Source organism: Rhamphochromis sp. 'chilingali' (assembly GCF_963969265.1).
Source record: "Rhamphochromis sp. 'chilingali' genome assembly, chromosome: 18".
NCBI lineage: Eukaryota > Metazoa > Chordata > Actinopteri > Cichliformes > Cichlidae > Rhamphochromis > Rhamphochromis sp. 'chilingali'.
In genome coordinates, this window is record NC_137945.1 from 7,327,499 (window position 1) to 7,615,856 (window position 288,358).

A 288,358-nucleotide genomic window follows, 5' to 3' on the forward strand; every position below is an offset into this window, starting at 1 on the left:
ATAAACCATCGAATCATCCTTCCTTAGCTCTTATTATGGCTGCCACACAGATAATTCTAGGTCACTTCCCTCATTTAGGAACCTTCCTAAGCAAATCTGACAGTTCACCAACAACCCATGTTTCTATGTCTCCTTATTTCAGTATTAGTTGGTTCATTTCATGTTGGTTTTAGTTTTGCAAATATCCTTGGCCAAGTTCCTCGCCAATGCATCTGAGCATAAATGTGTGTGAATATTAGATAGAAAGCACTTACATAGGAAAAGAATAGAAAAAAGTGAGTGTATGAATGAGTGAATGAGGCAAGTTGCATAAAAGCTCTTTGAATGCTTAATTAGAGAAAAGCAGACCAGTCCATTTATCAACTGTCTCGTTGTTTACTCAGCCGTTTTCCTAGTTTCTGCTTGGTACTGCTCTCTGCTTGTTGCTTCATCTCTACTGTAGTTTCTCAGTCTAGTTAGCCTTTGTTTGCTCCTCTGGCACCTCTTTTTATCCATTTTAATTACATTGTTTGTCATCCTGACTTTTCAACATCCTGCATTTATTACTCTCTCTATCAAAAGATGATTCAGATAGATAGATTCAGATTACAATTTGTTTTCTATCCTCTATTTCTTGCATCTTTCCTTAGATCTTCATTTGGGTTACTTGTAAAAAAAAAAAAAAAGAAACTCAATGTTCTGCTACGTACTTGACCCGCTTGCTTAAAATCCAGTCTTGTCTTACAGGTTCGGTCATGCTAATCTTATAAAGGTTAATAGATTCTGAGTTTCCTGGCTGTAAGAGAGACTCAGATATCTAACATAAGCGTGCTGTGAAGCTGAATGAAGATAAGCCTATAATCATTTCAAATGATCTGATTAAAGGTAGCTTAAAAGTTGAAGACGATATAAACCTCCTACCTGTGAACTCATTATAGTGAAACCAAATTTTGCATTTAGACAGACATGTAAAATTACCTTATTCTCATTACTGGTTTCAGTCCAATAATGCTGATATATTTCTGAAAAGAAATCTGGGACCTCGTGAACCTCCCATTACATTTTCATTTTTCAGACAGTGCACGCTATTTTTCCAAAAATAAAAAAAAACCAAAAAACACACATCCTGCCAGCCTTGACGATAGCTTCTAATCTCGGTTTCTGACCCGAGAGGAACTGATGCCTCCTCGAATGAACAATGCTGTTCTCATCAACTGCAAAGAAAGAGAGAAGACTGAGTGACTGAATCATTTTCTTTTCATGAAATATCAAGCTATTATTCTCAAGTGTTTTTCAAAAGGTTATTTTAGAAAATTATCAACAATTTAGTGTGATATTAAAGTTATATCAAAAGTAGTTAATTATGCAATGTGCTGTTTATGTGCCTTCTTCATTTTAAACTGACACTTCCTTTTGAAATCCTCCACACAGGAACGTCTCAATCTCCTCCATCAGTATTGATCTTCACATCCTGAACAGAGTTGTAACTGAACTTAGTGAACTTAATGGCCTTATCGAGTCTTTCAAATGAACAGGAGCGTGTGTGCTCTGTTGGATACTGTTTAAACAATCACCAATAACTCCAAGAACACCAGCAGCGATAAGACGTCAATCACAGATAACTCCTTCAGCAGCTTACATCATGAAACACTTTGATTACTTTAAAGAGTCTGCAGTGAAAAAGAGGATGGCTGGCTCTCAGGGCGATAGCAATACAGCATGTTGTTATATGCAGACATTTTATTTTAGGAAACTACTGCTTGCAGTATTATGCACTCTCTTTAATAACAACTTCCTAGTATCAGGTTGGACTCCTTTTGCCTTCTGTTCAAAATCTTTGTGCAGTAGAGTCGAGGTGCTGGAAACATTGCTCAGAGATTTTGGTCCATATTGATGTGATAGCATCACAGAGTTGCTGCAGAAGTATCAGCTGCACATCTGTTTGTTCCACAACCTCCCAAAGGTGCTCCGGTGGATAAAGATCTGGTGACTGTGGAGCCATTTCAGTACAATAATCTCACTGTTGTGTTCAAGGAACCTGCCTGAGATTATTTGAGTTTTGCGATATGGAATGTCATCCTTTATGAAGCAGCCACTACTAGATGGGTACACTGTGGTCATAGAGGGATGGACATGATCAGCAACAGTACTCAGGTAGGCTACCCAGTTTAAATGATCCTCCGTTTGTACTAAGGGGCTCAAAGTGTGGCAGGAAAATATCCACCACACCAGGACACAAGCAACTCTACCACCCTGAACTGATACAAGGTGTGATAGATCCATCTCATTATGTTTATGTCAAATTCTGACACTACCATCTAAATGTTGGAGCAGAAATAGAGACTCATTATCTTCTCTTGTCTAACTCTGGTGAGTCTATGTGGATTGGAGTTTCGGTTTCCTGTCCTTAGCTGACAGAAATAGCATCATGTTCTCCAATTTTCAGCCTGTCAGAGATGCTCTTCTGTGTACCTTGGTTGCAATGAGTGGCTATTTGACTTACTGTTGCCATCACCTTGAAACACTCTGGCCATTCTCCTCTGACGTCTCACACCGATGACTCATTTTCTCCCAGAGAACTGCTGCTCACTGGATATTTTCTATTTTTCAGACCATCCTCTGTAAACCCTTAAGATGGATGTGTGGGAAAATCTCAGAAGTTCCTCAGTTTCTGAAATACTCAGACCAGCCTGTCTTTTGGCAAGATCATTTTGAACACCTTTTTACATCTTGATGCTCATTTTGAACTTCACCATGTCTACGTTCTTAAATGCATCTGGTTGCTGCTGTGTGATCAGCTAGTTAGATCATTTGTATTAATGGCAAGTTGCTGTACCTAATAAAGAGGCTGCAGATTCTAGCCGGACTTTGATGCTCGAACCTGAATAAAAATTCGGTCTACATAAAAGTAATTTACAACAGCAAATGTGTTTTTAAGGAAGGATAATTGCAAGTGGATTATGTTTTCTATTAATGTGACAAGGAAATTTGGCAAGTGGAAAATGGGCTGATAATGGTGTATTAGAAAGCTGTTTACTGACATTTTTATTTTCGTTCCAAAATAATTTCCTACCAGACTACAGCATCATTAATTCTGTTGTGGTCGGATTGTTTTACAGAGAAAAAAAAGCTAGTTTTGCTTGGAGAGTGTTTTGTTTGTTAACATCTAAATTAAAAAAATGATTTGGACAGAGTGCTTTACATTTCTAGAACGGAGTCAAAAGTATGAACAAAAGTTAAAAGCGCTTCGAGTCGGCAGTGAGACTGGAAAAGTAAAAGTACATTACATTATATCACATCTAACCTTAACCAAACAGCTGTTGCCTAAACCCAAACACATATGTGTGAGAGTTTATGGGCTTTGCGTACCCACCATCGGCCGTAAAACTCTCCTGACAACTCCAGTCCAATTTCTAATGTATTCAGAAACTTTGTCTGTAAGCCTCGTCCAGACAAAAAGTGTTCCTAGCCACAGTCTAATTGGCAAGACAATTTAGAACCATGTGGGCAGTTACGGACTGTTACTTCAGTTGCTACACAATTAGGAAACCACAAGGGATATGGGTGACTATATAATTTTTGCTACATAAAAAGTGAATTGCATCTTTGTGAGGCCTTAGCGACCCATCACTGGTGTCTTCAACACAGAATGACGGAAACACAGAATGACGGAAACACTGAAGGACGTGCCCCATTAGATGTACCCATTGAGGAATTCTGGTAATGTCGGTGACACAAAACATGAACTCACGATTTGTACGGTGGCTTCTTTGTAAATTAAAAGTCACATCCAGTGAGAGCATGGCAGGACAGTCAGTGAGATCACCCTCACAATGAAAAAAAGTTCCCAGTATTAATATCTTTCTTATTATTTCTTGTTGTCACTCCTCCATCAAGCAAAGGCACCTATCACACCTAAGACTTGGGGAAAGCTCAACAGAGACACACCATTAACACTCAATCTACACCAAATACCAATTTAGAATCCCTCATGCCTAGACTTTGGGCTACCACTCGATATTTATGTTTCATGTAGGATAAATTGTTTGTCTGGTGATTCTCAGACTTCACTTGTAGCCTCATGGTTCACTCAATATACCATTCTGTCCACTGGACTTTAAAACCGATCACCAAAAACAAGATTGTGTGTTCCTGGTAAAATAACAACAGCATACTAAATTTGCTTTGACTGAGCAAGATAAAGACCACCTCTTCAAATCTGAATGCAGCAGAGTTTATTTCAAAATGTCAGCCATCTGACACAGTATGGAGTTACTGGTCTGACACAGCAATAGAGTAAAATATGGATGTGCTCTCTGTGCAGTGTCACTGTTATGGATGCACCCCAGGGTTTAGACTAATCTGGAAAGGTCACTGTCCTACCTTTGCTGAATTCTACAGGCATGCTTGTGCTTCCACACTGGACCGTGGCTGAAGACGACAGTGATTTTGGATCAAAGTGGCTCGTGTAAGTCAAACTTTAGAAAGTACTCTTAAATGTCTCTATAGAAATATAAAGAGAGCATTCATCAACTTGGAAAACATTAAAACATGAGTTTATTGAAAATGGCAAAACAAATAGAAATGTTCTGAGGACATTCTCACAGTCTTAGAATCAGTGATACCAACTGTCCCCGCGAGAAGTGACTTCAACAAGGAAATGTCTGTCCTGTTTAGTTCACAATGCCATCAAAGACATATAGTTGGACTTTTCTAACTGTGAATACATTTTCCAAGAACCCAATGCTCATGTATGGTTGTAATTATGTGTATCTCATGATATTAATTAGGTTGTTTTTGCTGAAGTTTGTTGTGTGGTTTGTAAATTACAGTTCCATTAAAGCCAAAAAACATGCTGTAGTACATAGCGTCCTGTTGTTCTGTGTGTTTTCAGCTCATTGTGCACACTGCCACGGTTTGTTAGCTTTGCCATTTCAAACACAGGTGCACAGGTCTACTGGTTGCATCACTCTCACTGATGAACACAGTGTTAAATTAGAATTAGACCTGTTTATTTAAAGGGAAGAAATCCAGACATGAGAGATTTTGACTGACTCCCATGTCTTCCTCCTAAGTAGACCTTTAACCTGCAGTTTATGAATTCATCCACTGCATACAGGTGCATTTTTATGTATAACAGAACTGGTGTCAAAAGGTCCAAAGATTAATCCTTTTTTCCATTTGACATTAAGTTTCATGTTTAATACTATATGTGTGCAGTTTCCTGCATTTCTCGGTAGCTTTAGGTTCGGGCGATTGCGTGTGCGGGCATTGCAAGGTTATCGGGTGAGCTGTGATGTGATGAAATGTCCTATTTTGGGAGCTTTGATGCAACAAGCCCCATGAAACCCTGCTGTGCCAAGTGTCCACACTGTTTTCTCTTAGTGCTGTTGATCAGTCGGGAGGGTCGATATGTTCCTGCCTCTGGGGAGGGAGGGGGTTATATACTGATGACTTCAGTGAGGAGACTGAGGAGTCATCTTTGTTGACAGCGAGACGAAGAAACTGCAGGCCTTTCTTTGAACTCTTACTAACAGTCATTAATTTACTCTGAAAAAAGAGATGAAAAGCAGTGCGGTTCTTTCTTCTGCTTTAAATAAGCCTGAATTTTTCTGAAATCTTTTTTAAGGCATAAACAATTTTAATAAGGAACTTCCAGACATATCAATTCACAGTATTATATTACGGTATACAATTTTTAATACATAATATGAACTACTCCAATTAGCAAGACTGCAATGTTTTAGTAACCAACTCCAACAATATGTGATTCTGGACACTGACACATAGCATTTCTAATATTTTAGCTTTGCACCTTAGCATATCCAAATTACTAGAATGAATAAGAGCTTGAGAGGTTGAACAGGAAGCGCTGAATCTGTCAGGCCAAAAGTACATGACCATAAAAGAGGATCATTCAGGACTTTTATTTGATGGGAATTATATTAAATGCTACATTGTATTTTGACTGGGAATCTTTAAAGAGAAGCTAACATGGGGAAAAGGATGTTTTGCTGTTGCTCACATGGTTTTTCAGAGCTATTGTGACATCTTATAGTTACAATAAGCTTAGAAGTAATGAGTTCATGGATTAATTTTTCAGCAAGTTCCTAATTTCGACAATAATGAACATGTGCAAGATGGACAATTTCTTTGGCATAATGGCAAAAAGAAACCTTTCTTCTAGTAAAGAAAAAAAATTCTCCTACCTTGTAATTTTTGAATTTAAGTTAAAAATGTTGCATAAAAACTCCCCCCAGCTCGTAGATTGAGCAAGCTGTGTGATAATAAAAGTAGCACAGCCTTTTAGCAGCACGAATTATCCATGTACATTTGGCCACAGTGTGATAACCCACTCTTTTTGACAAACTGCCTTACTCATTCATTAAAAAGCATATTGGTTTTTATTCTTTGCTTTCAAACCAAAACTCAGAGACTTGGTCTTCATTATTCTAACGTCATAATGTGTTTGTGTGAGTGCTAAGTGGATTGCTTCCTGACTGTAAGACCCACATTAAGTACTGAATGTTGTGTGGATAATTAATCAGAAAAAGGAGCTAAATTCAGCACATTTACTGTTTCCGTCACCTGTTAGTGACGGCAAAAGCTTTTATACACTTTGAGTGCTACTTGCCCTTAAGGTCCTAAGTCACATGAGTGTTGGTTACATATTTATGAATTAAGTGATAGTGCCTTTATAGTGCAAATTAACTTATGAGTGTAGTCTGCTTTAAATTGTAAATGAGAGTTTGTTTTCATGCATAGTGTGGCTTGTTATATCTTGACCTCAAAAATGGATCCAGAAATCGTTAAACAGTCACTTTCCAGGCCTTTCAGCAGAACCTCCGACTCCATTAGCAAACAGAGCTGCTCTTTTACAGCAAGCGCACTGAAGTTCAGTACTTTTATCACATTATGACAACTTCGATGTACTCGTTAGATGATGTTAATTGAGAGAAAACACCAACAGCTCCATAAAAGATGGTAAGTGAGCCACCATTTGTGGGTATTTCTGCCTTCTGTTATGGTTCTGGGTCATTCGACCCAGCATTTTGAGTTTGTGAAGTTTTTCTGATTTCTTTGTAAAGGGTTAGTTTTGTCATGTAGTTTAGTCCTTGGTTTTCATGTCAAGTTAATATTACTCCCAGCCCTTGTTTTGTTATCCCTGTGTCATCCCCGTTTTCTGCCCGAGTCTATCGTGTCTCCTGTGTCGCGTCGTTGTCGTGTTGTGCTTTCACGTGTGCTGTCTCGTGTTCCCTCGCTCCCTCAAAACAAACATGATTGTGATGTATATTTACAATATTTCAGACTTTCTACCCTTATGTTCATCACATGAAGCAAAATATTTGAAGCCTTTTTCTATTAAGATTTTGATGTTTATTGGTTGTATCCCATATCCCACATCGATCAACAATACAGGAATGCTCAACTTCTGAAAAGTATGTGCTTTCATACACTCAGTATTTGGAGTTGGTTAGTGCAGTTCTGTCGTTCTACATTTTCGTCCAGACTCTGGGACCTTGACTCCTAAATGAAAAGCAAAAAAAGCTGGAAAAAGAGGACTTTTTCCAGCTGAGCACGTTTCAGTTCTTCTGGTGTCTGTGGTTGACGACTGCCTTTATAATAAGACTGCAACAGTTATCTTTAGGGCATCTGTGCACGCTGACACTGACACTGGCCTCCACTCTTTGTGAAGCTCTTTCAGGTTTTTCAACTTTTCTTGACAATCCTCACATACCCATTGCATATGCATCTTTTCCTACTACTTTAAGCTGTGTTTGAAGAAATAAACAGCTGAAAACACTTTGTCTTAGCTTGTGATTTCTTCATAATGGGAAATAAACGGTCTCAGCTTGCAATGAATTTCAAAACTTTTCTTTCTTCGTTTCTTTTCTCCACACTATGGGTTGACTGCAGGCAAGCAATATTGTTAATGACACATTTGGCATAAGGTTTTGATTTCTCATTACTTTTAAGCTTCCTGCGCAAGCTGTCAGGTGTGTGTATAACTTTGACATGCCCTTTTCTTTCTGTGATCGTGGCTCAAGAGTTGGGCGTTCGTCTTGTAATCGGAAGGTTGCCGGTTCGAGCCCCGGCTCCGACAGTCTCGGTCGTTGTGTCCTTGGGCAAGACACTTCACCCATTGCCTGCCGGTGGCGCCAGTGTCCGGCAGCCTCACCTCTGTCAGTGCGCCCCAGGGCGGCTGTGGCTACAATGTAGCTGCCATCACGTGTGTGTGAATGTGTTTTTGAATGGGTGGATGACTGTGTATAGTGTAAAGCGCTTTGGGGTCCTTAGGACCAAGTAAAGCGCTATACAAATACAGACCATTTATTATTTTCACCCCAAGTGCAATTTGCATGGGCCTGTCGACACAGCTTCCATTTAATGTTTCTGGCCAATTCAGTTATTCATTTGCTGAATGAATAGGAGCAAACTGGCAAATACTAAAGGAAAACGGGCAGATATTGAATAAATGCCCTTGCACCAAAAACACTGGCTCCTTTAGAATTTGTGTTTTGTAAAAGCCGGTGAAGAAACCAGAGAGTCATGAAATCAAGGACAAAAAAAAGTAAAGGCAAAAATATTCCTAAATTATACAATTATTATTTAAATAAATTGTGAGTGGACAGTGTGCATCAACACTGCTTTAGCGGCGAGTCACTCATTCGTGAAGATGTCCACTCACATATTTGCATTGCAACTCACCATTTCAGAGATTCAATACCACATTAGCACTCTGTGCCTGCTCTCTCTCTGTGCTCTGTTCTAAAGTTCTTTCATTCGTTAGTTCATCTGAATCTAAAACAACAAAAAAAGGAAGAAATCACTGAAGATATTAAAGCCCTACAAACATCGTGATGTTCAGTGACTTGAATGAATTCTTTTAATATCCATTCATGACTTTGTTTGTCTTAAGGAAGGAACAACAATAGAAAGCTTAGCTAACATATGCTGTCTACTCAGTGTTTTACTTTTCAGCAGGAGAAACCGTTTACAAGAGGTTTTGTTCACTGTCCTCTTATCATTTGGAAAATTACATAAAATTGTAACACATATCATTCAGCACCAAGTGGAACTAACTCTAAACTAGGCCTGCACAATTATAACTAGAATGATTATCACAATTATTTCAATCAGCACTGAGATCACAATTACTAGTCATGATTATCCACTTACAATTTTTGTACATTATTTTTAAACCTGGCCTAAGTGCTTAGAAGCAAAATATTAAGGCTTTCACGCCATTCATTGCACTTGATGATGTGAAGCTCGAAGCAAATAATTAAAATTCTCTCCCCTGTGACCTTTGCGCTTGCTGTCTGGCCAAATGAGCTCAGGACAAGGCACAGAATATATTTAAAGGTCCTTTATTCTGCACAAACTGAGTTTTAAAAGCTATTAAAGGCTTATGGTGGAACTATTTCTCTAGTTGATTACATCAACAACAATAACGGCTTGTCTTCTTGTAGTGCAGGGGTGAGGAACTCCAGGCCTCACGGGCCGGTGTCCTGCAGGTGTTAGATATCACCCTGGGTCACCACACCCGATCAGCTGTGTTGGATCAAGGACACATATAAAACCTGCAGGACACCGGCCGTCGAGGTCTTCATTTCAATAAGTTGATCATTTTCCTAAGTCTTTTTCTCTCACTGTGTTTACAGGATGCAGAACTTTGGCAAAATGGAATGGTGATTTCAATGTGTCTTATGAGGTGGATGGAAACACACACAGCCCTGCAACACTTGCACTGGACAGACTCGTCACCTTTTCCTGTGCCAGATATATTTCAGTTTTTCTGCACATTTGCCTTTTAAAAGACTGTTTCCAGGAAATGTCAAGCAGCACGGCAAAGGGAACAGCTGTGTTTGGCACATGCATCCATTTCTTCAGGCAATGATTTAGGAAGCACTTGTTTTTTGTTTTACATTTTGTTGGCAGAGCGCACATTTTCAGTTTTTCTCCATGGTGTTCATTTAAGTGTTGGAAGCCTGGCATGATCCTGGGTCTTTGACCCAGCTTTTTTGAGTCTGACGTTTTAGTTGTTGTTATTATTGTATGTTTTCTGCAGCTTGTTGATCATTCCTATCATTGTAATTTTTAGATCTTGCTGTATTTTCTGTGACCCTCAGGTTTTCTTAGTTTTAGTTACACCTCCTTTTGTAATCCATGATTGCAGTTATTAGTTTTAGTTTATTCTCTGAACTTCAGCTGACCTACCTTCCCTCTATTCCCCGTGTCTAGTTAAGTCTCCTCCATAGTTTTGCTGCTCTTGTCTTGTTTTGCCTGATTAGTTTCAGCCGTCTTTCCTGGTGTTTTACATTTCCCTACATTTTCCATGTCCTCACCTCCTGGAGTAAGTCAGGAATCTCACCTGCCTGCCCTCCCACCATATCTCTGCTCTAGAAGAAGAAAGAAAATGTTGGACATCCTGTTCCAATCATTTCATTTCTCATTCACTCACCTGGTGAACCACCTCTCCATCTATACCGCTGCTTTGCCTGCACACATAAAGCAAACCGCCATCTCTCACTAGTGCGATCATACACTCCTTCTACCTGAGCTCCATGAACAGCACCTCCCTTTCTTGCAGTGGCTCCTGTTCTTTCTCTCAGCTGCACCTTCACCTTAGTAATCCCTCTGTTCAATAAAGTGTCATCCAAAACTGAAAAGCCACATGAGTGGTCCAGCCTTTGCACATCAGTGACTTGGCCTTGACAAATCTGTCCTGGGGTCAGGTGCTTGAGTTAACTCAATTGGCTTGTTTTGATGTTGAGGACTGAGCCTACTGAGTCCCTCCTGGACGATGAAGCTCTTTCGCGATGTCTAAAGACCTTTGCTCTAAGCTCTGTCTATAGCAGACAAGCAGATCATGAATCCACGTGTCAGTTTCCTGCTCCCTTCATCCCTCACTTGTGAACAAGACCCAGAGACATTCAAACTCCACCATTTGGGGCAGCAACTCATTCCTTACCCACAATGTGCACTTTTCCAGATGCCATTAAAACACACTGGGTTAATTCTCCTGCTACTGAGCTGAAGTTGGTCCATAGATTCTTCAGGGTGGCTGCCTGCTGCTTCTAATACTTAAAGGGTTAAATGAATTTCCCTATGACAGCAATAATGTACATCTAATGATAAATATTTCCTGGTTTAGTATAAATGGCTGTCTAAGCCATGTTTATGAGGATTGTTTTCACTTGACACATTATGGCATTTTGATTGTCAAATCGCATTAACCACTTATCTAAATGCATCATGTAATGCAATTTGACAGAACACACTAATTAATGTGTGCATTTTTGTCCGATGGGTGAAGAGAGTAAATTATTTTTGATGGTGTTCGTGAGAAAATAACAGGATAAGCAGCCTGAACTGTTTACAATTACAATTCCTAATGCACCCGGCACATTGTTGATAAAAATTGCACTCTAGGATAATTTAATGAATTGAAGTAAATTGAAATTTCCCGAAAAAGCTGAGCTGAAATCAATAAAAATGACTTGCGATAAGTGTGAGTGAACCAGGAATACAATGCAAAACAAGATATGTGTTTTACTTCAGGATATCATTGTCGCGGGATTTATACAAGTGCTTAACCCCCGTGAACTGAGGATTGTGTATTTTTCCTTTAGTTTAACACTTCGATATCTACTAGTTTTCTTCTGCTGGATGCGTGGTTTATACCCAGTTTAATAAAAGAGAACTTGAAAGAATTTAATAGTTTAAACTGTGCTGTTTTGCAGCTCCACTGTCTTTTAACCTTCAGCTAAGGTTGATCGTGATTTATTGCTGTCTCAGAGTAAATATCAGCCTTTATTAACTGGTATTTTCTGAAGAAAAAAGACTTTAAAGAACCTTCAGAAATGATGTTAGACTATGTGGTCCGTAGAAATGGAACAATGAATGAAAGGATGTTTGTTACTTTTAAATGATGTTTTTCCAATTTTTGCTTATGTGTCTTTCAGACCTCTATATTTTTCTGATTAGTCACACAGCAGGCCAGTGGGGTCTTTTTTGTTTTGTTTAGTAGCAATTTGTACTTTTCAGTGGAGAGCTTATTACTTATCAAGAACGCAATTCCGGTTCGCCTCAAAATAAACATTTCCTTTATGGCATGAATTTGTTCTACCTGCACGGTCCTGTTTGTGATTTCTGATTTATTTAGCAGCAACAATCTGACAGGAAGCATTACCCATCCTGCTTGAGCTGACAGACCAAATATGGTTAAAGCTTTCCTGAGTTTCAGGCAGGTACATTTGCTTATCCAAAGAAAAAGCAAACTGGACTCCTTTGGGCTCGAGTAATGGTTACTGCTGATTCTTTCTTTCAGTAATTTCTCATCATCTGATTAAAATTTCTATCTTGAGTCAGGTGGTCTCTTCCAGAATGACAGTGTCGCCATCGATCAGGGAGGTCACTGAATGCTTTTATGCAGTCCATACCAAGGTAAACGGTGCTTGTTCAGTGACATTTGAGAAAAAATTCTATCAAAACATACAAAAGTGTCAAATTAACAATGGAGGCTAGAAGCTTTTTCTTTATTATATATTTTTTCAGTAAAAGAAGACATTAATAAAAGATGTTTTGTTTGTGGGAGTTTTGTTTTTGCACCTTCATTTGCTTTTTGTTTTGGGCTCATACTTTGGGTTGAAACGCACAGATTCCTAAAACTTACCTTGAACATCAACAGCAATCAGTCTTTATATTATGTAAATTTCCTATAGTAAAAATAAATAAATATAAAATTAGGAAAGTATTACTAATGTTTTGACAGTTGTACTCCTCCAAAACTGTCCAACACAGTCACTTATTTATACACTTATGAATACTCAGACTGCAAAATCATTGAGTGCTTTATCAGGCTTGGAGCAGAGCACATTTCAACTCTGCTCCAGCAGTCAGTCACAGACTGTTAAGTAAAATATATTTCTTTCAGGTCCAGTAACCCCAGCACTCAGCTCAATGGAAAGTCCCCCTTCTTAACGCGACGTAAACAAGCACAAATTGGTATTATTTCCACGGTAATTTGTATGAAAATCATGTGCACAAGGCTTGACTGCTTATCAGAAACTAACTTGCCAAAATAGTTTTACTCCTTGTTTAAAGTCCCTCAAATCACATTTCTTCTCCATTGTGAGGTTTTCTTTGAATTTCACATGCTCTCATATGATTGGCTAATTAGATCTCCTTAATTTAATATGCAAAAAACAATACAAATAAACATACGTGAATTCAATAAAGAACAGGGAGAAATCTGCTATACTTTAACAAGAGACGTAGAGAATAAATCCATACTGTAGAAAGACCCGAACGTGCTATCATATTTAAAGTGTCTTAAATGGGCAATAATGATAGTAGTGGAGATTCAGTGGAGCTAATGGATGTTCTTAACCTTTCTACTTGTAAATGTCAGGAAAACAAAACTGTTAACCCTAAACTTGTAAGAACATGGTGGTACATCATATACATGAGAAAAATGCCTCAGTGACATTTTTACCAGGTGCTCTGTTAAGTTTTGTTTTGGTTGCAGACATTTCTCAGACGTCTCAGCTCTGTTAAGCTGTCCTTCAGTTATACGGAGGTGGGCTGAAGCTTTGTTACTGACTTTACTGAGTGGGAGGCAATAAAAAAAAAGACTTGTTGGAGACGTACAGGTTCAAATATCTTCATACATTTAGTCACCTGTCCTTTAGATCTTTACTGTTGATGAAACCTGATGATTACTGGAGTTAGTTCATGCCAAATGTGAAAATGGTTTCACACTTCTAGATTCATGCTTTACAGTTCTCATGTCTCGCATGTATCTGACACATGCACAACAAAAAGTCTTTCAAAAGTGGATGCAAGCACCAGTGTGTTTTTGTTGCTCTATGGTCATTCATAAAAAGAAAAAATATCCCATTACACCTCATGGATTCTCAAAATAGCCACATTTTCAGGAAATTGACATAATTATGTCAATTATGTTTTATCCACTGGATCAATTTTAGCAATTTTACTGTTTCTTTCAATGTTCCTGACTACAGGGAAGTCAAATTTAAAACTTAAACACTTCTTTAGCACTTCCTTTTTCCATTCTCAACAACTTTGTATCATAAATTACTGGATACTTGCAGTATAATTATTTCCATGTCTTACAGAAACATGATAGCTGAGCATTATCCTTTTCTTTTTCTTTTTTTACATTAACTTTGCTACTTACAGAAACCCAAACTGGTTAACATCAGCTAATCAAGCTTTCGAACAACATTAAAATTGTCATATTGTAAATGAAATTAACAACAGCTGTGCATCCTTTAAGAGGAAGGTTTGGACATTTGACACACTAATTAAGTACTGTGCTATGAAAAGATTTTCTGTATCCAGGACTCCACTCACAAAACATTTGATTAATGCTCCACCTTCTCAGCCAGCCTATTGGAGTCATTGATTGCCAGGAGTCCTGCTCAAACAAGAGTACTACTTCTACAAATACCTCTTTTTTTAACTTTGATAATTGTGTTGTAATTGCAACTTCAGTTTCCTGTGACAGAGGTGCTACCTGATGTAGCTTTCTGCTGCTCTTCCCCATGACGCTTAAGAAACAAGCAGGGGCTGAACTTGATTTGTAAGTAAAGATTTGCTCATCGAAAGAGTGAGGGAGAAAGAAACAGAACTGAGCATACGGACAAAATGATCAGCCGTTTTTGATGACCTGATGCTCTTGATCCTCCTGGCTGTTATTCACTTGATTTTACCATTCGTTCATTAATTTTATGTTTTGAGTGCTCAGATTTGTGCGAGGGCGTACGATTAATGGAGTGCTGTGAAAATGTGTTTGAATTTTAAATGCATGACTTGTTGCTGTTGTTGTTGGTCAGAGACTGTTTCCTGGTCAAGTCGCACATCAATGTGTGAAATATTTAACTCATTTTAATTGGTGATTTCTGTTCCTCCCATTAAATAAACTTGGGGGCTTGAATATTTAATATTACATTAATATTATGTTATTAAATGTAATATTTGTGGCACAAACAGATGGAACAGTTAAAGTAGGGTCAAATATAGCCATCAAGTCACAATGGCACCATATTACTCACAAGATTAAAATGAAAAATAGACATAAGAGGATGATAACCTACTGTTTTACTACACAGAAATAGCTGCTCATTTTTACTGCCGTGTCATTTACTTCATAGTAGACTCCAGGGGCGGAGCGTGGGGGTGGCTTACTGGGCTTAAGCCCGGGTTGTTTTGTCAGAAGCCCGGGGTCTTTTGGAGTGTAATTTTTTCATAGTTAGATGCCTGGCTGACAACTGTATAAAACAAAAAGTACACACAATATTCGAAGCACATAGTGCACACTGTGGGAATTTACGACTGTGCGTGAATCCCCCCTGATATTGGTATGATCCGAGCTCAGGCACTAAGCGACTGAGCGAGGGGGCGGGGCAGCTGCTGCCTGTCAGTGTTGGAGAAACGGAGCCAGCCATACTAAGGAGAGCTGAAGTTTGACCAGGTACCAAAGCAAATCATTCATACCGTACAAATAATGTAAATATGACGGTGAATCACGAAAGATTGATATCAAACTGATCACTTGACCAATATTACGTTACTTGCTCTTCAAGTGAATCAACAAATGGCGAAACAAAAAGCCGAAAAAATGCTATTTTTTTAGAGTCTTAGCTCAAGTGTGTTTATTTCATATTTTCAGTTCTTACCCTCCCCGACTAAATCGGTTTCAGTTATGTACTGAAATATAAGAATGGACATTAGAGGCTTCTTTCAAAGAAAAAACTCAGGTAAATGTTATTTTATATATTATGCTTTGTATGTTGTTCAGTATATTTCTATGCAAAACAAGAGGGATTTCAGTACACAGCAGGATATTCACATTTGTAACCAGATATTTACATACACTTTATGGAGAAAACATAAAACATTTTTACTGTACAACATCAATTTAGAGTAAACTTTTGTTTTAGATAAATATTGATATATCTTTTGAATTAGTTAAATGTCAGAATAAAGAGACAGAGCTTTCTGTTTTTTATCACTTTGATCAAATTTTGGAGTACATGTACACTAAGTTTGTTAATTAATAAGAAACTCCAGACGATTCCATTCTGAGCTGAAGAAGCTTCTGATAGGTTAGTAGAGTCCATGTGAGTAAATTGGTGGCACAGCTGTGGATGCATATAAGGCAAAACACAGAGCCTGTTTCTGTGACATGGGAACATCAAGAGATGTTCAACCAAAACACCAGGAAAAGAACTGTGGAGCTCCATAAGTGTGGCTCAGTTTGAATACAATTTGGTGCCATTTGCAATTAAGAAATACAGATAGTTTCTCTCTTTACTCTTAAAGTTAACAAATATGTTTTTTATATTTATCAATCTAAAAAAATAAACATTTAGTCTGATTTGATGTTACAATTAAAAAAGTGTTTGTGTTTTGATCTGAAGAGTTTGTAAATATCTGTATATTTGATGATTGTCAGCACAAAGAGGGAGAGAGAGAATGAGGACAGAACAGAGATGGAACAAGAGCAGGGCCCTATTTCAGGAAGCCGGTTTAGAAAACTCAGAGTGAAAAACGATACTCAGGGTTGAGTAACCCCGAACTGTCCAACTCGGAATATTCGGTTTCAGAAAGGCTGATAACAAGTAGTTCAATCAACGCGGAGTTGCTTTAACCCCAAGTTAAGCGCGCGCACGAGGATACATAAAGCCCTGATTAGTGGAGCACAGATTAAGCGAGTCACCATGGAGACGGAAGGAAAGAAGGCGCGGTCAATGTATTTTACAGCGCTTGAGGCCGAAATTCTGATGGCAGCATATGCCGATAACATGCAAATTTTGCAGAAAAAAAGTAACACAGCCTCAGCTGCAAAAGAAAGAGAGCATGCATGGCAAAACATAGCCGACAGAGTCAATGCGTGAGTGTTAATATAAACATTGATCGAGGGATTTCCACCCATTTAACACGTTATTTTATTATATCTTATTTTTTATTTTATACATTTTATTTTGTGATGTGATGTGAGCGCAGGTGCAACCCAACAGGCCCCAAACGTTCCTGGCAGCAAGTAAAAATGAAATATAAAAATATAGTCCAAACAGGTAAGGTGTAATTGTATTATGAGCCATAGTGCTTGGTCTGTTTGTCCGATGTAAATCAATTGCAGTTAGAGGCTACATTAATTTTCTTTCTGTAAGCACTTATTGAAATTATCTGAGCACATTACAAGTACATATTTGCTTACTCTGTATGCTCAAATGTGGCCCGTTATAGCCAACAGAAAAAAAGCGGAGGCCCGAAAAACAGGTGGGGGTCCTCCACCACCACCACTCACAGAGCCTGGCCACTTGGCTTCCACATTTGTGATAATGTTGGCAGCATCACATATGATCTTCACAGTGCAGAGAACACAAATTAGCATCCATTACTATAATGAAATGATTTGTTAGTTTGAAATGCTACAGGGAACTATGCACCTGTACATTAATGCTGTGGAAAGACTTCCTGTTCACATAGTCTCCTTCATTTACTGAAGGAGCAATGATTGGAATGTGAGTGCCATCTATACAGCCAATCACGCCTGGGAACCCTGAAAATAAATGTGAAATTTAAGTAGTAGTTCAAGTATCACCACATCATGAATTAAGTTTTGTTCATCCTGCTACCTGCAATTTTGTGGAATCTCTCTTTGATAAATCTTGTGGGTCTATGACCGGGGAACACCACAAACGAGTGCAGGAGACGTTTCAGTGCAACTGTAACATTCCTGACTGCCCGACAGACGGTAGCCTTGGAAACGTGCTCAGCGTCACCAATATTATACAGAAAGCTCCCGTTTGCAAAAAACCGAAGTGCAATACAAATAATATGTACAGAACTGAGAGGATGTCCACGATGTGTCACATGAGCAATATTAGGCCTGAGGATGTTATTCAAATAAATTATAGATTGTGCTGAAAAACGGTAACGTTCACACAGGAAATCATCAGGAAATGATAAAATGTCCAAACGCGCTCTGATCACTCTCTCCCGGCGGAGAGCTCTGCGGAGAATTTGGGCTTCAACATCTACTGGCTCTTCAAGGAAGGAGCACGCCATGTCTGACACTTCCTACAGTCAGGTTTCCGACACAGAGGCGGAGAAAGTCAGGGTTAGTTGAAGTAAACCTGCTAGGGGGCAGGTTAGCTTCACGGAGTGTGTCGTCATAGTGACTCACTCAGGATTAATCTAAACTCGCTTTGTGAAACTGAAAACCCAGAGTTTTCGTTAACTCAGGGTATACTTACTCAGAGTTTGCACTAAACCGGCTTCCTGGAATAGGGCCCAGGTGAGACACACATGTTAGTCAAATGGTTGTTTACCAAAAGTATCACCGTATCATAGGTCCTCATGTATCTCGTACCTAGTGTTTCTTTTTAGGTTTGCTATTTTTCAAATTCTATATTTATTAAGTTATGCAGGCTTGTTTGCACAACAAGGCTAAATAATTATATAAACTTTTCTCAATCTAAATAGTGGACTTTGGTAGAATTAAAAAAATAAGTGTAGTGCAGGTCTATGATGATTTTTAGTGCTGCTATCATCTAGTTCTGATTCTGGTTCTGTCTTGGTTAAGTCCTCAGTAGTCCTGATTTTGAACTGTTGTAGTCCTGTTTTAATTCCGGATCAGTTTTGGGTCTGGTTGAATTGGGGTTAGTCCTCGTGTCTTGATACAGGCCTGACTTTGTTCTGCCTCGCTGCTTAATTAAAAAACTAGTTTAAGGTGTCCTGCATATGTGATATATATTTTTCCCTATATGAAGTCATTCTTTTTTGAACAAAACTCAAAACAGAGCCTATTAATCTTTCAGTCATTTCTACCCCCCCCCCCAAAAAAAAAAAAAAAATCCCATATGCATACTACCCTTTAGGGCTAAGCCCCGGGTGTTTCAAATGTCTGGCTCCGCCTCTGGTAGACTCAGAGTTATGATAACAGTTTAAAACAAAAAGAATATTAAAATTCTGTGTAACAAAACCAAAAAGAGCTCATTTTGTAATTGTTTCAGTTATTTCTCTTTGCAAAAAACTAGCACCTGCATTACACACAATATACTTCATTTAAGGTGTGTTACCTTAATAAGCTTTAATGCTTCAACCCCGAGGTACAGATAAGCAGTGTTGGGACTAACGCGTTATTAAGTAACGCGTTACAGTAACTACGTTATTATTGTGGTAACGAGCACAGTAACTAGTTATTATGCCAAAACCAGGAACGCGTTACTCGTTACTGGGATTTAGATAGGCTCGTTATTCGTTACTTCGTGTGGTGGCTATCGCGGAGCTTCCACAGATTCAACATTAGCAAGTGGTGGAGGCCAGCAGGTGGATGAGAGGAAGGGGACGCAGGAGGAGGAGAGACCCGAAGCGGCCGCCCGTCCGAGTGTCAGGTGAACTGAACTTCAGGTAAGACGTTATGACCTGCAGTCTCTCTGGGTCAGATATAAACCAAGTTTATTTGGAGTTTATTTTCGTTATGCTGACTTTTTCATACTGCGTGCTAGCTAGCATGACGGGGTTTCTATACAGCTGGGTGGTGCTATGTTACTGATGTTGAACTTTATTTTGTTCATATGGTTAATTATTAGAGTTTCCAACCGTCCCGTAAAAAAACGGAATCGTTTCGTATTCAGAGAAATTATTACGGGTTTCGTATTGAGGTGAAAAGGAACAGTTTGTCCCGTAATTCAGCTACAATGAAAAAGACACAAAGCTGGAGTTATTCTGTGTCTTTGCTGCACAGCTGCCTCTTCTTCTCTCATTCTCCCCCCTCCCTCTCCTGTTTCTACTTCAATCATGAAACTGATCAATGATCAGCTGATCGGCTTTTCTCTCTTGTTTATTTATCGCCCACTTTGCGCCAGAAAGAGGAAACCAGCGGATGTCGCGGTAAACAACAGCAGCATGTTTAAGCTTGATCAGCTGTTGTTAGAATTTATTTAGTATTAATTTCTAGTATCAGCTGATGTTTGCTGGAGCCACAGCTGTAAACCTGCTGGTCAGGATGTCGGTTTGTATATGTGGTGAGTGGGAAACATGAAGATGAAACCAGGAGATGTCCTTACTGAATCATCAGAGCTGAACAGGTGATGGAGAAACAGGTTTACCTTTTAGGTGACATGAATGAGTTGAAGGGAAGTTATGAACTGTTTCTGAGAGACAAATAACACCAGGATCCTTTTCTAAGTAGCTGACAGCTGGTAACTGTGCAGGGGCGGATCTAGCAAAGTGTTGCCAGGGGGGCAGGTAGGGCATTAACAGGGAAAGGGGGGCACAAAGAAATACTTTCTTATTCTCATTTCAAATGTCTAGCTTTTAATAAATAATTATCTGAGTCTTACAACAAACGATTGATAGATTGATGGGTATCAAGTTAGCAACACATTAACAAGAGAAGTCTGAGTAAAACCAAAGTTACTTTCCCTAGTAACTAGTTACTTTAAAAGTAACGAGTAACTTGAAGTAACTGAGTTACTTTTGATGGAAGTAACTAGTAATGTAACTAAGTTACTAATTTAAAGTAACTTACCCAACACTGCAGATAAGCAGCCTGTTATGGAGAGCTCCTAATCTTAAGGTAAGATTATTTTTTACTTTAGAGCAGACACTGACTCGGTATTTTTCACATGATCCTTGGAGTGCAGAATTAAATGATTTGCAGGACAGCAAGAAGTGAAAAAGTTTGTTGAAAATTCAAGATAAATTATGCAATGTTAGTAAGAGACTTAAATGCAAGAATAGCTCGCTGCAGATGGAAGCCAATGCATAAAAATCACCATTTCCGTGATGGTTCTCAGTTCAACATAAAAAAAAAACGAGTTGCCCCTCCGTTGGTCTTCCTTGGTCTCCTGTGTTCTGGGGGTCTCTGGATGTCTGGAGCCTGGCTCTCCTCCATGCCTGCTTCATGCCCTGGAGGACGGACCTCCCCACACCCTCTAGCAGTTTGTTAAATGAAGGAACCTTTTGAATACAAGCGCGCTCATGTTCACAGATGTACACACGGGTGCTCACAAACACAAACTACACCCTTTTTGGCTGCTACCTCAAAGCACACTGTGCGCTGTCGATCATACTTGCTGCACAATAATATTCAATATTTAGTATTTACTGTTATATACGCATAGATTATTGCGATGATGTTGTTTGGATGCAGATACATATATCTACTAATTGGTGCTGACACAAAAACATAATTTCCATCTAGTTGTTTTCTGTCCAAATTTGACCAAGAAAGGATGGAAAAAACTCAGAAGACTCTTCTCATATCAGAATATAGAGAAACAACCTGGAGTGTTGATTAAAGACATCACGCGGTCCTTCCTTTGCCCATCGGTCGAGCCTGTTTGTTACGATTTATCTCAGCTCCTTCTTAGCTCGCATTTAGAGCTAAGTGGTTTCTCTTAATTAACCTATCAAAGCTTCTGCTTTTGATATAGCATCAGCCATCTGCAGTGTGATTTCTGCAGATGAGAGTTTAAGGGAGTGACGCAGTATGGGTTCTTGTACACAAAACTAATGCTCATGTGTTCAGACAAAAGTGAAGTGTAATACATCTGCCTGCTTTGTTCAGATGTGGCTTCATGCAATTGGTTTTGCAATCAGTGATCTGTTACAGTAAGGGAAGAACATCAGCAAACAAATCTCAGGCAACGGCAAATCTTTTTGAATTTGACTCTTTTAAGGAAATGTGGTCAAAGATATCAGCTACTGAGATAGACAGGGTTAAAAACTGTCGATTTATGGATGAATAAATAATATGAAATTCCTGGTACAAAATGCAGAGATTAATTTACAAGTCAGATTCAATTTCTAAAAATGTTGAATAAGGATGTGTAATTGTGCTGGTTTTTGTGGCACATGCTGTCTCCTAGAAGAGAATCTCATCTGTTCCCTACATTCAGCTGGGAAATGCACTCATTTTTAAAATGAATACAGTCAAGTACCCTTCAAATTTCACATTAAATAGAAAGGAAATCAGTAACTGAACATAATGTGCATTTTCAATTAATGTAATCTCTTAAGGGATAATTGTGAGCCTGTTTTACCTTTTTAACAAAAGGCTTTCCGGTTCAAATGTTTTCAACCCATTTAATGGCCTTTGTCTGTTATTGCTTCAACAGATACAGCCAGTAGGTAATTATAACTTACTATTGGCACTGACAGCCATAATTCTTTATGCACTGTGCATACATTTTCTTAGACTTGTTGAAAAAGCTGTTTCATCTGTGTCCAGGTCACAGTGGCAGGAATCTAATCTATCACATCCACAAAGCTATGTACAGTGACACCTGCCTATCTCTACTACCAGTCCTGACGCTTATTCAGCTGTTTATGATATGCTATGGCGGAGTGAACACCTGAATAAACATCCATCATGACACTGGATTTGATGCTGAAGCCAGGGAGGTGGAGATCAGAGTTTTTGGTTGTGTGTTGACCAGTTTGGTATTGCTGTTGCATACTGTGATTGCACATGCTTGTTTCTGTGATGATGATGCTGCTAAACGAGGGAATGCTGCTTAAATGCTTTTCCTGGTCTATATCCAATATTGATGCTTCTCATGTGTCATCATGAGCACAATGCCTAGAATTGTTTGCCATGAGTTCTTTGGACATGGTTCAACCACAAGTTGCTAGAGAAAAATGTGTATCCATCCTTTAGGTTTGTCGGGTGGAATCAGTTGCAAAGAAGCTGCTTTGCGTTTGTTGCTAGTGTATTGCTTTATTCTTTCACAGTTATCTGTAAATACTTGCTAACTGCTAGCCAAGTGGTATTAAAACTTCAAAAAGTGTGATTCAAAGTTCCCCTTCAAAGTAAAAGCTCCTGCCAATACGTTTGAAAAGGTGCAACTGTTCCGGTTTGTATCAGGCTTTCCCAATAAACTACAGCTTGGAGACGCAATTCCATCGATTCCATTCAAACTACAACCAATATGCAAGTGAACAAAGTAATCACAATGAGGTTTTTGGCAACTACTTGGGAAATGTACATTTTTCCCTGGCAACAGGTGGTTACCAAGGCGTCACTGGACAGTCTATTGGCCTGTGTGACATGGACTTTTCACAGCTCATCAGATCCTTTATTTTCCACCTCATAACTGGTGGTTGCGGACTGGGTTCCAGGCCTGTGTGACTGGGGCATTATTCACTTAATCCAACATGGTCACATATCCAAAATGGTGGAAAGGTTATTGTTGCAGGTAGGTGGTAATCTGCTGGCTTATTTGCTTACTTATGAATGATTGGTGCATTATTTAATCCATTTTGGTCTTTTAGAAGGTGAAAGTGTCCCATATGAGGCACAATTTGAGAGCAATAGAGATTGCTGTTTGTTCAGCACTGCTTCCTTTAGAAATGTGTGTCTTTTAAAATTAAAAGAAGGCATTTTAGCCCAAATCATGATCTCAATCAAAAAATACAGTTATGTCTCCATTTCTTTAAAGGTAATAACATATCTCTTTGGACTTCAGAGCTAGTTTTCGGTATTTTCTCTTCATTTTGACTGCAACTTTTTACATGTTTTCCTTATAAACATTCATTTCTTTTTACATCTATATGTTTTCAGATTTTTTTTTATTGTTTGTTTTGTTTTTTATTTAAAACCTTTTCCAGTACAAGCTTCCTTCCCCTGGTGGTTCAAACATATTTTTCATTGTGTAAAAGCAGGGAGTTCACTATCACACCCCCAATGATACACAAAGGGTAAATCTGGGGGGTTCAGTATCCTGGCCTATAATACTTTGACCCATGGACTGGATGAAACAGTAAAACAAACCACAGCTGCCCCTGCAGTACCTTTGTACCTGCTGCTGCCTCAGTAACCCCAATAACATAATTGAATCCTGCATATTTTGTTTTTCTAGTAAAATGGACAGGGGGGAAAAAAACTCATACATTAACTCTGGTTGAATTTTTCTGAATACTTCTAATCACACATAATCACAGCAACAACCTACGCCTCAGTACTTAAGCTGAGTACATCAAAATAAACTCCTCGTTCCCTATTTTTCAATGAAATTTATTTCCTCTTCCCAGCACTACAATGAAATATATCATATTTTACCAAATGAAAAATGTGCTTCATTCTCTGCAGGCTGCCTTTAATAATTATCTGTTTCTATGTATGTGCAGTCTCTGTCCTCCACAGTGGCTGAGATGGTAAATGTAAACTAATGAGGAACATGCTTCTGAAGAACGCGGCATTATCAGTTTTTTTTTTCCATCAAGGAAGGAACTTTTGTTGGTTTTCGTCATAGCCCGATAATCACTTTGTATTTTACAGACCAGTGACTTTGAACATAATAAGCTGTCACCAGAAAGAATATCAATTACTTTTTTCTAGAATTCTCCTATGAACATAAGTATTTACCTAGTTTTAACCGTAAATAATAAGAATATGGGAATTATTCATTTAATCCCCATGTCTATAATTGATACCTCATTGCCATTTAAAATGATCCCAGTGCCCTGTTTCACATCATAAACAGGCCAGAGATAACTTGTGAGCTGAGCCGTTAGGTCAGACTTTATAGCCTCTTACTCAGATGTTGTGGATCCATTAAAATATGAAAGTGAGTTAAAAAGCAAAGTGTGATAGAAATTACCACACTTAAAAAGCCGGGCTCATTCTAAATTGGTGGACTAGATTTTAATGACTCAGGCATCACATTACAGCTCTTTGCTTTTTCACTACCTCGTTCGCTTGAAGAACATTCGAGCCATTATTTAAGATAAAGATATGCTTTAGATAAACAAGCAGCACTCATTTGCATAAAGTCAAAGGGAAGGAACTAGTGGAAGACTTAATGAGACTTTGCTCCTCCAGAAAACCCTAGGTCAGTTTTGTAAGCTCTGATTATAACTACAGTTATGAAGCTATAGCAAGCATGTGGATAAATGCCTGTAAATTGAGCATTCTTGTGGAAAACAACATTTTTACCCAACTCTATGCAGTCCTGAGAAAGAATTAAGTAGAGTTAAGCCATCAGTTGATCCAAAATGCTGCAGGAAGAGTACTAACAAGAACTAGAAAGAGCGAGCAAATTTCTGCTGTACTGGCTTTTCTTCATTGGCTTCCTGTTAAAACCACAATTGAATTTAAAATTCTGCTCCTCACATACAAGGTCTTGAATAACCAGGCCTCATCTTATCTTAATGACCTTATAGTACCATATCACCCTGCTGGGGTGCTTCGTTTTCAGGGCTAGCACAGCGAGACCGACAACCATTCACACATATGAGCAGTTTAAAATCACCTGATCCCACTAACTGCATGTCTTTGGACTGTGGGAGGAAAAAGCTAAATAAATTGCAAATTTTAAGGAGTAAATTACAAACAAAAATCCAAGATGTAGCAAATACAGTGGGGCAAAAAAGTATTTAGTCAGCCACCGATTGTGCAAGTTCCCCCACTTAAAATGATGACAGAGGTCAGTAATTTGCACCAGAGGTACACTTCAACTGTGAGAGACAGAATGTGAAAAAAAAATCCATGAATCCACATGGTAGGATTTGTAAAGAATTTATTCGTAAATTAGGGTGGAAAATAAGTATTTGGTCACCTCAAACAAGGAAAATCTCTGGCTCTCACAGACCTGTAACGTCTTCTGTAAGAAGCTTTTCTGTCCCCCACTCGTTACCTGTATGAATGGCACCTGTTTGAACTCATCATCTGTATAAAAGACACCTGTCCACAGCCTCAAACAGTCAGACTCCAAACTCCGCCATGGCCAAGACCAAAGAGCTTTCGAAGGACACCAGGAAAAGTATTGTAGACCTGCACCAGACTGGGAAGAGTGAATCTACAATAGGCAAGCAGCTTGGTGTGAAAAAATCAACTGTGGGAGCAATCATCAGAAAATGGAAGACATACAAGACCACTGATAATCTCCCTCGATCTGGGGCTCCACGCAAGATCTCATCCCGTGGGGTCAAAATGATCATGAGAACGGTGAGCAAAGATCCCAGAACCACACGGGGGGACCTGGTGAATGACCTGCAGAGAGCTGGGACCAAAGTAACAAAGGTCACCATCAGTAACACACTACAACGGCAGGGAATCAAATCCCGCAGTGCCAGACGTGTTCTGCTGCTGAAGCCAGTGCATGTCCAGGCCCGTCTGAAGTTTGCCAGAGAGCACATGGATGATACAGCAGAGGATTGGGAGAATGTCATGTGGTCAGATGAAACCAAAGTAGAACTTTTTGGTATAAACTCAACTCGTCGTGTTTGGAGGAAGACGAATACTGAGTTGCATCCCAAGAACACCATACCTACTGTGAAGCATGGGGGTGGAAACATCATGCTATGGGGCTGTTTTTCTGCCAAGGGGACAGGACGACTGATCCGTGTTAAGGACAGAATGAATGGGGCCATGTATCGTGAGATTTTGAGCCAAAACCTCCTTCCATCAGTGAGAACTTTGAAGATGAAACGAGGCTGGGTCTTCCAACATGACAATGATCCAAAACACACCGCCCGGGCAACAAAGGAGTGTCTCCGTAAGAAGCATTTGAAAGTCCTGGAGTAGCCTAGCCAGTCTCCAGAGCTCAACCCCATAGAAAATCTGTGGCGGGAGTTGAAAGTCCGTGTTGCTCGGCGACAGCCCCAAAACATCACTGCTCTCGAGAAGATCTGCATGGAGGAATGGGCCAAAATACCAGCTACTGTGTGTGCAAACCTGGTAAAGACCTATAGTAAACGTTTGACCTCTGTTATTGCCAACAAAGGTTATGTTACAAAGTATTGAGTTGTATTTTTGTTATTGACCAAATACTTATTTTCCACCCTGATTTACGAATAAATTCTTTACAAATCCTACCATGTAGATTCATGGATTTTTTTTTCACATTCTGTCTCTCACAGTTGAAGTGTACCTCTGGTGCAAATTACTGACCTCTGTCATCATTTTAGGTGGGGGAACTTGCACAATCAGTGGCTGACTAAATACTTTTTTGCCCCACTGTATGACAAAAATTGAAACAAACATATGCAAAGAAATTTTTTAATTTCTTTTTATTAATTTCATCTGAAGATAAATCAGATGGATTTTTTCATCTTAAAAATAGATAAATAAATATAAATAAATAAATACAATGCACAAAAACTTTTATCATATTATTTGACTTGTTTATAACTGATAGATCTGAAGTAGTTTGTTGAAGATGCAACAAAAACAGGGGACTATTTTTACCATATATTCAAAGAAGACTGCGGTAGGCTGTTAAGAATTTAAAAGATTGTCTCTCCAGAAAACAAATTACATTGTGAATCCAGTTTTATATTTTGCACTTTACAAGTGGAGCGCATAGTTGAATCTAGCCAGATAAAGGGAAACAGGACATGACTTCGTGCACAGTATGCGGTCCATATTTGTGCAAGAGGGATGTTTTTATGCAATCTTCTTTTTTGTTTCTTTTTTGTGTTCCACTGTGTGTTCAAATGCTAAAAAGAAAAAAAAACAAAGCCTTTTAGTGACACCTCAGATGCAGCTGAGCTAAAATCATGTGGAGATGAGTAATGCTTCTGACTGCTTTAAAAGTGTTTTTGCACAGGAAAGAAAAGTGTAATGGGACTGCTGAATGATGCCTGAATTTTAAATTTGTAAATGGTTTGGTTTGGGATTTGATTCAAGATGAATTTGGGGTTGGGATGTGCCATAGTGATTAGGCTGGACATTAGTAGCTTCAGTGACTTGACCAAGATAACTACAATAACTAAACCATTACTGCTTTCACTGGGTAAGATGCTGCTAATTAAATGCACTTGATTACCTGATCATCAGTGTGTGTACCTCTATAAATGCAGACGTTTTGGCAGTTGGTGGTCTGGAGTATTCAGATATGTGTTAACACAGCGTCAGAAGTGGACATCCCAGCAAACTGACACCAAGATCAGACAGTGCAGTGCTCAGAGAAACTGCAAAAATCCCAAGAGCCTCATGTCAGACACAGTTAGCATGTTAAATGGAGTGCTTTTCTAAGTGCTTATACGTCTTCTCTCTGAAAAACAAAAGAATCCAGTCAAAAGTCCAGACCTCAGCCTGACTGAAATACTGTGGTGAGACTTTAAATGAGTTATGTTTTAATGAAAGCCCACAAAACTCAATGAACTGAAATGACACTGTAAATAAAATTGTGCCAAATTTTCTCCACAACAATGTGAGACACTGATAAAGTCATACAGAAAACAGTTACTCTTAGTTACAGTTATTCCTGCTAAAGGTCGTTTTTAAACTTTCATGTATTCAATTACAAGGCATACTTTGTCAAAGAATTGAATCAAGCCTATGGCAATATGCTGCTCCCCTTAACAGTCGAGTATAAATAGTATAAATAAAATAAAATGTAAATTGGTGAGTTGAACGTTTACCCTTCTTAGAGTTGTTATCTGGAGAAAACTGGCTACAGAGATCCAAAACTTTTTGTATTGCAGGCGGTAAATATGTTTATTTCTGCTGTAAAATTTAGCTCTTTATTTTGGGCTGACCCATTTTCACACTTAACCCCAAGTGGCCATTCCAGGTACTGCAGGTGTTTTCTGATCTTATTTTTCAGTCCTGCAAAATTACTGCTGAAGTAAGATGGATAACACTGATGGCTACTGTTTTAAATGTGTTTTTGCACGGGTGAGGACTGCAGCAGTTTAGATCCACAGCTTCCCCCTCAGCTTGAAATATACACAAGTTTACACCACATTTTCCTCTCCACAACATCATATCATAGACTGCCATGTCACACTGAATGAATAGCAGTACTGAAAATCCTCTATGAGGAATTAAATAAACAGTCTTGCTATTTGAACAACAAATCAATACCCTGTGCAGTCAGCAGAAAATTAGGTCTGCCTTATTTTGTTCCAAATCACAACGACCCAGATGCTGAAAAATCCTTAGCTTTGCTCAGTCGGTATTTACCCCACCAGCCACTTTGGCAGAGCAGCAGTCATTGTCAGAAGCTCAGTTTCCACTTGTCTACATTTAGACCCAGATAATTCACTGTTTTCCAGCACACTGCTCAAGCCTCTTTTAGGCACACTTTGATTTGTTGCCCTGAAGCCTTCAGAGCAACACAAAGCAAAACAGACAGCTCAAGCTCGTCTCTCTCAGGTTGAGTTAAGTAAGTGAAGAATCTGAGTCATTCTGCTTGTAGGCCTGGTTGGTTCTATAATCTATTGGCTACGATAAAAATTCAAATAATAACATCTGGCCATGAGTTCTGCTGCAAATCACCACAATTATGAAACCAGAGGGCAAGTACCCATACTGAATATCATCAGGAGGTATCTTTCTGATTGCATTATTTTATATAAGTTAATACATCAGTCTCTTCTAGCTTTGCTAATATGTTTTTAATTTTGCAGTGTCATTACTCCAACTTACACTTTTAGCTGTAAAGGTGTTTGTAGTTAGACTGACTATTGGCAGCATCAGAAATAAATTCTCTGGATGAAAATGTCTTGTTGAGGTCAGAGGAGAATGGTTAGACAGCTGACAGGAAGGCATCAGTAACTCAAATAAACACTTGTTATAACTAAGGCATGCAGGAAAGCATTTCTGGATGCACAATGCATCAAACCTCGAAGCAGATGAATTGCAGCAGAAGATCTCCCCAAATACCACTGCTGTCAGCAAAGAACAGGAAAATTAATTGTACTCATAGTTTCAGACTCACCAAAATCAGACAATAGACGATTGGAAAAACGTAGCTCTGATGATTCTGCTGCAACATTTAGATTATCGGAACAGAAGTGCATGTGTCCATCCTCCCAGGTATCATTGGCTGGTGGTGATGGTTTAATTGGGTTATTTTCTTGCACTTTAGTACCAACTGAGCATCATTTAAACAGCAATATTTTTGCTAACCATACCCTTATAACCCTAGTCTACCCATCTACACTGAAAAACAGGCCATGTTGGATTTACTTGATTCAATAATGGACATTGGTTGCACACAAATGTTTTGCTTTGGCAGAAACTTAAACAACTGAGTTAAATCAACACAACTTTTTCATATTCAGTAAACCTGTGCATTTTATGTTCATAAAACGCGATTGAAACATGTTCAGATGAAGTAAGTTGAGTTCTTGGAATATTTTAATCCTTCACAATTTTGTCATTTTATTTCAACAGTATTCAATAACTTTTACCCCAATACTACTTGGTCACTTAAATACTACATGCTGTCTTCATATTACATAATGTTCAACAAAGTCTAGATCCTGGTTACCATAAAAATTTAATGGGTCTTCAACAACTACCATCCTTCTATCTTTATCCTGGTTGCAGGAGGGCTGGGAAATAACCCTGAAGTGATAGGTTACAAGGCACGGTACACCCTGGACAGCTGACCAGTCTATCACATAGAAACAAACAACCATTTACACTCACAGGTAATTTAGAATCACCAGTTAACCCTAACTCTAATAACTGCATGACTTTTAACTGCGGGAGGAAACCAGAATAACCAGAGAGAAACCTGCAAACTAGCCAGAATGTAGATTTGAACACAGGACCTTCTTACTGTGAAGCAACAGCACTAACCACCATGCCAACAATCTAGGAAATGTAGGAAAGCTATGATTTCCTGTATTTGATGCAGAATTGTTTTGTTTTTGTAATAATACACAATAAATAGCAATAGCATGCACGTGGTGTGTGTGTAGTTGTCTGCCTCTTTTAACTCCAGTGATTTTCCTGCAGTTTGAAATCTTGTGCGATCTTGTGAATTTCATGAGTTCAGCAACTAACCACTCGTACTAGATTGTATCAGGTCGTCTCAACAAGAACAAATTAAGTTGTTGAATTTCGTACAGATTCTTCATGATTTAATTACGTTTATAGAAACATGAAATTATTGTGTTCAAATTACAAGTTAGACTTTTTTAATGTAACAACCACTCAACTTACTTTTTTTGGTATACTAAAAAACAGTAGAGGTGGCTGCTTGACAGAGATGGATGCCTTCCTGAAACCACGATCTAAAGAGCGCGAGTCTGAAACCCGTGCAGTGTCGTGGGATTTAACATTGATATATTATTGACTTACTTCACTTGAACATGATATGAACAATTTAATCTAGCCTCTCTGCATATCATGTAGTTTCTACACTAGCTACACTTAACTTTAAAGCATGAGGAAAGTGTGTTAAATACACGCAAGATGCTTACGTAAATCCAAGAGCTGGCCAATCCCTTTTTTTCAGTGTACTGACAGCTGTTTAAAACAGGATAACCCGTCGTGTGCAGCTGACAAATTTGCACCAAATGTGTGATGTTATCATGTCAATATAGACCAATGGTGTTTCCAGCACATTACACAATCTGTGCCACGAGTAATAAGAAATAAGAGAGAAACTAGAGTTACTCTTTATATTCATCGTGAAGAAGCAAGGACTCAGCCTTGTCTATCCTCATTCCAGTGATTGCAGTCATGTCAAAGCCGATGATTAAGCACTTCATAAAAACTCTGCAGACTTTCATTCTTTCATATTTGAACCTTGAAACAACAAAAGGCTTTTGAATCAACGCGCTCAACACAATATTACAGTGTGCACGACTGAAATATCTGTAATGAGCGTTCATTTCACGATTACTGTAGATTGAAAGGTGATTTTTTTTTAAAATATGTATAGTTTTTACCCACAAAGACCGTGTGGCTCAGCCCATACAGCATTTTGGCTCATATAGCACTCCTCAGGAGAGATGATTCCTGCAGCTGCTGTAAATGTAATAACTAACATAAAACTGCAGATACTACGCTCAGTATTTCCACCCTCTTGGAGTTAAGTACACTCAAAACCTACAGGTGACACAGATGAACTAGCTTTTAATCAGGTGAGTTTTTAATATTTGAACCTGTCCATTAAACCCTCCTGATGATGCGTTTATTTCAATACTTCAGTCTTCCCACAGATGCATTACTCTCCAGTGTGTCACCCAAACAACATATTTTCTCTTTGGCCTTTTCAGCTGAAATGAGTCTTTTTCCCTTCTTTTTTGAAAGAGGTAAAGCACAGTCTCGCTCTGCAGAGATGATGTTTTAATACGTCAAACCAAGGTTGTCAGTCTCTGCTTAATTGCACTGATTCATCTTTTGTTTGGTACTTTAATTCGGTGCAATCTTGTGGGTGTTACGCTTCACTACAGAAAAACAAACAGATTCAGGATTCAAAACTGGCTGAGAAGGCTTACGAAAAATATGTTTTATTAATATGGAGCACACACCAAAAGACAGATTTTCAATGTCGGGGGCTTAACCTGGTTAAATCACTATGCCATACACATGACCTGCTCTGGAGCGATCCAGCCATCCATTTTCTTCCACTTATTAAATTCAGGGTCACAGGTGGGCTCGACTCTATCCCAGCTATCATGGGTAGAGATGCAGGGGAAGACCCGAGACAGGTTGCCAGTTTATTGCAGGGATGACACAGAGAGACAGACAACCACTTGCGCTCATGGACAATTTAGAATTGCCAGTTAACCTAACCCACAGCGTTCGCATTATGAGAGGAACATGGAGTACATGCAAAATCCAAACCCCACACAGAAGGACCCAAGCCAGTAGATTTTAACCCAGGACCTTCTTGCTGTAAAGCTATAACACAACACTGCCAAATCTTCTCAAGAGCCATTTAAGATTAAAGTCAAACATATTTTCACAGATGGTCCAGACTGATATAAATTTTCATCTTAGGAACCATAAAGGCCAAAGCTTGATCCTTTAGTCTTGCTCTTCCCCTCTTCGAGAAGAGGGTATAGGAGGAAACATTCGGTGCATAAATCCTGCGTTCCACTGCAGATGTGGAAAACTGGTATTTCTATTAAGACTTCTTTGCAATCCACCAAAAGGGCACACGTACACACGTGCCCCCATCCACAGACAGACACACAGATACTCACATTATCATGTGATGATAACATTTACATCACTAGCATCCAAGTGGACCCTAGCAGACTCATGTATGCAGAAAATCTAGCACACCTATTATGCAAGCTGGTGAAGGCAACACAGAAGACATCATTTTGTCTGCAGGGAGGACTGCACTGAAGCTCACTCTTCAGCTTAGGCACCAGTCACAAAGATGTAGAGACTGGTTGCTGACCACCGGTATCCACTGGTAGCTAGGAAAAAATCCTTAACCATTTCCAGGTGGCTGCTGGAGGTTGCTAGCAGATGCTATGAAATCCGCTGCTAAAGCCCTCTTTACATAGGCCTGGCGACTAGACAATGATCTCTGTTAAGCACCGGTTGGAAGAGGAAAAATGTATACTCCCGTACTGGTTGCAGAAGGTTGTTTATTGTTCCTAGGTGACACTGGTCAAAGGTACTGCACCAAAAACATCCGTGCAACTGGCCATTAGCAGCCTGCCATCATCACCTGTGGTTTGTACGAAAGATGTTATCCAGAGTTGCATTGCACTTTTTAATGTTTCAGCCCATCTAAGCAGTAGGTGAGTGAGTGTTTGTAGAGTTGTATCTTCCATCTAAACTACAAGGGACCACATCGCTCTCTTTGCAGCCAGCAAGCACCAGGAACTACTCGCCAATTCATCAAGAAAAATACATGGAGGTTGCCAGGGGGCTGCTGACCAGATTCTTGGCCCTTCATAAGTGCTCTCCACCAAGTTTCATACTTTTGTTGGGCTTCTTATTTTAACTATTGAGATTTTTTTGACTATTCACTAAGATTTTTTTGTGCTCCTTAGCAGCTCCAGTCCTGTCATTTGATTGTTTTTAGCAAATTTTAGAAAATGAAAAGTGAATTTGAAAGTAGAGTTAATTTAATTTCACCTCTCAACAGTAATGAGTCTGTGCACCTTACTATCAATTTGTAGAGTAATTAAGCTTTGCTTTTCTGTCGTGCAATTCCTCGGGTGGTGTTTTTGGTCTCCTTCCTATTCTTTTAATATTGCACAGTACAATTACATGTTCAAGTTAATATGAAAGTCTCTGTGCTGTGTGAAGCACTTCTGTGAGTAGAAACCAACTGAGCTATAATTTGACTGCACAATTTCTATTTTCTGCAGCAGGACTTGAGCCCCTTAGAAGAAATAAGAGTCTGCATGTTGATTGGATGTTGCCCATTCTTTAATTTAAAAAAAATACCAACCCTAGTCTCAAAGTCTCTGCTTCTATTATGTTATAAGAGCTCCTTTTAATCTGAAAGGATGTCCAGTTCTTCACTTCTGCAGCAGCTCTTTTGAAGTATCATCCGGCACACTCATTTCCTCTGCTTGTGTTACCATAAATAATGTGATAAATTACCAGCAGTGACCAGCAGTCAAAGCATAGATGCCCAGAGCTTCTTCTCTAATCATCCAAGGAATGTAATTCTCCATCTCCTGGGTCTGGGTCTCCTCCCACTTAGACATGCACACAACACCTCAGTTAGGAGGAACCCAGGAGGCTTAAAGCAATTGCCCAAACCACCTCAACTGGCTCCTTTCAATGTGGAAGAGCAGCGGCTGTACTCTGAGCCCCTCCCGATTGTGTGAGTACGTAATCTCTAAGGGAGAGTTCAGCTGTCTTTTGAATGAAGCTCATTTCCATCACTACCCAAAGCTCATAACCACAGGTATGAATGTAGATGGAGTGGTAAATCTACAGTTTTGCTTTCAGGCTCTGTTCACTCCACTCTTTCCACACTTGTGCTCAAGACCTTGAAGTTCTTAAATGCAAGCTGGCCTCAGACTTGGAGGCGCTCGGATTGTGGTCCCACTAGGGGTAAAACCACAACCATGGCAGCATGATCTTTTCCTCATATTTTATGTGATACTTTGGATCCCTGCAGGCCAGTGAAGAGTATTAGGCTTATGAAACAGAGGCTTTAAGTATTTCGAAATATATATGTGAGTGCGTGTGTGTGTGTGTGTGTGTGTGTGTGTGTGTGTGTGTGTGTGTGTGTGTGTGTGTGTGTGTGTGTGTGTGTGTGTGTGTGTAGTAAAACTGTGTAAATTAGTAAAAACAAAGTTTACCTGAGGAGAAGGCATCCCACACAGTCTAGCAGCAAATGCAAAATCCCCTTTTTCTGTGATTTTATGAGTGAAAAATATGTATGAAAACATGTCAGACAGGGTGGTTGTGTTGCAGCTTCCTGCAGATGAAGAAAATCTGCTTTTGTATTTTAAAGAAAGGAGAGTGAAGCTGGAGAAAGGCAGAGAATATTAATGCCGCCTGAGGCAGCCTGAAGTGAATCTGAATGGAGCTCTGCTGACCATCAGACACCTCAGAGGAAAACCAAGAAGGCTGGTGAAAATGTCCTCCTCTCCCTTTAATGTCTCTGTCTCTTTCATCTCTGCCACGTATGGTGAGGTTACGTGAGGTCGCTTGAAGGACAATCCACTCGACAATATGAACGTATGATGATTTTTAGCTTATATTTTCTTTAGCTTTTTGGGCCATTTTTTTGTGATAATTGCAGTCAGACAGTCAAGTCTAGGCTTCAGTTTTGGTGAGTGAAATTCTATTTTATTAGTTCATATCTTAGCACTAGCATCTCCAGCCCAGCCTCCTGTCCTTTTGTCATTGCCACTGTCTCCAAACCATCCATCACAGCAGGTCTCACTACCATCTGACAAATATTTCTTATCCCTTTCACTTCTGTTGAAAAACTACTTCTGACACTCGTCTCCACCCTCCCTGCACTCTCTTCTTCATGTTACTTCTGCACAGTCCGTTGTTTTGAATGGTTGACCTCTGGTATTTAAACTCTTCCACTTTCTCTACCCCTCCTCCTCTTCACTGTCTTCCTCTCATTCACATACATGTATTCTCTCTTACTGACTTTCATTCTTCCACCTGCTCCCTACTCTCACTACAAATCACAGTGTTGTCTGGAAACATCATACTCCACAGAGACTCCTGCCTGACCTCATCTGTCACCCTATCCATCATCACTGCAAACAAGAAGGGGCTCAGAGTCGCTCCCTGATGTAATCCCACCTCCACCTTGAACCCATCTGTCACTCCTATCCATTTATACCATCAAATAGTTTAATAATGAAGTTTTCATTCATAAGGTTCTGTCTAGAAAAAAAAGTTGACCAAAATTCTAATATTTTGAAATGCACTGTCTGAAGCCATCGGGTGACATCGCGGCAGCTACGTCCATCTTTTATACTGTGTATTCCTGTTACTTTATAGGTGTTTGTGTTGTGCAAACAGTTTAGACACTGGCAATCTGCAGGTGTATTTGCATACTAGTAGCAGCTACTGCTATATTTCTAAAAGCATGTGCACACATGTGCACACATGCAACCCAAAATGAGGGGAATTTTTAATACATCTTTAAAACTTGTTTCAGTTTCAGGTTTCAGCAGATTTGAGTAACCTGGCTGCAGATATTTGCTCCCTTTTTGCCATGAGAGCACTGGCGAGGCGGACATCATCACTGGATTTTGAGAGATGAGGTCTCTCTGGCTCAGAGCTGAAGCTGAACTGATTAAATACTGAGATGCTACTATTTCCACGACTGATTCGGTGCTGTTATATTATAATCATTTTAAAAATACAAAGTAATAATCCTGGCTTTGCCCTGTGGACTTGTGGAAGTTTGGAGGATGGTTTTTCACATTTTTTCTAGTATTTCAGAAGTAAAGAAAATATTTACCTGTCTGTCCAACCAGCATTCTTGAGTTGTTTTTTTACATTGGATCCCCCATGCTAGGTGATTAGTGGTCAGAGCAGAATGTGCGTGTTTCCTCTTAACAAGCTGTGTGGGTTTGTACACCTTCACCTTGTTCTTTCACATTAATTCACATAGCAACAGGCTGTCCATAAAATCACAGCAGAGGTCACAGCAACGTTATTGCGCAGGGAGGTTAACAAGTAGGCTGTGACCCTTGTATTCAGCCCAACATCTCCAGAGACACACTGAGATCAATACAGAGCACCAGTTTAAGAGGCTTCTCTCAGAACAATACACGAGAAGTTCAACTGGCTGAGGCCAGATTGTCCCTCAGGTTCTTTAAGTGTAGAAGAACAGACTGACCGTAAGAAATAAATGTACGATGATACACTGCAGACTCAGTCATTCATTCTGGAAAGAAAACAGGTTTCCATGGTAATGTTTCCCGAAGTTATTGCAATGAAATTTCAGGGGGGGAAAGAAACCCTCTGCTGCCCTCTAGGGGAGTTAAAGCAAAAGTACATGGGAATAAATGTAAAGATGGCCCTGCTTTCTTTATTTCACAAAAAAGAAGCTGTGGTAAACAGGATCAGAATCGGGGTCACATTTAGTAGCCAAAGAAAGCAAAGACACATACATCCTTTCCTGATGTACAGTAGAAACAAGATGAAGCACCATGAAACATGGAGCACATTAAAGAAACATCTATAAAGAGAGCATCAGCCTGCATTTACCAGTAATCATGTTCACAAGTTAAAGCCCCCATAAAAATTACAAAATACACCAACCTGTCCCTGTTTACATGTACTAGTGCATCTCTAAAGACTGAAAATCAAGGTCCATGACTCTGGAGGAAGAGTTGGAAGCCAGAGAATGGATCCAATGTGTTTGAAGGTGATGGTCTGGGGATCCTCATCATCAGCTGGTGTTGGTAGCAGTTGGTTCACCCTTTTTAATCAAGTCCAAAGTCAACTTGTCTACTAGAGGATTTTAGAGCACTTCCCATTGCTGGCAGGCTTCATGAAGATTTTGTTTTTCCAGCAGGACTTAGCACCCTCCCACCGACCCAAACCTACTACCAAATATTTTACTGCTCATGGTTTTACTGCCCTTTACTGGCCAGCCAACTCTCCCGACCTGATCTCCACAGATAATATGAGAAGCATAGTCAAGAGGAAGATGAGAAACATCAAAATAGAGATGAGCTGAAGGCACCTATCAAAGCAACATAATAATAATTTCGTTTTTGGCTTATCTTGGGAAACATTCAAATCTTTTATAATAATCAGGCAGGCTGGTCTGAGTATTTCAGAGAAATCATCAAAGAAAATGGTCCAAGAAAGAGAAAATGTCCAGTGAGTGGGTGTTCTCTGATTGAAAATGCCTTGTTGATGCCAGATTTCATTATGACCAGTTTCTAGATGACAGGAAGCCAACAGTAACTCAAATAACCACTTCTTACAACGAAGCTAGGCAGAAGAGCACCTCTGAATACACAAAACTGTATTCAAAACTGAACAGCAGGAGATTGGAAACAAAAAAAAGTTGTCTTGTGATTCAGATCTGACTTTGACATAAACATCATAAAAACACTGATCATTCCTGCCTTGTATCAACAGTTCATGCTACTGCTGGTAGTGTATGGGGATAATATCTTGGCACACTGTAAACCTAGCTGAGCATTCTATGAGTAATGATGCTGACCATGTCCATCCCTGTATGACCGCAGTGTAGCCATTTTGTGATGGCTGCTTCCTGTAGGATAACTTATCGTGTCACAAAACTCAAATAATATCAAACTGGTTTCTTGAACAAGGACAATGAGTTCACTGTACCCAAATGGTCTCAATCCAATAGAGCACTTTTGGGACTTGGTGTGAATAGATCACGGATGTGTAGCTGGTAAATCTGAAGCAACTGTGTGATGCTATGGACCAAAATCTCTGAGAAATGTTTTCAGAACTTTGTTGAATCAATGCCATGAAGAATTAAACCAGTTCTCATTAGTTAGTAGCAATGTGTACTTAGTGATGTGTGTGTATTTTCTGTTCATGATCAATGTTTAAATGGTATATATATTTAGTAGGCTGTATGTGGGCCATGAGCTAAAAATGATGGCCTAGACTTTGTGCCTATTTAAAGGCAAGACTGGGTCTAGCAGACATAGTTCAGGTTTAAATTACGCACCACACACGTTTCCTAAAAGTAATCTCATTTTGTGTCGCAAGCATAAATGTTAATTTTATAAGCCACAGACAGACCAAGTCTAAGTCTCGAAATGGTTCTAAAATGCGAAAAACGTATTTATTCATTAATTTATTTGTGTGCTACCACGACGCCGTTAGGAACCCACCAAAACTATAAAGTTCTATTGGACAACCCCAAATCCATGAATTCGATTGGTTCATCTGTGTCCGTCTCCTTAAACGTCCCGACCTGAAACACGGGCACCTCGAAAGCGTGACCAGGTAGCTAGCCGTATTGCATAGCTTCTACTAACAAATATTTAAAATATAATAATAACAATATAGTACCAACATTTAGAATTTCTGGATTTTTTTGACCAACAGGAATGACACACTTTTGTTGTTAGCCCTCCTCGATTTGAAGGTAACTTCATACATCCTGACACGATGCTGTTGCTGCTAACTTGCTAACATTACCGTCTATCCAACCTTAGCATAGGATAATAATGCTCTTAAATTAGAGTATTCGCTTCTCCTTTAACCTTTACGTTACGCCGGCTGCTGCTGGTTATTTTCTGCGTTTTATGTTTGTATTGGTTAGGTGGAGTTCGTAATTGCAAGTAGCTCGTTTAACGGTGCTCAGCTGTGAAAACCTTTACTATCTCTTAGCCTTTATTTGGCTTTTTATAAGACGCTAACGCTATTTTAAGTTTCAAAATCATTATATCAAGCTCAGAGTTCCGTATATGTACAACAATATTAGATTTCAATATACGCATTTGCGTCGATTAACACATTAGGGGAATAAAGTGCTGGTCACAAATCTACGACTTTCGTTTGTCCGTCCAGAGATTGAGCTTGAGCGAGATTGTTCATGTAGAGAAAGGGCAATTTAAAAACAACCATTGTGTGACAGTGTATTTGATGCACCGACCCAACCTTTACTAAGCTTTTCTGATTGCTGATCCAATACTAGTGTTAAATGAATCATCACAATATTAAAGAAACTGCGAACCCGTCCTTATTTCCAGGCAGCATTAGGCTGGGCTCGAACTCTTTCCTAACTCTCTCCAATAAGCAGGAAAAAAACCTTCTAAGAATATTAATGAACGGAAGCGATATTTATTAATGAAATAATACGTAACACGAGGATCACGATACCATGAAAAAATAGCGAGGTAATATCTTATTTGTTTTTACCAGTATTATCTTTCCTGTGAAGCAAACTGGCCAAAAGAGACCCTCCCCAATGAGTAGTTTGCTCTTACAGGATGCATCACATTAATAATAATAATAATAATAATAATAAAATAATTACAGCAATCGAGCTGTTTGGGAACTTTAAATGGAAAGAATTTCTTTTTAACGTCCATCTGCAGCCTGACATCAGCCACCCTCGCTCTTTCTAGCCGAGAGACTTGCAGCATTTAGAGGGAAGTGTAAAGAAGAACTCGTGCACTAAATTAATTATAGTTTTAGACACAAATGATTTTGTAATATAGATTTATAATATAAAATATAACTCTACTTATAAGTTGGCGTTCTTATAGTTTAGCAGCTTATGCAGTAAATAAATTACAGTCCTGCACGGAAATTTTGGCAGTGCACAGTTTTTTGTTTGTGTCACTTCAGTTTTTATTTAGATTCTTTTTTGCATGTTTCTGTGATTTGGGAAAGAACAAAAACACGCGTTTCATATGTTTCAGTGACTTTTATTGGCAACAAAATCAAATTGATGCAAAAAAAATGTAAACTGTTGAACCACCTTCTTCATAACTTCTGGATTTCTCTGTGGCATGTTGGATATCGGCTTATGAGCCAAATCCTGACTGATGGCATTTCCTGCCTTATCAATGCTTGAACTTGAAAGTTTTTTTTGGGCTTCTGCTTTTCCGCCCATGATGAGTAAAGACTGACTAAAACTGTCTTTAAGAAAAACATCTTCTTCCATTGATCCAGAAGCAGTTTGGTGCTCCATGTCACTAGGCTAAATTGATGAGGGCTTGGAGATCATGAATTTACCATTTTGGGTCCATGACCATGAAACTCTCCATACTGTAATCTGATCGAGAATCTGGGGCTAGTCCTGTTCTTTAAACAAATCTGATTTATTTGCCAATCAAAGTATTTAAAACTAATGACAATACTAATGACTGTTTTTCACTTTATCAAAGAGATCTAAAAAAAAAGAAATAAATCTAAATAATCAAAATAAAAAACTGACTTGTCAAAGTGTGCAACACAAATGTTGTGCTGAAACTTCTGGCCGTCACTACACTTTGTGAGCCAATACTAGTGGCCAATAAAAGTCTGATTTTCTGGTCTGATGTTTATTTTGGGCGGAACAAATGTTTTTTTTGAATACTTAAATTTGAAAAAGTCCAATGGTTCCCGAAAGCATCAACTCTGTGCTTTTTCAGTGATCTTCGGGGTCGTTACACTAATCCCAGGCAGGGATACGATACTACTACTAATAAAAGTGCAGAGTCGCTGCTTTCAGGAACCACTGGAATTATTTCAATTGAGCAAATAGTTCAGGAGTTACACATGTTTGAAACAACCTGTCTGACGCCAGCGACAGGTTAGGCTTTAGAGGCTGAAACCTGTGAGTGGAAACTAAAGCTTTCATGTCAGTCGATTGATTTTCAGATGTGTCTCATTCGCAGGTGGATGTCAGTTGTGTTGACCCGATTGTCTTCTTTTGTCCACAGCCATGTCTTTCCATCAGGATCGTGGGGGTCCCCGGGGAGGAGTGCCTCCTGGCCAGCACGGTGCCAACCAGAACTACAGACCCACCAACATAAGGCCGCCCCCTCCCCAGCCTCCAGTTCCTTCCTACCGTTACGATTCGCAGACTGCCCCCTACATGCCTCCACACCCTGACTTCATGCAGTATCCACCACCAGTTCAATCCCAAACTTCCAATTCTCTTAACCAGTGCCCAGTGCGCCCACCTTTCTCGAAGCCCCCCACCCGACAAGGCTTCCCTGAACCGCCACCTAACTTTCCACCTCCTCCCTTACCCGGCTCCGCAGGTGGTCCCGCTCCAAGGGCGCAGGTGTCTGCTCAAAATGCCTACCACCCTTACATGATGCCTCCTGTGCCCCCACCGCCGCTACCACACCCCCCAATGCCTCCCCCCATGGCCTCTCAATCAATGAACTACCACGCTCCGTACTCCATGAACTACCCCCATCCTCCTCACCCTCCATTCCCTCCTCCTACCTTCAGCTCCAGCTACACCCAAAGCAACACCCAGTTTCAAGCAGACCACAGCATCAGGCATGGGGGGCAGTACAAGTACGAGAAGCCCATGGACAGCAGGAGGTCCCCAGAAAGAGGGTATCGGCACGATGATCACAGGCGGAAGTGCTTTGGCTATGGAGGCCACGGCGACAGGCACAAAATGGAATTTCCTGGAGAGAGGAAGGACCGCGGGAGAAGTCCAGACAGGCGCAGCAGGCAAGAGGGTGGGCGGTATAGGTCTGAATACGACAGAGGCCGGACTCCCCCCAGACACAGGAGCAGGGATCGCAGCAGGTACACAGACGACGCTCTGCCAAATGAAATCAATCAGTGAAATGATTTCCTTTTAACTGCTCTGTCTGTTCACAGAGAGCGGTATCGGCACAGAGACAGTCGGAGATCCCAGTCACCCGACAGGCACAGAAAGAGGCCTCGAAGGTACACGTGTTGCTTTGTTTGGCTTAATGCAGCTGTTGTGAAATAGTACTCATCGATAAACCTTTTAAATCTGTAATAGACAAAGTTTAAGGTCACAAAGAAAAATCCTTGGTTTTGAAAGAAAAGCATTCATAGTTGTTTTTTAACCAGCATTTCACACATCAGTACAGAAGATGTTTTCAGATTATATAGAGAGAAGAAATTATGCTTTTTCTTTCCTTGAATCATAGAAAAAAATCTCTGCCATTGCTTTACTTCCTGTTTTGACTGCAACAAACGTTTTATTACTCCAGCACTGTTTGAGAGTGTCCTGAAGGTGTTTATTGATTTGAAAACATGTTTCACATTTTTAAAATGTGCCATGGCGGCTCTTTTTTTGCTTCTCATCCGTAAACACTCTGCATACTCTTTCACGTGATTCACTTTATTTTGAAAAGTCTCTACAGGATCTTGAGCTTTATTGTGAAAGGTTTATGTAGAAAATAAACAAGCAGACACGCATGGTGTTACCCTCGTTGTTGCTAACCACAACGCATAAAAACAGGCGCTTGTCCGTCCGTAGTGTGGTTATATTAAATATAAGATAAAGAGAGAACTTTAAGAAATTAATATAGCCACTACAGTGACCTTTAAAACGATGAAAAAATATTGCCGTAAACAGTTTATTTTGCGACACCACAAAACAAATGATTGCGTAAAATGAAACGATAGACGTTTTTATATCGTCATCTGATACATATCGTTATATCGAACAGCCCTACCTAAGATTTCAAAGCAAGAGACTGTGCACAAGAGAGGTGAAGGAAGGGCTGAGTGGATAGAGGTGATTTGCAACAGAAGGATGGCAGCAAAAGTAAAGGGGAGTTTTACAAGATGACAAAAAGACAGAGGAGCAGAGCTGAAGATGCTCAGATTATCATTGGGAGTGACCAGAATAGACAGGATTAGAAATGAGTGTATCAGAGGGACCGCTCGGGTTGAGCGGTTTGGAGGCTCACAGGGTTTGGACTTGTGCAGAGGAGGGAAAGTGGATGTACTGGACAAAGGATGTTGAAGATGGAGCTGTCAAGCAGGAGGAAAAGAGACAGACCTCAGTAAAGATTCATGGATATCTACTTTAAATCAAAGTCATGATACCTAAGATCAAAACCTGAAGGCACCATACTGGTAATGAATCATGTCAAAAAACCTCTGTGGCAGAAAAAACTGGTTTCTTGAGCAGTGGCTCTATTTAGACAGAGGTCATTTTTCAAGCAAAGGAAAGTAGTATCATACAAACAGTTTAACTTATTAATTTCTTGCCGTTTTCTAGTATTAATATATTTTCTTTGATATAATGAGCAAGTGTAAACATGAGACCTCAACTCAGATTTATCCTCATGTCTCATGTTGACTTTTCCTTTTCGTATGTAGCCGGTCAACGAGCAGAGACAGGAAACGTGGTCGCTGGGAGGAGGAGAGGGACAGGAGGTCAGAGAGCTCCTCGGGGCTGAGCAGAGAGCGCAGCTTCTCCGCCATAAGGAGCAGAGACTCTGATGAAGCCTTCAGCGACAGAGACCGAGAGCGGGAGAGAGAGAGGGAACGGGACAGGGAGCGAGAAAAAGTGAAGGAGAAGGGCGATGACGAGAAAGAAGAGGAAGACCTGCTGAAACCTGCCTGGATTCGGTGCACCCACGCAGAGAACTACTATTCCAATGACCCCATGGACCAAGTGGTACTGTTATCTTTCTTTTTTCATAAAGCTAACATTTGCTAAATTCCTGATTTGTAACTCTAACAATATATTTGTCTTTCTTGCCTGAACAAGGGGACAGTAGTTCAGTGGTTATATTACATTCTTAAAAGGAAACTTTGTGAATCTTCTTTCTGCCATTACACTAATTTTGTTTGCAGTGGTGTTAAAGAATAGCTTTTGAAAGATGTGCCCACCCCAAGTAGGCTTGCAACAGACTAATAACAAGAAACCAGAGCAAAAGGAGTACCATAAATTATAAATACTTAAGAAATAATTTGACCTGCTGTCCTTTCTAAGCTTTAGAAACCAGTTCAATAAGCTTATCAACACCAAAACTATTAAATACCCATTTTATTCTGTCATCATTGCCACACCATCCATCTGTCTATTTTCTGTTGGTTGGACCATAGGGTCTAAGCAGTCTAAGCAGATAAGCTCAGCCCTTCTCCCCACTGGCCACCTCCTCATGTTCAGACCGAGCAAGCCGTTTCCCTCTGGTTCATACTGTTCCCAGTAGAAAAAGGTAGTCCCCAGTTGCAGCACTTTCCAGCACCCCACCCAGTGTCTTTAAGAAGGCCGGCTTCCCTGGACGTTTGTTCACAGCATACACGAGGGTAAACCCACAGTTTCTCACTGAGGACGACTACAGACTGGAACAGAGTCCAGCCCCTTTCCAGAGGACCTGTTCCATAGCTCAAGCTGTCCATTGAAGTGAGTCAGACTATATCTAGCCGGTATCTCTAAACCTCACGCACTAAGGCTGAGTCAAACAAATGATGAACGCACAGAGATGTGGTGCAGAATATGCCATGAAAATCCCACTCTAGCGGACAAAAACAGTGCCTTTCATATGTACGCTAACGCTTGTTGCAACTTCTTATCTGGTGCGCGTCTTTTATTTTGACAGCGAATGCTCACCTGCGGACCACTTATGTGCACCCCTGCATATATCGATACATTCCATATCCTCTTGAAGACCCAACATAGCAGAACATTTATGAACACCTAACAAAAGCGTGCATATCTGTAGTTATGCACTTACATGTGTTGTGAGTAAATAAAGTACCATAGATCTTTATGTATTTTTACTTCGTATATTTACTTGTGATATTTTTTGGATTGGTGGCTTTGTAGCAGTATGTTTTTCAGTCAGTCAGTTAAGCTGACACTCAAATAACATCTTATTGCCACTTTTTCTTCTTTTAGCAAATCCTTCTCAAATGCTTTTCTGAAGTCTTTGGATCTTGTAGATACTGACACCTACTTTTTCTCCTCTCTCCTCGCTGACCTTTATCCGTAGTCTCTAATGCTTGGTGGCCTCAGCTCCTTTCTCTCCCCACATATTACACATTCTGGCAGACACTTGACCTGTCCTTAAAGGAAAACTGAAGTGATATTAAATGTCAAGCGGGAACCCAACTTTACTTGTAAGCATCCTTCACAAACAGATTTAGCTCTCCTGTGTCTCTGTTATGACAGAGAGGATGTTACCTTTGGGTGTCAATTACTGTAGCTGTGCCAGATGTGTGTAGAACTGCACTTACACTGTGATTACACTTCACAGTGGTCCAAGCTTTGTAATAATTTAAGATACATTTCTATTGGAAAGCAGATCATTTTCTCTTTTAAAGGCATAAGTATGTTTTGCAGTTTTGTTTGTGACATTGTTATACCACCTAACTTCACATTTTGTCTTGATCAATAGACTGTTAGTGTGAGTATATTAAAGAAACTCAAATATAGTTGTGCTTAAGTTTTAAAAAGTCAGTGTGCATCCTGGAGGCCTGTGGGTTTGAGACTGACCGTGTAATCCCAGAATCCTCCTGATTAGAGTCCAGCTGGGGTTCTTTGTTGCATGTCATCCCCTCTGGCTCAGTCCTCATTTCCTCTTTGCTCAGAACCGTCTCCAGTGAAAGCATAAAAAAACACACAAAAGTAAACATAGTTTTAGTTCTGGCAGCCCACAAAATCAAGCTCAGCTACAATCCCACCAGACCAGCTCATCTCATCTCAATGCCAACCTTCATCAGCTGGTGCATCCTGTCAGCATGTCTTGTATAGAGTGCACAGTCTAAAATTCAACTGACAGAATAGTCTGATATTTCTATGTGATTTTATTATATTTTTAATAATAAAAAGGTTTCCTTCCATCAGTTGTCATTGTTCTCCTACAACTTTACATCCATCTGCACATCCATCCATTTTCTGCTGTTTCTGAGGGTTTGGGTTGTGGGGGCAGGAGTCTGAGTAAGATGCCCAGGCCTTCTTCTTCCCAGCCACCTCCTCCATCTTTTCTGGGCAATATTGCGGCATTTTTAAGCCAGCATAGAGATGTGATTCTCCAGTGTGTCCTGGGTCTGCCCCAAAACACCTACACTGGGAGGTCCTCAGTGGGCGTTTACATCAAATGGCCAAACTGGCTCCTTTCAATGTGGAGCACTAGCAGTTCTACTTCAAGCCCTTCAGCCTGTCTCTATGGCAGGAGCAGACACACATGGAGAAAGCTCGTGTCCACCGCTTATTCCCATAATCTCATTCTTTTGGTCTCTATCTAAAGCTCTTGGCTATAGGCGAGAGTAAAATGTAGAATTTTAACCGATAGCTTTCACGGCCTGCTCTCTTTTCAATACAACAAACCAATACCTCAACTTGGGGCAGCAGTTCCACACTTTTCCAGTTGAGAACCATGATCTCAGACTTGGAGGTCCTAATTCTCATCCCGTCTGCTCTACACTTGGCTACAGTCTGTTACAGTATGAAGTGGAGGTCTACTCACAATGATGCCAATAGAACCACATCATCTACAAAACAGGGCAAATGATCCAGAGACCACCAGACAGCATTTCATATGAACTGGCCCATTGGTATAATATTTAATGGAAAGATATCACCCCAACCGGTTGCGGCAGATGTCCACCCCTCCCTGAGCCTGGTTTTGCCCACTGTCACCAAAGTGCTTGCTCATAGGGGGTCATATGATGGGTTTTTCTCTGTATGTATTATTGTAGGACCTACCTTACAATATAAAGCGACTTGAGGCGACTGATGTTGTGATTTAGCGCTGTATAAATAGTTTACAGTATAAACAGTCAGTGTATCAGTATAAAATATACAGGAATACTTGTATGACTACCACCCCAACCTCAGTTCTTTTAGATTCGGTTGCTTGAGGGTTAATTAGAGATGCATTATCTTAGGCTTCACTTAAGAGTGGGAGCTACATGAGGCATACTGCACTATAAATAATAATAATAATCAATGAGCACAGGAGGAAATTATAATTTTCTTTCGACTAAAGTGGCTCTGACTGAAATATCCATTAAATATTAAAATGTTAGTTTGACTAAAAGATCCTGGAATCCTTTCTCAGTCTACAACTTTTCCATTTAACTTTCAGCAGTTGAACAAACTTGGCTTGTTGCATTTGAACTGCTGTATTTCAGGGAGACTCTACAGTGGTGGGAACGAGTAAACTGCGTGATCTGTACGAGCGCTTTGAGGAAGAGCTGGGAAACAGACAGGAGCGAGCCAAGGCTGCTCGACCCAAATGGGAGCCGCCCAAGACCAAACTGGACGAGGACCCAGGTTAGTTGTGCTATTTTTATATTTTAGCTTTAACCTCAGTCTTTAAACTTAATTCTGTAAAGGAGACCTATTATGCTCATTTCAAGCTCCACATTTTGTTCTGATTGGCTGCCCTTTGTCAGAGGAAGATTTGAACAGCAAGTAGGCGGGGCTTATTTACCTGAGATGGCCATATAAGGAATTTCCTATCTAAATGACATCATATAGGGCCAAGAGTATAAAAAAACTTGCTGAAACTGAGTGTTTAGAGCCATCTAAGACAGAGAATTTTACATACACTGCCCTCATCATTTGTAACTGGCAATGTTTAATATCTGCTGTTGTGACTGTATGTATGTATGATCGTCTTTAAATAAACCCTTGGCCTGCACATACTTGTGTTACCAAATAAAAGCCATCAGCTAAAACATCTGTTGACAACCTTTTTTATTGATATGGGGAAAAAAAGCTTGCTATCTTCTCAGCAGTGCATTGGGGCGAGACAGAGATTAAGTTATGTTTCTGATTTTATCTGCAGGGCTGTCAGCCCGATTGTCTATTTCACCAGCGCAATAATATAAATCTCACTCAGGGAGATCCAATTTGCTAAATATGCTGCTCTGGGCGCCGACTTCACAATCAAACACTCGAGTTAAAGTGCTGATAAGAATTAAAGACTCTGCTTAGCTAAGGGCCACAAACCATTCAGCAGAATGGTAATTATAATCCTCATTTTGGTTTGAGGTTTGTTTTCGGTGAGGGAGAATGACAAGTGAGAGAGGAGGAGAGAAAACACAAGTGCCAGATGTCAACTTTGGCAAGTGCACCCTGCTTTTAATCTCACGGATGCATTAAAGACTGCAACTGGCATGAAAATTGGAAATTGTTATGAACAACAGTGTTTAGACAACGAAACCACCACAGTTAGCTGTTAGTCATGCTAAACTCTATTTGTTTGCATAATGAAAGATTAAGCAAGTGCAAATTGGGTAACAGATCTTAAGGTTTGCTGTGTCATCTACACAGCCAGGGTGAGTATTCCTCCTCAAGAGTTGGCAGAGCCCGAGCGCGCAGTTTTAAAGCATTTTGACAGATTACTTTACTTTACTTTGACTCTGCCTTGTGAGTGTAATACTTTGCGAGGGCACAGCTGAGCAGAGGAGCTTAACCACTCGACCAGCTCCGGCTCGCCGAATTAGTTTTAATCGTTAGCCGCGTAGCATTCACATGATTAAAGACCTTCTTGCACTGTGGTTTCAGATGACAGCAGCAGCGACTCAGACTGTGAGTCAGAAGGCGAAGGAACCACCTGCTCCAGCAGCTCTGACTCAGAGGTTTTTGATGTCATCGCTGAGATCAAAAGGAAGAAAGCTCACCCCGACCGGCTGCACGAGGAGCTCTGGTACAATGACCCCGGGGAGGTTAGTGTGTCTTAACAAAAGGATGCCGAGGATAGATTGTTCTATCTTCTGTGTATACCTCTTGAATTCATGCCCGACAAAGTATTAAATCATACGGAATATCTCAATCTGAAAGCATTCCTGAAATACTGGAAGACATACTGTCGATGTGAGAACGATAAGGCAGCTGCACAGACAGGCTGAAACCTTTAACCAAAACATTTGGTTTTTTGACAACAGCTGACTTTATATTCATTTTTGAATCAATGATTTTAAAAGTTAAAGTAAATCAATCAAATAACATTTTTTTTACACGTGCACTACAGCCCAGAACTTTCAAAGACATCACCCCGCAGAGAAACAAGTGAGAATGCAGATGTCCCCTGCAGCCAGAACAGACATTAAATGGTCCTTAACCTGCCAGCTCTCTAGATCAAAGTCCTTGTGATTTATGCCTATGTGATAACTGATGATGTTAACTCTCCTGCCCCCCTGTACTCTCTACCCAGGAAGAACCCTCTCCAAAACCAAACAGACTATTTCCAGCGCTTAGATGTAATCTGATGTGCTGGCTCCTGCTGTGCAATGTGAAATTGACTTGATACTGGCCCTGCATTTTGAATAAAAGCAGGAAAACTGCAGAGACCTCACTTTGCGTTAGACCAGAGACATTATAAGAAAAGCACTCAAGTAATCCTGAATTAAAACCTCAAGCAGAATTTTGCATCAGCAAAATATGACTTTGCAATCTCAGTTTTTTTTTAATCTGTCAGATTTAACTAAGTCTACACATACGTTTATGTATGTCTCACTTAACGAAATAAATTCATCAGACAACATAAATAATATATTATATTTTTTAGGAAATAACAGTAATTTCGTTTTAACATCACACTTCCATATTTTAGTTACTAAATGTGTGAATTACTAAGTTATTATTGGTGTTTTTCCTCCATTTAACTGGTATTTATTTATATAAAAAGATTGAATATCCAATCCATGAGCCATCATCACAATACTCAGAGGTCAGACTCCACCTGGTTTTGATCTTGGCCTTCATTGATCTCAGTGACATACTTTTATGTGTGTTTCGACCAGTTGTCATAATCCGTGCACAGACATCGAAGCATGTCAAACACCTGCCAAACCACTGTTTTTATGGTGCGGTAACACTAGGTGTCTCCAACAACACATTTTCCTGACACATGCACTCGCAGTTCCACACAGGCTGGACCCGTTTTGCTTGTAGAAGTCTTTAAATTCTTTGTGGCATAAATTCAACAAGGTGCTCAAAACATTCCTCAGATTTTGATCTATATTTACAAGATGGCATCACACAGTTGCTGCAGAGTTTTTGGTGGCACATGCGTGATGTGAAACCCCCATTCCACCACAGCTCTATTAGATGGAGATCTGGTGACTGTGGAGGGCATTTGAGTACACTGTTGTTTTCAAGAAACCAGTTTGAGAGGATCTCAGCTTTGTGACATGACACATTATGTTGCTGAAAGCAGCCATAAGAAGGTGGGTACACTGTGGTCATCATGGGATACCAAGAAAATATCCCACACACTAGTACACCACCACCACCCTGAACTGAAACAAGGGAAGATGGATCCATGCTTTCCTGTTTCATTCAATTTAGAACCGTCCAAATGTTGCAGCAGAAATTGAGATTCATCGGGCTAGACAGACTCATCAAAGTTAGACAACAGTCTTCTGTTGTCTAACTTTGATGAGTCTGTATGAATTGTAGCCTTAGTTTCCTGTTCGTCGCTGACAGGAGCGGGGCACCTGGTGTGGGCTTCTGCTGCTGTAGCCCATCTGCTTCAAGGTTCGACATGTGCTCTTCTGAAAACGTTGGTTAAAAGGAGGCGTTATTTAAGTTACTGATGTACTCTTGTCAACTCACTGAGCTGCTGCTCAGTGGATAGTTTGTCTGTTGAGACCATTCTCTGTAAACACTGTAGGTGGTCGTGTAGGTAAATCCCAGTAGATGCGCAGTTTCTGAAATACTTGGACCAGCCTGCCTTTTCTTCCTCATTCTGGTGGCTGGTTTGAACTTCACCGGAGGATCTTGACCATGTCTTAATGCCTAAGTGCACTGAGTTGCTGCCATCTCACTGGCTCACTAGGTGTTTGCATAACAAGCAGTAGAACAGTTATGCTCTACTGCTTGTAACCTTCTCACAGGTAACTTTATATACCATATAAAGTTACCTGTGAGAGTATATACTAGTTTTAAGACAGTAGATAAACTGCTGTCCAGTAAAGCCTGACTTATTTCTGCCACGTGTATTACAACAGCATGGCTCTGTAATCAAAGAGTAGAAGAAGAACGAGTAGAAGAAAGCTTGTCAAAAAGGCTGTAGGGCATCCATATGATCATTGCAGTCCAGTATTCATCTGTGTTAGATCCACATAGGTAAAATAAATACTGACTTTAAATAATCCAATAAAGAAGAAAGAAACCGTACCAGCTATGCTGTTGGAACTGAGGATAATCTGCACATTACTTAACTCCACAACAGACTTCAAACTCGATAAGACTGCAAAAAACATTTGAAAAAAGCAGAATGTAAGAGTTGATTGTTGTGGCCATAAATATCTAGTGTAGCTACAGTAAGGACTCCATTTCTTCCCTGTTGGCTTCTAAAGTCTTTTTGTAAATATCTGAAACCACTAACAGCACATACAACCAAAGTCCTTCTATAAAGAAGTCTTCAAACTCAGCAGCCAGCAGAGCCTCTGGGCATTTATTTTGAAGCGGCTGTCTACATAAATGTGAAAAGAGCCATAACTTTTATTTCAGTGGGACATAAAAAAACAGATATATAGACTCACCAGCCAAATCTAACAATCTGCTTTTCCACCTGCAGGTTGGACTTCTAGTATCCACAGAAAGAGTAACACAATCCTACAGCTTCATTAGTGGCTCAATCCAGGCACCAGAGCACTGAACAATGCCACGCTAATTCATGTTTTGAATACACCTAGCTACATCTTTACTGCAAGGGAAATTACTGATGTGTGAATAAGCCTGCCACCAACCACTTGAAACTGCCGTGACCCTCGTGTCAATGGAACGTGGTTGGTTCACAGGTTTCCTGGTTTGGGTCTTTATTGGCTTTTTGGTTGCGGTGACAGGACAGCCGACTTTCACATTTTAGGTATTCTGGGTATTGTTGTCTCGTCTCTGTCAGTTGCACGCTTCCTCTTTCTGCTTTGAATAAATGTCATTTCCACTTGATGGAAAGACGGTGTGTAATAAAGTTATAGGCCAGCAGTTTTATTGTGAGGATATGTATTGCGGAGACAGTGTCACAAAGTGAAGTTTAAAAAGTCAAAACTTCAAACTGCAGCAAAGAAATAAAGGTCAGGAGTCTGCAGTTTAGAGATGTAAAATGTTGAGCAGCCCCTGTGTTATACATGGCAAGTGAAGCAGTTCTGTCTGATTTACGTATTTTCTTTCTGTCCAGATGAATGATGGTCCCCTGTGTAAGTGCAGTGCCAAGGCCAGACGTACAGGGATCCGCCACAGCATCTACCCGGGGGAAGAGGTATGACACGCCATGAATAAATCACCCTTTCATAACCTTGAAGTTGTGCCACGCGGGGGCAAGGGCATTATTTTAGTCAGGCTAAAAGCATTTTCTATACAGAGGCCATCTTCTATTGTGTTAAAGGCGCGATAAGTGAGACAGAAGCATCTTAAAGAACAAAAGGATATTGCATTTCAGGAAAATTTGACTGGGGAGTTGCGTCCGAGTGATTCATCAGCTATTTTTCCACACACTGAGATAAATTTTCTTTTATGACTCACTTTCTTACTTTGCTGTGTTTTGGAACTATAACTCCCACCAGCCGCGTGCTCATCTAACAAGTAAAATGCATTTTATCTACAAAAAGCTCAGTCGTTCAGTTTCTTTTGCCTTTATGCCCAGTAGGAAATGATCAAACTCTGGGATTGTTTAATGAATCCTTAATGACTTTATTAACCAATGATAGGTACGTTAAATAGTGGTAAATGTGCATCATCCTCCAGACAAAGGCGGGTAAATGTCTGCTCCATACTCACTTGTTTGGGGATGTATATTTGATTGATTGATTGATTGATTTTTTTTTTTTTTTAGTAATATTTTCTGTCTTAAAAATCTGCCTTGAGTTAATTAGTGCGTTAATTTCTTGTTGCTCTTTGTTGACCTGGAAGTTGTTAGTCAATTATTTGTTTTAATAAGTTTCTAATGTGTATTGACTTTATAATTATGCTCATTATAGGATGCCAATTAAGCTTTTACTCATCACTCATGCCAGCAGTTTGTCTTCATAATAACCTCTGCAAACATGCTTTGCTCTTCACTTACTTCTGCACTTAACAAGATGCCTCTGCGTGACTGCATTCATCTGCAGAAGGGAACAGCAATGCCCCCCCCCCTTTTTTTTTTTTTTTTTTTTCCAGTCGGCTCAACCAGCTAATGAGTGAAATCCTATAAAAAGTCCATTAGCAGAACAATCCACTGTATATGCTTAAGTAATTTCTCAAGAAAACTGGAAAATATGTTGCAGTTTAACCTTCATAATTAGAACATTTTGATGCCTTTTTCGCTCTAAATCGGTATAAATTGAATGTTTTTTGGCTTGATTATAAAGGACCAAGAAGGTGAATGACAGATTGGAATTAAAATACTTTAAAAGTAGACTGAAAAGATGGAATTAGCCACTGTGGCTAATCGCTGTTTTGGTCAGTGTTGTATTCATTAAAGCAGCGGTCCCCAAACTTTTTTGCGCCATGGACCGGTTTGTCAGACAATATTTAAGGTGTAAATACAACAAAGTAAAATGATGCGGCCAAGACAAAAACTGTGGTATTTTGTAAATATAATAATAAATACAAATTCACTGTGTAATTGTGTAACTTTATTAGCAGCGTTCTCCTGAAATGCGCCAACAACAATGAGAGTAACATCCTCCTCTCTGCCCCTTAATGCTCTCTGGTCGCTATGGTGACGTGTAAATATTTCTTTCAAAATAAAACACACAACTATAACACAGGAAAAGACCCAGGGTAACAGAGTTAACCATAAAAACCCTGAAAACCATATATTTCACACACGAGCCTCGCGGCCCGGTACCAAATAACTCACAGACCGGTACCGGTCCATGGCCCAGGGGTTGGGAACCGCTGCATAAAGAATTGTTGTTGTTGTTGTTGTTGTTGTTATAATTGTTGTTGTTGTTATTGTTAGCCAGCCTCAAGTGGCCATTTGAGGAACTGCATTTTTTGACACTTTGATGTTCGCATCACCGTTAAAGTTGCTGTCCTATGAGTCTATAAAGGAAAAAAGGGAGTTTCAGTTCATTCATGATTTGTACCTCTTACATTTACTTAAATTCGCTCATAAATGTCGAGCACAGAGGAACACCTCGTTGTCAAATATTGACTTTTTAAAATCTTTTCCAGCCTGTGAAACGGTGCCGTCCAATGAACAACAACGCTGGCAAACTGTTCCACTACAGGATCACTGTGTCACCTCCCACCAACTTCCTGGTATAACTTAAAATAAACAACTAGGTTGAATACATGCTAACACATTGTTCTGATTGTTTATATTCACAGCACTCTACCTAAACTGCAGCGCTGTGTTTGCGTGCTCGTGAGACTGTTCTTGTTCTTTTCTGTTCCAGACCGACAGGCCGACAGTGATTGAGTACGATGACCACGAGTACCTGTTTGAAGGCTTCTCTCTCTTCTCCCACACTCCTCTCACTAACGTAAGCCTGCTTTGAATTGTTAGCAGCTCGGGCGGTAAGCCATGAATTTTCCACCACAGCACTCTCAGGTTTTTGACAGTAACAGTGGGTGTCAGTGTAAAGTCATTTTTCTCAGTTATGCTGTTGTGTTTTATAGTTTCTATTTTTATTTATTTACTTGTTCGGAGTCGGCAGTTCCTTTTGCGTTGAGCTTTTCGGAGGCGAGTGTCACACTGGGTTTACTCTATTTTGTTTGTAAGTGTCATGTTAAGCATCACAAAGGTGAAGTATAAGTGTACTGGGTTGGTTACGACTTCCTCATTGACATTTCACCTCGGGGGAGTCTTTTTCTGCACAAATGCTTGATATAGTGTGTTATTCATAGATATGTGCAGCTTCACTAATGACTTAAAGGCCAAAAGGTTGTCTGGTAGAAACAGGATACACAAACCTAAATGCTAAAGTGTTTTTTGTGGATTGTTTCTTTCATTGGTGATATTTTAGGGCTTTTTTTTGGAAACTCATTACTAGGATCCTGCTCATTAACCTTAGGGTTGCAAGAGGTATTCACATATACATAAATCTTGCACATCAGTTACCTTGCAGCTACATGAGGTCGAAAACAACAAGAGGAAAAGGAACCACATGTGTAATCTCTGTATATAAAGTCCAGTCACTGAAGTCCATGCAGTTAGAAAACAAAAACACATAAGGGATTTGGGGAAAAATAGCACCTGAGTTTGTGCCATCGTGTAACGGTACATGAAAATACAACGGGTTTTTTTTCCCCACACCATCTCAATCTTCCCTCATTTCCCCACCTTGCACACCTGATGTGGCTGCATGCAGGGTTTTGCCTTCTTTCACAAAACGAAATGATGTATTAAAGCAGTTGAAAGGTCACTGCTTTAATACATTTGAAGAGATCCAGCGCACATCATTGTGCAAGCAGTCACAATGGAGCTTCCAGAAAGCGATTTAAAAATAGCAGGAAACCCTGGAAGCATGTCAGCGCCACACAAGGAGACTTTGTTCAAGGGGACATCAGCCAAATTAAAATCGGGCATTAGTTTTGATTTATATGGGTGGAGCTGCAGAAGTTTGCAATAGCAAACTGATAGAGTACCCTTCTTAATACATTTTTCTTATTTTTTTTTTTTTATTCCCTTTTCCCTCTTACGTGTGAGCCTGCCTGCTCGAAAGCCTGCGGTTTAAAAAGCCCAGGCCCACGATCAGTTGTGCAGCTCAGTCAGATCTAGATTGCCTGTGATGGGACACTCTCAACCTTCTACGTGTCTGTTGAGGCAACACATCATTTTTTCGTATTTTCAGCATTTAAGTGGACCATCCCTCCTCCTTTTAGCTCCACTCTTGTCAGAAATAACTTCAAATCGACTCTTGGCTTCGGGTCGACTTCTTTGTCGCGTGGACAAAGTGCTCCTCTCTCCCAGGGCTGACCTTGTCACAGAGTCCTCTTGCTCACTTTTGAAGGCCCATCAGTGACTGTCAAACACTAGAGTGGCTGTGATTTGAGAGGAGCCTCTCTTTCTCGCCGTCCCCCAAAGTGGAAGTTTTAAAGAAGAGAGAAATCAGCCGAGGGGATCACCAAACGCCGTTTCTGGAATATTTCCCTCCCCTCTCTACGCATGTGTGTGTTTTTCCTGCACGTTTGAATACTAGAGCACTCTGTCAATATCCCCTCTAGCTTGAAAAGAACCCAGAGGATTAGGCATGATTTGAACTGGATAATTTACGCGGCCCTTGTTAAAAGCTGGGGTAAACTCTTCGTGGCAGTGCGGGGATTAGGAAGCGCAGAGTCTGCTGATATTAGCCCCCTGCTAGTTGGCTGCTGGGATGGGCAAGAATGAAAGTAGCTCCCAGGTTAATCTCTTAAAATGGACCCCTGCGCTCGAACAACAAAGACCGTGTAACTAGGGAGATTAAACACAGAAGAGCAGGCTTATCTATTTAGCATGATTTCAGTTAGTTAATTTTCAAGAGTCAGGTGCTCACGCCTGTGTGAGTGAGTGGGGGGAGAGCACTTGTACATGTGTGTTTGAGTTGCTTGTTTTTTTCCATGTGGTTTCCAAATATTCCAACAGATGTGAGCTAGCTCCACTGAAGACAAAAAAACACCCCAAAAACAAGGTTTTAATGAGTTTCCTTGCAAAGCTGTGACCTCTGCCTAACGCCATGGTAATGAGTCGGTCTGTCCTTTCTTCTTCTCGTCCTTTGCTCCTTTCATCATCACAGATTCCATTGTGCCGTGTGATCCGCTTCAACATAGATTACACCATTCACTTCATAGAGGAGATGGCACCGGAGGTCAGTAAAACCCCACTTTATCTGCCAGCTCTTTTTCTCCCCTTTCTCACCCCTTTTGTTTTTATCTCAAACGGCTGAGACTGAGCGCCGCTGAGCCCCGTGTAACTCTTGCACCTCAGTGCTCGGATGAGTGAAGGTGCTAATCCTTTTAGAAAAGGAAAAAGAGCTTCCTTTTGACCCGCTGAGGGTGATTGTATCAATAAGGTGGCTTATGTGATAAAGTCTCAGAACTGGATTTAGTTATCAATCATATCTACATTATGGGGTAGTCTTTGTGGCTGCATGCTGCTACTGTATATTCACGTGGCGCTGATAACAAACCTCTGCTGTCTCTCGTGTACAGAACTACTGCGTCCGAGGCCTGGAGCTGTTTGCCTCCTACTTGTTCCAGGATATTCTTGAGCTTTATGACTGGAACCTGACAGGTACGATTCCCAAAGCGAGGGCTCGCAATTACACACAGATCACAGAAACTCCCAGCTTTATCGGTGATTGTCGCTTGTAAATTGCAGCGTGTCCTACCAGCATCTCTTACGCATGGGTCACAAAATGAGAGGAAATTATCTCAAATTGCAGCTTGGACGCTACAGAAATACCAAAATGGGCATCTTATTGAATGCCATCCCTTATTTTTATGGAAATATTTTTTGTATATAATAGTTTTTTTTTTTTTAAAAGCCTCAATTTGTCTTGTTTTTCGGGGTTTTTTTCTTCGACATAAGTGACCATATTTAGATGAGAGGGTGCTGATGCTTGCAAGGTTTTTTAGCAAACTGCATTCACACAAACTCACACATACAAACCTGCATTAAGAGTTAAAAGGTGGGAATGCACTTTGTTAAAGCAGCCAGCTTGGCTCAATAAAACAAATTCTGACTCACTGAACAAAACAGCTCTGGAAAGTTGAAATCGTACACTAAAGAACTTGTTCAGCTAAATGGAAAATACAAGAAAGCGAAGAGCTTGATAAATCAGATCTAGTATGAGCTTAAATTTAAAATTAATAGAAGTATTGTGGTGTCTGTTATAGATACCACAATGCTTGCACGCAATAGATGTAATAGAAAATGTTGAGCATCTCCAGTAAGTGGTGCAGAGGCTGCTAAGGATCTATTACCATTTGGGTGATGCTTGTATCCACTGATGGAGAATTCCAAACTGTGTTCATGTAAACTGGATTGAAACGGAGCAATTCCCTCAGCCACTATAATGGATGCATTCACACAGCTAGCAGTTCGATAGTTAGTCCACAGAAGCATTTCTTCACAGCAACATGTCTGCGATTACATCGACGTTTAAACCACAACCACTGCAGTCCGTCTGTATTTCTTCTTACTGCTCAGAATAACGTTACGTGTGAAGCCAGGTACACTGTGGTCCCAGGAAGCATGAGTGTTTCATCTACACGCCTACACTTAATCAGCCCAACGAGCTCGTTCCGTGTTATTGTCCCGATACCTCCGTGGAACAGCTGTGAAAGGTGGTCATTTCCTTCATAGCTTCTCTGGGATTACAAGCCTCCCTCCTGGTGGTAGAACTGTCAGTGCGATCAGCTGATAGAGATTGGCTATTCCCAAAAGTGTAATCCAATTTTAAAACACTGGTAGGCTTTTAAAACTTCACTGCAAGACAAAAGGTGGCTGTTTCGATCTTGCCTAAAACACAGTGAGCAAGGAAAATCAACCTTATGTTGAAGTCATTAAAAACAACATCATGAGCTGCTGCAACAGACCGCCTCTCAGTGTTTCACTCGCCCAAAGTGGAGCACACCTTTCTCGGATGAGTGCTTCAAGCCCCATCATTTGGTCGGTAGCTGCGTTAAAAATGATCCAAAGGGGAACAGACACCATCGGCAAGAGGTCGATATTTGGAACTCCAGTTTTTCTAATTACGCTTTTTCTTGTTACAGATGAAAATATATATATATTTACTAAAATTCTTCAGGATGGATGCACCAAAGCCTCATCAGGCAGATTATGGCATATTTGTCAAAACTGCCTAAAACTAAATCTTTTTAATGTGATTTTAATTAGTTTTGTACGTACAAACTCATTTGTTAGACTATTTTTCAGTAAACTACAAAGTTTTACGATGACTCGTCTAGTTTTAAGGTTAGCTTTAATCCACTATTATAACGTTGCTGAGACACCTGTCAATCACTATGGGCAAATTTCTAATTTTAAAATTTTAAAAGTAATAATCTTTGACAGGTAAGTTAAAAAAAACAACAACAAAAACAACAAAAAAACAAACAAAAAAAAAGAAAACTGTGAAATATATTTTACCACGGGACTCACTTTTAGTGTCAGCCCCCAGTGGCCATTTGAGGAACTGCATTCTGTTATAAACTTACTTGCTGTAATGTTTTCTCGGATGCATATATAGTTGGATAACAAGGCTCATAAAACTAAATAATGGATCTTTTTTGTTGCTTAGTAATAAAGTTATGCTTTCTTCTCTCCTTGGTTAAAATCTGTTGAGAACTGTGTTGAAAGGTGTTTAAAACAATGTAATTTTCCCCATTATTACAACAGCGCTGCATTTTTGATAACAATGTGCACAGATCATGCATTTATATTATACCTGTCAGAGCGATAATGAGGAGATAAGATGGGGGCATAGAGCATTGGCGACCAACACCTAATCCTATATGAGTTTAACCTTTGCAGTCATTACACATACAGAGAACATTTTAAATATTAAACATAGTAATTCACATTAGAGTCACATCCATGATATGAAGGAAAAGCTTGAATTCTTATTAATAACTCTTATTTTAAATAATTGGGGTCTTCATTTCAATTTCATAAAGTTAGACTCTTAATAATGAGTGAAAAGCACGTAAGACTGTGTCATTAATAAATGTCTTTTTTCCAGATCCGGAGTCTGACGGGGAGGTCTCTGGATGCCCACGGTTCCATTTCATGCCACGTTTTGTCAGATTTCTGCCCGGTAGGACTCGTCACAGAACCATCTTTTTTTGCCATTTGTCTCCCTCTTGTGGTCTGTAATTCTTAAGCTGTCTCACGTTGCCTAAAACCAAAAAACTCTCCTCCAGCGATATCCACTCAAAGCTTTTACACTCATGGTGATAGTTGTGGTTCGTTCTTGGTAAAATGGCAGATGGAGTTAGTGCCTGAGCCTCTGCGTGTCTGCCTGGTATTCATCTTTGATGCACATGATGGTGCTGGTGCACTATGATATTACCGCGGCGTTTGTCATGACAGCCGTGCCCACCTACTTTCTCTCCATCAAAAAACAATTTCTCTCCCAGTTCTCCCAATTTAGTCGGCTACAAACACTTATCTGTCTCTTTTACAAAAGCGCCAGAAGACCCAATCCAGTGTTTCTGATGTGATCTGTAAAGGGGAAAGAGGCAGAGAGCAAACAGGGGAGTTACAGTGAGAGCACGATGACGGTGTGTTTGGAATTTAGAGTCGCCGGGTGTGCATTAGTCCTAATGCATCCCGGACTGAGAGGACAGTGGATTTTTTTTTTTTTGGTTTGTGTCCATCTGAAATGGAGGTCAATCAATTTTGCATGAGTGTCTATTAAACTGCCTCTGTTTGACCTGCGTGATTGCACGCATGTGTTCAGCTGTATTTCTCTGCACATGCATATGTGTGTGTGCGGTGCCTCTCAGCTTATTTCTGATCTTGTAATTCAGGGCGGACTGTTATTATAAGCGTGTCATTATGTGCCTTCACGTATCGCGCGCCGTCCGACCTTGCATCAGCTCCCCTGCTCACCTGTGCACTTCCTGAACAGTGCCATTGTAATGCACGGGGACATTTTCACAGTATGTTTTCGCTGAATATTGGCTGAGAAACTGAGAGTTGGCAGAGGTGAGGCGGGTTAGATGTATAAAACAGAGAATATTCTCCAACAGCATTCTTGATTTTTATTTTATTTTTTTATACAACAACACATGGATGCTCGGAGAAACAGTTAACCTCCTATAACTGCAGTGAGGCTTTTACATTTTCCTTTTTTTCCCCATTAACTATAAATATCTGTTGAACTCTGTCTTCAGCTTCTATGCATACGTGGCTTTATTAATTTATTTCTTCTTTGTGTTTATGAAATGTCTCAGATGGCGGGAAGGAGGTGCTGTCAATGCATCAGGTGCTGCTCTACCTACTACGCAGCAGCAAGCCCCTGGTCCCTGAGGAGGAGATTGCAGATATGCTGCAGTGGGAGGAGCTGGCGTGGCAGAAGTACGCCGAGGAGTGCAAGGGCATGATCGTCACCAACCCGGGCATGGTGAGGCCCTCGGCTTCTTTGTTATGACACCGAGGTGGCTTTGTCTGACGTTTCAAGGACGTTTGCACGTCCCCTCAGACACTGCAGGAATGAGGCTGCTCCTGTTAGCCTGTGACACGAGCAGCCTCACCTTTTATGCCCAGGGCGTTTGTTGTCATCGGCACTATTACGGCAGGAAGGTTTTTATGTCGCAGTCAAAGTTGGTTAACCTTCTCGTGTGGCCCACATTATGAAGGAGGTACAGAAATTGTGTCTGGATAAAGGTGAAGATGTCCTTGCTAGCAAGGATGTTGCATATGAGCAGTGAATGTGATTGTGTAACCTTTGGTGTGGGTGAGTTATTGAGTCAACTGCTGTTCCTGGCAGAACTGAATTGTTGCTGTCAGGCTTTCCATACCGTGGGTGTATAATGGTCTTCCATTGCTGCGCTCAACTTAAACGATTAGACCGCCAGTCAAACGAAGTGTATTAAGGAGGTCGTGTCTGGAGCTTTACCCTTTTTGAAGAAAACAGAGTTATCAGAGGCAAGGGTCAAAGCAATGGATCACAACACTCCCAGGAAGCTTTTTCCAATATTGGTGATTGTTTGGATGGCTGATTACAGCCACTTCATTCTCTCTGACCAAGCATGGTTTTAAAATATTTACAGCTCTAAGCCCAGCGCCTTAAGCTTTGATTAAATCACTGCCATTCCTGTGTGTTGTCTGTAAAACATGCTGGAAAATTAATATTTTAAACATGCCAATCACAAGTTCCCCGAGTCCAGGGCAGAGTTTCCAACAGGAAAGTTGTCATGCCCGGCGGCTGCGATTGGTCGGGGATGAGAGTTCAGTCAGTGTAGCGCTAGCAGCTGTGCACGTGCTCGGTGGGTGACGGGCGTGAACTCACCTCAGGGTGTTTATTTCCCACTTCCAGGTTAAAGATAAAATGACGAAGGCTCTACCAGCAGTGGTACATCGAATCAAGTTTAACCTTGTTGAGATGCAGCCATGAATAACTTGGCACTCTGGTTTAGTTAACATGTGCAGCCAATCAGCTGAGCAGGCAAAACATATGAACTCATAATACCCTTTGTTTTTTACACTTGCACTTTCTTCAGGCTGTTGCTTCTGGATTTATTTCTTTTTAATCTCCCGCTGTGAGGCCTGGCAAGGGTCAATTTAGGCCCGCCACTCTGTAGCAAGGAGGAGAGGGAGGAAAGAGAAGCTGAAGGCCTTATTATCCCAGATGTTTTGTAACAGCAGCCAAAACACACATTATGTCAGTTTATGAAATGCCTCCCACCTGAACATCTCAGATTTATCTTAAAAAAAATTCCCTGTTACGCACAATTTCAGGCTCCTGCTGTTATTAGTTTTCTCCAAAATGCTTTTCAAGGCATGGCAGTCGCATCTTTTTAGGAGCCATTTTCAATTTCATTATCTCGAAAACTACTTGCACTCGGTCATTCGAATGTTTTAGGGTAAATACCTGGTACTGTGGCTCTATGAATACGGACTCTCAGCAGTGTCAGCTTAACAGAGAATGATGGATGCTTTAAATTTGATCTCTGACAGCAAATTTAAAGGCCTGCAGAAACCACATTTTTGCAGGCAGGGGACTGATATTTGATTTACAGCTTCTCATAAACAAGGACCTAACTTTTTTTTCTTTTAAAACAGTCCAAATCTGCTGAATGATTTTGCAGATATTAAGTGTATAATATGGAAACTTCACTGTGATATTCCCCAGGAATGACACCATGTGCCAGCTCCACGTGAACTTTTTAGAAAGAGCAAGATTGTGTTAATGTTATGCTCAAAATTTGTGATGTTTCTCTCTCGTTTTCCCCAGTATGAATTTTTGAAATACTCTTATGAGTGTAGCAGCCAATGAGCTGTGAGACCACATTCACAGAGCCATATAATCAGATATTTATCCTGAAAAACAGGAACAACCTAGCTTAAGTCATCATGCATAATTACTTTAAGGAAGTGAATCTCTCCCCTCGACTTCTTTCAGATAAATCTGAGGTGGGAAGTTTCTGTTAAATCCAAAATAAAGTAACAGCGCAGTAAAATGGAGTATAATAAATGAAAAGTGTTCAATGAAATAAAAGCAGCTTTAAAAATACTTAAATAGAACAAAATGGCTCAATCAATTATAAAAAAAACAGAAGTGGGAAAGTTTACTAAATGTAGTAGAGAACAAGCACAGCAAATAGCAGATGGCAATAAAGTGGCTCATTATACACACAGTTTAAACTGCAGCTAACATTGCAATTAAGTTGGAAAAATACACTGTAACCAGGCATTTTTATCAATAGATTAATTAAACCAAACCAGCGGCATTCTCATTTCCGTCAGTCACATAATTGATAGCAAACACAAGTGTTTTCTTGCAGGTATTTAAGTGTAAACCATACAGCGCTCCCTAATCAATAAAAATGTCCTTTCAGGGCTAAGTGGTGTAGGTCAGCCCGTCCGTACTCTCGCTCTGTGAAAAGCCCTCACCTGCTGCGTTACACCAAGGTCACATGCTGCTCCGAGTGAAAGCATCCGATGCCAATCACGCAAGGCTCCCCTGACGCCATCACCTTTCAATCTGTTACGGTGAATTAAAGCATAGGTGGTGGAGCTGAGGACACTAAATGGCCTAAGATCTGTGAATTCGCATTTACAGTGTATTTGTCGGGATTGTAAAAAGGGCAATCACGCCGCCAATCAAACCTGATTATGTCGCTTTAACGGCACAATCAAAGTTGCCTGCCGACCTCTCGCTCTCTAATCAAAGTTTGCATGCAGGCGGCGACGGGCGGACGCGGCTAATGTCAAGGTGAGCGCAGGCCTCCAGCCATCTGCCATGCAGATCAGCGCTCCTTATGCCGCGGCCCCTTCCTCTGATCCCACCACACGCCTGACAGGCTAACTGTGATTTGGGAGTCGGCCGAGGACATGTTGCCTGTCAATCTCCTCCCCGATAAGAGCGTCAGAAGTTAGCTCGCCATCCCCGGCATCGCTTTATCATTGTTGCGCTCACGCTACGAGCACAATCTGGGCCTCATCTCATTATGCGCCTGTGACAGATGACCCTTGTTGGGTGGATTATTTTTTATTTCACATGCTGGCAGCAGGTGACTGATTGATGGTTGCCCGGTAGCTATGTAAATATGTTTCTCCTCGCTGTGCTGACTTCTTTGTTTTTCTCCCCCCCCCCGCAGAAACCGAGCTCGGTGCGCATCGACCAACTGGACAGGGAGCAGTTCAACCCAGACGTCATCACTTTCCCCATCATCGTTCATTTTGGGATACGGCCCGCGCAGTTAAGCTACGCTGGAGACCCCCAGTAAGGCCGCCGACATGCACAGATAAATATCTTCCCCCGCTGCTCACCGGCCCCCTCGTTCCCACCGCTCCTCGTTCGTTCGGTGGCGAGAGAAGAACCGGCGGCGTTGCACGTCAAGGAAAGACGAGAGCAGCGTATGTCGAAGAGGAGGGGCGCTAGCTGAAGGGGAGGAAGAGGAAGAGAAAACGAGCGGCGTGACATTTTTACATGCGTCGTCACGGGTCCCGGGTTTCCGCTGGGTGCCTCCGCGGCGGGAGCTGGCGCGGTTTGTCTCGTGAATAGTAATGCAACATACACGCACCGGAGGGCTTGCAGTAGGGAATACTGTACTGTGCCGCTGCATAATTAACAAAAGCAGTGTATTAGATCATGTGAGCGGCAGTCTCTGAGGTGTTCAAAGAGATGCGACAACATCGCTAATCAAAAGTCGGCACACAACTCCTGCACTCTGATGCTAAATTTAAACCTGTGGCTTTCTTTTTTAACTCAAATGTCTGGTTTAAAGCGTAACAGTCAGGGGGAGGTGCGGGAGGAAAATGGTGGTGATGAAGATGCAAACAAGAGGATGATCATTAGGGAATCCATTTAGGCAGAACTAGTTTGCTTCTTCCCTCTGACTAATGTCCCCTCTCCCCTGCTGCCACGTTTTAGCAGTCTGTCCACTGAGCACTTTCATCCCCGTGCACCCTGCTGCCATGTCAAACTTCTCAAAGCGGCAGACAACGACAAATTTATGGATGGATTGGGACATCATTAGCCGATGCAGAAACGAGTAGTAAGAGACCAGCGGAAAGGATTTCCTACCACTGCTAATGATGCGTGTAGCGAGGGCAGGAGTCGGTGTTGATTGCGGCTGCAGCAATGCCACAGAGAGGGAGTCTTGGACACAGCAGCAGCATATATTAACTCGGGAGACTGAAGATGCTGTGTTGTCGTCTTCCCTCCGCGCCGACCGCTGGACACGTGCGCTCGGGGGCTGCCACTCGAGCTACCCCAGCTCGACCAATGAGGCAGGAGTGATGGCATGACAGAGGTCAGGAGATGTATAGAAAAGCAGGAGCGACACACACGGGGGAGAAGGGGTAAAAAACTATGCAGAGGAGGCGGAAGCCCTCTTTCAGAAAAGCCCTCAAACGTGCTGTCGGGTTCTCATGTCGGTCTCGCTGAATAACTACAACGCCGCCAGCGTGGCTCGAGTTTGAACCGAACGCCGTCACGTTCATGCCTCGCTGATGTACGGCTTCAGAGTGGCAGAGTCTCTTGTCACTCATGAGCCTGAAGCTGAGCTCATAATTTGCATACCGAGCCGTGATTGGGCCGTTTTCTCCTGACACTGACAGTGACACCGTACTGACACAGTGTTTCCATGCATCATTTTTCTTATCCGTGCCTGCGTAGCTCACTGCAGTTACATTTGACAGAACGCAAAAGCGGCTGTCTTTATTTTTAAATGGGTTTTCCAAACGTTTAAGGAGAATGGAAATAAAACGGTGCACAGTGTTTGATGAGGAAAGCAAAATGAAGTTGATTTGATGCTGTCAGGTCCTGTAATGCTGAAGGCTTCTCATTTTTCTCAGATGACTGGGAGTCAAGTCTTTGGTCTGAAAAGGCAAAGAGTGCAATGTAAAGACTAAAGCAACAGAAACATAAAGAAATAAAGGAATTTATACACTTTCTTTACAATAAATGACCTTTTTTAAACACAAATATATAAAACTTATATTTTCCCCCATTAAAAGTTTTAATATTTACGATGTTTAATGGATTAAAATTGTCTACTTTTATTTTTTTTGATTTAACCATGGAGCAGCTTCATGCATTGGGAGCCTTGAGCTTGTTTCATGGCTTCATTAGCTGTCTGGTCGCCACTTATTTTACAGAGCATTTGAATCACCTGTTGAGATGAACCATTGATTTCAGTAAGATTGTTGATCTTTTCTTTTAAATGCAGCTTTCTTTTTGTTGGCACTCTGACACTCTTCTGGTGTCTCATCTTTGGCTCTTTCTCGCTTTTCAAAGAAGCTCTTCAGCGACAGGGTTAGTTTGTAGACTTACTGATGCATGGAGGGAAAAAAATCGGACTGAGATACTGTAAGTGCGGGCAGAACGGCTTGAAAAGACAATCGGTTTAACGCAAAAGTTGAAATGAGATGCAGCATGTGAAAACCAGGCTAAAATAATACATTTTTTAAATTGTTTTCATGTTTCTGTAAATAGTTTTGTTATTTTTCTATGAATTTAGATTATTTTGGTTTAGCACATAGTCACCTATAACAGGTTGTTTGGCTAAAGAAGGAAAAGTTACTAATGGATGAATTATACTTCAGCGGGAAATCTACGTTACAACGTAGTCGGAAACTATTCTTGACTCTAACCTAACCGTAACCTGATGTGGAACTTCCGAAATATAAGAAATTATGACCAAACAAATAACATGTATAAAAACCTGCAGACCAGCGCGTTTGACAAGATCGAGAGAAGAGAATCATAAAGCTACTGCATCCAGCTGTAAGCTGTAGTCATGCTGCTTTCTCCTTTTTCTCCATCACCTCACACACACACGAACGTCAGCATGTGAAGTAAAATAATAAACTTAAACTGTTTACAATCATCTGTGCACCCTTAGCCAAGTGTCCCTCTAGCTTCTACCCTAAGTCTTTCTGACTGAATAAAGCTTTGTCTTATCTCAGCTTTTCAGTCATGTCAAACTCCTTAAAAACAGTTAAAAAAACCCAAAATGTATAAATAAATCTGTTGGTGTATCAGGTGTAAAATCCCTCCAAACTGCTGCTGCTGTGCTGCTAACTTCCTCCTATATAGTGCTCCTACTAGCTGCTGCAGTCCTGGAAACAAAGAGGCAAACACAGTTAAATGGATCAGTTTGTGTGGATGGTTTATTGAGTAAGGATCGGACTAATATCTGATCAATGCGTCCCTATCGTTGTGTCTTATCTGCACCTTAAAGCGCTCTGGAGCGTATTTACAAACCAGAAGAGACAGTCGTCCCACTCTGGGCCTTCGTAAAAGGGGTGTGGACAGCTGCTCCACCATGCAGCACCCAGATACAGAGACGGTGGTGTTAGGCCAATATTACAAGTATTGTACTTCATCATTGTAGTGGGTATATGAAAGAGCAAAGTAAACATAAAAGTCACTTTTCACTTCCCAGATTTTTCCACACTGTTCTTAAAATTCCACTGTGGAATTTTGAAGCCGGAAAGCTGTGTTTGAATGCCAAAGCGCCATTACTGTAACAGATAGATGAAGCCAGCAGTGGTCTACATTTGAAAAGGGCTGGAGATGGGGGAGGAAGGGGAGGGGGCGGTTGAAGAGAAAGAAAGAGGCAGCATATGCTAATGAAAGCATGTGCAGGGAATGGCGAGAGCCGCGGCAGCGCTACCCTGAGAGCACACAGCAGATCTGTGGAAAGGTCATTGGAGCGGATTGGGGACGAGGGGGCCTCCCAGGCTGGATAGACTCTCTCTCTCTCTCCATCTCGCTCTCCCTTTCTTCCTCTCCGTCTCTCGTCCGAGCGGGGCTTCTGTGCGGAGGTGCTGGTGAGCTGATAATCGGGGCGGTAAAGCCGCCTCATTCCCTCGTCTCAGTCTCTAATGAAGTCCCCGCTATTAAAGCTCTATAATTCTTCTGTTCCACAGTATACCCCCCACCCCATCACCACCACCACCTCCCTCCTCATCCTCCACCCTTCCTTCCTTCCTCCTCTCTCTCCCTCACTCCTTCTGTCATTTTATGCCACTCTCCCTGTCAGCGCGCCATCCTGTCCCCCAAGCCCCTCCATCCCACCAATCATAATTGAATAACTCTGGGTAAATGAGGAGAAAGTCTCCTGAATGGGAGCAGAACGGTCACACCCGGCCCTTGGTGCATCAATCAGGGGGTCTGATTGAAAAGAGAGGGAGAGAGGAAGCGAGAGAGAGGGGGGAGGTGGTTGGTATCATGGCTACATGTCACCTTGCCGATAACTCCGTGCCTCTTTTCAGATGCAAATGAGAAGAAAGACAATAGAGTTTTATAGAAAATGAGAATGAGGTTGCGAGATAACTCGAGCCAGTGTCACGTCTGTTCCCTTTTTTTTTTTTCGTTCTTTTTTACAACGTGAGCAGAAAATTGTGAGTATCTGTGTGTGTGTGTGTGTGTGTGTGTGTGTGTGTGTGTGTGTGTGTGTGTGTGTGAACTTCTGCCCACAGCTCAAACAGTGGACATCTGAAACACTGACTCTTCTGTGTCCACTGCCCCTCACACACAAGCAGCTGATGCAACAGTGGCTGCTGGCTGCTGTTAAATTATGTTTGATATCAGGCAAGCTTCAAATGAAATATTGATGTGTTGTTGCAAAGGATGGAAACAGAGAGTGAAAGAGAGAGGGTGGACTTGTCAGCATGTCACCTCATTATTTACCGTCCGCAGGTATCAGAAGCTGTGGAAGAGCTACGTGAAACTACGCCACCTGCTGGCCAACAGCCCCAAGGTCAGGCAGATCGACAAGCAGAAGATGACACAGAGAGAGGTGGGTGAAAGAAAACAAAACCGCCTTTGATATGTATTTTTTTGTTTCTTTTCTCACACTCATAATTTATCAGTAGAAGGCGCTTTCAGTGGAAGCGCGTGTCCTGGAGATATGAAAGGTGCTGCTGCAACACTGGCGCTCTTACTCTCTCTGCAGAAGTAAGAGATTCGCAGATATTAATTACAAAAACAAAACTATTACCATTGCTATTATTCCTGCTGTGCGCACTGATTCAAAAGCTGCTTATCGGAAACTCCCTGCCAGTACTCGCCGTTATTGCGGTAACAAAGATGCTATTTCACTCAACAAAAGTGAGATGTTCAAAACTTACAAAGGCAGCAATATTTGATTCTTTTTGTTAGTTTTTTTTGTTGTTGTTGTTAAGAAAACGTAGCCACACTTTGTTGCATTTAATGCTTTTTTTTTTTGTAGCAGAGGTAATTTTCTACACATTAATACCTGGAGTTTTTCAAATTATGTTATTTTTTTGTGTGTGAATATCAGACTTAAAGTGGTTGCTTTTACTTAAAGCTGATTAAACAGTCCAATTGTCCAGCCAACGCGAGGATATTTAGTCATTTTTTATTGTTAAACTATTATTTTGGCCATTTCAACCTTTTTCATAGTTTCTGATATTTTTTCTTATGTTGCTAAAGTTTTGCACTGTCGAACGATGGTGCACTAAAGAACAGAGCAACATTAAAAGTTTGCACTATATTACTACCTTTCTCACTCTTCGCACCTTCTCTTCCACTTTATCTGTTTTAACTCCTTTGTCTTTATTTTGACGACTCACATTTGTTTTATTTAATTCAGTCAGGTGACCAGATCACCTGGGCTCTAGCATGCCTCTGTGCATACAGACCATTGAAGCGTCCCATCCTAATGCACTTCCTGTGTTCTGGGCTAAAATTCAACTTTTCTGCAGTCTGAGTCTCACGAGTCGAGGTATTATCGGTGCACCTGAATATTGTTTTATGACAGATGTGAAAAATGCGACGCCACCCTTTAATGCATAATTTAGTTGATTTTTACTGCTCAAAATAAAACGCCTGTAACTGCGCTCTCGAGTTGACTGTGAAGGTCAAACCTCCACCTGGGAGCAGGAGTGGAAAAGGTTTAGGTTTAGTGAAGTAATAATCGTGTAGCCACGGGGATTCATGGGGTGGTGGTGCTGTGTGAGAGTGTGTGGGGCCTGGGCAAGCCGAGAACAAGCACCTTGCCACACTGCATCCTTCTCACAACTTCTCTACAGCAGACACAGCTTCTCCTCTAATTCTTTGAGTGTGCTGCAGATCCAGCCTCTTCCTTTGGACTGTTTGATACACTCTGGACCAATAATGAGCGAGAACTCGGAGCTCAATTAGCTCGTTTCCCAGGTAGCTCGGCAAAGCTCCCCGGCTAACAGGCCCTGACAATCCCACTGTCAACCTGCACTGGAGCAATTAGTGAACCCAAACAGTGGATCTATCATGCTCCTCCAGCAGCATTAGCCATGTCAGTGTCTCCTCACTGCAGTGGCAGTGTGGCACCGCTATTTACTTAATGCCCGAGGGAACACTGAAGCTTCCTCTGTAAATGGTCGTTCACTGACAGACTAAATGTCTGCTCATCTGATAGGCATTTTAAGAAGCACCCTGTCAGAGGTGTTGTGCGCCTCAGACGGGCCCTTTGATACTTCCGCACTCCCCCTGAAGTCCGCAGAGCTCCGGGGAGAGCAGAGGTGTGGCAAAAACTGGCCTACACGCCCTGGCTCACGCCTCTGCGCCCCCTCTGCATCTCATGCTGAGAGCACAGAGAGGTGTGTGTGTGTGTGGCTGGCTGGCTGGCTGGCTGGCTGTGTTGCCCAGATGGACTTTGTGGCATCCCCTTAGCCAAACCACTGACCGGTCCTCAAAACCATTCACACAACAACGCTGTCGTATTTTTTTGCAGTGATTGTTTGCAATATAAATAAAGTTTTTGGTTAAAATTGTTCCCAACATAGAGCAAATAGGTGAAGTGTGTTATAAGATATTATTTGTCTCTGTATTACAAATGAAAGAAAATGAAATACAGAACTGTGCTACTTTATTATCTCATATCTCTAATTTGAATAAGTATTCAGCCCCGAGTCAGTGCTTTGACAGTGGATTCAGCTTCGAGTCTTCTCTATCAGCTCGGCGTATGTGGATTTGGGGATTTGCTCCAATTCTTCTTTTGCAGCATCTTCGCAAAGCTATCTTAAACTCACTCCACAGATTTTTCTGTTGGTTTCAAGTCTGAGCTTCAGCTCGGCCACACAAGAACTTAACGCTCTCTTTCCTCAGTACGTTTCAGCATCGACAGGGATGTGCTCTTAAGGATGTCTCTACCCAGTTTTCAGACTGCGGCTCTCTTTACTTTATTCTTTTGGTTCTTTAAAATGGACCTGCTATGTTTTTGCCTTATTTTCTGTCATGCATATATATATTGCTACATTGGTGGATGCTAAAATTAAACATGACTGAGGTTTCAAATAAAGAGGTCAGTGCATGTCAAAGTAATCCCTGTGAGCCAAAAGCTCAGGCATCAGACTGCTCTAAACACACCGTTTCAGACAGTAAATCACCCTTTAGATTATATCTTGTTTGGATTATTTGGATTATGGGTTAAGTACATTGAACCTCTGTAGAAACAGAGATTTTACCCAGAAGAACAGGCACCAATCATCGAACGTAACATTAGGTTAGACTGCAAAATTCAGCCTGTGATGGTGGCACATCAGCTGATCTCATTACCATAGCATTATGATGTCTCTGCAAACCAGCTTGCAACCCACCCTTAACCTTTGCTACTGCTAGTCATGTTATTTTTGACTCAATAGTATCTGCTGTGCTCTGTTCTGTATTGGGCAGTCTTCCTTCTCCCCCCCCCCCCACCTCATCTGGCTTCTTGCTCCGCATACCCACAGGTGGAACACAACAAGACCATAAACGTGGGGTAATTACTGTAGTGGTCTGGACTAAAGAAGGTAGCACAGCAAAGTTTAATAAAGAATCACTGGTATTCATTATCAGCATTCCTGCACATCTTATGGAAATTAGGGCATCAGCTCTAGCAAATCATATGCTGGATGACCTAAAATTGCAAAAGCTTTAATCTTCCTGCTTTGTACTGGAAACAATATGGTAGGAATAAGCTACAGGGCCCTAAAAGAACCAGCAAAAGCTGAAGTAAATGGTGCACACAAGCTACGGATGTGCACTTGCCTTCCACAGTCATTGAATTTCAGACAGTGTCTTTGGTGTTTGACCTCAGCGTGTTCCAAAAACACAAACACTCTTCACAGCAGAAGAGTATGATGATAAAAGTCAAATGTGCCATGACTCGTCTCTTTGACCAGCAGAAAGTTACGTCTCATCTCCTTCCCACACTGGTTAATTATTTACTTTTTGTGCTTCTCGCTCAAATTTTCGTCCTGCAAAAATGAAGCATTTACATATCATTCGCACTTCTCTGTGATTACTGCTTTCCATATACAGTGGTTGGCTGTCCATGGAAAGTGTGTGTGTGTGTGTGTGTGTGTGTGTGTGTGGTTGCACATGCACTTGTGCGCGTGGGTGACGGTGTTCACTTTGATGCACAGTTCAAAGTAGGATGGCATTATTTATTCATGCCTTTGTTGTTCTTATTTCCTCTGCGAGTCGAAAATTCCTGGCGTTCCATTTTAGGCAGATCACGGCTAACTCAGACAGAGTCGATAGCGTCTCCGCTGAATGAAATGCATGCGCACGCACATTTAGGAGGTGCTGTCTGTCAATACGTCTTCCATCTTGGTTGTTATTTGTAGGACCTCTTATCTCAGACTCAAACTCTCCTTTTACTCTGCTGAATCTGCTGTAGGGCTGACATGTTTGTCTGTTTGTGTGTCTGTAATGATTCCTGGTGTTGCTGATGGAGGTACCTCTAGGCTCTGGTGTGGTGGGCCTAATGGGCAGGCAGGTGCCTCAGCTCTTGGTTGCAGCGACTGAAGCCTCATCATCAGCTTTCTTACACCCAGGAGCACCACAACCACCACTCTCCACAGCCATGCTGACCTATGGCAGCGCCTCAATTAGCTAGAACCAGCAAAGCTGTCACTTCTCCTCTTGCTGCTGTCTGCTGCTATGCTATATGTGTATCCTGCCATGGAGGTTTCAGATTATTACATGTGCTAGCCTATCTGTTGGAAAAGCAAGAGTCAAAGAAAGGGGGGAGCGAGGGTGGGGTGAGGTTTTGAGGATGGGAGCTGTCCCCGTAGGCTGTGCTCCAGTGGATCAATAATTGACTGGCTGGTTGTTTGGCAGGAAGCTCTTCAGAAGATCCGTCAGAAGAACACGATGCGCCGAGAGGTCACAGTGGAGCTCAGCAGTCAGGGCTTCTGGAAGACTGGCATCCGCTCCGACGTCTGTCAGGTAACGCCACTCAATTGTATGCATGCACATACAGCGCCGATTCCATGGATCGAACAAACGAATGTACACATTGTTTCACAGTTACATAACAATGAAGCATAACACCCTGGTGCTTTTAAAAGTAAAGAGATTCAAAACATCCTTTAATGCACTCCAGAGAGACAAGTATAAACAATCTTTTAAAACAAAGATTTATATATATATATTTCTAACAAGACTGAATAGGATACTAAATAAAGATTATTTCAATTACAGACTTTTTTTTTTTTTTTTAAATTCTATAGTAAAGAGAAAAAACCCCATTTACCTTAAATTCAAAAAAATCCCCAAATTCAAGAAGCTGAAAGCACAGAGTGTGGAGCATTTTCATTCAAGAATGAAAGAATCAACTTTGTAAGTGGACTGGTTTTTATATAGCGCTTTTCTCAAGCATTAGAATCCCTTTTACTGGAAGCCACAATCACCCATACAGTGCTTTATTCTGTGCCTTTAAACACTTTGTACCTATCAAATAAATGCACACTCACGCACTGATGGATGCATCAGGGTCCATTTGAGATTTGGTTTGTTGCCCAAGGATCTGCAGACTGGTGGAACCAGGAATCAAACCACAGCTACTTATAACACTTGTTGCTGACTGACACGGAAAAGCAAGGCAGCTAAATCCTACCCATCATTGTCAAATTAAATAGACAATAATGCTTTAGTATTCTTGGAGTTTTGACTGTACTATAGACAGCTTTAATAGCAGGGAGGGCAGGTTTATAGGCAAAAACATATTAATGACTGTACTTAGACATGGAAGAGAAGGAGAACTGCGAAGTTATCAGTTAATACTATTAGGGTTGGTTAGCAAGGTGCATTCACAGACTATACAGATACAGCTACTGGCACTAGCTTCAGTTAATATGCAAAGGAAATACGCAACATTTATCCATCAAAACTGGTGTGCATCCTTCTTGGATGGTTTCTTAGTACAACTAGCCACACACCAAGTCATACAATCTGTCAAATAATCGGATTAACATGATCAGAAATGGCAAATAGATCTGTGACGCTACATGGTACAGGTTAGAGTGGACCCAAATCATTTTTTTTGTAGCAGGCACTGTTTTATGCCTGCTCTATAGGCAGAGTATTTTAACGTGGGATTCTACTTTGCATTGTTTTCGTCTCTATGGACTGTTTTCCTCTGTAATTACATGTTTTTTAGTGCCACCTTCTGAGTTTAGCTACAGTTTAGCTAACGTTTGTCTAAATCTTGTCTACGTTATATCTGTTAACAATGTAAGTGCAATAGTTTCAGGGTACAAAGTTAAATGCTCGCTTTGTATGCTCGTGGCAGTTGGCTGCCCCTCCCTGAGTTTAGTTAAACACGAGGTCTCTTCCTGTTAAAAGGGAGTTCTTCCTTCTCACTGTCGCCGACTCCTTGTTATTTACCCTGCAACGTGAAGCCACTTAAAGCAGCTGCTGTTGTGCATTGGCTGTGTATAAATAAAACTGAATTTGTATTTAAAACCAAAAAGCAAACATAGTCACTAGAAGTTGGACACATGCACATATTGCAGTGGCTCCACTCAGACGGACACGTCCACTGCACAGCCACAGCCGCACACCCTTCTCTTCTTTCCACACATTGCGTCACTTCTCCATTCAAGTGTCAAAATCTGTGTAGGCAAAGCGTACTCCCACAGAGCCGCAGCGGTAGCCATACCTTTCATTAAGTAACGACTCCGACTGGACAGCTTATTTATATGCCACTTGACTGTCACTCGGCATTTCATGCACTTTTAACAGCAAAAAAATATATTTAGGATGGATTCTTATTTTTATCGTAACTGTAGCTCATTTTCTAGGAAGCGGAGCAGCATGTTCAACTTGCACTTGGATGTGTGCACGCGATTTCGAACGGGCAGAACTAATGAGACTTGAACCATAACCCTGAATGTGTAAGCAGCGCGCTGTGCCCACTGAAACAGAGCGCTTCGTGTGCTCATGCACTACATTGATAGTCAGTGTAATGATATAGCTAAGTCTGTTTGAGTGCATTTTTTATTTATTGTCTATTCTAGGATCTTTTTTGTCTTAAACTTCTTACTGAAAAGATAATTGGCATCAGCGTAGCATGTATTATTCTCTCGGCACACCCACTATCAATGTAGTGCAGTGAAAGTATCCTACAGCTGATGCTGCTGCTCACATTTGGAGAGGAATGACAGAATGTTCTAGCCGTGCAAGCCAGGCCTCTCTTACAGCAAGGTCTAGCAAAGAAGAATCCGATCCATAATTGCTGTCCAATTATATTTGCTTCAAGCTGTACCGCTACGACTAATTGCTTCATGAATAATTTCAGTCCGAACTGCAGCGGTACAGTCTACACAACATGTGACACAGACAATAGATAGCTGCAAAACTGACCCATAGTTTCTCGATTTTAAAAGCAGACTTCGTCTTTTTTTTTTTTTTTTTTTCCGGAGCAAAATCAACCCCCTTGTTACAAACATCGTTCGGCAACACCAAGGTTGTTTCACTTGAAAGGCTCTGTCAAGGACCGGGCTGCACATCGGGGGCAGAGATGGGACTTATTTATTCATCACAATTTTATTTTATGTTCATATTTTTTTTTTATTTTTTTTTTTATTCACTGCCTTTTTTCTCACTCTTTTGTTTTCTGTTCTTTTTGGCTCCCTGATCACATTTATGTTCAGTCAGACAGTCAAAAACATTTCAAAGGGAAGTCTGTTTTTCTTTTTCTACAGTGGAGAGAATAAGTGTGGACGGGTCTATGTTTTCTGCAGCAATTACTTAGTGTATATATATATATTAATCCACCTACTTATAAATTATATAACTAAGGCAAAGCATGGAGAAATACAACTGTATCAGCTGTGTTAGGGGTAGGTAATAAAGCTCGCCTGCAAAGGTGAATTTCTGCAGTAGTTTACGTTGCACAATATATACAGCCTAATAAAATCTGTGGAAGCACTGTAAACCAGAGGCCTTTCACTCACATCACACATGGCTCAATGTGCATCAAAATAAATGAGCCTATCAACGAAAAGAAACAGGAAGCATAGGTGGTTAGACAGCGGTTAGCGCTGTCGCCTCACAGCAGTCCCGGTTTGCAGTGTTCTCCCTGTACATGCCAAGACACGCTGTTCAATTCATAATTCTCAATGTATTCTCTCTGCTTTCTGCCTCACTAGCCAAGTTGCTGTTAATTTAACAAAATTGTTATTTAATGATTAATTAAGTAGCTCTACCGGCTGTGATTCAGGAGGTAGAGGGGGTCATCTGCTAATCAGAAGACTAGTTGGTTACTCAGCTCCTCCAGACCACATGTTGAAGTGTCTTTGGGCAAGACGGTGAAACGCAAATTGGTCGTGATGCATCCGTCAGAGAAAAGCCAAAATGTGCTGGGTTTGAATTTAGCCCTTGAGTGGGTGCTCTGGCTTCCTCACACAGTCCAAAGAGATGCACGATAGGGTTGCTGACTCTGTGTTAGTCCCGTGATGGCGACTCTTCCAGGGTCTACCTAGGCTCATGCACTGTGAAAGCTGGGTTAGTCTCCACCCAACCAGCTCCAGCTCTGCCGTCTTGCACTGTAGCTTCTGATGGTAGTCCTTCAGATCTGCATTTCTCCACCCACCGTAGGTTCTGATTGGATTGCGAAAACAGCAGATCACAAAAGCGAGAGCTGTAGTCCAAGACGCTAAAGTAGAAACAAAAGCTGGAAAAGAGCATGTCTAGCATGGAGTTATCCTTTTGTAAATCGATAATAGGTGGTATAAATCTCTCCAACGCATAATTATATAATTTTTTTTATCGCTAAAATGAGGTGCCAAATATGCTTGGGTGGAAGATAATAAACCTGACTGGCTTCCCAGAGTAAAGCCTTGGTGTGGAGTCGTGCTTGTAATACTTAAATCAAAGAAAAAGTGAATTCAGGCTGCTGGCCTGGTTGGAAGGTGTCCAAAATACCCAAACGTCACCCGTGACAGTAAATTAGGAATTTCTCACCTTTTAATTAGTGGCGTATCAACTCTCTAACAAGCCCCCACCCTGCCTTTGTGAACACAGAGACATACTCAGTCACTCAGGCAGTCGTAAGAACAGGTCAGGAGCAGCAGACATGACCGGGCCCCGGCTTTGTTTAATTGGCTGCTTAACAAGGCCCGGGGACTGTGTCACCACGGCCCCTGTGATGGCCCCAGGGCTACGTGGCAGCACCGCTTGTAGCCGCCGGGCCTCGGGCTCACCTTCCCCAGTAGCACTAATTAAAACATGCACGGCTCCTTCTTCTCTCATGTGGTGGCACAGGGTTAATGTGTGTACACCAGCCTTTGTTACAGTTTCTCAGTCACTCCGAGGGGAAGACTTGATAAGCCTCGGCTAATGATTCCGCAGATTGGCTCTGCAGACTGCCGAGCTCAGTATCCGACCACCGACTGTTTCGCTTTAACTCCCACTTTTCTTGTCACATTCCCCTCACTCGCAGCTCATCCTCCAACCCCGCCCTGCCCTTGACTTTTCTTTTACTTTGTTGCACTCAAACTTTTTTCTTTTCATATGTGAGGGTCAGCGGGGGCTGTCAGCGTTTGTTCCAATGTAAGTGTGTCAACATGTCAGAATGGGCTTCGATTTTGACTCTCCTGTCCAAATGTGAATTTCCCCCATCTCTGTCATTCCCTCTCGCTCTACAGCAATTGGGTTTTTGATTATTTCATCTCTCTGTTGCAGAGCACCACTTAATAAATAATGACTGGCTGATTGATTTCTCCCTCCCCGTTCCCTCTATCAACCCTCTCCCATTCTTTCTCCCAATCTCTTCATCACACTTGCTCTCAAAACACGCTCCCTTCACTTTTCTTTCATATACGCCATGATCCTTGTTCTCTGCCTCTTCCTGTTACTTGAAGAAAAAAATAGAAAATCTCCTCTCCTGTCTTCCTTTCTTACCCTGCTTGTCAATTCTCTCTGTCCTCCACAGCACGCCATGATGCTCCCCGTTCTCACCCATCATATCCGCTACCACCAGTGTCTCATGCATCTGGATAAGCTCATCGCCTATGTCTTCAAGGAGCGCTGCCTCCTTCAGGTAAGAATCTGTCATGACTGTTTGATGTGACTGTGAAGGCCTGTCCCAAGCTTACTTAAAGGCTGGCATAGATGATAACTAACAAGATAGATAACATTAGGCGAATCCGTGCAGTGCTTTCAGGCGGTGCACAGTCTACAGGTTAGATAGGCCGATAAAAAAGTAAACATTCTGTGCAGGAGCTTGTTATGCACAGAGATCCAGGGAGGCAGCGTTTCCCCTCATTACTGTGCCCGATCCACCTCTGCAGGGATAGTTCAGGTGGAAACAGGGGCTCAGGAGTCAGCTAAGGTAACACACACACTGGCCTGAGTCATATCTCTGCAGTGAGCAGCCCAGGTCTGCTGTGAGTTGCAGTGACAGTAGTCAGGACAACGACAGCCTCCTCCGTAATGCCAGCTCTCCCCTGTCAGGTCCACAGCCTCAAGCTGTGTGCTCTCAGAGTGAGCTCCACGGCTGCCTCCAGCAATATTGAAGAGCTGTCATAACCTGATACATTAGAAATCAATGTGTTGTAGCCTATACATAGTTAAAAAGGGGAAGGATGCATTAAGATTCGCTCAGGGCTCTGTGTGTCTGTGTGCCAGACTGCTCAGTGGTCTGAGAGCATTTGTGTGTGGTTTTTGCACATATCGATCAATGATTGGCCTTTTTGTCGTTTGCATAATGACGACCTGTCATTACAAGCGCTAAAAAGGAAACACTGGCTTGCGAGGCCAGCCGGTAGCTGACAAGCTGCGGCCTCTTTCATCGTGAAGATGTCCATTTGAGCTTCAATGGTTGGTCTCTCTAGGGATATGTTAATTGATCTGTCCCTCCCCCTTTCTCCTTCAACTCCTTCATCTCCCGTAGAAGACGCACAGATGGAAAGAAAAACAATCATTTATACATAACAGCTCACAGGCAGCGCGCACTACAGGCTTCTGCAGCGCCTGTTGCCTGCCTGCATTGCAATTCTTGCCATTGAGGTGGTAATACAGTGGCATCGCTGTGTATCTGTGTGTGGACAAAGCCAGGGCTGTCAGCAGTTCGCCACTACTGGGACTGAAATGACCCAAGTAGGGAGCCATCATTGCTGGGCTTAAAACACTTTCCTCATCTACAGCACACACACAGCAGCGCCTAATGTCCCACAGCACTCACACACACTCTGCGCCCAGATAGATTCAGACAGAACGGCTGCAGGAGTGCAGCGGTGCCTGCTCAAACAGCCCCGCTCCGAGTCAGAGCGGGTTTCAGATCCGCCGTCACTTCTCATTTGCCTCCACTCGGATGGGATGATCACATTTAATGAGATAAATGTTTTCCTGTGACAGTCCGCTCATTTAACATGAGGAGAATCAGCTCCCACCCTTTGATTGCATTACAAATGAATTGTACTTTGATAGAAGGTTTGTGTGCTTTGAATATAATTTATCTTTAGTTGTGTCGAACGCATAGGTATAAAAGTTTTGGCACAGTGGCTACCATATTGTTTGTTTCAAGGAGAATGGAACAAACACCAACACACAAGGAAGCGAACTGGTTGCATTGCAAGTTGTAACCATGTGATGAGCAAAAGAGAAGATCTGGCTATGAAACTGCGCTCAGTCAGCATACCCTGGATAATCCTGTATTATCCAGGGTGGCCAGTTGTTTAAATATTATCATCAATATAACCTGAGACTAGTCACTGCGATCAAAAAACCATCAGCTAAGTTTTTACTGAGGTCACAGAGCAAAGGAGCCGAGTGCTGTTTTCTCATAAACTTCTATACAACCTGAGAAATTTTCATCCCTTGGTGGCCATGAAAAAAAAAAAAAATGCAGGTTTAAGGCGTTTCTTCTGCATTGGCTTCACTTTTCAGACCCAGAAGCCACAGTCCATCCATCTTTAACACTGTCTGTGATTCAGCTGCAGTGGAGGGTGTACACACAGACTGCCAGAGCTTCTCCTCAGTACGACTAACAAATTGTTGTGGATTGTTTGGTCAGTCTTGCGTAATGCATGCCAAAGCACCAGCTTTGCTTGTTGCTTGTTTTGACCCTGCATTACAACAAGAGCAATGACAAACAAGTAATTTCTTACAGAAGCTGAGTTGTTCATTTATAAATATATGTGAAATATTTTACAAAATAAGTACTTTTACAAGTGATTTAGATCTTAAAATATATAGTAGCATTCACTAAACAAAAACAGCAGCTTATACATCTAAACGATTTAATTATTGTAGAAGGATTACAAAAAAATGTAAAATTGAATGTTGGATGAAGTGGTGTTAGATACGGAGCCCCACGAGGAACATTGGAGGGGAAAACATGAAGATGAACCTTTGTGAGATCTCGCAAAATAGGCCGCATCCTTCGGAGGCCGCCAGCTCGAAGCTGGCCGGGAGGTCGAGGCACGATGCGCCGGGAGGTCGAGGCACGATGCGCCGGGAGGTCGAGGCACGATGCGCCGGGAGTGCGGTTCTAGTGAGCCTCTAGTGGCCTCGACCTCCCGGTCAGCTTCGAGCTGGTGGGTAACAGACGTAACAGCACTTTTGCAAATATGTGATGTCTTGATAAGCCGAGCAGATATTTGAACTTTACACAGCTACATTCACGCCTGAAAATATGTTAGAAGTTTATTTTGTGATGCAGAAAGAGTAATATTAAAACTAAGTAGCTGCTGCCATTGTTGGAAACTATAGTTGGCTGGGCCGTGCTATGAATTCTGGGATAGGTTAGTGTTACGTTCCCCTAAAAGGGGTCTAGGTGATGAGGGGGTGGGGGAGTATAACAAAATGTGTCCGGGTCAGAAAAAAAGAGTCAAAATGGTTAAATTAAAGAATTTTATTAAAGTTTCTATTAATGTTCAACTAAAAGAGACGGACAAGCTGCTATCACCATTTAAGGAAACAAACAAAACTCAAGCGTTGGTCAGTAAAGTAAAACATAAGTCAAAAAGAGAGGGCAGCTCACTAGCTGCAAACACAGACACGCAGCTCACTAGCTGCAAACAGCAAAAACACATGGCACTCTGGCCCAGAGCTCACCTTTCCCTGGGCTTAAATACTTTTAATTACTGATGCGAGTCAGCTGTGTAAAAGAGAAAGGTGGCACCTCAGGCAGAAGAGATTGTAGGACACGCCCACACAAGCACCTTCAGGAGGAGGCCCTGATAGGGCCGTAACAGTTGGGCCACGAAGGATACACCGACTCGGCCTTCAAATGCGACCTGCGAAGATCTCGCAAAAGTTCATCTTTATTATTTTTTTTCTCCAATGTCCCTTGCAGGGCTCCGTAGTTAGATGCCCTAAAAAAGATACTGAAAAAAACAACTAAAATAGAATAAGAAACACGTTTTAATAGATTTATTAATGTTAAAGTTTATCAGACCATCCTAATCTGCCTGCACTTTAGCCCCTCAGCTCTCCTCCTGAGGCCCTATAACCATCAGATTTGGCTAATTTGCTCAGGATTTCACTCTGTATTTGCTCAGATTGGTTCTCCACACTCTGTTCAGTTCAGCTACGGTTCCCCCACTGCCCTAACAGCCTGCAACCCGCCCGGTACGCCACACTTTTCCCTCTGACCCAGGCCAACATCCCATCAGCCCTGCAGTTATTAATCATCTTTTACCTAACTACAGTGCCCTATGTATTTATTTATCAATCACAGCTATCTAGCTGTGTCTCACGTTACAGCAGGCGTCATATTAAAATTTGTGTTGCTAAGCAATACCACATCTGTTGTTTTACATCATTTTCTGTGGCGTCAAAATGACGTCCTCAGTGATTCTAGGTATAAGTAATCATGAATTCTTTATCTTTTTATCCCCCACATCACATATTATCTTTCTAAAAACTTAAATTAAACCACCTACTTTAGGAAAACTTGTGAAATATGAGATGTGGTTACATGATTTTTAAAAAAGCCAAGGGATCAAAATGACCCCCTCAGCGGTTCTACCGTGAACTGACGCTACCACACATTGGAGGTGATAATTTAAAAGCATCTGTTCATCCTCACCTGTTTCTTCATGTAGAGGTGCAAGGTGTCCTTCACCTGACTGCTTCATTTGGGTCTACCAGCTTGGTTTGTGGCATAAAACAAAAATAATCTCAAACTGGCGAGTTTGTTCTTTTCGCACCAAGAAAAGTGTGCGCATGACGTGGTTGCACTGTATATGGATCAACAAATGTATCACCACTTCCTGGTTTTTGGGCTGACAGTGATTATTATTATTATTATTATTATTATTATTATTATTATTATTATTATTATTAATATAGTTATTTTTGTTTTATCTGCATTTCATCTCATTAATTTTACATATTTGTTTCACTCCTTAAGTCCTTGAGCCAGCCTGACATGTAGAATTATACCAACTTAACACACTTTATTAGGCTCATTTCTATGCACAGCACCAGCATGGGAAGAAAACCCTGGAATAATACTATAAATATTAATTACATTTCACACTTCAAATCCGAAACAAAAACAGAAGTGCTTCATGAAAATGCTTTTCAGGATCTTTAAATATAGACTAGACTGACTCACAGGTCATCATATATACTTGCCTACAGTCTTTAAATCCTCATGTTGAAGGCTATAGTGAGTATTTCTCCAATGAGGAGCCAGACTTCAGTGGTCTGTCTGGGTTTGGAGCAGTTGAATATGTATTTGTGAATGGCTTTTCTTGTTCCATCTATGTAGAGTAATGAGCTGTACTCCTGTTAAAGGAATGAGAATTTATTTCCCTTTTTTCATAAGAGATGAAAGCGGCTTATCATCTGAGAAGAGCTGGGTGCAATCGATGCTTGTTTTCAGCTCATTCTCTATAATGTTTAATGAACGCTTATCTGTAAATCCAAATTGTAAGGAGAATAAATGTTGCTGATGTACATTCACCATAGTAAACTCAGTCGGCGAAGCCATGAAACATCTTTTGATTCTCTGTGCAGCAACATACCTGCTTATGCAGTAGAGAAAGGCAATGTGATCCCGGCATGAGGCAACTGACAAAAACCCAGCCTGAGAGCGGGAGCCTCTGCACTTCCCCCCCGCCCGACTGCAGTGGAGCCTGGGCCCTTTGAAGCTCCTCTTCTGAGAGCCTCCCCGTTAAACATTTAACATTTAAAACTTAGGAGGGGCGGGGCAGGGTTGGAGAGACACGTGTTCATGGTCGCCACATGCTCCCGCATCCCCACATCCAACAGACCCTCATAATCCCACCCAGCCCCCTGTTGCTTCATCCTCGTTCCTTGCTTTTGACCCATGCTGACAGAATGAGAGGCATCACAGAGCATCTCAATAATTTAACTGTACAAGTCCACAGCCCTGCCTCTGATATTGCATGCTTTTGTTTGTGTGCCCCTGTGAATACGACTGTGACTCTGTGTACTGGGGTATTTTATTTGTTTTCATGGCGACACATTACCATCCATGTGATTGAGGTGTCCATTTGATTCAGTTGGGGAATACCGTTTCACATGCTTTGAATGTTTTCTTTTGTTTCAGGTTGAATACCTGAGTTTTTCATTTTATAAAATAAAATATTGCTAGTGCTATGTACTGTATGCTGGATATTAGAATGATACAGTATTTATTTATTGCCAGGACTTTTGTGGTTGCTGAACACATGAACTACAATATGGAACTAACTGTTAACAGTAGCTAAAATGTAGCGTGAATTGGACCCATGTGTACAAGACCTTTCCGAATTCTGACAATCCAATATGGCCGCCAGGTTGGGTGTTTGGCACCAGATGTTTTTTAATATTGGAATTGAAAGGGTTGATTGCTGTTATTGGCTAAGGCTTGAGAATAGGTGTAGTCAGCTTGACATCACCTATTTCTTTGTGAAGTACTGTTGTGAAGGTAAAAATTTAGCATTTTTGCTGCTTTTGGAGCCCAATGTGTGATCATTTTAGAAAGTCCCGAGTGCTTACATTTTCAGCTAACTAGCTAGCAGATTTGGTTAGCTCAGTGCAATCAAAGTTATAAAATACATACTAGAATTTCACACTCAAGCTTAGGTTTTCAGTCATCCAAGACATTGTAGTCTTGAGTGCTTTAAAAAAAAGCAACTGGAGACTTCTATCAGGTTGTAAAGATGTTTCACCTCTCATCCAAGACGTCTTCATTTCAAATTGGTGAAAAGGTACGGGTATTTAATCCCTACTGGGGGTTGGCCCATTTGAAGGTAGTCCTGATGGTCGTTGACCCACAATTAATCACGCGAGTCATCGCAGTCAAAAGCCAAGGTGTGACATAAAGGAATGGGTCGTTAACATACCTGGACCCAAAGTGTGAAACCTCTGTAAGATATTGCCCCAACCCATCGCTGTGAGAGCTATTCAGGTCACATGATTGTGGGTTTCTCATGGTTGAAATGCCCGAAAAAGAATCTCAAGACTGCATAAATATTTTTAGGTTTTTCAGAAACCTTAACAAATCAATTTTTAGGGATATTTTATTTTTATTTTGTTTTAAAGAATTAATTTAAAGAAATGTTTTAGACAGACTATACCAAAGTTTGGCAAACTAAATCTTTACTCAGACAATCCATATATATGTATGTAGGTATATATAACCAACAGGCTAGTAAAATACTAGATTTTCACTCACCAGAACCAAAGTACACACTACTCAAATGCTTTGTGTCAAATAGCAAACCATAAAATTAGTCAAATAACTTTAAAAATGCTTGGAAATGGATCAAAATCACCCACACATGGAAGAGGTCCATTTTAATTACTCAGAGCAGTGGACGAGGCCTAAGAGATATCTTTCTGCCATAAAAGACATCTACAGGAAGCGGTGTCTGAAAAGGGCTGGGAAAATCATCAAAGACCCCAGTCACCCATCACATGGACTCTTCACCCTCCTGCCCTCTGGGAGGCGCCACAGGAGCCTCCGGACTAAGACCACCAGGTACCGGAACAGCTTCTTCCCCACAGCTGTCAGACTCCTGAACTCTGCCTCCTGACATCTGACCCACGTTAAACTCATGGACTGAACATACACACACCCACAATGGACAACTGTACCCTCAAACACAATAATAACATGGACTGAACCACCACTCACAACCACTAGCACTTTATATAGCCTCTGTAGGAATTATATCTCACTTATCTTAACTGCACTACTGTATAGCTCTGTGTAAATAATCATTCTGTACATTCGATAATCTTTAATCCTACAACTGTTTACAACTTGCATAGTTCCCATTTCTGTATAGCTGTATATCCCAGATTCTGTAAAGTTATTTATTTCATATTCTGTATAGTTTTTCATATTTATATCCTGTTCATATCCTGTACATAGCTTGTACTCACTACAGCCTGTACATACTTATAGTTATAGAATATTCACAACATACTTCATACCGTGTACATTATAACATACCATAATAGACCCATTTCTGTAATATACTCACATATCTATATTATTGCTAATATATATTGTAATATATCTATATCACTAAAGCACTTCTGGATGGATGCAAACTGCATTTCGTTGCCCTGTACCTGTGCATGTGCAATGACAATAAAGTTGAATTCTATTCTATTCTATTCTATTCTATTCAGCTCCATTTGTCAAGACACCTGTCAATCAATGTGACCACGCCCTTAACTCAGTTATCTAGGTCAATGGGTTATTTAAAATACATCCCACTCAGACTTGTTGTGTAAGAAAATATCTGTTTTGTTCTGTTTTTAAAAAAAAAACTGGCTGTAAACGTGTTTATTTGTGCTGTGAAGCTGGGTACGTTCAGACACCGTGAGTCGATTGCGATTGACTCACTTTGAGGGAAAAACTATAGCCAGTTTGCTTCATTTTTCAGCCGCTTAATCTGAACCAGTACCTAAGGCTATAGTTTTATATTTCTAGTTTGTCTGATTTGACTGATTGATACAACTACCACAACACGAGACAGATATATTGTACGAATGATTCATCTTGAAGACTACTGCGCCTGCCTGATGTTTACATTCTTCGATTCACTGTGATGGAGAGCACCGCTTGCAGTGCAAAGGTGGTTTGCAATGGATATAGTTTGCATTATGTATTAGTGAAGAGACTGAAAGAACTGTTAACTCTTAAACTTGCCTAATATTGCCCACTCCCCTCTCATAAAGTTGTCTGAGAAAATACAAGGAGCCCAAGTGGATTTCTTACAGTTCTTGCAGTCTCCATGTGGTGTGCCCCGCTGTGGTTCATCAGAACTGCTTGTTGGAAGGCTCGCTCTGGAAACCTCCTTCTCCCACACATGCCCGGGGTTAAATTGGAGAAGGGTTGTATCGAACCATTTCTGTACCTTTCTAACAATCCATCCGATATTCACTCCCACTCCATTCTGTGATTGGCCAGCTGTATGGAGGCGAGGAAGATGCCAGCGTTGGAGTTCTCACTCAGCAGGATGAAAACGGGGGTAACACCAACAACCAGATTGGAATTAATTGAATCAAACGCATTAATTACTTAACAAACAGATTTAAATACAACACCAATTGAAGGCTAAGTCCTCAAAGAGCCGCGGGGTCTGTGGGAGCTTCCAAATCAAAGAAATCAGTAAAACCTAAGCTGTTTCAACATGCGTCTATGTCTTTGTAATCCCTTGCAAAAATAACGAATCAAACATAACTCTGTTCAAGCCTGATCCTACATTTTTAGAAATTAATGAGCTTCTACTTAGTGAGCGAAGTTGTTCAGAGACAAAATCTTTATAGATGAAACCCTCATGGCATGTTGGTAAAAGACTGTATCAGTATTGTGATGCAGTGCAGTTAGTCAAGTCTAATTTACAACGAGCCCAGAATGCTTCAGTCACATTGTTGAGTGGGACAAAAATCACATGACTCTGCATGGCTTTGCGCCTGCATAAGTGATAGATATGCTGCATCCATATTCTCCTTCATGATCCTTAAGGGCTGCGTCTCTTTCTCTCCCACCACAATCGAAGCTTGTACAAAAAGGGGCGGTCCAACTTTCCTTTTTGCCGCCATTGCACCATAACTCCGAAATAACCTTCCTGGCGATCTCAGACATGGGTCAAGTGTGACTGTTTTTAAGTGTTAGTGAAGGCACACCTTTTCCATGAAGCATTCAGCAGCCGCTGATGGGGAAACACTGGATGGAGAATGGTTTGATGTGATTGTGTGTAGGAGGAGGGAAAACTATGAAACGTGTGTTCCTCTCGCTTCTTGATATTTCCATAACAAATGTGCCTATTTTATAATATTCATCTGTGCCTCCTAAAAGATTATTTCCACACAAGAGTTAACCTGTTCTCACCAATATTTCCATAAGAAATGAATGAAAGGCGATTCGCTAAGTGTTTCATTATGCGAAGGACGTGATAACGAGTGCGGTTATATTCTCAAAGAACTGAAAGCCAAGCTGTCATCATGTGGCTAAACGGCCATCATTCAGAACAGATCTCCAATATTCTCTTTTGTTCTTCACAAATATCCAAAGCATACAACCAAAGCTGTTGCCTCGTTATGGCTGTCAAATCTTTAAAACGCCACAAACTGGATTATGTATTAAGGATTTCTGATGGACAGAATCTCTTTGCTCAAGCTTTGACTTGTGTCGTGAACATCCATCAACGTAATGGTAACTCTGTTTTATATCCTCAACCCCTTTTTTTTCGCTGTTTTTTTCTTTAACCTTTAAAGCCTGGTTTTTATCCATGCACTATTTTAAATAAAGCTGTACAGAGTAATTACATCATTGTGTTTGCCAAGCAGGCAGATCGGCCCATCGGTTTTCCCTGCACGCGGGTGCACGAGCAGCACCCTTTCCAGTCAGGTCCTCTGCTCTCAGCTGAGCGATGATGTTTATTTCCGTTTAGCCAAAGGCGGTCGAGCAGCAGCCGAGGCAGCGATCGCTAAATCCGAATCACTCCAATACTTAACGGAGTCATTATCTTGACAGGAACAGTTGCAGACGTCAATCCTGTCCACAGAATCACTGCTGTTGGTTGTTGTTCTTAGCAGTGAGGGATCTGCAGTGTTTACTCGTGTATTTTGTTTCATACTTTTTTTTCTTTAGAGGGCCCAGCACCGTAGTTCAGGCTGTGTAGTAGGCAGTCATTGACTGGTGTTTGACATCACACAATGGGGGAGGTGAGATTGGATGTAGACGTGGTGGGTTGTTTTTACTTATATTTTTATTTTTTTCTCATCAAAGTGTCAACGCGGTGCTGAGAATTGCTTGATTTCTGTTTGTGTCATGTCAAATAACTGACTTTTTTTTTTTTACCCACCTCCCTCAGAATGCTGTTACTTTTAACCAGGGAAGAAAAAAATAACAGATGCTGTTGAATTTGTCGTTTCTGTGTTCAGGGCTACAAAGCTGAAGGCCTCTTGAGCAACTATAAATATTGAAACCTCTCTGTTAACGTTTTACATATATATCTCATTGGAGCTTGAAATTGATTTGAAGTTGGCTGAAAGGAGACAAGCATTTTGAAAAGCAAGCCCAGGGGAAAGAGTAGTTGGAGTCTTTTTATTTTTTCTGGGCTGAGATTAACATTCTCCTAATGTAAGATTGATAAAGGCTTGACATATCCTACTGAGCCCTATCTTTTCCCTTTTTCTTCCCTCAGCGAGTTTGAGATGTTCAGCTGCGGCAGTCTTTCTAGGCACAGCGGTTTTTGTCCTTTTTTTCAAACAAAGCTGAATGTCGACTAATGCGTTTCCTTCAGGGTTGCTTTACTTTAAATTCCCACTTTTGGCTCTCTTTACAGGTTTGAAAGTTTTAGTCATTAATTTTCATGCAAACAACTTTCTCTGTGAGAAAGAAGAGGAATCCTTTTTCTCTCTTAGCAGCTCACCTAAGTAGAGCTACCTCCCCTCTTTCTCCTCCATCCAGCATTATTAGGCTGCTTTTCTGGTGTTACAGTTGGTAATTAGTCAATTAGTCAGTCTAAGTCCAGGATGGTAAATGGAAATCAGACTCTGTGGAGATTTTACACCAGGCCTCGGGAGGTTTTGGTCATGTTGTTGATGTCTAAATGCTGTCAGTTTGGCTTTTGCTGCTCACTGTGCGCTGCACTTGCCCTTTGTAAAAGCGTATTTGTGGTATTGCGTTGTTGTCTGCAAAGAATTTATAAATACTAAAGAGAGAGTCTAGAATAAATGGAGTCCTGTGGAGCTCTAGCCCAGAGATGTTGAACCATCTTCCTCAATTTTCATTATGTTTTTTAACAGAAATGGTCCAGATACAGTTCAATGTTTTATTATTTTGAGAACTCTTGATTGCAGTACAATAGTTTTCACAGCAACCCGGGCCACTTTATGGTGTGCACCGTTTGGATTTCATGCATTTGCAGCCATCCAGTAGAGGTGATAGATGGCCAAAACCAGCTGCTTCTTTTCTGGGGAAGACAAATTCCCCTGGATTTTAGCTGTCATAAAGAATCTGCCAAATCAAGCATGTGGAGCTGTGGCGGCACCTTGTGAATAAGGAAGAAACCAAAAGTAGCTTTATTGAAATTGTTCATTTCATGTTGTATAAATGAAATTTAATTTTTTCTTTTTGTGGAAACAACAATTATTTATTTTATTTAGAACTAACTTGATTCATTGTCTTCTAAATAAATGTGAGCCCTTTAGGATACAGTAGGATTTTATCCATATTTCCAATGAACTGGAAACATCATTCTACTTTAGTAGAAGCCTAAAACAGGAATGGCAATTGATCTCATCTATGACTTTGATGTCTGTCTTTTTAAATCTGTGGTTACAAACAAAGTGGAAAAGACACATAAGACAGTAAAAAGCAAAGAAGGACACAAGAAGCACTTACGAATGCCAAAGGGCAGCTTTTGTTAGTGTTTGTACATTGTAGCTCTTGAATACTACTACTACTTTCTTTTGAGCAAGCAGAGTGTATATAAAGAAAATTGAGGTCTTAACAGTAGAAATTTGACAACTTTGGAGAACTTCTTACATGGGCTGTTCCACAACGCAAGCCACACTATTTACCAGCTCAAATATAATGCTCCAAACTGCATACAAATGGTATAGTTCATTAACTTGGGATAACTGAGTTGAGGCCTAGCAGACAGTTGCTGGCTGCATCTGCCAAGGTCGGTCCATCTGGGAGTCAAATTGGCCATTTCCCTAACCTTTAAGTCCTCCTAAAATCCAAATGGATGAGTTAAAAAAAAAAAACAACAAAAAACAAAACTTGACCTATTTGTGAAGTTTGTGAAACTGACTGGACTTCTTTGAGCTTTGTTCAAGACTTCTCACCTACTTCATAAACCAGGGGTAGGCAACCTTTCTGATGATGAGTGCCATCTAAAATTTCCTCAGAAGTCAATGTGCCATATGATTGCATTAGCAATAAATTTAATAACGCTCTATATGAACAGTTACACACTATATAGAACAACTTTATAGAATTACAGTGGCTTGCAAAAGTATTCGCCCCCCTTGAACTTTTCCACATTTTGTCACATTACAGCCACAAACATGAATCAATGTTATTGGAATTCCACGTGAAAGACCAACACAAAGTGGTGCACACGTGAGACGTGGAACGAAAATCATACATGATTCCAAACATTTTTCACAAATAAATAACTGAAAAGTGGGGTGTGCGTAACTATTCAGCCCCCTGAGTCAATACTTTGTAGAACCACCTTTTGCTGCAATTACAGCTGCCAGTCTTTTAGGGTCTGTCTCTACCAGCTTTGCACATCTAGAGACTGAAATATTTGCCCACTCTTCTTTGCAAAGCAGCTCCAGCTCAGTCAGATTAGATGGACAGCGTTTGTGAGCAGCAGTTTTCAGATCTTGCCACAGATTCTCGATTGGATTTAGATCTGGACTTTGACTGGGCCATTCTAACACATGGATATGTTTTGTTTTAAACCATTCCATTGTTGCCCTGGCTTTATGTTCAGGGTCATTGTCCTGCTGGAAGGTGAACCTCCGCCCCAGTCTCAAGTCTTTTGCAGACTCCAAGAGGTTTTCTTCCAAGATTGTTCTGTATTTGGCTCCATCCATCTTCCCATCAACTCTGACCAGCTTCCCTGTCCCTGCTGAAGAGAAGCACCCCCAGAGCATGATGCTGCCACCACTATATTTGACAGTGGGGATGGTGTGTTCAGAGTGATGTGCAGTGTTAGTTTTCCGCCACACATAGCGTTTTGCATTTTGGCCAAAAAGTTCCATTTTGGTCTCATCTGACCAGAGCACCTTTTTCCACATGTTTGCTGTGTCCCCCACATGGCTTGTGGCAAACTGCAAACGGGACTTCTTATGGTTTTCTGTTCTGCTTTCTTCTTGCCACTCTTCCATAAAGGCCAACTTTGTGCAGTGCACGACTAATAGTTCTCCTATGGACAGATTCCCCCACCTGAGCTGTAGATCTCTGCAGCTCGTCCAGGGTCACCATGGGCCTCTTGGCTGCGTTTCTGATCAGCGCTCTCCTTGTTCGGCCTGTGAGTTTAGGTGGACGGCCTTGTCTTGGTAGGTTTACAGTTGTGCCATACTCCTTCCATTTCTGAATGATTGCTTGAACAGTGCTCGGTGGGATGTTCAAGGCTTGGTAAATCTTTTTGTAGTCTAAGCCTGCTTTAAATTTCTCAGTAACTTTATCCCTGACCTGTCTGGTGTGTTCTTTGGACTTCATGGTGTTGTTGTTCCCAATATTCTCTTAGACAACCTCTGAGGCCGTCACATAGCAGCTGTATTTGTACTGACATTAGATTACACACAGGTGCACTCTGTTGAGTCATTAGCACTCATCAGGCAGTCTATGGGCAACTGACTGCACTCAGACCAAAGGGGGCCGAATAATTACGCACACCGCACTTTTCAGTTATTTATTTGTAAAAAATGTTTGGAATCATGTATGATTTTCGTTCCACTTCTCACGTGTACACCACTTTGTGTTGGTCTTTCACGTGTAACTCCAATAAAATTGATTCATGTTTGTGGCTGTAATGTGACAAAATGTGGAAAAGTTCAAGGGGGCCGAATACTTTTGCAAGCCACTGTATATTTGTTCGCAGATGTTAGCAGCTATCAGCTATTTTGAAACAAAAAAGACACTTTTTATTCATAACAAGAACTCCATAACAGCAAATGCAAATGCTATTTATGGTCTCCTCACAACAATGATAAGAAAAATAAACTGGGCCAGTAGGGCATATTTGTTAATACAGGGATACACATGTTAATGTGATCTCTGGTCTCCCACTCAGATACACAGGTCTCCGAGTGTCCAGCATTCAGATGGCTACCTGAGGACACTCATGTGAGAGAAAATCTGCTCACACAGATATGTAGAGCCAAATACTGTCAATAAGGCCTCTGCAATGTTCTGAAGACAGTTAAACTTGTCAGGTAGTGATGTCCAGCAGGTGAAAATGCAGCTCCATGAACACGCACAGCTGTGGATTCCAGCTGCGTTAGTAGTTCTCCAAACTTTGACCCCCATAGTGTCGAGCTTTTCAGTTCTATCAGCTGCATTTCGATGTCCTCTGTGTCCATCCAGTTTAATGCAAACCCAACTGCTCATTAAAGCTTTCTGGTTTGATCATAAAAGAAAACATTGGTCCATAAACCTGAAAGTCCACAAAACGCATTGTGAGTTCTGTCTCAAGTCTACGGATGTATCCGTTTATTTCAGTGGTGCTGATGCTGCGCTGAGCGGACAGCTCCTGAAGTATTTGAAGTGTCGGAATGTGGAAATTTCAACATCGCTTGCATTTTAAAACTGCCAGCTAGCAACGTCCCTCTCACCGGTAGGCTAAGTTATTTTTAGCCAATTACAAGTTGAATCTGGTAGTTTGGGTTGTTAGCTAAGATACCGTCATTAAGAAGTGGCACAACTAATGTGTCTATGTGAGCTAATTTGCACTGTGCACCTCTGGCCCGGCCATTTTTTATTTTTTTATTTTTTTTTAATGCACCTTCTTAGATTAATTCACTGCGTGTCGTGCCATCAGTTAACCCTTCGCATGCCGGCTGTGGCACGCGTGCCCAAGGTTGCCGACCCCTGTCATAAACCATACAGCTGGTATGCCAGATGATATGATTAATAGAGATCCTGTAAAGTTGGACTTTTAACTTGGGAGTCTTTTGGGATTGACTGACTTTTGGAACCAACCTCAAGAGGCCACTAGAGGAACTGCAGCTTTTGGCGGTTCTACACTGACCTGGAGGTCAATTGTTTTTCCCGTATTCCTTTATTCTGCTCCCAAGTGGCAGCTCAGATGTCAATATATATAGTCACTAATGCAAAATAGCAACAAATGCATTAAGAATGCAAATAGCATCACTGAAAAAAAAGTCTCATGACCTAAGCAGCCCAAACACTCGAGCAATGCATATACCAGGAACTTTGCATTTGACTACAACTGGAATATTTTGTAAAAGTTAGGTAAATTAAACTCCTTGGAAAATTAGTGGCTTTTATTTTAGTGTTTGGCGCTGTGAAAAAGAGTCATGAAAAATATTTGATGTTCTGTTTGTGCGTGTTTTTTTTTTTTTTTTTTTAATAGATTTTAACTTTCTTAAACAATCAAGTTGGAATGAAATGAGAAGAAACGTGCAATTTGCTCAGATTCATTTGAAAGCCGCCCAAGTATTCTGATCCAAAACTACTTTGCAGAATTGCTGTTTTTTTCTGTCTCACTTTGGTGACGAGCCAAAAGGTGACCTCACACTCGTTGTCTTGGTAATGTTACTGTGATCCATTTGCTGTATTTGGCAAATGGCCTTAGCTTTATCCACCATTTTGCCATCTGGGACACTGAATCAAAGACGCTTTCAGATGGAGTTGTTTGGAGCTCATGGTTTCCTCCATTTTGTTAAAGGACAGGATAATAGCCTGCAGCGGAGGATGAGGATTAAGTGAATGGCTCTGACCTGTTGCATCAACCATTATAAGCACAATACCGAATAAAAGCATTGGTCCAACTATGGAGTTCTTTTGCGTTGCAGTGTTTGAGTCTTTTAGAGTATATTGCCTTAATTCTTTCAGTTCTTAGCTTCTATTTTTTTTAACAATAGTTGATAAGCTATCTGTCAAAATATTTAATTAAAATCCAAATCCCTCCAACCTCATTGATTCTATTAGCAATAAGTGGATGTTTGCCACTGGATGCAGATGAATACCGTAATCGGTGCACACTCACAACTCAAGTATGGTGCGCCTCTTGGGTAGTTCTTATTTTAGGTCTTTAATTGGCTGAAGAGGCCAATTCTGGAACCGTTAATGTTCTCGCAGTGTGGGCATTGATGTGAGGTGCTCGAATACGGGACTCTCTCCTTTCTTTGCTGGTGCTTGCCTCTGGCAGCTTGTCTGAGATCCTCTTCATGGAGTGTGGCTCCCTCATTTAAACTGTTTTTCCATGCGATTGCGTATTGAGCGCGGTCTTCCTATTTAGAGCTGTTTATTTGGAAGTTTGATCTTGATTTTGGCCTTGATTTGTTTTTATGACCTGCTGGTGTCTGCTGGCCGGGATCTAATTTTAAGCAGAAAAAAGAAACAACGCCTCGTTCTCTATTATTTGATTGATTGAAACTATATGTACTTGAATGATTACTGCATATAAGTTGTAGCCAAACAAGGGCTTGTGTTTAAACAGCCAGCATGGGTCAGTGCTTCAACGCTTTCCACTGTAGCGTTTGGCCTTTTAGAAATTACTACCTTAGTCGGCAGTAATGCAGACTCCATCTCATATATATAGGTGACCTTCCTGGTTGCAAAGAAAGCTGTTTTTACTCATGCACTGCAGCCTAAACTGTTCCAGACCAAACAGGACTCAAAAGATCAGACATTAAATGGCCTTTAACGAGCAGCTCCCCCGTGTGATGCCTGATAGCGTGCATGTGAGGATTGCTTAGGTAACAGTCTGGTGACATATCACAGCCAGTGAATGGACATCACATGTTCTGTCTGTCTGCTCTATACAGTCAGAACCACTGCTTACATCAAACAAATATGTTTCAAATTGCTACTACCGTACTTAGACTTGCTATTTTAACACAGACAGCTGTAGACCTCAGGTCAGCAGTCATTCCTGTTATTCTCCTTTGAAGTCTGTCTGATGGGTGCAGCGTAGTTGGTGTATTGTAATGCAAAGTCTCTGTGGACGAGTCTGCCAGTCACAAAAAAACGGCAGAGCCTCACGCTTGCTGTCTGATGATGAAATTTATGTCACTTGGACCCTAGCAGACTCAGAGACGAGGGAATTGTAAAGCGGCTATTATATTCTAGTTGTGGACACAGACAGCTGGAGACACCACGGATGAGTAGTCAGTCACTTTACTCTTTGTTTAAGTCTTTGATAAGTCCGACTAAAAGGTGCCTGCGTAGGTCCTGCGTTGTAGGCTGGCACCTCTGCAGATAAATCTGTGCGATCATTAAAAAGCAGCCGGCTTGTCGATGCCCGCTCAGAGCCTTGCGATCGTTGTCTGGTGACGAAATTCACGTGACTTGCACCCAAGCACACTCACAGATGCCAAACTGTAACATGCTTCTAAGAGCATTCACGCAATCGGGTACAACTTCATGAAGTACTGCATGGATTCCTTGTGACGGTCAAAATGCAGAGTGTGGAAATTTTAGCTCTGAAATGGAGAGACTGCTCAACACTTGTCTTTGTATTAAACAATGATCATCACCCTGTGAGACCATTGAAATGGTCACAAGGAACTAATAATATGCATAATTGTCCAAATTCAGACGCACTACAGGTATTTTTTATCCAAAACGGAGGACCTCCTGACACAAACTACGTAGAAGTATTTCAGATAACATCCCAGTCAGATTTTCAAAGTGTGACACAACTTCCTGTGGGTATACAAAGTGTTCAAAATATCCCCGTTTGTTAATCGACGAACGTTTCCTCTCTTTCAGCTGGCCTTAACTCACCCCAGCCATCACCTCAACTTTGGCATGAATCCCGACCACGCCCGCAACTCGCTGTCCAACTGCGGCATCCGCCAGCCCAAATATGGCGACAGGAAGGTCCACCACATGTACATGAGGAAAAAAGGTCTTTATTTCAATGTTTTCCTACTCTAAAAATGACCAGTCGTTTTTATCAGGCAACTCTAACCCTACCATCCCGGGGATTTTTTAATTTTTTTTCGCAGGAATCAACACATTGATTAACATCATGTCTCGTCTGGGACAGGATGACCCCTCCCCTTCCAGGTAGGCTGCCTGCGGGCACATATCTGTTCATGCTATCACTGACCACAGGAGCAATCAAAGGGACGATTCTTGTGATTAATATACCCGGCAGGCCTGCTGACAAGAAAATTAACTTTAACTGTGAAAGCAAGGGATTTAGCAGGTGAGCAGGTGTGTGTGTGTGTGTGCGTGTGTGTGTGTGTGTGAGAGAGTGTGCGTGCATGTGTGAGAAGCCCATCTCTCCTGCTACCTCTTCTAATGTCCTAACATCTCCGCCTTTCCTTTCGTCTCCTCCCCATCTCTAGGATCAATCACAACGAGAGACTGGAGTTCCTCGGTGATGCTGTTGTCGAGTTCCTCACCAGGTGAGAAAGCGCCTGCGAGCCTCTGATAGACACCTGCGCTAATTGAAGCCGACGAGAACACTATCGGCCTTTGTCTTTTTTTTCCTTTCTCACCTTCTCACTCCATTTCTCCCTCTTTCTCGTTGTCTACATCTATCCTCGTCTGTCACAGCCACGCTCTTCTCCACACTTTCAACTCATTCAAGACAGTGATTTACTGGTAATTGGAACTGGGATGTAAACCCCACCCCTCCCACCACCTCCTCCTCCTCGTTACCTCTCACGCCGCCCTCAACCTATTTTAATAGGCTGAAATTCTCCATGACAACTTGCAATTAGCTGTCTGGAATTGCTGTCTGGAATGCTGACTGTGTTATTGACTGCCAGGTGAGTGCGGGCGCTGCTGTCCGGCACTTACCTAAGCACAGCACACACTGCTCATTATATATATATATAGCTACTACTAATCTCATACATTACTTAGCGAAATAGCCCACCTACCTCCTCAGTGTTCCACCACTTCCTCCTCCTCTGAGAGGAAACGTGAGAAAAGTGCAGAGATTATCAGTAGCTATAGTTTTTAGACACTGGCACTATTTTTGTGTGTTTTGGCAATTTGCCTCTCCACACCGCCACAGTGTTTGAAATCAAACAATCAAGATGTGATTGAAGTGCAGACTTTAAGCTTTGATTCAAGGGGTTCATTAACAGTTTAGGAAGTACACCCATTTTTATATATAGTTCTCTGCTTTCAGAGGCTCAGAAGTTATTGGACATAATTGAAAAACATCTCTTTATTATTTCACGACAGATTAAACAGATAAAAGTTCTGGGGTTGATTCCAGGTGTGGTCCAAACGGACGTCAGAGCGAGGGAGGGAGGACATCGTTATGGTGGGTGGGCGGGCTGTTGGAGAGGTAATAAAAACTTGAGGAGCGACCAAATCAACAATGCGGTCTGAAATGTGGAATGAAACACAAGGAGGCAGGTGTATTCGTGTCAAGGTCTACAATCAAGAGATGCCTCCATGCATAGAAATAGAAAGGGTTTACAGCATGGCATGAACCACTGGCTACCCTCAAGAAACTGTTCTGAAAAAAGCTGTTTGGACAGAGGAGACTAAAATTAACTTGTACCGGTGTGAGGAGGATAATCCGAGGCCGATCACAGTTTTATGGCATGGGCATGTGGTGCGAGTGGAACTAGTGCTAGTGGGATAAATGATGACCCAGAGTGTACTTATCCTTATATTAATGATAGTATAAATTATGTCAACTTGCCTAATTACTATTGAATCTCTGAAAATTGGGAACTATGTATAAAAAAAGGCTATACCGTATTTTTCGGACCATAAGGCGCAAAACAGTCAGATAAATCAAACTTTACTCAACTCATTCTTCTTGCTTCCTCCACTTCCGTACCATTTATTCATTAATGTTGAATTCTCTCGCAGCTGCTCTATTCCCATGTTGTTGCAGTATATTAATGACTAACCTCGTATTGTGGATGGATTATCTCAGTTGTGCTCCTGACTGAAGTCCATAACCATCAGGAACCCTCATGCTAACTTTTGAGTGTAAAAAAGTTAGCGTTCATCCTGCAGCTTCACTGTTTATGTTATGCTAACATAGCTGTGTCACTAGCGATCACGTAGCACATCATTATATACCAGCTAGTCCAACTTCAGTAACCCTACAAAAGCCACTGCTGTTTAGTTTCTTGTCTTCATTTATGTTGGAAGTGATGGCAGAGCTGTACGTTTTATTTTTTTCAGAAGTCTCTCAGTCAGAACATGCAATATCATGTTTAGGTAACTAGCGAAACTGGCGAGCTAACTTCCTGCTAACTTCTAACTCTGTTAAGTTTAATAAATTCTGTTTTAAAGGATGCCTGGATGTTAAACTTAATTTTTACTCCTGGTAAAGGAGCAACGCTGATCATTTTATTAAGGATGAAAGAATTTAGACAGTTTTTAACTCTTCAGTGATGCTGCAGTGTTCGTTTGACTTTGGGACATGAAGAGGATGAAATTTGGGACCCCGATTACTCGGTGAGGCTCCTGACTACGGCAGCCCTAATGCTCCGACAATCCATCAGGTGGTGCGGCTTCGTAGTTTGCCTTATAGTGCAGAAAATACACTAATTAATAAACAGTTAATGAGGTACTTTTGTAAAAACCCTTGAATGACAGGCCGAAAGTCTTCACTTCAATCACATTTCAATCATTTGACTTGAAATCCATCGCAGTGAAGTCCGTTAGTGTGCCACTAACTGTACTTTCCCACTGTTCCACCACATCCTCCTCCCCAGTCTCCGAGCATAAATGCTGTAACATATAAGAAAAGGGCTTTTCTCTTTCCGCGAGGTGTACCCTTCACACGCATACATGCACATAGAAAAGGGAGAATAGAGTTTTATCAGATTTCCATTTGCCCACCAGCATAACTTCTCCTACCAGAATTTCATTTGTAAGCCTCAATGCTAACACTTCCATAACATCCAGGAACAGCATTAAACCTTAATAGGAGCTGACACTGGGTTACAAAGGATACCGCTTCAGCTCCTTATGCACCAGGAACTGTGTTACAAACAAGGTGGTTAGCCTCTGTTTCTCTTGGTATCTCCGGGCATGTTTTGCCACTTTCTCTCCTTCTCACCCCCCTCCTCTTCTTCTGCCTTCTTCTTTGATTGTTAGCGTCTGACGAGACATGCTTGGCCTACGCTCTGGCCCTCTGAATTATTTATCAGCCTCTTGTCCAGTTAAAGGGCTACAGCAGATCCGGCCAACTGCCTCGTGCACCTCCAGCATGCACTGCCCTTGGAGGCTATCTGCGTCTCTGCTGTTCAGCCAACAGAATATTTTGCACATTTGAATAGCTCCAAACGCTGGGTGGGAGTTAGTGTTGAGTAGAGGGGAGCAGCGAGATTATTTTTTTACAAGGGTCAGCAGCTGATGTAAAGAAAATAAGGCCACGTGCAATATTTGTAAGTAAATATTTCATCAGAAGGACTTTTTTAAGTCCAGGTGTTTAAATGAGTAAAAATTATTAAAGATAAATGCTTGTGAAGTCATGTTTGTAGTTGTGTTAAGAAACACCGAGGCACGGCTGGGCGCATTGATTTGGTTTCTTTATTTTTGGGCCAGAAAGTACAGCAGCACACGTAAAGAAAAGCACACGAGGAACAGACTGCAGATGAGCTTCACAGTTGGTGTCTGGAAAGTGCCACAGTTGGTGGAGGCTATTAATAAGCAGAGATATAAATACAGCGTGTTTTCCTACCTGAAAATTGCTGTGGAGTCCACTCAGTCGGGTTGTGTGACTGACACTTTGGCTAGCAAACCAAGAGTCTCTGGTCTCATTATTTTCCATTACACTAAGTGGGTTTTATTAATTCCAAGTGTTTTGTTTCCACACTAAGATCACAATACCCTGACAAATGGACCTCTCGTGAATTTGGAAAAACAGAACGCCACCTGCTTTCCTCTCTTTGCATTGATTAGAAATGACTGAATTAAATTGCCTGTTTTAATTCAAATGAAATCAAATGACACGCCGCAGTTAGGGAGACGCCGGACCGTAATGAAAATGGAACCTGCTAGCGCGGAACCCAGCTGTGGAACCACTCAAGCGTCCGCCGCCATTTTCTGGGTTCCAGCGCAGACCTGGAAAGGCTGGATATGTCGGGAAAATTAATTAGTCGGTCTTTAAGAGTTTTGAAAATGCAGGATGAGGCAGCGTGAAATGGCATTAAACTTTTTGGACAGACCAGGGCTGTCAAACTCTCTTTAGTTCATGGGCCAAGAACAGCCCAATTTGATCTCAAGTCTTATATAACAAGCTAAAAAAAATCCACTACTTTAGTCTGAAAAAGTACATCCAGAAAATGTCACATTTATCAAATCCTTCATTTACAAAATAATGGATGAACTTCCTGAGATATTTTATGGGGGGGAAAAAGGCAATTCAGTCAGCCTGCTGTCATCAGTCAAAGAAATGTGTTGGCACAGCTCCTTCACTTAACCGCTTCACTTCGGGGTGGTGTGTCAAGCCATGCATATTTCTTTGTCAGTAACAAATATGCAAAACTCGTGATGATTCAGACATTTGGCTCAGAAAAGAATCGGCAAGAAAGAAAGGGAAGAAAATCCAAAAACGTGACATTTAAAGGGAATTAGACATACCAGACTATACCAGTTTGGCCAGTTGAAAATATAGGTTGTTGTATTTTGTCATTATGTCATTGTTTATTCCGCTTTTCCTCACCAAACCTTCTTTCTAATGTAGACCTAATGAAATAACTGACAAACACTAGCCACTACCAGCTGTAAATGTCATGTCATTCGCCAACAGGCAGTTATTTCTGTGTCCACCCTTCTATGTACCGATTCTCGTCCATGTTCATAAATGAAAATTTTCCACTTTGAGACAGGAGGGGTTGATGGTGGAGTCATTTCACTGCTCACACCAGTTTGAGTCATACGCAGATTTTCACACATCATTTGTATCATTTTTAAATATTCATTCAACATATGGCGCTCGGTTGAGCTCGGGCATTAACAATGACTTGGTGAGGTTTAGGCGTTAGAAACCTCTGAGTTAGGTTCAGGAAAAGATCACAGTTTAGTCTTTTAAAGCTTTTTCTTTTCTTTATCGTTATAAATAAAAGAAATAAAAAATAATTCCTACCTAAGCATATCACAAATATTACAAACTTGTGCTCTCGCTGACACAGAAAAAATTGGCAATTGTTGTCAGTGGGGAAAAATAGATTGCTCTTTTGTGACTATTTCACATTTTGCTATGAGACTGGACTGAATAATAGAGCCAGCGAACACCCGTACTTGGCCCATGTAACAGTGAATCCTTAAAAGACACCACGTTAACACGGTTTTCTGGTATTTTTAGCAACTCGCAACTCAAGCTAGAGTCCAAAACGATGCCCAGTTTTCACATTTGCAAAGCCGTCTTTGGTGGGCTGCTTTTGGCGTGTAGATTGTATGTTTGTCATCCTTATTTTGGACAGTTATTGGCTTATTTTTCTTCATCACTGATTCTCGTGTCTGTTGGGCTGAGCAATAACTTTTATTCGATTATACTTGGTCATATTTTTCTATCCTTTAACATGTTCGGATGAGAAATTCTGATTTGAAAAATCATAAAAAGGCTAACTTGAACTATTTTGTGTTTGATTTCTCTTTCCACAGTGTTCACCTGTACTACCTTTTTCCCAGTTTAGAGGAGGGTGGCCTGGCCACCTACAGAACGGCCATCGTACAGAACCAGCATTTGGCCATGCTAGCCAAGGTAAACCTCCCCCACCTCCTCCAACTCATTACCTTCCTCTGCAGGTCAAAGTGGTGTAAGGTGTCAGATCTGGCAGGAGAACATGTTGGAGACAGTCTTATTGTTTTCTGTCTTGCTGTTATGACTTTGCTCCTTTCTAAGCAGGCACTGGGGAAAAGAGTAATTTTGTCTCGATGCCATTACTACCCCATTTTTGCCCCCTCAGGTTTGTAATTGGAGTTAAAAGGTTGTTGTTTTGGAGGACTAGACGAGTGCGGCTGGGGTCCCTATGGGCCCCTAGAGGTCTCCCTGAAACACTCTCCAGTTCCTGTTATCGCTAGGCCCCCTTGCTTCCCTCCTTCGCTCTCTTGCTGGCAGCGTCGTAGAGCCAAGCTGTACTCACTGGCACGTTTGTAAAGAACACAACAATAATCGTCCCGTGATGTGGAGAAAGCAATTAAAAACTTCAATCTTTCATGTTGCTCCCTGCTGAATACAAAGATGCAGCCGCCCGAATCTGCATTAGTGCTGTGTAGGAGTTTGGCTTGTTTCAATTTGCCGCTCGCGGTAAAGTGAGTGTGATACAGTGTTCAACGTTGCCAAGTTGTTTACCAGGCTCCTCTAAAGCAGTCTGCTCAAGAACACTCGCAATTATCTTTCAAAAAATATCTTGAGCGAGCAACGCACAATCCGCCACTTCACTTGGAAGGCTTAAAAGTCAGAGCGGGTTCCCTCTTAGTTGGAGTATTTATGAATTGTGATTTAATTTGTGTGTGCAATCACCGGGGGTGGGATACCACCAACAGTTATCAGCCGTAATTAAATAGCACCCTGACTGTTTTTTGTTGTCTGTAGTGCGCTGCCAGAAGAGTCAAGTTGGGCTACTTTCGACTTGGTTCATAGAAATAGTTTGCAGAAAGTTTGCCTGACCCACAGTCTCACACATCACAGCACTGAATTGCAACCTATGCAGATTATTATCTGCGATGTGCTTTGTTGTTAGACCGAAAAACTCTGTTTGATGTTTATTAGTACACATTTGAAATTTTACAACTTTACGGGCCTGCATCAGTGATGTAAGCATGGATCGCTTTAATCAACCAAACCCTTTTTAACAGATTTTAACAGTAACTGCATTTAGTTAGAAATTACTGCATGCAGTCACCTGTTAGTGAAGTTCTGAGTTTTTGCTTATTTTTTACTACCAACCAAAAGAAAACAGATGTGAACATTTAATTAACCCTCTGGGTTCTATCCTGGCCATTTGTGGCTACTTCATTTTTGTTCTGTTAATGCAAATGGAATGAAACTTCACAAAGGTGTGTATTTTTGTCAGATTTTTTCATTTTCAACACCAGCTCCTTAATAATATCAATAATATTCACTATACACCAAATTGTTCCTCTTGACTCTATCGTGGCCATTTTTGGCCAATTGAAACCCATTATAACCACCTTTGTTGATTCCTTGTTACTGACAGTACTATATCATGCGATTTAGGTAAAATTGCTTTCATTCTAAAGTCAACACATGAAAGTTATAGTTTTTAGTGTTTTTTATCAAATTACATCATTTACCCATTTTTGGCCAAGCAAGCGATTTCATGTAATATTCCTAGTTTCTAGTAGCGGCTTTCGATGGCCTACCACACTCCAATGGACCAAAATAATGAAACAATTTTGACATAGGTTTGATCTTAAGGATCTAATAGTTTATGTTTGTGCATGACATTGCAGCACAAACATGTATTTGCAAGATAGACTGGAATAAATAATGACGCATCAAACATTATATAGGCTGCAGTGCATTTCTGTGGATGCAGGCTATTGAGCTTTGAGGTTCCCAGTCAAACTTCGCTTTGAAGCACATGTTAAAAGCACTTTTACTCTTGTATTTTTCATAAAAAGATACCATACCAAAAATATAAACTCTAGAAACAAAAACAAAAAAAAACCCCAATCACAGGACATTTTGCAGAGTTCAAACCTGCAGCTGCAGCTCAAACAACAACAAACACTGTTTGTAAACGTGTCCTGGAGTTTATGCAGGTGCAGACAGAGCTACTGCTGTAAGTAAGCCTAACAGCTTCCAGATCATTTATTCTGGCTATATGGCAAGAAGGTCATCACTGCTTCAAGCACTGTCTGTATGATCTGGTCAGAGAGCAAGGACGGCAGCAGTCATCTGTCCTTGAAGAAAAGACATCTGCCCAAGATGAAGAAACCTCCTCTCCAGAAGATGAGGGGACAATCTCCAAAGAGGCTGACTGCATCACCACTGATGATGAGTACTAGCCAGTGCCTGAATCCTCTTCTTTGGGGGAGGATTGGGGTTGGGGGGCATGGAGGTGGAGGCCGAGCAGCTGATGGAAAAGAACATAGGAGCATTTTCTGAGACCGAGGAGCCGGTGACTGAGTGGATCCCTCATGAAAGGAAAACCATGTGGGTCCCACCACTGAAGAGAGACTGCTCTACAATCCAGTACCCACTGGTGTCAAACCAGGGCTCACCCTGTATGCAGTTTCCTGCATTAGCAGCCTGAGATCTACTTTTGACTTTGTTATAACAAAGGAGATCTTTTAGCTGCTGTGCACCCTTACAAACCTGCACGGGAGGCAAAGGTGTGAGGATTGGAGGATTGTAGATGAAGTGGAGATAAAGCCTACACCAGAATAAAGCAATACATAGCATGTTGGATGACAACACTGGAAGTTATCAGGAAGTAAAAAAAGGCATGGGGTTCAGACTCCAACTGACGGAGGAGCTCTGAGGACAACGTCTTTCCTTCGGGCACCTTGGCAGAGGTGATGATGATGCCTTTGTCCCGCCAGAAACAACTTCACTGAAGTGGGGGAGTCCTCTACAATCTACAAATGAAGAGTGATCCTGGGAGAGCTGGGACACATGCTGGTGACCTCAACAACTGCAAGACACCCTTCTCCTTAATTCTCAGCCACTTCTGCCATTGATCTCAAGATACAGTACTCTGAACCCACACCCCACCAACAAAATGAGATACAGGTGCAAAAGGAGCACCTCCAGGATTGGAACAGCAGCCCCTCGCACCAGGTGTAGAAAGTGTGCCTACAAAAACCACTCTACTGTGGTTAGCACATCTTGCTGCTAATGAGGATGCACACAGAAGCACACACTGGAATATACATTTTGATCATTTCATTGGTCATTTCAGTGGTTATTTGGTCATTAAATGGCCTTTCTGGCCACTAACATACCATGTGTGATTTTTGTTTTTGACCATTTTTTTTTTTTGACCATTTTGACCAAAAAATGAGAAAAATAGTAATAATAATATAAGATAAGTAATATATATATATATATATAAAAACATTTAAAACAATAAAATCAGCACATTAGATTAAAACAATAAAATCAGGGTCAGACTGTGTCATAAGCCAAAGAGTAAAAATGAGTTTTAAGACGTGTTTTAAAAGTGGACAAACAAACTGGTGTTTAAAGGGTTAAAAATTTAAAAAGTAATAACTATTTTATATTTATGAAAAGAATTGAAGTTAGTTAAAAGTTTTATGCAGAAAAAATGGCAAAAAAACATAAAAATAATAAAAATTACATAGACCTAATCTTTTGGTGGCCACTTTTGGCCACGAACAAGTTGAAAGGGGTAGTGATTTTGAACAAGCCCAGAGGGTTAAGAAAACACAACAGAAGTGCGGATATCATCAGGTCAATGCTAGCAAACTTGGTTATCAAGCTGCAAACAGACTGTCCCGGGTTTGTCACATACACGGAGATATCTGCTAATTAGTACCAGGGGAAATACCGATAAATTGCCAACTAAAATTGGAGCACAGAATTCCTGGAAGATAATTAACAGCACTTCAACCATCGCTCTCTGTTTGATAACCGCTTTAAAGGCCATTAATACCAAACAGTGATCCAGTGGCTCAGACCAGTGACTTAAATTAACTAAGGTTAAGCCTTACCTGTGGTAGCATCTGCATGTCAAGGAAAGTGACCACTGCTGTAATTTTAAACTTTTATAACTCATCCAAATGGATGAGTTATAAAAGAAAATTCATCCTGCATGCACTTGTTTAAAAAAGCCATTTGAGACCAAAACTATAAGGTATACTAGAATGTAAGCATGCTTTGTAAAAAGCATATATAAAGTTAGACCTTTTAACATGGCGTCTATGGGGATTGATCGCTTTTGAAGCCTCAAGAGGACATTAGAGGAACTGTATTGTTTTGCACTTCCACATTTGATGAAAATATACATTTTTAAATTGTTTTGATTATGTGTTAATTATACAACACTAAAAAACTTGACATTTTACTGATACTTCTTGGTTATTGTGGGTAAAAACTGGACATTAATTGGCTTGAGAAGCTCATATCTTGAACATGTCGGGGGTCTGTGGAGTTTGTGGAGCCGCAAATGGCTCCAAAGTAAGGTTTTTGGCAGTTCCACATTGGCTTAAGTGTAGCCATGCTCATGTCTTTTGATAAGTGTAGCTTTAAGATGATCTTGATGTTCTAAGATGATTAAGCCAAAGAACCACTTATGCCAATGTGAGGCCTCAGTCTGTCCATCCATGACTCCCAGGAAACGCTACTGTGGTAGCTGAAGTTTGGTAGTAAAAACTCCATTCACACTGTAACCGTCCAGCAGACTCGGTACGTGCGAGTACATTTTCATTAGTTTAAGCAGTACAGCCAACCAGAGACCAGAAAACATATCACTTTGTTTTTGCACTTTATACATTGAGCTTATTTAGACTTCTGCAGTGAATCTACGCCCTGACTCAGAAACGCCTCTTAACATTACCCCTCACCCTTCCACGCCATTCGAATTGTTGCGGGCTACATTAACTCAACGTGTATTTACATTTCTCGGCAGGTGCACGTCAGGTTCCACTGTAGGGTTTTAAAGGAGTGTTTGGTTACACCGTACAACATCGATGTCTCACTGAAGCATAATTCAGGCATTACAGTGATCTGTGAACTGGATGGATCAGGAGCCAGTTGAGCAACTATTTAATTTATGTTCTGTTATCTTTTATTTATTTATTTTTTAACTGCTCTTATAAATACATACAAGTTTGGTCTCATAACTAAGAAATCTGACCTCAAACTTGTTACATGAAACTACTTGTTGCTGTTTCTTGTTGCTTATTGGGGTAAAAAGCACAACTTCAGCTCACGTTTGGAGCCTCCAAAGGCCGTTGGAGAAACTGCAGCTTTTGGCTTTTCCTCATTAGCGACTTGACTGTATTTACCTTGCGTGCACTAATATCCTATTAAAAATTAGGACATGGACATATGTTCCAGGGAGAGTTTTATAAATCCCAGTGACTTGTTTAAAGTCAGTACGATGATTCTGAGCATCAATTCTTTATATGAATGGAAGCTGCTGCTCAAAGGCCATTTCTCTGTGGTACAATTTTGCTGTACTGATGTATGCTTTTGTAAAGAAAGTAGCGCCTACTAAAAGAACTACTTTTCAGAGTGAATGAAGGTCACCACAGTGCGATTTCACGTTTTATCTTGGGATTATCTAGCGTGCGTGTGAGCGTGCGTCTGCCTGTATGCACACGTGTGAACATTCTCCTCCTGTGCCGGCTTAGTGCTTCATGCCACAGCTGGACAGCACATGAGCACATCTGTCAGTGCCATGAAGTAGAACCTTTTCCAGCAAGGGCATGCAATCTTTTTCATTTCCCCTGAGTTTTTGGACTCTTACATAAAAGCCTGTGAAAGTGCGGAATGCAAAAAAAAAAGAAAAAAAGAAACGAAACAGGTCATCATTTTTTACGTGGTTATTAGTGAGGTGCTGTTGACAGCGAGCTAACGTGAATGCATTTGTTCATTTGCAGAAACTGGAGCTGGATCGCTTCATGCTCTACGCTCACGGACCGGATCTGTGCAGGGAGTCGGACTTGCGGCACGCCATGGCCAACTGCTTTGAGGCTCTGATGGGTGAGATTCCCCTGAGATCAAGAGAGAAGGGGGGATGATGGTCGGGCAGGAGAACAAAACAGAGGAATGCATTTCGAGTCAACTAAATATGTAAATCTATTCCTAAAAGGGTAGATTTCCATATACGGAAAACAAATACTTTCTCTCCGCCTGTGTAAACACAACACACGCATTAGTAAGGGGATTTAATAGTCGAGTTTTAGTGGACTTTGCATCAGCGCATACTGAAAACGCTTTAATGCATAAATGTGTTTAATTCAAATGCTTTGAATGAAACTGAACCTTTTCATAATAATGTATTTCCTCTTTTGTTTTTTGTGCGTGTTAAACGGTATAAATAGCTGCAGTGGATCTCCCATTAGGCTCTGGAAACATTACGCAGCTTTTATTGATCTCTGGAGATGCGGTTTGACCTCTGGCTGGACATGCTATCCCCAGAGAGCTGCTCTCCTTTGCCCGCACCAAACACATACACAAGCTCGCCATTCGTCTCTCCAGCTGCTCCGTTTATAGGGTTTGTGCAGTGATTAGGACCCTGTGCTGGAAACCACACACATATAATAAAAAATCTCTTGGTGGGGACCCGTCTCCCTCTCTCTCTCTCTTCATCCTACCCCATGGGCAGCGCTAAGCTAAGCCTCACTCCTGGAGAGCTGCAGAGTCGGCAGCTTTCCCCATCTTATCACCATCTTGATTGAACCAGTTCAGCCATCTCTGCGCTCCCCTGATGATAGATACAGAAAGTGGGTGACTTTAAAGAGATCTTCTTCGCTTCCCTCCCTCTCACGGAAAACAGGAGAGCGACGGGGGGAAAGTGCTGACTAGCGCCGCGGCCTCTTCGCTGGGCCCGCCGCTCCGTGCTTGTAACGGCTTCATTATCGGCAGAGACAAAGTCATAATCTATTCTGTCCCGTGGCTGTCGCCGCCTCATCGCCGCGCACATCCGAGCAAGGCAGCAGGGCCGCGACACCGGATGCCTCCCGTCTCTCTCAGCCTCTCCCCCCACCTTCTGTCCTCCAGTTTCATCTTTAGAAAAGTGATGAATAAACAGGGTTCGTGCTGTAAAGGAACCGGTGAGAAAACTTGCTGTCAGAGAGCACCCTGTGGTGATGGGTTTTTGGGTTGCTAACTCAAAAATATCGCCCACCCCTCTCTCGTCTTCCCGCTCACCGCAGACACACTCGCTGAGGGGCGCAACATGCACACGTACGCAAAAAAACCACAAAAAATGAGGCTTTCAAAGTCGTTTGCATCGAGAATGCCGTCTGATGTTGCTCCTCTTCTTTCACCGAGGCTTTTGTCATCTTCATTTCAGGGTTGTTTTTTTTCTTACTCAAACGCCTCCTTTAAGACCTTGTTGTCGAGCCGTCGATCTGTCTCCACCCTCCCCCGTCTCTGACTTAGTCTTTATATCCTTTTGCGTTTCTCCATCTTTCTCTGCCCCCCTCCCTCTACGATCTAGAGTTTGGGTGTTATTAGGTGAAAGATGTGCCACGAAGATGATGAGTCATGCTGTCACTCTGTCATCTCCCCCTCTCCTCCTCTTCCTCCTCCTCTTCCATCCTCACCCTGCAGCCCCACAGCACTCTCTCTCCCTCACTGAACAGAGCACTTCTTTCTCCTTACAAGACAAACTCGGATCGCTCGCACGTGCCGTAGGATGGTACGAGGGGCACGCGAGCACTGTCATTTCATCCTTGCGCACGCCGCTCCCTCTGACAGAGACGTCAAACCACCACTTTCTCAAAAGCAGCAGGCGCCACATCAACAGACGTGCACTTGCAGATGTGTCGCTGCCTCGTTGTCTGAAGTTGCCATAATGGTTTTTTTTTATTTTTCTTTTTTCCCTCCCTTTTTAACATTTTTTTTTTCTTTCCCCGTCGGCGCGCTCATGCGTCGAATTCAAATGGGCCTCTTTCCACGCACGCTCCTTTTGAAAGCTCTGATGGAATATGACATGCTCATAATATTTCCAGGGCCCTGGCAGATAGCTTTAACGGCTTACTATGCATGTTTTCTGACCTTTGTTTTATTTGTTTCTCTGCCACAGTGACCATTGAACCTGGGCTGTGTTGGAAATGGCAGATAATCTCCTGCTTTGCATGGGCAAAGCTTTCTCTCCGCGGAGCTGAGAATGTGTCTATCTCCTAACCCTGAGGCAGGGCCATTCTCTTGCTCGAGACAGAGAGAGAAAGGGAAGGGAGAGAGCTGGAGAGAGGACGAATGGAGGGAGAGCAGTGGAGGAATGGAAAGCAAAGGCATCTGCAATGCAAATAGCTGCCCTGCAACCCTGAATAATTCAAAGTGTTGAATGGAAATCTTGCTTTTCTGATCCCTCGTCATTAACTTCTGCCGGAGTGGGCCATTCTCATTTGGGCTCTTTTGGCCTGCGCACCTCCCATTCTGTACACCGCCCCCCCATCACCGCCCCCAACCACTCGCTCTCACCCTCTCCTTCAGTACTTTTGCTCTTGCCCACTTTACCTCTTCGTCTTTAGAAACCACTTTCTCCCACTGCTTATTCATAGAAACTCTGCACGCCTGTTGCCCTCCCGTTTCCCTCTCAGGTCCTCTTCGCTGATAAGCCTCGCCGCTTCCTTCCTACCAAACTGTTTGAAAAGAATTGCGAGAAGAAGAAAAGAGGCCCCACTCTGTTTTATGGCCCTAATTTCCTTGTACAGTTGATCTGTGGATTATACGCTGCCAGCAGCCATGGGGGATACAGATGGTGAACCTTTGTGAGGCCCCCTCTCTAAGCTCTTCCTATTAAAAGAACGCAGAGAAAGGATTATCTCTCACTTGCTGAATATCAGATTCATACACAATGCGCCCGGTGTATTCATTGAGTGAGAACTGCTCCTTTTGTTAATTGCCGCGATGGTAGCAGCGGTGGAGTTGGTTTCATGCGCGCCCTCTTTTGTCTCTCCATCTCACCCCTCGCTCGAGTCTCATTTTTGAAACTGATGTTATAATGCACTTCGACTGCCTTTGTCACCGCCGCGCTGAAAAATTCTATTTTTATGTTTTGCTTTTGTTTATTTTTTTGCCTTTAATGTGTTGCTTTCCCTGTCCGTCTGCTGCTTCATCCCCCATTGAGCTGAGAGGGAGCTTAATATATTATTTGATGGATTAGAGCCTGAGCGTTTTTGAATAATTCATTCTAGGTTATTAATGTGTCTGTCAGCCACTGGTGTTTCATATGCCCCTGACTCTGGGTTTTTATTGGTCACTGAAAGCCCACAGACATTGCAATCCCATTCCTAAACATAACGGTGTACAGTCAGCACGGCTGTCTGAATTAGACTTGTGACAATGTGGAGATTCATTAGACGCTGGCCTTCTCTGGCCATGACTGATATCCTCTGCACAGCACTGGATTCAAACTTGGTACATGAAGTAAAGGGCAAGAAAAAAAAGCATTTTTGGTCCTTTTTAATTAAAAAAAAAAAAAGGACAATCATTATAAAATATGACTTTTTTTAATTTAAAGTATCATAGTCGGTATATCAGGTATCAGGACAGAGATGGTTATAAAAAAGCCCTTAGTGAACCTCCAGCAGACTTGGCCTAAGTTCATCGTGGCCCTGCATGTCGTGGCACCGTCCTGTTTGGCATTCCTCTGCATGGAGTTTGAGGATGGTGCCTCTGGACTGGCAAAATGGGTGCTGATCCCCCCATTTTCAGACGCAAGACTGGAAGGTGTGCTTCAATTTCATAGGGATTATACTCTATGCCAGGATGCTGGTGAAGGGAATGCCTCAAATTCAGGAGGCTCAGAGTCCTCTTCATCCTGGTTGTTGAAGACTGGAGTGTTTTTTATTCTCTCAGATATACTTTGGGGTGCGTAGGAGTTTGGCCTTTCAGTCTTTAGTAGTCTCTCAGTGCTATGGGGGCTTGTTCCTGATGGGAATAGGATTTAGGCCTTTGCCGCCAATTCTGTTTTTATTTACTTTGTTTATTTGGCAGTTTTTAGTGTATATTTAATATTGATTTAGTGACAACACCATCCATCCATCCATCCATCCATCCATTCGCTTCCGCTTATCCTTTTCAGGGTCGCGGGGGGCGCTGGAGCCTATCCCAGCTGTCATAGGGCGAGAGGCGGGGTACACCCTGGACAGGTCGCCAGTCTGTCGCAGGGCTAACACACAGGGACAGACAACCATTCACACTCACATTCACTCGCACATTCACACCTAGTGACAATTTGGATTAATCAATTAACCTATCCCCACAAGCTGCATGTCTTTGGACGGTGGGAGGAAGCCGGAGTACCCGGAGAGAACCCACGCAAACACGGGGAGAACATGCAAACTCCACACAGAAAGACCCCGGCCTGATGGTGGAATTGAACTCAGGACCTTCTTGCTGTGCGGCAACAGTGCTAACCACCGTGCCACCGTGCTAAGTGTTAGTGACAACACTTAGTTTATATTTTGTATGTCCTATACAGGACTTTGGCCAGCTGATGTTGTTTAAAATGTGCTACAGGAGACTTTGAGTTGACTTGACTTGACTTTTATGGACAGTATTTCTTGGCAGAGCCAAGGGGTGAAAGGTTTCCTGTTTGGTGGTCTTGGGGATCATGCCTGTGCTTTTTACTGATGATGTAGTCGTTATTGCTGCATTGAGAGGCGACCTCCAGCTCGCACTGAGGCAATTTACAGCTGAGTGCAAAGCTACTGGGATGAGAATTCACACTGGGTGAGGTCATGGTTCTCACCCAGAAAAGATTTGATTGCCTTCTCTGGGCTGGGGAGGAGTTACTGGTCCAAGTGGAGGAGTTCAAGTATCCCGTATCAAGGTTCATGAGTGGGGAAAGACTGGAGTGGGAGAATGCCAGGGGGATTGGTGCTGCAGACGCCGTAGCGGTCTGTAGTGTTAAAAAGGAAGCTGAGCGTGAAGGTGAAACTGTTGATTTACTGGTCGATCTACTTTCCTAGCCTCACCTATGGCCATAAGCTGTGGCTAGTAACCGAAAGAATGAGATCACAGATTCAAGCAGCGGAAATGAGCTTCCTCCCAAAGGTGTCTGTAGCTTTTCCTCAGATGGGATAAAGAGGTTGGTCATTCATGAGGGCTTCTGAGTAGAGGTACCACTCCTCTGGAAAAGAGTGAGTTTAAATGGCGCATAACTTGGATGCTTCCTGGACCCCTCGAAGGTGGGGTGTTTCAGGCATGTTCAACCAGGAAAACACTCTGGGGCATATCCAGGACTGGAGAGGTAATGCATGTTGGCTGGCTTGTAAACGCCTTGTCCTACTGGTAGAGCTTGCAGTTGGAGTCTCATAGAAGAATAGATCTGAATGTATTTGTCTGTTTTATATACGATTCAGCTTTTATTACATCGTTTTATTACATCTTTTGTTCACTTTTATTTTGAAAGCACATTTCTTAATTAAACCAGGCTAACAAATCAAGACAAAGGCTATAAAGAGCAATAAATAAGTTATGTAGTCATTTATCAACATAGCAAACAGGTGATCCAGGTTGGGGAAAAAGACGTTTTAGTGAACTGAACTTTGAGGTCTTAAATAGTGAGTCATTTCTCAGGTTGGTTATCTGAACATAAAGGCTTAAACTCGATACATTTAACAAGGGATTTGGAGGAAAATAGCACTTTCATATTCTATTCAGATTCATGTAAAATGCTGCTGAACTTCGGTCTTACGTCTGTGTTATTATTATTGTGAAGCTAAGTGAATCATAATGTCCTTTGGGCATGCTTGCTATGATTTTCATGGCTATTGTGAGATGTTTAATAGTTGTAGACCTCCTGCATTTCGCACTGGATTCTCAGGCAGAACTGACAACTGAGTGTTGAATGCACTGGAGCCCGGAGACTGCAGAGTGATTTGGCCAGGGCATGATGTTACTGCAAGATGAGCTGTAGAGAGATGCTAGCATTTAATTACCAGTCGAGCTGTTCGGGTGTTTTTGTGGGCCGTGTGTCTTCAGGGCGTCAGCTTCAAGTTTGCAGGCTGACGGGGTGGCCTGAGAAGCACACATCTCCGTTTAATGATTGCGGCAAGTTGCGTGTTTGATTGGATTGCTTTGGGGCACACTCTTTGCACGGACAGCCTCCTTGTCAAGTGTGTTCTCAGTGGACTTAACTGCATATCTTGGTTTCTTCATCCACTGGGCCCTTTGATTGACACCAAAGGTGTTGCTTTGAGATTTTTAATACCTTTTTAAATCCCTTGAGGCTCTCCTGGTTTCTAACCGCTTACCCCTACATTCTCCTTCCACTTGGAAAAAGTTTTGAAAATCTTATAAGAAGCAAAAAACTTTGAATTTCAACAACTTTAAAGCCTCCATTTGGGGAACTTTCCAAATCTGCAGTGTCATCAGAACATGAAGAAAGCTGCCTCCCGGCCACACCCACTCTCCCCGTAGCATCGGTGCTCGCACACATGAATGCGTTATGAGTAGTAGTTGAAAGACATTGAGAAGTTGGACTTGAGAGGGAGTTCTTGCACTCTCACAGCTGGTTTCCAGAGGTAACATCTGCTTTGTAGCAGCATCTAGAACTGAGGTCCGCATTATGGTAAAACCACAAATCTCAGCGCTGCTGCTTAGTGGAAAACATCCTGTAGGCGAACCACTCCTGTCTCTAGAGCCTGTCGCGGTCGGCCTCAGTGAGACGCTCGCCTTCGTCGTGCCAAGATTACAGAGGGCTTTCCCAGTGATACACATCTGCAAGGGCTTTAATGTCTTGCTGTGCTGACTTTAAAGAGGCTATAGATTTACAGATACTGATTTATAGGCATATTCTGTTTCACATCTAGGACGGTCCAAAGCATGGCGAGAAACGAGTTTTTGTCTAATAGCCACTGTGGCTGCTGTCTTCCAGAATTCACAAGCTCCTTTCATTAGTTTAGCACTCAACTAGATTTTTGTATTAGTAAAGGGTGTCTAAATGATTGAGTGTTTTACTTGCCAAAGTGGCTGCTGGGTGAGACAAAGTTGGCAGGCTTAATCAAATTTTACGAACATTTGGGCAATGGCTGGTAGTAATTTCCCATTCTGTTTAGAAGTAAAGAGCATGAAAAGCACATAGAGTGGGAGTCCATTTGTGATTGTTTGTGTGCTAGGTGGTTTGTTTGTATTTCTTTATGGTTTGGTTATGTAGGCAGCATCTTCACTGTTTGTGTGTGTATGTGTGTAAATGGCCTGTTAGCCATCTGAAAGCAGTTTCCCCTCCCCAGATGATGAATCCCTCATATGTTTTTGATGTCGTCCATGAAAGCAGTTTGCGCATTTAGTCTTGCGACCGCACCGCGCCCCATTTCCACTGGCTCATTTATGCACATAATAAAAACCGCTGCACGATTGTATACCCAATTTGCCAGGTGGTTATTGCTTTCTAAATTGAATGAGCCACCCTAAGTGTGATGGTTTGAAGTTGTATGCAGCTTAAAGGCACCATGATAGTTCCACTGATTTTAGTAGAAACAGTAGAGGAGCAAAACAACAAAGGGGAGTTGACTTGTGAAAAGAAGCTGACTGCTGCAGCAGAATGAGCCGAAGAAGTGGCGTATCATTCCCATAGAGGGAGAAATTTGGAATACTTGTCTTGTTCTTTGCTTGCTGTGGCAGCAGATCTCCTCATTTTGGGACCAATCTTCAACCAAATTTCTTCCTTTGTCCTGTTCCTTTTGTGTGTTGGCGTATGCACTAGGGCTGAACGATATATCGCATTTGCGATAATATCGCGACATGATCAAGTGCAATTTTCTAACCGCAAAGGCTGCGATTATACTGCGATTATAAGGCTGTCCAAATTACTACCATATCCCAGAATTCATAGCGCGGCCCAGCCAAACTCCAGTTTCCAGCAATGGCGGCCGCTACTAAGTTTTAAAATTACTCATACTAATCTTTCTGGGTCACAAAATAAACTTTTAACATATTTTCAGGCGAGAAAGTAGTTGTGTAAACATCAAATATCTGCTCGGTTTATCAAGATATCCCATATTTGCAAAAGTGCTTCGACGTTTTCAGAGGCGTCTGCTACCCACCAGCTCGACAGCTAGCCGGGAGCTCGAGGGTTACTGATGCGGCCGAGAACGGCACAACTCCCGGCACATCATTTTCAGATCACCGCGGAGTTTCGCTGCTCGGGTTAAACGTAATATATAAGTCACTTAGACAACCTAAAAATGTTATTGTTGGGCTTTTTTCAGTGTTTTGTTTGTTCGTGAGTAAATCGGTTTGGCTGAGATTAAAGTTATTAGATTAGATAAAATAAAACTTTATTAATCCCCCGGGTGGGTTCCTCCTTGGTTTTCACACAGCTGACTAAACGTCAAACAGAAAACTTATTAAACAGAAGTATGAGACAGTCGAGAATTTACACCAGTGTCTGGTTATATTTTAGATAGCAAGAAGCAGACGGCCGAGTTTATTAAACTCCACCGAGACAGCGGTGACGCTAATCAGAACTAGACTGTCCAATTTTGTGTGTGTGTTTATACAATTGCTATTATGTTTGCACTTTATGTGTAATGTTACTGACTGCAGAGATCAGTAAGATGTGTGTATTTTTTATTTATTAGTTTTATTTATTTAATATTATTTTTTAATTGAATGACTGTCTAGTAGTTCACAGATGTCGAAAAACTGAGTGTGGTAAAGCCACTGATTTTGTTTATGTATATTTCTGCAATCTGCACATTGTACTGACTTTCATTTTAATGTTTACACCAGGGTTCCTTGTCAGCACTTTATGCTCAGATGTTTGTAAGCTAAAAATAAACTATTGTGTATGTTCAAATATACTGTTGTGATTGAAGAAGTTAAATAAAAATGTCAGTCATCAATTCATGCATCACCTCATGTCATCATAACAGAGGTCTGTCTTCCAGGAAAGAACAGTTTAAAATTAATGTAATATAGTATTGGCCATACTATATGATGTATTGCTTGTCTTTGTTTAATAATACAGAAGACAAAGACCTTAAAAAATAATCGCATATCGCATCGCAATCGCAATATTGGGGCAAAAAATCGCAATTAGATTATTTTCCATAATCGTTCAGCCCTAGTATGCACATGTTGTGCAGAATATTATTATGTTTTTATCCCCCCCTCGCAATTCAGGTTTGATTCAGCGGACATCTGCACCAACACTCATGTCCAAGATTGTGGGCGAGTGACAAAAAAGATATACTTTTGTCCACGTTGTCCGTGGGGGGGGTTCGAAGATGAAGTACATATGTCTGTATGTGTTTGTCGGGTCTATTCACAGCCCAAGAAGTACACAGCACTGCTTTAAAAAGAGTGCTCACTCCAAAATCAAATGAACATATTTCTCTTGTGGCATGAAGTGCTGTTTATTCATCAGAATTGTTTTGGTGTGAGTTGCCCAGTTTTGAAGATATCGTCTGTCTGCCTTATATTACATATAATGGAACTAAATGACACCCACCTTGGGGTGCTTAAAAGACCAAAAATGCATTTGAAAAACTCAGCAGGAATGTCCACTTTCAGGAATAATGACTCAATCACTCTAAGAAAAGAAAAAAAAACCCACAAAAACTTCATTGAGCAATTTTATGTTGCTTTCTGAAGTCTGCTGAAGTAAGAGGCAAATAGATAACCCTTTCCTGCTCTTACTGAGCACTCAAAGCACTTCTGCATTTCTACGTGAATGATGGATGGATCATGTATGAACGGATGGAAAGGAATTCGGGATTCATTGTCTTGCCCAAGGACACTTTGCTGGGGATCAATCTGCCAAACTTACTATTAGTAGATGACAGCTGCCAAGCAGTGTAAACTTTTAGCCATTAATTTGGATCATTCATTTTTCTTTTGTGTCACAACTGTGGGCCTTCAGTCACAAACCGATGCATACTTTTTGCACTGTGATTACTTGAAATTGCTCAAACAAGGTTTGTGAGCGTTGACGAAGTCACTTATTTCTGAAGTGAGACATTCTTGCTAGGTTTTTCAAAGCTCTTCGAATAACAAAAGACAAGTGCTATGCTGCTCCACTATATTGAAGAGAAGGCAAGTCATTTGAAAGCCAAAATGTCTAAAAAGTGGCAACTCACGAAACAGTCTAAACACAGACCAGAAGGAAAAAAAGTTCTTTTTATTTTGGGGTGACCTGTCTCTTTTAAAGCTGCATTCTTCACAATGGCCAGTAGGGGGTGAGACCTCTGGTTGCTGCAAGTTCATGGGAAAAAGTGGACTCAGTAACTGCCTGACAATCACCAGTTGTTGGGAAAAATGTGCATCTTCTAATCGGTTGGTGGGTGGTTGCAGAGGTTGCTGGCTGTTGCTAAAATAGTCGCCTGTAGTTGGCAAAGTTTGCACCTTTCCAACTGGTTGCTGAACGGTAGTGCAATACAATCTCGAAATAGTGACATTTCACTTTCAGAATAAAGGTGGTCCGTTACTGGTGCGACCAGCGTGTTTCAAAAGATATGTTTTCTTTTGAAGGCGGACAATCTCTGTTTCTGGTTTGTGCCACATTTTTCATTTTCACTCCAGCTTGATCAGCAGTTGCCGAATGTTGAAGACAAATCAGCATCTTCCATGGAAACTGCAAGCAACTGCACCAGTTGAAATCTGGAGGTTTCTGGTGCAAGACCAAATATCTCTTTAAAACAGTTTTACCTACAAACTTCCAGCAATCACTCGCCAACCAGTTGGGGAATGTACATTTTCCCTACCCACCAGTAGTTGGGGTTGGCTGTAGCTCAGGCGGTAGAGCACTGATCGGAAGGTTGGTGGTTCGATTCCTGGTCTGCATGCCAAATATCCTAGGGCAAGATACTACTAGGAGATACTTGGCTCTCCTATGCATCCATCGGAGTATGAGTGTGTGTGAATGTTAGTTGGAAAGCACTTTGAAAATGTGTTTGTGTGAATGGGTGAATGCACAAGTTGTGTAAAGCGCTTTGAGTGCTAAGAAAAGATCAGGGTTTAGTGTAAGCCATGTCCTCGTGTTTGACAGTTTGGTAGATTTCTTGCTTTTCATGTCCTGTTTCACAAAAGCAAAGAATTCTCAATTCGGATCCACAAACAAATTAGTCACCTTGGCTAAGACCATTTTATAAATGCTGTCCGTGTTCATGCCTAAGCATGTGAGGCAGGCCCAGCATGACAGAAATTCAAGTTTTCTTTGACCTTAGCTGGTTACATCTCGGAGTGGTGATGCAACCATCTCTGCCTCCCTCCTCCTCGTCCTTCTCATCCTGCTCTCTGACAAGGGGGAGGTGGATGTTCACTGGAACCCTGAGGTCATTTCACCATGAAAAAGCAATAAAAATGCACTCCTACTTTTAAAAAAAGCAATTATAACTCATTGCGGAGTTCAATTAATTTTAAGTTTTCCATTAGCAAAGAACTCTGATATTGCCTCAGATTTGGTAGAAGTTTTTTACACCGCACTGGTGGAAGGACGTGCTTTTTCACACTAATGTTAAATAACATTTCACATGTTGTACAAAGTAAGGTTCACAAATTGCAGCACAGCTACATTGTTTGCACACACCTCTAAATAAAGTAAGTTTCTTATTTCCTGTTTTTCATTTCAGGGGCCGTGTATTTGGAAGGAGGCTTGGACGAGGCCCGGCAGCTCTTTGGGAGGCTGCTTTTCAACTCTGAGGTAACTGACTCTGATTTGGTGTCTGCCCTTTGCCACACTGTGGTTTGCTGCACAGGAAGCGTATTTGCAAGGGTATGCGCATCTCTCTTTGAGTCACGGAGCTGAGCGGCAGACAAGATTTTCTTATTTCGATCTGTGTAAGACGTCTCTTTTATTCTCTCAAACCCACACACAGCATGTTTTGGCAACATACCACACATTGCATATTATTGAGGCCTTGCCAGCACCAGAACCTGAGATCTCACAAAATCTCGCTTTATCCTGCTGTACTTTTGACTAGCTGCTTTTTGTGTGTACGCTGATATGCACAAAGATGAAACAATATAACTGAGGAAAAAATGAGATGTGGATTAATCCATAGCAGGAAAAACAGCTCATGTAGCTTGAAAAATTAACTTGAGGATGTTGAATATTGCAGATCGCCACTCCTGAGCAGGACACCTGCTATTGTTTGTAAGTGTGTACGTGTGGATGAGCTCAGCAGGCATGCATAATTAATAAATGAATCAGTATTTTGCATTTATCTTGGCTAGAGATGTTCTGAATCAATCAAATAACTTGCAGCTAGTCTAGTAAGTAGCAGCAGGCTTGCTTCTAATTGGCTATTGAGGTTGTTTGCTGAGAATCAGTCGGTGACTCCCACACACTGTATGACACAAAGAACTCTATCAAACAAGTCCTGTAGTCTTTGAGAAACCAGATCAGAGACTTCAGGGCTGAATCTTTTAAAACCTCACACCACAAAAGTTACCAGAGAAGATGATCATCAAGTGAATACATATCATAATTGTCTTAAGGGTTCGAGATCAATTATTCAGTGTTCTGTGCCAAACTCTACCTTTTTACTAAGTTTTTTTTTTTCACTTTAATTGATTGAACAGCTGGCCTTGATTCTTTTTTCTTCCCCCCTTCAGTTGGCCGAATTTTACAGTGAGTTTCTTCCACTGTAAGGCTGCCTATTGAGTATTTGTGTCTGCCTGCAAAGCTGAAAATGTCTTTGGTTCTGTTTTGCTGTCATCCTGCGGCCATGAAAATCAACAGGAGTTATCAAGCTTTTCATCTGTCTTCATGCAGAGGTTTTTATTTGTTAGAACAAGACATTCCCCTTTAAAAACATATTTTTGAGTCCGTGGATGTGGATAAAAAACCACTATAACGCAAGTATTCTTACATCCTTTTTATGAATAGCAGTCGAATGTTTGTTGGAACAGACTGAGGATAGGGTACATTAGATATAAAGGCTGATTTAAAAACACAAACATGTGTACAAAAGCCCCAATCGCATAGGCCTAGAGACCAGACACCAACCCCCTGGCAACCATCTGTCGATTAGGAAAAATGTGTAATCCCCAGCCAGATGGGAAATGTTGGAAGTTTCTAATCAGTCAGTAAAGAAATATAAACTTTACTGAAAACCTCCTGTGAAAACCTTGGCCCCAACACGTTGCTGCCGTCACATGTAGCTTGCGTGGAAGATGGAAACGTTGGCAAACACTTGCCAACTGCTTGCCGAGTGATAGTGTAAAGTGCATGTTCTGAAAGATGGTAGTTATGATGTTAAGTTGCTACTTTTATTTTGAAGGTGAGCATCGTCCATTTCTGGTTTGCATTGTACTTTTTCAAGTTTCATTGCTTCTTGGCAGTAATTGACGTAGGGTTGCAAACAATTTGGTTTCTCCCATGCCAACTACAAGTAAGCGGGGCAATCTGCTAGCGACCCAAGCATTCACACAAGGGTTTCTGACTGAGGCCAAATGCAGATGTATAAATAGGGCTACAGAGAAAAACTGCTGGTCCATATATAGTGATGGCCTTGGACACTATGTTTGGTATTTGTTGTATCACACAGGGAGAGGAACATTGACTGTGCTTATGAAAGAATTATCAGTGTGATCATCCTTCTATTTGTGCAACAAAGGCAAACAAAGTGGACAGTGATTATAACGTGAGGTGCAGAATAGTTATAGCTTAAATTGTGCTCTATCTATATTCTCTATTTGATCTTGCTAATAAAGATAAGAACTACAAAGAACTGTATCAGAGGATCTAAGATTAATGGAGGAATAAGGACATTCAAGCTCAGAGAGGCTGAAAGGACTACACAGAAGCTAAACCATTCAACACTTCACTAATGAGCAAGATCTTAAAATCCATTCTAAACTCTAACAGGAGGCTATAACGGTGGCCAAATTGGGATGTGTGTTCTATATTCTTTGGTCTTTTTAAAAGTTTCCCTTCAGATGTTTGATTCTCCTGGAGATGAGCAAAAAGTGAGTTAGCGTGGTCAGTATAAGAATAATAAAGTTATAAGTCACTTTCTTCAAGTATAAAATGCACAAAGATGATTTTCCTACGCTGCGTGCATAACCTTGAAAGTTCAGTGGGAAAAAAAAAAATCTGTCATTTTCAGATAAACACTATGACCCTTAAATGATGTTCAGGTACAATGTAAATTGCACATTATCTTTCCGTGTGGTCTTACCAGCTGCTTGGACCTCATACATCTTTGTACTCATCTTTCTTTTTGATCGTTACACATCTGGGAAGTTTTGTGACTGGGTTTTAGTATGGTTGTTGACAAGATCAGCAAGCTAGGATTATTTTTGCTTTAGACTGGGTAATAAGCAAGGTTGGAGACATAAATGAAGCATTAAGATGAAGGAGGGTTCTCAAACAGTAATGAGTGGTATATGGTAATGTCAGTAGAACAGAACAGAAGAACTACCAACATGCAGCTAGCTTACCTAGCATGGGCTCTGTGGATAGTTTGTTGGTTCTTCTCGGACAGAGGAATCGGCTCTTCCACATTGGTGCCTGTACAGCACTGAACAGCTTTACACTGTCAGGTCTTTCTGCTGGTTATACATCATAATAAGCTCCATTACAGTCTGGAGAGCTGTACACAGTCAGTACAAGGAAGAAAGCACCATATTGTGGCTGTTTTTAGCAAGTGAACTTTACAACTTCTAAAAATTTGTTACCAAGTTGAATTCTTATGTCATTGCACTGACAACACTAAACTCTCTCCAGTGTTATCATTTTGAGTATCCCGAGTATGCAAGGCTCTCCTAAATGTTGTTATCAGAGTCTGAATCCACCACCTTCAGGTCCAAACATGTGGTTGTCGGCCAGAAAAAGATGTGGCCTGTTTTATCTGGATTAGGGAGAGGTTATTACCCCAAGTGAAGGTGTTCCAGTATTTCAGGATCTTTGGTGCATCAGTAATGTAGGTGTTGTAGCAGACCATTGTGTGAAGAGTGTATAGGAATTTCTTTTACTTATGTATTAATCACATTCAGGACTCGCAAAATCGCTAGTCCGACGTCCCGGAGCTAGCGATATCTCCAGTCGGGCGACCAAAATCTATCTCAGCCCCGCCCGTCTGTAGGGTGGACATAGGCCATGCTAGCGATATATCTAATCTGGCCTGGTACCACGTCAGTATCCACCAGGAGATTTGGGAAACCCTCCTTAGATACATGTAAATGGGCATCTTCCTGCCAACTTTATACAGCTGCTTTAGACTCATCTGCAAGACATTTATTGCAATGGACTAGCTATTTATATATCCATTTGAAAAATGTAAAATCTACTTGTATCGACCAGTGTCTGCAGCTATCCACACGTAGGTCAACAAGTGAGTATAATTCTGGTGTTTGAAAGAGCAAAAATTAGCTTTAGAAATACAACTTCTTGCCACTAGAAGATAGAGTAGAGTACACACAACCCTACAATTTGTGCTATACTGACAGGTAAAAGTACCAGGCGTCTGTTGATAAACATATTCCCCATGGGGTTTAGTGTTGGATGTGATCATGGTTTGTGAAATGCTTTACATAATATTGGTGCTAGTAATATATTTGCAATTAAATGCGATCAATAAGTTCATCTCTACAGTAAGATGAAACCCATTTTTCTGCCATGCCAGTTGAAATGGTTACAACCTCTAATCTGCCAACTCACGGTTAGAGAAGAAAATAAAAACAAGATGCTTTTGGGTTCAAATACAACCGTTGCCACCACTTCTTTTAATGCTCTGTTTTCTTGGTTTCTATGGTGACATGTTCTCTCTTTATTTGGACAAAATACACAGTGCAGGCACAAAACATACTTCCTGTGGAAATACTATACTTAAAGGTTTATGGCGCAAAAAAAGCGTAGCAATTTGTATCCATGAAAAACAACAACATAAACATATTGATTAGTTTGCATGCAACTAAAATTCCCAGTAAAAGTTGAGGGAAGTTCGACTTTAGTTTGAAAGTTTTCAGACATGCAGACTGAGGATTGAAATAGTATGGCTTGACAACCCCCACTCCCATCCCCACCCCCTGCTGAATGAATCCTCCTGATGGCAGCTCTGTTATACAAAGCTGAGAGGAGACAGATGGACACAGACCAGAAAGCCAAACACCAGCCGGGTGGTATGATGGGTATGCGGGCGGGGAATTGGAGGGGCAGACCGGCGAGATGGACAGGCAGGAGAGTCTGCAGAACCACTCGAATCCTTCTGTATTTCTAGCTTAACACGTCAAAATGGGTCTTCACACATTATATTACTAAACTAAGGGATGCAGTGCAAAACGGAAGGACTCTACATTTTTTTTTCTATCGCACCCTTTTTGCTGGTGTTGTATTCCATTCACACATGGGTGATCAGTCACATGCACTCCTTGTGTAACAAAAGGATGCTGCCTGGTGACTCTCTCTCGCTCCCTTTTATTTTCTCTCTTTCCTTTCCATTCTTTCCCCCCACTCACACCCCAGGATGTCATTACCCCCACAGATGTTTCCCCGCGCTCTTATGACAAGTCAAAACAAAAGCTCCACAACTCCGGAGGTAAAATTCAGAGCCGACTACCTAAAACAAAGCATGCATGTAATTTCCACCTCAAGACCTAGTCAGACAAACAGTATCCTCAGTTTTTTTTTTTCACCCTCTCTGTTATTCCCTAATTGGTATGGCATTCATGGCTGGAGCGCAACAGTTATTTCCGTCTCCTTGTTTTTCTCTCAACACGTCACCTTTGCTGGCTCTGGTTCCCAAACAGCGGAGCTCTTGCCGAGGATGGAATCTAGCTTCATTGCACACAGAAGCCCGGAGGAAACAATAGATGCTAATTTGCTAATGACATTACTGTGGAGGTTATTAAAGCATCAGCAGAGAGGCAGGAAGCATCTTCTTCAGGGGGAGCTGCTCGATTGCTCCCAACCTGGACTCAACAGCAGTGCAATATTGCTGGGAAAAGATGTTGATGCCATGTCCTGAGGGAAGTACCTCTTTTGAGGAGCAATCACCATAATGATCTCACTAGTTGCCCATCGGCTAATCTGTTGGATTTTATTAATACCACCACACAAGCATGCACACATACACTCAAAGGCCAAATTTAAGAAAAGGTTGCTGTGACAACAAAGTGAGCCACTGTGGCGCGGAGATAATAACTTTTGGTGATATGGCTTAGCCACCACCTTTCTTTTCTCATTTCTGGGTGCAGTGCCAAAAAGGGTTTTAGAGCAGCTTGATTTCAACACACTCAGGCAGAGAATGAAAACCATCTGAATTTTTCAACTCTTCACCACACTTTGATATCAATAGAGGAAAAATAACACAGAATCAGGTTTATTTACTGTCTCTCCCCCCCACAAATGTTGCCTATTCTGACATTATCCCTAAACCTCTGAGATGGGCTCAGAATGCCCATCATCACTACCAACAGCCATGTTCAAAGTGTTCATTTAAACTCCTTTTAGACTGGATCTGGACTACTGCATTAACTGTTTAGCAATTACATTCCGAACATCAGTCATCAGTCTTGATTGTGTCAGCTGTGTCAACCTGATGGAAAGGCCAGGGGTCGGCAACCTGCGGCTCTTTAGTCCGTATAGTGGGCTCCGTGTGGTTTGGGAAAATAAATTAGAAGTATTTAGCTGAAGTGTATTTTATTTATGTTAGTTCTTTTTAAACTTGTAGTTCTAAATTGTTAGATTATTGTGATATTGAAATATAAAAATATAATTATATTTTATCATTTTTTTCATCGCTCAAAATAAACGTCACACTCGCGGAAGCCGGTATACCCGCCAAAACGGCGTGCATTTACCGAGACTTTCAACCCCAGGTAGGCCAATTATGGACCTTCGGATCCACATTATGTCAGCAGCTATTCTCCACCATAAACTATGTTAAAAACAAACACCGCTCACGCCTCACAGATGACAGCTTACAGTCCTGTGTAAAGTTGAAAGTGACTTCGTACAGCCCCGAGTTGCAGACGCTGTGCACAGAGGTTCAGGAGCAGAAGTCCCATTGTAAACATACCACGGCAGACCCGACGATGTTTCCATGAACACGCTTTTCAGCATCCCTTTATTGACCACTTTTCACACACGGTTGCTGTATGCATACAGCCGGCTGTAGCTTTTCAGCTCACAGCCCGACACACACCAACAAAACAGCATAGATAGCACAGACGTTAAGGCGGTGAGGTTGCGGGTGCCGCTCAGGTGCGTCCGCCTCCCCTGCAGCGGCGCTGCAGACCACGCCCCGCCACACACATTAACCAGGTAAAATACATACTTAGGCAGAATATTGCAAATATCTACTTTTTTTTATTTTTTAGCAGCATAGTGCTTTTTTCCAATTATCTTTTAAAAGTCAGGTCAAGGCTCCAAAAGCCCAAAGGCAATATAAGGGTGGCGGCTCACAACAGTATTTGTTTGCTACATGGATCATTTTACTTCAGCTGGGTGTCGTTCCTTTTGTTATATTTAAGAGTTCAAAATGTGTTAATTACATAAATAAAATGTAATTTTCTCTGTAGCACTTCATGGATTTCATAAGCAACACACTTTAGTTGTTCACACAAAGCATAAAGGTAAAAAACAATATATACAGTGTTATCTTCATTTTAGATGTCAAAAAGTATTTGCGGCTCCCAGGGTTTTCATTTGCGTGGAAACCGGGTCCAAATGGCTCTTTGGGTGTGAAAGGTTGCAGACCCCTGGTATAGTGACTCAAGTGACTACCGGTTGCATCCAAGTAATGCAGAATCTTTGAACCTTGAGCAGATGAGCCACAGCAGTAAAGGGCCTGGTGGTAGTGTAATGGTATGGTGTTTATTGTCTTGGCACACCTTAGATCCCTTAGTACAGCAGTCCCCAACCTTTTTGTTTTGTGCCACGAACCGGTTTATGTCCAACAATATTTTCACGGACCGGCCTGTAAGGTGTCGCGGATAAATACAACAAAATAAAATGAGTAGCGGTACCAAAAAAAAAAAAGATTTATTCATAACACACGGGAACAAACCCAGGGAAACCGAGTTAACGATAAAAAGGATTTTAAAAAATAGTGATAAAAACCCTGAAAACCATAAATTTCACACTCAATCATCGACTCTCGTGGCCCGGTACCAAACAACTCACGACTCCGTGGCCCGGGGATTGGGGACCACTGCCTTAGTACCATCTGAATGTAATTTAAACAACCACAGCCTTCCTTGGTATTGCTGCTGAGTATAACCATCCCTTTATAACCCGAGTGTACCCATCTTCTGTTGGATGACTCACCACGTCACAAAGCTCCAATCATTCCAAGCTGGTTTCTTGAACAATGGAACGGGATGTCATTATGGATTTACAGCTGATACATTTTTTTTTATGCTGCCATGCTAATGAAGCTAAATCTCTGAGGAATGTTTCTACGACCTTGCTGAATCTGTGCCATCATGAACTAGGGCAGTTCTGAATGCAAAAGAGGTCCAGTCTGGTACTAACTAATGAAACTTTTCTTTAGATATTTATAACTAGCTGCTTCAACAAACTATTTTTAAGGAACAAAAATCACCAAAATTATCTCACTAGTGGCCCATCAGCTAATCTGTTGGGTTTTTAGTAACACCACCACAGAAGCCACCACACACTCAAAAGCCAAATTTGAGAAAAGGTTGCTGTGACAAAAAAAGACAGCCGCTGTGGCGCAGAGATTAATAACTTGTGGTGACATGGCATTGCCACAGTCTTCTTACTTTACTCATTTCTGGGTGCAGTGCCAAAAAGGGTTTTAGGGAAGCTCAACTTCAACACACTCAAGCAGTGATGGAAAACAGTTTGAGTTTTTCAAGCCTTTCCCCCGCTTTGTTGGCATGTATTCCAAAATGAGTGTTTTTGCAAAAAGTAAATTAGGTTTATTAGTGGATTTTTAAATGTGACTCATTCTGAGTGGTTTTTTTCCCCTGTGGGTGCTTTTCTATCTCTTTGTGTACCAGTAGAGTGTGCTGGGTTTATATGATCATACAGGTGACCAACTCGCTCCATGTTAAGGCCACCTCAGTGTCTTACAGCAACAGTTCCTTTGTACCTATAATTTAAATTCAAGCTATTTTGTTGTTTGTTTCTTTGTAAAAGAAGAAACACAAAGGTTATATGAACCACAAGCGTGCGCTTCATTTATCTTTTCACTCTGGCTCTCTTTACCTGTTTGACACCCTAGTGTCCCTCTCCATTCGTTGTGCAATTTGAACCGTTTGTCCAGTTAAGCATAATATTGCCAGTGTTTGAATGAGAATGTGTATGCTTCTACTGTGTCCTTGCTTTGCTAATAGCCTGGAGAATGAATGCATTCACTCATTCACGGGCCATTTTCTATTCACATACACTGTTCTGCCTACACTCAGAGGAACTGTAAAAGGTGTGCTCTTAACCTCAAATATAAATTGCGTGGTACACTTCACCAAAAGAATCGACGTTAGTTCACATATTTAGAAGATCACCTTGACCACTCACTGACAGAAGCCTTTGTTCTGGACTTTGGGCTGCTTTTATATCAGTATTGATCAACGGCGCTATCTCTTATTGATCTCTCCGCTGCACTACTACTTTTGATGGATTGATTGGCAGCCTGTAGCTAGAGACCAATTTGTCAGCGAGCACTGGACCTTGTCAGAGAAGAGCACCATTATGTCCCAATCATGGACAGCCAACAATCCCAGGGGTTGTGTGTGCTTGAGTGTGTGTGGGTAAAGGGGGATGTGACGCTGAGTCTTCACGGTTGGCTTGTGAGGCCGGAGTATGTGCAAGAATGAGGTTGTGCCTCGACTCCCCTGTGGGTTAAAGCATTGGTTCCCAATTTCATTTGACATACCCCCAAATCCCTGAGAGATGGTTCCAAAAGCTGCTTCATCAGACCGCCTCTCATGGCATTCAGTTGAACTCATTTTAGACAGGATCTGACCTACTCTCAGCTTGCCGTTTACTCTATAGCAATTACATTCGGCATACCATTTATCAGTTATGCTACAGTCACATTGGGGAAAATAGTGGTTGGAGACCGTGGCGTGGCCAAAATTACTTCAACTATGTGCAATGAAGTTGCAGTTTCATAGCCCAGGAAATCGTTGCTTCTAAGGCAGGGACCGGGTTTGCAACTGCTAATCAGTTGCTCCCTTCAAATTGATTTTGGGGTCAAGCTGGTTAGTGATATATTGTTTGTTTGCTGTCTGTTTCTGTCTACATATACAGAAATTCACATCAAAGAGAAATGTAAGTACTTACATTCAAAGTCCGACCAGAAATGCAAAAATTTCACAATTTTTAAATCAAAATGACAAAATGACTTGCTTTTATAAGAGATTTTAACCACAATGCAATTGCCATCAGTCAGACCACGAATCTTTGGAGACAAGTTGCCTCCCGCTGGGAGACCTCTTGTGGTAAATAACCTGCTACTAGCTAAAACATAATCACCGTATGATGGAGCTTGCCTGTTTGCTTAGTTGAATCCAGGTGGTGATGCAGAGACGGGTTACCGTGGTTGGGGAAAACTGGGTTAAAGCTGAGTCCAACAAAAGGAAGATCAGAGGCATTTTTTCCAAATTGCCCTTTATTTTGCTTCTATTTTCAAATGTCATTACAGGTAGGTCAGTGACATTCGAATAAACATGTTTGCATGTGTTTTCCCCCTTCTGGTTGTAGCAGCAGTTATATCCTCCAAATGGTTGTGATTCAGCTGCTGTACATGATGATTTGTGCCCCTAGTAATTATACCTTCCTTACACTGGGAGAGAGAGTGTGTTTGTGTGTTGGGGGGGGGGAAATGTTGTTGTTATTCTTAAATCCCCACTCGATGCTGGCTTAATCATTGTCTGACTTGTCTTTGGAATGGCTGTAATTGAAACATTAGCTGTTCGGGTCTATATACAGCATGTGGGCGGATCGCGAGCGCCTTGTGGATGGATTTTAATCATAAGCCTCGATCTTAAGCCGAACCGACTCGTGTACTTCACTTCTCCCTTTGTTTTTATGTATGTATTTATTTATTTCAAGTGTCATGTTCTCCCTTCTTGTCCTTTTCATTCTCATTTCCCCTATGCCGCTTTACATGCGTCGGCCTAGGTGAATCACTTTTATGTGTTTTAAAGCAAATTGTGCACCTGCAAAAGAAGTGTGAAAGCAATCAATCCATTAGCCGGCGCTATCGACGTTCTTTTAACAACCGACGACGCGTGCATCCGGAAGCAAGCTCAGTGTCGACTTGATAGGCGCTGTGTACTTAGTGCTCCTCCACCCAGCTCGCAGGCTAAGAAAAAAAGGACAAGCAACCAAAAGGAAGCATTTACTCAAACGTATTGACCACTTTTCATGAATTTTTCATCGGCTGCTCAAGGCGATGGGTTGCCAGCTGGGTGCGTTGAGAAGATGAGGCGCCCATTCGATGCTGCTGACCACACACAACCCCACCCCCCCATCCCCCGTGGGCCATCACCGCATTTTAAAGGTTTATCTCCTTGAACCTTTTAAACACCTGAGTGATACTGTACTTTAGAGGCCCTCTCCACATCTCTATCACCACTATGACTCACCCAACATTAGACTCTAGGCCTAAAACTGCCTCCGGCTGGCGTTGTCCTTGGCAACAACTTGAGAGCCACGACTTATTCTCTCTCTCTCTCTTTGTACTGTGTATATTTCAGCCTTGGTCTCTCTACTATTCGATCTTGTGTGGTTACCTCAGAGTAGGGTTGAGGAAACATGTTGATCTTGCACATATTTCTCTCCACAGGCAGGGCGGGCAAAAGTCCAGCGCTGCTAGTGTGCGTCTCCAGAGGAAACGCTCCTCTAAAAGCTAAATCCCACCAATACTCCACCCGCAAACACCCCTCACCTTCTGCTCAAATCCACATCACAACCCACCTTTTTACAAGCACCACCTTACTTGACTGTGTAAGGTCGATATGCAGACTTCTGGGCCTGAAAATTATCTATTTTCTTTCACCATCGCTCACTGATGGCACCTGAAAGCACTTGGACAAGGAGTTTCCTACATAGAGCCTTGTGTGGTGCGCTACTAGAGTCACCGCCTTATCAACGCATCATCGTCGAGCGTTACATTTAATTTTAATGTTGAGAAACTACAACACAATCTTTGGATGTCAGCGGAGTGAGCTGTCAAGGCTAAAAGAGAAAGTCAAATGGTACATTTTCACAGGACCTGTCATTTCTATGCTTAGTACACATTATCTTGTCATCTCAAAATATGCACAAAAGTTGAGACGTAAGCTGCTCAATGCATTATTTTTAAGCTTTACTTGCTTATTATTTTACAGTTAAGTTTAAAATTAAACTTTCGTAGTCTGCTATGGTGTGTTATTGAGATAAAACTACCCACCAGTGTTTAGGTAATTAAACTCGTCTCCTGTTGCATTATTAAAGTGACATACATAATTAATAATCGGTGACAAAGACGCATCAATAATTACGTTCCAGTAACGCATATGAATATCTTTTTAGTGCCATTAGCCTCTGTGACAACACCCATTGGTTTTGGGCTCCACATTTTGAAGCTTCAGTGTTAGCATTTGGTGATTTTTAATTGTTTTAGAGTCAGATGTTGCTTTATATGGATGAAAGACTAAAGTGCTAATTTATCAGTGGACATTAGCTGCCTTTCATAAATTGCAAGGGTGGATCACACAGTCACACATATAGGCTAATTACTAATTAAGTAGAACAGCGGTCCCAACCCCCGGGCCACGGACCGTTTGGTACCAGCCGGGCCGTGAGAGTTGAGGCTCAGGTGTGAAATCTTGAGGTTTTCATGGTTTTTATCGTTAACTCTGTTTCCCTGGGTCTTTTCCCCTTGTTATAGTTGTGTGTCTTATTTTGAAAGAAATGTTTCCACGTTACCATAGCGACCAGAGAGCGTTAAGGGGCAGGGAGGAGGATGTTACTCTCAATGTTGTTGGTGCATTTCCGGAGGACGCTGCTAATAAAGTTACAGAATTACACAGTGAATTCACATTTATTATTATTATATTTACCAAATACCACAGTTTTTGTCTTGCTCCTATCACTTTATTTTGTTGTATTTATCCGCGACACCTTGAAGGCCGGTCCATGAAAATATTGTCTGACATTAAACCGGTCCGTGGCGCAAAAAAAGTTTGAGTCCGCTGAAGGAGAACACTAATAAAGCTCTAGAATTTCACCAAAACTGAAGCAAGAACTTCTAGGTTGATCTGCACCAGATAGAAGGCGATAATATTACTCACGTAGTCCATTAAAACACTCCAAAAGGCTCCAACAACGCACACAAAACACACACAGTGAAGCACTCCAGTTTAATGACTAAAAATGAGTAATAAAAATAATTATCCCCAGAGCTCTTACAAGGTGGGTTATTGAACCTTTAAACTGTATTTTGTAGCAGGTTGTAAATGTGTCTTTTTAATGTGTGTGTTGACTCACATTTGGAGAGAGCCTCTAGTGGCCACTAGAGGAACTGTCTGTTTTTGCCACTTTGCGTTGACTTCATTGGAGGTTACTCTTAATAATGCTAATAGCGCTAATAGTTCCTACGTGTGAACTGATTTGTCAGCGTCACGTTTCAGAGGGAGTCTCTTCCTCGTTAGGCACACTCGCTGCTTTGGAAATCAAGTGGCTTTTATAGACAACTCACTCTCTGACTCATTTTCTGTACATCTGTCCAAATCAGGTGGTTTACAACACTCTGTTTCTCTTAACGGAGTCCACACATACACGTGTGCACATAGGCTTAAAAATATTCAAGTTCAAGTGCTACAGAAAATGCATGGTAAAATGCAACAAAAGAAGTAGTTGCAGAAAAATCGTTTGAAGGTTGGGTTCCTATTCACAGTGAAGGAAAGCGGTGTGAGAGGTAGTATATTGTGCCCGGGAAGCTTTTGTAATGTTCAAAACCAACCAATCTGAAGCCGAAATAACCCTTCATCTATAAAGAATGCGCTATTTTTGAATATTCATTTTGGGTTCTTTTGCTACTTTTAATGATTCGCTGTGTTTATTTGTAGTGTTAATGAATTATATTCATTAACAGGATGACCCTCATGCCAAGGGGAAATGCGCTAATTTCTTCCCCCTGACTCTTCATCTTTGTTCCCTTCTCTGTTTGTCTTCACAGGATCTGCGGGAGGTCTGGCTCAACTACCCACCACACCCCCTGCAGGTTAGGAGAGATATGTTTTATTATTGATGTTTATTTTGTCTGGGTACCTCTCATTAAAACTCACCTCACCCCCAAGACACAAAAGCCTTCGCGAATCTTTGAAGTTTTCTCGTCTAAATGTGCGTGTTATTTTTCTTCTTCTTCTCGTGTGTGTCGGTAACAGAGGTGGGCAAGCTGTTGGGTATTTTGCCTGAGGCTGACTGAGCTCTTTATGGCTGTCACAAGGCTCCCGGTAGCCTTCCACTAGTTTCTATTGTTCTGTTCCCTTGTCTCGATGCTCTCCATTTTGGTCGAGACCCTAATCCGCTTTTTCACTTACTCAGTCTCTCTTGCCTTTTCTCTTTGCCACATCATCCCCCCCGTTTCCCCCCCTCCTCATCCTTTCTCCATCATCCGTCTCTTCAGTCTCTCTCCGTTCTGCTGCTCTTTGCTTTGCATGATCTGCCCAGAAACATTAAACATGTCAACAGTGTTTGTTTGAAATTAGGATTTGGAAGAAGAGATCAAAGATGCCATAACAGGATTACAGTCCCGAATCACATGGGGCCTCCAGGGACCGTCAGGCATCCTTCTCTCTGATGTGTTTGCGAGGAGAAAGTGTTTCTTTGTGTGTATGCCGAGTCGTCTTTAAGCGCTTTATTCTCTTCATCTTGCTGCGTATGTACATTTTTACACATCCTGCTTTTGCCCCCCCAAAAAATAACATTGTGCTTTTTTGTTTACCTACAACATATGTTTGGGGTTTTTTTTTTTATATATCTTAGCCTCCTCAACCCTGTATTTGTTATCCCCAAGATCCACAGAGAGCCTGGATGTTTTTTGTTGATCTTGTTCAGTGCTCAGACTAAACCCACTGTGTACCCAGCAGCCTGTTTTCCTGGTGAGCTGCACAGGCGGTGGCAGCAGTTAATGTGGGCAGGGTGGAGCTCTTGGGTCAGTCCTGCTATGGCTCTGTGGTTCGGTTGGTTCCTCCACAGTGTGCTTGAGTAGTCATACAGCCTCATTACCACACACTGTGCATTGCAGAGGTTTCCTCTGGGTGGTCCTCTGCCAGTGGGATAAGACCTGACTAAATTGTGTCAGCCTCTCGGTAGCTTGAAAGCACCCTGAACCGTGATGTGATCTAAGCTGTATTTACCCTTTAATTGTTTATGTATTTAAGCATATAATCTTGGAATTGGAAGATTAGGCCTCATTCTCAAATATGTGCAGAAAGTTCTCACCCTGAGGAAAAGTTTATATCACCGCATGCATTTAAAGCTACAATCGCCCATGCCGAGAGACCTGTTGACAACCCCCATCAAAGAGTGCTCCCCAGGGACAAATGTTGACGAGCGGTTGTTGCAGGTTGCTGGCAGGAACTGTGAAGCAGCCGCTCAAGCTCCAGTTACGCAGTTCAATACAAACAACATGTGACCGCAGCAATCTCACCTAGACATGGCCAGGAACCTCCAGCCAAGCTGTTGGGAAATACTCATTGTTCCCTAGCGATTGGAGGTTGCCGATTGGTCTGTAGACCTTGAAGTGGATCATGGAGAAACGAGGGATATTCTAAGAGAAAGGTATGCACTCCTAAAGGCAGAAAGTAGGAGAATTTCCATCAGAAGAAACTGGAAAAGAAGTGTCAGAATCAGAAGCCGAAGAAAAGGCACATCTTTGCAAGAGTGACCTGTGCTGACATAGATAGCATTAACCTATCTGGAGAACGCTCCTGCTGTGAGGCCTCATTTCCAAAGCATTTTCTTTGGAAAAACATTGATTTAAATAAATAAATGCTTGGGCTGCGATAATGGAGTTGATAAATGTTTTTTACCCTGAGACATGGACTATGGCTCGAGTGAAAGAAGAAGGGGAGAAAACAAGCTAATTTTGAGCCTAACAGAAGACCAATATTTGAAAGCAGGCCATGAGAAAAGGAAGGAAGCATGGATGAGAAATTCACGGCCATTGCTTAAAAAATGCTGCCAAGAAATACGAGTTTAATGACTTTTATTTGGATTTTTTAAATATATTTTTTGGGTCTTTAAATAAAGGTTTAATTAAACCTTTATTTAACCAGGACGTCCCTTGAGATTTAAATCTATTTTGGTGTCGTAGGCCAGTCCAGGCGTGTTGGTGCCACCTCTGAGGTGACAGCCCCACTAGGGGTTAAATTAACTTCTCATCAGCACTGATGAAGCCTCTTGGATGAAAGTTAAAATGTCTTCAAGAACCTAAAAGAAGTCCTGTCGCCTTTGACCGAAGCACACGACCGTCATGACCTGAGTGACTGAGTATCTACACAGACATGTTCGTGCTCTCTGCTTCTAACTGAGCCTCTATTGCCTAAATCTGCTGTTGAAAGGTAACAAGGTGTGCCAGCCTCCCCCCCGACCAAGAGAGGGATGACAGGGCAGAGATGAGAGAAGCTACCTTAATGAGGTTTGAGGCGACGGTGATGGCAGCTGGAGGTGGTGTGTGTAATTGTGCGTACACAGATCTTTGTCATAGACGCATACACTACCCTGCAGCAGCCTCACCCTACAGAATACTGCGGATCACTCTGCGCTCCTTCCTTTTTCCTTGATTCACACCAGCACATCATCACCTCCAGCTCTCCAGAATAATTTACCAGAACATCATTTACACTGAGTTTGGATTGCCAAATTCCTCCTTTAGTTTATTGAGGAGATACATGAGAGTCTGGATTTTTTTTATTTTATTTTATTTATTTTTTTTGGCCTCAGAAGACCTGGGCTCTGATTCTGCTTTCTGTCTGGACTGAGCTGAAAGTGATGCTTTGAAGCCATTTCAAACATGTTTTTTTTTTCCCCCATCTTTTTTCAAAACTGCTGTTGATTCTTCTTTTTTTCTGTCTCCTCTTCACTTCGTTTGAAGCCTTGCTGCTGGCCATTTCCCCTGAAGGATAAGTTCGCGCCTATGAGTGCTGAACTCGTCAGATGTCGTTAGTTGCGATGCATGACATTTACACGCCTTTCGTTAATTAACAGAACGAGCAAAAAAGGCAGGAGTGAAATGTTTCTTAGGACACACTGGAAGATGGAACCATGACATTACTGGCAGCACTCCAATTAAAATACTGAGTTTAAAAATACATCTCTGCTCTGTGCAGCGGCTCGACATGGGAGACTTTGAGAGCGCTGTTTACTTGTCATTCCATCACGAAAACGCAGACAAAAGAAAGTGCTGGAAAATGAAGAAAGTGGCTATCTTGCCTCTGAGAGCCTTGCGTGTATTCTTTATTCTTATTTTCAGGGTACTTCGTAGTGTAAAATAGAGCAAACTAACAAGGTCAAGTGAATGTGCATGCGTTCCCTTTGAGTGTCCACGTCTCAATGTTTCTGTTTTCTGTGGAAAAGATGTCTTGGTCAAGCTAACAGTTGCACCACGCAGAGACCAATTAGTTCATTCTAGCAGCCATAAGGATGTCTGTTGATTTAACAAACATGCGTGTACACATTTTCTTTGCATATCATTTCTTCCTCTTCTTTCTTCATATGTTCTTTGTAATGAGCACAGACGAGAGGAAATGCTGTAGCTAAAGAGAGCCGTGGACCCATCTACCTCTGAACTCACCAAGCCCTGGAGCTAATGTTAAAAGCATAATCTATAGCGATTTACACAACTGAAAACCGCTCTTTCAAGTCTCATCACAGTCACAAGTAGGCTCACATAACAAGCCAGCGCATTTACAGTACCACTGAGTCACCAGAGATATTGACTGTGGGAATCATCAGATTTACAGAGAGTGGTGGGGAAAGGGAGCTGTTTGACTTAAAACTTAATGACTAAGAGATTCCATCTGCTCCAGATCATCTGAGTTTGTTTTGAGTCGGAGGAAAAACACACACTCTAAACAGGCCCTAAAGCAGCGCATACTGCAGAGGTTCATCTCATTTACTGAATTTATCTGACACTCTTATGCAGAACGACTTCATTGAGCAAGTTTCTCTTTGGTGTGTTATTCAAGCATCCTTGAAGTGGTCTTGCTGGCTGTTACTAGATACATATTCAGGGCTGTGAGATATCCCAAAGCAAAGAGCACATTTTTAAAATGAATTACAAAACGTATATGCAAGGGCAAAAGAGTAGATTTAACAGCGAAAAGCGATTGGGCGCATCAAACGCGAGCACATTATTCATAACTACGTATCAAATTTTATTCAGAAAATTTCATATTTATTTCTTTACGTATTTATGCCCAGAAGTTGGGAAATTCCTGCAGTACATTAGCCAAAACGTTAAAAATAACCCGAAATGAATTGAGTTAAATAAAGAACAGCTCAATAAAATGAATACAGTGCGTCAAAATTATGATTTAAATGGAGTAAATGAAGTATCAAAAATGAAAACAGGTCAACAGTGGTAATAAAATACCTTGTAAAAAAAGATAAATATAATACATAAGTAACTGAAAAGGTAAGAAAGTGCTGGATAAAAATAAGCAAAAATATAAATAAAGTACAACAAAACACAAAACATTACTCAAAAAATGTAATAACACTAAAAATACTGAACATTATTTCTACTTAAAAACAAGTTGAATACAAAACTGCCAATAGAGCTTTACCGCTTGTTTTTTCTGTCAAATACACTCACTGGCCACTTTGTTAGGGACACCTTCCTAATATCAGGTTTTTTGCCTGATATTAGATTTAACCAGAGTCATTTCCATCCATGATGTCATACGCCTGCTCCACCACATCCCACAGGTCTGTCTGTTTTCGTTATATCTATAATGACCAGAGCTCTTTCAGGGCCCCATATCTCGTCAGCAAACCTCCTTTGTTGCGATCTTTGTCCTTTTCCAGGTACAGGAGCCGCAGACAGACAGGCAGCTGATTGAGACGTCGCCGGTCCTCCAAAAACTGACCCAATTCGAGGAGTCTATCGGAGTTTTGTTCACACATGTGCGCCTGCTGGCCAGAGCCTTCACCTTAAGGACCGTGGGCTTTAACCACCTCACCCTGTAAGTACCTCCGCTGTTTGTTTGTGGATAATAGAGTTACGGCCAATTAAAATGCAAAGTGTGGCGCTAGCAGGCCAGATGCAATTTGCAGGGATGCTGCAGAAATAGCCAGACTTTTATCTGCCGCTCCCTTCAGAGGTGATGAGGCATGATGCATTATAATGTATAATATAATCTGAAATGCTGGGAGTTTTATATGTTGAGCATTTTAAATTGTTGTATCTGTTGTGAATGCGGCAGCCGCCTCCTCCCACATCATCATTATGTTTACCCCCTGCAGCTTATGCATGTTCTCGCCGTCGGTAAAGCTGCTTCTGTAACAAATGATGTCTTGAATGTCATGTTCAAAGTACCTTAGTGAAAGATGGCTCTTTTTTTTTGGTTTGTTTGTTGGCACAAAGCCTAATCCGAGGGTTTCACAGCCAAGAGTGAGGCCCAGGGGACTGTGAAGTCCTCGTGTTTGTAGTCTGTGGTACCTGTGAGGCCATAACCCTGCTGTCACATGGGAAAAAGGAGATTTGATTCATGTCTTATTTCACTGTCCACCCTGTGAACTCCTGGATTCTCATTTAAAGCTTTTTGCTTGTCCGTATTTACTTTGTCATATATATTTATATATGTATAACACTGTTACACAAAAGACCCTTTTTCAGAAAGTAATATGTTTACTCCACACAATTGAGGGCTGAATCTGAGAAACTAAGGGACACCTTGTCCTTTGCTCCTTCTCCAGCTGGGCAAATAGATTCTAATTTCAATTTCGCTTCCAGTATAAATGAAAACAAAATAATCTGGAAAAAGTTTTTTTTTTTTTTTCCCTTGGGTTTCCTGTACAGCGATGCGTTTTTCCTCAGACTCTGGATTTCCTGATTCTGTGAAAACACTGAAAAAATTGACCGAAGCTGTTTGTGTCTCTGGATCGCTCAGCGTCTCTCAGGCTTTCAGTAACACGTGACAGCGTTACTCAGCCTGGGTTTTATGTCGCTTAAACCGAGGCTGCTGTTGCCGCCCGTTTGCATTAAACCGACATCTCGTGATGGAGGCAGGCCGGTTGGGACTTGAGGTTGCTTTTATGAGACTTTATATGAGGCTTTAAAGTCAAACACACTCCCTGATTAAACCCTAACTTTCCACGCTCCACCACCTCTACCTTTTTTATTTCATTTAATTAGATTTTTTTAACTGAAGTATTCAGTTGGGGGAAAAAAAGTTGTATAATAGGACATTTAACCAAAATAATCATGATTATGATTTTTTTGAGAGTGGCTGCACCGCCCCACAGTTTGAGATCCAGTGCCCTGTCGCCTGGTTCTTTTGCCAGGTTGTTACTGTAGCAGTCTTCTAGATCATTCAGCTGCTTCCTTAGAGAAGATCTCGTCCCATGGTTGGATGCACTTCAACTCCAGCACTGCAGCTGGTGTCAGTCGTCCTGCTCCTGCTCTCCACTGTGGACTAGTTAACAGAATCTTCTGCAGGTGGAGATTAGGTTCAGAGAATGCAGGCTTAAGGCACACTTCTGAATTGGCTTTGCAGTCTAATAGTCAATTTCGCTTTGGAAGGTTCCTAACTGGGTGAAGTGATCCGGAAGTGTCTGCGTGGCAGTCGTAAAAGCTGGGTGAATTCTCCTGGATAAGTTATGGATGGAGGGAATTTGACTTTGGTCATGGGAATCTTAAAGGAAAGGAGTTATGTTGGATCATCTCTCGAGCTAGAAAGAATAAGAACAGATTACTTTGTAGGCTGTCTGCTGGACACACTGGTAAGGGGATTAATGTGAGAACAGTTGGATTCTCTGATAACTGAGTTTCTCTTTTCCTGAGTTGTCAAAAATTCTCCTTCCTTCCTTTCCGTAACCTCGTGACAGTTTCCTTTGAGATATGTGAGAACTTAGTGTCATTTTTGAACTATTTGCCCGTGCTCCATGTTTCAGGCACACAGACCTGACTTTAAACACAACAGTCCCACCTACCTGCTGTTCAAGCTTAGTGGCAGCCAATCAGAAGAAAGTTGCATTTAAAAAAAAAAAAAAGAGGTTAAAATGGCTTAAACGGTAAAGATTATTTAACTCTATGAATGTTGCAGGTTTCAAACACAACATATTGATCTAAACATGAGCATTAAACTACATACAATAAAACATATACTAACTCTAAGGTGTAAGTTTGCTTTTTTCCCCTTTTTCTATTAATTACAGTGTTTCTCTGCAGTGCTGCTGTGATTTATCACTGACATTGGAACACTGGAATTTTTTTCCGCTTCTGTTTTGACATCTGTTCAATAGTCAGTAAAGTTACAAACTTCTACAAGGACGACTTAAAAATTGATCGGGAAGAGAGCGGCCGGGTCTGCCCGAAACAAACTCGTCGTTATTGTGTAGCTGCGCTCGTTTACTCGTCACATGAAAGGCTGAAAAGATTGCAATTTTCATAGCAAAATGTTTCCGCTAATGAGACCGTTCACTCCAATTTGAGGTGTTTCTGATTCAGACTATGAGAGGGTTATTTGCAACTGAAGCTTAACTCACTTCTGAGCTCCACCAAACAACACACTAGTGAGTTTGACAGCTAAAGCAAATTAGCCTTGGCAGCACACCTCTGATATCTTATTGGCAGGCTGCACTCTGTAATTGCTTGCTTAGATTTGGACTAGGACATTGCTCTGTGTGCGTTTGTGAGTGTGCATGTGTGGATTACATCCACGCACACACACACACTGCTGTGCATGTTCTAATCCATCACTTAAATGTCAAATATCTCTCCAGTCAGGGTCAAAGTTGATTAGAGGTCCAGAGGTTTGTCTCCTACTGAGCTTCACTTTAAGGACTTTCCAACTCAAGGTTGATCCCAATTATATTTTCCAATTTGGTGACCTCACGTTTAAAAACAAATAAATAAATAAATAAAAAATGCAGGGGTGGCAATTTTAAACAAATGTATTTTTTATTTCACTGAATTGTATTGTTGCTTTTCCTGGAGCAAAAACGAGCAAATTAATATATTTTCAGGGTAATTTATGTTCAATAGCTCATTAGTAGCCAAAGGCATGTTGACCTAAATAGAGCCGACTGACTTGAAAGCTGGAACTGAGCAATGGCTGCCCATAAGGACCAAAGGTTATACCAAAGTGGGTCAGGCTGTCGTGATAGAGACAAGAATAAGGTCAGAAAATGGAAAGGAGGGTCACGCGAAAAGGTAGGCCGAAGATGAGGAGACGGGAGTGACCCAGGACAAGCTGACCTAGAAGGAGAAGACAGTGCAAGATGCAGGGGTGGGAGCTGATGGTGTCTTGATGCGGCGGAGACCGGAGGCTAGCATCAGACAGCAGTAATGGAGAGCTGCGGCCCCCAGGCGATGAGCTTCCTGTCTCCTCTCACAGCGGAAGAGCTGGGTGTGTTGCAAGAATCTCACTGTTAGGGAAAAAGGATGAAACGGGGTCCGGCTTTTTCTTCATGTTCAGTGTTTGTTCAATGAGAGCACGTTTCACTGTACAGCTTTGAAAAGAAGGCATTTGAAACATTTATATGTGCATTTATATTTTATACGGTAGTTTTAGGTTAAAATTGAAAGTTAAAGGAAATTAGTGAATGAAATATTTGTGATTCAGGCTGCTGTGAAAAGCAGAGAAATGTATAAAGTACAGAGAAGCTTCTTTGCCGCTTTATTCTCGGACCTCTAATCACTGCAGATTATCTAATAAAGGGGGCCTGTTATGCTCATTTCCAGTTTCACAGTTTTATTGTTGGACTTGGACAGCTTTGCATGATTCACAAATGCAATTTACAATATTTTATTAAAAATAATCCTTCATCTTATGCTGGGCCTTGATTCAAGAACTCGATTCATCAACTCTCTGAAGCAAGCTGGTGCAGCTCCTGTCTGCCCGCCCGTTAGACTAGCTTAGTTTTGATTGGCTGCCCTTTATAAACAAAAGATTCGGGTTGCTGTGCTCACAGCCGGAGCTGTGCGCCAGAGATGACCATTTCATGGATCTCATCGAGGGCACACGGACCCAGGAGTAAACAAAGCTGACTGTTTAGAGCAGTCTGAATCCAGAACACCTTGTTCAACAAAAGCTTTGTTATCATCTTAAAAGCATTAATATCAGCAGTAAACTAGAAAGAAAACACAAAAAGAAAACAGAGAAGAAACTCTCAGAATAACCAGCCAAACACTGAATGTTATCCATGAGTCATGAGTCCATGAGCTCTAAAAGGTCTCCGAACTTTGTCGAATATTCTTTCAGGACTTGTGTTAAGGTTTGTAGCGTGACGTTTGACGTCACTTGCCTCATCCAGTGGCTAACAACACGTCTATGAGGGGTTTTCCCCTCCCAAAACAATGCTGTGAGCTCTTTGGCGTTTTAAAAAAAAAAGATTGAATTAACTGAAATAAGTCCTCATCTCTCTCATACTTAAATATTTCTACTTTTTTCTTCGACCAGTGCCGGTTTAAGTCAAAGGCACTGGTGTTGCTGAGCCGGCCAGTACCTTCGTTCTCTTCAGCCCTTCATCAGATTGCTGATTTAACCGCTCCTGTTGTTTTTGCCGCCTCTCTCATAAGTTTACTTTGTTTTTTCAGTCTAATTAAGGCCTCGTCTCTTTAGACATCATATTTTAGATTTCCAGTTAGAAACTACCAAACGAACTGCAAATCTTTAATCTGCTTGATTTTTAATGGAAAAAGTTGAAAAGGCCTTGCATGACCATAAAAGTGGTCGTCAGTGAAGTGTCCAGGTGCTTTTCAGCCTTAAGAAAAATGGGGAGTGTGTCTAAAATTGGCTGTAATTTCTGCAATACTTTCCTTGAGCTCCTTGCATTAAAGAGGCACTTCAATCACATCTTGATTGCCTGGGTTAAAATGGTGGTGTGCACCGAGGCAACTTCACCCAAATTGTGCCTTTACCCAAAAACTATGGACCTAAGGCTACGCTCACACTGGAAGCGAAAGCGCATCAAATCCGATTTTTTTTTTTTTTTGACCCTATGCGACCCATATCCGATCATGGTATGACAGTGCAAACGGCACAAATCCGATATTTTCAAATCCGACCTGGGTCACTTTCGTATGTGGTACTGAATCCAATATATATCCGATGTTTTAGAAAGCGACTGCTGTTTGAACGGTCATGTTGCATTAAATCCGTCTTTTACGTCACTGACACAAGACAGACGCCAATTATCAGCGCCCGAGAAGACATCGCGAACGCTTCCTGGCCATCCAGTATAGATGTCAGTGAAACTGTTGGGAAGACAACGTTGGAGAAATGTGAACATTTTATTTGTACTGTATAATCTGCAGATTCTGACAGAAATCTGCAGCTATCCTTTGAAGCACCGCTCCTCTCTTAAACAGTAATAAGGATCATTGTTAGGTTATTTACATTATTATGTAGGCTACCTAACTTTAAGTTTTTTGTTTTTTTTTTTTTTTTGTTTTTTTTTTAATATATTTAATACATATACAATTAGCAAATGTAATATTTACATTATTATGTAAATAACAAAATAACTTAAAGCAAAAATTGAAGTCTGAAGTCTTTATATTAAGGGCCATCAGTCAAACAATACTGTTTGCTCTGGGTCTAAACAGAGCGCGTTGTGTGTGACGTCTTCTTTTGCGCATGCGGGCCGCTTTGAGCGTTCACACTAGAGCGCGTTTGCTGTCGCATTTTATTTGTAGTGTGAACGAGCAGACAAAAAAATCGGATTTGATCAAAATATCGGAATTGAGCATTAAGACCTGCAGTGTGAACGTAGCCTATGTATATGTTGATGTAGGTTTTACAAAACCTCTCGGCTTTAGATACTTTGAGAAGTGTTTATGTTTAAGCATTCACTGTGTATGTATGTGATGGATGTAAGCCAACGCGTAATAGGAATTTGCAGTTTACTTTAGTTTGAAAATAGAAATTAGAAAATAACATTGAGCAGTGACCACTCTTTAAGCAAATAGAATTCCACTTGCATGATCTCCTATAAAGAATTTCCTGACCGTGAGATTGAATAAGATGAGCTCAAATAATGCAAGCTTTCAGCCTGTTACATTACATAGTTTATTAAATAGTTTGTAAATTAAGCTTTTATATAAATCTAATTCCAGCTTCATTTTCTGTTCAGTGCAGCTTTGCTAGAGGAGACCCTGAGATTTCTTTCTGTCAGAGAGTCATTTTAAATTAAAACTGCTCTTTTCATGCGGTGCAAATGGTTTCCCCCCCCTTTTTTTTTCCCGGTTGCCTAAAATCACTGTTTCCTTACGTTCGGAGTCCAAAGTGACCGCTCCAGTTTCCCCCAACTAAAGCAAAACTTTGTCAAAAGTAGTTGGCGATTACACATCTGAAGCTTACACAAGCATGCACATATGAAACAAGAACATTATTTCCCTAAAAAGAGAAAAATAGGCTTTAAAAATGGTGCACTTGCCCCTTTTTGGAGCGGGCAGCCTGTCGCCGCCTCTTCAGAGGGCCTGTTAAAGGTATTTTAGATCAAAGTCAAAGGCGAATAAAGACCTTGGCTCCACACTTTACTTCAATTTCCCCCACCTTACTGGAGCATTGTGCCTCTGCTGTTGAAGTGAATAAGGGATGGCTCTTTGTGCCGCTTCACACGGCGACGCATTCCTCTTTGACCTACTCTATCTCTTCTTTTTCCCCCCATCTCTTGCCTTTTTTTCGTTTCATCTCTCACTGTCACTCCCCTCTTTGCCTTCCCGCTCTGCCTCCTATTGGATGTGAAATTAGCTCACACTACACCTTTTCAATCGTCTCCTATCCACCACATTCTTTCTGGCATCCCCGGTTTTACTCAGCTCTCAAACGGTATACGTGATAGATTTTGAGCCTTTTACCACACATGTGCACATGTACAGTGCTGAGGTGCAGGATGAAAACTGACTGATCTCTGGTCTTTGTTCCCCTCCCCTTGTCCCCCTGCTTTTCCCAACCTCAGTTCTCCACGCTCTCATGAAGCAGAGCCTTTTCATTAAGACGCTCTGTGATTATTTTTAATGTGGAGTCTGCATTAGGCAGTGTCCCTTCACTCCTAATGAAGCTCTGTCCTGGGCCTCGAATACACAGTGATATCAAAAAGTTCTTGGTGTATCAACTGTTCTGTGATCTTTGAGTGTGCAACAATTCAAATCGGTTTCTTCTTTCTTGTATTAAACATCTAAATATTTAAGAGGAGTTTGAGTGACAAGTAAAATTAATATAAAGAGTTACGAGGAAAATCGATTAAACGTGAAGACGGCAACATTATGCTGGTGTTGTAGTTTGAAGTTAGCACTCCTACTTCTTATGCTTCTGCCATCATCAAGTCAAATAATAAAAGAAATAACAATACACATGACAGCTAAAACAAAAGAGCAGCAACAAAACTTTCACAGTGGACACAAAAGCAGTTTTTAGAACTGATTAAAAAAAATTGTCATCTGTCAAGACGGGTTTCTACGAGGCAGGTCCGGGCCCAGTCGCCGTTCATTCTTAGGTGGGCCATTAGGAGAGACCCACTTGGGTGGATTTAAGTTTGGATGAGTTTCTCTCCTTGTGCACCTGTAGAGTGCTTCCAGCATGGCTGCTAATATTAACTCTCTTCCTGAAAGTAGTTTGTTTACTACTTGAAATTCACCACAGGCCTCCGAGAGCCTTTTCTGTTAAACTGACCAAACTTTCATGTCAAGGATCATCAGCGATGCTGAGATCTGGGTTTCTGGCTACAACTCAATAACCAAACAGCAGCCTTCAGTTTTCAAGCTCAAAGGAAATGCATTAAGTCTGGAGTGCAACCAAGAGCATGCTCACCATTTTGTTTGACATTCACGGGGTTGTGCACCGTGAAGTCGTGACCGAATCGTTCCAAAATTCTACTTTAACATCCAGAAAACCACAAACCTGAACTGTTGGCACCAAGTGCACTGAAAGGGTTTTTTTTTTTTTTTTTTACATCCACAAACTGAAATTAAAATTGTTTGGGCGCACTGGATAAGATCCCAGACATATTGAGTCACAAGTGCATGTGGTGACAAAACAACTTCCAGGGTGTGATTGGAAATTAACAGCCATGCTGGAAGGCTACCTTGAAGGGGAGAAATTGAAATCACGTGTGGTCGTCACTTATTTTGTGGACATAACTTTATAATTACACCCAAAGCCAACTACACAGGTGTAAAGGCTTAGCGAAAACTTCAACACTGTACGATCGTTTTTAAAAGGATGACACTTGATAATACTTTTCTGATGCATTGAGTTTTAGAACTGTCGGTCCAGTTCAACAGTTCTAGTGTATATTTTTCATTGTAAATGGTAAACGGGCCGGTACTTTTACTCTACCTGAGCACTCAAAGCCGATTTCATCCATTCACACACGTTCGCGCAGCACTTTATTCCATGCCTTTGAGTGCTTTCTAACTATCTTGCGCACACACAAAGACACACAGACTCGGTATCTTGCCCAGGAACACTTTGATATATGTTCTGGAGGAGCCGAGGATTGAGCCACCGACCTTCCGATTGGCAGGCGGCCAGCTCTGCCTGCTGAACCACAGCCGCCCCGAGATAAACAATTGGTCAAAAGAACAAAGAAAAAACAAATGAAGACTTTAATCAAAAATCTAGACGGACACATTTCTGCTTAATATGCTTTAACTGCAGTTTCGCTCTGTTTTAACCTCAGATCTCTTTGGCGGCAGCTCATAAAAGGCAGAAGCGCTAAAAATTGGACAATAAACTTTGGCCTTTTTCTCTCTTTGATGTCAACCACCTCCTCATCTTCTCCCTCTGTATCTTCCTCTCTCATCTTCAGACTTCCCCTCCTGCGTGGAGCTCTTAGCTATAGATGGATATGCGCTCTGCTGCTGAATATACCTCCCTGCTTGCATGGCGCTAGCTCACGCCCACCCTACCCGACGCTTCCTGCCTGCCTGGCATGGCACCAGCCCACATCTGCAATGCTAATCTATAATTCTGTTTAATTAATGACCATTACAGCAGCAACAGCAGTTTCGTACCCCCCTCACACCCCTCTCGTCCTGCCCTGTCTAACACTGTGCGGGGAGTTACAGTATCCTCCCTGCTTTTCACTGGTAGTGGAGAAAGGCAGGGAGCTGATGTACAGTATCACAGTGCTGCCATGAGCTTTTTCCAGGAATTGTTGGAGGGTTAAAAGATGTTCTCTAAAGCTGCGCGTACAGTTGCTGCCTTTTGTAGGCTTAGGATTTTGACAGGCTCTCCTGCAGGTGCACCAGAATTTTTCTTTTCTTTCTTTTTTCTTCTTCGTACCTTTAAATTTGAATTGCAATCAAAGCTGAAGGATTTCTTCATAAGGGCCTGCTACTTCAGGCTGCTTCCGACTTGTCACACACCCTGTCAGTGCAGCTGTTCCCAGAGGCCACCCATGAAATGTACATCAGCCGACTTTGCCGTTTCTGTTAAAAGACTAAAAGCTCGGTAGATTTGTCGAGAGAGCGCGATGCCTTTCATGCCCCATTGATGTGTACATGAATGACCTCATGTGAAACGCTCCCTGTTCCCCCTTTTTTTAACCCTCCTCCCATCCCACATATCGTTTCATTCCCCACATTATCCTTCGGTAACCTTGTGTTTTCTCTCCATGCCTCGCCTCTGTTTACCCCACTCGCTGTTCCTTTATTTTTCTTATCCAGGGGCCACAACCAGAGGATGGAGTTCCTGGGAGACTCCATCATGCAGCTGGTAGCCACAGAATATCTCTTCATCCACTTTCCTGACCACCATGAAGGACATTTAACAGTAAGATCAAATCACTTAAAACACTCCCCTAAGGCTTTTTTTCCACCTGCAGCCATGTACTTCTCACATCTTCCTCTTTTACACCCGTGTTTGGTCTTTATTCCACCGTCTCCTGCCTTTTACATCATTTGAGGGGTGATATTTCTTTCCCCACCTTCTTCCCTTCTCATAAATCTGTGATCTTCCACTCACCCCCCCTCATGCTGTGCCTGTATGTTTACTGTACTCCTCGTGATGGGTATTGTCATGAGACAGAACTGTTCAGTGGTTTTCAGCAACACATCTTTGTTGGCACATTTTTGCAAAAGCTGTCAAGTGTCTGAAAAATAAAGTCGCGTGTGCGCGAACCTGCACGGCTTGTACCACAGGTACAAAGCAAATGATCACACTTTGAACACGCAAGTCCATTTTCCGACGGCGTCAAACAGCATTGCGGCGCCGTCTTTTTAGTCGAGCATCAGCACTTCTCTTCAGAGGACCCCACTGCTGGAGGCTGCAAGGATCGAGCTGGTCTAAAAACTGAATAAGAACCTCTGCAGTTATTTTTTTATTTTATTTTTTATGGATATTTCATGACGTAATTTTTGTAAAAGCATCCAGCGAGCTTTGGTTTAGAGACTGAAAGCTCCAGCAATGCCCAAGAGTCAAGATGGGGTACATCTGAAATGGATTTCAAATCGGGAGGAAGAAAAAGTGCCCATTCAACTAGTGCGTGTTTCTGTGGCTCCAATTGTGATTGCGTGTGTACTGTTAAGGAGGGCATATCACAGCAAGACACATTCAGTCATATTGCATTCCATTTGCTCTTTTCCACATCTTGTAGCTATATTTAAAGTGTTTTTGTTTTTCCTTTTAGGGACTTAAATGTACTTCAACCAATCTAACATGTTGTAAAGGCGCTCAGCTCCAAGTCACAATGCAATATTTAACAGACTAACGTGCAATCACCCTGAAACATTTATTCAGCGTAACCATGTCTGTCTTTGATGAATTATTTCATGTTTCCCTTCCATTTTGATGTTCCTGTGTACTTCTGCAGTGTGGATCTTACTCTGGTGTTTCCAGTGTTCTGACAGGCGGACTTTAAAATGCGATCCTCTGTTTGTTCGCCCGCAGCTCCTCCGTAGCTCCCTGGTAAACAACCGCACGCAGGCCAAAGTGGCCGAGGAGCTGGGAATGCAGGAGTTCGCCATCACCAACGACAAAACCAAACGTCCAGTCGCGCTGCGGACCAAGACTCTGGCCGACTTGTTGGAGTGTAGGTTCCCAGCTCTTTGATTCATCTCTGCAAATCTAAAATGACTAGAAAGACCGTCTTTATAGACTTTTATAGACCCGACTCCTTTTCTTGTATGTCTCTCCAGAATGTGCAGTTTAAGATGGCAGCATGGTGTAACATTATTGATTTCTTTGTTCGCTCTGTGGTGGATGTCAAACAAAGTCACTTCTCTGCTTAAGAGGCTGGAAAATGCTCCCTGTGTGCCGCTGTAGTTTTTATTTTGGGCTTTTTTTAATCTTCCTGCTGCAGCTGCTAGATTTTCTCATAATTAATGAGCTATTAATTGGCTTGTGGTTCTGCAGGCTTAATAAGACTTTTGTTTTTTACCAGTATGTGACTTGCAGTACAATAAATGTATGCAATATCACTGGATTCATCAGAACTGCAGTCTGGATGGGTCATGGGAGTTTGACCACCAGGTCTACATGACGAGGTTTATGACCGCACTCCCAAAATTACATTTTTATAGCCCATCAGGTTCTTGTATAACCAAAGTTAGAGCTCTTTCTGGCATAAAGTCAAGCATATTTACAGTGAGTGTCAGACTCCTCTAGGACTCCCCCTTATATCCTATCCTGTTTGTGATATTCATAGACAGGATCAGCCCTAGGTAGGAGGGGGCTGATCCTGTCCATCTATCTCGAGAACCTAAAAAAAAACAATCCTGTTTCGTTTTGTTTTTCATTATCTTCATCAGAGCTTGGCCTTCAACCTTTAAATGCACTGGAATCTTTTGCAGCCATGATAAGAGTCAGTATACCTGCAATCTGAGGGCATGACTCTCTGCTGAAAAATGGTGGAATAGGCTTAGCAAACAGGCTTGGCCAACTCCAGGCCTCGAGGGCCGGTGTCCTGCAGGTTTTAGATCTCACCCTGGGTCCACACACCTGAATCAAATGATTAGTTCATTACCAGACGTCTGGAGAACTTCAAGACATGTTGAGGAGGTAATTTAGCCATTTGAATCAGCTGTGATGGATCAAGGACACATCTAAAGCCTGTAGGACACCAGCCCTTGAGGCCTGGGATTGGACACCATTGCCATAGCAGGTCACAGTAGACGCACTTCTCTTTTCTGTTGAAAAGAGTCAGTTGAGGCGACTCAAGCTTCTGCTTAGGATGCTTCCTGTGCACTTCCCTTTGGAGCAGCGGTCCCCAACCCATGGACTGGTACCAGGCCCTGAGAGTTGAAGCTCGGGTGTGAAATTTCAGAATCAGAATCAGAATACTTTATTGATCCCTGGGGGAAATTATTTTTTATGGTTTTTATTGTTTTTATCATTAACTCGGTTTGCCTAGGTCTTTTCCCATGTGTTAGGAATAAATCTTCTTTTTTTGGGGTACCGGTTTTATTTTGTTGTATTTATTTGCGATACCTTGAAGTCCGGTCCGTGAGACTATTGTCAGACATAAACCGGTCCGTGGTGCAAAAAAGGTTGGGAACTGCTGCTTTGGAGGATTTCTGGGAGGACCCAAACCCGCTGGAAATATGATATATTTCATCTGGCTTGGGAAAGTCTGGAAACTGTTGCTGAATGTCTGGATTACCCCACTTGGCCTGCTGCTGGGGTATAGGTGGGATGCAAAGCAGCTTAAATAGCACCACCAATATAAAGTCTTTTCCAGACATGGAGTTTGTAATATCACTGTGCTCTTCAGTCTGTTAGAGAGATGGCTTTCTGTCTCTTAGATATGGCCCACTACTTCATTCATACATATCCATAACAAGCCATATTACTTGCAGTATTATAGATAATAGTTTTCTTACCATGGCAGCTATTTTTGTGTTCGCTGCAATGTTTATGGGGCCACAGCTAAGCATAAAACAATCGGTGAATTGTCTAGTTGGATTTTTCTGCTCCTGCTTTAATGGACATTTTGGTATTTCTGGTTATTATCAGTGGCAGTGGGCAGTTAATCCCCACGATGTGCAACTGGATTCTATGTGGAAATGACCAGGAAATGGATACTGACACCACACATGACAGCGTGTCTCATAACTAAAGATTAAAATGCTGAAAATACAGCCAATATATGTGCTTCAAAAGTGGTGGGTTTGTGCTTTTGTCTCTTTGCTGTTTACACAAAGAGAGTGAGTTTGTTTTTAATGATTAGCTAAACAGAAAAATAGAAATAACAAAGAAGTGAAAAATAATGTGCCCCAGGGCGCTGGCAGTGAGTAGGCAGCACCTGCCACTGTCATTCAAATCTATTTTAGTATGTATAAATTATAATGAGTACGAGTACAATATAATTAGTGTTGGACCACCTGTTTTTCATGATTTTGGTCATATTTGTGCATTTTAGTCTTGTTACTGTGGCTCTGGTGATAAGGACCTATGTTAATTTTACCTGCTCTTTAAGGTGTAAACAGGGGTGCTGCCACAGTGAGGAGAGTTCAGTCCATCAGGGTGGTACTTCTGTTGTTCTGTCAAACTCATCTGGTAGAGTTTGTGGGTGGGAAGCCTGTCAGGGATCAGCCCGTGTCACCGGTGCTTTTGAGACTCTTTTCTGACAAGCGAATTAGAAATCCATGGCCCTTTTCTAGGCCGCTCTCCATCACAACCAGGAAACAGCCAACAAGCAACTAGGCAAATAAATCAGCCCATAGTAACTTATTGGAAACATGCCATTACTGTATGGGAAATATATGCTGGAGGCCATTAAGAAGCTGTCTCTCTGTGGTGCTCGATACTTTCCTCCCACTGCATTACGCTGACAGATTTATTTTTTCACATGTAAAATGTAATTTTCTACATATACATACTAAACTCGTATGATATAGTAGCACAAGTGCATATCATTAAACAGTAAGAGGATTGTTATTCTACCTGCAGCAACTTAAATTTGGTGGTGTGGCGCTGTTTTGGGGGACGGGACCTCCACAGACATCCATGGAAAACAGGAGCAGAGCATTCATGACAGTAGATGTGGTTCTTCAAATAGAGAACCTGGGGTGGAGGGTGAGTTGGGCATTGTGCTCCACAGTCCGATCATCCTATTGTCCCTCTGGACGATCGCTGATGACCGATAGCACCACCTGTGTGGGAGGCAGAGGAGGTTAACATGTACCCATTATCCACCCACCGTAATGTACAATGTGTGACCCAAACACAGGAAAAACTCCAAAACACGCAGGGAAAAGAGTTTATTTCTCACTTCCAGCATGATGAGACACTTACATGTTGACATACTGTACGATAAATGATTTGGCTTTATTGTAAGTAATTAACATAAGTGGACGGATGTTTTCTGTGTTTTAAATAGTTCATTCCTGTCTTCTCCGCTTTGCGTCATGATCTCCGCACACACAGCAGAATTTTCCACCCACAATAGCGCCCAGTGGGGGGCGGAGATAAGAAGATGAAATAAACAAAGGCCTCTTCAAGTGCACTAACATTAAGCTCTCGTTTAAAAATCAAGCCAGCAGTCAGAAATATACATGTCTGTCATACAAGTTATAAATGAAGATGCCAAATAAAACGACAGTGAGGCAGATTCACTGTATTTTTAATTAAATTGATCACTAAATTTGATTATGGTTGATACCCGATACAGCCCTACTCAAGGGGGGTTGCTGAGCGGCTTGCACAGACAGGCCTGAGGAGCTTAAATAAAACACTTTATAAGCTGACGTGAGCTGGTGTTCAGATCAGCTTATCTGCGAGGGTTTGGCCCTTAATAAATTCCAGTATTGATTGGGCTGTAACAGATTGTTCTGGCAGATCTCGAGTTTTTTTTCATTGCCTACCTATCACATATAAATGTCCCTCAACCCTCAAGCACCTAGGTGTACATCAAATCCGATAAATTAAGCTAGAGATAACATTCACTTGATTTCAATCCTGCAATTAAAGGAAGTTCATGGTGAACTATAGGAAGGTGTAAGCTGAACATGAGCGCAGGGATTTGCATGCAGAGGAGAATGGAAACGGAGAATTGGAGGAGACCTTTTGCGGTCCACATTAGGCCAACAGGGGGAGCAGGCAGGGACAGGAACTGTGATACAAAGGGAATAGCAAATGAGCCATTCCAGTTTGGTAGATTAAATGAGGAAAAAAAGACTAAAAAGCACTAATGTTTTTCAGGCCAGCGTTCAATAGACAGACCATAATGCATGAATCACAAAACAACACAGGGCTTCATATCATTTGCCTTTCAAATCATCCCTCAAAAGTTTGCAGCGGAGCAGAGTTGATGACACGGGAAGAGGACGCGGGGCAGCGCTGGAGATGAGTGCAGCTCTTCTGTATATGAACAGTTGTGCCCTGCAGCTACAGCGGGCCCTCACTGGCCTCCTGAAATATATTACCTATTATTTCTCTCTCATGTCCCACTGTCTTAGTCACAGGGATGAGTGAATGCAGTGGCATCTAATGGAAGGGGAAAACAAAGGGACAGCCATGAGATGAAGATGACACCCAGCACCTTCTGCTTACATTTCGGTTTTTTGGTTTTTTTTGTTCTCAGAGCAGTTAGGCCGCCAGTTATTTATTCAGCTTGACATACAATTTTATCTTATATATGACATGTTTCTCTGAACTCTGTGTGGCCCTTGTAGTTCCAATTTCCTGTGTGATAGAAAAGGACAGTCGGCTACAGAGCCATCTTTTCCAATTGTTAACATTAACATCACGTCCCTCGCCGAGGGAGGCCGCTGCTCGGGTCTCTCTTCTGGTCTTTGTTAATGTTTTATTTACTACAGAAGCAGAAATGGAGCTGATTGTTAAACAAAGCAAAGCACCCACCTCCTTTTTTTTCTCGTTTAAAAAGGCGTTCTGTCTCTTTTGTTTTCGCAGCTTTCATCGCAGCTCTCTACATTGATAAAGACCTGGAGTACGTGCACACATTCATGAACGTCTGCTTTTTCCCTCGACTGAAGGTGAGTCCCTATTGATAGCTGTTCACCGCTCGCACCTGATCAATGAGCTGCTGAGCCGAGCACCTAAGAGAGAGACGGGGAACGAGCGAACCGGGGGGAGATGATGAGGAGGGGAGCTAATGGCAGGGCCCTAATGGCACTAGCATCGACGTGAGGCCTGAAGTGGTGCTTGGCTTTTGAATGCCTCTCACAATGGCGGCTTGGGTGGCTATTTTAGTCATCTTTAATGGGAATCTCAACGGCGTTGGGATGCATGCATTGGCTTGTTAATGTTAGTCGTCTGTGTTTTTCTATTGATCCGAGAAGTGCTTGAAGTTGCTGACGGTATCCACTTCTGGAGTGTTGCGAGAGCTGAATAAGTAGGCTTCAGTCAAAACTTCAATGGCAAGATGCGTGTTAGGAAGGGACGGGCATTATATCCTTAAGTGCTCAAGTCTAAGTTTAGATAGAAGACCTCCGTTTTTCCCTTTATTACCGCTGCTGCAGTGAAAAGACAAACTGAAACCGGGTGTCCGTACACACACGCGTGCTCGTGTACGAGTTTCCCACACAGCGCGGACCTCTCCTTGTGAAGCTGCTGCAGCGGTCTGATATGCCATGCTAATTGCTGTCTTGGTGTGCCTCTCCAGGGAGAATCCCCAGCTCTAGAGGAGCTGAGCTTTGCGTCATGGTCGCTGCAAGAGAGCACCTCATTTCCACTTCCAAGAGAAAAGTTGTGAAACAGCCAGCATGTCTCCTTACATAGCCCTCTGGAAACCACAGTGTTGCAAACTGTGCTGCTTCATCCAATTTAGATGGAAATAGAGAAGCAAAACCGGGAACATAAATCCTTTCCTTATGTTCGCAGTTTTTTTTCTTCTTCCCTCCATTATGCATGTTAAGGTGTTTGCATGAGAGTGAATGCATCACCGCACTCGAAATGTACAAGAGGTAGGCTATAAGCTGCAGCCAAATTTCTCAGCCTTCAGCGAAAGGAGTGTGGATGCCCCCCGGAGAGAGGAAAACCGGAAAGGAGGAAGAAGGGGAAGCAAAGCACGAAAGCAAGAACAGTAGAGATGGAGGGGCTGCGAGGGAGCTGCAAAGCGAGAGAGAAGCAGAAGCACTCTTTGTAGAAAATTAATAGGAGCAGACAGTTCTGGATTCAAAGTCTGCCTTTTTATGACAAGGCTGCTTCCCTGTTAATGGAAGGGCTTTTAGAAGTCCCCCTTGGATAAGAGAAATGTATCAGAGCTGCACACCTGGGAGACTCCCAGACGCTCTTTATTTCTGGCCGGGGATTGGCTTTTGTCTTAAGTAGCCTGTGATTTGTGCTCACCGCCAAGTCATAGATGGAGAGCCAGTCAGAGAGAGCGCAAATAAGTCCAAAAGGGGGTAAAAGCTTGGAGATGGCAGGAATGAAATAAAAGCATGAAGGAGTGAAGGAGAACGGTTGTAACTGCAGTTCATTTTCATTGTTTCTGATTCTTTGAAATGAGTGGGTGAAGAGAGATAGTTTGGTCTCAAGTGTGTGTTGTTTGTGTGTTGCAGGAGTTCATTCTGAACCAGGACTGGAACGACCCCAAGTCTCAGCTGCAGCAGTGTTGTTTGACCCTGAGAACAGAGGGCAAGGAGCCTGATATCCCACTCTACAAGTAAGGCCACCATATTACCGAGGCTTGCATAAATTTCTTTCGGCATTATCTAGAAGTACAGTGTGTGATTAGAGGTTAGTCTTTTGTGCTTAGTTTATATTTAAATACAAACTAAACAGTTGTAATTTCTTGGCCCCATCAGGCAAGTTTCTTACCTGAAAGCCACACTCTTCATTGACATAAACCATACAACAGAGACAACTGTTCAACTCGAGGCTTCATCATAGTGGCAATTCAGTACGGAATCAATAAAGTTAAGAATTCTACTAATGTCAAGAATCAAACAGCTCCTAGAACTTCAAAAACTTTATCAAAAACTTCACATGGGCACAAAAACAAACAATAAAACTCTTGAGAAAACAAGCTAAAGCTAATTCAGATACCTAAAACATGGTTTTGAATTTCATATTGGCTATTTTGTAACTTTAGCTAATGAAGTAATTATCCAATAGTGATTTATTACCTAACCAACCCCTGGGAGTTAGCCCAACTAGCTACTCAACATGGTTTGCACATTTGTCTAACAAGTAAAAGTCCCTCAGTGTGATTCTGGGAGACACAAATCAAACAGTACCGAGCTACCTGCTGTGGAGGACTCCTTGTGAATAAGGGAGCAGCTAAAAATAGCTTTGAATTCATTCAACTTAACATCTGGTTAAGCTAGGTTGTTAGCATCCAGCCTGGTTCACAGGCAAGCTAACATTACCTACCAGGATACTGAAAAAAGGCAGCTACCTAACTTAGCAAAGTATAATATCAGCTAATTCAACCAAAGTGCTCATTAAATAGCCATTCATTGTAAAATGTCTTTATCAGCAAATGTTATAAAACACAACAGAGTCACACAGCTTGCTAACCGTAGCTTGCCTGCTAACGAATTTAATTGTTTGCAGACTACTGAGCGGATTCTGGGTGGCTAACTTGCCGAATTTACATTTATGTCTAAACATAGCTTTCTGCAGGACTAGCAGAAAGCAGTGCAGCAAGGGTACCCTTTCTCCATTTTTTGTGCTTTTCTTTTGTAAATACTGTTTTGGTCATTGCTTCTTTATGCTTAGAATTGTAGGCACACATGGTCAAGGATTTTTATCTTCATCTTTAACTCCGCTCTAACTGATTAAACACTACTTCACGCTATTTAAGCTATTTGGTCATTCATTTTTTCAGAGCAGTTTCAAATCTTCTATGGCTTATATACAGTGATGAATCCTTTAACTTTTTATATAGCTGCATATTTCGATTAATGTAGTAGCCATTTATATTTTTGCAAGTTTTTTTTTTTTTAAGCAGTCTTAAGATACATTCAAGTGCTGCCACTTAAACATTTTAAGCATAAAATACATATTGAATTTGAACATGACATCTTATTAGCAATGGTAAGAAATTCAATTTTTGAGATTAAAGATCTAATCTAAGTGTGTATACACATGGTTGCACCGTACACTTGATCAGTCTCTTTAGTGTGAGCCCAACTCTGCAGTCCAGAAGGGTCAGGCATCACGTGGGCTGCAGCACAAATTCAGGGAAATGAACTGGCACAAATATAATTTACAAGACTACTCGTCATCAGACTCTAAACATTTTGAACAACTGTGTAAAGGTCTTTGTTGTTGTGATGAGAAAAGAAAAGATAACTAAAACGATCTCTTATTTGACAAAAAAGCCAAGGAGCAAGTGTCATTTGACAGAAAGCTTTTGAGAGCTGCCACGATGCAGTGTTTGTGTCACCACTGGAAGCTGGCAAACACAGTTTTCTCAGAAAAAAAAAAAAGAGGGGGGGTCGTCTCGAGGCTCACGGGTGGTTGGAGACGGAGCGGTTCGGCGTACAATGAACTCCACAATTCAGCATCTAATCTGTCCCCTTTTCCTCCCCGTCTCTCTTCCCTTGTATTTATTTAATCGTCTTTCCAGTCCCCCGTGTTTATTATTCCGTCTATCTGCCCAGCGGATGGCGATTTTTTTTAATTTTTTTTTTGACACAGCACAGCTCTGACACCGCAATCAACACTTCCCTCCCCAAGTCCACTGCCCACAAGAACGTGAAGGAGAAACAAATAGAGCTCCTGGGTGACCTGAATTTCAAAAATTCACACAGCCCCACATGTACAGGAGACACAAGCTTACATAAAACCCAGCCTCTGATGAATGGAAGGCTTCCCCTCCATCCTTGAGCGTAATTACTTCTTTCTTTCCCCATGTTTGATGTATACACAGTAGCAGCCGGTAATATTGAGCATTCCTTTGACCACCTCGTGAGATGACCTGACCCCTGTTGGTCGATAAGCCAGACTCATACAACTTTCATAGCATTTCATAGAGCAGTTGTTCGGCGTCGAATCTGTCTTGCTGTCGGTCTTCGAAGTCTGCGGGATTTGTTTACAAGCGTCAAGGGTAGAGAAACACAGAGTGAGACTAGGGTGTGAGTTGGAAAGAAAGAGACTAAATTACCAAAAGAGGCAGGAAAGGACAGGGAAAAAAAGGAGAAGGAAAGGAGTTAATGTACCGAGCCCCCTGCTAAAGGTTCCCTGGTGAATGTGCCTGGCTGATGACAGATCGACACCTCAACCCCGCGCTCTATCACTTTCCTGTACATCTCGACACACCAGGGAGCGCACATATACACCCATCTCGCACTGTACAGAAAGTGGCCCCAGTCTGGAAGTAGCTTTTAGCATGAACGCAGCGCCAACGACTTCCCGACGGCCCCGTAGATTTCCCTTTTATTCCGTCTCCTTTTGTGTTATTTTAGCGCCGCGATAATTCCAAGTGACACGCTCTCCCCGTCGAGATTTGGCTAAAGCAGCGCACGCAGGAGTCTTATTTGCTCGGCACATGCTATGCGCTTCTTCATTTGTAAGCGAGAAAGGGGGCTGAATTATTGATAAAGTGTCATAAGTGACCACGTTGCATTAAAAATGGATTTGCTCTCCTGAAATAAGTAAATTGTCTGTGAATAATTTAGGTGACTCACAGCTTGGGTCTGAGATGTTTATGCTAATGTTAACATTTCAAACAACTGTCTTGTACACATGTCCCTGCAGAAATAAAACAAAGTCAACATCTGGCTCCTTCTTCTTCTTCTTCTTCTTTTTTAAATGAGGTACATCTGTAAATTACTTCAGTGATAGTCTCTTGTCATCTCTCCCTCTTTAGCGTTTTCATTGTTTACCCTTCTAGCGCGCCAAAGACTCGCAGGTCTCTCAAAGACTGTTGTCACTCTTTTATTTCAGTTCCTCTCTCAACGTGTCACTTATTTATTTATTTATTTATTTATTTCCCCACACTCCTCTTCAGATCTAGGTGTCAGAAGATGAGTGCGGGGACTTTGGGAGGCTTTAAAAATTGTTTATGTGTCCCTCAGATGGATTGTGTGTCTTCTCAAAGAGCGCTCTTTAGTCGAATTACATTTGTTCCAATTCAAAACTTCTTTTTTTTTTGTATTTCTCTGAAGGACTGTGTCCCCGAGTGTCCTTGTGCTTCTCTTTTTCTTATTATTCCTAAACTCTGCCCTCCTTCCTCTGTTGAATTTTGCAGGACCTTGCAGACGGTGGGGCCGTCGCACGCGCGCATTTACACCGTCGCCGTGTATTTCAAAGGAGAGCGAATCGGCTGTGGCAAAGGCCCAAGGTGAGTAAGATGGTACAATATAATAAGACACAAACAAGACAAGGCGTTCTCCTTCTCAATGCACCGCTAATGGGCTCCAGAATAATGGCTGCACTTTATTGATGGTGTTTATTATAGCAATTAAGCTCTGGCTGGCGTATTTTATTGCGAGAGACATTATGCAGCATGAAAGTTGAATCGATCCGTTATTGATCCGATGTAAATTCTGTTATGGAAATATCACTTTTTGCCGAGGAGAGCTTGACGAGGCGGCGCTGCTGCTGGGGCTGTGTTTAGGTCTACCTGAGCTATTGTGTTCACACATATCTATTTATTTTTATTATAACCCCCCCTTCAGTGTTGAGTTACACACCTTTTGTGTGTGTTCGCATATTCATGCTTTTGTAAAGTAAAGAAAGTGAATCTCTGCGCCGAGGCCTTTTCAGGGTTGGAGGGGTTGACGATAAAGCTGCAGCTGAGCCTGCGAGAAATGAAACCTAAATCCATCAAACATCTTTCGCCCTTCCCCCCACACACACACATGTGAAAATCCCCTCCTCGACCCCCTACTTGAAACCGCTCTCTCTTGCACTAAGCTGGCGATAAGTTTGTCCCTTCCACAGAATCTTTGGCAGCTTACTGTTTTTGTATTTACATGACTTAAGCTCCCAGCCACCTCCACTGCTGGGCTATGATCACACACCACATAATATATAAGGAGGGGATGGTGAATTGCAGGAGTAAACAGTGCCCAGCGTAGAGCCGCCGATAGGCTTACCTTTTGGAAATGCGTGCACCGTGTTACCTGAGATTGTTAGCGAAGAAGGGCTCCTTGGAAAACAAATATAATGCACTTTTGATAATCCTCTCAATATTGGTTGTGGGGTATTTTTCTCTTCTTCTTCTTTTTTGACAGGAATTCAAAAAAAAGGACATTTTAAATATGCTAAAGACCTTTTTCTCTCTCTTTCTCTGTCTCCTTTTCTTTAAAAAAAAAATTTCTAATCTAGCATCCAACAGGCAGAAATGGGAGCTGCGATGGATGCGCTCGAAAAATGTGAGTTGTTCGGCAACAAAGACCTCTCCTCGCCACACACACATAAACGTTTTCACACTTTAAGCCCTTCACATGCTTTGCCTCAGTGTTGAATATTAGCTTTGGCTGTACAGTATGCAAGATGGCTGGCAGAGAGCTGTGGCCTGACCAGCCGGTTGGCTGCAACATATAGGACATTAGGTTGTTTGAAGTGCTAGCCCAGAGCACAGGCATGGGGCCTAGCCAGAGATGGAGAAGCAATAAAACAAAGACGGGGGAAGCTAAGCATCCTCGACCACGTCGATCATCCCCGGGGGACAGCGGCAAGTTTGTTTCGAGAGCCACGCAAAGTTTGCATTTTTAAAAAAATGTTGTTTTCAAGCGCTTTTTAGAGACCACGAGAGCGAGGCTGCACACTCTGCTCCGCTCTCTTATGCTCAGCGCTCCTCTTCAGATTTGAAGGAGTGCAGCTGACGCGTCCCCCTACGTGCTGCTTCACTCCTTGGCTGTTTTCCATCTTGTCATTGTCTTTTCATCAAACGCCACTTAAGGAAAATAGGTAACGTCTCATTCGCTGCTAAGTAAAAAATACAATTACACGGCTCTCAGAAACACATCCACGAGCCTCTTCCAACACCTCCAATTTGCTTCCTATACTCTGCATACGTACGTGGGCATAATAACCTCCATTAAACTGAGAGTGGAAAGAGTTTGGTTGTAATGTTTGGACCAGGTTCAGTTGCTATCTGTGTGACCACATTAATCAAATGTACAATTTGTTCTTTACTCAACTAATTAGCTGGAGGTGAACACAAATGGCTTTGTTGGAACAGGCCTGTGGAACTTGCAGAGGGCAGAAAGGTCAAACTTTGATTTCATTTGGCTTCTAAATGAGGCCTCCAGCCACTTGTGATTGATACTGTTTGCGCACCCATGCTTTATCTTTTTATGAAACATTAGCATTAGTGTGTTATTATTTAAAGCCGCTCTCTCAGCCTCCCTCTCTCCCTCTGCTTTTGGCTCCCTTTTTCCCTCGCCTCCCTCCCTCCTTATCAGGGGGCGTAGTTCAGAGCACACAGTCTCTCTCCTGTGTCATCCTCCCTCCCTTAATTCCACCCGTTTCCTCTCCCCAGTGTACACCTCTGTCACCATGATTGATAGATGCTCATTCCTAGTAAATGAACATTTCCCCCCTCATAAATTGCTGTTTCATGTGACTAGATTAGCAATGCCTTTTAAAAGGTCAGGTAATTTAAAATCATCTCTCCAAGTCTTCCTTCCTTTGGCGCAAAAAAAAGCTTCCAGTTCTAGAGCTTTGTTTGACTTTGCGCCGTCACTTCATTTAAACCCACTAATTTACAAGTCAGCCGTCAGCTTGATGTACTCTCTGCTCACACCCAACCTGTCTGTTATGTTACTCTGAGCAGTTTTTAAGAACATTTACAGAACTCTGCAGAGATCTTGAGCCACCTCTCTTTATATTTTGTTTGCAAAATGGCATGGAATATTTGTGTGTTTTCCTGTTTGAGCATGATTTTACAGCATCATCAGTGTGTTTGGGATCTTTTTCATGCCGAAACACAAAGCTGTTGCCAATCAAATGCTTTCCATATGCTATTGAACGGTGGATCAAAATCTGATTGTTCTTTGTCGTGCTCATAATTTCATTAGTTTTGACAAAAGCCCAACACCACTGGCTGAAACGCAGGCCCAAACCAAGCGGTCCCCGACCCCCAGGCCACGGCCCGGTACCGGTCCGTGAGTCGTTTGGTACCAGGGCGCAAGAGTTGAGGCTCAGGTGTGAAATTTATGGTTTTCAGGGTTTTTATCGCTAACTCGGTTTCCCTGGGTCTTTTCCCGTGTTGTAGTTGCGTGTCTTATTTTGAAAGAAATATTTACGCGTTACCATAGTAACCAGAGAGCATTAAGGGGCGGAGAGGAGGATGTTACTCTCAATGTTGTTGGTGCATTTCAGGAGGGCGCTGCTAATAAAGTTATTAGTTATTAGACCATCACTCCATCAGACCTGTTTCCACTGATTTTCACTCCAGCTCTTGTGTAATTTGGCATACCTCAGTCTTTTCTCTCTGCTTCCTTTCCTTAAGAATGACTTTGTGACATTCTGATGTACATTCTGAATTGTTTCTCATTTCTTAAGGACATGACTTTCAGCTACTGCTCATCTGCAGTAGATGGGTTTTTTTATGCCTGCCGCTTCTTCTTTTGTCCTCCACTTGTCAAGTTTCTACAAATTTTTTTGCTGCGATATGTCAAGTTTTTAGCTAATAGCTCTTCAGGAATCACCTTGTTGGTACAAAAATACTATTTTATGCCTGTCAAACTGTGTTATCTTTGGTATTTTTCAGAGATTCAGCTAAAGAAATGGGAACAAATTGTGTTTTTGTGACAGGCTGGTAGTAACAAAGTGCCTAAAGATAAAATTTAAAATGGGTTCTTTGCTAAGTTCGCTGTTATGCGTACACAAAAAACATTCCTGTGAAAGTGGTCAGGTACAAGGCCTGGACTGAAAATAAGTGAAAAAGCTGCCAATGTCTAAAGAAACCCTGAAGAACTGTTGCTCAAAGCAGAAGAAGCTCAGGCTCGAGACTTTTGCACAGCACTGTCGATAATGGCTGCGTTACAGGGAGGTATTCTTAATTAATTGTAGTCGTTTAAGACACGAGTTGTGAGAACTAATGTTGATGAAATGGTTTTAAAAGACCATGAATAATGAAAATCCTTGCAGTTAAACCTGCCTGTAAAAACTTCAGTGAACTGTTGCCTGTTTTTAGTCCAATCGCTTCCATCTTTCACAGATAAGCCTCATTAATTAAAGGTCATATTTATTTCAAATGAAATACAGTGTGCTGATCATTCCTTATTATTCATAACTTAGTGTTCAGGCTTAAAGGAATGGTATTGGAAATCATAGAGAAAATTCATTAATTCCATTGTTGAACATCTTTTTGTTAAGCTAAATATGCAAGGTCAGTCAGCAGGGTTCAAACACACTTTGAAGGATTTGTGTGTCTCCTGACCATGAGCTTATATAATGAGACTGGAGCTCATCTGCTGCAGAACCGCCTGACGCATCAACTCCTATTGGAGCCGCATTGTCTCTCATGTGATTGTCAAGAGCCTCGCTTCATTTGTTCGCATAGCAAGACTAATCAAGGACATTAGCCCCGGTGTCATGTAATTCGTCATTGATTGTCTTATTGGCCCTCAGTGCAGTACTAGCTTACACCATTACTCCTCGTGTACAACAGTCCTACCTTGTGTTACTCTCGGATCGAAAACAACTCGACGCAACGTGTCAGGATTCATTTCCATGTTTTATTTAAAGCCTCCTCGAGTATCAGCAGCACTTTGAGCAGGATTGAACTTTTTGTTTCTGCTGCAGAGCTTTTCCTGCCTGACAGAATCCGCGGCTCCAGCGGTGTCAGAGAGGTGAGAGACATGGCTGTGTTCAGTCAGACAGCTCAGAGCTCATTAAAGAGACCGGGCCCCAATATTTGGTGTGTGTGCTGTCTGTAGCTGATCCGCTGGTGGCTCAGCTGATTCACATTTCATTATTTGATGGCCGGCGTTTTGACAGTCTCCTGCCTGTGTCTGTCAAGGTAGAATTAAATGTTAACCAAGGCCCAGACTGGAAGAAACATGAGTGCAAACAAATCGAGCTGAGAGCAGCCAGGTAGGCGAACGAAATCGACGTGAGGAAGGAGAGAAAGAAGGAGCCGGTGGTGCAGTGTTTCTGAGGCCCTGGGGCTCCATGCACCATGCACCGTTAGGTCTTAGGCGACATCAAATATACATGGAAACGGCTTAAGCATTTATCATTCATCCTTACAGATAGTACAGTGTCTGTTTAAAGTCTCCCATCTCTCTATGGCTCAGCCCCTCCCATTCGCTTTTTTTCCCAGCTTCCTCACAGCTGCTTGTTTCTCAAACAATACGGTATCTGTTAAATAAGAGTAGGAGCCTCAATCTGCCTAGTAGCTGGAAGGGGAGCTGCATTCTTTCTTTAGCTCTCTCTAAAACCCTTAATCTCTTGATAAAAGCACTGGATGGAAAGAGGCAAAGTAAAGTACAGTATGCAGGATCTCCATTCACTGGCTTGAATCTTTTGTTTGGCCTTTGGCACGATGGGAAAATCCCTTCATCAGCACCGCTATACAGGCACACTATTGGCTTGTTGACTGATGTTGTGCGTGTGAGCTGTAGGTGATGGACTCGGTCTATTGTGCCTGAGCTGAATGGTGATAGACCAGTGTATGTTCTTGAGCTCTTAGACGGGAGCTGATCTCTCATCACAGATTCTACCTCCAGCTGTTTATATTTAAAAAAGGAAGCCAGTGCAGAAGTGCTTTAAAGCTGCATTTTTCTCTAATGACCAGCAGAGGGTGACTCCTTTAGGTAAGTCCAGTTCTGTGGAAATCTATGGAGAAACTGCCTCGACACCCTTAGTCTGTGGTGTCAGTAAACATGGTCTCAGTCAGTAGTTTTCTGTCTTATTGAATCATAGGGCGTCAGCGCATTTGAGTTTCAATTTTCTCAATTTTGATATTCGGCCAGTGAAATCACATTTTACTAGAAAGGAAGGAACACAGTCTGGGTTAATTTCCCAAAAGGAAGCTCGGTTGACTTCTTTCTGCAGCATTTCCCTTAGAAATCCTGGGTAGATAAGTGCTGTTGCAAACAGGCATCCGTCCATCATTCCATGACAGGGTCCTCCAGATATCCTTCTACCCAGCAACACACTCCATTTCCTCCTGAGGGATTCCAAGATGTTCCGGGGGTAGACAAGATATATTATCTCCCGATCAGGTTCTGGGGCTACCCCGAGGGTGTCCTTATACACCGGGGATCCTCCGAAAGGAGGCGCCCAGTTGACTTCCTAATCAGATGCCACCTTGAGCAACAGCTCTACTCCAACATCCTCACCTGTTCTCTAAGGATGAGCCCAGCTTCTTGAGAGCAAACTCATTTGCCAGCTTATATTCATGACCTTTCTCTTGCAGTCATTCTCCTATGGTCAAGAGATCTGGTTGAAGTTGGAATATAGATATATGGCTAATATGAAAGCTCCACCTTTTGGCCAGCTCTTTTTACCATGAGCAGTTCACTGTTTTACCTTCCCATCACTCATTAAAAGATCCCAAGATCCTTAAACTATCTCACATGGGGAATCCTATCTCCACCAGTCCGGAGGAGGCACCGAGAGTCGCAGGTGCTGACTGTTATCTTGACTGGTTTGCACTCTGCTGCAAACCAGTGCAGGCTGAAGGTCGATGAATCCAACAGAACTACATCAGATGCTTTCTGAGGCAGCCCGTTCTCACTCCCCAAGGCATAATATAATGACGATTTGTCAAGTCCCGCAGCATTCCTGAGGAACGCTGGGTTCTTATAACTATGCACCGGGTTATGGATTAAATCCAGTAGAATGACGGTCCCGTTATAATGCACGTTCCAGCCATGTATTCCAACCCTAACCCTAACCTTATTGCTAACCTTAACCAGCATTTTAATGATGTTAGATAGTGTTTTCCAATGCAATTTAAGTAAAACGAAAGTACATGTGTAGATTCATTCCAAACGGTTTTCATTTTTCCTCATTTTTCTGATCTCGTATCTAGTGATGTGTTGGGTTCAATGCAATGAACATTAATGGAATCATAATTTTTGTGTAAGTATATTGGGTGTCTAATGGTGTTCAACTGTAAAAGTTAAAGCCAAGGATAACGGTACAGGTGATGGGCTCAGTCGGCTCTGTCAATTGTGAAGTCGTCTCACAGCCTTAAACTTTGGCTGAATAGTGAATGCTGAAGTGAAAGGACAAAAGAGGGAGCTGATCTCTCATCACAGATTCCACATCCAGCTGCTCGTCTCAGCACTGCTGCTGGTGGGCACAACAGAGCGCGTTGTTGTGCAGGCCCCCCAACTGCCAGTTCTGCACCTGAATCTCAAGACTGCAAACCTCCATCCTTGAGAGAAATTACTATGTTGTCAATTAACAAAAAAGCTGTGCGGAGCGAATGTAATAACACTTTAACCAAAGCTGATCAGCATGCAAAGAGCACCGTTTCTCAAAGGTGCTTTTCTTCAGAACGCCGGACGGCTGAGAATTCACAATATGCTTTTGTGATGCCCAACACAGGCCGAAATGAAAAGGCTTGTGTATCCTTAGCAACCATATTCTTTGACGATTGCTCTTGTGCTGCATGTTAAACAATGTAAATGGCCAAATTTTTATTTATTTTTTTCCTCTCGAGTGGGTTATTCTCAAGTCATCTCCTAGGGAAAAATGCCGCTGATTTCCATATTTTAACTGCAATATGTAGTTTTCTCTCCGAGGCTCACCAAGTGTTGCTTACTCACCGAAAGCATATTGAAATAGACTGTGTGTTTCTGTGTGTTCATGCATGTGTGTGTTTCTTTCAGCATGCTTTTTTTTTTTTTTGCTCAGTGTTCTTTCTTCAGGATTTTTTTCCTTCTCTTTTTTTAATAGGATATTGCTGTTATCACACGCTTTCCTCTCTGTTGCCATAATGACAAATTATAGTGTTGCAAGGGGAAGAATACATTATCCTTTTCCATTCACAAGCCGGACACATATTATATGGAAATTGCAGGGGGGGGTTGGCAGTGGCTCATCTGCCATAGTAGGTTCTTGAATTTTGATTACAAGAACTGGTTGAGGACGACCAAAGCACTGCATGGCCTTTACTCGCTCATGGCTAATTCCTCCTGGCAATCAGTTATAGAATTTGATGTTCTGAAGCCCTGGCTAAGGCCAATTATGCTTTATTCCATAAACTGACAGGAAAAAAGAAAACTACTTCACAGCTCTCTAGAGAGCTCAAGGTGACATCTTTAAAATATTTCATATGCCTAAACAACTCTCCAAAGAATTTAAATTAAATTGAAAGGCAACCTAAGCCTCACACGTAGGAGGCTGGAAATCCTTTCAAAACATCTGAATGCACAACACCTTTTCTCTTCTCTTTTTTCAACATTAGAGGGGACATTCTTCAACGTGAAACCCTTTCATGGTTTTCGAATTACTGCTTATCAGCGCCAAAGTGGAGGTTAAAAGCAACACAGATGGTTAATGTGTCCCAGCAACATGTGAGAAACATTTTCACTTGTGCTCCTGTGGTTTATCTTTGCAGCCGTGGTCATGGGTCTGCAGCAGTAGGACGGCAGCTCTTTGCAGAAAACACAAATCCACAGCAGATAGTCGAGTAGTTGTCTAAAACCCTAAGGCGCCATGTTATCAGCTGTGAGTTCACTGTCTGGACAATAGAAATAATTAAATTTTCACATTTATTGGGGGATAATGTACATTATCTACTCATGATACAGCTCCTAAGTATTTAAGACACTGCCGTATTTTCTGTTGTTTGGCTCTGTACTGAAGCACACTGGATTTTTAAATAACATGGTCTGAGGTAAGACAAGAATCCTACAGATGCTTAGAAAGCCTTCAAAGATATTACATCGCTGAATTGCTTAAGTTAAAAAAGCACGAGCCAATCAATGAATACCTCTTCCATCTTTATTACGCAAATCCTAACAGCAGAATCAAAACGCTCATTTTGTTTTGTGGTCGGGACCTTCAGAGCAAATGCAGTCTCTGCTAGCAAGCATGCAAATTCAATGAAAATTAGCTATTAAATCCAGATTTTGCATCAGTGGCAGAAACCAATACCTATTAAAATGTAAAAGGTATGTTGTTTGCATGCAGCTCTAGCAAAGTAAACCTTATCAGCAAGCTTGTACCATTTGGGACGTGTTGTTTTAATGTTTAACAAGAGCCTGACGCAAGGCGATGAGACCTATCAAACTATCAAATAAACCATCAAGAAATTGATGTGTTTCTGCTTCCATGTTTGTTATTCTAAAGCTGGTCTTGAGATTTCATACTATCATAATTTTAAAAGGTCTTTTGCATTATCTTAAGCAGTAGGAACCATGTAAAAGGGCTGAATTGTAGCTTGATGTTGATGATTCTTGTGTCCATCTTGGGCAAACAGGCTAGGAGAATATTATTTTATATGAAGTTCTTGTTTTTTGAAGACCCAGCAGTGAGAATTTGAAAAACTGTCGTTTTGTTAATGGTGTGTTTAGACCTGCAGCATAGTAAAGTTTTCTATTCAAAGGCACAAATCGACTTGGGGCAAAAGGAGCCGAATATGCATCAGTGCAAGTTCAATATATTTCACCTTTAGTGTTGTGATAGCATATCAGATGAGATTCTCCTGTAGATTGTGGATTTTACTGAGACCACCCACTATCTGCAAGCTTATTGTCGCCCTTTAAAGGAAGCTGAAGGTGTATATTCAACTTTGAGAAAAACAAAATAGAGGACTTGAAGAAAAGTAAGGGAAACTGTAAGATTTCCTTAGAAGTTCTGGAAATATCCTCCCGTGAACCAATTCCAAGTATTGATTGTACTTTGGAAGGAAGTAATTCTTCCATTGGCTGTTAGGGGCTAATAATAGCGGATTTCAAAATGGTCCAGAAACCCATGAGATTAAACTTCACTTCACATTTGTTCTGATGCGCCATAAGACTACTCAGACATCAAGAAAGACCTTAAGAACTACAGTAGATTTTCACCAGATACCTGCAGTTCTTTCCAGTGTCATATTTATAGCTAAAAGTGTTTCTATATTAACTCGTATTTCCAACATGCAGGCTGATGAATAAAAGAATAATCTAAACCTTTTACTGTATCTCCTTTAACCTTCAGCTCAAGTTTATCATGACTTAAATGTGTCTCAGCATAAATACCAAGTCCTATTCACGAGTTCTGAAAAGACTATAGAAAGCATTTAGAAATGATGTTGTGCAATGTGGTCTCTGGAAATGGAAAGAGTGAAATGCATTAAATTAATGGGTTTTTGCTTCCCTTTTTTCCCCTTAAACATATTTCATCTTCAAACTCTTCGTCTCCTCATTGCATTAGTAATCCAATGCTTCTATCAACAATTCAGGTTTTACATTGGAGAGGCTGTTAGTTATTAAACAGGCTATTCAGTTTGGCCTTAAAATGAACCTGTGACCTCTTTCTGTTCTGTTTGTTCAGAGGCTATTTTACTTGGCGCAGTGGTTGTCCTAACAGTTGGCATAATCTGGCCTAGATGACCTGGTAGACCAGGTATGATTAAACTCAACACACTAGCAAAAAAGAGGTTCATTAAAACTTCATACACCTGGGCCTTGAAATGTAGAAAGTCTTTCACTTGTAGATTGAAAAATGGAAAAAGAAAGTACGGTCTTACATGAAAGGAAAACCATAACCCTTGACTCTTACATTGAGCGGATCTAGTTGCTGTGGAAGGTCGTGGTTTGGGTCCACTTGTCCCCTTTAGAGACAAGATCAATACAGCTCAATACTAAGTTATCCTGAGTGCTCTCCAGATGACAAAGCACGTATATCCTGGGATGGGATGCCTTTTATTCATGAGGTACTGGCAGAAAAAAATAAATAGAAGTTGGACACAGCTTCCATAATATCTCCCACTGCTTATAGACTCTGCATTCTGAAACAGCGTGTTGTTTTGGGGTTTGGGAGCTAGCTTGTTCATTCATTACAGGTAAGTTCTCGCTTCTGGCCAACATATTTTTGGGGGGGTTTGGAGCCAGCAAAATGGTTTTAGCTGCCAAAACCCTTAATTAAAGCTTAAAAATGCAGAGCCTGAGGTTACTGGTTACTGGTAATTATGTTCATTTATTCTGCCTGTTAGACTAACTTGGTTTTGTAGCCAGTCTGACTGCTTTGTTTTTGTTACTTCATGTTGGCTTCAGTCCTAGAGATTGGTGGTTGGGAATAAAGGTTCACTGAATGGTTCGAGGATTGTGAAAGTGATCTAAATCAAATGCTGCGACCTTCATAAGTCACACATCCATTCTGTCCAGTTTAACACTTATGGGTGAGTTTGGACTGTTGTTTCTTTTCATCCCGAGGCATAATATACCTAGTTATGACAGATTCTACCAAAGTCTTCCTGTTATGCACAAGGTGTCCTCTGGCATCAAGTGGTAATGGCTCCATTTCCAAGACCTGCAAATTCCACATTAGGAGATTGGAGGGATGGTGCTAAGCTGTGATTGGTGACAAGCCCAAACCTAGCCTAGCTTCAAGATTTGTAAAATCAGTGCTACATTAAAGGAAAAAAAACTCTCTGCAGTTTTTCATCCATTTGTATGAATCCAAATTTATGAAAAATGATAACCTGATACTTGCAAAGTTCGCAGAATTGTACAAAACACACAGAGGACCTTATTTTAATGTCCTGTAAGTACAGGCCATTGTGGCTCCTCTGTTTTCCCTCACAGGCTATCTTTAAAACGTTTGAGGGAAAAGGTATTGGAAGCCCAATTTGCCTGAGTTTGCATGGTCATGATCAGTGACTGGAAAAACTGCACAGTCAAATGTGTGTCTCAGCGAGTAGACACAAACCACCGGGCAGCTGTCATGCATGCTGTTTTAAATTGAAGTTTGCAGTGGGCAGGCACAGTAATGTAAACACTTAATGGGAAATTACCTGAGCAGTGAATATTAAAATTACAAACGGTGCTGCTTGGCATGAAAACTGAGGAAAGTTGCTTCTTTCAAGACGACACTGGTGCACCAAATAAGGTGTTTTCAATATTTTTAAACGAGTCACTGCTCTGTTATGTGCTTAAATCATTTTAACTGAAGGGAAAATGTATTAACAATAAGTAAAATAATCTCTCCTAAGTATGCCAATATGATCTCATTCCAGTTTGTCCAATGTGAGTTTTTGTTAGTACTCTGAGAAGAAGTTAATTACCTTTCTTGAGCAGACAAAATAAACTGTCAGCTGCCACTTTCTGAAATTGTAACAGGCATTTTTTGTCACCTTTGAAAAATCTACTCAAATGTCTGAAACATGAAGAGAAAAAGCTCACGTAAGTAGCTTTAAAAAAGGAATGCATCACTTTTGTTCATTAGCAGTTAACATTTTGATGCTAGCCTCACTAGCTTGACATTGGCCTCTCTTCTTTTAAATTACTTTATTCTCATCTTGATTCTTTGATTCTTATTTTGAATTGTTCCTACAGCTCTTGTGAAATTCCAACCAACACGAAGACATGTTTTTGATTCTTTTTTTTTAAAGTAACTGATGTTTCAGTTGTTTTTCCCACAACTTTTTCATCTTTCACAACCATCCAAAGCTCCAAGATTGCAAATCCGAAGGAATTTTAATCGATTTTGACTGTCTTTCGTGTCATTTTCAGCACTGGGTGGAAAAAAAATGAACTGGGTATCTGAGGCATGCAAAACTAGTTGCTTCTACTTGTGTGATTTCTGTAACATTATTTATACAGTTATCTTCGTAGTACTTACACAACCTTTGCTACAAAGTTCCTATCCACCATTGCCTGCTGTATTCTTGGGTTGTGTGTAGGGATGGGTATTGATAAGATTTTAACGATTCCGATTCCATTTTCGATTCTGTTTAACGATTCGATTCTTTATCGATTCTCTTATCGATTCTTTTTTTTTTTTTTTTAAAAAGGAGAACACTAAGGTCGATTAGCTCAGAGCTTTGTTTTATATCTTCTCTTTGAACAAGATAGAAATTTAGGAGTAACATGGCCTTACAAACCCAACAGTGAGATCTTGAGAGATCCAGCCTACGGCTCTTCAATGGGGTGTCACAGGGTCCCCAGGAAAAAAAATTGTAAATGTAAAATAATAAAATAAATATTCTTGTGAGACATATCACATATTGACGGGGTCGGGTTATGTTAAAAAGTATAAATTGTTATACTTTGTTCATTGGTTCAAAGGTACCCCACACTTCTTTTTTTGTTTGCTTGTTTGTTCTGGTGTATTTTTCATTTGAACTGTTACTCTGCCAGAGTACTCATATTTACAAGATGGCATTGAACGCCCCATTGGTGTATAAGGAAAACTATTTTGTACATATGTTCCTTGAAGGGGATTGAAGTCGTTCTTTTTTCCACCGCAGCGAAGGGCTAGGAGTAGGAGAGGAGCTGCTGTATGTTTTTGTTATCGAATCGATCTGATTGTGAAATAAAGCATATGCAGTGAGAAAGCAACTCCAGGAGTCATCCCTGCCTTAAAGCTGCAACATTCTTCTGTAGCAATAACAAAGTATAACATAAATTGTTCTGTGGCAATTACACAAGAATATCCAGTAATGTCCCTGCCTACAATTAAACACATTCACTTACCAAAAATCGGGGGCATCTGCTGTGGCAAATGGGTGCAAGCCTTTGACCACAAACTTAGACACTGCTCGGTGACATTCGTCTATCCTGGCCTGAAAGGAGACGCTACCGGTAGACTGCAGCGAGAACTGCCAGCGAGCGCCAGCCAGACTCTGTCTGTCTCTCTCATCATGGTCACCTACATGTACAGTAATGGCAGGTCTTGTAATAAGGCAGATTGCGCTAACATAATATGCACTGTTAGTTGATTATTTACCTGCCGCATTAACGGGAGAGGACGTGCAAACGTTAGCGCTGCTGCTGGGTTGAGAGTCACGAGTCCGGAGCGGAATTAAAAACGCGTGTCATCGCGTGTTTTGTGAGCAAATGCTTTTGCATATTCGTAGTGTTTCCTCCCTTAAATGAAATATCTACTTTGCAAGTTGCCCTGTTGTCATCGGTTCTCATAAAGTATAATCAAACTTTTGAGCGTTTGAGCCGCTTAGGCGCCGTGTTTCCTGCCAGGTAAATGACGCTCCGCAACGTGGTGACGTCATTCGGGGCGACTGGAATCGATAAGGGAATCGTTTGCAAAAATGGCAAACGATTCCAAGGAATTGAAACAGTGGGAACCGGTTCTCAACAAGAACCGGTTTTCGATACCCATCCCTAGTTGTGTGATCTGCAAAACAAGCCCAAATCTTCACCCCTCCACCACCGTGCTTGACAGTTGGTATTACGTGTTTGTGCTGACATGTTGTGTTTGGGTTTCTCCAAAGTACAGCCAAATACCTCAACTTTGGTCTCATCTGTCCAAAGATTGTTGCAGAAGTCTTGTGGTTTGTTCATGCTGCCATGTTCTCTTTAGACAGAAGGTCCATTCCTTGAAATGCTCTATGACAGCGGTCCCCAACCTTTTTTGCACCACGGACCGGTTGTGTCCGACAATAAGATAAGATAAGATAACCTTTATTAGTCCCACACGTGGGAAATTTGTTTTGTCACAGCAGGAAGTGGACAGTGCAAAAGTTATGAGGCAAAAATTAGAATACAATAAGAATAAATACAGTACACAACTGTACAGAATAGAATAAAATAAAATAAATATACAATAAGATGTATATAGTATTTGTATTCTATTTTTAACTGAGTAAAAATACAACGATGACAGAAAGGATTATTGCACTTAGTATTATTGCATATGTATGGATGTGTGTGCTTGATCAGTTAAAGTCTTTATTATGGAGTCTGACAGCAGTGGGGAGGAAAGACCTGCGAAATCTCTCCGTCCCACACCGTGGGTGCCGCAGTCTCCCACTGATATCCCAATATTTTCACGGCCTGGCCTTTAAGGTGTCGCGGATAAATACACCAAAATAAAACCAGTACCAAAAAAGAAGATTTATTCATAAAACATGTGAAAAGACCCAGGGAAACAGAGTTAACGATAAAAATAATAAAAAAAAATAACAATAAAAACTGCTAAAACCCCTGAAAACCATAAATTTCACACCCGAGGCGCAACTCTCGCGGCCCAGTACCAAAGGACTCCAGTCCGTGGCCTGGGGGTTGGGGACCGCTGTTCTATGAGGCCTTTACTGCAGCCACCTTGAGTTGCTTCATTGAGTTGTACTGGCAGCTCTTTGGACCTCATATTGAGAGTTCATTGAAGTTCATCACTTAGAATTAACTCCAGATCTCTAATCTACTTTGTTTGTCATGAAATAACAAGGGAACAGGCCTCACCTGGCCACAAAAGTGCTTCTCAGTTACTTTAGAGCCTTGAGCCCTTGAGTTAAAGCTGAGAGTCTGCGCTTGAATGACAGCTCAATTGTTTCCTTTATAATCCACTGTGGTGGTGCATAAAGGCAAAAAAGAAAAAAAGCGTCTTTGTCTAAAAACTTCCGAGCCTGAATCTAAGTTGAACCTCTTGCAAATGATATTTTTAATCTCAAAGGTGTTTCTTTCCCTTAAAGGTTAAAAAGTTTAAATTAAAAAAAGGTGTAAACACTTAGTCATTGCAAAATTGATGCAGCAGAATACTTAATAAAATATTCCTTTGTGTATCCGTCACTCGGGCCAGATATATCCGTAATCCCGTATTTGCTGCCGTTAGCCTTTTAAGCACATTCTCCCGAGTACGCCGCCCCCACATTTCACAGCTCTTAATGAAAATATGTGACACAGAAATGTGGAAATCTTGAAACAGAAACCAATTTGCGTCTTGGTGGAGACTTTCACAGAAAGCGGTTCAGAGTGTGTCTCTGATTGACACGAGTCCTGAGCACTTCAGTTGTTGTGGTTCCCACTTCCTGAGCCTGGGCTCCCTGTGTGTTTCACCACATTTGGAGACGACTCGAGCCAAGTTGGCAGCGAGCAGAAAACTCAAATCGAGGCCTCAGAACTTCTCTTTAGAAACTAATGGCTGATGTAGCCAAAGCTGCAGTTTGCTGGTTGAACGCCAAATAGTAGCAGCTTTAAAAGAGGTTTCTAAACGAGCAGTTTAATATGAAAGTTTCAAATAGACACAATTTCAAAACGTTAACAGTTTCTTTTGTCTGCTGCTTATATACCTTTAAGCTTGTATCTGTTTTTGTTTGATATTTTTCTTCCTGCTGTCACACTATGCCATCTTATTACAGATCTCATTTTCGAAATGTTCGCTTGTAATTATGTTATCAGATCTCACAGTCATTGTGCTGAAACCAAACAAGGCCTGTCTAATTCCTTGTTACTTCATCATTATTAATGAAATAACAACATGAGGGCAATTTAATTTCAATACAGCCTGCAACATTTTCGCTCATTTGACCTAAGTGACAGCATGACACATGCTATGAAAACCATAGTCAGTGCAATTTGGGAACTAAATTGCTGTCCTCACCCAGTTGGAAACTGACCTTGTCTCCTCACACCTCTGCTTCTGTGTTTCTCTCTCTTTATCTGTTCTCCTTGGTCGACTCCTGTGTTTCCCGCTCTGCCTCTCCCTGTACCAGATAACTTCCCACAGATGGCTCATCAGAAGCGCTTCATCGAGCGGAAATACAGGCAGGAGCTGAAGGAGATGAGACGAGAGCGGGAGCGGCAGGAGAAGGAAACCGAAGACTCGGAAGAGTACAGGAAGTGACAGCGCCTTCTTTGGGACAGCCAATCAGGACCCGGGTCCACATTAGGGAGCCTTCTCTGCAGATGTTGCAGCTGTTCAGGCAAGAGCTAGCAAAACGGAGGTGCCACTAGTTGATCATGAAGATGTAGTAAGGAAGATAGATGGGTTTTAGGTAGGGATCAACTGGGTCAAAGTGACCGTTAGCACAAATATTTGGGGGGAAACTAGCTTTGTGGCCAGTATTTTCAAAGTAAAAGTAGGGCAAAGGGAATTAGAAATGAAGCCTCATGCGTTCATGTTTTATGCTGTTTATCACTCCGGCTCTGTTGAAGGTGGCTTTATGTTGTCTTATGTGTGTGTGTTAAATATAGAGTGGAACCTTTTTAAAAACAAAGCCACAGCAGGACCTCACCGTGTTACTGGCACATGGCAAAAAAACCCATTTTTTAAAATGGAGTAAGAACTGTTAAATAAACCATCAGAGCATCTATTGTAAATAAAGTTTCTGATTCTGGTCCAAAAAGTGAGATTTTCTTATTTATTTTTTTTGTATTAATCGTAATCCCTCCTACTCTGATCTCTAAACCTCTAAAACAGGATGAGTCCGTTATACTCCCTCACTACAGTGTCACCATCTGTCTCACATCTGCCACTCATCCTCTAATAATCAAAATGTGATTCCCCCCCCCCCCCCCCCGCCCCTCCTCTACTCTCTTTTTAACCTCTCTCTAAATCCGATTGGCTGTCTAACAGATCTTAATTATAGATTGTCTAATTAACAATTTCCTCAGCTCAGTAGCCTCTGGATCCAGCTATTTAGCAAAAGCCGTCATATTAATAACTATCTGACGTCTAGAATCGGGTCTTTTATACTGAGATTTATTGTAGATAATAAATATGTACCTGTGAGGATGGTAGCTGTCTAGCTTACTAGCCTGTGGCTGCTGTCACATTTCAGATAAAAGTTACATTTTTCTTCATAACTAGAGGGAAGAAAGTGAAAGTGGTCCACTAGAGCTGCCACACAGCTGTCTGTCAAACAATGTTATTCTGAAAGAGAAAACCTCACAGCAGCTGATTTTAGAGAGATTTGAATGTTTTATGTAAATAGTAAGAACTTCTGCCAATAATTTATCTTACTGAGCATTTTTGGCTCATGGAAAACACAACTAAAAATTAATCATTTTCTCATTCTTAAAGGTTAAGGCTGTTCTGAATTTGTTCATATGCACAATTTGTGAATGAGGCCGGTTGTCATGGCTACACATTAACGACCAACAACTACAAATCTATTTTAAGTCAGACCGGGAGCACCGTACTTCACAACTCAAAGGCAACTGAGGTTTTATTGATAAAAGGAACAAATAGGTGCAAATAATACAAATGATATTTTTATTGTTTATTAAAACTCTCCAATACGCTTTTTCTTTCTGACCCTTGTTCTGCTGTAACAGGTGAATTTCCCCAGTGTGGGATTAATAACGTCTGCTGTATCTAAGACACAAGGCAAATAAGTTTTAAATGACAGAAATCAAATTACTGTAATAGCGTCGAGTAACGTAATTTAAAAAATGTTTATCGTGTATACTTTAAAATGTGTTTAGATGTCAGGTGTCTTCGGTGTTGATGATGATTGCACAGTACATATTATACATCACTCTGCTGCCTACAGCCACATTAAAGTGAATGTTAATTTTTTACACCTCAATGGTAAAAGGCTGATGGGATATTGTATTCACCCCGCCGGGCAGTCAGCGTTGACCCCCAACATTATGAAGACGATTGCACGATTTAAAATCGGTACCATAGGTGAATCTTCAAATCTCACAAGAGGGCAAGTTTTCAGAAGTTTCCCAAGTCTCTCTCATTTTGCAGTTAAATCACCATCCTGTAGTAACTTCAGCACTATTTGTGGAGGAGTTTCTTGTTCAGACTCATGAGTCGTCTGGTTAGACTCTGAAAGCAATTAATGTCAGTTTGTATGTAGACAACAACAGATTTGCAACAAATAGGAAAAGATTTGTGATTTTCACTGATTTGTCTGAGTTAATCTCTGTATTGTCACAAGCAGATTGCATGTAATTAATGACTTGAACCCATTTAATCGCAAACTGATAGCAGACTGACTTTCGTCTCATTGGTGTTTTATCGATTTCCCCATACACCAAAGTTGCTTTGAGGAGAACAGCTTACTGACAAGTGAAGTGACCTTGTTAAAGGCAACAAGATCGCGTGTATCTGTAGCATTAGTGTAATCGCTCTAGCTTTTTTCTTACTTGAGTGTATTACAGTTGTTCCTGCCTTCGCTATCGGGAGAAAGAGGACATCAGCATCACCATCTACAGTAGCTGCCTCGGGTTAAAAAAATGCCTCACGTTGCACCTTGAGACACACAAATCTGTGAAATATTCTGGAAGAAAACCTCATAAAGAGAAACGAGTGGTTGATTTTAAAGATATTTAATTGTGTCATATAAATATTCAGTACAAAATATCACGGTTTACAAAGCAGATTGATGGATGGCCAATGATGCAGGGCCCCTTACAAGTACCACGACCTCTCAAATTGTTTCTACATTGACAGAACTGCTCAATCACATTGTCACCAACATAATATAGCGTAGTAGAGTTGAGCCCCGAGAGCGACCATGTCTACACATCAACAACCACAGATCTATTTTATCTGGAGAAAGAGGACATCAGTGTCACCATCTAGTTGCCTCAGCTTTAAGGGAAAAAAAAAAAGATGTGGCAGCATGGTTTGTTTGGACGTGTAATGTTTTCGACGACTTTAACTGAGCCCGGAGCCAACGCTTGTAGACAATTACACTCGCCGTAGGAAAACACAAGTACGGCTTCGTGATGGCGATATGCTGACATCCTGTATGAAGACAGAAAACTGTGACGACTGAAGGGGAAAAAATGGTTTTGGTGAGTGCTGCTGTCATGTTGACTTTCATTTGAGACCTCGCATTGCACCTTGAGGTGGAAAAGCAGTTTTCTTATAGTGAAGGGTCTTTAAACCCATTAAATGCTTATCATAGCAACATTACCACAGTCTGAAATGGCCACTTACACAACAGGAGCTCCAGCAACAAGCTAATAAACAAAACAAGGCAGCCAAGAAATAGAAAAGAGAACTCGTGTATATGATATAAAGAATTTTCCAACCACTGTGCAATCAGCTGGCTCGTGATAGAGGGGGAAAAAGTAGCACTATGGCAATTATGCCATTGTGTTTTGTTATTACTGTTTCAAATGTCTGATAAATGTCAGCCTCTTCACTGGTTGGCCTTTTGCTAAAGTGAGGGCAGAGCTTGTTTTAGCTGGCCTTTTTTTTTTTTTTTCTTTTGATATCATTGTGCCCTCCTGGTTTAGACATTTTTCTCTGTTTCACAGCTGTGTGTTTGTAGTTAGGCAGCTCTTAAAGTAATTTCCCAATTTTGCTGTGGTAGAGATCATTTTCACAAGTTTCCTCCTACTTTTGAAAAATTAAACCTTTGTGATCTTGCTGCAGGATAATGTTTTGACCTTCTCTCTGAGCCGAGGACACACCTCTGGGCTTAAGAACCTAATTCCACACCACTCAAAGGTCAGGTGCCCCTTGATAAGCATGTTTATGGAAAGGGCTGTTAGTCCCACAGGAAATCAGTTGGGTAAAGCCTGAACATTTGAACCAGCTTCATGTTCAGCACTACATACAGTACACGTAGTGAAGGGCAAAGGAAGAGACTAAAATAATGGAAGGGTTTTTTTAAAGGAAAATACTGGTGTTCTTTGCTTTTTGGCACATTTCTATTACTGTACTGCTATGTTACATTATTATACATTCTACAGTGCAGGACGGAGCCCTTCTCAGGACACAAAATCTTAGCTAAATAGTGTTTAAGGTAGGTAGTGTGACCGCCCTATTTTTTTAAGGGCTCTGGACGTATATTTCCCATTCATCTTCTTCAATGATCTTTCATAAAATTAATACACGATAAAAAGTTTTAAGCCTTGAACCTAGCCAGTCAGCCAGTAAAGTGTACCATGAACATAAAAACATTTGATTTGGAGAAAAAAAGAATTATAATAAATAAAAATAGGGGGAAAGATCACTACAAAAATTATCAAATTTAATTGTTTTTGTTAATACAGTGTTGTATAATAACATTTTTGAATATATTGGTTGCTTGTGTTTTGTGTGTGTAGTAAAGTAAAGCCTACTTATCGATAAAGTGTTTTATCCTGACTGCCATCACCTCTTTACAATTGTTAGCAACACTTAACGGGAAAAAAGTTATTGTCTGGCTAAAATCAAAAGTGACATTTAAATAGTTACTAAAAGTCTCAGTAAAGAGTAGAGCTAGCAACTGTTTGTTAATAGAGCAAAAAATGCTATTAGCTAAACAGAATGGATGAACAGCTAGCTAAAATTATAAATACAGCAGTGCTGAATTTTTTTTGTTTGGTCTGTTAACAGTACAAAACAACTGATAGCACAACATAATAGCAATACAGAAAACAGTAGCTAGTTGAAACTATGGACAAAGCACAGTGGGCTTTTTTTGGTTGAAGTGTAGTTAGTAGCCATGTTGTCAGCTAGCACTATGAATTAACATAGTAGCAAGGTGAAAGACTGGAAAACCATCAAGTGTTAGCTAACGGTACAAAGAAAGTTGTTAGCTTAAAGGATAGTTGGCTGACATTAGGTATTAATATAATGCATTTTTCGCTTAAGTACAGTTAACAGTTAAATTATTAGCTAACAACAGTTAGCAAAAAGACAGAAGACTGGGGATATGTCAAATGAAAAAGGATGAAAACCACTGATTTAGCCTTTTATTTTTCCTTAGTGAGAAGAGAATGAAGTCTGTGGAAGCATTTTGCTGTTTTCTTTTTGTGTGTCTGTGTTTATTTTGCGGGTTTTTTTTTTTTTTGCTCTTTTTCTTTAAATTTAAGGCAACTTTCTTGATTCGTTTCATGAGCTATGACGCTTTGCATGAAGATGTAAAGCTTCACATTAATGCAGACTTATTTCTTTAGGCTCCAGTCAATATGTCCCTATTGTTTTTGCTGCTTACATTGATTCAAGTGCTACCTTTCCTTTCACTCTCTCTTGAACAGATAAAATGAGCCATTTAAGGGAAGAAAATAAAATTGCATAATGAATTTTAATGGTAACTGTCCACAAGATGTTTAACCTAATCTAATTTAATGCTGTAATTTCAGGCTCGGTGGCATCCTCTCAGCATCTTCCAACTCTGTGTTTCTGAAGTGAAGTGAGCAAAAAGGTCCAACAAGACCAGTATTTTCCCCCTAACTGAGCCCGATACATGTTAGACTTGTGGGTTTTCATTGCAGCATAGAAAATAACACTATTCTGTGCACTTCATATTTCACCCTGCACAGAGAAAAAAAAGACTGCTGACAACATTCAGCTCAATAAGGAAATATTTGGTATTTCAGCCCACCTCACAGCAAATGCTTTAAGCCGTGTGGTGATGAAAATCAAATACTGTAAAAATGATAAACCAGTGTGTTTGCAGGTGTTTGTAGTAGCAGTCCTTTACCACCGCTTTATATAACCATTAAAGAACAACCACCACTTTTCAACACCTGCCACAACTAACTCAAAATTTGATGTTGTATATCTCCCCCACCTTGTGTGGAACCATATTTTTCATTTTCTTGTGGCTCAAACTCAAACTGTGGCTAAGTGTTTATAGTGAGGCAGCCATTGCTGAAAGAGGGGATTGTTTGGAAGATAGAAATCCCTAGAAAAACAAAACAACTGTACAGCGTATTGTATCATATTACCGTACATACACAAGCTAAGATAGAACTCACAATATGCAGCATGTTTTTGTCCCAGAAACACTGAAAAATACATAGGCATATCTGTTGGTTTACAAAACTGCTTGTTGAAGTGTCCGTCACAGGCAGCTTTGGAGAAAAAAGAAACAAAAAAATATCGGTATAGATATATTTGGGCCTCATGTACACCCCATATACACACACAAAAACCAAAAAGTCTTGACACAAAGTCTGTTTTAACTGCCCTCGCAAAAACGCAACTAACACTGACTGGACACACAAAGCCTACGTCTGGTCACCGGAGGGGACAACTGAACGGTGATCGAAGGCGGTGAAAGAGCACTCGGACAGACGGCGCTCGTTTCTCCGTCCTTTCGACATTTCACTCGCCACACGTGCACCAGAACCCTCCGGATGTTTTCAACATGTGTTTGGGATTTTTGTTTTTTCTCCTTGTCTGTGTGCCAGGTTCTCGTTAGGAATCCCTGTCGCTGTCGTCGCCCCCGTACAGGTCCGCTAGTTTCTTAAACCGGGGTCCCCACTCGCTCAGGTAGTTGTAGTCCTGGTCACTCTCAGTGGTCACTGACTCGAGCGAGCTGAGGGACTCCGCTACAGAGCCGTTCCCCTCGTAGGCGTAGGTGGCCAGGGAATCGTAAGGCGGCGCCGTCGGGTCGCTGTCGTTGTCCTGGAGCCTCTGGTTGATGAAGTCTCTCACGTCCCCGTTATTGTCCCGAGTTGGGGGCAGCACAGGCCGTCGGATCGGAGGGTAGAAGGCCTCGGGGACGATGTCTCTCCTCTGTTTGCTCTCCTCGATGGCCTCCGGGTTGCGCAGTGTGCCGATATCAAAGGCCTGGGTGTCCTCCTCTCCGCCCCCTTCGTCATTGTAGCTGACGACGTTGTCCCTGACATCCTCTTTGGAGATGATCAGAGGCTCCTTCTTCCTCTGCCTCCTCAGGGCAGCAAACAGCACCACGATCACTGTGTGGAGAACAAAAACAAAGAGAACAAATATGAGAGTTTGGTGACTTTTGCTGTTGTTTCTGTGCTCTCTCTCCTTGTTCTGAAGGCCAGTGACTGTCCTGGGGGAATTGTTGATGTTGTGTGAGTGTGCACTGATGTTCAGGGACTTTGTCTGACTTTGTAAAGCAGGCACTGCTACCACAAGGATGCATTATGCATCTCTCGCTCCTCAGGGCCGCTGCTGCTTAAGAACATAAAGGAACCCCCTTTAAGAACATAGCAGAATACATTACGCGCTAAAAATGCAACCTCTGTACCATTAAGAAACATTATGACATTCAAGGGATGGTGTGAGGGTTACTTTTATTCTTTAAGTATTCAATTGGTGTTAAACAACTCAGGGTTGTTTAAGCGTTATTTTTGAAAGAAGTTCAAATTTCAGCAAGTTGAGACAGTCTCCTTGTCATTTTTTATCATTAATTATGATATTTTTATATCTTTTATGTTTTCCTTGGATTTGTCTTACGTTCCTGGTGACATACGCTCTAACCATAAGGTCTTATAAAAGATAGCTACTGTGACAACCCCTATATTTTTGTGACGATCTTCTTTTGAAACTGCAAATGAGCGTTTTCACTATTGCTTTCTTGTTGTTTTAAAATTGGATATCATGAGCAAGGATCAGACTGTGAAGCTGCACCCTTATTGGCTAACAACTTGTGACAGACAAGCCCATACCCTGTAAAATCCTCCTTTTTGAAACATGGAATGACCAAAGTTTAAAAAATTTAGTCAATGTTGTATTCGTGCAACCTGAAATGAGTGACTAGCTCATAAACTCATCAGTGACGTGTTCACGGAGTTTGAGGCAGTGGGACAATTGTAATAGACTTCTCTAGGACTGGAAAGGTTTTTTTTTTTTTTTTTTTGCAACCACAGGTAAAACTCGTTGGTGGCCATTTAAAAAGAATGCATGTTTAAAGCATGATGGCTTTGCTTTTTGGACCTGGAAGCTACATCCATCTTTTATACTGTGTATGACTATATCAGACTACAATAAAGTTCTAGCTGTGCACAAAAACAGCAAAGCAATGCAGCCAAGAACAGCAAGACCTTCAATATATCCTGTCTTTTTATTCTTGCTTTCACTATCTGCAGGCTTTCATCCGGGTCATCCAGAAAGTTACAAACAGGTCGAAACATCTTGGTCATAAAACTGTCCTTTATGTGTTGGAACTTCAATTCTTTGGATTAAAATTAACAGGAATTCTTTGCCTTCGCAAATAAAGACAGAGGCGATCTGCTAGATGTTGCAAGATGAAAGATACTCCAGGTTCCAATTCACAAAAATAGCCTCAAGGTAAACATTACAATATTAAAAAGAAAACCCCAAGAGTCGGACAATGAAAAGATTTTGGCAAAGGTGGGGAGGATGAACTCCCTTCAACAGGAAGTGACCAGGTTGTAGAACCAAGCTCTCAGAGGCCACAGCCATCTGTTGTACCATGACTTGTTTGGGCTATGGGGTAAGTACAAATATCCTGTTGTCTGAAACACTATGGCCCCAAGGTCTGCTGCTCCTACATCATCAGCTCTTTCTCAGACAACAGGCCCTTGAGGGTGGACAGTTTGGTAGTCGTGCATGAACAGCTACATTGTATTATCTGTACAAATCTAATGACAGCATCCACACACTTTTTATGCTGACGTGTCCTGACTCAGATGTTAATACTAACGCTGTTCACTGTGAAAACTGAAATGTATTTTTTCTTAAATGTATGTTTTCATGTTTTTCAAAGCACGCCGAAACCCCTAAGAAAGGATCCAAGTTTTTCTTTTTTTACTTTAAGTCATATTATTTTATGAAACTCAATATTAATGCCCAGTAAAAAATGAATTTCCAGTAAACCCGCGATATTGTATGAGAGGCATTAATACTATAGCTGAGGTTTTTATACTTACTGAGTTAAGATTGAGTTAAGACTGAGAAGTAAAGGTGCTTCAAGGTATGGCAGCAATAATTACTTGGCTTTTGAAACCTTCACCAGGCTGTAGTTTTAAATAAAAACGCTCCTATCTCACCATCCTAATGCAATGAAGAAAAGCATCCTGTTCAAGTCAGTCGAGATGCTGTAGATCTTCGCTGCTTCGCGGTTAAAATCAAATTAAGGTGACAGCTGCGGTCACTGGCAGAATTATCCGCCCACAGGAAGTGATGAATCAAATTAAGCAGTGAAATACGAAACCGACTGTTTAACACCTCCTATGGATTGCTTTGCTGGAGAAGCTCTGTAGTGAAAAGCCCCAAAAAGATTTATGCAAGAAAGAACGTAAGGCTGTACTCACTGAGCAGGATGATGACACAAAGCAAAATGGCCACCAGGGCGCCGGTGCTGAGCCCCGCCCTCGCTGTGAGCGCCTCTGCGTTGCACGCCTTCATGTTGCCCTTGCGGTCGCAGGTGCAGACTCTGATGGTCAGCGTGTTGGTGCTGCTTTGCATTGGGAACTCTCCATCAGAAATGACCACCGGCACATGGTGGACGCTCTTTTGCAGGGTGCTGTAGCTGTTTCTCCTTGTGAGGATTGACGCTGTGTTGTCTGATGAGGGAAAATCTGGTTATTTACTGTAAAACGTCAACCAATCAATGACACATACAGCACATTAACAACAGGTAATGAATGTAGGGCACACGCAGTGTCTTACTTTTGTTGTCATGGACAGAGAAGTTTGCCTTTCCAGCAGCTTCCTGAGCAAGATTGAAGAAGAACCGGTGTCCTCCGAGCGGGGCATCAGGATCTGTGGCGCCCACGGTTTGTATCACCTGAAGTGAGAAGCACACAGGTGAGTGACAGGGCAACCCAACCCCAGCCGTGAACATTTAACCACAGCTAAACTGCTGTTTGTGCGGGTGCTAGTGTTTTAGCTAGCTAATGGGTTAGCAGAGCTATGAAGAGGAAGTGGAAGCTGAGCAAGAACACAGCTGTTAAATTTCAAACAAAGAATAAAACAACCAACAAATCTAATTCATACATGCTTTTGTGATGCTGTCTCTCTAGCTGTAATGCGTCTAATTAAAGATAACTCCACTTCATGCTCGTTAGCATCTGGTAGTTGCATGTTAACATCGGCTGCTGTGATGAATAACCGAGCTGTTTATTAAGATTAAAGGGATGGTTTGTTCTCCTGGGAATTCGTAAAGACAAATAGTTAAGGGCGCGCAAACAAGGAATAAACCTCAAGAGGTTTTCAGATGGTAAACGTGTGCAAGGATATCATCAGCAAAGTGTCACATTGAATTAAGCTACCTAGCAGGATACAAAGTAGTTTAAAGCGGCCTCATCTGTATCTGATGCAACATGAAGGCACCAGGCTGATTCTGCATAAAGGATCATTTTGTTCACCTTGAAACACAGTATGAGTTTAATATAGTGATGCTGTATTTACTTAATGGCACAGTTCACCTCAAATTCAAAAATAGGTGTTTATCCTCTGGCTTAGAGTGGCTTGTATTCAAGTAGATCATTTTACTGTAAATTGCTCAGTTTTGGAGAGATGAATTGTGAGGATCCCTGCCTTGTCCTATCCTAAGTAATAACTGGGTTCTTTCTAGTGAACGACACCTGAAAATATAATTACTATGCACAAGGAAGAGTGGCTCTACACTCATGAAGATATATATTTTTCTTAAGATAAGCTAAGTACAGAGAACTAAGGGGGCAAGCAGCAGCCAAGTGCTGATTAACAGGACCATGATCACAGGAAATCCACAACAGAACTGATGGAAAAAACAAAGCAAAGTAAAAACAAGAATCAAGTTGCTGCAATGACCCAAAACCCTGATTGCAATGCTGTGGCCAGACCTTTGGAGAGTTGTGCATAAATGAACACCTGCAAACCCCATAACAACTGTACGGGGGGGTGACGGCTCCTTTGATTGGCAGGTGTCTCAACACAGTCAGCTGTAGCCAGACAGAAGCTTCTAGGCTTCTTCATATTCTTTCGGCTGCTCCCTTTAGGGGTTGTCAAGGCGACTCATCTACCTCCATCTCACTCTGTCCTTAGCATAGACAGCAGCACAGTTTCCCCGGGCACCCTGCTGGTCAACAGCACCGGTGGCAGTCGTCGTTAAGCCAGGTGTCGGCCAATCATGTGAAAATCTTATTGATGATCCACATTTGATTTGGCAAAGATTTTACACCAGATTCTCCTCCTGATGCAACCCTCGCCGTTTATCTGGGTTTAGGACTGGCACTAGGAGACGTGCTGCGACAAGAAATGTAACAGCCACATCACTCGTGCTTAAAAGAAACTATGAAGCACGCAAAAAACCCCAAAACTGACATCCTCTGATTACACACATTACAAAATCAGTTGTTTTTTTCATATGCTGGCTCTAATTTGACATTGAGGAGCCCTGATGCAGAAGGACAAATCGCACAATACTCCAGGGCCAGAGGAAAAACATCTACATTATCACAGGCTAACGCTGTGAATAGACTTTTTATCTGTAAAGACTACAAAGAAGTCTTGCAAACTGTAGCTTGGACCACATTTTGTTAGTAAAACGGCGTTATTCGGACTTTACTAGTGATCCTAAAACTGAAGACTCACTATCCACATTTATCTCTGAGGTATCACAGACTTGGGTTTTTCAACCCAAGAAGAGCTGCAAATCCGAACCCAGCTGTGGGAGTCTTACATTAAAAGGTCTACAATGCAGCTCTGTCTTTTCAGAACCTCTAGACATCTCTTTTCACTGTGGATCTGTTCTCGACTTCTTTAATCTATTTTGAGGAAGAAAACTTCTCTTTATCAACCTGAGATGTGAAAGTCTGGTCCCCAGAAGCGGTCCCACTATCTAGTAGCTTAAAACACACGTGACAGATTTATAAATTCTCTCTGAGGCCCGCTAATTACATGCTGTGCTGGGAGCGGGTGCATAATCCTAAACTGGGAAGTCGAGATGAAACCATGACTACGGCTTTATGTTGGGTAATAACCAACCTGATTAGCCTTAGCGTTCTCACACACAAACGTCTCATAATTGGTGGCGAATGTTGGAGCGTTGTCGTTGACGTCCAGGACTCTGACGTATACAGGTACCCGGCTGATCTGTCGCGGGTTGGCTGGGAAACACAAAGGTGGACACAGTGAATTTACATGAGTAATTATTAAATTTCATTAACAGCAGCTCTGCTTTAGTTTCCAAGCAAACTCATTACAGTATTGTGCATATAAATAAATAATAGCTGGTTAAAAACATAAATCAGATGCTCCAAGTTTTGCTGATTTCTTTGTTTCCACAGTTATATTTATGCGCAGACTCTGCACAAAGTTCTAGTTTTCACTGACAAAATAAAGTAATAATAGGTAAAATAAGGTCTTTGGATGTGGAAATTATTAGGATCTTTTTTTTTTTAAGACAACTGGCAAAGATGAAGGGAAATAGCAGTTTGCGGCAGCATTGAATTAACAGCAGCAGATTAGAAAACAAAGACGCTTGCTGATTTTTAGATTTTAAATTAGTGGGAAAACAGATAAATGGGCACCCATGCTATTTTTAGAGAATGTAAACTATGGGCTGGGGAAACAAACAGCAGCTACCAGCCAATACTTGGGTCCCAAAAATCCAATTTGGCTGACAGAATTGGAGGAAGTACGTGAACCGAAATGTCTCTTTCTGGTCCGGCTGCTGCACTTACTGAACTCGGTGGCGATGATGGTGATGTTGTGCCAAGCGTTTTCCTCTCTGTCCAGCTCCCTGAGGATGAACACTGACCCGTTGCCTGCATGGATGTTGAACACTCTGTCCATGTCTGTGCGCCGATCAATAGTGTACCTGCACAAAACAGACAACGATTGGCGTGTAAACTTGTGCACTCATGCTGAGTGGAAATGTGTTGTTTTCCCAGGGCGACAGACACAGGGTACAGTCACATTGACAGAGCGTCTCAGGTGTGTCTTGGTCGAATTGACATTCTGTGTGGTGGACACAGTGAAGAAGAAAAGTCTACTTTGCTGAAAGGAACACAATTATCTATATATATATATATATATATATATATATATATATATATATATATATATATATATATATATTTTATATGCACAAATAAGAAAAATATGAGTTAATTTGAATTTACAAAGCTTTTCTCTATTCATTTGTATGGTATCTGAAAAAAGCATCAAAAAGCAAGACTCGTACTGATTTAATTTTGGCTGCTCTCTGGATCACTTCCAGGACTGCATCTACTTTTAAAATCACTTCCTGAAAGACTTCACCATCTGCAAATTAGGCTAAATGTCCTCCACTGTATCAGGACAGTGAGTCTTTTACTTTAATTTTCTTTTTGTGGAAGAGGATAAAGTTGTAGTGATCCAAATCTGGGAAATGCCAAGTAAAGACTGTGTTGGTGAGGCCAAAGAAAATGGGCGCACACAGTAGCACAGCATAAGCTACATTTAGATTCTTCTTCTACAGACACACCGGGGCCAGAGTAGCATAGTTAGTCTGACCCTGGAGAACAAATCCGTGGCATAAAAACGAGGGACGGTCATGACTCTTGAATATTTTAATAGCACTTAAGTCATTAAAAAGAAAAAATACAGCATGTCTGTTTTTGCCATAAAATATACACCGCCCGGCTAAAAAAGATTCACCAGTTGGTCACGGTGTAAGTAATAGCTTTCCATTGAAGTCAGCTGAATGTACTGAATGCTATCAGATGTTTTATTTCTTTCCCGGTGGCACTGGGACATTCCGAGATGACAATGTCAGGAATCACTGGGTTCAAACTGTGAAAGAGCAGTGCAGTCATTTCCAGCACAATCTTTGGAATGTGCCACAGTACGCGGGGAGATCTTGGCCAAAAATTATTAGAAATCTGACTGGAAATAAATGTTGTGACATTGGATAAGCTTGCCAATGCCACGGTGAACGGTGCCATCATCAAAGCTAAAGGCGGTCCATGAAAATTTTAGAGTGTATTTTTATTTTTTTTACTTTTTTAAGGGGAGGGGGGATGCTGTGTAGACGGCAAATCTCTGTTAGCGTGGATCACCCCGTGCGTGGGGCTGCACGGCGCTAGCTAATCGCGCTAACGCGTGGACGCCATGCAGCCCCACGCAAGGGGCGACCCACGCTAACTCGCTAACAGAGATTTGCAGCGTTAATGCGGTTATGGAGTTGACATCATTTTACCGAGATTAACGCTGACAGCACCAATGTAAAATAAGCTACTTCCTGCAGAAAATGGTAGTGGGCAACTATCAGGTAATGGGGCCAGTAAAGTAAAGGAGTAGCAAGCAGCCATCCAAAAAGACTCATTCTCCTGGTGAGATGAACCATCTTTGTTGGATCAGTTTGGCACACGTTTGCTGACTCTGGTATCACAAACATGCACGTGCAAGAAGTCACAAAGGGAGTGACCTACAAATGGTAGTCGCACTAGGAGCAGCCCAGACGTGCACAAAAAGGAAACTTGAAGGCAAGGTGGCCCACGTTTACATCGGGTATGTTTTTATTGTTATTAGGCCTAGAGCTGTCTGACTACACCTTGAAACATCTGCTGCAACTAAAACACCACAGAGGAGCAAGCAGCGGTTGTAATTGAGCTGTATTCACAGAGAAATCAGTGGGAGACGTGGAGCCTGAGAAAAACCTGAGCACATACTGTAAAAGTAAACCCATCTGCTGGACCAGATACATCCAGCAGGAGTTTAATAAAATGATCTATTTTGGGTTATTTGGGGGGAACTGAACCTGTGACATATAATAATAAACTGTCTTGTCTGGCACTAGCAGTCTTGAATAGTCTGCCCTGTGTTGATACACACATTAGAGCCAACAGGTTATCCAGTTGTGTTGTTTTTCTCTGCCTCCCAGACTACTCTGTGATGCATCAGTGTGATTAATGGAGTAGCAGGCATCAGGAGGGCCGGCGTAAGAGGAAGGAGACCCCCGAGGGGAGACTATGAACCGCGGCTCTCAATGCATCGCCGCATCCCTCTCCTCCCTCCACCGATCTTCCCCCTCCCCATGGGTGTCACCCCTACCTCCTCAGCCCCTCCCTGCTGCTGCTGCTGCTTCCTCCGCACAAACATTTTGGTGTCTTTATCTAAACACTCCCACCTATTTTTCTACCACCTCGCAGGCCCGACAGTAACTCTAACCTTGTTACATGTGCGTCAGCCGTGGGCTTTACTAATTGCTTTTCTAATATTCCCAATAATTCAGCTGCCTGGGTCTAACCCTTCCCTTGATTAATGGCGCAGAGATAACGGCGCTCCTCGTCCTGACCGGACAACCAAAGTGCTGCTCTCAGCAGGCACACAGCTGGCTGGTTGGAAGGCCAGGCAGAAGGACGAGGAGGGTTACAGAAATGTTAGTGATCAGGGGGTTGGGACCTACATTATTGCTTCTTTCCTCCCTTCTGAAGAGACCAACCGACTTGACACAGTATTTTGAGAATGTTTTCTTCAACACGAGGTCAAAAAATCTGTATCAAAATGATCTTTGTTTCGAAATCATTTCAGTTGTTATATTTTGGAGAGGTTAGCTATCCTTAGTATCGAGCACCAGCTCGGCTACATGTCCATGCAAAGCAGTGCTAACGACACTATGAAAAATGGTAACTGAAATGCTGTTATATGGCACCTAAAAGACTAAAAAAATGACTCACTCTTTAACCATATTTAGCCCAGATGAACATCAGGGTTCACATTCACATTTAGATGTTCAAATAGCCACTTTTCACAGCACTCGATGGTCTTTGAGGGCTTCTCATCCAAGCTGGCCAATATAGACGGCTAATAAAAAAGTGTTCGAAAGCTCCACTATGGCAAATCTGAACCCCGGTTAAATGAAATGTTCTCTAATAACCTTGAATATTGTTCGTGCTTTAAAGGTCTGAACATCACTAAAGAGATCCCATCACAGTGGGATGGACAGCCACCAGCTACATACATACTGGCTCTACAGCAGTTCTTCAATAATAAAGCAGATTAGAAATGCTCCATATAAACACCCACATCAGATTAAACACGCTGGCTTCAGAGGAGTGAAATAAACATTTTCATGAGCCCATCTCTATTATCTTTATTGCACGTCATCTATCTTAACATACACTCACTGGCCATTTTACTATTATACACCTTGTTAGTACTAAGTTGGATTGCCTTTTGCCTTCAGAGCTGCCTTAATTCTGAAAATATTCCTTAGGAATTTTGGTCATATTGACATGACAGCCTCATATCATGCTGCAGATTTCTCAGCTGGACATCCATGTTTTCCATCCGTTCCATTAGATCCCAAAGATGCTCTATTGGACTGGCTTGTTGAGCTTTGGTGACTGTTGAGCCCACTTGAGTACAGTGAACTCAACAATACTCAGGTAGGCTGCACTGTTTAAACAATGCTCAGCTGGTTCTAAGAGGTGCAAGAAAATATCTCCCACAAGCATGGATCCACACAATCATGTTGTTTACGCTAAATTCTGACCCTATAGAAATGTTGCAGTAGAAATCAAGACTCAAGAAATCAATATTAAAATTTCCTATGGCCCAATTTTAGTGAGCCCCTGCAAACTGTAGCCTCAGTTTCCTGTTCTTAGCAGTGTTGTCTTCTGCTGCTGCAGCACACCTGCTACCAGGTTCAATGTGTTTTGCATTCAGAAATGTTTTGCTATCTTTGGTTATAATGGTGATTATTTTCACTTTCCTATAAACTCAAAGCAGTTTGACCTGATCCTCTGACTTCTGGTATCAACAATCCATTTTCTCCCAGTGGACTGCTGCTCACTGGATATATTCTCTTTTTTGGACCATTCTCTAAACCCTAGAGATGCTCAAGTAGGAAAATCTCAGCAGATCAGCATTTTCTGACACATTCAGACCAGCCTGTCTGGCACCAACAACCATGCCACATTCAAAGTCACTTTCTTCTCCATTCTGGTGCTCAGCTTTAACTTCAGCAGGTCATCTTGACCATGTCTATATGCCTAAATGAGTTTCTGCCAGATGAGTAGTCAAGTATACCCCCCAAAAATGGCTGATGAGTGTATATGTAAGTACACTGCTCCAGAAATGTCAGCATCCAAGCAACTCTCCTTCTGTAGAGAATCTGGTTTTTAATAAAAGCTCTTAACACGGACAGTACAGCACTGAAAACACGATACCTCTCCACATTCACAGAGCCAGTGACACGCTTGCCAAAGAGGCATTCAGTGAGGGAAATGCATGACATGTTCATCACATCTTATTTGTATTTGTTCAGGCCAAAGTATTCCGTTTAAAAGCATGTAAGCTGCAGACTGCAGTAAATCAAATCTCATGTAAAGAGCTGACCTGAAATCTTCATTCAGAAGGAAAAATGTAGGATGAAACATGCATGTGTCTGCATGAGTCTATATACTGCACTTATGGCTTACTTAAGGACTTGCGTATGCATCCCTGCCACACACGTGCACGTGTCCGCAAGTCGCAGCGAGCTAATAAAGATAACCGTCTCAGTGACTTCCTCATGCCAGGCAGCCCCCGGGCTTCCCAACCCTCCTCCCTCCCCCTCCTCCCCCTCTGCACGGCTTTAAATGCCACAGGGTAGCTACCTCCTTGATGATGGGCGATAAAAGAGAATGATATCATATTTGACACCTGCAATAAAGTGGTGGAACTTCAACCTTGAGAGCCAACTCCCTTAGTACATCATAAAAATGAAAAAGTCTGAAGCGGAGTCGAGGCGCAGCCTCACACCCCACTGCCATTATTCCCATTTAATACAACGCTCGCATAATTTTGTATCTCCATGAGCTAAGTTGTGTAAGCGAACTTTTGGCACTTTTCATTATTTCGCTGCATTTTGTATGTGTAGCAGAACAAAGTGTCTCCCTGCGCAGGCCTCATTATTTTAGCGCTGTTTATGTTAATGGTGAAGAAAACAAGAGCACAAAGATCCATTTACAACCTTCAGAACATTAAACAACATCTCGCATTAAAGATGAATAATTCACTTAATGGGAGCTCCAAATATTGACTCTGTATAGAAATCGGTTAGTGAGATATTATATGCTTAACTCAAGGTGCACACGGTGGTTTTTACTTGAGTTTTGTCTTGTTTTCTTATTGTGTGAAGCTGCTTAAAGAGCGAAAAGCTCAGCCTTGAGTTTAGACTATGCTATCAAAGCATGTGAGCCTCTGTAGTCAGATTTTTATAGTGGATTTTACACTGGATGTTGACAGTGACTGATGGTTTATAATGTAAGTGGGCGAGAACAGGTCAATATCACAGTAAATGTATGTTTATTCAAACCACAAACTGAAGCTGTGATCTAACCATTGGGGTATACAACTTTGTTAAATGAGTTGTGTTTATTGATTTTTCAAACAGTCTTAAAGATAATTGGGACCTGAAAATCCAATCTAAGGGCATAAGACTTCTTTTTTCTTGTTTTGCTAACATTTAGTCATTGTATATGAGATAAAACAGAATCCAAATTTTTACTTCTTTCAGCAGCAGTTATGCTCATTTAGAGCCCACGCATGCTGTAGTTTCAGTCTTTTGGATGCATTAACTTTGATTCATGTTTGCACAAACAGAAATTAAATTTTATGCACTTCATTTATTAACTTATTAATTTCACTTCAGGTTTATTTATACAACACCAAATCACAATAGTTCTCCTCAAGGTGCTTCACACTGTAAGGTAAAGACTCTACAGTATTCAGGCAAAAACCCCAAGAATCAGTTAAAGTGGGGAGGAAAAACTCCCTTGTAACAGGAAGAAACTTGGCTCAGGAAAAGCTTTTTGACACATTTTCAATCATTTAGCATTGCTAAAATAAAAGACTTTGATCACATCTCCTAAAATGACATACAAACCCATATAAAATATTAGAAACACATAATGTTTACACACATTTGGATATGACATCTGCTCGATCGAGAGCTAGGGAGAGCTGGGTGGCTTGCTGGTTATCCAAAAATTGTTTTTAACTTTTCCTTAATGTTCTTCTTGTTTATTAATTAAATTATTTAGATGGGTTAGTTATTGTACCTTTTGTTTAGTTGTATATTTTAAAGTATGTTTTGCCTTTACAATCTGTAATTAAATCATCTAAATGACTTGTAAAGCCAACACAATCCCCAAACCGAATCTTAAAAGCTAATTTTGTCAGTTCTCCAACTCCCAGTAGTTGTGCTGTTAACTAAGACTGATGAGTGGTCCTCAACTTGCTCAGATGTTACTGAAACCTCCAGCAAAAGCAATTAAGTGGTGCTTGAATGAGCTATCATGCTCAGCCTTTTCATTGGCTTTTGAATAGAAATCAATAGCTGCCTTGAAGTGCGTTCGGAAAGATCACACAGCAGCAAATTTTGAAAAAGAGCTAAGCTGTGAAATAAAAAGAAGAGATGCAGCTTGGTTCATTTACCTGACGAGGCTGTTTTTGTCATCCGGATCAGACGCGCTGACGGAGCCGATGGCGGTGTTCTTGGGCGCGTCTTCTTTCACCTCCACTACGTAGCTGGCGCGCTCAAACACGGGCGGCTCATCCACGTCCTCAACGATGATCTTGATGGTGGCCTCGTCCCTAAAGGGGCCCTTCGAGTAGAAGCGGGGGTTGATGTGGACGTTTTCCACCTGGACACGCAGACTGTACTGCCGCTTCCTTTCATAGTCCAAAGGCTGCAAAACAGAGACAGAAGAGGCATGAAGAAGAGGAAGAAGAAGAAGCACCAATTCCACTAATTACAGCTTAAAGTGCTAATATTTGCTTTACATTTGTGTGCATGAACAGGTCCTGTAATTTGTCACATTTTATTTTAGGTGCGACTGCCAGCTTAATGAATAAAAAACAGCTTTTCCAGAGTATCTAATGAGGGCATGTAAAGGGTCTTAGTGTCACATTCAAGGACACTAACAAGATTGTTGATGGACAAACACGGGCTGCTGCACACATCACAGCCGTGCTCTCGTGGACGTCTGCCTAAGCGCTGCTGCATAATATGACTGATGTGGCATTTCAGTGGAAAACAAACATGACAACAACACGGTCTGGCTAATGACAGGATTCATGTTTTAAGACTGGAAATCTGATTACAGCCTGCCTTATAACACAAACAAGAACAAAGTTTTTAAAAAAAATTTATTATCAACTTCTTACATTTGCTTTTCAGTTTGATTTCCTGTTGCTCAGCACAGCGCGGCTCTATGAAACAATCAATCACAGCTGTGCACAGATCTTTGCTGGGTGACATCTGTTCATTTTGATGCTGTTTCTCAGATCAACATACCAGATTATCACAGTGATAGTGAATGGTAGGAATTTGGTGAAAAAGAATTAAAATGCAGAGAAACATCTACGTTTCTAATGTATAGGTTTAAGATTAGGGTTAGGGTAGACTGCGTATCTAGATGATCACATTAGTCTGTGGATCCAACGAAATGGAGGATGGGACCGCTTTACAGAGATTATGTTTTAAATAGATTGCTTTATTGAAGTGATTTTTATTGGTCTTATTGGTCTCTTTTAACTTCTTTTAACTTCATAATATAGTATCCTATAGTATGATCTTCTAGACTAATGTGGCAACATTAATGTTATTATGCTGTGTGAACTCTTTAAAAGCCATTTTACAAGTTTCAAAGACAGGGATGCTGGATATTCTTGAGAGACTTGGAAGTTTCCCTAAGAATTTGATTTTATTTATGGTCGTAGTGGTCGTACTTCACCCCTACATTCTTAAATTAAATACGACATACTATAAATAACAGACAAATAAACGACTGGGTCTCCAGTGGGAGGACAGATAGTCCAATTCCGCCTTCCTGAATACACATCCTGTCCTTGTTGGTTAGCTCAGTCACAATCTTAAAAGGACGTTCATTTCCTGTTACGAAAGATTTGCTCCTTCATAACAAGTGGGTTGATTTTTTCTTTAACTCATCCATGGCCATACCATGGCTACACAGACTAACAGGTGTGTTGTCCTATGGTTCCACACATCCCAGGAATCTGTGCTTCAAGTTTGCTGATTGAAATCGTATTTTATTTACATGGCAATATCTACACAATATATGTGCCCGGGCACTGCACCTGTACAGTTTATGAAAGTGAATGCTGTTTGGTAACCAAGCTAGCTAGCATTAGGCTAGCATTCTATTTATCATCCATATAAGGTAACTTCCAACTCCAAAAACCAAAAGTCATACGAGCCAAAAGACCAATGTTAAAGATTCAAAACGAGTCCGAAAGCAGCGGGCGACTTTTATCCTTTATCCTGTTGTGACACATGAACCAGTTTTCCACCTGATTCAGGTTCTGATTTATGTGGTCTTCCAACTTAGAGTTGATCTCCAGTGCACAATAAGAACTAATGTCACAATCTTAAGGCCCAGAGAGCAGGGATAGACTTTGATCAACCACAAGCAAAGAGACTTCCTAGAGAAACTGGCTCCTGCCAGCTGACCAGGCTGCCTCAGCCGAGCCTTCACGCAATGTGAAACCAGGGTGAGCTGGTTATCAGTGACTTAGCTGTCTATATAACGGCTCAGTCACACTAGAGTAAAAATCAGACAGCAACCTCCTTACAAGTAGGAGAAAAAATCAATGGCTGTTATTACACTGAACTTTTTTTGCTGTTGGAGTACTTATTGCGACTAGCTGGGGGTGTTGCATGCTTAACTTCTGTGCAACCACTTTTGATTTTGAGACCTGTCTCCAAACAACTGTGGTGCGTCTTGTCGATTGGTGAAGCTTTGCAAATGGTTGCTGTTTAATTGACAAATGCAGACAGATTGACAACACCTGGCGATCCATCTATAGTAAGTCAGTCTACACTGATGAGCGCAACTCGTAGTAGAGTCATACTGAATTGGTAATATTCTGGTTGTAATACAATCTTAAAGCAAGTTGCTAAGTGTCTATGTTATTTTGCATCCTGCAGAAACTACATTGTTCTTTGTGGAGGAATTTCTGTTTCAAATCTGGCTCGAACAGTAAGCAGTTAATGTTTCTAATGTACATTTTTTGTGTGTAGACAACAACAGATTTGCGATTTATCAGTTAATTGCTGTGTTATCAGAAAAAGATGTAGGCATATAATTGGCAACCTGACCCCATTCAATCGCAGACTGATTGTTTTATTGCCATTTTATCACCATCCTGATGCCAACAGAGTCACTTGGGAAACAGATTCAGTGTATTTGGATCAAACTTTAAAAGTTTTGATGTTTTCAGCCTTGTGTACCTGCAAAGTGCACCTGTCTCAGTAGTTACAACACAAGCATTTCTCCCCCAGGAAAAAATGCATTTTGAAAACCCGCTATAACCTTTTAAAAATATGACAATGCCTCTGGTCTTTTTTTTAATCAACTCCTATATGTAAATATGGATCGGAAGCAGTCCATTCACTTAATGTTAGTGCAGTAGCATCTCCTACTCTTATCTGGAGCCTTGAGCAAGCAGGCAGGTTAATAACACAAGAGAAACGAAGGACGATGAGGAGGACTTTTACTGGAAAGTCTCCACAAGAAAGCTGTCAGCCACTCGGTGATGTTAAGGTAATAAGGCAAGTTAAGGTAAAAAAGCTTCTGGGACACAGCTGAAGGCATGATTACTGCAAACTATCTCAAAATGGGAAATAATCACTGCTGGAATATGTGCCAAAGAACGAAGGGGGGGGAAAAGGCAGATACTGATGCAAAAAAATCACTCGTTTGTCAAATATTCCGCTTCATCTCCAATTTCAAGCATGCCCCTCCTCCCGGCTTTTATCCCAGACTTTATGAGGGAGTGTTAAGGTTAAAAGGTTAATAGGGATGATTATAAAAAGATTAAAATCAACTGAAACAGGGGCATAAAGTCCTTTCATCATAGCCATTCTATTGAAGAACACAGATGATGAGCTTCAGTTTGTCGTTGCACTTTTTCCCTATACTATACTCACGCTACATCTTTTTTTCCTGTTGCCATACTTTCATTTCTATCTATTTGTACACATAAAAGAACACAGCTTAGTTGCTTTTACGCACGAACCCTGATCTTCTTGCATCTACTGTACACTGCTGTTGCAGCCTATAATTTATGGACTGTGCATGATGATTAGGAGCCTGATTCCTTTGCGGTTCTAATGTTTTTTTTTCCGCTGTTAGCTTTTCTCTTTTAGGTTCCCTGTCTGAACTTTTTATTTTTGAAGTTGTAGCCAGCAAAGGTATCCCCTCATTGATGGAAATAATTGGGGAGCAGTGCATTTTAATGAGTGTGCGCCCAGTGCTGAGCTGGAGCAGCTGGATCAGAGTGAGCTCCCTCACCGGCTGCCTACTGTACATATAAAAGGATGCCGGGTCCGCGATTGTTGGGAACAGCCAGTGAAAGCTTGGAAAAAAGAATCCAGATGGAACGAGCTGTTTTCTGAAACTGTGAATAGTAACATATTATGAGTCATTGATTTTCACTGTTTGGTGCCAAGCCGGGGAGGGGGACCGCATGTCCACTGGAGGAATATGTTCCTTTGAAGGGCCGGTACAATCAGAGATGGGATGACAAGCCCATTTAATTAGTATGTTCAAAATTAGGGCATGCTTAGTCCCCACACACAGTGTGCCTGCACACCACATCCACTACAAAGGGCAATTATGTCATCCAGCACTTAATGATGGCATGATGGAAGCGATCGATCGAAGGCTGCAGAGAGGGTGCTTGATAAGGCAACTGCCAGATACTGTTGAATACATCAAACACACCACAAGCAGAATGCTGCAATCCATACTCAGCATCAATATTTCTGCTTTGGTCTCAGCTGAGGGGAAGAATGAATCTCACTGAAAACATATGTAGTGGAAGTGTGGGGAAGTGGAAGTGGATATCTAATAACTCTGCTGTCCGTCTCCTAGCTGCGTATGGAAATAAAGTTTGTTTTTTTCCCTTTATCGAGCGCTGCTTATTGTGTTGTCTATCCTTTCGGTTACACCGAGGGAGTGAGGCCTGCATGTGGTGAAAGAACTGAAAGTCTGTGTTTCGATCATTTCTAACTCCGTCGGTTTGTCCTTGGTCACTACTAGAGGAGCTTTGCATTCACAGTTCAAAACAGTATCTTACACACAGACTCTAAATTCATTCTCAGTCTGCAACAAGGTGTTTTAACTCCTCTTGTTACAGTAGGTGGACTTTCTTCTGATTGGCTGCCAGACAGTTTAACCTTCTGTACCCTGTACTCACAGGAAGGAGGTCAACGTAACCAAGATTCAAACTCTTGGTGACCCGATGGAGTCATGACAATACCCCATCGGCTTTTAATGGCTAAGGTTAAAAACTATGAAACTGAGTGTTTAGATCAGCTTCACAGGGGTTACTTGCCATTCACTGACCTCCTTACTTGAAACTAATGTCTTATATGTATCTTATACATCCATGAAAACAATAAGTCCACTTCAGTTGCATTCAGTATATTGCATTTTTCAGCGGAGTCCTGCAATTCCACACAAGACATCAACCCAGCTTCAATGGCAATCAGCCTAACTCTTCCCTGTTTCACAGTAAAAGCATTTAATTGGCTTTTATTGTGAACCTGTGTCCGATTAGTCAACCAGATGTTGCCGTCCTCGCTAGTCAAGTCGAGTCCAGTCAAAAACATTAATTATTCAGCTGGTTCTACGTAGCAACCCGTCACCAGCCAGCAGCATCCCTCCGTCTGTGACGGGAAGTTATAAACAAACAAGGTGAAACGTGACGTATTTGCTGTGTTAGAGGACAGTGAGATCTGATCACCTTCTGTACAGGTGCAAGAATGCTAGCTTTGAAAGAAAGAAAGTTATTGGTGTAAGCACTGCTAACTAGTTGATCCTTATTCTTAACCTTTATCCAATTCAGAGCTAGAGCCACGGTCACGACTCTGATGTTGGGCTCTAATGTTAGCAACACTCAGAAATCTGTCAAAAAAATACTCAAAAAAGCATGAACAGAATGTTAGGTACGTTTGCAAAGTGTTTTTTTTTTAAACTTATTTCTCTAAATTCACCGTGCATGTTCTTTAACCTCCTAAGACCCAAACTCTTCCATGTCATGCATTTTTAATTTCTCTTTGATATTTGGGGTGATTGGCACCTGATGAATGTAAAAACAAAGAATTACCAGATATTTTTTTTTAGATAATTTTTGTTTCTGAGAAAAATGAGATCCACATATGAGCATATTTGTTTAAAATTTCAATAGAACAGTGGCAGTATAATGTCCTCGTAAATCTGGGCTTATGCTGGGCTTACACTGTGATTTTTGGCTCATTTTGAGACGATTTTTCAGTCGTGCGACCGTTTTGGTGATCGGGCCGAGTTTCGCCTTCATCGTGTGTCGTGCATCATGTAGTATACGTGGGGTAATGAGAAGCGATTAACACCTCACGACCAGCTTCCGATCATCAATTGCTTGGTCACGACTGTCGTGAGGAGGTCACCGCAGCTTCTTACACTGCACATGTGCAAACACATAAATGTCGGTGAAAAAGATGGAGTAGCACAGCAGTGCAGCGTGTGATCTGGACACAAGCGATGGAGGCACAACTTGTAGAACTTTGGCAAGCTCATTCGAGCCTTTTCGATGTGGCCTCACAAAATTATCACGACCACAACAACCGTGAAAATAATTGGATGGACATTGCTGCTCAATCACAGCTGCCTGATCAATGTTTTTCAATAGCAATTTAGCAAAGTTGATGGTGGTGGTGTGTCTGTGTGAATGAAAGACAGAGAGGGAGAGCGAGCGACAGATTTTCCGTTATAACCTTCATGTTATGGACGCACAGTGTGAGCACTCAGGTCGCATCAGGGCATCGGGCCGCATAGTGTGAGACCTGCATCGTGACCTGCGAACTTCTAACCCCTGCGAGTCAATCGTGCAGTTTGAGCAGAAGCTGAATAACACGAAAAAGATCGCACAGTGTCTGCCCAGCTTAAGTGGATATCAGGCCCTTGCAGAGCAAAATGTAGCATTTTGGTCTAGACAACCCAAAATGTGATTTTGGTTGCCAGGTCCTAGCAGGTTAAAGAAAAAGTACAAAACACTTCTAAGTAAATTCTTGAATTTGAAAAGTTTTTAGCCAATTCTTTAAAAGATTTTTTTTTAAAAGTTCCTGCTAAACAAAATGAATAAAATACCCTGAGATTAAGTTTGTTTGACTACACACACAAAAAAAATCCTTAAAAAGTCTCCAACAAGAACAAATTATGTTAGAGATGTCAAGGTTATAAATTGTGTAAAAAAAAAAAAGTCATTTATGATTTTAAGGTGATAATTCTATTCATTATAATTCAGTTTTACTTCAGTTTCTTTCTATAGCACTGCTTCACCACAACATGCACCTTAAGGCTTTTAATTAGGTGATGCCAATAACAGTGAAAGATTGCAATCATAAGAAATCATAATGCTGTTGAGTATGAAAGCTGAATTTTATGAATGTGTTTTATTTGTTATATTATGTTTGATTTTCCTGTTGTGCTTGTGTAATGTATTACAAAAAGTAAAAAAGTAAAGGTTATAAGTTGAACTGTATTAATATCTTATCTTTTATTAGTTTTAGGGCACTTTTAGGAGAACATTTACACAATGTTTGCACAGTGCACACAGTCACAGCTGAGATATTGCTAGTCTTGTGCACACATAATATAAATATATAAATATAAAATACAAAGTAATGCATATAGCATGAGTGAAGTCGTTGTGCAGCCTGTGCATGCACGCCTCTCGTGTCAACAAGATTTTACTGTAAATAAACATGTATTTTAAAGCATTTCTCTAGTGGAAAATATGCAGAATATATTTCCCAGAATTTTTTCCTGGTTTGTGTCTGCGGGGCTGCCTCTGAGGAAGCCTGAGGCTCATATAGTTCTCCACCAATCACAGAGTTATTGCAGCCTGACAGGCGAAACCCAGGGCAAAAAGATAACAAAGCAGCGCCTGTTGCTTATGATTCTTGCTGCTGTAAAAGCTGCAACATAATAACCATGTCAGTATTTCTATCAGGCTGCTTTCATAATCTTGAAGACACAATTTGGATTTTTTTGGCGAATAAATCAAAGTGAAAGTGTTAAAACTGCTCATGTGATCCCATAAAACCTCCCCATAGAGAGTGCCTGACCTTCCTCAGCAAAATGACACCCTCCTGTGTGCTCCTATTGGTGGTGATCTCAAACATCCCAGGCCCATCGCTCCCAATAATCCGGTAGTCCATCTCCGCATTCTGGCCGATATCCGCGTCCATGGCTCGGATCACTCCCACCGCAGACCCAACCTCGATGGACTCGGGTACCCTGAACTCATAGAGGGCTGCAAAGAGTTTATGAGACGAAAAGATTTTGTTAATCGGAGCAACACTGAAGCTGTTCAGAAAAAAAAAAAAAGAGAAAGCTTGAAAGTGTGTGTGTGTGGCAGTAGGACTGCAAAAACCAAGGCCATGCCCTTGGTGTTTCTTTTCATGCCAGATTTCAATTTTTTTCCCACACAAAGATGCAATTCATATAAGTGGTGAATTAGCGCCTCTTTTTTAAGATCTCCTCAAGTCTAATCGAAAAGCAATTACAAAACCCCGATCGATTTAAAACAAACCGCACACACACACACAGTCACACACGACGCGCCGGACACAAAAGAAGCAAGCGCCACCCCTGACAGCCCGACGAGCGTCATAACGTGAGTATTTTTTAAGGCCTTGTTAGTGAAAAAAGAAAGAGTGTAAGTGGGTGAGTCAGAGAGCAGGAATACAAGAGAGCAGGTCAGGGAGAAAGTGAGTCAGAACCAATCAGAGAGCAGCAGTGTAAGAGCCAGCCGAGGAGGGAGAGCGTGTCAGAAGGAGTGTTGGATTTAGTGCTGCTACATTTGTAGATTAGCTGCGGAAAGACATCTCATATGTGCCGAAACATATTTCAGCTCCAAAACAGACGTTTGGCCTTTCACGTAGGTTGCTACGAGCCGTATTGACTCACCACTTCAAGTTTAGGATGTAACATAAATTCTGGGCCAATTTGCTCAACATAAATTAATTAATTGCTTCTTCTTCTTCTTCTCCCTCCCCCCACCCACACTTATTTTCTGAGATGATTTCTGGGTTTGAAGGGGGATAAATTGATGGCTGCCTGTCGGCCGCGGCGGCCTCGGTTGCATCTCGTATGCTTAAATAAATAGCTGGACTGCGGGAGGGGAGCGAGGGTGATATACACACAGCCTGCGGAGACAAACAGCAGTGACACACTAATAAAACATGCTGACAGTGTTTTGGCAACGCCTGAGTCGGCAGGTCTCTGTGACGCTGACACTTGCCTCCAAACACACACACACACACACACTGCACCACTAGAAGGTTTCCCTGGGCTAACAGGTATTTAGCATTGGGTGGAAAAGAAGAGGCATCACTCCGGCAGACAACAATGATATCGCTTCCTGACACTCTACCTCCTCTGGGTGTCCCATTACAATATCTCTTCCTCTTTCTTCCTCTTTCAATCTACCCGCGACCCCCACCCCCCTCGCCTCTATCACAGGCTGTCTTTCTGCCGTCCGCTTCACTCTTCCTCTTTCTTCCCCTTTCTTCCCCCCTCCTGTCACCTTCGCCATCCCCGTTGTATCCGTCTCCCTCCCTCCCTCCTCTCGCTCTTCATTCATTGGTGGAGGGGTTTGAAATGACAGCAGCTGCCACCCCACCACCACTGCCACCACCCCCGGAGCTGGTGGGAGTTCCGCAGGCGCGTGTTTGCCTTGCATTTCGCGGCTGTGCGCACGCGTCACCCACCGTACAGTGAAACGCGTGGGGGGAGCGAGGGACATGACAACATCGGTAATCTGTCAATCTGATCTGGCTCCCTTCGCCATTTATTTGCCAGATGCAACGAGAGCAAAGAGGGAGGGAGAGGAAGAACGGGAGAGAGTATGTGAAAAGAGAGTACGTAAGGAGTAAAGAGGAGTGAGTGATTGATGAGTGCGAGTGTAACAAAAAAGAGGAGAAAAATGCACCAAGGACAGTTTGAGCACTAAATTGAGAACAGTGGTTTTATGGAGTAAAAAGGCAGCAGAAGACTTAATAGCAAGAGATAGACAAAGAGAGAGGAAGAGCAGGGGAGATAAAACCCAGTGAATGTACTCTCTTCATTTAATAGGGATTACAGGGCTGATCTGATGCACTTTGCAGGACCCTTCGCTCTGTCATATGGCTCTATATTTAATTATTCGCTGCCTTTAAGAGGCCCGCCTTAGTTGCACAAAACCCAGAGCTCCCTGCAATAATCCAAATTCATTTTGAAACTGACACCAGATGGGGGCTGCCGGCCTGGCATCGGCTCACACTGACAAGTGGTTCTCATGAGCTGAGGATTGGTCACTGTGTGTGTGCATGCACAAGTCCACCAGAAGGGCTGTACTCACTCTTGGTGAAGCGTGGTGGGTTGTCGTTCACGTCTGAGAGGGTGATGCTGACCGTTGTGGTTCCTGAGAGCCCGCCCATCTGTCCGGCCATGTCTTTAGCCTGGATCACAACCTGGTAGTTTTCTTTGACTTCCCTGTCCATGCCAGGCAGGGCTGTCTTGATCAGGCCTGAGGAGAGAAAAAAAAAACCCAACAACCAAAAAATGTAGATTTACAAAGAGAATAGCGTGCATTTGATCAGAGCAGGCAATCTGTAGCTTCATCCAACTCATTATTTTCTGTTTTCCTCTGATTATCTGTTATTTTATGACATTAAAATCAGTCCAGCTTTGATTTTAAAAAACTAGGGGGAATCAGGAAGACAATAACAACGCAAAAATCTGGATGAAAATCAGAGTTTTAAAAATGCTCCAAACTCTAAAAAGTTTACCCACTTATGTTTATTTGCTTAGAGAGAAACGAGTCGCTGCTGCATAATCAGCAGCTCGTTTGCCCATTTTCCTCTTCACCGTCTATAACTGAAAGCATTTTCTGAGGTGTGCTCGGTACAAGAGGACCCGGTGACCTCGTTCACCCTTCAACTCCGGTCACTACTCACTTTTACAGCAAACTTTGGACAGAGTGGGAACATAACATCAGAGCGAAAAGCAATTTAAACCTGCTTCTTTTTAATGACAGGGTTTTTTTGTGTGAGAAAATCTGCAAAAATACATAAATTGACATGCTCTATTCATGCAGTATTCCAGGTAATCGTACATGCTGGCACAGAGAGAAAAGAAAACAAGTATGAAAAGATAAAAGCATGCCTGGACTCTAAAGTGTAGAATATGAACACTGAAGCAAAAATAATAAGCAGTTAGTAAATTGATTAATCAGTCACAAAACTGAACAATAGCTACATTAAATAGCCCCACACCAGCAGCTGCAGCTACTTAGTTGTGATTGCAAAATTCGTTTTTTTCTACGCTAAGCAAAATATCATTATAGAATGCTAAATTGCCAGAAACTGCAGTTCCTCTAGTGGCCACTTGAGGATGCTTTCTAAAGTGAGTCAATCCCCATAGACTCCCATGTTAAAATGCCTAACTTTACAGCAGAAATGATCATGTCTACCCTGCTACAAAATCCTTTTTATATCCCAACAGATAATACCTCCCTTTGTGACAGGTGCACTGTTAGATTTTCTTTAATATTTCTCCCATTTCCATTTAATTACTGCTTTAAGTTAGGAATGTTTCACGTGGCTTTGAGCTCTCCGTCAAGTCTCAGAACTGGACCTCTTCATTTTAATTGAGGTGTAGGTGCCTATTGAAGTAATTATCTGCAAAATCACATGGCAAGAAGTCTGTAAATGAGTAAAATTGTAGTATTTTAGCTGTATGCTACTATCACAAATGACAAGATATCTCTGTCTGTGCAATGAACCCATAAAGTCTATGAATGCACCTTGTTAAACAAGCTTGCTACTGTGGGCTGATAACTTGGAACTCAGATGTGGTCACTTCTGGCAACAACATAGCAGTGCAGCATTTACAAACTAATGAACACATGGCAATGCCTCAGTGCCTAAGTGTTAGCATTTTAGCAGCTATGACGTTGTTTTTTTTGGAATCAACTGTGAATGATAATTAGCTGCCAAAAGAAGAAAAGAACAAGAAGTGAAGACAGTTGGGTAAAAAATGCACCGAAAGCATAAACTCCCAAAACACTTGTTCTATGACTTGAAATCATGGATGCTAGCTTACATGCTACATGCACGCTTACATGCATGGATGCTAGTTAGATCTGTAGCTAGCACCCACAACTCGAAATATGCAAACATTATGCTTCAATAAAGTTCCAGCCAGTGACTTATAAATGAAATCCCCCCTGTACAGCTGTTATGAAGGTGCACCTTTCCTACAGAAGCCAAAATCAGGCTTCTACAAAGATGCTTTTAGAGTTGGGAATTTTAACATGAAAGTCCATGGAGAATGGCTCACTTTTGCAGCCAGTCTCAAGTGGCCACTTGAGACACACGCTGCCAAAAAGCCAGATGAACAGACTTAAAAACTATTTTTTTCTGACTGCCTTTGGCCTTTCAAATAACTCAGTGTGATTTAATGTGGTAAATGTACAACATGAGTAATAGATACAGTATGAACATGAGTAATAAATACTTTCTAAGGAGTACATTTGCTCTCACATGACAGAAAATAATGCGTCCACGGGTGAATTGGGTATATCTATAAATATATATCTTTAAATAAAGTACAGTTCTCACCTGAAACATATCTAAAAATAACAGCCTGAATCAGCTGTATTGAATTAATGATATTTCATCTCTTAGATTCATGCATCTACAGGCCAGATAATTAAACCACTAAGAACATTTTATTACTCAAAGGTCAGTGCTCTTGCTCAGCAGCATGGAGCTCAGCGGCCACCCAGGAGCACATTTTAGTGTCTGTGTTCTCATGATTTAACTAGTAAGTGGACCAAAGAGCCAACATACCAAAACCACGGCGTATTCCTTTAATTTCCTAAGTGTAGCATTTGCCTCCAAATGCATTCGGCACCATTTATCTGCTCTTTTTTCTGAATTAACACTCTGTTAATGTTCAGCCTTTCAAGTGCCGTGCAGTTGCTTACTTCTCGGCTCTGACACCTCAGATCTCTAGTTTGGAGTCAGGACAGAGAGCGAGTGAAGCGGTAATTGGCAGCATATTCAAAAGGTGTGCTCCATCTCCCATCAGAGTCGGCCTTAAATCCTGTCTGCTATTACACGTTTGAATTTGAAGCATCATAAAAGAGGAGCAGGTGGAGGGGGGAGGCGGAGGGGGGAGACGCAGACAGACATAGCGGAACGGGAGAATGAAGATGAAAAAATAAATTTCACCCTAAATAAACTGTTCTGACAAACTTCAGCACTTTTCGGCAGAACTGATGATTCACCGCATATCAAACAATAAGGAAGAAGGAGCAGCTGATGTGGCGCATCGCTCACGCTCAGATCAGAGTGGCCTACGCTGTTCAGAAGGCCCTCCAACTTGCTCCTTTTGTTCCTCCCATACAATAACTCCCCCCCTCCCCAACTTCTAACAATGTACAATTTATCTCAGACGCAAGGAAACAGCGATCGTTTTGACGGTGTTGCGGGGAAGCAAGCAAAGGTATAGCATCTTTAGAAAAGCAGCATCTCGCTCGCTCTGCACCTCTGGCTACCTTTGTTATTGTTTAATGACTACAATGCACACAGAAGAGGAGGAGAGGAGAAACAAATCCTGCTTATAATGTGATGTCCAGGCATGTCTTTGTGTAAGAGGGGATGTCAGCTTACATACCACATGTGGGATAAACCATATTACTGTTAATCCCTCTGCTAATCTGCAAATGGCTTTTTTTGTCATTCTCCTTTTGTTTAAGCGGGGAAAAAAGGACACGAGCGGGATGAGTTCCAAAGCGCACATTAATGATTAAAAGTAGCAAGCGGTTACATTTTAGGGGTTGGTTATTTGCCATTCTCTCTGTCTACAAATCCCTCGCCACACATCAGCCTGCGAGGAGAAGGCTGCTGGTTAAAGGGAAAATCACTGCATTTATTTCAGGATTTATCCTCTGATAAATTGTTTTTAATTCACCTTCCCGCTGAAGCAGCGTTCCCTCAGCATGCCTGCGCCGTTTCTGTTTCGTTAGCCATTCGTTATCTTTCCCACAATGGCCACCCCCAGAAAGGAAGGTGTGAACTTGTTGCGCTGAGCCGTGGGTTACACACGTAGGTGGAGAGTGCAGTGGCTGCAGCATTGTTAGAGCAGCAGGATGAGAGGCTTCCTGCTCAAGAAAGAGCGAGGAGCTGTGCACATCAGTCAAAAAGCAGCGTCCTTCGGGGCTGCTGTGCATGCCGCTCTACTAAAGCTGCTCTCACTGAGGAGAAATTTGCTTTTTGTGTGACGGATTTCTCCTTCAAACTCTATAAAATTTTTGTTTAAAATAAAAAAAAAAGACTACACTATACTAAGCTTTCCTTTCATCTAACTTTTAAAGTTGATTTCTTTTATTAAAGTTACACTCTCTTCTCTCTTTGTGTGTTTTTTTTTTATTAACGTGTAAATTTATAAAGGAAAACTTGAATTAAAGCCAAATTTTAATTTAAGATCTACTGGTATTTTCCCACACAACCATCCTGTGGATTTACAGGGAATGGTCTGAAAAAGAAAAAAATATCCAGTGAGTGGCTGGGGGGGCGCGAAGATTTGCTGGAGGTCAAAGGAGAGTGACCAGACTGCTTTGGGCTGACAGGAAGTAGCTCAAATAACCAGAATCCATAGCGCACTGAACCGTGAAGCAGATGGGCTACAGCAGCAGAAGACCACACCGGTGTGCCACTCCCTTCACTTACAAACAGGAAATTGAGGCTACAGTTCCCACGGGTTCACCAAAGCTGGACAATGGGAGATCAGAAAAATGCTGCCTGGTCAGATGAGTCTTGGTTTGTGGTGCACGCCATGTCACAAAGCTCATCTCAAACTGGTTTCTCGAACATGATACTGTGGAGGTTGTTTGAGTACAACCTCCACAGTAACCGGCTCTCAATACAATGGGAGCTTCAACAAATCTGCAGCAACTGTGTGATGCTGTCGCGTCAATATGGCTCAAAATCTCTGAGGAATGTTTCCAGCAACTTGTTGAGTCTGTGCCACAAAGATTTGGAGTAGAAGGCAAACTTGGAACTAGCAAAGTGTACATACACACTGGAATCTATATGTTTATGAAACTTGTTAGAAAAAAAGAAAAGAATTATTATGATTTTTAAATAGTTACTTTATGCAATGAATATAATTTTTATGTATGTCAAAGACTTCTATTGTGAAAGGAACGAACAGGAAGAAGTCCTTTTTGAACAAGGTTAGAAAAAACCCTTTGATTACAAAAAAACAACATGGCATCCCAAGATCTTGTCAATACAAAAAGTGACATCAGTCTGGTTACATGTCTGTCTTTCACAGACAGTCTGCAGGGTCAGAACACGAAACCCTCAGTGGGACAATTTTCACAGCCACAAATCTGTTTAATTGTTTGCTTTTTGTTTTTTTTAGCGCCAAACTATATCTAAACCAGACTGCCATCAACACATGGCTGTCAACATCAGATTTTCACTACACAGTGATCACAATCAAATAAATGAATGACGACACTGTGGCAGTGGATATCATAATATATGATGATAATATAATATATTATCATCATATATTATCTAACTTTTAAAGTTACATACTTTACAGTATAAAACATGTTCAAATTACTGTTGTTGTGAATATAAATAAACCTGAAATGAATTTAACTGAATTAAATTGGTATAACAACAAGCATTAAAATCAATATTGCACCCCTGCCGTTGCAGCTGCCGCAGGATAATGCAACATCCCAAATCTCAACACTCCACACATTTGCTAAAAATCCTTGAATTCAGTCCCTGCTGTGTGTGAGAAAGTGTCAGTGTTGAATCTTATATTTCAGGTAAAAGTATAAAAAGGCTAGATTTTCAGAGATAAAGGACAAGAAATTCTTCCCTGTCAAAGCAAAGGTGAGAGTTAATTAGCTAATTTTTGGTAGCTACCTAACTTTGATCCATCAGTCTAAAATTTCAAGGTCGCCATGGTCAGCTTTCTAGGTCACCTGTGACAAGGCAGTAACATTTTAAAAAGGTTATATGACATAAACCTAATTAAAAACTTATTTCCAAAGTTATTTAAAAGAACTCAGCACCAAGAACCAGAGTCAGGGGAAGAAGGAGATTGCTACAATTTGACCACTTTTTGATTCCATGACGTGGTTAGAGGAGTGTGTTTAAATAGGATCCAACATGCAATGAACAAGCACAGTGGTGTTGCTAGTCGATTTACCAACTATCTGACATCAGCTGGGATAAAAATAACTGGCTGTGGCACCAGTAGAGCTTACTAGATTGAGCAGGTGACCCACATGCCGAAAGGCTAGTGCGGGGGGGGGGGGGGGGGGGGGGGGCTGGGTTAGAGTCTGATCCGGACCACATCCTGCTTTCCTGTCTACTCTACAGCCCTGTGAAAAATAAAGGCTAAAAAGAGGTCTAAAATAAATCTAAAAAAAACAAAAAACAGTTGGAATGCATAGGAAAGACTCATTCTGTCCAAAAGCTGTATATAAAACAGATATAGTAAACATTTAGTTAGTTTTAGCCCCTTAAACCTTTTGCCATTGAAATGTTAGCTGTTTGAAAACATATGTGCAGCGTGGCGCTCTATTTGTGGGCATAACATGTCACAAAGAGAGGCAGCAGTGGGTATCACCACACTTTCCCCCCCTAACATTTTACATATTTAAGTTTATGAAGGACATAATAAGGAAAAGCTTCGCCTACTTAAAAAAAAACAAAAAACGGCTTTTAGCAAAGTTTTGTGATGGTGAATTTACGGGGCTCTCCGATAACATGTCAACTAAGATCCATCAAACATTTGTGTTCAGGCGTCTGTACCGAGATGATGTGGGAATGATGCTCTGAATCCTTAACCCTTTAAGACCTACCATAGAACCAAGTCCGCCAGAGCTTATATTATATTTTTACATGTTGTAGTGCCATTTTTGGGAGCATTTCAAGTTGATATACATCAATACAACCATTATAGCCCACATTTTAATAATATGTATGCATTAAGTGCATAGTAATTACATACATTTCAAAAAAGTGCAATAAACTACAAAAAAATTTAAAATCGTTTTTGTTTTTTTAACATATATTTCTAGTTAGAGAAATTTAAGAGGCTTATCCCTCAAAACTGCAAATACAAAAAAGTTGCACAAAATAGTTTCCCATCACAGGAAATTTATTTTGAGTGTCTTTATAGTTTTATTTTTGAAATACACCAATTTTTCTACACTGCAGGAAAAACGAAAATAAATATTATGATGCAAATTTGCAAAAAACAGCATGTGCATCAAAATAAACTATTTCCAGCAGTGCAATATGAGCTCTAAACATCCCAGAAACAATACAGAAAGTCATAAAGTCAAACATAACTTTTAAAAACACCAGTATAGGCTCATAAGGCCCTGAAGGCAAAAAACTACATTTCCGCAAAATGACGTCACTTCCGGTTTCGCGCAGGTCGTGGCGGGCATGCGATAGTTCCCGATGCTGGACATAGGAAGTGTTACAAACAGCTGATCGGATCGGCAAAGCGTGTTTCTGGAATATTATATTACGCTCTGACCGGCTTTAAAGGGTTAAGAGTCGCCCCCTACTGGTCACTGAATATTACAAAATAAGTAGGTGGAAAAAAAATGGATAAAAATATTTAGACTGATTGCTTGACAACCTGACTGACTGACACTGAGTTGTCTGCTGTGAACTGCGTGTAATAATGTCTTTGTCTAAAAGAGATAGAGATACAAAGACGTCTTTATCTAAAAGTTAAAGATGGCGCCGGTGAGGTCGGCTGCCGTCACGACTGCTCCGACCACTTTTTCTTTGTCTTTGGTTTTTAAGTTAGTTTTCAGCGTTTCTAAATCGGCAAAATCATCACCATTGGGTACATTAGGTATGACAGTGACACTCTTGTTTCTATTGGTATACAATGTACTCACAATTCGAAGTTTTTAACTCCGGATCCGAGCTGGCCGAGTGAGATCTCGAGGGAGAACAAAGGGAAGCGGCGGCGGCCTAGAGGGAAGCGAGCCGGCGTCAGGAACAGGCTGAGAGCTCGTGCACACCGCACACCTCTGCCTAGCATCCTGCTCGCCAACGTCCAGTCACTGGAGAACAAGCTTGACGACCTCAGGGCCAGGATAAAGTTCCAGAGAGACATTCGGGACTGCAATCTCCTCTGCTTCACCGAGACATGGCTGAACCCAGCGGTGCCGGACCACGCCATCCAGCCGGCCGAGTTCTTCTCGGTTCACCGCATGGACAGGACACGGGACTCGGGGAAGTCAAGGGGAGGCGGCGTGTGTTTAATGGTGAACAACAACTGGTGCAACAGTGCGAACGTTGTTCCTCTCAAACGCTCCTGCACACCAAATCTGGAACTACTGTCCATCATGTGTCGTCCTTTTTATCTACCTCGGGAATTTACATCGGTCATTGTAAGTGCCGTTTATATTCCACCACAAGCGGACACGGTCACCGCCTTATGCGAGCTGCATGAGGCACTCACACAGCACCAGACACAACACCGGGACGCTGCGCTTATTGTGAGGGGGGACTTTAATAGCGCCAACCTCAAACGCGCAGCGCCAAACTTTTATCAACACATCACCTGCCCCACCAGGGGTGAAAGGACACTGGACCACTGCTACACTACGGTCAAGGACGGCTACAAGGCACAATCCCGCCCCCCGTTTGGCAAATCTGATCACGCCGCCATCTTCCTCATGCCAAAATACAAACAAAGGCTGAAACAGGAAGTTCCGGTTCAGAGGAAGGTCGCGCGCTGGACGGATCAATCGGTGGCCGCGTTACAGGACGCACTCGATGACGCAGACTGGGGCATGTTCAGAAACAGCTCCGACGATGACGTCAACGTGTTTACGGAAGCGGTTGTGGGATTCATCGGGAAACTAGCGGATGATACCGTGGAGACAAAGACTATCACAACGTTTCCCAACCAGAAGCCGTGGGTGGATAAAACCATCCGCGACGCTCTGAGATCCCGCACCGCTGCCTACAACACGGGACTCATGACGGGGGACATGGACCCGTACAAAGCCGCGTCATATAACGTGCGGAGGGCGGTGAAAGAGGCGAAGCAGCGCTACGGGAGGAAACTAGAGTCACAACTCCAACAGAGTGACTCTAGGAGCCTGTGGCGGGGACTAAGGACAATAACGGACTATAAAGCACCAACAACCGGTATGACGAACGCGGCCGTGACTCTGGCAGACGAGCTGAACACTTTCTATGCTCGCTTCGAGGCTGCAGCTAAGGTCTCCAACAATGCTAGTGTTAGCGGCGCTAACGGCTGCAGACAGGAAGATACTGCCAGCACCGGAAACTTGCTCGTCATCTCCGAGCATGAAGTAAGGAGAGCCTTCAAGAGAGTGAACACCAGGAAAGCAGCAGGACCAGACGGCATCCCAGGTCGTATCCTAAGAGACTGCGCATACCAGCTAGCTCCTGTGTTCACTGAGATATTCAACATCTCTTTATCTCAGTCGGTGATCCCCACATGCTTCAAAGAGTCCATCATTGTTCCTGTCCCGAAGAAACCCCACCCTGCTTCTCTCAATGACTATCGCCCTGTAGCCCTCACCTCAGTAGTGATGAAGTGCTTTGAACGCCTGGTCAGAGACTTCATCATTTCTTCACTACCAGACACACTGGACCCACTACAGTTTGCTTACCGTCCAAATCGTTCCACAGACGATGCCATCTCTCATCTCCTCCACACATCACTCACTCACTTGGACACTAGAAGGGGGAATTATGTTAAAATGCTCTTCATAGACTACAGCTCTGCATTTAACACCATAATTCCCTCCACACTCACCACCAAGCTGGAGCATCTGGGACTCAGCTCATCTATGTGTCAGTGGATCTCCAACTTCCTAACTGGCAGACCACAGGCAGTAAGGATGGGCGGACATGTCTCAGCCTCCACCACTCTCAGCACTGGAGCCCCCCAGGGGTGTGTTCTGAGCCCCCTGCTGTACTCTTTGTACACATATGACTGTGTGGCCACTACCAGCTCCACCACCATCATCAAGTTTGCTGACGACACCGTCGTGGTGGGCCTGATCTCTGATAACAACGAGACGGCCTACCTGAAGGAGATTAGGAATCTGGAGAACTGGTGCCAGAGGAACAACCTCCTTCTAAACGTCAGTAAGACAAAGGAGCTGATAGTGGACTTCAGCACTAAGCAGGAGAGGAACTACCAGACCCCCGTCATCAACGAGTGCCCAGTGGAGAGAGTGGACAGCTTCAAATACCTCGGAGTTCACATCACGCAGGACCTGTCATGGTCCTGTCACATCAACACCGTGGTGAAAAAGGCCCGTCAGCGTCTCTACCACCTCAGACGCTTGAGAGACTTCCAACTGCCCTCCAAGGTGCTCAGGAACTTTTACTCGTGCACCATAGAGAGCATCCTGACGGGAAACATCTTAACCTGGTTCGGGAACAGCACCATGCAGGACAGACGAGCTCTACAGAGGGTTGTGCGGTCAGCTGAGCGCACCATCCGCTCCGAGCTCCCTGACCTGCACTCAATCTACAGCAGGCGGTGCTGGACCAAGGCCAGGAAGATCGTGAAGGACCTCAGCCAACCCAACAACAGACTGTTCTCTCTGTTGAGGTCAGGAAAGCGATTCCGCTCCCTGAAGACCAACACAGAGAGACTGAGGAGGAGCTTCTTCCCGCAGGCGATACGGTCTCTCAATCACACCACCACACAGTACTGACCCACACATATGGTTCTTACACACACACTGGACATTCTGGACTTTGGTTTTGCACAACACTGGTCACTATATTCTTCATTTCCGGTTAATACTTGTACAGCTGCTGTTATTGTGTATATATTTATTTATATTTAGATTTCTTCATACATTCTTATATAGTTCTATATTGTGTATTGTGTATTTTGTTGTACAGTTATTTTATTTTCAACTTTAATTTATATATTTATCTTTATCTTATTCTTCCCAGTTAAATTTACCCTTCATTCTAATTTGTGTTGTACAGTTATTTCATTTTTAACCTTAATTTATATTTTATTCCTTCCTAGTTAAATTTACCCTTTTTAATTTTTCATATTTATTTCCTATCTTATTCATAGCCTTTTCCTTTTTTGTTCTCTTTAGGTCACGAGCAGTTGTCCAAGCATTTCACTACATATCGTACTGTGTATGACTGTGTACGTGACAAATAAAATTTGAATTTGAATTTGATCTATCTACTGGAGGAATTGGGATTATTTTCAGGTGAGGTTTCTTTTTTTTTTGCATTTTACTAAACACTGACCTGTTTCCGGATCCACGGAGAAGTACGGCTGGCCCTCCAGGATGCTGTAGACCACTTTGGCGCTGTTCCCGTACGTGGCGTCATCGGCGTCTGTGGCTGTCACCTGAATTACTGAGGTGCCTGCGGGTAGGAAGATTCATGACAATGATTTAGATCAACTCTTCAATACTGCTGAAAATTGCCTGCTGGATAATTGGTTAAGCTGATGCACCTTCTGATGAGGTGTCGGATCCTCTTCTAATCACGCCCATGCAGAATGTGACGGATCATTTCTGTCCCTTTGCGTTACCCAAACCAATCTTTATTCCTCGGCAACTTATACCCTTATACATGATTGATTTTTGCAGGTAATCAATAACTCCTAATGTATTTTTCTAAGTATATCTCTCTAAGCATGCCAGCAGCACCTATACTGGCTCTCTGCAAGCCCCGAGAAGCCTATTAGCGTATCCACAGATCTGGAGTGTCTGAGAAGCCAAATATCTGATAGCAGGCGAACGACTGTGATCCATTTTCTCTTCCAGAAAGGCTGAGGCCCTATTTCAGTAGAACAAAGGGAAACGGTTAGCCAAGTGCTACCTTCCAAATGGCGCCTTGCGGGGCCAAGTGTTGCCTCATTAAATGCAGAAGAAAATTAATTGAGTAGAAATATTTAATGGCAAAGTGGTATAAATATAGAATTGTGCAATACAATGGGATAACGACCTCATGAAACTTCTGTAATTTGATGTCAGCAGAGATCAGTGTGGGGTGAGACCAGAGTTTCCCTCCTTTAAAACCCATGTGATTTGTATGGATGAAGGATGTTGTAGAAATAAAAAAAAAAAAAACAGACAGAGAAAGACCACGGCTGTCTGATTTGCTGTAAGTGACAGTTCGGGAGGATTCTTGAGCAAGTTCACCGAACCTTGATCGCTAATACCTTTAACTAGGGAATTAGACTCAAAGAGGCTTTTCTGACATGGCGGCTTTTAGAAAATATCACTGATCCACATCAGCCATCTCATCGGCAACTTTAAGCTTTCGAGACAAGAATTTTCTGACAAACAACTCAGGAATAATCACGGTTTTTTGTGCAGGGGGAGTAAATTACCCCCAACTGCAATCATTCACTTGTCAAAGGGAGGAGCGCGTCAAAATCTTGAGAGTCCAAGCGAAGGATGTCAGAGCCGTGAGACTATAATAAAACTCAAAGTGTCACATTTAAAGGGGCAGTGTCTCAAGGCAGTCACTCGTGAACACATGCTCTGCCAAGCGGTGACATCACACCTCGGTTGTTGCCATGGGCACCCGTGCTGCCCTTAGATAAGTGCCGGCCTCTCTCTTGGGGTTGCTGAACCAAGTGACAACTCTGTCACATGTCTGGGCTGCAAGACCAACGTCCCTCAGTCCCAGAAGCACGGCAGCAGCAGAAGCACAACATATAGTTCACCCCGTGTTTGCGTGCAAGTATTGATGACTTTTTTTCCCTATTGTTTATCTATATTCATGAGGCTGCTGTGTGCTTTTAGGCTGGAGCCAAAGTGCACCGTGAATTATTTCATTTGCTGTTTGAATAACAAGCAGAAAGGACGGCGCAAAAGCAGCGAATGGTGCCGTGCGGCGTCTAAGTGGCAGTGCAGAATCCACAATTATTCACTGTGATGACACAGCTGACAATGTCGGTAATTAAATTATATGTCGTTTTAACAAGATACAATACTGTATTTAAAAGATTATCTGCACCGGCGCTGTCGAGACGCTTTTACCTTGTTTATTCTCCAGTCATAAAACAGCTCCTAGTCTTTCTCGTTTAATTAGTTGGGCCTTCTTTGTTGCGTCGGCATCATTATTATGATTGATAAAGTCCCATTGATCCGGTAAGGCTGGCATTTTATAACATCTCTATCCTGTTTGAATCATAATCCTTTTAATTCGGCTCCTCTTGCGCGCACAGGCGCAAACCTTCATTTGTGTAAACATTTAATTGTCTGATAAATAGCTCTTTTTAAGAGTCTAATATTTACAGCTGGAACGTACCAATGTCAGACATTTCAGGGACTCTGGCCATGTAGGGGTCCTTGGTGAAGCGCGGCTCGTTGTCATTGATGTCGTGGATCTTGATGATGAACTCGGACTCGCCCTCGAGCGCTTCGTTGGTGAAGCGGTTGACAGCTTTGGCGTGGAGGATGTAGAAGGCCTTCTCCTCCCTGTCCAGCCTCTTGGTGGCATGGATGTCCCCTGACTTTTCATCTATCTTGAAGAGGGTCCCGGCTCCTTCCCCTGTCAGGACATACTTCACGCTGCCATCTCCTCTGTCAGAATCCGAGTGAAGCTGTGTGGAAAGAAAGAGGGGGAAAAAAAGGAGAAAATATGATTTGGATCCCCTGCTACAACACAAAACACCCATTTCAGGCAACAGTTTGTGGCATTTTCACTTTAATGAATTTCCATTTTGCTGCTTTCTACTGCTAATTGTTATAGCACAACAGAGATTCAAACTCGACTTTATGAAAGCTTTCACATTTGCTTAATTTCCTCTTATGAACAGCAAGTGTCAGCTACCCTTTTCCACATTAAAAAAAAGAAAAAAAAGATCTCCTTGTTAGCCTGAGCAGAAATGGTGACAGTGAACAAAAATCTTCATCTGCTGCAGTCCAAGCTGCACCGCTTGATTGACGGCTGCAAAAACACATCCCGGCGATGAGCGCTTTGCAGCAAAGATGTCAGCAAAAATCACATTTCAAAGCCGAATCGCGGCATTTCTGATCGACTGCGCGCACATCGGTGATCTGACCAATCTGGGCCCTGGCAAATAAACGCTGACAGCTTTTGATAAGTGTGTTTGGTGTTATTTAACAGATTCATATCATCTCTGGTAAACTGTCATCGTGTTGTGACGATACACATTCACCTCGCCTCTGTGAAGCTCGCGTCCTGCCAAGAAGAAAGCCAGCAGCCGGAGCGTGTAAAATGTCGCATTCACTGCTACTGTTACTTTTTTACTTTTCGCTGAAAGGGTGGGTGAGGGAGGGGACACACACACACACACGTCTGTGGGGTTACCAGCATGAGTGAGCACACGCCCCGCAGCCTGCCAGTCCCTGATGGATCAGCAGCAGGACCAACATGCCAGAAGACCACGAGAGCCCACTTGTGTGTGGAGCTCCTCGTTATTATTATTTGCTCTGTTCCTCCCTATCTAATGTTTAATTTTTTTCTGCATGAACAGCAGCTTAGCATGCTCTGACATTTTAATTCCACAGCCAAATCTCCCCCACCCCAACCACACACACACACACACACAACATATTTATCTCCTAGAACTCATCAAAAGCTTGTCCAGTCTTTTCTCCCCTCCCACTACTTCCCATCCTACTTCCCTTTCCCCTTTTTTAATAACCAAGGACACAGTAATAATTGCAGGGTGGGGTGGCGGGGGAGGTAGAGGGCAAAAAAGGAGAGCACATGTTTGCAGACACGGGCAAACATGTCAAGCATAAACCGAGGCAAACGCCATCCGAATGTTTACCCGCGTAAGTGGATGCCGGGATGTAATTCCGAGGTCCGTTATTGACACCTCATTAACTCAAGTGAGCCGGCACGTTTGATTTTGCCGGCTTGAATGCTTATTTTTTTCTCCCTTTTGCGCCGGTAGTTTCTGTTGTGTCTATAAAGGTTCTTGGCTCAGCCGGTGGACAGACTGAGGGGGGGATATTGTGCGTCGCAGCTGGGTCACGTGGGACCACATTGCAAAGTCTCCCTTCTCATCATATATTAAAAAGCTTTTCATCGCAGGTGCTCGGAAGCTTTACTAATTCATGCTGTTTTATCAGGGCAAAGCTGGCACATGTGAGATGAACAGCTTTGTGGATTAGCATCTTTAACACTGTTTTGTTCGACTGCTTGAATGCTGGTAAAAAAAAAAGAAGACTGTTTTCATTCCTTTCTCTGTTTGTCTAACCAAGCCAGTCAAGTGTGTTGCAAAATTTTGACTATCCTCGGATTAGGATCTCGAGTGGAGCACTGTTTCATTCACCCACTTTGAATTCTGGTCAAAACAACTTTCCTGTTTTGTTTCGGGGTTGGGGTTTTTTTCGCTCTGCCTAACCAAGCCAGGAGAATATTCTGCAGAATTGTATTTGTTTTCTGTTCTGCTTTACAGTACGTGCTCCCAAACAGAGACTCAGTTGGCTGAAAACAATCCACTTCAACATTATTATCTTTCCCCCGCTGTTATAGCTGCAATGTCCTTCTCTATGATTGTCTATCAAGCTGCCTATCTCTGCCGGCACGACAATTCAGTTAATAACTGTTGAGTCCTCTCTTTCGGCTGAGATGTGAGATAGACAGTGTGACATATGCTGTGTCGACTGTCATTTCTATGGAAACAGAGAGCTCTCGTGGTTTTGAAGACTTCCTCCTTGCTACACTGAAGGATATTACAAGGAAGCTCGGAGTATCGAACTCCAGCACTTGCTGCAGCGACCCCGTCCCTCCCAGTTGCCCACCTTGCCGGTGAGGAAAATTTACTGCTGCCCTTCTACTCAAATTAAGGAGGGGGGTGGTAAGAAGAAAAAAAAGACTCTCTTGGAAATCAATGTGGCAGCCCAACGTGCATTCACAAAAGCCCTTTGATCAATTTATATCAAAAATACAATTAAACTGTCACAGGGGGAGAAAAGAAAGCCACATGTGCATTCATTTTGGTCACCAAGAAGCCCTGGCACATCAATAGCTTGCCTTTTCTCCTATGCCCTCCTATGGCACCAAATCGTAAAAAAAAGGCAGGGAGCATGATGCTATATCCATTAACACTTGGACTTCTGGTCTTTTAAAAACAGAAAAAAAAAAGCTCTGCAAAAAAAAAAACTTCAACAGAGCCATTGCTTTCCTAAAGGCAGAGTTCAACATTTAGGGAATGGTTAGAAGACTAATGCTACAGTCACATCACACTGTCTCATTTCTGTTAGCATACGACCCCGCTGTGTACACCATTTAAACTGTGTGGCAGGGTTGGATGGTTTGGGTGAAGTACTACTGCAAATACTGACTTTTAAATTACACGGAAGAACTGAAGAAAAAAAAATACATTTTTTTCTTTTACAAACTGTAAAAAATACACATCAGAGCTAAACTGGACAGCCACTCTCTAGTAAGTAAAGTCAGACCTCAGTTACACAGTTCTAGTACTGGTCAAAGACTTCAATTCAATTCAAATTTATTTATAAAATTGAATCACGACAACAGTCGCCTCAAGGTGCTTTATATTGTAAGGTAGACCCTACAATGATACATACAGAGAAAAACCCAACAATCATATGACCCCCTATGAGCAAGCACTTTGGCGACAGTGGGAAGGAAAAACTCCCTTTTAACAGGAAGAAACCTCCAGCAGAACTTCCTGGCAACTATCAGTTGGTAGGGAACAATTTATATTCCACGGCCAGTTGACGAGTGGTTGCTGGCTATCACGAGGTGAAATTGGTTGCAAAGCAGTACGGAGTTGCACTGAAAATCTCTTTGACATTGATTTGGTCCCTAGCAGGTTGATATAGTTACCTGCAGTTTGTATAATTTTCAAACGTGTTGGTTGCAATAGTATAAGACTTTTATTCTGAAATTGAAGGTTTTCTCCATTAAGTCCATGTTTTATACTGTCTATGTGCCTGGTACAATCTATCACTTTTAGCTAGGTAGCTAGCATTGCCTTGTGTGACATTGTCCTCATCCTACTAGAGTTACTATAGTTTTATATTTTTAATTGATTTATGGAAGATTTGCCTGGGTTTCAATTTAGCCTCAGTTTTGCTTTAATTTGATTTAAATGCTTTCATGCCTGTGAAAACTGATCTGATTGTAGGTTTCATTAGCTTCATTAAAATGTACAACTATAAAATTATCTGACGCAGTATCATTTACACATCACACTGTCACTAAACACACAGATGCCAGGAGGACTTTTCATATAGTCTCCTGATTGTGATGACAAAACTGGCAGAACAACTTAAACTAAACTAAAACTAAAAACTTTGCTGTATATTTTTCATTTATTTTACTTAATTACTTGATTAATTATTCCAAATGTTATGTTTTGGGTTTTTTCTCTTACTGGCTAAAACATTGTTGGTGGACTAGATAGCAACCTTTTCCAAATTTAAACTTTTAGCCATTATGAGTACACTATCAGGATAGCTGGTTAGCTTAGCACAGCAAGAAGTTGCTTTTAAAAATTTCAAATATTTTATAACAAGACAAAACTGCAAACGTGAACCAACATTTTTTTCTCACTCTTAACAAACTGAAGCCTTTCACTGAACCAAATAACCAGATTGTGGCAGCACTTCTGCTATAATTTTATTCATATTTAACAAATAAAAAAAGTACACATTAGTTTTTGAGTCTCACACTGAACTAGCAGCATGTTTGTACTCTCTGCTCATACTGCCTTCATATTAAATCATTTTTTGCTTTTTAAAGAACTTATTTTAACATTGTACTCAACAACAAACAAATCCTCCCTAGCAAGAAAAGTAACTTCAATGGCCAAACTGCTTTATATGTCTTCACATCAATATATGGTCCGCATATAAGGGTGACGTGGGCCACAAGTGATCCCCCGGCCGCAAGTTTGAGACCCTTGGTCAAGTTACTGAGGTGTAGATTTTGCAACCTTTAGAAATATTACTTTAACGTTGCGCTAACCAGCTAATTAAGCATGTTATTCGTCATACAGATTTGAATTGAAAGTAAGTAAATGATCAGAAATGTAAAACTAACAGTTATGATTCTTTTGGTAAATGGTAAATGGACTAGTTCTTATATAGCGCTTTTCCACTCTTCTGAGCACTCAAAGCGCTTTACACAACTTGTGCATTCACCCATTCACACCCATTCGCACAAGCACAACTGACATTCACACACATTCATACTCCGATGAATGCATTGGTCAGTTTTGTACTCTCACTTATTTAACAGGATTATACATTTACTTAAATGTTAAACATTATGCAGTTACAGAACTTTGCAAATGAGATTAAAATCTCATTAACTGGCTAGGATTTGGTTGAAATCCTTCTTTAACACATTTAACTGTGTCAAAACAGTTTGTAATAATGTTTCTAAAATTAGTGTCTGTGTCTGGAGGGATAAAAGAATATGGAAGGAATGTGGAGAGTAGTCACACTCTCATCAAGAAAAAAAATGAAACTTGATTTCAGAGAATACTTGAAATGAGTCGATTTGCATGGGAAACAGGCTGAAATGTTCTCACTTTTCAACAAAATTGGAGTTCAAGGACTCAATCACAGAGAAAAATGACTCGTGAGGAAGAATTCCTTGTGAATTGTCTGTGAAACAAACTATAAAGCCTTTGCTTCAAGCCTTATATCATCAATAATGGCCTATATATATCAAAAACCCTTCATTCAATTATCCCACTTTGTTAAGTGACACGATAATATTTCTAAAAGCTTGTAATTTTCCCCCAACAATGAAAAACAAACATATTTCTGTTCCTAAATGCTTCATCTTGCAGTTTGAAGTGGGCTGAGAGGTGAAGTGGCACTCATCAGACATCTGTGCGTGATAACTTATAAGCGAGCTGTCTTTGTTTGTGAAATTAATCAGCTTCAAGAGCAGCAAATGTTAGCGCTGACTCGATCTGGTCGCCATTTGTGCTTCACTCGAGTTAGGCCAGAAAGATGGCACTGGAAACAGGCTGCTTAGGGCAATTAGCCAGTTAGCCTTTAAGGCCTTGTGTCCTGGCCTGTCGAGAACTGGCTGCCTTCTATGTAGCCAGATGGTAGCCTCAGACTGTGCACAAAAATAGCCTATCAAATGTCTGTTGATGTGTAAACTTGAGATATGCAGTGAGAGCGGCTGCGACATGAAGGTGAAATGTCACTTAACTTACAATCCTCACTTGTGGACATCTGACATCTCTTGTTTTGTGCATAATTTTCAGCATGTTTTATTCTAATTACAGGCAGTTGTCAACAGTTTAACTTTTTTGTATCACTTCAGCTACTAAACAGTCATAAATACACGTTTAGTGCTTTTTTTAAATGATAATTTTTGCTCTTGGTATCACAGTAGGTTCAAATTTAGATACGTTTGCACTGCATGACATTACTAAGAAGTGTTGCTTTTGTCTTTAATTAAGTGTTGCTTGAGCAGAAAGAATAATGCAACCTCTTTGCAAAAAAATAAAAATAATTTAAGTTATGTTTAAATAGGAAAAAAAACGAAATTAAATGAATGAATGTTGATACCATCTACATTTGGATTGGCTGCCTATAAACCCTGCTTTCACCATCCAATTCTCTCTGCCTCCAGGTACGAAATCTACAATGCAAACCAACACAAAGCAGTAGTATTGGTAACTTTCCTCAGGTGGGTGGAATGGTGGAAAAATTTAAGTAGGAAACCCTAACCAGCTAAAGAAAGAGTTCTGTTGTTAGGCGAGGCAAAGAAAGCAAAGAAAGAGACTGAAAAGAGAGACTGCATTGCTCCTATATTAGCTTCTATTCATTGGTTCTCAGCTATACTCACAATTCAGATCCTTAAAAAGTTCCAAATGATCAGTGCCCACGTCTGAAAGACCTCACTGCTCCATATTATCCCAAATGCAGGACTTCGCTCTTAGACTGCAGGCTATTAAAGATTATTCTTCAAACGTTCCTTTTCATGAAGCTTACAGTCAGGGCTGGATCAGGTGACCATGAACCAAACTTTAGTCATAGGACCAGGCTGCTGGGGGACTTCCTGTGATGCACTCCCATGCCTTTGTTTACCTTTTATCACCACTAGTTTGCGTTTTCTTCTGTTTGTCCCTGAGTCCGGTTCCTCTGTGGGTCACTTCCTATTAACAGGGAGTTCTTCCTCCCCACTCTCACCAAGTTCCTGCCTACAGAGGCTCATCTGATTAATGGGGGTTTTCTCTTTAATGCTTTAAGGTTACCTTGATACAACTGTTGTGACTGTTGCCAAACAAATAAAACTGAACTAAACTGGAAACCTCAGGTTGGGATTAGCAATGGTAGCAGCTCCAGCTGGTTCAAAAGCGGTCAAATTTTTTTTACTGTTGTTCCTCTACAATAATTAAAAGGGTTGTTATAGTCAAGTGTTGAATTCTAAAAAGATACACTACTTGACCTATTCTATCTGGAACTGTAAAATTAATAAACTCTTGTTGCAGTTGTTACAGCCATGCAAAAACAACACAATTCTTCTACAAAAAATATTTAAATGCCCTTTAATCCGTTGTTTGTGGCGTTCTCAGTAAATGCAATCCAAAACATGCTTTATCTTTTTAATCTGTGAGGAAAAAGCCTGAAGCAACTGTTTAATTAAGAAGCGTAATATAATAAATGTTAAATGGTCATTTTGTCAAGACTGTTGACTTGAATAGATGAACATTTACATTTTAACTGCTTCAAGAACTATTTTGACTGCAGATGTGTCAAAGGTTTCAATATGTTGGCGGCTCTACTGTTAAAGTCTAACTATTCTTTGCTCTACTTCAGTAAACAACATTGTTTAAAAGCTTAAATATCTCTGTGTGTTTGTACTGAATCAAGAATAAATTGATGCAATATTCCATATTTTATATTTCTTTTTTTTTTTTTCTTTTTTTTTTGGCCTGTCCCGTTTGGCTCTTTTGCCATCATTTTATATTTCTAAACTGTAAGATTTTTGGTTTGTCTTGAGGAAGAAGGGATCCGTTTTAGCATCAACGTACTTGGCAACGTTGAATTTCTTTTTTACAGTATAAAAAATTTAATGACATTAAAATGAGACTCTAAAGGCTTTGATTCCTCATTGAGACCATCACTTGGCTCAGTTAAATTTTTTAATAAGTTGACATTTTTGTTTCCTTTGTGTCGAACTTTCTTGAGCAGGTGGGGCTGCTTTCACTCAGCCGAATAATGCCGGGCCAACGAAATACTTGTGATGTTGATGAGAGAAGATTAATTAATCTGACAAAACCAGTGGGTGTTTTAAACACTGGTAGGCAGGTGATAGCATGGAGATAATTGCAGGTGCCCTAGACATGTTGGCGTATCTCTCTCAGATATCACTTCGCCGCTGCAACGTTGTCAGACAGATGTTTACCGGGTGTCATCACCGCAAGACCTCATCGCGCCCGTTTCCTCCGAAGCTCACGCCCCCCCTCGTGCCCACACTTCTCAGAACACAACAGGGAACTTATCGCCCAATCAATAAACACTGCCAATGCATGCTCCAGGTCGCCACTGGAGACCTGCAGGGGCTGCCATGTCTAGAGTACAGCCAGGCCTGCGCCATATTGCAAACTCCTTGCCTCTGTGCCAAGGTGAGCAGCTGGTAATAGGGGGGAGTATGAACGGAGACCAAAAACCACCACCACCACCCCCAGCCCCCCCACACACAAAAACAAAACACACAAATCCCTGCACCTTTCCACTGCCATAAGACTCGCAAGTCCTTTCCCCAGGATGCCTCAACCGCTGAGTCATACAGGGCTGTGGAGCGTATTATGTCTGTATTCATCAGCCTTTTTTGTCTTTTCTGTGAGTTCTAGCCTATTACTGGAGGCTAGTATTTGCAGGTGCGTGCATGTGTGTGTTTGCATGTACGCTGGGGTGTTTGTTCACTACGCTGAAGACTCTACCCACCAGGCCCAGAACCACTGGGGCCTATCAGGGGCTGTAAATACTTTATGAGATATGATAGTGCAGCACAAACACTCCTCAACCACAGGCCATTAACCATTTTCAGTGGATATGTGCCCTTTGGTAAAGTAAGAAATAATGAAATAAATAAACATTCTCTTTCCCCCAGTGACAGCCCAGGCCCTCTGAGGCCTGTATGCAGCTCGCCTGCTAATGAGAGGCAGTGCAAGGCTTCCCTTTCTGCAGGAAAAAGAAAATCATTGGCCAATACAGCGAGATTAGCAGCCAACCAGCTCCCCCAACAAGCCACTGCCAGAGTCTTTTCCATCACATCTTGATCGCTTCTCTTAATTTCTTCCTGTTCCAGCTGCTTTTGTTACGCTTGCTCTGGAAAAATTGCAATTTCATTTGTTAGTACTTCACAGCTCGATAAAGCTGTTGTAAAGAGCAAAAATAAATAAATTAAAAAAACTAAGCCGAGGGAGATTGAGTTTACCAAATAACTGCAGACGCGATGTTGTAATTCAAGAGCAGTTTCATCATTCTATCTTTTACTGTGTGTCAAGCGCAGCTCCCTTGTTTATAATAACCTGTCATTGTGTTATTTCCAGTTGTTTTTTTTCCATCACAAACAAAAGCGGTTTTGTTCCACGCTGTGCTCGCCGGCTGCCACAATGTCATTCGCAGTGACAAAAGCCTTCTCTTTTGTGTTTCTTGTAGTTTTTCACCCATTCGGAGCCTTTACATGGCAAAAAATACGGCCTCCACCTGAGGATACAGATGCAGATGCTTGCACTCTATGTTGAGCCATGTGTTCAACTCAAAAGCTATTCATTCCCTTTAGGGCTTCATTCATCACTTGTACTTTATCTGGCAATTACCAAACAGTAATTGCAATCAGATAAGATCTACATACTGCAATCCTATGTGACAACTGGCTAGTGAGCTGACAATGAGGAAAAGCACCCAGCTGCACGTACTTAGGAGGGGAAACAACAAGTGCTCACAGTCATGATTAAGTGCGCTGCTCGAAGGTTGATGCTTTAATGGTGTCTTCGGGATATGGGCTCTTAGGTCGCGGCCTCCTACTCTCTAAGTATATACCTCACTCAGATAATCCATTCTTCTTATGCTATTAGTCCCTTTACAAGCTAAAAGGACAAGTGGGACATCAATCACCACTCTCCAAAGACAAAGTGGTTTGATCAAGCTCTGTATTTACTTTTGATCTTCATTCATTCTGGGGTTTTCTTTTCAACTTTTTTTTTGTTCTTTCTTGTATTTGCTCGCCCGCAAATGTTGTAATCCTTTTAGGCAAGAACTGAAAGTCAACCCTCACTCGGGGAGGACGTATGTTGCAGAATCTCATTTGGTTGGATGACTCCATCCTCCGTGGACGCATGATAGGAATGCAAAGCACTAGCCCCATTCAGCCCCTCGCACAAAACAGCCTTTCTTCCGACTCAGACATCCTGACCTTGCCACAACGCTTCACAATCTCCTCAATTACAGTAGGTTGTAAGAGGAGACTGATATCTTGACTTCCGCTTCGCTGCATGTAAAGCAAGCATTATTTGGCCCATCTTCTTGTGCACCCCCTCCCAATGTTATCTGGGTCGACACTGTGTTTTCATTTTGTTGAACAAATAATACCTTCAGCGGAAGTCATATTTCACTGTAGGGCAAGACAGCCGCTTTAGGATGGTTTGATGTGAGTGGAATGGACATTGTGCAAGCAGCCACAGAGCTGACAGTAAGCACAAAATATATTGGACAGCCGACAGCAAACAAAGCCCGGGGATGGATGGATGGAAGTCCGATATGTGAGCATTACCCGATTGGAGTATCACGTCACGTCGACTAATAGATGACGGGTTGATTCTCGTATTCGCGGGGACAGAATGATACATTCGTATACAGGACTTTATTTGTTGTGAAGGATGTCATTAAGCGGCGATCGTTGCCACTGAGTGTAGTTTGCAGAGGACAATTACATAGTGTATGTATTATGGTACCGAGACTAGGCACCACAGGTAGTTAGGTTCTGCCTATCAGTGCTATTATAGGAAATGAATATCAAAATTGCTGTATCACAAATTCAAAATTTTCTGTGTGTGTGACTGTAGCATGTAAACGAAGCAATATTTGGTGAAATGTGCATTAACTTGGACTGATAAATAACAGATCGCTGTCTTCATAAATATGTATTGACAAGACAGCACATAATGAGGCATTTTTAGATGAACATAAATAGCACTGCCTCAGTACTGAAAGTTCATGTTGTGTTTCGTAGATGGCGTCTTCATGCAAACTGAAAAACAAAAAGGTAAACAACTAAAAAGCATTAAGAAAAAAGACACTAAACAGAGAATCTAGGGACTGCAAGTTCTAATTTGCAAGAAGCAGTTCATTACTATCGCTTCTTTTGCACTGGTGGGTGATACGTTTGATTTTCCCATCTGGCCAGTTTCAGACGTGGGGAAAGCCACAGTCCCATTATTTTACTTACAGCAAACACCATTATGGAAAGGCTTGTTGAAACAATGTATAAAAAATGAATATAAAATAACCTTTTAGGGATTATGTTTTTCAAGTCTTTTCAGCTTTTCTTAAGAAACATAGATTTCAGGGGATTAATATATTTTCTATATTTTGGAAAAAGGCAAAAGAACGTCTTCCAAAAAAAATTATAAAATATTTTTCATGTGCGTCATTTAAAGTGAGTCGTCATAAGTCTCAGGTTATTGCACGTAAAGTGACAAGTGTGCCCTTGACCTTGATGCAAGTGTGACCTTGCATAATATGAATAAAGATCCAGTAGGTGAGCATTCTGTGCAATTTGGATCAAATTACAGAATAACGATTTTTGCAAATTGTGGACAGAGAAAGAAGCGACGTCTTCTCACAGCATGAAACCCATGAACTAAAACCAAAAATGGCCTATTCTGATATCTTAGCGTCAGGTTTAGGGTCAGTTTTGGAGTTTGGAACGATAACTTACACCTCACTATGTTAAAATGTCTTGAATACAAATGTACAATTAAAAATAGAAAACTATTTAAAATTTTGTTTGTTTGGGTCCTAGGCCAACAGTGTTGGAGTGTTTCTTGGGAAAAAAAATTTGAGCAAAAATTGCCACAAAATTTGCAAAAGTAAGTACAGACTAGAACCAAAGTAACAAAGTATCCACTACCACATGTAGGCCTACATAAAACAGCAGTCCTACAGTGCCTGTGTTTGTGCAACTGAATCAAATTAAAAAAATCCTACTTTAAAAACACAAAACAAAAGAAAAAGTTTCAGTTTAATTTTGACAAAATCCAGCTGCAGATCAAGGAGACTGACGGCCTTGGCGTTATTGATTTAAATAATTAGATTCATCTAGTTGTTTGTCAAAGTCACACTTAACCACTGGAGACGGGGAAAAAAAGAGCCAAATGTTGGTCTGGAGCCACAAGTTCAAGACCAGTCACTGTGACAATTTCACTGCTTTACACATTCAGATCACACACAAGCCCATGGTTTCAGTTCAAGATTTGGAGAACATTCATCAATACTCTATTTCTATTCATTTCTATTCAATTCTATTTAACCTTACTGTTCATTTTAAACTGACGCCAACTGAAAAGAGTAAACTTTAACTTCTGCTGTGAAAATTTGATCTTAAATTTGACTTAAAGTACTATGCAAAAGGTCCTGAAAGGTCTTAAATGTAACTCGTTTACCTGCAGACACCCTGTTTACAAATCTGAATTCTCAAAGACGCCCTGATAGCAGACATATACAACCAATCTCCAGAATCTACTTTGCTGCAAACATCTTCATTACTACAGCAGTCATTGCTGTTGGCACTTTCTGGTGATCACTTATCAATTTTACAGTCCAGACAGTTTTCGTAATGACGTTGGAGATTCTGTATGTGCTGCTATTTTCTTTTCCAAACTATAATGCTGTTATGGCTGCTCTCACCAACTACTTCCTTTCATTTCCCGTGAACAAATTGAAGATGGAAATTGAAAAAAAAAATATGGGTGCAGTTTAAGCCACACCAAACGACACTTGGGCCCAAATTGAGAGCTATATGTGCATGTGTATAAAACTACGAAAACACGACTTGCTCGTTGTTATTATAAAAATAATTATAGTACATAAAATGAAAATTCTGACCATTTTTATACAGGTTTCACTATAAACATCTTATATTTTGCATCAATAGACTTTTCCCATGTTAAATCTTTCAAATGTGAGAGAATCAGGTCCAGCTCTCACTAGCCTGACCTCTGCCATTTATTTTATCCAAGTAAAAGCACCCCGAGAGTAGTGCACTCTGGTATTTTTCTTGTAAATCTTTCCTTCAGATTTTTACTTAAAGCATCCTAACTTCATAAATATTAAGTACCGATGGCACTTCTACGGGGATTTACTTTAATAGATGAACACCAGCACTATCTGAATTTGAATTAGCAACTATCTATAAGTCGAGATAGTAAATCTGAGGAGGCATTCAGTACCTACTTTTGTCACTTAGTGCTTTTTTATGCCTGACATGCTTTCTGTATGCAATGGATACGCTTTAGTGTCCACAAAAGAGTTTTAAGGTTCAATTTCCTGCCTTAATTAGCGTACTATATTATGGCCATTTTGTTTTATTTCCATTGATGTGTCTGATTTATGTGCACTCACTGAAAAAGCTCTGAAAACTCATCTGCGGGGCTTATTGAGGTGTCTGTGCATGCACTTAAAACTGGTGCCTAGACAAAGCAGAACAAAAACCTAATCACTTTTTTTGTTGTTTTTTATCACGTTGTTTTGTTTAGCCTGTGTGTAATGCTTGTGTGTGAGTGGATGGTCGGATGTGGGCTCATCTTTAGTCATGACATGAAGCTGCTGTGTTTCATCTGCAGCAGGTTTCGGTGTAACAGAGCAGCTGCAGTTTGCATCTGCCTGTAGTGCAGATGCTCTGCTGCATCTGACAAAGAAAAAGGAAAGAAAGTTGAGCCTTGTACTACCTTTCCGACGTACTGCTTATCGGTCCCGGTGTACTCCTCCAACAAAAAGAACTGGTTCCACATCCAACCTCGCTTAGAGCGTCTCAGTGGCACTCCGTTGGCATCCTGTCCTGTCAGTCCTGACCCCCTCCGCCCCCCTGTAGTCCTTCTCAAGGCCCTGAGCCCTTGACCTGGAGAGCTGAGGTGGACCATGGCCCACAGCACCATTAATATGCAAACTTTCCTTCTATCCATGGCCACGCCACCACAGCCTTCTGTTTTCTTTCCACTCCTCAGTGGTCTGTGTCCAGGGTTTTTTTTTGTTTGTTTTCAGTCAGAGTATCGGATCAGTTCTCATGCTGTAATCTACTGAAGCAGGAAAGGCTCCTCAGACTCACATTGGGCGGCAACCAGCATCTAGAACATTTACAAAGACAAAGCAGAGTGTCAATATTGGGAGGAGAGGAAGTAATTTGTTACTGCACAAGCTCTCGTTTTGTTTCATAACCTGTCGTTAACACCAGCTTAGTCTTCAGTGCACAATAACAAACATATATCTTTAAACACATCTTAAGAATCTACTGATATGAAGATCTATGAAGTCATTTTATAGCCACAAAACTTCAATCTTAAACATAAGGAAAAGAAGGAATTTATATTAGAAATGCAAAAAAAAAAATCATTTCACATAGACATTTCCATCCAAATCCTTGCCTTTACATTTCCCTTCACTTCTCATCGCTGAATCGCTTCAGTGAGCTTTCACTTTCCCTCCAGATGGAACTGATCAGCAGGAAAAAACCTGCGCGCTACAGGTGGTTTACTGCTGCTGGGAGCTTTCGTTTGCTTTCGCAGGTGAACTGAAATTAATTAGTTGTAGATTTTGTAATGAGCCAAACCTTCAGCAAGGTGCAGCTTCTCAAATGTGAAGATTGGCAGTTTCTCTGTGCTTTACCACATTTCCTAAAATAAACATTGGTAGTCTCGACAGTTAATAGCCATGGGTGTGGTTGATATGAACAAACACAAGCTGTACTCCAAATGAAAGACAAAAATAAATAAATGGCTGAAAAAGTTTCACAGAGACAAACCTATAAAACAACCCAAAAGATGAAGATTCATTTTTGTTTTGGAGGCAGTCCAATGCTTGGACTTTTTGATCATTAAAACAGCTGCACAAAGTTTTCCAAGTCAGGTGCATCTCCAGAGCTCCAAGAGAACTGCTATCAAGAGCTCAAACCCACTACAATAAATAACTTCAAGCATGTAGGCAGCAACGGGTTTGCATTTTTCTGAATTCTATCACAATTAATTGCTGTATTATGAAAGTTTGTATGTAATTACCAACTTGACCCCTTTCTCGTCGCAGACCGATTCCATTGTGCTGCCATTTTCTTTCTGTCTTGATGCTTTGAGGTGGCAACTGACCGTGTGCAGCTGCAAACCTACTAAACAACTACTTCAAAGGAAAGATATTTCAAGTTCATTGCACAGAGCTGCAGTAATTTGGGTTGTGCTGCAGTCTCCAACTAGTGTTTTCCCTAGTGTGTCTGCAGCATTATATTCACAGTTAATTTGGTCATGCAGTGCTTGATTTTCATGTTGCATTAGTGAAGCTGTGACAACATGAGTGCAGTGGGTAACTGGTTTGCATCTCCATTTTAGGAGAAAAGAATTTACATAAAAAACGCAATAATAATAATAATGAAAATCATCATCCATTTGTCATTGCTTGCTAAAGGCAGTGACCCATTAAGAGCAAATGTAAACATATCAGTGCAAGGCTTTGTTGAGTTAACATGATCACTTATTCTAATCAAACAGAAGGACTTGCAAATAATATTTGGCCTCTAATACAAGGCTGCTGCAAATATAGCAATGCTGGCCTGTGCAGCTTAGATAAATAAATGCCCCGGGCATTGTTTAGGAAACGTTGTATATCATTATAATTTCAACATTTTTTACATTCTGTGAATAATAGAAGTGAAACAATCTAAATGCATCACCTTGGGATTATTTAAAAACCAACTAGGTGACCCAGAAAAAGCTACATCACCCTTATTTTTTATTCCCATATCAAACCTTACACGTTGAAATCAAAATGCTCACGTCAAAAGATTTCGTGAAAATCAAATACAGGAAAAGCTGGGCACAAGACCAAAATGATAACAGGAATGCGAAGGGCAGACACGCTCACATTTCTGTATGCTGAATGTCAGTCATCTGATTGATGGGCAGGCTGAGTGCTGCCTAACACGATAAATTTAAGATTAGTATGTTTGCACATCAACGTATAGGCTTACATCTTGTACAGCATTTGTAGAGCTTTATCTGAATTAAGCCTCTGAATCAACATCTAATAGAGTACACGGCTGTATGTGGAGCGGCCCGTTCTATCTTTTTAAGCAATCTGCTTCTGCACACTTTATCTGACCCAGCAGAATGCCAATGGAGACCCCGGGCAATGTCGAGGCCCGTTTATTACCTTAAGATCAGGGTAAAGATACTGAACAAAATGACTGTTTGCAAACCATACAGAATGGCCCTTACGTGGGCGGCAGAATATCTGCGCTCTGTCATTTCTCCCACCCATTCTCTTTTTCTGTCCGCTGTCCTCCAAAGGCCAGTGAACACTGGCAAATGTAAGAGGGAAACGAAACAAGAAGAACAGCAACAGGACGGAGGTGGAGGAGGAGCAGAAGGTAAAAAGAGAAAGAAAGCCATGTATTATGCTTTTGTTCTCATTATTCCTCAGCGGCTGGGCGATATCCAGGCCGCCAATGTTCCTCAGCTGAGGTTTGGTAGGAGGGTTATCAGAGGGTCCGCTGGGGACCGTCTGCAACGTTCCTCCATATCGCGTGCTCTCAGAAGGTGGGAGCAGAGGGATGAGGGGCCTGGGGAGAGGGGCAGTGTAGCCCCAGTGTAAGGCAGGTTTGGTCAGCTTCCCTGCGCAGACTATATCAGAGAATGAGGAAACGATGTCTCTGGACATGAATTAAGTACCCTGACCTGCATGCAGAAGTGCAGCCAGATAGACTGAAGGGAGTGAGAGAAATGGAGCGAGAGAAGAGCAGGGAGAGGAAAGGTGTCGGCTGATGGGAGCAGAGCCGGTAGTGTTGTGCTGTTACAATACCAGAGTTTTTGCTGTAGATACAACACCTTAAGTTTAGTTTAAAATCTGATGCTGCAGAAATAAAGAAGAAAAAAAACCCACACATCAAACAACCGCTGAGATTCATACAAAACAGATGCCGCACTACATCGACTGGGACAGCTTTGCAGCAACTTTTGTACAGGGATTTTGATGTTGGTTGGGTGTCTTTGTAGCGGCTGCATATTTCTCCACTGTGCCAGTCTGTCAAGCTGTTTGTGGTGAAAAAGATTCGGTTCAAAACATAATGGAGAGTTTGATGCAATTGTGTGTTTTCAGCTTATTTGGCAATGTCTGCTGCATTGGCAGAGGTTCACGAAGACAGTTTGAATGTCTTATTTACTTTCACTCCTACAAGCCGATCCCAGAGATCAGCCAGGGCACAGACTCCAACGTCATGTAAAGATGCTTGTCGACTGAACTGTTTTTATTAACAATGCTGCAGCATGCTTTTGTTTGCCTTCCTTACATACCCAATGAAAAGAAAAGTGTCTCCTGGTGAGCTGGAGATCATCACAAAGTTTATCGGCAACCTTGTTTTGACAAAAGTTGAGATGCCGTGCAAAATGTAAACCAGGATACTGACTGGGAAGTGATTTAAACCATACACTTCATTGTATATCACAGATAGAAATGTGTGTATACATCTTTTTCTTTTTACTTTGGGCAACAGCATTTCGAGCTTCAGAGGTTTAAGACTCTAGTACTACCCAAACCCAATGTTTTACAGAAAAGCAAAACAGATTATTTTCTAAAAGAAATATGATTTTTTTTTTTATGTGTGTCTTGGAAGAAGACTTTAATGAAAACAAAAACTATGTTTTCTGATTACCACGGGTTAGAGTTAAGGCTAGGGTTAGGACTGCTGGTTAATGCCTCAGCATCCAAAACTCAAAGCAATTCATATTGACACAGAGATTTTTGAAATTCTCTGAATCTCTTACTAATGTTATGCAGCATAGTTGATAATTTCCCCAGATTAATGCTAATAAGTCTTTCACAGTGGTGAGCCCGTTTACTTCTGAAATAGATGTGATTTTACTATTTTACACCCAATAATTTTACTGTTGTTGGTAATTAGTTAAATGTTGTCTTTACATTGTTTTTAATGAAAAACATAGTTTAAACGCTTTAAAACATTTTTATGCCCAAACCTTTATATTACATGTAGCACTTCTAAAACCAGAAGATTTTCAGACACATGTGTAGGTGTGCAATACTTTTTCCACAAGTACAATATTGTGCAAAAGGCTTGAATCACCCCTCATTATTATATCTTGCTAGGAAAATGGGAAATAGATGTGTTAATAGTAGTAAAAAATAGTAAAAAATAGTAATTTATTGAAACATATAAGGCAAAAAGAATTTGTACAATCCTTGAATATTTGGCATATACACAATAATACAATAGTTCCCCAGGCTTCTTCAGAGCTCTTCTTTGAATCTTGCCTGGTTTTTGTTCCATCCTCTGTGAAGATGATGCCACACTGCTTCAATAATGTTGAATCTGGGCTCTGAGGAGGCCAATCCATGACTGATTGGTCTGTTTGGTATTTCTGTCATGCTAAAAAATAAAGCTGTTGCCAATCAGATGCTTTCCAGATGGTATTACATGGTGGATCAACATCTGTTGGTACTTTTTTTGTCTTCATTGTTCCATCAGTTTTAGAAAATGAAGCCCAACCATAACAAAGCCTCCAATGTGTTTTACTGCAGACTCTTACTGTTCTATTGCTGCTGATTTGAGTCTAGCTCTGGTGTAATTTGGCGTTCCTCGTTTTGTTCAAGTTTCTCTTTTATGCCGCTTCTTCTTTTGTTCGCCACTTGTTTAGTCATTTAAGGACACACTGCACACCATGCTGAGATATACCAAGTTTTTAGCTAATTGGTCTTCTGCAAATCACCTTGCTGGTATAAAAATACTATTTTATGCAAGTCAAACTGTGTTTTCTTTGGCATTTTTCATAAATTGATCTAAAGAAAAGGGAAAAAATTATGTGTTCTCGCCACAGGCTGCTAATAACAAATATACAATTTCAAATTGGTTATTTGGTAAGTTGCCTGTTATGTGTTTACACAACGGTCCTTAACAAACACAGAAAACACTGTAAATGGTAATTTTCAAGGAAGAGGTGAATGTCTTCAGAAAGCCTAGAGAGCTACTGGTCAACACAACTTTAAAAACGAGGCAAATTGCAAAGACGTTTGGGTGACTCAAGACTTTTGCACAGTATTGTATTTAATTTAAAGGCCAAAACGTAGAGATATTTAGTTTAGACTTGTATCCAAGTTTCTTGAATATGAGAATCCATATGTGAGAAACAGTACCCATATTTAACTTGATATATACTAGAACCTTAAGCAGATAAACGACTATTAAAAAGACATGCTGATGAGTTTCCATTGTCCTTTTAAGGAATAAGTTACCTTTTGTACACATTTCAAAAGAGGACTGATCAGAATGGTCTTAAAAACTAACCATCTCTTCAGTTTCACAAGTGTTAAGTTGTTTATGACAAAAGAAAAATATCAGTAGAGCTGCTGCTGTTTATTTTTTCTTTGTATTCACAAGCGTGAATGATGGCGTGTCTTGTGGACTGCATTGTGGCACGACTTCAGAGAAAACCAGATTCTGTGATCTGTTAAACAAATGTCAAACCGAGTGTTTGTTTATGTCGCCTAGATGAGACGCTGAACTTCTGCATACAGGACACACGTGCCTAAAGTTAGATATCAGGTACTTACTGTGACAACACTAAGGGGCAAAAGGGGTGGGGAGTGAAGGAGAGGTAGAAACGTCCTGTCAGAGCAGCGTCAGCAGTCAGACTAGGAGACTGGCCCATCCATTACGCTACCTGTCTTCTAGAGGCAGCCAAGGCATGCCCTGTTTTCCCCTTATGAGGCAAATTGAAACTGGGGGTTAGGTCCCCTCTTTCTCTTTTCCCTCATGCGTTGCAGTTTATAGCAGTCCCCCATCCTCCCCCCTCTCACATCTCCATCCCCATCCCCCGGCGTATGCCTGCTTTGCTTGCATAGGCCTAAGCTGATATGCATTATCGCTGGGCTTTTTCGCTGAAAGCCAGTCACTTTGCATGTGTCCTCTGCCTGGCTCAGCACGGGGTGGGGAGGGTGGGGGTGGGGGGAGACTTCCAGGTCAACAGTGCGTGCGCTGATGGAGGCAGGTGAAAGTGAGATGGACTGTCAGGCTTCTTAATAATGCCCGTAGAGAAATAGTCTCTCAGACCACTACCCTCCGCTTTCTACTGCAACTCACAGGCCAGACGCTCTGTTTCCTATCCAAATTTGTAAGATGACTGGATGATTTTTCCCCTGCTCTCTCTCTAGTTTTTTCCCTTTTTCATTTCCCTCCCCCAACTCCCTGTTCTCTCGACTTTATGAATTTACTTAATTGACGCTGGAGAGGAGCATGTGGGACTTTGTGCTATTGATTTGCTGTAGGCTTCAGCGTGGTTGGAAATACCAGCCAGTCTCTGGGGTGGACTCATGAAGCTTTCTACCTCCAGTCCCTCAGCACTGGGAAGCCGGCCTTTTCAATGGATTTCTTCATAATGTCACTGTGGAAAGCTAATGCTTTCACTACATAGAGGGCTCCACTGTCCCTAAGGAGCGCTCGCCCCATGACCACATTTGTCATACCCTAGAAGCCATATTGTACAGTCCCCTGCTCTGATAATTCTCTTGACAAGGGACCACGACCAGGAGTAAGTCAGCTAAAGCTTGATTTTTGCTACGTCAAAAAATGTCACGGCTGGTTAAGAATGCTGCGGTGCCACGTGGAGCCCAGTGGCTACGACAAAAACGCTTGCCTCTTTACATTTATACTCTATGAGGCTGACGTTGAATGAAAGAAAGGATGGAGATTTATGGGAATTTCTGGTTTCTTTTAACTTGGATCTTATTTTCAGTACTAAAATACATCATTTGTATTTGCCTTCCTTAAAGAAGTCTGAGAGATCAAGAGAACGCAAAACTTAAACTAGATATACCAAACCCAACTGAGGTCAAATTAGTTGGCAGAAAAAACAAAGAAGAAGAGAGAAAGATATCACTCTTGTAACAATGTGTCTACTGCATCCATCACAGTATGCAGACTGACTGTATTATACTATGAACAACAAAACTTGGGTGTGCACATTTTGTGTGTTTACCTAACGCCTCTCAAACAGCCCAACAGCGCAGTCGTAGACCCCGTGGGAACCACAGGACTACGGAAAAATGTGCATTCCATGACTGGCTGGAAAGTGATTCCTGTGCGCTGCTGGGTGCTGCATCAAAAACCGCCTTATGATTGCTATGGTTACAGTTTCCAGACAAGTTGGTGTCTTGCGTGCAACCGCTCGCCAACTACTCGTAAAGTGGTAGCGAAACATAAAAAAGGATGATCCAAATGTAAAATGAAGAACGTTCATCTGCAAAGTAAAATTTGTGCCTCACCGCTGCAGCCAACATGTTTCAAAAAGTGCAACTTTTACTCACTTTTCACACTTTTATTACTGCATGAGTAGATGGTGAGTGTTTGGAGACGCAACAACATGGTCTGTGCAAACTATAGGCACCAGTGGGAATCTGCTGGTGATCAAAGCAATTGCAAGGAGGGTTTTGGTGCAGTGCTGCATACCTCTTTGCAACCAATTTCACCAAGCAGCTGTCGGCGATATCAAAGAGCTAAATATATGTATGTATGGTACAAAAGTGATTTTGGTATCTATAGCTAAGTTCCCGATTTGTAACAACAATAGTTTTTGGTTAATCTTCCTATTTTAATTGCACTGAGACCAAATCATGGATTATTGTGGTGTGGCCACTCTGATGGACAGGCTCCTGTTTCAGCTAGCTGTCTGCTATTCCATTAAGCATACTTGATGCAATTATTAGATACATAATACAATTTTCTCTACCAGTAATAATTATACATTCAAGAAATCCACATTGAAGTATCCTATTTGTGTTTTACTCAGAACTAAATAGCAGGTATTTATGTTTGTGCCATGCACTCATTTGGTCTATGCATTCGTCCAGATAAAAGGCAGACATAGACAATATGCATAGACTGTGGTCACTTCTGTGTGCAGAAAAACAACATGGCAGTGGCCAGAACGCCATAAACAAAACAAACAAAACCAATTAGCGATGCTGCACCATTATTATGCAGTTTAGGATTTTAACTCCAAATAAAGTTCATCTAAAGGTTCTGCTACTTCCTCTGTGTTTCTAGATCACACTTACGGTGAGTACAATGTAATTAAAACTGAGAAAACGGAGAAATTATGGTGGAGGACTACAGGCTAAACACAAGCCGTAATTAACCCTAATTTTCTGTTAAAGAAAGAAGAACCGGAGCAAAAACGTGTAACCGAAGAATAAAAATGAGTCTGCTCTTGTTCGAGCCATCTTCCTCGAACGCCCATTGCTGTAGGTGAATTTTGAAACAGAGGTCTCGTCTTTCCCTGTTTGCTTTCTCAGGGAGCACCATCGTCATAATGAAGGTGTGTAATAGAACATGACACCATAATTATATTCTCCCAGTTAAGAGGCAGTGTTTACAACAAGCACAAGGCTGCCTTTATTTTCTCCCTCCTTGCACACACACACACACTGGCTGCCTCGCCTGCCCCGTCTTCACTTCATATCATGTGCCATTTAATTGCATTAAAAAAAATGCTTGATGAAAAAATGAAAAAAGTAAATTGCTTTAAATTGCCTGTCACAGATTGTGTGGAGTCACCATAGAGCAATAAGACTTGTGCTTTGTGGTGGGTGCTGGGTAAGCAAGATTAATGTGTCTGCTGCCAATTTTAGAATGCCCCATGATTCTGCGCTCAAAGAATTGCCTGGGATAACATTTTGAATGAGAGCAATTAGTTATTAAATGCATCTATCGGGTTTATCGAACACAGGACCGTGAGGATAGAGACAGGGACAACGTGAGCTGCACAAATGCATTCATCAATACATATTGGATCTGGCCAGCTAATGGCCTTTTCTGTGAACATGGGCTGTTACAAACAGTGGGCCTGGGTGGCATTTTAGCCTAATCTAGAGTAGATTACTCCTCCTCTACTTCTCCTACCTTCTCTTCTCGTTTTTTTTATTTTTCCCTAACGAGGGATATGAGCAACACGGCAAAGCACCCTATCGCGCCCGTTGAGCCGAAGACTTGCACAGCAACCCAGAAAAAAACCCCGGGGGTGCAATTAAAAGTGAGAGAGGAGAATGTCAGCCGAGTGGCTGAGCAAGGGAGACGGGAAGGAGGAGGAGGAGGAGGGTTGGTAACTGGTGCCACAGGTAACCTGGTCATGTTACAATCCACAGAGGAGGCCCTTATAAGGCTGCTAATGTGAGGAGGTGTCAGCAGCAGGTTGTTCTCTTTGGCCTCCCCGTTTCCTCGTCCTTGCTTCATCTCAGACTCGGTTTGTTAAGTCCAACTCAGAGTGGATGTCACAATCCATGTTATGCCACTCGCTGGAGAAATAGACAGCCTAAATTCCAAGCGTGAATAGGGAAACACTCGACCCAAATGTGGGAGTCTCCATTTGTCTTATTGCCCATGTGGGTTAGTGGTTCACAACCGACTTCCCTGAAGCCAATTATGAAAAAAAAAACTGAGCATCTGGGTGAACTTTTGCTCCCTTTTCCCGTTTTTGCAGCAAAATGGAAACCAAGACAGGAAAAAAAGCAATGTCTTCACAACCCTGTCAATATATATTGATCTTTTGTTTAGCTGAGAAACTCTGTCTAGACACACTGTCACATTGTCTTGAAAATAACTTCACTCCACTCCAATCTGATGTACAGACGTGCCCACTGCCTCACAGATTAAGGCAAGGAAATTGAACACTAAAAGGAGATTTCAGACAGATGGGGGATATTACCACAAAAGAAATTATATATTTAAAAAAATCTCCACAGATTGAGGAGGCCAAAATCATCATCATAAAACGCTGCAGAATAAACAGCTGAAAATCCCCAGTCAAATCGGAATGCAAAGCTGAACTGAAATTCCTCGCTGAACGCCTGCAAAACACCAGAGTCCTCTAGTCGAAATTAGGATTCAACCTGCAACATTGGAATAGCACCAAGATTTAGTTAAAGTTGCTCTAAGTCCCCTATCTGCTTCTAAATAGCACATTAAGTTTTCAGCAAAGATGTGTTACCAACAATTACCCCTACCGATATATTCTCAGGGAAAGGATGTTATTAGATGTTTATCCACAGACTAATAATATATCTGAGGAAATATTTAGAAAGAAACGGGATGCGTTGCGTGTGAATCCGACAAATTGTAGACTATGTGATTAACCAATTTCCAGATCATACGTGTCGGGGATGTGAGGCTGTGCTTTTGAATGGACGACAGTAATCGAAACAAATTAGCTCATACTATCCCTGTCACACACACACACACATGCACACACAGATACGGGGAGACCACAACATTCATCCCAGTGCACCGCTCCAGAGCTCACTGCAAACACATTACCTTGCCTCGCTGCCCAAATGCATACCAAATAACCCATATAAATCATACAATCTGGGCCAAGTCAATGAGAGCTATTTTGCCTGTTTTTCTAGTTATTTCCACTGTGCCATCATTCAGCAGAGCCCGCATCACTCAGACCGAGGCTCTCACAACCAAAGCTGGAGTGGCCCAGTTTAAAAGCCACAGAGGGCTCCTGAAGTAACCATTCCTCCAGCACACTTGATTTTATATGTCTCTTCAGTCTAGACTAAATTGTGGGTTGCCAGCTCTCCACACACTGCTTGGTCTTTCAGCTCACTCCCTATTCCTTCTTCCTGTCGTCACAAAAACAGAGATGGGCACCTTTGAACTTACAACAGTGTTTATGGCAAGTGACAGAGCAGCAGAAGAGTATCCTCTCAGTTCCTTCCCCTAGTGTGACATGAAGTGATTCCCAAACTTTCGTTTATCCCACTGAGTCCTGTCAGATGAACCTTTTCATACTCCCCTCAGGTTCAAATCAGCTAATTTAAGTCCATTTTACTGGATTACTCGAAGCTAAGTATTTACGCTTAGTGATTAAATTCAGCTTATCCTTTAATCAGTTACACTTAGCAAGCTGTCATAACGTTGACTCATAAATACTGCCTGACTACCTCAGCCATTTGTCCACTGCTTACTTACATTTAGCAAACATGTTAGCAAACAGCTTCAACCACTTACCCATTATGTGTGTTTTACCAAACAATTTTATTCATCAATTACTTTTTTAACATTAACAATCTGAAGATGAATTTAAAGAAATTTCCACCTTGTGGGACAATTAAAGGATTATTCTATTCTGTTCTATTCTATTCTATTGTTAAGTACTTGTTTCAACTGCTTATGATTGACAGAAGTAGCTACTTTTATGTCGTTGAAAATCACCAAGAAACACTTTGTCTGCCAAACACTTATATATGATTGGAAAGCCATGTAGATGTTTGGTAAACAATCCATATAGTTCTATAGAAGATAACAGCAGTTATCGCCCCCTGGTGGCCATTAAAAATAATGTAGGTTTAAGGCAAATCTTTTTTTTTACTGTCGATGCTGTTTATGAACATTTTTGACTGCAAGCCATATCTCTAGTTACTTATTTCAAACTTTTTATTTACAGCTTTACTTATATTTTTTTAACAGTTACAAAGTTTTAATTTGTATCCACATTTTTAGTTTGATCATTTTTAGTTTGATCATTTAACATTTTATTCATATTTTTAATAAACTTTTAAAATATTTGCATTGATTCTTAGCTATTACACAAAAAATGTGTATTAATACTTTTAGAAAACTTTAGAAACATTTTCATGAAAGTTGAATGGGTGACAGTGACATTTTGGCTTATTTATTTATTTATTTATTTGCTATTTTAATAGTAATTACTGTTCTTGGATTTTTTTATATTCTATAACTCTGCAGTTTCTCTCTGAGAAGCACTTTATTTATATAGCACTTTTTTTTAAACAAGGTCATAAAGCTTCCTCTTCTTTGTATTATTATTATTATCATCATTATTATTATTATCATTATTATCATCATTATAAGCATACCTCTGAAATAGTTTTATAAATAACCTTTTTATAAAGAGTTCAAAGCGCTTCCATACTACTGGCTGTTCAGATGTTATCTATACTTTTAGTGAGCTTCACTTATTGGCTGTTACCTAACTATACACCTGACTATTTTGTTTGTCTCTACTGCTTAGATCAAACAACTACTCTAGTTAAGCATTACTGTATTAAGGTGGCATGAGTGTGTGACAGATCTAGGTCCAAATAATTACTTTAAGCCCTGAAAAAATATGATTTCAGACTATGACATCATAAACAACAGAGACTCTCACATTTGAGCAAGCAGCTTCTGATTCCACATCCGAGAATTAATTGACTAAATGGGAGCTTAAAATCATTATCTCCCCTCGCCAGTTCTTCAGTTCTGTGCTAGGGGCTAATAAATGGAGGCCTGATTTTGCTAAATGTCCTCGTGAAAAGATTAATAATGTCTAGTACCCTGGTGGCAAACAGATGTGGTTGTCCTCTGCTCGATGGCAGAACAAATGGGCATGAGATGTCCTCGTGCATAAAGAGCAAAGAAATAATAGCTTAATGGCATTCATCCTGTGACACGTTAGCAGATGAGACAGCCTGAGTTGTTTGCTTTCCTATGTGTTCACCGGAGCACATGTTTTGTCACCAGCAGCCCTCTTCTGAAGGACTGACAATGGCAGAGGGGGGTTAGGGACGGGAGGAGGGAAGAGGCTCAATGGAGGGTCTGCCGGCTTCCTGCATTTCCCACTGTGGCCTTTGTGGTAATACACTGGTGGTTATGGGAGCCTCCGTCTCTATGCAAATCAGTGTTTGCTTCCCAAGTGTTTGCATGGCTCATGTGAAGTCAAGCGCAAGAGTCTGGCTTTTCTGTATATTTAGCCTTGCACAGTCTGGAGGCCAAAAAGCCAGAGAGCATGCATAGGTGTAGGGATAATATTCACAGTAAACCAGGCAATTAAAAGGCTGTTATATCTGTATCAATTACATTGTTTTTCTTCCGTTCTAATACTACCCTTCCAGGATATTAGATTAAGACGGAGCCATTGCTTTTAAATGATGGTACGTCTCATGAAGCAGATGCATTGATTGGGCTACACAAAGGTCAAACTCGGTGCACTGAATTGAAAATCAGTGGAGGAGTTGTGTTCCCACGTTTGTCTCAGCCTCCCTGTTGTGACAATTACACGAAAGGCAGCAACGTGGAAGCACATTTCCATTCAGCCGTATATTGACTGTAACAGCAGGTCAGCAGCAAGGCAGCTACAAACACAATCGTCACAAAACCCTAAATAATACATGGAGCTAAAACAAAGACATCACCAACTTAAAATATGACCCCAATAAAAGGCTGCACAGAGAAAATGTGTTTCCCCCTTTGACTAAGAGTAATGACCTTCCCACAGAAGCCCACCATAAAAATCACACAGAGACAGTTAGGAGCACCTGTTTTTATATTATTAACAGTTGAGGCTTTACACATGTTCACAAGCTAGAGACATGCATGGCTTTTGACTCTTCGTAAATTGGACAAAATTCCTCTCAAACCGCACCCGACTAAAACCAGCGAGGCAGCCGAGTGTCAAGAAAGCCATTTGTCACGGGCAAGACTCCTGCAAGGATATCAGCCTAGCCTTGGGATAGAAAAAAGCACCACAAATGAAAACAGTATAAATTGTATGAATACCACTCAAGAATAAGCCGCAGACTTTGTGAAGGCTTCTGAATTTAAATGGCGCATATAAATACATATTTTGGTAGCAATGCTCCTTAAGAAATGAAAGGAGGGTATTTGCTGCCTTCTCCTTTTTGAACAGATCCGGCTGGTAAATAAGGGTCTTTCAATCCGACCACGTCAAAAAAGATTCAGGCATCGTCTCAGATGCAGAACAGACGGCCATGATCTCCTCTGACCTTAACTGTTACTCATGTTTATTTACCTCTGCTCGTTACCCCTGAGGGACAGCGGCCTCATCACTAAAATGAGCGCTGAGATGGCTTGCTTTTTTTGTTTTTTCTTTTCAATTCCACTCCCGGGAATGGATGACTCTAATGAACAAAGAAGCCCGATTGATCCGAGTTAGCGTTTGATTCCCCGGCGCTGCCGAGGCCCACGCTTCAATATGCTGGCCTGCCAGCAGAGCACCCCTTGAACTTTGCTGTACACACATCTTTAATCACACTCACCTTTTCCATGGCTGGTGTGACTTCCAGCTTATTTGTAATTACCAAGCTCCTCGGGGGGGGGGGGGGGTTGGCTCAACAACAGGCCCGGCCATAGGTCAAAGAGAGACACTGTAGCTGGCCATATGGGCTCCGGGGCCTAGGGGCAGAGAGTGGGTGGACGGCCGGCATTGGCACCGGGAAGTTACCAGAATGGTCAGAGCAGGAGATTGAATTATTCAGAGACAGGAGACAGCCTTATCGAGCAGCGGCCACATTGCACTGACGTTTTCACCCCAGTTTCTATTTCCCATTTCACACCTGGACTATTGCCAGATAGGATATGTTCAGGCACCTCGTTTTACCCCAGATTCACAATCACCAGCCACCAGTCAAAAGAGGGTATAGTGCGTTATCTATCACCACCTTACCACCCGCAGCACCTCCTCCCTTCCCTCGTCTGTTGTCACCCAAGCAGCAACAGCATGGTGTTATTACAGATAAACAATCAATACTGCATTAACGTGTCCGCGGAGGCTAGCCGGCGTTAAACAGGCAGACGAGGAAAATAACTCAAGCCAATGTCTCGTGGACTTCAAGCATTGCTCACATATATACACGTACGGTGTATATAAAACTCAAGCTACTTTCTTTCATTATCCCCAGCCATCATTTCTTTGTGTTTGAGGTCAGTGGATACATTTCTTTTCCTTCCTCTCCTCACTGGTCACAGAATAAAACTCCACTGCATTAAAGAAGTAATACCCTACTTTATAGCAAAGGTGACCATGGATATTGGAGAGCAGGGACCCATACGATCGATTTGGAGCGAGGAATGGAAATTTTAACATGATTCCCAGCCAGGCATTTTAACTTGGGGAGTACTGGACCCTCTCTTTTGATGATTGCTTCCAATCCGACTTCCATTTCAAAATTCTGACGACGTCTTTATTTGGGGAAAGGGCAGCGAGCGAGGCGAGCCCTGGTGCCTCGCTGATGGCTGTGTGGTCCTCTTCCTCTTTGCAAAGCTTCTGTGCGGCACATTTGCATCTACATTCCCAGTGCAACTGAAAAAATGAAGGCTTTTCTTTTCTTGGTCCAGAACTTCTGTGAAAAAATGAAAACAAAGGCTTTCTTATGAGGAAGCCTTAATAGTCCCTCCCTCTCCCAGACTGGAATTAAATACTCTTCATTCCATCCTCATTCATTAAGCCCCCACGCCCACAACCTTAACACCATACGGGGCTATGAAATACTTCGCACACACAAAATAAAGGAGTTGGACTTGGCTGAATGAGTGCGGCGACTGTTTACTAATACTGCTGCTCACTCTGCTTTATTACAGAGTGCCAGGCTTTCCATTACTGCGAAGGGAGAGAGAGAAAAGGAGGAAGAAGCAGAGGAGGGAGCGGGCAGCATGGAATAAAGCGAGAGGGAAAGAGAGACTGCCAACGTCAGATTAAAAGAAGAAGAAGAAGAAGAAGAAGAAAAAACCACGGCTCAGTTGATTTACACCTTCATTACTCTCCCCTAACTCTGCTTATTGCAAATCATGATGCTGCTTTATGAGCTGAATCCTCTATTACGACAAGGCCGGGAAGACAGTGCTTTAGTCCATAAAGCAACCGTACAGTAACCGCCACCCGGCAGCACCCGACCCACTCATCCTCCCGCCCCAGCTGCCAGGGGGAAGGGAAGCGAGGCAGAGCCCAAGTCGCTGCCGAAACTTGTTCTAGCGCGCAAATCCCGAGCTTGCTCGCTTGTCCCCTTCCTGGCCGCTTGCCCGTGGACAACACACCCCGATATCTCCGAGCCAGATGCCAAGGAAGTGTGACGCAAAGCTCTGTGGCTACGTCTGGAAGGAACTCACAGCGAGTGTTTAATGTTACGTGAGCGCTGCCATATTTAAGTCAACAAACATGTAGGCCATTGGAGGCGTGTGTTTACTGCTTCCCTGCCACCAAGTGAGGAGGTGCTACTGATGCGTTTACTCGAAGAGCCTTTGGGGGATATGTGTGTATTTAGATAGAGAGCAGTATGGCTTTTTAAAAAAAACTTTTATTTATTGAACCAAGGGGAGGTCTTCAGAGCACACTTGCTCTTTTACTTGCTGTGATTGAATTTGTGAGTGTGTGTGTGTCAAGAAAGAGACGGCGAAGGAAGCCGGGTGCAGGACCTAAATAATCAGCAGATAGGCTGAGGCATGTAGGTGAGCGCGGGTGTCAGTGTGCTGATGTAAACAGGGCGCCTGTGCAGGAGGCACCCTGGATGGAGGTTTGTTCTGTGTATGTAACACGCTGCTCTGGCTTGGCCTGTCTGACTCCCATCTGGAACAGAGTTGACAGAAAAGTTGACAGATGCTTCACTGACGTCCATTATTTATGAGACTGAGGAGATCCACACTGCATTTCACAAGTGTCTGCTTCTGCTACTGTAGGTCGAGTTCTGACATTGTACTCCGTGTGTGTGCGTATGTGTGTGTGCGCGCACCTGCTGCCTCATGTTTGTGTGCAAAGGCTGATGAACCGGTAGCTCAAGGTATCATATCCACTTTTTTGCACATTAGCTCAAGCACACCAATGTGTGCTTGGGTACTCTTGTTTGCACATTCACTCTAGTGAACGCCAGACCTAAGTAACCACTCCACCTGCCTATGTGAGTCTAACCCTTGACCTCTGGAGTGTCACTATATCCCTGGTAGGCAGGCTCAAGCACGGAGGACCGTACACCAGCAGGCTCCGGCTCTCTTAAAACCCACTTAAAGGCTTACAGCTGGGAGGCCTGACCATCGGATTGAATTAAGGCTATGATTAATTGAATCTAGTGGTGAGTAACTTGAATGACTGATGTCTCGTAGGACCAAAGGTCCAGACACAATGCTTCAGAGTAAAGCTATATTCATTCAGTCAGTGACATCACAGCCAGCTTCAGCGTGCCTGAGGCATGGATGGTTGCCTCTAATATTATTGCTCGAAGTGCCGCTTTAAGCCCAATACCACCGGCGGTTCTGCTGCTCCTGCTCCTAACAGCGCCAATGTTAATGAGAGGCACAATATAATTAATACAAATGGAATGTTTAATGCAATTTTTCCATTTCAAAGAAATTCCCCCGGCATCTTTCCCAACAATGAATTCAACTCTGTTGCATTGTCCTCAGGCAAACAATAACCCACGTTTGGCATTGCCTCCATTAGATCAAACTCAATTATTGCAGAGCGCTTAAAGCTCTTCCAGCACAAGGCTGGACTCTAAGGCTGCCTGCTCCAGCAACGTGAAAGTCCTCCGGCAGGTCCTGGCCCATTTGTCTTTGACGGACAGCGGCGTCAAACAGTAATTGGGCGCCTGTGACACATCTGTTTGTCAGTTATTCATGTCAGAGCACAGTGTTCAGCTGCTTGGGGTCTTAAACAATGACCTTTTCTCAAAGGGGACAGGTTTCCCCCTTATGTCTGAGGGACGCTCAGGGTATTATTTAGCTTGAAACAGCAGCGTTCTGTTATTGGTGTGTCCCATGTTGCAGCAGAAAGCTCCTATTGTGTCCTTCCCCGAGGAATATACAGTCCCACGGCGGCGCACACACTTTGATTCGACAGGTAGCTTGTGCGGAGGTCTTTCTATTTCTCTCGCTCACAATGAACCATCCTAATGTTTTGAGAGGTAGGAGAACAATGGCAGAAACCTCTCTTTTTCACTCCTGAGACTGAAAGTAAATAGGACCTTTGCTGATGTGTTTGCCTGTTCATTTACAGCACCTCAGAATACAGCCTGCACATTGTAGCTCTCTGGGAAGAAAAAGAAGAAGAAAAAAAACAAACCTCACAAAGGCATTCTACAGGACAATAGCACAGCGAAGGAAACAGGCGCACAATAGAGTCCAGATATCATTCACAACATAGACAGGAGACCATTATCCACAGAAGGAGGGGCCCATGTGAAGGTGACAGGTTTGGGAGACAGAGGAATTGTGCGCTCAGTGCTGCCACCAAGACAACAGCATCCCTGAAGCCTAACCTATAAGGACAGGTTTTACTGCGCCAATGCCCGCTGGGTTGAGGTGTTACACGTCATCTGCAATAACCTGGATCATTACTCCTGGAGGCTGTTAAAGGGGAAAATCACATCATTCTGCTTTCGCCGCTGCCAAGAAAAATTGACACGCTAAAAGTCATACAAAGACACACCTCAATATGCACACGCACGCACGAAGGCCCACAAACAACCTCAGCATCGCCCTCTCTCGCAAACAGACACATACACGTAATTACGCAGCCGCGATCTATCACGTACTGTCAGTGGTGTCTGGGGGGTTAACATACCAAGGCATCCCAACAGCGTCCCACCAGCCAGCGTTGCCTGAAGCTGACAGCTCTCGCTGCTGCTGCCTTGCAGGGGTAAAGTAAGCATCATTATTGCCTTCTCTCACCATACCTCTCTGCACTTCCCTATTTTACAACTCTCCCTTATTTCATCCACCACTCAACCCTTTCCCTTCACTGCCTTCTCTGTCTTCATTGTACTCCAGTCAGGCGCTAATGCTCCTTGTCCTGTGGCTGGACTCTCTGATCTCCTATTACCCTCTCGTCATCCAACAGTCAATATTACCAACTCCCACCCCCCCAAACCCACCCACCTCCTGACCAATCCTCCCCTCTTCCTCCCTTTGCTTTCACAAAAGTCTCAAAAGTCAGACAGACAATTTTGCCCCTCTCCACCCACCCCTTCCACCCCTCCAAGCTCGTCTTCCATACACTTATTAACTAGCTGTCATGTTCAGCAGCCTTCCCCCAGACAGTGTTTAGCGTTCCTCAGTCCTCTTACTGCAGTCAGAGTTAAGCCTCTGGGCTTTGCACAGACAGGAATCCAACTAGAAGGGAAAGGCAGGACCTGCGGACACGATCTGTCTACTGCACTCACTCGCACTCTCGCTCCTGAGCCAGGTACCTCAAAGGCAGCGCTGAAACACACACATCATACAAGACGTTACCTACATGATGGGTTTTCTTAAATTAAACACAGGCGAAGGAGCTAGATTACAGAATCTAAGAATTCATCCAGGGATGGAACAATTACTTGTGATTAACCAAGTTTTCTTAAATGACGCAAGATCCTCTCAAGACAAAATAGCACTCATTTTGGGGTTTAAATTTGTGGGTGAATTTTCACCTCTCTAGGAAGCTACAGTTTCACCTCTGTCACTTAATCTGTATGTCAGCGTGGTGTCTGAAACACCCACGAACAAATTTCCATGAAATTTGCCAGAGAGATCAGCCTCAAGCCTGAGAAGGGTTGATTAGATTTTGATAGTGATCTGGATCTGTGATTTCCACTATTAGATGATTATTGTTTTCCACCCCCACCCACCCACATACTGGATATAGAGATTTAATTCAAAATCCAATCCGCAGTCTAACGGTATGCTCGCTGGGTCAAAAAATCGATTTCACCTCGAATTTAAGAACCAAGGAATGTTCAGTGTCCTTGAAGGTGGGCTCCATCCAGTTTCTGCTCATATTTTCGATGACATCCAGGAAAGAATTCAACTCCTGGGCTCGACTCATTGTGTGGTACCTACAATAGTGGATTTGTCATCTGCCCCATCGTTCTCCACCCTCCCCATCCCAGGGCAAATGGTGTAAGAAATGAGACGTGGCTGGTGGATAGACTTTCATGCCCCTGCTTTACCAGTGTCATTTCCGCAACTCTGAAATTGTGCCATGGTCTACGGGGCTTTGTTGTAAATCACTATCTCCCACTGTCAGACTGCAGTCTGCTGCACACTGTGGATGCCGGGCTTTCTGCTGCCTCCTGGGTGACTAATATATCTTGTTAAATTGTGCTGAGAAGCGTGCGGAGAACTGTACACCTTCGCTCTTTGTACTGTGTTTGTTTGCTAGCATTTGTGCTTGTGTGTGTGTGTGTGTGTGCGCGCCTCTTTCCATATGTGTGTGAGCCTGCGCCTGTGCATCTGTGTCTACATTTCGTGGCTGAACAGGAAGGTGAGGATGTTACTTTTGCAAATACGTTCGCTAAACTCCACAAGTCTGTCAGGCTTTGTTGGTAATTCAGTTAGATTGCCATTCGGTTAGCTCAACCACCACATAGTGTCGGAGCTGTGAAGCTATCTCTCAGCCACTTCATAATTAGAAAAGCTGTGGAGCCAAGCCACAGTTTGAGGGGGAAGAGGGACCAAAAAAAATGAAAAAACTGTTGGCAGACTGCGTTATTCAACATTGGCAGTGATTTACTGCGTCTCCCACCCCAAAGACACGAATCTAAGTGATTTCATAGTCACATCCGTCCTACTGTGCCATACTGTAAAAAGCTGCACTCGTCTTTTATCACAAGTTCATGCGCTCTTTACTATCAGCTTCATCCAGCAATGTGCATTACATCACACACACACACACACACACACACACACACACACACACACACACACACACACACACACACACACACACACATACCACATCTCTGTCCAACCACTTTGAAAACAGATTTAGGAGTATATTTCTGTGTAATTGGTGTTCTCCTACACGAAGCAGGAAGTGATAATTAGTCATTGTTAAGTGAGGTATAAATTGTCAGATCTGTGTGGATTTATCTTCTCAGCACACAGAGTGGAGAATAGGCCTTTTTCGGAGGGATTTATACAGACTCTATAGGGATGTTCAACCCTCCTGGCCATCGTCCAGCTCGCAAATCCCTTCAGCTGAAACCTGTCGAGAAGCAGCCTTCGCGTGGCTTAACTGTATCCCATCTAATTCTTGTGTCTTTTTTAGTCATAGCAAATTCACTCTGAGACTCAGGTTGACCTTCAGAGGCAAGGTGAGGGCGGACCCTGACAATACGAATCTAATAACCAGAAGTAGACGTCACAAATTCCTGCCTTCTCTGTGAGTCTGTGGGTGAGAAACACGCGTCTCGCCTTATTTTGGTTTCCATGCAATTACGGATCTGACGGCTCCATAAATAGGCGTCTCTGAAGGGAATCTGTCTCATTAGTAAAGGAGCAAGTTAAGAAGTCACCATTGTGGCAGCAGAAAATTTGCTCTAATGGTCACAAGAAGCCTGGAGAAATAAAAGACAGCGTCACGTATTTAGTGGAAGGGGGGGAAACTTCAGATTTGAAAGGAAGAGAAAAAGAGAAGAAAAACAGAGAGACCTAGTTGGCTGGCACTGAAAGAAGCAACTCCAGATAAATATTTGGCACAAGAAAATCTTAGGAGGAATCCCGGAGCACTCGCAGAACAAACAACGTCATGATTTATTATCACATCATACAGACCGTGACTAATGCACTCAAACAATCAAGGTGCATCTACTGAACTACAATGCCCAGGGGTGCTCTCTGCCTCTGACTTCAAACATTCGTAAGCGAGGCACACACACACAGACGGACACACACACACACACATTAGAGCCACTCGCCGTGCACGCAGGCTCAACAAATGCCCACAAGTATCCAAACACGCTCACAGGAGAGGAAAAGAGGGCCGCAGAGATCACCATAGGGGATCGAAGGGTGCTTCAGCACAGACCGCTGGGATGTGATTTTATTAGCTCCAGATGCCACTGCAGAGAGGGCTAGAACCGTTCAATATTACGAGCAGGACACATCAAAATGATGCTGCCCATCTGGAGCACAAATAATGTAATCAGCTCGGGTCACCGGTCATCGTCGTCTGGCCATCGGGTAAACCCACCATCCGGTGACGTCAGCGCTCACAGGGACAGACAGGAGCCGGCCGGCAGAGTGAGACTGGAGCTTTTTGGAATAGCCCCTGAGCTGCTGCACATGCCCCACAGAGGAGAGATATATGTGGGAGAAGAGGGAGATGAAATGTGAGGGGCTGTCTATTGTAATCTGAGCTCTGCTTTAGAAAATGCTGATGGCTGGAATATGTCTATCCCCCCTCCGCCTGTCAAACCAGTTCAGCAATATCGCTTAAAAATGTCTTCATGCGAAGCTCCAGCGCAGCCGGCGCGATAAACACATACATGATGTACTGTATGATCTCCACACACATGCACACATACAGACTGTTTGCAGAGCCTTTAAATATTCAGTACCTGCCATGTTTTCTGTTTGACTTTGATCAGCCACAGATTCGACTCTGTCCCTTTCATCTCAAAACTTCAAACCAGCAAATGAAAAACCTGGACCACAGAAGCTATTCTGGCTAAGACAATCTCCTTTCACCACGCTGCTTTGTGCTATATAGAAACAGGTGGGAAGTTGTTCCTGTAAAAAGGCAAGCAGCGAAGTTAACCCACTATTTTCAGATGTAAAGCTTTTTTCTTTCTTTTTCTCCCTTATCTTCGGATAAGAGGAGCTCTTGTTTGTAATTTTAAAAGCATGTGTGAAGAGGCGTGCTTATTGCAGAATATTCCCCGGGTAGTTTGACAACTCCCCCAAACAACTTCTTGGCTGCCTTCAGGCATATTACCTCAGGCTTACTTTAAGCCAGAGCAATAACTAACATGGAGCAATCTGCAGACAAACAGGAAAGGATGGCGAAACTTTTCCAAGCACAGAATTCAATTTTCAGGATTGTGCAGGGGCTACTGGATTCACCACACCTCTACCCCATCACCATGTCGATACCTGCAAGTTTGGAGTAAAACAGCCAAGTTAATCCCTTTATAGCCTGCCTGCATTATTCAGCGAATCCATTAAATATTTAAAGCCACATCACTGATATCATCTTGTTGTCAATAACGCTGGAGGACATGTTGTTTTTAGAAAACTTGAGTCAACTCCAGGAGTGCCCTCCCCCAGAAAGAGGAAAAGAAAGCAAGGCCTTTGAGCTGATCTCTAACAGCAGAGCAAAAAAAAAGAAGAGGCAGCAGAGCATCACAGTGCGACTGCAGGCGGCTGCAGATAGACAGTCATCCGCCTTTATCAGAGCATGCTGTCCCACCTGCATCGATTCGCATCCCGTGGATTTGCCACTGGCTTCAGCGCGATCATCGGTGGAGAGGGGCGGAAAAAAAGGGAATCTTCACAGATAGATTCACGCGAGCGTCGGGGTGGGGGGTTGGGTTGGGGTGAAGTTTCATACGCGACAGAATAAAAGGCAAAGGTGCGTTGAGAGCCCAGGCCTGCATGATCGCATCACAGGGCAAAAAAGAAGGGAAAATGCGTCGCAGAGGACCTCTGTACCGGGAGGAGCACGCTTCCTTTCTACATCCACAAAAATGAATGAGAATTGCGCACAGAGCCCTTTCACGAAACAGAAAAGTTAAAGAACCCACTGGCCACAGATTGACCCCCGATATAAGTTGAATGAGCAGGCTCTGGACGTGCATACAAATAACTTCGATTCAAACTCATTTCCAATTCAAAGCCCGAAGTTACCCCACTAATTAGTCTCCTCCAAATATGGATTTTCTTTCTCTCTTTCTTTTTTTTGCCCCACTTGCGATTTCATTACAATCCATACAAGAGGAAACCGTCTTATAAAGGCGACACGACTAATTCGCTTTGGTCATATTCCAATATAAATTAACCCCGACTCGGACAATACAGCGCGCCGCAAAGACAAGAAGTAACTGTTCGAGCGGCGAATCGGGCACAAATGAGACAATTTCCCACCGGCGGAGAGAAGTTGCAAGCAAAGCTCACCTGATAATGAAGTTTATTCTAGGGAGGAAATGTTCCCGGGGTGTTGAAGGCGCACGTCGGAGCCAAGTGTGTATCCGTTCGCTGCAGCTTTTTTGTTGCCCGTTGTTCCACCTCAACTGCGCGTCTCAGTCGCGCTGCATCACTTCTCGCTGTGGATGTCAGGGAGGCTGAGAGGCTGAGGGGACTCAACCCTCCCATTGGCTGCCATTCACAAGTCCCCAGCAGAAAGGGAGAAGGGGAGGAAAGAAAGAAAGAACGAACGAAAGAAAGAAAGAAAAAAACAGTGCCACACTCCGACAAAAAACTAAACAAAAGGAAGATGGCAGAAAGGGGGAGATTAGGAGCTCCGGTGGGGCGAGCGCGTTCAAGTTTATTAATAAGCTTGATGTTTTATTTGTGCATCTGCATAATCCCCGTGATTAACAGCTGCAAAGTCATAGGTTGACTGCGGGTTGGGAGTCAATCAATAAATCTTTATATTTGCGAAAGCATCCAGTTAGGCTCGCTGCTTCCTTTAAAACCGTGTAAACCACAGATCACGGCTTATTACAATAGCTAATTAAATGTGAGTAACTGTGTGAACTCAAGTGTCATGCCAGGGCAAATTAGCATGTGTCTTAATATGTCCCTATTAAGCCTACAGCTACTATGCTTATGATAAATTCAATAATATGCATGTATTTTCTTTTGTGCGTCCAACAGAGCTGCAAATGTAAATGTACTTAAAGTATGGCTATGAATCAACTCTATGAACTGAATAATGCTGCTGCAACAATCACCATACACTTACTATTAAGGCACTTCTGTTAATAGCAGCCTGACTTTACTGCTTCTATTACATCCTGCTGTTTCTACCACTAATACCTCACGATTAAATGCTACCGCAGGACTGTCCTTATTATTATTATTATTATTAGTCGAGGCTTCTAATATTAAAACCTCAATCTAATACAGCATCCCTGCTATGAACCCTACCTTTATAAAGGTTATTATTTTCATTTTTTGACACTTCAACTCAGTGGTCATTTCAGAGTCTGTAATCCAGTTTAAAACACTATGACCTCCCCAAATATCAGCTATAGCGATATTTGGGAGGGGGAAACATATATCAGCCTGTAACTAAACTTTCTCAGAGTAACTGTTTCGCTGGTGGGCACAAACATTGCGAGAGCCTCTCCTACCTTGAAAAGAAAACTTAATCTGTGTGGTCCGCTGATCTGCTGCTAATCATGTCAGACTTATATTTGGGGAGGTTTATGTGTTCAACCGGCCAAGACACGATTTTAGCATTTCTAAATATATCTCAATTAAGAGCACAATCAAGTGGGAAGTGCTCAAGCATAAGAGCACTACTGCAAATAGAAAAATGGGCTAAACTGAGCTTTTGCAGCTCAATAGATGCTTTAAAAAATAAATTTCGCTTGACAAAACAACTTTGCAGGATGTACAGTTTTCCATTAAGGCGTTTTTTGTAAGGCCACTTCACTACAAAAAATAAATTACAGAAATAAATAAATACATTTATTAAATCACATGTATATTTCCCCCTGGTCTGCGGTGCTATTTATTGATTTAGACTGTTTTGGCGTGAGTTGCCCAATTTTGAAGATTTCCGCTGCTAGGGATGTCGGCCTTCTCTTGAATATAATGGAAGTAAATGGCACTCACCTTGTGGCGCTCAAATCGTCACAAAAATACATTTTAAAAAATCATGACCCTTTTACTCCAAAATATCCACAAACCTTTCAGTAAGCGGTTTCATTTAGGAAGTATTTTCTTTCTACCAACACCCTTCAATCTTATCACTCCGCAGCAGGGAGCATACCTCTGCTCGTGATGAGTGGCTCGTGCTCAGGAGAGCGTGACAGGATGTAAATATTAATGGCGCCCCGCTTGGCTAAGCTGAAACATTGGCTAGCTTCACTTCTTTTGGTTGTCTAGCGTAAGATACAACAGAGATAAAATGAGATATTTTTATACTAAAACAAAAAAAAGTGGCTGTAATGGTGGCGATGGTTGTGGTGGGTATCCTGTATGACAGCAGCCAAAATATTAAGCACGGCCTATAACAAAATAGCAAAAAAGAAGAGCCATAAAAAAAGCACAATAGGTTCAACAGGTTTAAAAAGACACACAAAGAAGGGGCACAATTAATATACTTAAAACGAGCTCGATAAATACAAATCTGAATAAAATATTAGAACATGTGTAGAGCTGAATATAACACAATGAGCAGCTCAGTAAGGAAAAACACACAAACACAAACAAATCTGGGAATCACATATGAAAAATCTAAATGGGTAACCAAATCTACAAACCAGATTAACTGACCCTTGTTTTTTGGTGACTATAGTACACTTATTTGTCCTATTGTGACTATTATAGTACATAAGGACACTTGTTATAACATATGTGGCATATAAAGTCAGTCAAATCGAACCCCATCAGAATCTATTGCTTATTTTGTACAATAACTTTAGTCTACTTGAAAAATCCATGCAAAATGTAACTTTCACGCTTCTAAAATGTCCAAGTTACAGACCCTCAAAGTGAATCAAAGAATTGGGTGCTTTTATTTATCCACTGTTTTTGAGCTCTCATAACTTCTTAAATACAGGAGACAAGCATGGAAATTTTTCAGGGTTGAAAAACACAAGCGATCTCTTACAAAATGCAACCAAATCCTTTTTATAACCACCCCAAGAGTCACAGTCATGGACTATATCAAAGCTTCAGTGGAAAGATTGCACAAGTTTAGTGTCTAGAACATAAAGTAGTAGAAATAAGCTTCTAGTATTTCATTGGAGAAAAATTCAAAAAATGCAGAAAAATTCAGTGAAGTTTTATGGGTGTAAAGTAGGTCCTTGTTCTAGCCAGTGAATGGTTTCCTTGTGTAATACCTGATTCATCTTCTAGCTTTGTAAAAACACTTCTAGACAATATTTTTTTTAACTCTCTCTAAATGTTAAATTTAGGATTTTAAGTCAGCTGATTCTGATTTAGTTTTAATATAGAATGTGTAAAAGATGAATGTAGCTATACCATGATGTCACCCACAGGAAGTCCCATTATGAAGCCGCTGTGTAGTATTCTCACCATCTTAGTGTTGAGCAAGGGGTACATCTGGCTAAAAAAACAACAACACACACGGTCATTTTGTCTGGCCCTTAGAGTCAATAAAATAAAAATAATTGTCTTGTACAGTATGAAACCCAAAAACCCACCAGGAAGGTGTTTACAGAATTAAAAGCAAAGAGCTGTTTTCCCATAGACTTCAATGGGACTGGAAGCCTTATTGTAGCCACAGATATCGCCCCCTGCAGGCTCAAATTTTCAGGCTCAGAAGCATTCATCTGTTTTACAGTCTACTGATGTTTCTCATGTGATGCCATAGACACACTGCTCGAGAGTTCACTATCATATTGGACATGTTACAATCACTGGTGGCTATGAAAAAACTGCATTCCCTGCTGGCTGGCAGTGGTTCCAGGAGGTTTCTGGCTCTCACTGGATGGAATCAGTTGCAAAGAAGCTGCTGCTGCTGATTGCTTTGGTTGCTAGTGGACTGTCAAGGTTGGCTGCAGTTTTTTTATGTTTCTCAGCAAAACATGTGCTAACTACTTACCTGCTAGTGACGAAAGCAATCACGAGAAGGTTTATATAATATTAGTTGATTGGGAAATACATGCTTCCACTCTCTAGGCCTGTCTGACCTTCTATACGCAATCCTACATTAACAGCATGACTGTCAGGCCTTGAAAATGGTGAAGTCACGCAGTTAGTGGTCACATGTCTGCAATACCTCAATAGGAACAAACCAAATGGCAATGCAAAGGCTGATGTTGTAAAGAATATGTTATTATATTCCAAAGGCTTTGAGGTACATGTAAAATGCTGGTATGTGCACTGAATGCAATAAAAAAAAACATAAAATATATTAAATCACAATCTAATTATGCTGTAACTATGTGCAACTCTTCAGCTGCTATTTACATTCAACATAAATGCAGTTTAATTCAAGTGTAGACTTTCCAGTGAAATAATGTCACGGCTGGCGGAGGGAGCCGTGTGGTGTGGAGGAAAAGGAGGACCCAAGATGCAGCAAACTGATGATACGAGTGATGTTTTATTTACAAAGGTGGTGGTGACAAAAACAGGCAACGAGGTATGAGTACTTTACAAACGGAAACCTAAACTGGGAGAAACTAAGTGACAAACCTGAGACCATACAAAAGGGGTGCGGGGCAGAGAGACGCAGAGACAGGAACACCATAGAACGCAGAGGTAGACGGATGAATGCAGACGAGCCGACAACAGGCAGGAGAACACACAGGGCTTAAATACACACCAGTAATCAGGGGATGAGGGACAGGAGGGCAACACAGCTGGGAGAAATCAGAACTGACGGGACAGGGGAAATGTAAACTGAACACACTCACATCAGACAGAGACCTTCACAATAAAACAGGAAACTCAGACACGGGGAACCAAACAAGACACAGATCTAAACAGACAGCTTCACAAACAGATGGGGTGACACCATAGACAGACAGATCCAGACGCAGACTCAGAGGCAGACCGAATATAACAGAACTAAAACAATCATCATCATGAAAATGATAACAAACTAAAAGCGCTGGGTCACCGACCCAGGACCATGACAAATACAGTGATGAATTTGAATATTTGTGGAAGATTTCACTGTCATAAAGGTGCAACAAAGGCAGACACTCCAACTATAATCAGTCCCATAATTAAGCGACGAAGTCATGAAAGCAGTGCTGTGATGATGAGATATACAAGTAAACAAAGTATGATTTTTTGACATAACAGGATAATTAAGTTATGAGGTAACAGGAGTACAGGAAAAATTAGTAGATATATTCAAGACGTTTATAAGACTTCACAAACGAGGCTTCAAGGGGTGAAAATACATCAAGAAGAGAGCCCAGAGATGCACAGCCTGTTCTTTTATTTATCATTTGTGTCTCATAATTTTCACAACACTTAATGAAGCTTTAGCAAGACAAGCGCCACAAAGCATATGTCATTTATAATAAAAATGTGGGAGATGGGAGAAAAGTCTGCAGGCGTTTATGGTTTTATGGTTTCAAATTTCTCCCTCTTTCTCTCTCTTCTATGTTCCAAGCCTAAGACCCCACGCTGTGCACACGTTACCACCCATGCAGTGTTTGTGTCACGATGACCACTGGCTGCTGCTAGATTCATGAGTTTAATCCCTGGAAGTGCTCCAAGCATCCACTTTGCTGCTGTCCTGTCCTCTCAACCAAACATCAAACTCTTGCCTATAGCGCAAAATGCAGTGAGCCAAAGGGATGTCTGCATTTGGCATCATGTTCTATCAGGAGATCAGCCTGAGATGAATAACCGCTGCCCTTGACTGCACCATTGCCTCTGTATTTTGTGCAGATTATTTAACAGCCGGCCTCCATAAACACATCACAACAGTAAGAAGCTGTCTGCAAACACCAATTCTGACAAATCTTTACTTGTTATATTAATGTGGAAATGCACTTTTTTGCTTTGATCTTTGTGATCTTTGTATTTAATATAAATGAGCAAATAAGAAACATACTGCTGTGAAAATGTGTGCAACAGCTGCCTTGTAAAGGACAGAATAGATTAGAAGAGAAAGCCTAGATATTCATCCTTGTGTGTTATTTTACAGGAAAATGACATTTATAGGGCATGGAGTTAGACAAGGCATGTGGAGGACAGCCTCGGTAGAAATTTGTGCTCCTATTATACCTGACAGCAGAGATACTTTAGGATTGGTCAGGAAAAGAAAAAAAAAAAAGAATTGCCAGGACTCTTTGCTTCTGTGTTTATAGACACCCATACTTCATTAATCTGTGTCTGGCTTTGCCAGGGTCTATCTGAAAGTGACAGAAAAAAACGAGGACACAGTGAGCTATGGTTATACCGCCAATCTACAAGCAGTGAACCAATCCATCCTCAGTCCTCCAGGCCGTCACGCCAGCACAGGCTCCCCCTCCTCCTTTCAGCATGAGTTCTTATCTTGTTTTTGTAAACTCATTACAGTTGGCGATTTGGCTGGCTGTGGTTGTTTGGTTGTTGGTTAGATTTAAGCCTTCTGTGTATTCATTTACACATCTGAGCTCTTGAAGGGTTAGCAATGGATTCAGATCTGTAAAAATAAAGAGGCAACCCAGATAATTAAAAGAATGAAATCAACAGTGTGTCCACAGGCTCCTAACAAAGACACAAATCATTAAAAAAGGAGTCGCAAGTAGAAGTCTGTAGTTTGATTTTGAAAAAAAGTAAACAACTGGGAATTGTAGTAAAGAAGTGTAGTTGTAGTTTTTTATTAAAATAGTAGGAGAAACGTATTCGTTATGGACAGATCAGAAATATTAGGTGGACATTTATTGCCAAAGGAGGACATACAGTATGTGGAACTGTCTTAAAATATATCATTTGGATTGTTATGAGTACAAATCATTTGCCACATTATACTGTATTAATAGTAGTGAACTGAACAGGCCCTGCTGCAGTCCGCTGGCTGTCCAGGAGTCCCAGTTGAGTGGAGTGCAGCTGCATGTTGGAACACTGCATGCCAGTGTAGTCCCACTGCAGGTCCAGCTCGGACAGCTGAGGCACTGAAGCCCAAAGCTGCGCCGGCAGATTGGCGCTCTCCATGCGGTCTCCAATAGCTGCGTCTGTTCTTGCTTTGGTTTAACAGTCCCTCTGGGCTTTTGAAACAAACCTTACACATGCTATTGCACATCTAGCTAGCTATTGCTAAATAGAAAAACAGAAATATAAATCTGAATAAAGATTATAATAATCAAATTTCATGTTATCTGTGGTATCTGTGACTTTGCTACTGCTTCATTACACTCAGGTAGGCATGACTGAGGACTGAAGATCAAACCTGGGATCAGTCATTGGACCAATATGGCTTCAATATTGTATCTAACTGTCAATTGGTTGGGGAGGAGGGAGTGGAGAGAGTGGGGGTAATTTAAGCATCTTAGCAGATTAAAATCTAAAAAAATTCAGTGCTTTTCTGATTTGGTGATGGGCTCTACAGGACTTTCACAGGGGACTGTGCTGTCTCCATTTCTGTTCACCTGTTCTGCAGCAAAATGGAGATTTCCCATTGCTTCTCTGTAGCAAACATAGTGTACTTTGCTATGGTCTGCTGAGGGAGTGACATCAGAGCCGGTGACACAGACAGACTGAAAGCACTGATTAGGAAGGCTGGCTCTATCATTGGTTGCAAAATGGACATCTTTGAAGCTGTGGTAGAGGAGACGTTATCCTCAGCCTGTGGCCAGTCCTGACTCTCTTCTTTAATACTTACTGAACAGGCAGCAGAGCACTGAACAAGGACAGACACAGGAAATCTTTCCTATTATATGCAGTAACTCTTTAGGATATTTATATCATCATTTAAGCTGTTGAATTTTCCAAATATGGGGCAAATAAAGTATTTCCTTTTTCTTGTTCTTTTTGTTAATCTGAGGAGTTGTTGTTAATTGCTGTTTATAGCATTAAACCTGGGGATTTTCCAGTTACTGTTAGCTTCACTGTCACACTGTGGTGTTTTGTGTTGTCTTTGCAAGCCTTTTTTTGCCGTAGCTTTTGAGTGTGTCATAAACTTGTGCTCTGCTTGTTCATTGTTCAGTTCTACAAACCAGATGTGACAGGAATGTGTACCGTTGTACTACAAGGCCTCAGTTATATACAAGTTTACTTTGTATTTGCAGGTGTGTTATGAAGAGTTAGACAAAGAGATTGATATAAACACGAGTTCAACACAAAAGTAGACAGCAACTGTATAGTAATTACTCCTCTTTTATATCTTTTATTTTTCGTAAAGCACTTCAGGGTTTCCACCAGGAGGAGCGGGAGGCAGCCACCAGGGAGGATTTGTCCAATTACCAACGCGAAGAGGATGTGGGAATGCTCCAAATCACAGTTGACTTTGTTCATCTCCAGCAATAAATGATTTAGCCTCCCTCAGTTACTGGACTCAAGTGGATGAATAACAGCTAAACAGGAAAAACAGTATTAAATCACTCTTTCATTTAAAAAAAAAATCTTCCTTGTAGTTTGTTTCAAGCTGGGGTTTTTTAAAAGTATAAACATGGTTACTGTGGAAGCTGTTTAATAACTGATCATCTGCTATAATGTTTGGTTTGCTTTTAAAAAGGCTTTTGACACTAACGTCTAACGTTCCACATCCTCTCCACCTTGATCCAGCGTCTACTGACGTCATTTCTGAGGGAGGTTTTCATGGATTGTCTCAAGAGGTTACCTCAAGTACTTTGCCTCCTGTTTGGACTGTTAATGCTTTACACTTCAAATCAACGATGGATGCTTGGCTTGAGACCGAAAACAAGGGAGTTCCACCAAATCTGCAAGCTTTTGATGAGCATGTGGTTTTAAACTATTACGCGTGAACATTATTTATGCTTTGTGACTTTTGACAGTGCCAACGTGTGCAGGCTAAACCTACTCTCTGCCATGTTGGTCTCTGCTAAAAAATCATGCTGCCAAAGATGTCCCACTTGCTATCCTTCTTCCTTCTTCCTTCACCAGCATTAATTACAGTTTAAGATGAGCAGCGTCAGTTATTTTAGAAAGGCGAAAATAAAATATGCATATAACTGATTTGAAGACTGTTTTTCTTTTTTTACCTTTATTATAAGTGTGTGAAAACAAAACCTGTTTCTCATTTATTCTTATGCACTAAGGCACTCAAACCCAGTGTACTTTGAAAAAGTAATTAATTATAGTTACTAGTTACTTCTTCAAAAATGTATTCAGATCATTATGTATTTCATTCCTTATGTGCTTGTATATTATCAATACAAACAACAGCAGTAAGAAACCTAGTTTTAAAAAGCTCTACACAGCAAATCCAGCATGTCCAAATTAACACTGTCGGATTTGATTTCAACACTATTAAAGTGTCTATATGGGTCCACACCAGAGAGTGTTAATTTAACTCTTTTTGGAGAGTTGGTACTAGGGCTGGGCCATATCATACCGTTCACGGTAATACCGGTATAATGTTGGGCAACGATAAGAAAATGAAATATCGCGATAGAATATGGGTAAAACGCACATGCGCAGTGCCTTTGTTTTCATACGCACATGGCGGAAAAAGCACGGCGGCAACGGAGAATGTGGAGGGCGAAAGCGGCTCGTTGAATGAAACAGATGAACCAGAACTGGTTTGTAAAAATGCTGCAACTTCACTGGTGTGGAACTGGTTTAACTTTCGTCCGTCAGATACACAACAAAGCACTATTTTTGGTAGCGCATGCTAGCGGGCCGTCGTTATTACCGTGTTGTTTGGAAAATACGGGGCATTTAAAATCAATCCTTTGATTTTTCTGGAAATCGACAAAGCCCCTTATAATTCCGTGTGCCTTATGTATGAATTCTGGTCGTGTTTACTGACCTCGAAACGATTTTATGTACACGGCGCTCGAGAATCTGTCAAATGTTTTAGTGCGACTTTGCTAAGCTACGAAGTCGCACTGCTTGATGGATTGTCGGAGCATTACGGCTATCGTAGGCGGAGCCTCGCGGAGTGATACGTACTGTGCTTCAACATAATATTACCGTATTGTGTGTGTATAACCTCTTTTTAAGTTTTGTGGATATTATACATGGTTATGCTGAGGATATGTCGGCCAGTTTCCACTGGAAATGCCTTTTGGTTAAACTGTCAGCGAGGAATTTGCATTTGCACTGTAAAATGTTTATATAACTTTAATGCACATAAAGAACAGCTGCTTGTTTAAGTGAAAATACATTGGTGTTTTTTTGGGGGGGCGGGGGTTTGCACTAATAAAGTTGTGAAGTTGTAAAGTATTTTGTCTAGTGTCAATTATGTCGTCAGTCATATCGTTATCGCAAATTTTCAAATGTATATCGTGATAAATATTTTTGGTCATATCGCCCTGCTCTAGTTGGTACGTTAACTCTGATTTAGTGTTAAACACCAAATCTGTCTGGAGTTGATAATTTAACACTGGGTGTTAAGAGTTTATATATTAACTCTCAAAGAGTATTTTAGTTTAACTACGTAAGAGTTATCTTCTAATTCATTCTAAAAAGCAGGAATTTTACTGTTCTGAACTTCTAGAAATTTCTTTTGGAAATAAACATTTACTAAAAAGATGCAATGGTTTTTGAAAAACATTTATTCTGAAAGATGTAACAGTATACATGTTCTCACTTTCATTAGAATTTTGTTTATCAAAAGGTCTGACATAGGCAAGCTGGTAAATGCAAATAACAGCATTCTCATCACTTATTTCTTCAATACAATATGCATGTCCTTCATTCATCCCTTTGTGGAACTTCAACGCACTTCTGCTCTCCCTCATATTCCATCTTCACAAGCATATCCTGTGCGGAGATTGAATAAAAATTAGTTGACACTAATTAACGGCACAAATAATCCAGTAAACAATTGCAGCACAGTAAAAAAAAAGAAAGAAAAGGAATCCTCTTTGAGCCATTACTTGTGTAAAGTATTTTCCCAAAAGACAAAGACACAGGCAACAGGTAATACTGAACTAAATGTAAAACCTCAACCTTTTTCATTTTTACCCAAACCGTGTGCACAAAACTCTGGAGGGATCTATGCTACCGTAGAATCCAGTCAGGACGTCTGGTACTGCTGTTTGCTCGTTTTTTTTTATGGGCGATCGTTTTCAGGCTTCAAGTAGCACCATTATACCAACATTTCACATTCTAGACATTGTTTTAGGTGTATTTGACCAAAAGTTTGACTGAAAATTCACATGCAAGCTTTTTTTCAAGGCTGTGGTATTTGCCCGCAAACAATACCTTTCAGCTAGCTAAAACAGAATATTATGCTATCACCGAGCAACATGGCTAATGCCTTCCACACAGCTTTGTCTCAACTCCAAAGAGCCACAGAAGTAAAAGCTCATAATAATAATTGAAACAATCTTTGAAAAAATGACTTACCAAGCATGGCAAACAACTCGAATATGTAGAGCAAAATGTTCTGAAACGGCTTCACTTCAGCTTCGATTGAAGCCGTGCTGGGGGCGGAGTCTGTGAATTTACTCTGTTGGTGTCATAGCCCCTCTAGGAGTTCAGAGTTAAGAGGTCAAGAGTTAATGTTTCCATTGTAACACCTCCAGATTTGACATAGAAACACTCATTTTTAACACTCGATTTTAACTACTATCATTTTACACCTCAGAGTTACATTAAAAGAATGTGACTCTGCTTAGAGTAAAATTAACTCAACTTTTGCAAGAAGACTATTAACACCAAAACATTTAACACTTTTGAATTTGCTGTGTATATAGCATTATTATCACTTTGACATTCAGATCAGTCTATTGACCTTGAAGAAGAGGTCAGAGATCAAATGTGACATGATATTTTAAATATTTAGAGCGTACTTTATATTCCGACAATGCCCACCACACATGAAAGAAATGGAGTTTCTAAGTTATAAGGCTTTTTTGTCAGTTTGTGACCAATAAAGCTTGAGGTTGACCGTTGACCTCAATCTACATCCCAAGTTTTTATTAGAATGAATTCAAAATGTATTTTTCTATCGTGTTACAGATAGAAAATACTGGCGCGGGAAGAGGTACCCCTCAGCGCCCTAGTATATACCTACACTATCAGTTTCAAAATCTTATGTCGCCTTGTTCTCAAGTTATCGCATTCACAAACCTTTCAGAAAAACTGACCTCTGACCTTGAGGTCAAGGTTTTTAGTAGATGCGCCTATGGTATCGATTTCAAAATCCTAGGTGACTTCTTTCTCGAGTTATTGCATTCACAAAACTTTCAGAAAACTTGACCTCTGACCTTGACCTTGAGGTTGAGGTTACTCTGATTCGAACACGTCTGAGATTTTTAGGAGATACACCTTTGATATCCATTTGAAACTCTTACGCTGCTTTGTTGTTGAGCTGAGTCCGCCTGCCAGGCAGGATGACGACAATAAAGACATACATGCAAATGATGCCAAAAACATGGTATCCTTGGTAGAGGTAAATTTGAACTCCTCATTTGATGTTAGAACTCAAAAAATATAAGCAGTGTGAAAATAAGAATAGGACATTTTAGGTTTAACTAAAGATGCAAACCTTATGTAAGTTAAGTAAACTAGAAAATATGATGTGATTCAACCAAATCCTGGTGTAATCTCTTTTAAAGAGATGTGTAGTTTAGAGGCTAAAATAGGCTAGTAATTAACAATTTCCAACATTACAGCACAGGCTCAGCTTCTCACTTCCCTCCCTCTGAGTTTGCTACCTCGTGTTTGTGTGTTTAAGTGATGAAATCTACATTAGCGGAGCAGCAATGAACGTTTTTCTGAACTAAAAGAAGACCTGGGACCTAGTTAGTTTGCATGAACAGTGATGCTATCAGAGCGGAAAAAAGTTCAGTCCACAAATGACTTTCATAAGAAAACAAAGAAGAGTTTTACACATGTTAGAGATTGCTATCATAAATGTGTTTTATTCACTTTGGGGACTCATTATGTATGATTAAGCTGACTAATTTTATTATGCTTTTTTAATTTTTATTTTAAGGGTGAGACTTTGAGCTCTGCTGTGGCAGAACCCTAGAAAAGGAAATCCATAGGTCTCCTTTTAGACGCACAGAGTCCTATAAACAATCCCAGAAAAAGATCGATACGCTACAGGAAAGTGAACAAGGGAGCACAGAGGAGTCAGGCGCCCAAGCACCTCGTATCACAGATATCATAGTCTTCTTTAAAGAATATCAGATACCATGTTGTTCTGTGGGGCTAAGATAAGTTTTTATCAACACAGTTTCCCAACTCCAGAGAGAAATAAAAAAAAACTGCATAATGTTTGGATCTTCTAACTTGAAGGACTCCGTGGTATAAATATTCACTATGTCGCAAATAATGCTGTGTCTCCTGCAAAAAACTGGAACTCGGCCTGAAGTCGACCGTATTTCTTCTGTCATTTTCAGCTGAGATAAAGAGACGCTTAACACAAGGAAATAACTCGGGTCCAGGCTTGTTTACAGCACATATACAGTACGTTGCAAAAATGATCTTTAGGGGCATATCTTGAATTGGTGCATTGTTTCGAGTGAATCACACTTAAAAACAGCTGATGGTCACAAGTTTTCCACTGCATGGCAGATTGTTTTCTGTAGTGCTTAGGGGTTTGACCTTAATATCAGTTTGACACGCCTTCATGATGCACATTTACTTTGACTGCTGACCAAGCTGCCTTTCTGTGGAAGTGCTCCTGAGTATGAAAAAAATGTGAGGTAGGCTAATCGGACAGGCAAGATGGAAATGCTTTAATTTTGCAAGCACCGAGAAGGCGAACGCTGCACTAAACGGTCGATTAAGGCGAGATAAACCAAAGCGGCTCAAAATAAAGTCACAAAGTATTCTTCTCTCTCTCAAAAACCACCGAAAGAATTTTTTCAAACATTCAGCCCACCTTTTCTAGCCAGTGCCGAGCTGAAAATTAGGCCTGAGCTAAATGTCAGAGGGCTGTTCACACTTAGAATGTCTCTCTGCTCCTCTAATGACTGTGGAACACGGGGCATTATCTTTAGTACATGCGACAGGATAAGGAGAACTGCTGTGAGGAGCTGTGCATAACTCTCCATAGAGTGCAATTAAGAGCTCATACATAGTGTGTATCCCTTCGAATTCTGCAATAGAGCTGATCTGGGAGAGGACAGAGTGTACTATAGCAATAATGACACTCTGCTGATAACATTTGGTTGCAGGGAAATAGTCAGTGTTAAAGGTTTCAAAAACTTCCAGAGATAAACCGTGGTCAGCAAAACATCGAAATGATAAAGAGATGTTTTTAAAAGCTTTTGACTCCCTGAATATTGCTCAAAGCAAAACTGTGTAACTTCTGAAAGGAGAACTCTTTCACATGTAAAAAAAATTATTTCACGAGCAATCCAGTGCACGCCTGTTAAATGCAGAGTTCTGAAGAGCCAACGCTATTATGGGTGACAGAAGTGGTGATCTTGGTAGACTAGTTAGTCGAAATTATAGACTAGTTAACTAGTTAGAATCAGCCAATCACATAGATATGTTCAGATACAGTCAAGGTGACCAAACTTGAGCATCAGACTGGTGGAGAAAGATGATTTAAGTGCTGGTGAATGTGACTTGTTTGTTGGGTTTGTTGGTGTTGGTCTGAGTATTTCAGAATCTCCTAATCTACTGGGATTTCCCCACACAAACATCTCCAGGGTTTACTGAGAATGGTCAGAAAAAGACAAAATATCCAGTAAATTCTCTGGGAGACAACGTCCTGTTGAAGTCACAGGTCAGAGGAAAATGGCCAGCTTCAAGCTCTTTGGAGGGGAACATTCAATCAAGCAACCACTCATTGCAACCAGGATATGCAGAAGAGTATCTCTGAACACACATGAGCTTCAGCAGCATTAGACCACACTGGGTGCCACTCCATACTGAGGCCACAGGCTACAGTTTGCACTGGTTCACCAAAACTGGACAAGAGAAGTTTGGAAAGATGTTGCCAGGTCTAATGAGTCTCGAATTCTGTTGCATCATTTGGACGGTCAGTATTATAAGAAATTATATGTCTATGTCTACAATTTGAACCCTTTAATACCAACCGAGCTCTTTTAAATGCCACAGCGTATCCGAGTGTTGCTGCTGACTATGTCCATGTCTTTGGGACCACAGGGTAACCTCATCTGACAGCTCATTCCAGGAGAATAATGTGACATGTCACAAAGCTCAGATCATCTCAAACTGTTTTTGAACATGACGATGAGTTCACTGTACTCAAATTTCACCAGATTGCAATCCAATAGTGCACCCTTTGGTATGCAGTGGAACAGGCGATTCATATCATGAATGTGCAGCTGACAAATCTGCAGTAACTGTGTGATTTTAGCTTATCAATATGGACCAAAGTGTCTGAGGAACATTTTCAGCACCTTGTTGAATATGAGCAATAGGGGTGGGTTTTAATAATCGATTTATCGATTAAAATCGATTCTGGCTTGGATAACGTGATATTGATTCATTAAAATCCTGAAGCGATTTTTTAATACAAATTTATTTTGCCCGAAATGCCAGAATCTCAGGTGAAACCTCACAAAATTTCGACAACCACCAAACAGCTAAAACAGTAAATGAGAGCACGAACACGGATTCTGCACAAAGACGTAAACACAAAGTGCGGACCCGCCGACGTATCAGAATCAGTGAGATGTCGCCTTTCTCACCCGACGGCACGGACACGGTTGGGGCTGAAAGCTGACAGCTTGCTGATTCTGATGTTTCGGCGGCTCCGCGCTTTGTGTTTACGTCATATTTTCGCTGATTCTAAAGCTGTTAGTTTTATCTCTCTCCAAACATTATTGACTGAACCAGCAGCAAAAGAAGATCCAAACTACGCTTCACTTAAACATCGTCATGAATTCCCTCTTACTTTTGCTGTTTTGCTTCTACCAGGATAAAATCACACTTCATGCACAGCTCTCTCTCTCTCTCTCTGTACAGTTTCTTGTCTAAAAATCTGTTTTCTGCATTATTTGCTTGCTTGTTACGCACAAGACGACCGTTATTTACAGCACTGTTGGCCGCTGTTTTTTTTTTCCTTTTACTTACTTCCCAAAAAGAAAACCTAATTTCTGCCGTTCAATAGGCTTCTGAACAAATTTAAACTTTTTAAAATTATACAAAATGCAAAACGCTTAGCCGTGTCTCTAATAAAACCACTGTAACTTCAGAGGTAATGTTCATATGTTGATTAATGGTTTTCTTTCATTTTTGATGCACTGCAGAATATTTTTATAAAATCCCAGGCCAGGAAAATCACCTTCATGTTTTTCTGTTTTATCTTTAGCTGCTTTGACACAAAGGCATCTGCTGTGATGCTTGCACCTTTGATAAAGTCTTGCGAGTGTCAGCTTCCTTTTTATAGATACAAAAATATGTAAATGTACTGATCTGAATTATAATACTTCTGACTGTCTGAGGCAAAATTTCCAAGATTTAAATCGAATTGAATCGAATCAAATTGAATTGAATCGTGGATCGAATCGATTCGGACCTTGTGAATCGGAATCGAATCGATTATAGAAATCAGTGATGATACCCAGCCCTAATGAGCAATGAGCTACAGCCATTTGGATAAAGTGGCCAATACCTGGATTACCTAAAGGTTTCTACACACCGGATGCAATAATCTTTTCATAAAATAATACTATTTTACCTCAGACACACAGCTAGACACTGCTCCAAGTCAATCAGTTCTCTAAAATGATTTCTCTTCCTCCTCCGCCTGGCACCAACTCTGCCAATTAGAGCTCAAACTGTCCCACGGACATCCTGAAATATGTATGAAAACGGTTGTGATGGACCCAGAATTTCAGATTTTTCCTTTCCTTTCCTGGTTTAAAAACAACAACACAACAACATCATCGTCTGATGTGTTGATGTTGTTGTGTTGTTTTTGTTCGAATCTAATAAAATTGGCACCAACAATGTAAATTTTAAGCCTTAATAACAACTTTATGTTCAGTTCAATTTAATTTTATTTGTATAGCATCAAATCATAACAACAGTTGCCTCAAGGTAAAGATCCTACAGTAATATGGATATAATCATACACATATGAATAGAACACTTCTATACAGTTGCTATTAAAAGGGCAAATTACACATAAAGAGGAATAGTACCTGACTGTGAACAGATTTAATTCAGCTCTTAACATGGGAGTCTGTGGGTACTAAATTTTGGAAGTACCGTATTTTTCGGACCATAAGACACACCAGATTATAAGGCGCATTAAGCGTAACAAAACAGTAAAAAGGGGTCAAATTTTACTCTTCTCATTCTTCTTGCTTCCTCCACTTCTGTACCATTAATTCATTAATGTTGAATTCTTCTCTCTTCACCATCGGAAACCCTCACGTTAACTTTTATTGAGTGGAAAAAAAGTTAGCTTTTATCCAGCTTCACTGTGTTTATGCTATGCTAACAAAGCTGTGTTGCTAGCGATCACGTAGCACAACATTATATACCAGCTAGTCCAACTTCAGTAACCCTACAAATGTCACTGCGGTTTAGTTTTCTGTCTTCATTTATGTTGGAAGTGATAGCAGAGCTGTAGCTACGTTTTAAATTTTCAGAAATCTCTCAGTCAGAACATGGCATATCATGTTTAGATGCGAACTAGCGAGCTAACTTCCTGCTAACTTCTAACTCCATTAAAAAAGAATTTTAATAAATTCTGTTTTCATGGATGCCTGGATATTAAACTTAACTTACACCTGGTAAAGCAGCAACACTGATCATTTTATTAAAGATGAAATGATTTAGATGGTTTTTTAACTCTCAGTGATGCCGCAGCGTTTGACTTTGGAACCTGAAGCGGACGGAGTTTTGGACCCAGATTACTCCACGAGGCTCTTGACTACGGTAGCCGTAATGCTCCGACTATCCATCAAGCAGTGCAGCTTCGTAGCTTACCAAAGTTGTACAAAAACATTTTTTGACAGATTTTTGAACACCGTGTACCACATAAAATCCATTTGAGGTCAGTAAGCACAACCAGAATTCAGACGCACCAGATTATAAGGTGCACTGTCGATTTTTGAGAAAATTAAAGGATTTTAAGTGCGCCTTTTAGTGCAGAAAATGTGGTAGCTACAAGAAGTCACTACAAGAGGAACTGCTGTTTTAGTCAAAATACATTTGAATAGCAGCCCAAAGATATTGGGCAAATATTGTAAGGTTGTTGACTGTATTTTTGTCCAAATACGGCCAACAGCTTCTATCTTCCTCCCATTCAACATTCTACATTACCTTCAGTTGTTCAACAAAGCCAAAGAAGTAACCATGAAAGGACAACGTAAGCTTTGCTGTTTACAATATATAAACAAGAATTAAAAATATTTTCAACACAACATCTTTCTCCCCCTCCGCCTTTCATATTGTTTACATTGCGCATAGTTTCTGGTTGTGTGTAACATCATGTTAAAATCAAACAGATGAGCAGTGCTGAGGCAAAGTTTTGATTATGGTATTTTGTTTATCAACTTCCAAATTATCCACTTTTTCTAATGACCGAGGAGTTGTTAGTGTTTCATTTAACTTATAGTATGGTACAGTGCCTCCATATATAAAGTGGTTAACATGTTTTAATAGGACACTGGCATGGGCACCTAAGCATACACTGAAGCCAATTAAAGTGTGAACCTGAATGCTAACACAGAGACAGACTTAGTGCTGTTTCCTCTTTGCACATATTACTAATTTGGAAAACTGATAAGGTCTTTGCTCTGGTGTTTGGCCTCTATGTGTACATACTGAACATGACGACATAGCTTCCTCTGGTAATTCCCAATAATGAGATGACCTTTTCCAGTTTCCAAAATACCCTTTTCAGCTTTGGCAGGAAATTATTAGTGTTGCAATTTTTCCCTAAGAGAAAAACTCGCAAAGCGGGGGATTATGATCTGTCTTTAGCCATCTCTTTTCAATTCCCACACCAAAATATTCTGATTACTCTCCACTGAGTAGAGATTGGTGTTATGCAGAGGAAAGCAGAGCAATAACTGTTTCTGCAACTACCCCCTCCAACTCGGTGAAGACTTTCTGACATTGTGCAATAATCAACATAATTCTTTGCTGACAGAATAGCAGCCACACCTAATGCTGATCAGCAGATTAGTCAATAGGAATATTTTAAAGGCTTCTCTGCAGCTCAGAGCACCAAAATACTAATTTATCCCAGATCATGAAGTCTTTACTGCCATATATTTATTTTCTAACAAAGACGTATTGCAAAGATGTGACTTTTCTTGTGAGATGAGTCATTCACTGAGGCAAATCATCTGGTCCCAATTGTTGTGTTTACTGAAAAGCTAATATAAAAGCATCAAAAATGCTTGACTCTGCTTCTCAGAAGTTTTCACAGTCTCTCTGCAACTAAAGCACACCAGGAGTGCCAGTCTTAAAGGGGGCCGGCACTTTGAGGCAATTCAGTTATGCCGTTAAATAAATCACAGTGAAGCATTTGAAAAGGATTTTGAATGGCATTTGGACCTGGATTTGAGGACCTCATGCTCTGCGGAAACTAAAAAGCAGAATTTGAAACCGTACTTCAGGCCACCTTAACAATAGTGAGGGAAAGTGGCACACAAGGACTGTATCAAACATGCAGTGAAATTGCCAAGGGGAGTTCACATTTGCATGACACTGTGGCGGTCTTGTTTATTAGCATGCAACCTCAGCTTTTGCATTTTTGCATCGGCAACCCCTCCACCCTCAGCCCACCGCCCCGCAAACCCCTTACCCCACCCCTCCCCTCCTGGAACTGAATCCTTTCCACCACTTTGACGGCGGGCCTTGCTGTTTGGGCACACTCAGCGAGCGTAGCTAATCAGCCAAGCTGAGCCATGTCCTTTGACGGAGAGAAATCCTGCTTCCTGTTGGAGCGCTGCTGCAGATGAACTTGTGGTGCTGTGACTCCAGAGGGGGTTGGAGTTATGGATCAGCATTTGTTGTGTCACAATCATTCTTTCAGAATTGGCAGGAACAAGTTTCCCCTCAAATGATTATAATTCGGCTGCTCCCAGAGTTTTGCAAGGTGTGTGGAAGTCCTTTTTCCTCTCCTCTCTACAGAGTAGCATAGCTTCATGCATATGTAGAGGCATAAATTTTGCAGTTCACAATTTAAGGTGATATTCAAAGCTTAATAGTCTCTACTATGTATATATCCAGCTCTGCAGGTTTCCCCAGTAATTGGTGCTAACATCTGAAGACTATGTAGGCATATAGCGTCGAAGATACACCTCCTTTACTGCAACAACGGCAGAGAATAAATTCTATCACAGCATCGGGGAATGAAAAAAAATATTAAAATGCAGCATTAGCATTTTAACATTATATTCAGAGACAGCAGATAAATGGACACTGACTGCTGGAGATTAGTTGTTCTTTTTTGGAAGTGAGAGCATAGCAGCACACCGGGAGATAGAGGCATCTAAGACAACACGGTGACCCTTGGTGAAGCAACAGAAAAAACTGTGTACATTTTGACGGCATCATAAATCATGGGGCTCATGGCAGGCAGCCCAATTGTGCTGTGAGGGCAGATTGAAGCTACCATCATCCCTCCTCCCGAGTCCCCTGGCTGTGTCTGAAGAAAGAAGTGGAACGGCGAAAACATGTCTGCTCTCTCCGTCTCCTTTTTCTATCAGCATTGATATCTCAGTGGGCGGGGTGAGCGGCAACAGTCACGGTGTAGTCACAACACTGACTCTGTGGCAGTTTGATACAGAATTTACAAAGTCTGAGCAAAAACAGCACATGATCCCAGAGTGTGTGTGATTTAGCATGGTTGAAATGCACTGAAATGCACTCTGGGAGGAAGTCTTCCCAGTGTTTTAACTTAGAGAGAAATGGAACATGAAAGTGCTGTAAGAGTGAGCGAGAGGCAGAGGAAAGAAAAGGCAGACAGTGAGAGTTTGCCAAAAAAAGATTCTAAGTCAGCCTTGGTGTGTGGGTTTGGAGAAGGGCTGGTCAAAATCATCTTTATCCTGAAAGTGGAAGTCTCCGGGCTTAGTGATCACAACAAACATGGCCAGCTTGGGTTTCGGCTTTGGTTAAGATGACTCCAGGGAGTGTGGACAGTGGGAGGAGGCCTTGGATGCTTTCCTTTCCTTTCCTTTTCCTTTCACTTCTCATTCTCCCCACCCACTCCAGCAGCTGTTGACGTGGGCCATCATGGGGAATTTGTACAGTCTCATTCAGTTGGGGGAAAGGATTAGTCCTGAGCTCAACTACACATGGACTTAGACTGCCCCCTATTAATAAATCCTCCTGTGATGCTGTATATTCATCTGGACATTTTTTTTTCTTCCCCGCGTTCCAAGTAGCTAGTGGACATGAGCACAGCGGCATGCTAATCTGCCTGTTATAAAAGTTACGGAGAGAAGGAGAGAAAAAAATGACGTGACAAATTGAAAGAGGGTAGAGAGAGAGACGAAAAAATGGCCTTCTTGTTCTTTTGCATAATTTGGTTCCTATTAGCAACATCATTCAGTGGGTTTTTCAGATGATAATTTGGAAATCTGGGGTTGCGGCGCTAATCCAGCGGCATTACACTTTACCGAGGGATTACTGAGTGACAACTTCAAGTGAAACGAAAGATGTAAGGGCCTCTTAAGCCGTGTTCCTATTAAAAGCCACAGTGCGGCGTGACACTGTGGCAGGCTTCATTGCACACTTGCCAACTAGTCGGGGATATATATCCCCTGATAAACGCTCCAACGCTCATAGGGATTTCTTCATCTTTTTTTAATTTTATTTTTTATTTCTTCACCCTCTGCATTCAACTATTTTTAAAATATTTTTTCAGACTGGCTTTTATATTTTTGCAGCGTACTGGATGTGCGGGTTGTTTTTCAGGGCAAGGTTGTGTGTTGAAGACCTGGCAATTTTTGGAAGGAAGGCTGAGGGGCTCCTTTTTTGATGTTTTTCAACCTTTCTGATGCTACTTTGCTATCCGAGGCAGCACAGAAGTCATTTAATGCTTTATCCAGGTGACTCCAAAGGAAAATTTAATAAGTTCTTTTTTTTCTGCAGTCACGTTAAAATCCTCTCAGGTGTTCACAGAAATTACAATGCAATTCTAAGTTTTGGCAACTTGAATTTTAACCATCATCTCTATTATTCTTATCTTTATGCAAACACTGTGCTTAACAAAGAAATTGCAACATTATGAAACAGGTTGCAAACAAGCCTACATTCAAAGAACTGTAATATATACAGGTTGTAGTACCTCTTCTGCCCTCCAGACTAGTTTCTTTTCTTTGGTCCGCACCTGCTTCCCTGCTTTAACTTGTGGCTTCTTGTACCTTTATGCATGGAGCAGTGGCCACATCCCTGACAATAGCTGTAATAGGTTGTTTTGACCAGGTGGAGGTTAGCTGATGGGTCTAAAACATTCAGTGAGCTTGGGTTTGTTTTTCTGTGCATGCAAAACCTCGACTCTAGTGGACTACACAAATTGAGGAATGATGGTGGGAAAAGGCAGCTCCAGCAAAGTGCTATGAAGCATAATCAAGACACTACTGGTCATCTTTTGCATCATTTCCAGCTGTCTCGGCTAAGTCATGCCACTAGATACTTATGGGTTTTCATACTCAAAGTCACAAAGTCTTCACAAACAAAGGATGGACAAACACATACTGTAGATATAACTGAAGGTAAGATAATTGTCGGTATGCCTGTTAAATTGCATGTGGACTAATTAGCCTTGCACTACTGTAGTGTGCGGTACCTTTCAGAGGTGTTACTTAAGTGTGGACAGGCAGACAGTTTTTGCAACACTATATAATGTCTTTAAATTATGTGCTGGCACCAGGTAAATCAGCAAGCTTCTCCTCCATTACCTGAGTTCCCAGGGTGATGAGTTCTGCTGCAGAAAATGTAGCAATTTTCTCTGTGCACTTGTTCACATATGTGAACATTGGTTGTTTTAACTCAGTAAAGTTTTGGTTGTGTCTTGTATGATACTGTGAGACTAGTTTGGAAAAGAAAACAGGGTGTTCTAATGTTATGTTTGTTATAGGTGTAACTCAAGAACAATGCTGTTGTTTTATTCATGTGGTGAAGGTGCTGATAGGTTGGCATCCATCATTTGATATTCTAATTATTATAAAGTCAGTTGGGAGTATTAAAAGATACTCTAACCAGTTTTTGCAAGAAACTCATGTAGCTAGGTTACCTTAATTGTCAAAATGCAATACTTTCTTCATTTTCAAGTAGTACATTTTTTAGAGTGCGTACTTGTATAGTATTTTCACAGTCTTTCTACACTCAGTTCTTTCCACAGTTGGGTTTTACGCTCGCCACAACTTTGCTGCTAACTATGACCGTTTGTGAGCACTTATAATATAATTAGTGCTAAATTCTTTTACGCGTAATTCTTCTACACTGAAGGGGCCAGTTTAACAAGTAAAAACACTGAATTATGCCATAATGTGTGTATCTATTATGTACTTTTATCTGAAATGTCTGGAAAATATCTTCTGCTGTAATCTGGCTAGCTAACATTAGCATAGAAATAGGGTTAATGACGTTTCTGTCTCCTGCTTGCTAAACATTGTTTGGTGGTGCCTAGCTTTAGGCTACACAGCCTGAAGGTGCTAGGTGTCTTCTACATGGTCACAGCTAAATTGGCAAGTGAGAGGTAACAGCCCTGTTTAACAAAAGTACAAAGTCCTCAGGGTTGGTTGGGTCGCGGTAGTGCACTTTCCAAGGTAAACAATCTTAAGACCCTTTTCACATTTTGCACTTACCTCCTTCCCTTTACTTTTTCACTTTACTGTCCACTTGTTGGTTAATGTTAGATTGTACAATTTACTTGATGGTAATGCAAACTACCTGAAGGTTAATTGTTTGGAATAAAACACGCCCTGCTAACTGACAATCAGCGACCAATCACTCCTACTAATGCCATAATCCAGGGCATCCTAGCACACATGCCAAAGGACACTTTGTGTGTGAACTAGCCTCACCAGTGGCTTTAAAAAATCAGTAGTAACTAATGCCGCAGACATGCGTGGGCTGGAGATCATTGAGGACTACTTTTTTGTACACAGTTCACTGATTCAATAGAAACAAAAGACACATTTCTTCTTATTATATGCTCAATGTGTATAATAAAATCAGAATCAGAATCAGAATACTTTATTCATCCCGAGGGAAATTAGGGGTTACAGCAGGCAGCACGCTAATGGCGCATGCGCACTCACAAAGGAACCTTCTGACCAACTTTACACAAATCTAAGAGTTATTAATAACTTTTTTATAAGGACACTATGAATGGACTTTTGAAAGCAGCTCATAGTGAAGAATGTGGTAAAGTGTCTTTCTAAAGTATTTTTGGGTATATAGCTTTGCCATATTATTTTTCTCTCCTGTACATGGTAAACAGAGGACAAAAAGAATAGCCATTACTTTCCCAATATCTCCACATGGGGTGATATTGGTGTCCTTTGGCTCTGATGGAATGAGTCTGGCTCCTGAGCCATATGCTAAGATCACAGAGACACACAGGAGGGTTAAAGCAGGATATGCAGCCAGTTCAAGACGCATCGCTTTCCTCTCCTGCCTGCTGACTGCCTCCCCCGAGAGGGACAAAGTAACTGTTCAATCCCAGGTAATTAACTTCACCACGACCCAGGGAACACTCGCACTAGACACCACAATCCTTTAAGCACAACACTCCATTAGTCATATCCCACAAGGCTTTGCAAATGGCAGGACAAAAACAGGGGCATGCTGGGGGCTCATTTTGCCCATATAATCACCGGCACACAGAAGCAAAATCTGACTATTAGCTTGGATCATAATGGGAAGCTGTGTATGATACGATGTAGATACAGAACAAGTGGGATAATTTTTCTTTACCACTATCAGTTGACACACACACACACACACACACACATATATATATATATATATATATATATATATATATATATATATATATATATATATATATATATATATATATATATATATATATATTTCCCCTTGAGGTCAATTTTCACAAGGTACATATACACCTACTAAAACACAGTACCTTCAGCGGGAAGCATCTAAACATAATGCAGATCTAGTGAAAAAACAGAAGGGAAGTGCTGCTGAATCAGGTCCTCGGTGTAAAATGGACAGGTGCTGCTTGGATGGAGGTAACAACTTCTTTCCTAATTATATCCAATGTACCTTTGCACAAATTACAGCTCCAGAGAAATAAGACTGAAAAAGTATGTATGTGAATTCATTATGGGAAATGCACCTTGCAGTTTATTGGAGCCATTTCACATCTATCTGTCTATCTATGAGAATTCAATGCAAAACAGGAAGACATCACATGTAGAAACATTCATAGCACATGCAGCACAACTGTTGAAGACTGTCCCTTATGACTGATTAACACATAGGAACGTGTAGCTTGTTCATTTCACTTGAACGAGCTTTGCAGTAGGGATGAGTTTACCTGTATGGGGTGTAAGGGGTGCAATCCCTATTTGTTACTTTCCTGGCACTGATTGGATAGTATCAGTCGCTTTCTGCAAAGCAAGATCAAGTTTAAAGTCTAGAGATTAAAGATTTAATGCAGTTAACTAATAAGATTATTTTTTGCCATTTGAGGGGAGCTGTAAAATGGTGAGCACAGCACTGACATATCTTTGCCTCAAAAGTCAATATGGCTAACTTCTTAGCAGATTGCTCATTTAGTGCACATCCACTAGCTGCAGAGCAACATTATTATTCATTGGGAGCTGTGCTTCTGGCAACCTGGCAATGAAAGACCAATATTCCCTTCTCTTTAAGCTGTTTTGGTCTCTTACCAGCTACTGGAGGAAATGTTTAGCTCTTCAGTGGCTAACTGCTTCAGTGTGTTCACCAGCTTGTTTGTTGCCTGCTTTCTACATGAGGTATTTAAATTTCTTATCTTTTTTGGGGGGAGGGGGACTAAAAACAATACTTAAAGAGCAATGAGGGGAATCCAAAACAGATGAATTGTGGGCTGCATAAGGAAAAAATAAAAGAATTTGGTCTGGAGCTTGATGTCAAACTCGTGCCTCTACGCTGATGGAAACTTACAACAACAAGGAGTCATGGTGCAGTAAGGCTGAAAGAAAGATGACGCCATTGGCTGTTGTAATGACTGCAAGAAGACAATTTCAAATAAAGGTGGAGAAAACAGCAATATATTGAACATGAATGCCATGGATTTGACACTCTGTGCACAGGTGCAGCTGCAGCACATTCACTACAGAAGGTACTGTATTTTTTGGACCATAAGGCACAGCGGATTATAAGGCGCATCAAGCGAAACAAAACAGTCAGATAAGTCAAACTTTACTCTTCTCATTCTTCTTGCTTCCTCTACTTCCGTACCATTAATTCAATAATGTTGAATTCTCTCACAACTGCTCTATTCCCATGTTGTTGCAGTATATTAATGACTAACCTCGTATTGTGGATGGATTATCTCAGTTGTTCCCCTGACTGAAGTTTGGTCCGTTTACAGCATCTTGCCATGCAATTGCATTTGTTCCAAGCCATCAGAAACCCTCACGCTAACTTTTATCGAGTGAAAAAAAGTTAGCGTCCATCCTTCAGCTTCTCTATGTTTATGTTATGCTAACATAGCTGTGTTGCGAGCTAACTTCCTGCTAACTTCTAACTCTGTTAATTTTAATAAATTCTGTTTTCAAAGATGCCTGGATGTTAAACTTAATTGTTACACCTGGTAAAGCAGCAACGCTGATTATTTTATTAAAGAATTTAGATGGTTTTTAACTCTCAGTGATGCCGCAGTGTTTGACTTTGGGACCTGAAGCGGACAGAGTTTTGGACCCAGATTATTCTGCGAGGCTACTGACTACGGTAGGCGTAAGTCGCTGACAATCCATCAAGCGGTGCGGCTTAAAGTCATACTAAAACATTTTTTGACAGATTTTTGAACACCGTGCACCACATAAAATCGGTTCAAGGTCATTAAGCAGAACCAGAATTCATACATAAGGCGCGCTGTCAATTTTTGTGAAAATTTTAAGTGCGCCTTATAGTGCAGAAAAAACAGTAAATGTTCAACGTCCTAACAACAATAGTGCTACACAGGGGTAAGGGTGAGCCGAGTTTTGATTTGACTAAAGCAACCTAAATGAAAATGAACACCGTGCTCACATTGTTTAACTTCCATCTAATTCAGACATAGTGTTGCTACAGGTAGCTCATCATCTCCCAGCCTGCAAAACCGTTTCACGCTTGTTGCACCAAGAAGGAAAATGATGAGCCAGAGAAGGCTTACTTTTTTCCCTCTACACAGAAAACGGTTCAGGAATCAATGAGAACAATCTATAATTAAAATGGTACCAATATACTGTTGGAATTTCCCCTTCACAGATAACAACAATAAAAATTAAAAGAGAGGTTCGGAATTAATTATACAGCCCTGTAAAGCTGAGTTAAGCTGCAGATTGAAGTGTAAGTTTTCTGCGAATTTATCTCCACCAGCTACACCTCTTGTATTGTTTTCACATCATCATTTGAAACACTTTCATTAAACATTGATTTTATTTGCATCACATAAAAGACAATAACACTTCCTCCACCTTCCCGTTAGACCATCAAGCTTGCATTTTGTCACTGTTTTAATTTTTGCTACACTCTTCTGCCGCGATAATCCTGCGAAGATAATGGAGCTCCGCTTTCATTAAAACAGTAGGATGCAAATCTCTTCAGCCTTTAAACAAACATAACATTTAGCTGCCGCATTGTCAGGCTTTGTGTGAAAAGCACTGTGACTTTCTGTAGCAAGAAACAACTGTTAAAGTGCAAAGAAAGTATGGAGGATATAATGCCTTACGGACCTATTAACAGCAGTTTCGATCAAGACTGGCTGGCGAAAACAAGGCGTAGGTTGATAAAAGTACTCGGTTCAATACGGTTAACACAATCAAAGTCTCCAAATAAAGAAAATAAAGAAAGAAAAGATTAAAAATATATAACGTTCAGATCAGACATTATCGGAATGTCTTTCATGCAGGCGTGTGGATTTATATCAACTAAAGATTCTCGACATGCTTGATCTTTGCTTCCAGGTGTGCGTGTGTGTATTTGCTCATTGTCATAGGAGCCATGCAAATCAAATATAAATACTGTCATGTCCCTGAGTGTAAAATAGAATGTATTCAGTCAATAAGATATCTGCAAATGTCAAAGCGGCTTGAATCAAACAGCTTATTGAAATTTCAATGCAGCTGTATGGGTGTCTCTAATGAGGTAAAAAAGAACAGTGTTTCTCTGACTGTGCAGCAGTCTAACCAATTATCAGACTTCCCTGCTGCTGAACCATGGGAGAAAGTCCATAGGTGATGGTGGGGAGAACGAGGGGAAGCCACGTTGTTTAAGTGAGAGAGAACAGATAATGGACTTGGAGCTTCTCTCCCTCACTTCCCTCCTGACACTCTCAACAAAGACAGGGCCGGCGATTTCTAGCCGACAGCCATCAGAGAGCCAGCCGTGTGATTTGACTGTATATGTCAAAGCGAGTTTGATTGTCTTTTGGAAATGTTTTATTCATCGGATGGGGTTTGGATGCTGCTTACCTCTGGTTCTGATTTGCTGGCAAAACAAGTCTGTCAGACAACATAATACAGAGTGAGTAGCAACTGTTACACCACAGCAACTGGCATCATTTCAGGTTTAAAATAAGGGAGGAGGATGGTTAAATTTACTGCTACCGCCTCTGCACAAACATTCGCTCAGTCATCACGGTCAATTTGGAAACTTTTGGATAAAATACTCTGTTCGTAATCAGTCCCTTCTGAATCACAACCCCTTTCTTCCTGTTTATTCACGTTACATTGTTGATCAAAGTTTCACAAATGGCTGCAGATTTGCCGTGCAGTATTTAATCGAATGCTCCGTCAGTATTTTAAGCAACGGTGCGCGGCAGTTTGTTTTCCTTCTCTGTCAACCGCAGCAGTAGTTTACTGTGGTGCATTTTTGCATTTGGCTCATTTAAGTCGGCAAAGCCCAATTATAAGCCAACCAGGGCTTGTAAACAAAAGTCACATGGACTCACATGTGGCTGGTTAATTGGACAAAGTTTTGGTAACCTGTCATTCTGCCAGGTTTGAGATTTGGTGGGTGCAGCGGGGGGTAGAGGTGGGTGGTCGGGCAAATAACTCTGATTTGACTCCACGCGGAACCCCTGTCGCTGATCATTATTAAATTCTTTACCGAACGTGTTGTTTAGCGTTTTGCCTGTTTGGGTGTTAATACCGGCTAACGTCACATAAAGACGGAGCTTAATGTGAATTTCACCCTTAGCTTTCCAACAGATGCAAATATCTACCTCTTTTTAGTGACAGTCTTGTGTTTGAGGTTGTTTTGCTGCCTGGATATCATTTTTCTCCCAAAAAGCCCTGCCACTGTTCCTTTAAAAGGAGACTGCAACCTGCATTTTCCAGGGCAGTTATTTTATGCCACCCAGGTTTAAATAACCTTGTGCATACCTGCTCAAGTAAACTGAGTGAGAATGCAGCTAAAAAAGGCCTCCTGCAACTAGTTAGACCTGGCTGTGTCTCTGCCACAGACCTGAAGCCTGAAACGCACCTGTAGGTCACACAGGAACCAAAGAGTGGCTTTTCGAAACAGGTTCCTGCGGAGAGGAGGGGGGAGCTGAGCTGTGGCACGGCGGCCTGCTGCTTTTGTCAGTCAGGCAACGAACGGTGGTGAGTGGCGGTCGTGGAAGAGCAGGAGATGACTGATTCATGGGTTGCCTTGCCTAGCAGGCTGAGTGTGGACATGTGCGCCTATGTGTATGCGCATGTGTCTGTGCCCTGCAGGACACACAGTGGATGACAGATTGGCAAGGCCACGGATGGGCCAGGCTCCATCAGCACCGCAGGCTGCTGTGATGTGTCCATTCTCCCATCACTCACCACGGCCGACTAGACCAAAGCTGTCTCTGTGATTGTGTGTATGGGAGGCTGTGTTTTGTTGTCTCTTTCCCAGTTATGGGTGTGTTGTTTCAAAATCAGAACCACAATCACTTTATTTGCCAAGTACAATAAAGGTAGAAGTTTGTCTTGGCTTTGCTGTTGCAGAACAGCTAACACTGGAAACGAGATCACAGGGACACAGCAGCTGGTTGTGTGAGTGTTCATCACTGTGTGTGCATGTGCGTGCGTGTGTGTCCATGTGTGTTTCTGTTGGTAGACGTTCAGGGTTATTTCAGCCTACATTTGTGTACAACTGTCTGCATACAGTTTCTGTTTACAAATGCTTGAACATTCACATTCGGGGCTTGAACAAGATAATAGAAAGGCCTAACAATTAGTCACAACAAAAGCTCCTGGACTGTGGAACAGTTTGCTTAAAGAAAGGAGAATAACTGAATCTGTACCTTAATCTGAACCTTAAATAACTGAATTATTCCCAGAATTAGGTGAATGATAATGGATTTACCTGGTACTGTTTTTATTATAGAATTTATGATGAGATCAGGTTTAGCTTCATGCAGCAGCAATGTTTCAGGAAACACGGATATAAAGTATAAAATATATTATGCAAATATCATAGCCATATATAAACCACTCACTGTGTACTGAAGTCTGCATTAAAACCCTCAATATAAGTGTTTTGGCTTCTAGTTTTGGAACCAGGAGTAAGCATATCTCGATTGGAGATTAGAGCATCAAGCTGTCAACGTAATGCTAGCAAGCTGCATTCATAAGCTGTATGGAAGCCACGCACAACCACACAAAACTAATTACTAATTACTGCTCAGTAACAGATTAATCAAATACTAGAACTTCACACAGCAACTCTTTGGCACATTTTGTGATGGTCTGTACCTCAGAGTAGCCATGTTATGTGTTACATAATTAAATTAAAAAAGCTCAAAAAAGCAAAGCACCACAAATATAGATATGGGGTCTGCGTCAGTGACTCAAGGTAACAGCGCGATGTCCAGCAGAGAGCTTCCAGCCATAACTTTAAGCATCAACATAATGAAATAAAATATATAAAATAAAATCACAATCAACATTTTTCATATCATGCATGATAATGCTGTAAAGTTGTGTATTTTATTATGGGAGTCTGTGGGGACTGACTTGGTTTTGGAACTAGCCTCAAGTGACCACTTGAGGAACTGCAATTTTTTGGCACTTCTGCGGTGGCCCCAGAGGTTGCCGCCTGGGAAATTCTTGATATTAAGGAAAAGAGAAATGAGCAGATGTGTTTTGAAGTATATTCTTCCTTAGAGTGTTTTCCTAGACCCTCGTGGGGATAAGAGAACACAGCAAGCTTCTACACTAACAGCTAGGCTGTCCTTGAGGCCTTTCATCGAGGCAAAACAAACAGCGACAAACAGAAGATATATATAAGTATATATTGTACTATTCTTAGTTAGCGTATTGTCTGTCTTGTCTTAATGTTGGTTTAAAATGGAGCACTGTAACAAAAAATAATTTCCCCCAGGGATCAATAAAGTATTCTGATTCTGATTCTGAAGACAGTCAAGACAGGCCAGTGTGCTCCACTGGGCCTGAAGTTTTTCAGGGCTCCCCAAAACAGTGAGGAATCTAAATATATCCACTGCAGTTTTGATGCTGTTGGAATCCCTATATTGAATTAGTATTTTTATATGATCATTACAAGTAAGTTATTAGTAGGTCAGAGCTGTTGCCAGTGGACACTGGACTCCACCAGGCCTTCCCTTTGTCACCGGTTCACAGCTTTTATGCATAAAATTTCTAAGTAGCCAAGTGGTGGTGGGGATTTCCACTTTGGTGCCTCAGGATCATCTCTCTGCTTATTTGGATTGTGTGGTTCTTTTGGCTTCATCAGATGGTAAACTCTACCTCGCAGGGTGGTTTGCAGCCAAGTGTGAATCAACTGGAATGAGAATTAGTTGGAAGCCATGTTTGCTGGAAAAAGGTTCTAAGGCACAATCCACCCTTTTCCAGGGTGGAAAAGGGTGGATTGCCCACTTCAAGTTGGGAATTAGTTACTGCCCCAACTGGAGGAATTTTATTTTGGGGAGAGCGGAGTGGGAGAAAGACAGATGGACTGGTGGGGAGTAGCAGGGATATGAATGCTGCATCTATTTGCTGTGGTGAAAATAGAGAAAAGTGTAAAGGTGAAGCTGTCAGTTTCCTATTCTGTCTACATCCGTACCCTCACCTATGGTTATGAGCTCTAGTTAGTGACTGCAAAAATAAGATCACGAATACAAACAGTGGAATGAATTTCCTCCTAAAGGTTTCTAGGCTCTTCCTTAGAGATAAGCTAAGGAGGTGGACTAAGAGTTAAGTTGCTACTCCTCTACAATGAAAGGAGCCAGTTAAGATGATTCAGGCATCTGACCAGCATGCTTCTTAAGTGCCTCTAGGTGAGGTATTTTGTGCATGTCCAACTGAAAAGAGGCCGCAGGGCAGAGCCAGGACACGCTGGAGACATCGCATCTCACAGCTGGATTGAGAACCCCTGAGTGTGCTCTTGAAAGAGCCAGAGAAGGTGTTTAGGTAAAGGACGGTCCATAAAATCTGTATAAAAGTGGACACTGTCAGGTAAAATATGTATAAAAAAATTACATATTGGGCACCCCTATAACTCATCTGGCATATTTAGGGATAAATATGCCAGATATGCCACCCACAGCAGCACAGGAGCACCACAGGGAACTGTGCTGTCCCCTCTTCTCTTCACCCTGTACACCTCTGACTTCTGCTATAACTCTGAATTATGCCATATTCAGAA

The 288,358-nt window shown here is 41.5% G+C and overlaps 2 protein-coding genes across 9 annotated transcripts; one reads left to right on the forward strand and one right to left on the reverse strand.

Moving 5' to 3' along the window:
* The first annotated feature begins 39,061 nt into the window (after window positions 1-39,061).
* Window positions 39,062-176,771, forward strand: drosha (drosha ribonuclease III). 3 transcript variants are annotated; one of them, XM_080865861.1, is made up of 34 exons: window positions 39,082-39,118; window positions 39,221-39,260; window positions 41,548-42,376; window positions 42,452-42,520; window positions 43,934-44,234; window positions 47,699-47,840; window positions 49,080-49,240; window positions 52,699-52,779; window positions 54,681-54,767; window positions 54,905-54,991; window positions 57,224-57,295; window positions 57,639-57,720; window positions 60,173-60,247; window positions 61,389-61,558; window positions 64,758-64,882; window positions 69,311-69,410; window positions 73,718-73,825; window positions 78,816-78,923; window positions 96,786-96,924; window positions 97,025-97,085; window positions 97,177-97,227; window positions 97,370-97,429; window positions 102,615-102,714; window positions 108,549-108,651; window positions 120,201-120,271; window positions 133,710-133,754; window positions 138,566-138,723; window positions 148,377-148,482; window positions 149,599-149,740; window positions 154,561-154,643; window positions 156,171-156,274; window positions 159,809-159,901; window positions 160,891-160,937; window positions 176,126-176,771. In XM_080865861.1, the coding sequence occupies exons 3-34, from the start codon at window positions 41,550-41,552 to the stop codon at window positions 176,254-176,256; spliced, it is 4,089 nt and encodes a 1,362-aa protein (XP_080721987.1). In that variant the 5' UTR covers window positions 39,082-39,118; window positions 39,221-39,260; window positions 41,548-41,549; the 3' UTR covers window positions 176,257-176,771. The 3 variants fall into 3 exon arrangements, with proteins under 3 accessions (XP_080721988.1, XP_080721987.1, XP_080721989.1); XM_080865862.1 differs by lacking the exon at window positions 39,221-39,260 and having other exon boundaries at window positions 39,062-39,118; XM_080865863.1 differs by lacking the exon at window positions 97,177-97,227 and having other exon boundaries at window positions 39,088-39,260.
* A 1,907-nt stretch (window positions 176,772-178,678) lies between these two features.
* On the reverse strand, window positions 178,679-257,813 carry LOC308385600 (cadherin-10-like). Of its 6 annotated transcripts, none has more exons than XM_080864615.1 (13): window positions 257,669-257,746; window positions 256,001-256,304; window positions 232,014-232,409; window positions 218,390-218,684; window positions 216,371-216,490; window positions 205,396-205,563; window positions 203,120-203,307; window positions 195,421-195,674; window positions 188,697-188,833; window positions 187,999-188,120; window positions 185,698-185,815; window positions 185,340-185,591; window positions 178,679-183,011 (listed from the first exon to the last, which is right to left on the reverse strand). In XM_080864615.1, exons 3-13 carry the CDS (start codon window positions 232,245-232,247, stop codon window positions 182,509-182,511), a joined length of 2,391 nt encoding a protein of 796 aa, XP_080720741.1. In that variant the 5' UTR covers window positions 232,248-232,409; window positions 256,001-256,304; window positions 257,669-257,746; the 3' UTR covers window positions 178,679-182,508. The 6 variants fall into 6 exon arrangements, with proteins under 6 accessions (XP_080720741.1, XP_080720742.1, XP_080720743.1 ...); XM_080864616.1 differs by lacking the exon at window positions 257,669-257,746 and adding an exon at window positions 247,143-247,479 and having other exon boundaries at window positions 256,001-256,613; XM_080864617.1 differs by lacking the exon at window positions 256,001-256,304 and having other exon boundaries at window positions 257,669-257,813.
* Window positions 257,814-288,358: the final 30,545 nt, after the last annotated feature.

Excerpts from the sequence above, each read along its gene's own strand:
- drosha (XM_080865862.1), top strand. The coding sequence starts at position 41,550 with ATGTCTTTCCATCAGGATCGTGGGGGTCCCCGGGGAGGAGTGCCTCCT. Across the intron at positions 42,377-42,451 it reads AGGAGCAGGGATCGCAGCAG|AGAGCGGTATCGGCACAGAG; the intron begins GTACACAGACGA and ends GTCTGTTCACAG. Across the intron at positions 133,755-138,565 it reads ACCCACCACACCCCCTGCAG|GTACAGGAGCCGCAGACAGA; the intron begins GTTAGGAGAGAT and ends GTCCTTTTCCAG.
- LOC308385600 (XM_080864617.1), bottom strand. The coding sequence starts at position 232,247 with ATGGATAGAAGGAAAGTTTGCATATTAATGGTGCTGTGGGCCATGGTC. Across the intron at positions 216,491-218,389 it reads CCCTGAAATGTCTGACATTG|GCACCTCAGTAATTCAGGTG; the intron begins GTACGTTCCAGC and ends TCCTACCCGCAG. Across the intron at positions 188,121-188,696 it reads CATCATCGCCACCGAGTTCA|CCAACCCGCGACAGATCAGC; the intron begins GTAAGTGCAGCA and ends TGTGTTTCCCAG.